The sequence below is a fragment of the Neopsephotus bourkii genome, unplaced genomic scaffold (genome assembly GCF_033783945.1).
Source record: "Neopsephotus bourkii isolate Nb327-2 ecotype Australia unplaced genomic scaffold, CSIRO-AGI_Nbou_v1 NB_838, whole genome shotgun sequence".
NCBI lineage: Eukaryota > Metazoa > Chordata > Aves > Psittaciformes > Psittacidae > Neopsephotus > Neopsephotus bourkii.
In genome coordinates this window covers 2,442,527-2,718,932 of record NW_026901334.1, presented here as the reverse complement: position 1 = coordinate 2,718,932, position 276,406 = coordinate 2,442,527, and the positions used below count along the sequence as shown (strand labels likewise).

General features: G+C 51.6%; 13 protein-coding genes across 28 annotated transcripts; 6 read left to right on the top strand and 7 right to left on the bottom strand.

Moving 5' to 3' along the window:
- Positions 1 to 951: 951 nt before the first annotated feature.
- LOC133213633 (nuclear receptor ROR-beta-like) lies at positions 952 to 13,237 on the top strand. Its single transcript, XM_061356018.1, has 10 exons — positions 952 to 1,148; positions 7,704 to 7,789; positions 7,888 to 8,029; positions 8,559 to 8,972; positions 9,334 to 9,455; positions 10,091 to 10,223; positions 11,495 to 11,602; positions 11,898 to 12,008; positions 12,164 to 12,276; positions 12,778 to 13,237. Exons 1-10 carry the CDS (start codon positions 1,142 to 1,144, stop codon positions 12,937 to 12,939), a joined length of 1,398 nt encoding a protein of 465 aa, XP_061212002.1. The 5' UTR covers positions 952 to 1,141; the 3' UTR covers positions 12,940 to 13,237.
- Positions 13,238 to 19,204: 5,967 nt separating this feature from the next.
- Positions 19,205 to 37,203, top strand: SCAMP4 (secretory carrier membrane protein 4). 2 transcript variants are annotated; one of them, XM_061356028.1, is made up of 8 exons: positions 19,205 to 19,314; positions 22,818 to 22,884; positions 23,503 to 23,558; positions 25,753 to 25,881; positions 29,096 to 29,252; positions 32,255 to 32,356; positions 33,309 to 33,426; positions 34,095 to 37,203. In XM_061356028.1, exons 3-8 carry the CDS (start codon positions 23,552 to 23,554, stop codon positions 34,269 to 34,271), a joined length of 690 nt encoding a protein of 229 aa, XP_061212012.1. In that variant the 5' UTR covers positions 19,205 to 19,314; positions 22,818 to 22,884; positions 23,503 to 23,551; the 3' UTR covers positions 34,272 to 37,203. The 2 variants fall into 2 exon arrangements, with proteins under 2 accessions (XP_061212012.1, XP_061212013.1); XM_061356029.1 differs by lacking the exons at positions 19,205 to 19,314; positions 22,818 to 22,884; positions 23,503 to 23,558 and adding an exon at positions 24,147 to 24,340.
- A 1,265-nt stretch (positions 37,204 to 38,468) lies between these two features.
- Positions 38,469 to 70,588, top strand: CSNK1G2 (casein kinase 1 gamma 2). 5 transcript variants are annotated; one of them, XM_061356022.1, is made up of 13 exons: positions 38,469 to 38,589; positions 59,058 to 59,554; positions 63,702 to 63,742; positions 64,246 to 64,315; positions 64,635 to 64,783; positions 65,231 to 65,465; positions 65,645 to 65,730; positions 66,163 to 66,247; positions 66,339 to 66,487; positions 66,903 to 66,986; positions 68,502 to 68,606; positions 69,940 to 70,046; positions 70,447 to 70,588. In XM_061356022.1, the coding sequence occupies exons 2-13, from the start codon at positions 59,368 to 59,370 to the stop codon at positions 70,499 to 70,501; spliced, it is 1,353 nt and encodes a 450-aa protein (XP_061212006.1). In that variant the 5' UTR covers positions 38,469 to 38,589; positions 59,058 to 59,367; the 3' UTR covers positions 70,502 to 70,588. The 5 variants fall into 5 exon arrangements, with proteins under 5 accessions (XP_061212006.1, XP_061212005.1, XP_061212004.1 ...); XM_061356021.1 differs by having other exon boundaries at positions 38,587 to 38,697; XM_061356020.1 differs by lacking the exon at positions 38,469 to 38,589 and adding an exon at positions 38,650 to 38,805.
- LOC133213495 (uncharacterized) lies at positions 38,655 to 39,230 on the bottom strand. Its single transcript, XM_061355723.1, has one exon. The coding sequence runs from the start codon at positions 39,228 to 39,230 to the stop codon at positions 38,655 to 38,657; it is 576 nt and encodes a 191-aa protein (XP_061211707.1).
- Positions 70,589 to 75,000: 4,412 nt separating the features above from the next.
- Positions 75,001 to 93,227, bottom strand: BTBD2 (BTB domain containing 2). Of its 2 annotated transcripts, none has more exons than XM_061356015.1 (9): positions 92,634 to 93,227; positions 87,433 to 87,552; positions 84,034 to 84,190; positions 81,974 to 82,079; positions 81,042 to 81,239; positions 78,749 to 78,941; positions 77,054 to 77,141; positions 75,904 to 76,050; positions 75,001 to 75,294 (listed from the first exon to the last, which is right to left on the bottom strand). In XM_061356015.1, the coding sequence occupies exons 1-9, from the start codon at positions 93,212 to 93,214 to the stop codon at positions 75,133 to 75,135; spliced, it is 1,752 nt and encodes a 583-aa protein (XP_061211999.1). In that variant the 5' UTR covers positions 93,215 to 93,227; the 3' UTR covers positions 75,001 to 75,132. The 2 variants fall into 2 exon arrangements, 1 of the variants encoding a protein (XP_061211999.1); XR_009725851.1 differs by having other exon boundaries at positions 75,156 to 75,294; positions 78,793 to 78,941.
- A 7,203-nt stretch (positions 93,228 to 100,430) lies between these two features.
- On the bottom strand, positions 100,431 to 107,963 carry MKNK2 (MAPK interacting serine/threonine kinase 2). The gene is made up of 13 exons (XM_061356017.1): positions 107,867 to 107,963; positions 106,069 to 106,150; positions 105,852 to 105,953; positions 105,647 to 105,744; positions 104,749 to 104,828; positions 104,332 to 104,405; positions 104,134 to 104,238; positions 103,795 to 103,850; positions 103,535 to 103,630; positions 101,679 to 101,873; positions 101,421 to 101,585; positions 101,280 to 101,323; positions 100,431 to 101,042 (listed from the first exon to the last, which is right to left on the bottom strand). The coding sequence occupies exons 1-13, from the start codon at positions 107,912 to 107,914 to the stop codon at positions 100,775 to 100,777; spliced, it is 1,413 nt and encodes a 470-aa protein (XP_061212001.1). The 5' UTR covers positions 107,915 to 107,963; the 3' UTR covers positions 100,431 to 100,774.
- A 6,346-nt stretch (positions 107,964 to 114,309) lies between these two features.
- On the bottom strand, positions 114,310 to 129,895 carry MOB3A (MOB kinase activator 3A). 5 transcript variants are annotated; one of them, XM_061356036.1, is made up of 5 exons: positions 129,739 to 129,867; positions 121,817 to 121,956; positions 118,512 to 119,067; positions 116,265 to 116,467; positions 114,310 to 115,321 (listed from the first exon to the last, which is right to left on the bottom strand). In XM_061356036.1, exons 3-5 carry the CDS (start codon positions 118,927 to 118,929, stop codon positions 115,292 to 115,294), a joined length of 651 nt encoding a protein of 216 aa, XP_061212020.1. In that variant the 5' UTR covers positions 118,930 to 119,067; positions 121,817 to 121,956; positions 129,739 to 129,867; the 3' UTR covers positions 114,310 to 115,291. The 5 variants fall into 5 exon arrangements, with proteins under 5 accessions (XP_061212020.1, XP_061212015.1, XP_061212019.1 ...); XM_061356031.1 differs by lacking the exon at positions 121,817 to 121,956 and having other exon boundaries at positions 129,739 to 129,895; XM_061356035.1 differs by lacking the exons at positions 121,817 to 121,956; positions 129,739 to 129,867 and adding an exon at positions 124,386 to 124,629.
- Positions 129,896 to 130,484: 589 nt separating this feature from the next.
- Positions 130,485 to 169,272, bottom strand: AP3D1 (adaptor related protein complex 3 subunit delta 1). Its single transcript, XM_061356040.1, has 32 exons — positions 169,119 to 169,272; positions 157,015 to 157,110; positions 156,285 to 156,365; positions 155,472 to 155,552; positions 153,598 to 153,705; positions 153,133 to 153,262; positions 152,535 to 152,674; positions 152,188 to 152,261; positions 151,023 to 151,072; positions 149,351 to 149,400; positions 148,881 to 148,929; positions 147,948 to 148,093; positions 147,431 to 147,579; positions 147,102 to 147,332; positions 146,233 to 146,464; positions 145,597 to 145,742; positions 145,318 to 145,459; positions 144,333 to 144,404; positions 143,387 to 143,462; positions 142,560 to 142,759; positions 141,676 to 141,749; positions 139,382 to 139,580; positions 138,606 to 138,668; positions 137,902 to 138,000; positions 137,270 to 137,419; positions 137,093 to 137,140; positions 136,547 to 136,736; positions 135,408 to 135,496; positions 134,298 to 134,383; positions 133,744 to 133,865; positions 132,911 to 132,990; positions 130,485 to 132,529 (listed from the first exon to the last, which is right to left on the bottom strand). Exons 1-32 carry the CDS (start codon positions 169,212 to 169,214, stop codon positions 132,434 to 132,436), a joined length of 3,645 nt encoding a protein of 1,214 aa, XP_061212024.1. The 5' UTR covers positions 169,215 to 169,272; the 3' UTR covers positions 130,485 to 132,433.
- A 10,104-nt stretch (positions 169,273 to 179,376) lies between these two features.
- DOT1L (DOT1 like histone lysine methyltransferase) lies at positions 179,377 to 247,779 on the top strand. Of its 6 annotated transcripts, none has more exons than XM_061355999.1 (29): positions 179,377 to 179,739; positions 196,195 to 196,238; positions 197,937 to 198,011; positions 200,057 to 200,120; positions 201,946 to 202,174; positions 205,042 to 205,136; positions 207,916 to 207,978; positions 215,842 to 215,897; positions 219,010 to 219,089; positions 220,692 to 220,760; positions 223,438 to 223,544; positions 224,488 to 224,529; positions 225,975 to 226,058; positions 226,757 to 226,991; positions 227,429 to 227,542; positions 228,978 to 229,069; positions 231,738 to 231,839; positions 232,427 to 232,564; positions 233,188 to 233,313; positions 234,008 to 234,489; positions 234,743 to 234,866; positions 235,625 to 235,771; positions 236,992 to 237,118; positions 238,439 to 239,052; positions 239,837 to 239,958; positions 240,726 to 240,790; positions 241,553 to 242,524; positions 243,647 to 244,262; positions 246,483 to 247,779. In XM_061355999.1, exons 1-28 carry the CDS (start codon positions 179,659 to 179,661, stop codon positions 244,225 to 244,227), a joined length of 5,130 nt encoding a protein of 1,709 aa, XP_061211983.1. In that variant the 5' UTR covers positions 179,377 to 179,658; the 3' UTR covers positions 244,228 to 244,262; positions 246,483 to 247,779. The 6 variants fall into 6 exon arrangements, with proteins under 6 accessions (XP_061211983.1, XP_061211980.1, XP_061211984.1 ...); XM_061355996.1 differs by having other exon boundaries at positions 179,378 to 179,739; positions 239,753 to 239,958; XM_061356000.1 differs by having other exon boundaries at positions 179,379 to 179,739; positions 238,823 to 239,052; positions 239,753 to 239,958.
- A 7,919-nt stretch (positions 247,780 to 255,698) lies between these two features.
- On the bottom strand, positions 255,699 to 260,860 carry PLEKHJ1 (pleckstrin homology domain containing J1). The gene is made up of 6 exons (XM_061356039.1): positions 260,740 to 260,860; positions 260,260 to 260,327; positions 258,273 to 258,339; positions 256,744 to 256,834; positions 256,486 to 256,549; positions 255,699 to 255,915 (listed from the first exon to the last, which is right to left on the bottom strand). Exons 1-6 carry the CDS (start codon positions 260,831 to 260,833, stop codon positions 255,850 to 255,852), a joined length of 450 nt encoding a protein of 149 aa, XP_061212023.1. The 5' UTR covers positions 260,834 to 260,860; the 3' UTR covers positions 255,699 to 255,849.
- On the top strand, positions 260,852 to 267,495 carry SF3A2 (splicing factor 3a subunit 2). The gene is made up of 9 exons (XM_061356026.1): positions 260,852 to 260,962; positions 262,305 to 262,469; positions 262,961 to 263,032; positions 263,349 to 263,395; positions 264,056 to 264,165; positions 265,270 to 265,319; positions 265,632 to 265,772; positions 266,273 to 266,341; positions 267,016 to 267,495. Exons 2-9 carry the CDS (start codon positions 262,344 to 262,346, stop codon positions 267,346 to 267,348), a joined length of 948 nt encoding a protein of 315 aa, XP_061212010.1. The 5' UTR covers positions 260,852 to 260,962; positions 262,305 to 262,343; the 3' UTR covers positions 267,349 to 267,495.
- Positions 267,496 to 269,539: 2,044 nt separating this feature from the next.
- Positions 269,540 to 274,108, top strand: AMH (anti-Mullerian hormone). Its single transcript, XM_061356009.1, has 5 exons — positions 269,540 to 270,149; positions 270,940 to 271,112; positions 271,873 to 271,996; positions 272,127 to 272,319; positions 272,425 to 274,108. The coding sequence occupies exons 1-5, from the start codon at positions 269,555 to 269,557 to the stop codon at positions 273,338 to 273,340; spliced, it is 2,001 nt and encodes a 666-aa protein (XP_061211993.1). The 5' UTR covers positions 269,540 to 269,554; the 3' UTR covers positions 273,341 to 274,108.
- A 266-nt stretch (positions 274,109 to 274,374) lies between these two features.
- On the bottom strand, positions 274,375 to 275,957 carry LOC133213622 (uncharacterized). Its single transcript, XM_061355972.1, has 2 exons — positions 275,751 to 275,957; positions 274,375 to 275,596 (listed from the first exon to the last, which is right to left on the bottom strand). The coding sequence occupies exons 1-2, from the start codon at positions 275,940 to 275,942 to the stop codon at positions 275,006 to 275,008; spliced, it is 783 nt and encodes a 260-aa protein (XP_061211956.1). The 5' UTR covers positions 275,943 to 275,957; the 3' UTR covers positions 274,375 to 275,005.
- Between the last annotated feature and the right edge of the window lie 449 nt (positions 275,958 to 276,406).

Below are 276,406 nucleotides of genomic sequence, written 5' to 3'. Positions count from 1 at the left end.
GGACTGGAACTAGATGTTTTAAGGTCCCTTCCAAAGCAAACCATTGTACGATCCCTGGGTGCTCAGCAGCATCACTCAAAGGCATCCCTCGCACTCTGAGCCCATGGCACAGACCAGCCACCTCCCCACCTATGGTGTGGCACCATGGGTCTCTGGTGACCTGGTGCAAGAGTTTCCCCACAAACCCCAGCCTTGGTGCTTTGTCCATGCTGAGACCTTGGCATTGAACCACAACATCTCCTTTCATGGTCCAGAGCCATCATTTCTTTACATTTATCACCGCAGTGTGTTGGAGCACCTCGAGGATACAACCCCAGGCCCGAAAGCCTTTTGTGTGCATCCCATCCCAAAGGACGGGGTTGCAATAGCTCTTGGAGAACTCCAAAGCTTCCCATTGCTTCCACTGCACACTGTGTGCATGCAAACCTGGCCAGACACCCCTTGGTCCTCAGTATCCCTGATGGTGGGTCATGGTGGGGCTGCTCCAGGGGTCTCCACGCTTCCCACATCCCCCAGTGCCCGGTGTCTGCGCCTTCTTGCCCACCCCCCAGGCCCTATCCGGCCGGGTTGGGGGGTCCCAGAGCCGAGCAGGGCACCCGGTGGGGAGCAGCGGAGCCGCGCAAGGGCGAAGTGATTCAGCGGGACACGCAGCGGGCCCCGTGCCTGGGCGAGCCGGGGCAGGACCGGCACCGGCAGCGCCCTCCCAGGGGCGGGCAGCGCCGAGCACCCCCCCAGGTGCCAGAGCCGTGTCCCCCCCTCCAAACCCGGGGCGAGCGGACCCCGCGCAGTGCCCGTGGGCAGCGCCGAGCACCGGCCCGGGGGGAGAGGTGGGGACGGGGGGGGGGACGAAGAGAAGAGGAGGAGGAGGAGGAGGAGGAGGAAGGGCAGGAGGTGGGGCTGGAAGTGAAACCGATTTGGGGGGGGCGGAGCGGGCTCGTCATGTGAACGGCCGCATGCTCGGGCAGAAGTGGGTCAGCGGCGCGGCGGAGGGGCAGGTGCCAGAGCCGCCCGGTGCCTCCCGGTGCTCTCCCGGTGCCCCCCCCCACCCTCCCACCGGTGCCGCCGCTCCCCGCCCCGCCGCAGGGACCCCCGGTGCCGCCCCATGCGCCCCCCGGCGCGGTCCTGAGCGCCGCTGGCCACGATGCGAGGTGAGTGCGGGGAGAGCGGGGGGCGGCTGCGGGGAGGCAGCGGCAAAAGTTGTCCCCGGTGGGGTACGGGGGGGACCCGCACCAGCCCCGCCGAGGACAGGGGGGGACCCGCATGAGCCCCGCCGGGCTCTATCCCGCTCCCCCCTTCATTAGGAATGAAATTGTTTGTTTTGCTTCGCTTTCCGACGCCGGCTTAAACCCGCTCTTAAGCTTTTCCTCGCACTAAACCCCTTAATCTCCTCTCCAATATGTTGCTCCCACCAGGGCTGGATTTATGGTTGTTTTTCCCCCTTTTTTTTCCCCCTTCCCGATGCTTTGGGGGTGGTTTGGGGCCGGGCCGATGCCGTCGGAGGGAGAGGGAAAAGCCAACCGCTATTTTGGGTGCCCCTTGTCCAGGGAAAGGGGTGAGTCGCGCCCGTGCCTGCCTGGATTCAGCCGTTCTGATAAAGACGGTTCCTACTTTTCATCCCTCCGCTTTGCAAAGCAGGCGGTTGGGAGGAGGATGAAGGGAGGGAGGGAGGGAGAGAGGAAGGCTCCGGCGGGATGATCCACGGGGCCCGGTGATGGTGACGCAGTGGTGGCCGGACCCAGTGCATCCCGTGCCTGTTCCCGGTGGAGCTGCTGGCAGCATGGCTGGGACCTCGCACCCCAGGGTGGGATTTCCATCCCTGTTTTCCATCATCAGCCACCATGCCCGAGCCCTTCACCCCACCAGGATCCACTTCTGCACCTCCTTAGGTGTATTTGGGGGTGCGTGTGCGTAAATGGCACATTTTGGGGGTTGAATGTACTAGGACGTACGTCTTGAAGCTCCTCATATGGGGTTTCCTCCCTCCTGGTGCGGCTGTGGGTGCTGCGACTCTGCCACCCGCCGGACTCTCATGTCATGGTGGGGCCAGGGTGAGGTGAGCCCCCAAATCCCCTTCCCACCCCATGACATCCCGGGTTTTCACCTCTATTAGTATGGAGGGCAGCATTAACACCTGCCTGATGGGTAACACTGGCTCCTGTGTAGCACTTACACAGCCAGCACTGGGTTTAATTAGCAGCTGGGTGAACTTTTCCTTGCTTTATATAAATGTCTTTCCTCACCCCAGATTCCTGCGTGTTGCCCCAGATTAAGCCCCCCACCTCCGTTGATTTCACACCGTTTCCCCCCATCAGGTGTTTTTCCCACAGCCCTGCCTGGCGCAGGGTCCCCATCTCTCGCCCAAGTCCCACGTTTGGCGACGATGCCCAAATGGATTCAATCTCCGTTTTCTCCCCCCCACAAAGGGCCACGGCTCTGCCCCTTTCCCCGGGGACCACAGCAGCTCCTTGCTCTTGTCCTTCCCCGCACGGCGGCTGCGCCAGGGCCGGGCGAGAGGCTTTGCCTTGTATAATCCTATAGGGTTTCCAGCCCTCCCGCTCGCTTGTTTTGCAAGCGGCGTGGCTCGGAGCGTGCGGTGGCTCGGCTGCCTTCCCGACTTGTCCTAGTGACCTAGATCTGTCATTGGAAAAATCAGAGAGGGTGGAGGAGGAGCTTCCCTGCCCGTTTCGGTAGCGTGCACAGGCTGGCGCGGGCGAGGATGCCCGGCACGACGACGGCTGCACCCGTCCTGGGTACCACGGGATGGGGATGCCCATGCCCTTCACCTCCCAAAAAGAAGGTTGGTGGAGAAAGGTGGCCGCCGGCAGCGTGGGGTCCTGTGGGATCCAGGTAGCATTTGGGATCCTTGACCCCGATAACCCTGGGGAGCAGCAGCACATGGAGGGGGAGAGCAAAGCGATGGGGAGATGTTGGTCCCTTCCTCATGGGTTTACCCTGCAGCTTGGCCAGGGCTATGCTGGCAGCATCCCTGCCTGTCCCTCCTCCCTGTCACGTTTAACTTTGAACTTGGCAATGGCTATTTAAAGAGCTGCTGATGTCTCAATCACACTCGGTTTATTGGATGTGGTGAGCAGAGCCCCTCTCAGTGCCTTTATTTAGCCCCATGGAGATAATTCCCCCTGATTCAGCTGTGGAGCCAGAGGTTTCTCCCACCACAGCCCAGTTTCTGCACACCCCGCACTGATTGCAGGTCCTCATCCCCACCACCGCACCTTTGCCTCCTGTGCCAATGTGCAGAGGGCTGCATCCTGCACCAGTGGCCTTGGTGCCGTGCTGTGCAGTGGGTGAGGCAATGAACCAGTGCAGCCAGAGCAGGAGCAAGGTGGCAGTGCGGACCCTCATCGCCTGCTGCTGCTTGAGGCGAGCCGCTTGCTGTGATTCCCAAGCAGGGGACATGCACTGCACCACAGGGCAGGAAACAAGCGGCTCCTTGGGGGTGGCTGTGAAGCCATCGGCTGCGTGGCCATGGGGTCACCGGGGCAGGGAGTGAGCGGCTGAGCCCGAAGGAAATCGGTGCTGATCCATGCAGGAACCGGTTCCCACGTCCAGCATCACCCAGCGCCGGGCTGGAGTTGGGGCATTCACGTTTTCCTTATTGCCTGCACAGCCCCGGTGCTGCCGGTGCCTCTGGAGCCGGAGCTTTGGCTGCAATCAGCCCCAGCGCGGTGCATGGATGGGGATGGGATTTGCTAGCATTGATTGCGGAATGCTGGGGTGCTGGGGGACCCCAGGGTGCTGCAGTGCTGGAGCCTGTTTAAAAGCAAGCTCAGCAGCAGATGTAAAGGGATGATCATTCCCTTTATTCACTTACTCATTCCTTCTGCACCTCCTTCACCCCAAGGCCAACCATTCCCAAAACACAGCGGTGCCTAACTGCCGTGGGGAAGCACAGAGGCTCCTGGAGGTGGGTGCAGTGGGGAGCAGCAACCGGGGCAGAGGTTGCTGCAGGGGATGAGGGAGCAGAGCTGGGTTTTGGGGCAAGGATGGAGATGTGGGATGGCATCGTGGGTCCCTGCCCCTGTGCAGCCTAGACCCATCCTCCTCCCCCTGCTCTGGGTGCACCGGTGGGGATGCTGAGCCAGAGGGGACAGGATGGTGGTGATGGAGAATCAGAGCATCCCGGTGCCCTGGCTGGGGCTGTGGGGTGAGGGAGGGCTGCGGGGCTGCTGTTAATTACCGGAGGTGCCCGTCCTGCAGCATCGATCGCGGCAGCAGGATGGGGCACACTTACTTTCCCAGCAGGTTCACTGGGTAATGAGCCAGGGCACTGGGGAAGCTGCCGGCCCTGCTCTGGCCACGGCAGCCAAGGGGGGATTTGAGGCAGGGATGGCCACAGAGCCCCCCCAAAACACCCAGAGTGAGGCTCCCCAGCAAAGGGCACCGGGGGCCCAGACACGGGTTTGTGATCCTGACCCCAGCCCCATGGGTTGGAGGGGATGTGGGCTCTTGTGCAGAGGCTTTGCAGGGACCTGCTGGTGCCCCCCACCATTTTTTCCATCCCACAGGAGTCCTCCCCCCCTCAGCCAAGGGATGCCCAGTCCCCATTGAGTTGGCTGGAATCGGGGCCAGCTCCTCGCAGCAGTGGGGTTGCAGCACATCCCAGGGCTCGGTAGGGTGCTGAGGGCTTTGGGGTGACCCCCTCAGCAGTGAGATCCTAACAGCTGAGGGGAAGGATAGGGAGGAGGAGGAAGATGGGGCCGCCCATGGCTGCTGCAGCACAAAGGGAGGGTCCAGACCGCCGTGGTCAGATCGGGCAGGGCCTGTCATGTTCTGGTGTGCAAGAAGATGCGGAGGTGATGGAGAGGAGGGTGTCTGTCATGGGAGGCAAGGGGGTGGCAGGGGACCTGGGGGACCATGCATGGACCTGCATCCTCCACAGAGACCCACAGCTCGGGGCAGCAAACGGGTGTCCCCAGGCTGAGGCATCACCCCAAAAATGCCCCAAAGGTCCCATCCGCAGGGCGGGAGGTCAGGATGCAGCCCCGGCTCCATCCCGGTGCGGCCAGGGGAAGGGTTAACGGCTGCGGTGTTACACAAGCGCATGGGGCCACGGGCAGAAAGTGTGTCAGTGGGACAGGATGGCTCCAGCCACAGGGCCACTGGACCAGGGGCCGGTTGTCACCATCAGAGCCGAGCCGGTGGCTGGACGGTGCCACGGTGCCACTTACATAAGGGCCAGGAGTTGGGCAAGAGGTGTTTACAGTGGGAGGACAGCAAATACCGCGGCCGGGACAATTTAATTGCCGGCTGAAGATGAGAGTTTATTCCTTTTAACCCTTTTGTTTTATCCCCTGCTCCCCTGTTTTAGGCCAGCTGCAATGGGGAAACTGAGGCACAGTGGGGGGAGCTGCGCCGGGTGTGTGGGGTTTGCTGCGATGTGAGATCATGGTGAGATTTAGGGGGTGCGGAGGCCACCCCACCAGCACCCACATCCCTCCCTGTGCTGTTGGGTTTGCCTAAGGGTGGTGTTTGGTCACCCCAGGGGCCATGTGGCCACGGCATGAGGGGCCACTGAGGGAGCTGGCACCGTGATTCACCCAGTGCTTACAAACAGAGCGTCAATGAAACCTTGTTCTGGGCTGTAATTGCCACCGCGCCGGGGTTACGGCCGCAGCCCCACGGCAGTTATTTGGGGCGAACGTCTTAGGAGCGGGTCAGGTGCTGCTGGCAGCACAGTGTGTAATTAGCAGGGTGTTAATTAGAGCCCCAAAGGCTGCGGGCACCCAGCGAGCAGTAGGGGCTTCTCCTTCACAACACCTAGGGGTGATGCTCAGCTCTGGAGGAGCCAGAACAGCATCACCCTCTGTACCCTGAGCTCTGCCGCACTGGCTACAGGGGGCTCTTAGGGGCATCCCCTCTGCCTGCACCAGGGGTATGGGGACAGCATTGGCATCGCTGTGAGCTGGTTTTGGGGTCTGTGCTCATTGGGTGCCGTGGGTGCCAGGGCCACGCTCGCTCCTGCGGGTGCGTGGTGCCGGTAATTGCGGGGTCCGGCAGTATCGGCCGCGGGCGTGAGGGTGCGGTGTCACCGCGGTGCCTCACCCGCGCCTGCAATTACATTGCATAAGGAACCGACGCCGCTTCCTGCTGGGGGCGGCAGCGGCACCAGCATCACCCAGTGCCCCCCGATGTGCCACCGCCTCCAGCCCAGCCCCGGGTGTGGGGATGCGCGGTGGTCGCAGCCCTCTGCAGCAGCAGGGGTGAAGGTGGTAGCAGCGGCCAGGGAGCTGGGGGGGGCTCTGAGCCATCAATGCTGGGGGTGGCCACACATCACCCTCCTGGTGCTCCCAAAGGGCTGACCCTGGGCTGCAATGCCGGCGCAGTTGGGGGTGCTGGGGCTGGTGTGGCTGTGGTGATGCCCTGGCCATCCCTGCCCACCCTGGGGGGGGGTCCCCTCTGCTGCCCCAGGGCCAACACTACAGCAGAGGAGGGAGAGGGTGGGATGTGACCCCCTTCGGTTGGGGAGGGACAGAACACAGTCCTGGGAGAAGCCGAGCTTGGCAGCCTGAGGAGGAAGGGGTGAACCCCAAAATCACCCAGTGCATTTGGGGCAGGAGCTGAGCAGTGATGGAGGAGGGATCCATCCCTCTGCTCACACCCAGACTTAGGATGAGTCCTTCCTCCCTATGGCTGGGGGACCGACGGCAGCCACTGCCCAGCGAGGCTTGGGTGACCCAGCCCAGCCTCCTTGAGCAGTCAGGGCTTCTCCTTCGCAGCTCCTCGGGGTGATGCTTGGCTCCAGAGCCCAGGAGGGACCCCAGGACACAGCCGGTGCTGGCCCTGCACTGGGGCTGTCACCCCCAGCAGCAACCTCCCACCATGACCAGAACCGGTCACTCCCAGGGGAGAAGAGAGGCAGAAGGGAATTACCCGAGCCGAGGATTTGCACAGGCCCAGGAGATTTGAAATAACCATAATCTGGCTGCGGGGGTTATTTTGGCGTGGCTGCCCCGCACCCTCGAAAGCGATGCCAGGATGAGCCCGGCTGGCGCTGGAGCACGGATTAGAGGGTGCAGAGATGCTGAGAGGCACGTACGAGTCCCGGGGGTGCCCCCCCCCCCCTCCCCCCGTGTGTGTGGGGCGGGCAGAGGCAGCCCAGATCTGGGGCAGCTGGAAAATGAGGAGGACGAAGCCTATTAGCAGCTCAGTGCCAGCGAAGCAGAAGCGGGAGGGAAGAGGATTTGCGGGGGGGAAGGGGACCGGGACCTTGAGCTGGTGATGGCTGCATCAGTCCTGGGTTTAGGAGGAGCTGGCAGGGGGGCAACGGGGCCTCTGGACCCTCTGCTTGGGCCAGACCTCTTTGAGGATTGCCATGGGATGGAGATGGTGCCTGTGCCACGGATGTCCCTGTCCTGGGTGCCCCACAGTGTGCTCACACTGAAGAATAAGGGGAATGATTCCAAAACGGGGTCCCAGGCAGAATGGTCCCCAAAAACCTTTGTAGATCAAAGGGCTTTTCTACCCACCTCTTGCTGGAGAGGATGGTGGAGCAGGTGGGGGCACCCCATACCCTGTGGAGGGTCTTTGGTGCTCAAGCATCCTTGCAGGAAGGGCTGAGCTGCAGCAGTCCCAGCTCTCGTGCCTCAGTTTCCCCTCCATCCCAGCGGGAGGGCATCTCCCCCCCTCAGTTCAGTGGTGCCCCTCATTAACACCGTGGTTTCCCCTCCTTTTCCCCTCCGCCTCAGCCCAAATCGAGGTGATCCCGTGCAAGATCTGCGGAGACAAATCCTCAGGGATCCACTATGGCGTTATCACCTGCGAGGGCTGCAAGGTGAGCCCCGGGCTGCCGGAGGTGGGAGCCGGCGGGTGCGCAGCAATGGGGTTGGTTTCTCGCCGGGCGCTTTCCCAACGCATCCCTGTCCTGTGCAGGGATTTTTCCGGAGGAGCCAGCAGAACAACGCCAGCTACTCCTGCTCCCGGCAGCGGAACTGCCTGATCGACCGCACCAACCGCAACCGCTGCCAGCACTGCCGCCTGCAGAAATGCCTGGCGCTTGGCATGTCCCGCGATGGTGAGTCCGGCCCCCAGCGCCTTCTCCATTCTCCTTGTAGTGAGGTGGAGCTGGGCTCTGCTCCCAAGGAACAAGGGATGGGACAAGAGGAACCGGCCTCAAGCTGCACCAGGGCAGGTTTAGATGGAGCTGAGGAACAATTCCTGCCCCAGAGGGTGCTCAGGCATTGGAACAGGCTGCCCAGGGCAGGGCTGCAGGCACCGGCCCTGCAAGGGTTCACACAGCGTGGAGACGAGGTGACAGGGGTTAGCTGGCACAGGGTGCCCAGAGAAGCTGTGGCTGCCCCATCCCTGGCAGTGCTCAAGGCCAGGTTGGACACAGGGGCTTGGAGCAAGCTGCTCCAGTGGAAGGGGTCCCTGCCCTGGCAGGGGTTGGAGCTGGAGGAGCTTTAAGGTCCCTTCAACCCAACCCATTCTATGGAACCACGCACTCCTCTGGGAGCCAGGACCCATCCCAGGGCAGGGGGGTGGTCCTGGCTGATGCTCTATGGGGTGGAAGCCGCCCTGACGCTGCTCTCTGCCCCCGGCAGCGGTGAAGTTCGGCCGCATGTCGAAGAAGCAGCGGGACAGCCTCTACGCCGAGGTGCAGAAGCACCAGCAGAGCCAGGAGCAGAGCGGGGGCACCAAGGATGAGCCGGAGCCTCTGAGCCGCGTCTACACCACCAGCGTCAGCAGCGGGCTCTCGGACCTGGACGACATCTCCACGCTGTCGGATGGGCTCCTCTTCGACTTCCCCCTCACCCCCGATGGCAGCAGCACCTACTACAACCTCGACCTGCTCGCCTCGGCGCAGCCCTCACCTGACCAGTCCAGCCTGGATGTGGCCGATGCCACGCTCATCAAGCAGGAGTCCATCTACGAGCTGATGCTGGAGCCAGCCCTGTTCGCGCACGGCGCGCTGGAGGGTGCTCAGCTGGCGGCTGATATCTCCGTCCTTGAGATCGGTGAGTGTTGGTGTGTGATGCCGGGCACGCTTGGGGTGTGCAGCCCTGGGCATGGTGCTGGGTGCAGCCCTGGGTACCTTGCAGTACGAATCCAGCCTTGGGTGCCCACATTGTGCTGGGCACGCTCATACAAGCGACCAACCCAGCCTCGGCTCTCAGAGCAGCCCCGAGCACATCCCTCCTCCAGGCTGAGCACTGAACGTGCTTTGGGAACAGCCCCATCTGTCCTCATACCCCCGGGACACCACGCATGAGCCCCTCCAGCCCCAGCAGCTCCCATAAGGAGACCCAGAGGGGTCGGTGTTGGGGTGTGAGGCTGGGGGGTCCGCGGGGCTCACCCCGCACTGCCCTCACCCTGCAGACCGGGTGGCCCAGAACGTGGTGAAGTCCCACCTGGAGACGTGCCAGTACACAACAGAGGAGCTCAAGCGCCTGGCGTGGAGCCTCTACTCCCCCGAGGAGGTCCGTGCTCTGCAGAGCAAGGTGAGCACTGCTCTGCGGCCCCCACGGCTCCCCAGTGCTGCAGCAGCCCCCAGCAAGGGCCATTGCTGTCTCCCCGGTGCTGGGCAGAGGCAGGGGTGAGGGTGGGGAGGATGAGGAGGGTCAAGCACTGCTCGAGGAGATGCTGAAGCTCGGTACTGGGAGGTGGATGCGGTGGCAGTCACATGCTGGGTGTCCTCATGCCAGCACCCACCATGGATGGCCTGGGTCCCTTCTGTGCCCCATGCAGTGGGATGGGGGAGCAGTGGATGGGGTGATGGGGGGCAGTGGATGGGGTGATGATGGGACAGTGGATGGGGTGATGGGGGGCAGTGGATGGGGTGATGGGGGGCAGTGGATGGGGTGATGGGGGGCAGTGGATGGGGTGATGGGGGGGCAGTGGATGGGGTGATGGGGGGGCAGTGGATGGGGTGATGGGGGGCAGTGGATGGGGTGATGGGGGGAGAGTGGATGGGGTAATGGGGGGGAAGTGGATGGGGTGATGGGGGGAGAGTGGATGGGGTGATGGGGGGAGAGTGGATGGGGTGATGGGGGGCAGTGGATGGGGTGATGGGGGGGCAGTGGATGGGGTGATGTGGGGGCAGCAAGCCCTAAGGGTTGTGCCCGCTGTCCGGCAGAGCTGCGAGGCCATGTGGCAGCAGTGCTCGCTGCAGATCTCCAACGCCATCCAGTACGTGGTGGAGTTCGCCAAGCGCATCGACGGCTTCATGGAGCTCTGCCAGAACGACCAAATCATCCTCCTGAAAGCCGGTAAGAGCAGCGCCCCGGCCATGCCCCTCTCGTGTCCCTGCCAGGCCCCTCATGACCCCAGCACCTCTCCCAAGCAGCAGCCACGGTGCCAAAGGCACATCACAGAATCATCATAGAATGATTTGTGTTGGAAGGGACCTTAAAGCTCCTCCAGCTCCAACCCCTGCCACGGGCAGGGACCCCTTCCACTGGAGCAGCTTGCTCCAAGCCCCTGTGTCCAACCTGGCCTTGAGCACTGCCAGGGATGGGGCAGCCACAGCTTCTCTGGGCACCCTGTGCCAGCGCCTCAGCACCCTCACAGGGAAGAGCTTCTGCCTTAGAGCTCAGCTCAGTCTCCCTTCGGGCAGGTTCAAGCCATTCCCCTTGGCCTGTCCCTACAGGCCCTTGTCCCAAGCCCCTCTCCAGCTTTCCTGCAGCCCCTTCAGGCACTGGAAGGATATGTATATCCCATCCTTCCTCTTGCCTAGTGCTTTCCTTTCAGGATCTCTCCTCTGCCCTGGTTGCCTCCTGGCTTAAAATCAGTGCCTGGGGAGCAGGTACTGGGCTAGAAGGAGTTGAAGGTCGTGTTTAAAGGTGATGGGATGGAGAGGAATGTGAGGAGTGGCCACTCCAGGCAGAGCCTTTTCTCCATGGGCACCCTCAAGTAAATGTCCCTCAGAACCTGGGCTGGAAATGAGCACAGTTGGTTTCCCACCAGGAAAAGTTGTGCCGGGAGGGAGAAGAGGAAAGGATTGGCCTCTTCTCCTGGCAAGAGACTGGGAAGAGGAGGACAACAGCAGCGCACACCCGTGTCCCCCCAGTCTGCCTGGCAAGGGAGCTCAGTGTGCTGGTTCCTAAATGTTGAGGGCTTGGGAGCTAAGAGCAGAGGGGGCATGTGCCAGCATCCTGGCAGGATGCTGTACCCCAACACACTGGAGCTTAACTCGTTCTTTCCTTTCTCCCTTCCATTTTCTTTTCATGTCTTTTGTTTTGACCCTCTCGGTGCTCCACCACGACCTCGATGGATCCCTGTGGCCGGCTGCCAATGATGGATCGTATTTCCCTTTGGTGAAATATTGTGGTCACAATTGGAAACCTAAACATTAAAAAAACCAACCCAAAAAAACATCCCTCCCCAACCGGGATTTATTGGAAATCATCATTCTGCTCTTGGGGATGAACAATCCGGACTTCAAACCTGCCCTGCGGGCTTTCTTCTGCCTTATATTTGGTCCTGGGATGATGGAACCCCCCTGCCCTGCCCTTGTCTGCGCTCTCTCTGCCTGTGTCAGGTTGCCTCGAGGTGCTCCTGATCCGCATGATCCGCGCATTCAACCCCTTGAACAACACCGTGCTCTTCGAGGGGAAGTTTGGCGGCATGCACATGTTCAAGTCACTCGGTAAGAGCCTCTCAGGGCTCTCCTCCCCTTTTCCTGTCCTTCTGACACCCAGACAGGGCTGGGTGAAAAGCAGCATCCCCATGGCTGGGTGGGGGGGCACAAACCCTGCTGCGTTTGCCCCCACTCCCATTGGGATGGGGTTGGTGTGCGCCGCGGTTGGGATGCGCTTTCTGCCCTGGTCTGAAGCCACGCGGTGCTGGGGACCCCCCTTCACCCATCTCATCTTCCGAAAGCTTTCCGAGCCTCGGGTGCTGCCGGGGGTGACGTCCCCCTCTTCCCTGCTGTCCCCCATCAGGCTGTGACGACCTCATCGGTGCTGTCTTTGAGCTGGGGAGGACCCTGTGCCGCCTGCAGCTATCGGATGAGGAGCTCGCCCTCTTCACCGCCGCCGTCCTGCTCTCTCCAGGTACGGGGGACACTGCAGCTGGGGAGGGGGGTGCCTCCTGCCAAAGCTGGGGAGGGAGCACCCATACATCTCAGTGCTGCTTCCTTGGTGGGTGACTCAAGGCAAGGAGGCTGGGGGAGACCCCCGTGGTGTTTCTGAGCTGCCATCTCCTGCAGATCGGCCCTGGCTGACCGAGTCCAAGAAGGTGCAGAAGCTCCAGGACAAGATCTACGTGGCCCTGCAGCACGAGATCCAGAAGAAACACTCCGCTGAGGACAAGCTCTCAAAGGTAGCAGTGATGCACGCATGGAGCCAGGTTGGGGCAAGGGGAGATGTCTCAACTGATGGAGGTGGCTGTGCTGCGGCTCATGAGCCACGTGTGGGTGGTTTTGGGCAGCGAGCACTGGGACCTGTGGAAGGAGGAGAATTTCCCTTTCCACAGGCCATGCATCTCTGGTGCAATGCAGGCAGAGGCATCCTCAGCACAGGCAGCCCCGTGCCACTGAACCTGGCAGTGTGTAGGGCAGTGGGTGTTTGGAGCAAAAGGAGCCAGTTCAGGAACACTTTGGGCAGGATGGAGCTGGGATGGAGAGCGGGACATTGAGGGCTCCTTGGGTCTGGTTGTCCTGCAGAAAGACGTGGGTTTGGGGGCAAAGCCACATTGCTGCCAGGCTGCCCAATGGTGGAAGTTGTCCACGGTGCCAGTGGTCCCCAAACCCACCTGCTTGTCCCCAAGGGAAAGCATCTTAGCCAGGACCCCCATGGTCACCAGCTCCTCCTTTCCCTGCAGATGGTTTCCAAGCTGCCCTTGATGAAGACCATTTGCAACCTGCACTTGGACAAGCTGGAGTTTTTCCGTCTCCTGCACCCGGAGACTGCCATGAACTTCCCACCCCTCTATAAGGAGGTCTTCAACTCGGAGCTTCAGTACAGCGACCCACGGGAGAGCTAAAGCTGGGAGCCACCGGCCCTCTTCGAGTTCCCCCAAATTTGGAAGCAAACTGAACTTCAGAGGTTTGGGGAAGTTTATTGAAGTCAAATAATCAAACTCAAGCGAACCCCGGGGGCTGGGGTAGAGCCCAGCCCCGTTTCCTCGCTGTGGATTGCAATAGCTCTTGAATGTAAAGCACCTTGAAGGAAAAAGCAAACGGACTTTGCCATACCAGTGAAATGAATGTGAAATCCCTGCTCGGGAGAGGAGATGCTCCTGGCAGTGGTAAGGGACCGGCTCCTCCGGGCAGCACAGGAGGAGGGAGTGGCAGGGCCCTGCCCGCTGTCCTGGCTGCTTTCTCCACCCCTGGGTTTTATTTTTTACTTTTAATTATTGTTTTTATTTTATTTTTTTATTACCCAAATGCAAGGCGTGGGATAAAGAAGGGGCAACGCAGGCCTGGCTGGCCGGGAGTGAGCCAGGTTGGTGGCGGCAGCTTTGGGCTCCCACCTGGAGCCATGGAGAGGGTGAAGGCAGAGCCTTTGCTTTATTCCTTCTCCCACGGGTGCAGCGAGCCCATAGGACATGGGGTGACCTCAGGAGCTTGGGTGAGAAGGATCAGGGTGGGATTTAGCACAGGATTTTCCCATGGAGGAGGCTGGTTCAAGGGAAACGAGCTCTGCAGGTCTCCATGCCCTCCGTTGCAGCAGTCCCCCAGATGCCCATCCAGCCGGTGCTTGGAGCTGATCCGGAACATCCACCCTCCTCCTGCCACCTTTCTGCATCCCAAGTGCTTTCCGAGGATGGGTTTTGCCCTTGGGACTGTGGCCAAACCCCAGCTCCTGGCTGCTGCACCCGGGAGGCAGCTGCAGGCAGTGGTGCAGGCACAGGGGCTCGGTGCCTGACTGCGCATTGGAGCAGGCAGGGGCTCTTTTGGTGCTGGCTCTTGTGTGTAGTTCTCTTATTGAGACCCACAGCTCAGCACCCAGAGGAGGTTTTGTGGCCTTTCCTCTGCCCAGCCCACAGCCAGGTCCCCAGTTCCCAAGCTGGGACCATTGGAAGCATGGCCATGGCTGCTGTTGCAGGTTGAGTTGGACTCAGGCTTTCACTCCGAGGAGCTCTGTTATGTTGGGGTTTGTTCTCTATTTAGCAGGACCTGGGAGCTTTTTAGGGGGAGAAACTGCCCATTGGGGTCAAGGGGAAGTGAAAGGTCCTTATTGCTTATTGGTGTGGTCAGGGCCTGCTGCTCTGAGCTTGGGAGGCTCAGAAGGTGAAGAAGGGATGGATTCATGAGGTGATGCTGCAATAGCCCACAGCCAGCAGGGACACTTGATGGACTCCATGGCCAGGCTCTGCACATGGTTTTTCTGTCCCTGTTCCTGTTCGTCCTACAGCAAATGCCAAAAGCTATAGGGAAAAAAAAACCTGCTCTGAGGCAGCCCCGGTTTCTGCTGACAAAGGGCTAAAATCCCAAGCCCCATCCCTGCTTCATGTTGATTCCTCATGCGTCCAACCCTGTCCTCTGGCAGCTCGGATCATCTCCAAGTGTGAGCTGAAGACCTTCAATTCCATAACTGCATCCCTTAAACTAAGCGAGCAGCTTTCTTAGCCATGTAGGGGATATTCATGTTTTCAGTTTAAAGACCTATGGAAAACCATGGACCAACCTTAACCAGGAAAGGCTCACCAGGAAACCAATGGGATTTTTCGTTTGGTATAAGGCAGAGAACATGTAGGGACCCTGGCAGCTGCCACCCACCACATACAGCCCTGTGCTTTCTGGTTTTGCTAGCCACCATCTGAACTGCTTCTCAGAGCATATTGGAGCTGGTCAGCCTTGTTTCTCCTCCCAAAGGCATTGGAGCCCAGGTCCATGGTGAAGGCTGCTGATGCTGCGTGCCAATGTGTTGTTCTCCAGTGCAGTGTTTGCCGGGGTGGGGATGTACCGCGCTTGTTTCCTGACCCTCTTGGATCCTAAAGGCTTGGACAGGAGTGAGAAGTCACCACTGCCTTGTTCATCTAGAGGGTTGTGCCTTTTCCTGAAGCATCCTTTCTGACAGCACCGTTCGCTTCCTGGCTCCTCTCTGCAGGGAAAAGCACTCAAGAAAACCAATGTGCTTTGAGGAAGGGGCTTTGGCCCCCTGTTTCTGCAGGACAGCAGCACTCCCTTGGAGAAAACAGCCTTGGGTGGTTTGAAACGCTTGCGGGGTGGGGGGAAGCACACACCTTTATTTATGTCCTCAGCATTCGTCAGCCAACATGCACCAATGGTCAATGTCGCTGTTCTCATTTCATCTGGCAAAGAAACCAAGAAAGCACCTTAAATCGGGAAAAGACAGAGCCCTTGCCACAGCATCCATCCCATGGGAGAGAGCATGGATTCGGAGCAATAAGGGATTCCTGGGGGGAATCTCGGGGAGACTCGAAGTGTGTAACTCAACCTGCCAAACTGTGGGAACCTGCACTTTGAAGCTCTCTTTACAGGAACGGACTTGTCTCCTGCCTGGGATGGGTGGCACGCGTTGGAAGGGGTGACGGGGACCCCCAGGGCACCCCTGGGGCTGCAGCCCCTGCTTTCAGACACGGGGGCTGTGTCAAGGTCCCTCATGCTCGCCCTGTGCCACCGAGAGCAGTGGCTCAGCAGAGGCAGGCATTGAGCTTGTAGGGAAAGAGCGAATGGAAAACCCTGGGTAGAAATGCCTGGAAAAGGGAGATTTCCGCTCTCCCTGCACCAGAGCTGCGTGGTGCTGGGGGGAGATGATGGAGGGGAGCCCCCAGACCCCCAGCTTCAGGTGCTTGGTGTCTCGGGGTCGTTGCCATCCCACTGACCTGTGGTGGTTCCTGTGAGCGGGGCAGCCTCAGTTGAGGGATTGCTCTTTCCCAGATGCAGATTCATTTTGTGTTTGTTCGCTCCGGCAGTTTAGCTGAGTGTGCATTTCCACCTCCAGAACCCTCACACTGTGTATAAAAATGGATAAAATATATATATATATATAATATATTCTTGTGAATGTTGGTGCAAAAGAGAAAACTATCTAAAATTTCGGTCGGTTTTATGTTCTTTTTTTATCTCTATGAATGAAAGGAAGGAATGGAAACCACTTTTCTTTCCATTCAGCACCCTCCACACACACCTACCTGTAGATACCAACAGGTTTTCTGGGACTGTTTTTAGACGTAGGCAGATGCTTCTGTTCTCATGGAATGTTCTGTCGTGTAAGATTGTAATTTCTATTTTTTTAAAGAAAAGCAAAGAACTAAATAAAATGTCCTCTTTTGGACCAGTCAGCTTGGAAGGGAGGGCAGGGGAGGGAGAAACGTTTATTTAAGGACAAAGGTGTTGTCTGGATTTTGGATGACATTCAATAAAAAGTAATATAATGTATGGACCAAAAAAACCAACCCCAACCCTTTTGTTTTGAGGTGTATTCTATAGGTTTCTCGATGTGTAGTGCACAGATTTCACAGGAATTGAAATAAAGTCTGTTTTAGCAGGTAACAAAATGAATAATGTTGGGAACAGTGACTGGGATTCCAAACTCTAGCAAAGAGTGAGAGTGCTTGGAGCAAGCTGCTCCAGTGGAAGGGGTCCCTGCCCGTGGCAGGGGTTGGAGCTGGAGGAGCTTTGAGGTCCCTTCCAACCCAAACCAGGCTGGGATTCTCTGGTTCTTGGGTCACTTAAAGGCAGGCACACGCTGATGTGAGCAGGGAAGAGGTTGGGTTTGTCTGCCATGAGTGTGCACTGGGTTCAGAGCCCTTGCAGGTGCTTCCCAACCACTGTGCATCATCCTCCAGCCAGAGTATTCCAAGGGAGACCCAAAATCCGGGAGAGGCTTCATCTTGGAAACCTGTTCAACCAGCACCAAGCACTTGGCTCTGCCGGGGACCCATTTCGGGTACATGGATTCAAACAGTGCCCAGGCCTAGGGAAGGAAGGAAGGAAGATGCACACCCCGGATAAAAGGATGCTAGGACTGGAATGCGAGGATTCCTCTCCATCAGGATGCACACAGTTCAAAGGTACCTCTCGGAATTAAGCGTGCAAAGCTCATCCTGATTCCCCTCTGCTTCCCCTCAAAACCTCACCTGGGTGCACACTCCCTGTGCAAATCCAGAGAAGCATCAGGATCTGTTGGGAACTGTTTGGAGCTGCGGAGCAGAGCAACGCGAAGGCATCCCTGTACCTGCAGGTAACTTGCAGGGTCAGGAAATCCTCAGCCTCAGCTCACCAGCTCCACAACGCTGCTGTTCTGCCATCCCCAGGATCAGCACACATCCTCCTCATGGGTCCCACGGGCAGAGTTTCTGTACCGCAGGATAAAACCTGGCTGCTACCAAGAGATGGGAACAGCAATGAACACCTTTCTCCATGGTAAGCTATTTTTAATGAAATCAATAAACCTCGGGAAATCTGCTTTAAAAATCCTTGCAAAAAACTACTCCTTAAACCATGTTTGTGAAAAATGAACTTTCAGTTCCAGTGTTAACAGCAGCGGATGGACAGAATCTGCAGGACACTGGAACATCAAACACCGAGATGGGAGCACCCGAGTGTGTCTGTCCCACATGGGGCACAGCGAGGACGGGAGCTGCCTGTACTGGGGGGATCCGGGTAGCCGCTATCCCCGTCCTTGGGTTTTGCCATCCCACTGTCCATCACCTCCCCCCCACTGCCTCATCCCTACTGTTGGCCGCACGTCTCCAGTAGCGCTGGATTTACTGGGGCGGACTGACCTCTACTGGTTTATAGCGGGAATATTCCCCGCGTGTCTGTGATAATGGAATGGTTTAGGCTGGAAGGGACCTGAAAGCTCATCCAATGCCACAGGCAGGGACCCCTTCCACTGGAGCAGCTTGCTCCAAGCCCCTGTGTCCAAACTGGCCTTGAGCACTGCCAGGGATGGGGCAGCCACAGCTTCTCTGGGCACCCTGTGCCAGCGCCTCAGCACCCTCACAGAGAAGAGCTTCTGCCTAAGAGCTCAGCTCAGTCTCCCCTCAGACAGGTTCAAGCCATTCCCCTTGGCCTGTCCCTACAGGCCCTTGTCCCAAGCCCCTCTCCAGCTTTCCTGCAGCCCCTTTAGGCTCTGGAGCTGCTCTAAGGTCTCCCTGGATGATGTTTCTCAATGGATGGAGACAGGAGGCCTCCCAAAACATCTGCCCAGCTGGCCCATACTGCAGCCAGTGCCACTGCCTGTGTCTGTTTTGGGGAGCAACCCCCATCAAAGCTGGGGCTGAACACAAGCAGTGAGCCCCAAGACCTGCATTTTAGGGACACGTTGTGAACTTGGGGTGCTCAAACATAATGTAATGATCCTCGGAACTGTTGTAACTAACCCTGGAGCCAAGCCGCAGTGAGAGCTGGCTGATGGCTGCTGTAACGCTGTTGGAGATGGAGCCCGCACGTGGCTCAGGAGCAGCTCGGTGCTGGTGCATCCCCTGAGGATGCTGCACCCTGTCCCAAACCCACTGTGTACCCGGACCACCAGCACGGTGGCAGCAACCCCCCAGCTCTGTGCTTGGTGTGAAGGGGTACAGAGGGGATGGGGTGATGAGGACCTGAGACCAGCAGGGCCAGGGCAGGGATTGTGCCCCTGCATTGGGCACTGGTGAGGCTGTACCTCGAATCCTGTGTTCAGTTCTGGGCCCCTCACTGCAAGAGAGACATTGAGGGGCTGGAGCAGGGACAGAGAAGGGAATGGAGCTGGTGCAGGGCCTGGAGCCCAAGTGTGATGGGGAAAGGCTGAGGGACCTGGGGGGTTCAGATGGAGAAGAGAAGGCTCAGGGGGGACCTGATGGCTCCCTACAAGTGCCTGAGAGGAGGATGGAGCCAGGAGGGGCTGGGCTCTGCTCCCAAGGAACAAGGGATGGGACAAGAGGAACCGGCCTCAAGCTGCACCAGGGCAGGTTTAGATGGAGCTGAGGAACAATTCCTGCCCCAGAGGGTGCTCAGGCATTGGAACAGGCTGCCCAGGGCAGGGCTGCAGGCACCGGCCCTGCAAGGGTTCACACAGCGTGGAGACGAGGCCTCAGTGCCATGGGTTAGGGGTGGCCTTGGCACTGCTGGGAACGGTTGATGCTCTTGCAGGTCCATTCCGCCCCGGGTCACTCTGTGACTCCATGCCCAGCCCCGCACAGAACTGGCCCCGCCGCCCGCACCTCCCGCCCGTGACAAACCCCGTCCCTCCCGGCCGCCGTAGCAGCCTCCGCCACGCCCCGTCCCGGCTGTTCCCTCACGTGATGTGTGGTGGGGGGCGTGCTGCGGGGCACGCTGGGAAGTGTAGTCCACGCCGCGGTGCGCGCCGGGCCGGCGGCCATTGCCGGGACTCTATTTCCCAGCGCGCCCCGCGGCGAGCCCGCCGGACCTGGGTCTTGGCGCTGCGGCTTGAGGGGAGCGCGGTGAGCGTCGGGTCGGGGCTGAGCTTCGGGGGGCAATGGGGGCAGCTGGGGTCGGGGGGCACCGGGCGGGCCGCGGTGCCTTGGCCTGGCGTGGGAGGGGGCGGGCGGTGACAGAGTTACCTCAGCTCTGGCACGGGGCCTGCCGGGGGGGGTGTTCCGGCAGAGCGGGGCAAAGGGGGCAGCGCTGAGGGGCGATGGGGGAGAGGGGCTGCATGGGGAGGCATCGGGGACAGGCCTCGGGGGGATGGCGCTTGTGGGGGGGGAATCGGGGTCAGCCCTGGCGAGGACCGGGATTGGGGTCAGCCCCGGTGGGAGCAGCGATCGGGGCCAGCGTGTGCGGGCCGTGCTGCAGGCGGCCCCGCGGAGGGCGCTGGGGTCCCCGTGCCTCCCCCCCCCGAGCATGGTGGCGGGGGTATGGAGGCTGCTGCCGACCCCCTGGGAGCACCCCGGTGAGCTCCGTCCTCTCCGGAGGGTGCTCGGGAGCCTGCCCGGGCCCTGTGAGGAATCCACCGGGACACCAGGGTCGGCGCTTGGGGGTCTCAGGACCCCCACGGGGGCAAGGCTGGGTAAACGCAGGCCGGTCACAGGGCTCCGGCTGGGCGAGTTCATGTGAGTGATGGGAGTCCTGGTGCTGCTGTCTGCAGCCCAGGTGTTCAGTGTGAGTCCATTCCAAGTGGTGGAATGGCTTGTGTCCTGAACACGTCTGTTTTGTGCTTTCTGTCTTTTATATATATATATAATAGTTTGGGTTGGAAGGAACCTTAAAGATCATCGAGTTCCAACCCCTGCCACAGGCAGGGACACCTTCCACTAAACCAGGTTGCTCAGATCCCCATCCAATGCAGCCCTGAATGCTTCTTGAGCCTTCTGCAGTTCTGACCCTGAGCCACCAAGCTTTGCTTCCGAAGCACTTGTACCAAAGTCAGTATTTGTCTGCTGTGGGTTCTGTAGTACCTTATTAAAGCTTCTGCTTATCTGCTGCAGGATGGGGGAAAGGGAGGCAGCAAAACACCCTGTGCAGGCAGGATGCTCTGGTAACATGGAGCTGCGTGTCAGGCTGACGCAGGAGGACACTGACCCTGCTAACTTCATTGTCTCCTGTGTGTTTTCTCAGCAGCAGTACTGCCATAGCTCTGCAAAGTGTAGGCTCAAAGCTGAGCCAAGCGTTTTGGTGGCTTGTAGAGTGTGGCCTCTGCTGCCTTGGGCTCTCTGGGCTGTCCTGATAGGAGCTGGGCATCCAAATGAGACTCAAGCCCAGCCTTTTCTCTTAAAACCAGGGCAGAGTCACCACTTTGTTTTTAAATGCACCTGGAGAGGAATACGAGCAAGGCATTGGCTTGTGTTGGGAACACTGGAGGCTGTGCTGGTTCTGTGCTGAGTCTGGCGGTTTCAAATCCACATCTCCCAGATCCCTGCAGGTGCTTTTGCTTTCAGGGCATTTGCTTTTCCGAAAGCCTGGCTCTGGTGGTTGCTCTCTCTAGCTCGAAGCACTTCAGGAGATGTGTGTTTTGCCCAGGTCTTCTTATAAAGCTTGTGCTCTAATCATTAAATCATTGTTTCTACGAGGGAGTGTTGGCAGGCTCCTCTGCTGTTGCTGTTATGTACAGATCCTGCCCTTGATTTGCTTCTGGATTAAACCCTTGGGGACAGATCTGCACAGAAGCTCTTGACCTCACCGCATTCATTGTACCAGAATGAAAATGTAAAAGCAGTACAGAAAATAGCCTAAAGCAAGACTTGAGAAGCTGGTGGATTTGGTGCATGGAAAGCATAGGCTGTCAGGATGAGTTTGGCTGCAGGTGGCATGAGAGGAGCTGGTGTCTTGTAAATCTGGTCTTAGGTCACCAGGCAGGTTTATGGCAAATCAGGAATGAGCTCAGCTCTCTCACCTCCCTGGCAGAACTCTCCCTTTGGTCTGTCCTTTATGTATTTCTCCTACCACTTTCTTCTCTTTTAGGAGACTGCTTGCTATAATATTGACAGGCTAAACAAATAGCAACATCCATGCATTCATACCGTGTGCCTCAACAGACTGCCACGGGCATTCCCTCAGACTCTTCCCTCATCTCAGCTGGTGAAACGTGTTTCACACAAAAATCACACTCCCAAGTCATCGTGTCATTGTCTGCCTGGAAAAACTGCTGCTTGCACACGGGTCTGGGTTTAAAAGGGAAGCGCTGTCCCTTAGGATGGCACAGGGCAGTTTTGTCTTTGAGCCACTGGGGAAGAAAAGCTCCCACTGTCTCCAGTGGGCTCCTGTGAGTCATGTGCCTTGGCCTGTAAACTTTAGAGCTATTCATTGACTGTGCATGAGCACAGTGGGAAAAGGAAGCTCACTTCACACACCGGTTTCCTTGGGGTATGTGTGGATTTTCCCTCATTCCTCACAGTGGGGTAGATGGAGAAATCTCTGGGGTGCGGGATGTTGGGTTTTCTCTATTCCTAGTTATATAGAAAATGATCCAGTAAATAGAGAGCGTGTTTGTCTGTATCTTGCACAAATTCATGTGTGATGGGTGATAGCTGTTTCTGTACCTGTATTTGCTGGGAATCTGTTTCCTTATGCCAGGACCTTACAGCTGGAGCTTGACTTGAAGTTGTTTAGGCTACACAGGGAAATTTCCTGGCTGTGTTGTATGAAAGCCAGAGGCTGCAGCGTTCCCCAGGGAATGCCCTAGCTGTGAGCAGCTCATGAGTGCCATAGCAATCCTGTCCACACTCTATTGCTTGCTTTAAACTGGTACAGGCAAACTAAAGTGTTATCCTCTCTGTAGACATAGTTAAGCTTATATGTAACTGCATCTCTTCGTACAGGAAGAATAAGCTGCCTGTACAGGTGGCCCTTCTCATCAGAGTGCCATTGTTTCCACCAAGGACTGTGCTCCAGCAGCTCACTTAAAAAGGAAAGTTAATTCAACCCCAACAGTATCATTGTGCCAGTGTAAACTCTGCAACCTCCCAACCATGCATGGGGCACAGAGGTGCAGGAAAGGGGAATGAGCTGCTGTAAATCCCAAGGGCTTTGGATACAGTGAAGCTATTATGACCTCAGTGCTGGCAGCAGCATGGGGTGTTTGTTGTGTTTTTGTAGGGGCAGTTTTCAGTCTAGACTTCATTCTGGATAACTCCTGCCAGTCCTGTAGTGCTGGATTAGGGGACTGGTTTGTAGAATCTGGGATTTGCAGGTAGGGGCACGTGATGTCTTTATCCTTAGGAAGAAGGGGTAGAATCAAAGCTCAGCTCAGACCTTTGCAGCTTTCATCTGTGTGATCAGCTCTGCCAAAATCAGCAACACGGCTGATGCTGGGTAAACTTTGCATGATTCGATTCTTCCAGAATGATGGTCATGTTCAGTGGTGGTGACAGGAAGAATGAATCTGCATTTAAAAAGAAGGGTTTGTGCAGAATTATTAAAGTAATGAGGTTGATGGGGTTTGTGTCCCAGCTGATTCTTTTTTTAACAGTCAACTTCCTGGTTAACAGTGATTATCTGTTTGTTTCAGCAGTGGGAAGGTCCACAGAGAGCCAGGAGCCAACACATCTCAACACCTAAATGAGGCATTAAGTCTGGTGAACTCGTGCAGATTTCTCTTCCAGTGTATGGGCTTTGCTGCGTCCCATCCAGACCTGTCTGTCTCAGCTTGTTGTCTGGCTGCAGCCAGAAGGTACATGTGTTCTGGCAGTGGCTCTCTGTTCATCCTCAACCTTTGCCAGGTACTGCTAAGAGCACAGTTGTTGGCTGCTGAGTAAAACAAGCCTTAGAAGTGGTTGACAGTAGGGTTGCATTGAATGAGATGCTCCTGGTTCTGGGAGGGTCTTTGGGTTAGTGACATATAACCATGGAATGGTTTGGATTGGAGGGGACCTTAAAGCTCCTCCAGTTCCAACCCCTGCCATGGGCAGGGACCCCTTCCACTGGAGCAGCTTGCTCCAAGCCCCTGTGTCCAACCTGGCCTTGAGCACTGCCAGGGATGGGGCAGCCACAGCTTCTCTGGGCACCCTGTGCCAGCGCCTCAGCACCCTCACAGTGAAGGGATTTTGCCTAAGAGCTCAGCTCAGTCTCCCCTCGGGCAGGTTAAAGCCATTCCCCCTGTCTCGTCACTGCATGCCTCTGTGAAAAGTCCCTCTCCAGATTTCTTGTTGGCCCCCTTTAGGTATTGTGCTGACCTGATTTTCTTTCTCCCGTAGATCTGTTGCTCTCTGTCTGAAACTTCACTAGGGCGCACTCCTAATAGAAATGGCAGGTAAGAGATCTCAAAATACAGCTATGGAGGGAGAAAAAAAACATTTAAAAAAGATGATTTTTGGAAAATCTGTTTGTTCTTTGGCCAGTTAGAGTCACAGAGTCCCAGACTGGTTTGGGCTGGAAGGGACCTTAAGGCTCATCCAGCTCCAACCCCTGCCACGGGCAGGGACCCCTTCCACTGGAGCAGCTTGCTCCAAGCCCCTGTGTCCAACCTGGCCTTGAGCACTGCCAGGGATGGGGCAGCCACAGCTTCTCTGGGCACCCTGTGCCAGCGCCTCAGCACCCTCACAGGGAAGAGCTTCTGCCTAAGAGCTCAGCTCAGTCTCCCCTCGGGCAGGTTCAAGCCATTCCCCTTGGCCTGTCCCTACAGGCCCTTGTCCCAAGCCCCTCTCCAGGTTTCCTGCAACCCCTTTAGGCTCTGGGAGCTGCTCTTAAGTTCTCCCTGGAGCCTTCTCCAGGCAGAACAAGCCCAGCTCTCAGTTCGAATTGGTCATACTGACCTCCCCAGAGAGCTTTAAAAGCTGTGCCCCTTCCTTTCCTTTCATCCAGCATGGGTATGTCCTTTTCTACGCTGCTGAGACAGACAATCCAGGAGAAAGCCCATTAGGTGTTTATAGCAAACAGAAAATTAGTGCTCAGGAGACCAAAACTTCCTATGGACTTTGAAAGCAGCCACGGGACATCAGCTCTGCCTGTGATGGGGTCAGCAGTATCTGTTAACCTGTAACTAATGCCAACTTTAGGAGGAATCTCAATGTGAAGTGCATTGAGTGGAGATGGGTGAGGAGCCACAGGAGACTTTGTGTTTATTTTGATAAGGAAAAGTCTACTGAGAAGCCAAACTGGGCTGGTGACTTCAGCCAGGATTCCATATTTAGTTCTGATGTACTCACAGTGGGCGTTCTCCTCCTCATGTTTTCTGTGTGAAAATATGCCTGTCCTTTGCATGAAGAAAAGCCTTTTCTTTCCTAAAGCAGCTTTAGATTCTTCCCTGCCAAGCTTCAAATGAGGCTCAGGAGCTGCTCCTGCTAAATATCTCTTCACACAGAGATAATGGCAAGAGAAGGGGAACTCTTGTGCTGACAGTTCTTGTTCAGACATTTCCTCTTGTCTTCTGTGCCATTTGGAGGTTTTCCCAGGACATTCTTCATCTCCTCATCTGGTTGTTTTTCATTCTGTTTACTGGGGCTGAAGTAGTCTAGAGACAATTAGTCCCAATGCCCGGCAATCAGACTTTAATCAGCACTGGAAGGCAAGAGCAAACATTCCCTAACATGTAGAAACACACTTCCAGGCACATATACGCCCCAGATCTGAGCATCTGGCTGGAAGCTGATGGCAGCTTAAATACAGAGGCCAAAGGCATTTAATGACTTGATTATAAACCCCAATTTCTTTCCAAGGCAAGGCTTTCTTCACCATCTCACTTCTGTCAGCATTTGCTGATTTATTGTATCTGCATGCAAAGCTTTTTTTAGCGTTTGCCCATTTATTTCATTTTTCCTGGGGCTTAACCTGACAGAAAAGCTTGACTTTTAAAGAGTCTTGTCACAACAGAATCATCCCTGACACCTGACTTGTCTTCCGTGAATGGGATGATGTCCGAGTGCTAAATTCCAGTTCAAGATGCTTCCCAAAGGCACCCTTCCTACTGTTGTAGGGACATGGCTATTGCAGGTCCTAAGGCCTGATCCATGCACCGGTAAACCTACCTACTCAGAGCTTGTGTCTCAAGGTCAGTCTGCTTGTCTGGGCAATTGCCAGCCTTTCCTCTTGCTTTGGTTTTCTGAGGCTGGAACTCAACATCTCTGTGCAGTTTGTTTCCCCAGATGTTGCTGGCATCTCCCCCTTCCTGGGGCTTACTTGAAGGTTTTTGTCTTGCAGCACATTTGGCACAACTTTACAGGGATGTGTAAAGGTATCCAGTCCATGTGTTACTTATTAGCTCATTTGTGTTCCTCACTCCAAGCCTTGCATGTGCTGAGGAAGAGCCAAAGCTTTGGTCCCCAGGTTGAGGATGAACATGCTGCAGCGAGTAGCGTGAATGGCCAGAGCTGGCCATGGTTCCCCTTGATTTTTATGAGTCCCCTCAACCTGAGGTTTCATGGATGTGTCCTGGGAAGGTGCAGAGGCTGTTGCTCAACCCTCAGAATGTTTCTGCATTCAGCTAACCTCTGTGTTCTGTGTTGCAGAAAAGGTGAATAACTTCCCACCACTCCCCAAGTTCATCCCACTGAAACCATGTTTCTACCAGAACTTCGCTGATGAAATTCCCATCGATTATCAGTCTCTGGTGAAGAGAATCTACCACGTATGGATCTGTAAGTTGAATAAGAAACCTCTGCTGGGTGGGAAAACATATGTACGTAATAAAAACCCCATAGATCTCAGTGGCTTACGTGCTTTAAAGTTTTGACTGCAATTAGTTGATGAGAAACAATGATTCCTCTTAGAATACTGTAATACAACCTTAGGCCCAAATTTGAAGCTGCTGTGCCTTGAATCTTTGCCACAGAGAAGCTGTTGGAGAGAGAGTATGGGTGCTAGAAAAGTCTATTAGTAAATTTGAGGAACAAAAAGCAGACCACATCTAATACCTTTGTTAATGTTAAGTGATGTTTTACTCCCCCAAAATAGCCCCCTTAAAGTAATTCCCAATTCACCTAAAGTGAGATGAGTAGGAGAATTTTAGGCAAGAAAATGTGGCCCATATGCTTGCTACAGGGAAGGGTAAAATTCCCCCTTGTCTGTGCCATCCACAGGTTTCCCTTCCCAACTGAAGCAGTGTCTCTAGCCATACACTGTCTCTTCTTTAGCTATCCAAGGCCACAAAGCATTCCCTGGCTTGCTGGAGAAGGGTGCTGATCCTCTTGGTCACAGCTGGTGCTTTGCTGATACTCAGTCTGAACAGACCTCCTGGCTCTGAGCTTTTGTCAGGCTTAGCTGTTCAAAAGCCAGTAATGAAAATTGACCATTCTTGTCCAAGGAATGAAATGGGATGAAAAATGGTGGGGCAGATCTTGAAAAGCCCAGGGAAGGCTTTGGAAGATTAAAAATCCTTTTGCCTTGCTTATCTTTTTTTCCCCAAAACGCTTGTCATCCTTTTTTTACCCTTCTCGCTGAAGGAAAGCTTGTTTTCTGCCAGCTAGGCTTTTGGTGGCATGGCTTTTATTCCAGATGCATAGGATGTGTGTACAAGAGAGATTTGGGTGCATAAATAATGGAATAATCTGTCCCTCCATTGTTCTGTCGTTATTTAGAGAGGCTGAAATGAGCTCTGTAATTTTCTTGCCTGAAGAAGCTGCTTGTCCCTTCAGCCTAACTGCTGAAACGTTGCATGCTGCAAAGCTGCCTTTGTCTGTGGCTCTCCCTAGACAAAGCATCCCTCATGCCAGTTAATGGCAGGCTGGAAAGGTGCCATTTGGGACATGAGCCCATGGCTGGGGGAACCTGGCATTTTCACCAGGAGTGGGAAATTCCCATCTGCAGCAGGCTTCCCTTTGGGGTCTCCCTGACTTTTTGGGATAGGATGGAGAGCGACACATAGGAAGGAAGGCAGTGAAGAAGAAAATGCTGCTGTTGAAAACAGAAACATAAAAGCCATTGCTAGAAGGTTGAATGCTCATGAGTTGGACGTGAACATCTTATGAAGGTGGGTTGTGAGTTGAGGAAACCTGTACCAGAGCTCCCACTGCTGGAGAACAAACTCCTACCTGGGGGAATCACCAGTTCCTTCAAACCTCCTGGGTGCTCTTGGCTTGGTGGCTTTGGTTTTTTCATTAAGTAGTTTTTGGAGAATAAATGACTTCTGAAAATAAAAAACGTGGAGAATTACAGCAGATTACTGTGTAAATGAAATTTAAATCATTAAAATTCTTTCTCCCCCCCCAATATTTAGGTACATCTAAACCACTGCCTGTAAAGCCTTGTTGTTAGCTACTCAGGAGAAATTTTCTTTGTAGTAAAACAGTGTTTGACTTTAAGTCTCCTGGAATGTGTATGTCAGAGGCAGCGGCTGGGATCAATGTTTTCACCCTAGAGTCTCCCAACTGCTATCAATATTAATTTACAACCACAAAATGATGTAGGTGTTCAGCAGTCCAGTGGCTGCTGGAGGCAGATGGGTCTCTGCCAAGAGGAGGAAATAGAAGTCAGAAGGAGGGGCCAGGCTGGACCATGACGTGCAGGCATGATGCAGGGCACCACGTGCAGTGAAGCAAGGAATGGGCAGAGCATGTGCACTTCCCATGGGTGAGAGGAATACAAGGATTTAATTTTGACTGAATAAATGAGGCCGGGGCCTAAAGTGTTCCTGTGAGCTCATCACCAAGTGGGACCCAAGGGTCTTGGACCCTCTGCCTTCTCATTGTTTGTGTGCTAATTGATAGACTTTCTTAGAATCCCAGACTGGTTTGAATTGGAAGGGACCTTAAAGCTCACCCAGCTCCAACCCCTGCCACAGGCAGGGACCCCTTCCACTGGAGCAGCTTGCTCCAAGCCCCTGTGTCCAACCTGGCCTTGAGCACTGCCAGGGATGGGGCAGCCACAGCTTCTCTGGGCACCCTGTGCCAGCACCTCAGCACCCTCACAGGTTACCACAAAGTTTTTAAGAGTTGTCATCTGTTTTCCAGAGCAGGAGCTGGTAACTGTGCCAAGCCCCTTCGACACTGGCAGAGCTTGGGGGATGCAAAGACACTTAAGGGAGTCCCTGGGGCACTGAGAGCAGCACATGGAGAAAAGCAGAGAGCCTCTGGCATGGAGGTCACCTGTAGAAGCTCAGAAGTGTGCAGCCCCTATCTGCAGGGATGATCAGCTTCAGGGAAAGGGGGGAGCATTATCACTTTGTTCATGCCTACTTAGCCCAGTGCTGGTTTGCTCTGGGGGGCGTTGTCAACTATTCCTTTTTATCCAAGTGGCAGGAACAGGGATGTGAAAAGGCCTTTAAGCCACCCCTATGGTCCCATGTTCTCAGCTTAATTGGAGTTTGCTTTCTCCCTTGCTCAAAGCAGCACTTTCAAGCCCTGAAGTTAACTTCCAGGGCTCCTCAGGGGCTCAGGGAAGCAGAGACTGAGCCCACAAGGCAGTGTGCTGGCTCTGTAAGAGCTCTTGAGGCAGCCTCAGCAAGCACAGAGACCAAAGTCACACTGAGGCTGGGTGCAGGGCAGTGTTTTACACCCCTCTCCTCTCGTAAAGGGGTTTTGCTCCAAGTGGGAATTGAACCTTGCTCTTAAGTCATCGTAATACCTACCTGAGTCTTGTATTGCTCACACTCCTTGCTACCCATCCTTTGGCAGGTCCCAAAAGAGTTTCCTCATCCTTCTGCAGCAGCACCCCCTCAGGAAATGGATGTGTCTCTGCTGCCAGCTCCTGGGGTCATGCAGGATCATAAGACTCCCTTGGGGCAGCTGCATTACTGGGCTTGAGTTTCCCACTGCAGCATGAACCCTTCCTATTGTAATTCCAGGTTTTTGTTTCCTTTTTGCATGAAGATGTGGAACCGTGCAACTCATACTCTTCCCTCTGTCCCTGTTACAGTTTACTGCATCACACTAGTAGTGAATATCATTGCATGCCTGGCATGGTGGATCGGAGGAGGCTACGGGGTCAATTTTGGCCTGGCCATCCTCTGGCTTCTCCTCTTCAGTCCCTGTGGCTACGTCTGCTGGTTCCGACCTGCCTACAAAGCCTTTCGGTGAGTAGAGGTGGTTTAGTTTCGGTTTCCTCTGGGGGAGAGCTCCTGTGGATGTCTCTGTCTGGGATAAAGTTAAGGACTTGATATCTGAATGTCTTGGTTCCTTTCAAACTGAAGAAGAACGCGGCTACTTCTCAATCCCAGACGTAGGACTGAAGGTCACCTGCCTTGGGTTGGAGGTGGGCAGCAGTGAGTGGTTTGCCACTTCCATGAGGGTGAAATTCAGATTTTAAACACCTCAAGCTTAGCAGCAGCCTCATATCAGGATAGCATTAAGATAGATGTTAATTTGTTAAAGCTTCACTGAGGTTTATTTTGATGGCAAACTATTAAGTTATTAGTTTTTGAGCACTCTGGTGGGGTTTGTCTCTAGGTATTTGAGAGCTTGGCTGCTTTGCTTTCTAGATAAAAGCAGTTCCCTGGAGCAAGCCCTGCTGAAACTCCACAACTATTTAAAGCCATGCTACATTTTCACTTTAATTACTAACATTTGCATTTGCTCATCTCGCTGTGGATCACAAGGCATCATTCACATGGCAATACACGATGCTTGTCAGAGTCATGAAGTTCCCAAGCAGTTTTCGGCCTGGCACAGAGGAGGGAGGGAACTGCCCTGTGTCACACTGCAGGTCACCAGCAGACCCCAGACCCCAGTGAGGGATTTGGGCTCTGAAGGTGAAGCTCTTTCTGGTTCCCCATTACCAGAATACTCTGGATTTTGATTATTCACCAAATACCATGAGGAGTTGCTTTAAATTACAGCCAAACCAGTTGACAGGAATGGAGTTGGCAGGTGGGGCCCTATTGATTCAGTGCATGCTGAATTAGTTCTTTAAATGTTCTTCTGAATTTATGTTGATTATGACTTGGGCATTTGTGCTGGTGGGACTTAACCCACCAGTGACTGCCTCATGGAGCCCAGGGGAGGATTCCTTCTGGTGGAGATGGAAGGCCACTGGGTTGGATTATTCTGAAGGCTTTAAGACATGAAAATACCAGCTCTGAACTCTTGCCCTCTGGAGCTGGGGTTTTGTCCCCATCCTTAGTTCAGAAGCCTGAGTGCCTCCAAGTGCTGCAAAGAGCAGTTTCCATTCTGAAGTCTGGGAGAAATCACTCTTCCCCATTGACCTCCTCTGGGCTTCCCAAGGACTGTTTCTAATGATTTCTTTAATGTTGTTTGCATGCATTTAAGCAGCTGAATTCTGAAAGGTCCCCAAGGTTATTCTGTGTAAAGACTTCTACAGTTAAAAGAAGAATAAGGCCTAGGGACAGCCTGGCAAGCCCAGAGATCTTTGACATCAGTTGCAGAAGAGGCTTGCAAACCACTGCAGTGGGGCAGGAGGTTACTGGGGGACCACAGCTAGTGGTGGATGAGGACAGTGAGGGTAGAGCCACTCGCTGCCTCTGGTTCTGGGCACAGGCCACCCTGGGCCTCGTGCTGGGAGGATGCTTCTGGAAAGGCTTTGTCACACATCTGCACCCAGAATGAAATCAGCTGCGGAGCTGTGGTGCTAGGGCAAAGCTGCTGCAAATCTGCACCAGAAAGCTGCAGCCGAAATCACCTTTTCGGAGTATTCTCACTAATTCCCACAGATCCTTTCAAATGAAGGCTCCTCCAGCCTTTTCAGGTTGCAGTTGCAAGAGTGTTTGAAGGCTCGGCCTTGAGCCTAATCCTTGTTAATTGGATTATGATAGGCACTCCTGTGAACAGGCCGTGTTTAAAGTATTTCTTTCACATTGCTGTATGCTGAGGTGATATTTGAAGGGTGGGATCATGAGGATACTCTGGGATGGCAGATTTCTTTCCCAGCATCTCTGACTGACACACGTGTCTCCGAGTGGCTGGAGGCTTTTCCACTTGTCTCAGACTAGCCAGGGTCCCCTGCTTGGCCTCTCCAGAGCCTGGGATCCTGCCTCCCTCATCTCTTTAGGCAGCAGGGGCTATGATTAGAATACTAATAAACATTAAAATGATAATAAAATCATAAAGATTTCAATACTTTCAGGGCTTAAGCAGGAGCTGGGAATGCCTGGAGCTCTTTTGTAAACTCCCCCTTGCACTAAGCTGCCTCATAAGCAACTGAAGTGTTTTTTGTAAATCTCTTCTGTAAATCATGGGCCCTTTGAGTTCCTGAGAGAAAGGGAATTGTTTGTGCCATTAAAAATGATAGTTTGGAAGTCTTGGATGTGCCTGACATAGCTGGGGTAATGGGATGAAGATGTTCTGCTGCAGTTCTGTGGCAGAGCACAAACTTGGGCAGGAGAGGACAGTGCCCAGTGCACCCATGAGAGAGAGACCCTCAAAGTAACTGGTCAGCTGCCTTGTGTCCATGATCATCTGCCTGTTATACCTGCATAAATTAAAGGACCTCACATATTTGGGATCCTCTCAGCCTGTGCATCCTGAAGATGTGGAGCTTGCAAAGTGTCAAAGCTTGCTTCTGCATTTCCCCAGCCAGGGTACCACTTGCTTCTCCTGTGGCTGTTTTTCCTCCTATGATGTCCCAGTGCTGGATGTTAATCATGGCTGTACAAATGTGATGACGAGCAGCCACTGAGCCATTCCCAGCTGGAATTCTCATGCTCGGTTATCACTTTGAGTCTATGGGGACGCTGCCTGCTAGTGTTCAGCCCCTTTGTTCCTGCTTGCTAGTGGTTGAGCTGCTCAGGTGTCAGGCCGTGCTGACTTGAGATGGGTGGTCAGAGAAATGATTCAGACACTGTCCTGCTGGAGACTGTCTCTCCTCATGTGTCATCATATATGCAATTACTCTGGGAGAGCTATTGCAGGAGCCAGGCTTATTGGAAGAGATGAGGCACTGATGATTCATGGGTCTGTGTGCTTTCTGTGCCAGGGAGAGAGGAGTAAGCCTTCAAAGTACACAGCTGCAAAGGGACCTCTTCTGAGGTACCACGTTTGTGTGTGATGGGGTCAAACACCCGGTGTGAAGCCACATGAGGTGCCTGTCTCCCCCTCACTCACTTCCTCTCTTCCTCCACAGGTCAGACAGCTCCTTTAATTTCATGGCCTTTTTCTTCATCTTTGGTGCACAGTTCATCCTCACGCTCCTGCAGGCGATCGGATTCTCCGGCTGGGGAGCCTGGTAAGCAGCATCCTTCAGGCCTGGAGCTCAGCACTCCGCTCCTGGGCCTGAGAGTTTCAGGCTGTGGGCTGCTTCCATGAACTTTTGAGAAACTGGTGGGAGTCTGTACAAGGTGAAGTGGAAGCAGCTTTCTGGTCTCCTCTGTGGCATAGTTATACCTGCTCTTGGAGTACACAGTTGTGTTTTCATTGTTGTATTGACAGAACTCAGATATCTGTTACCTGCTTGTCCTTTGTAGCATCTTCCTGCAATGCCCATTCCTTTTTAACCAGCCAGTGGCAAGATTCATCTGATCCTCTCTTAGCCTTGCCCTCAATGTGCTCACAGCACATGGTGAGCAGTGTGTGATGACTCACTGTTGGCCTATAGAGGAAGTATTGTCAGAGTTGTCTTAAAATAAATGGGACTTTAGTGGCTGTCCCTGGGTATGTTATAATTATTTGGCATTTTAACTTCCTGTCTGTAGACACTTGAGAGCAATTGCTGCTGAAACTACAAGAGAAAGTCCAAGCACTCCATATAGCATTTTGTTTTCTCCAGTGTTCTCCAGTTGCCCTACCTGGTTATTGCCATCAGAGGAGTAGAGATGCAGTGTAAATCACAGGGCCCTCACGTTCCCTGACCCCAGTTCTGGTCTCTCGACACATGACCTCTGCACAACCAAGAGCACCTTAGGAATAAACCTGCTCTTTGCAAAGCCTGTGCAGGTGGCTGTCCCCAGGGCTGAGGCTGGGTTAGGGAAGGATGCTGCCAAGTGAGATTTGAGGGCTTGGAGAAGTACCTGCCTGAGCTCAGTTTAATCCTGTCCATTTTCTTCATGGTTCTTTTGATTTTCAAGAGCTTTGAAGCTACCTTGTAATTTCTGGGTATGAGTAACCACGTTTTCTGGTGATAAGGGCACTTTAAAGTGCGAGCTATCATGATATTGTTCCTTTGTTTGCACTTCTTCCAGTGGATGGTTGGCAGCCATTACTTTCTTCAGCACCAACGTTGCAGCTGCTGTGTTTATGCTCTTTCCTGCCATCATGTTCACGATGTCAGCGGTTGCGATGCTCGTCAGCATTATAAGGGTAGGTGCTTTATGTGTGTCTCTGATTTGGCCTGTCTGCACTTTGTATCACAATGATGTGAACAGGCAGCTTAGCAGCCACCGTAAGGCATCGCTGCTTTGAAGGTTTTATACAGCAGTCAGTTGGTGTCTTGTCTAGAGGAGAAGTCCAGATAACACTAGGCAGCTGGGGCTGGATGTTGTCACCATGTCACAGCACTTGAAGCAAGCTTCATTGCTTATTAGGATAGTCATTGATGGTAAAGGTGAAGCATCTTGAGATGGCCTGCAGTGAGCAATGACTGGCAGGATTGGAAGCGGTCCTTGGTTCTCTCAGCAGGATGTGGAGGTAGGTCTGGAACACTTCAGTAGGCTGATGGCAGAGGAGGAGGGAAGGTGGAAGCCCTGCTGAAGCAGCAGTGTCAGTTCTAGTGGCCTTGCTTGGGATCCCTGACCTGAATCCCACACTTGCAGCTGTACTGGGTTCAAGTCTTGGGTTGATACCATCAATTTGCACCTCTGTTCACTGTATTATTACAGTCTTAGTGCTATTGTGCCATGGAAATACAGCTCTTTACAGAGAGAGAAGCAAATCCATGCTGCAGTACCAAAGTAGCTACAGCTCTTCTGAGGAGAGGTGTTGGTGCATGTTGCTGACCTCCTTCTTGATCTCTCTCTTTCATCCATTAGGTACATAAAATCTACCGAGGGGCTGGTGGAAGCTTTCAGAAAGCTCAGGATGAGTGGAACAGCGGCACGTGGAGGAACCCCCCCAGCAGGGAGGCCCAGTACAACAATTTTTCAGGGAACAGCCTGCCAGAGTATCCCACAGTACCCAACTACCCCCCGGGAAACCAATGGCCTTAAGCAGCACGAGCTGCAAACTGCCTGGATTCTCTTCTTTTTGGTCTTTTTTATTATTGTTATTGGAAAAGATCGTTTGCATTCCTCCCCAAGCACCCCAGTCACCTTGGGGACTCTTTTGGTTTTTGCCTCCTCATCTCTGCAGCAGATAGATGCTGTCAGCCCCTGCCACCTCCAGAGCACTGCAGGGCCCTATCAGAAAGTCTTTTGTTTGTGTTGAATTACCAGTGTTTGCCTCGTTGCAGACTGAGGATCCAACCATTCCCTGCCCTTGCTTGAGGGAATCCTCTCATGACCCTATATGAAGAGGCTTCACTTCCCCACGATGGCACACTCTATGACAACTGCTCCTTCTGCCTTCCCTGCTCAGTCTTCATCAGCTCCCACTACCTGAGTCGTCCTTAACAAATGCAATCAGAGCATTAGTAGCAACTGGTGTTTACTCTCCTGGATGAATAATCTGGAATTTTTCACTCTAAGGGAAATGCAACACCTAAATTATTTGGTACTAGTGATACTGAAGGTATTGCAATATCTACAACCTCATTTGCTTGCACCCTCTGGTGAAGAATCCTGTAGATAACGGTGCTTGCTGTGGGTGAGTGTTGTTCTGATGGGAAGTCCACCAGAGTCCTCATTTGCCTGGCTAGGACTATTGTTATGCTTAGGAGTCTTATTTTCCCTGCTGCCAAAAGGATCGGTGGGCTTCAAAGGTGCAGGTTCATCTCATTTGGTTAATGACTGCTTGCTAAAAGCCTGATTCAAAGCCCACTGAACACTACTGAGAAGCTGGCTGATGCTGGGCTTTGGAGCTGGCTGCCTGGGGGATGGCCACTCCATCACAGGTAGGCAGCACAAGATCTCTACACCATCCAGCTTCCACTTACATGGCATCCAGGTTTTGTGCTGACCCAAGGAATGCCCTGCTAGACACATCTTGCCCTGTTGGGACACCAGCTTTCTGAGCTCCCCACCAGATGCAAGATAGTTGTTGATTTCAGAGCTGAGCCCCCACTGTGGTTTGGGAATAATTCTATTACAATGAATAGTTTGAATTCTGCTTTCTACAGATGTAGTTGAAATCCAAACACACAGTGGGGTCTGGTAGGCAAAGGAAAGCTTGTTAGGCCTTGTAACTGGTGTTACTGGGCAGACCTGGTCTGTGTCTGTGTAGCCAGCAGCACTTTCCTTCCATGTATGAGTGGGGAGAAATTGATTCTTGCCTTTCTCCAAGAAGCAGCTTGAGAGAGGATAGAGTTGTTGGCAGGGATTGTTTTCCCTGAGAGGCAGCATCCATCTCATCGTTCATCTCTGTTCTGTGCATGCACATCAGGACTCCTGGAGTCTGAGCCATCCAATTCCCCTGTGTCCTCCAGGCAGCAGATCCTGCTGCAGACAGGTCCTGCAGTTTTTTCTTCCCTTTCAACAGCTTGCTGTGAATTTATTATTTTATGTTTTCAAACATCAAAACTGGAAGGTCGATTCCCAAGATTTTTTTTATAGGAGGTGAGAGTTCAAAGTCTTTGGCTCTGAAAGTTCTGGCCAATAGTCCTGTAAAGGACACAGTGGTCCATTGCAGAGGCTTGGGAGGTGTTGGGCACCCTGTGGGTCAGACCCAGAGGCTGCCAACAGGCTGCCAGAGGTGTTGTAGTCACACTGAGTAACTGGAAAACAACCTTGGCTCCTGGAAAGGGCCAGGGAGGTTGTTCTGGCTCAGTGGAACTGATTTGCAAGTGATCTTTTGAAAACTGTCTCTCCATGTGCCTTATCTAAAGAATTAATCATTCACAAAGCAGCACTCTTCCTTCCCCACTGCCCCTGCACAACTCCCCATTTGCTCTATTAACTTTTCCTGTGTCACACTGTAAATACTGAGTGCAGAACAGCTCGGAGGCTGCGTGACACCTTTGGTACTAGGGCCAAAGTGACCGTGACTCAGAGGGCAGAGCACCATCATCGTCCTGCTGCAGCCCCTGCCTCATGCTTGGGTGTTCCATGAGCTGGGAACACAGCGTGAGGGCTTTTGCCTTGTGAATGTGCAATGTGCTTGAACTTACCACAACACAACCTGATCCCATTGTTAAGCTTTTAGGTGCCTTTGTCTTGTGTCAAGTGTGATTTTAAGTGTTCTTTGTTGCTTTGCCATCAATGGTAGGAGACCTGCCTGGCAACTAACTCCCTGGAAATACGATTGCACTACAGGAGTGAGGAGGGTTTAATGGGGCTCATTAAACCAAGACTGGCCATGTCTGGAAGCTGGAACACAGTGCTCCAGAGTGCCATGCTCTCTCCAGCCCTGCCCCTTGCCATCCTCAGCCTCTTGCCAAAGTTCTTCAGAAGCAATTGGTGTCTGTGCTTTTTTAGTGTGCAAGGTTGGAGGTTTCAGAGGAACCAAGCGGAGCAGCAGTGCTGGGGACTCCACATCTTGCTTCTCCTTGGGTTTTCTTCCCCCTTGGTGTTGCTTTGAAGTACCCATCCCCATTCATATTGAAAATGCTTGATGCCAGAGAAGAGCCCACTAAAATGGTTGGAGCAGAACACCGAACTTGTGCCCCATTCATATACACTGCCAAGATCTCCACAGAGCTTGGATGAACCTCTCTGGCTGGGATCTGCCACCTTTCATCCCCCCTCCATCCTCTTCAGTGCCAGGAACTGTAATTCCAGAAAGCTGACAACGCTCTGCCTGAACTACCCACTGCATATTTGGGGTGGGCTGGGTTTTTTTCTCTTTGGGATTCTGTACATTTTTAAGTGTTTACATTAGATTTCTAACACCATTAACCTGGACCTGGCTCCTGGTCGTGCTCAGCAGCACGTGGTGTGTCTGTGTGCGATGTTTCCTGTCACTTGTGGAGCTCTGAGGTTTGTTTGTGTTTTTTTTCTGATCACAAGACAATAAATGCTCATCCTGTGCTTGATGAGAAGAACTGGCTGCACCAGAGAAGTGTGTCTGTTCCTAGGTAACCACAGTGATTTGGCAGAGGGAAATGGTGAAATCTCTGTTTTCCTCCAGTATCTCCCACCTGATGTTGTTTTTTCTTTCCTTTAAAAGAACAGCATGTTTATGGCTGAAGCTCATCCTCTGTGCTGGGACAGGTGTGACAGCAGCACAATGTGCTTTGTACTCTTACAGGTGCCCAATAAGCATTTACCAAAGGTGCTGCTATTATGTCCTATATAGAGACCAAAGAGCAGAGGTGTGGGTGGTGCTGAGAAGGTCCCATCTCCCAAGCACCAGCATTGAGCTCGCTCTTCTGGTCTTGCCCTTGGCCTTGTTGAACTCCATGAGGTTCCAGCCTGTCTAGGTTCCCATCCCTTCCATCCAGTGTGTCACCCACAACACCCAGTTCAGTGTTTTCCTTGAGCTTGCTGGATGTGCTCAATCCCACTGTGTTGCTGATGGAGATACTGAACAGTGCAGGGCTGCATGTCATGCCAGGGTTGTACCCACACAGGGGCTCTGCTCTAGTGATGTGCTTGGCCATGTATCAGGGCCTGACCCCTATACCTGGGTCAGTACATCCCACACTGTCCCCTCACTACAAGAGACACTGAGGTACTGGAGAGGGGCCAGAGAAGGGCACTGGAGCTGGTGCAGGGCCTGGAGCCCAAGTGTGATGGGGAAGGGCTGAGGGACCTGGGGGGTTCAGTGTGGAGAAGAGAAGGCTCAGGGGGGACCTGATCGCTGCCTACAAGTGCCTGAGAGGAGGATGGAGCCAGGAGGGGCTGGGCTCTGCTCCCAAGGAACAAGGGATGGGACAAGAGGAACCGGCCTCAAGCTGCACCAGGGCAGGTTTAGATGGAGCTGAGGAACAATTCCTGCCCCAGAGGGTGCTCAGGCATTGGAACAGGCTGCCCAGGGCAGGGCTGCAGGCACCGTCCCTGCAGGTGTTCCCAGACCGTGGAGAGGAGGCCTCAGTGCCATGGGTTAGGGGTGGCCTTGGCACTGCTGGGAATGGCTGGACTGGATGAGCTTGAAGGTCTTTTCCAATCCGGTTATCCTATGATCCCACACCGATCACCCCACACCGGGGCTGCAGCTCACCCTACAGCGGTGCCATGGCCCGTACCGGGGCCTGTCCCCACGGCCAGGCCGGATCCCTCCAACCTCTGGGCACCACGGAGTTAAACGGTGACTCCACCAGCAGCCGCCAAGTGCGGTCTGCCGTAAAGTGCCCCCGCGCTGCCGCAAAGCCTTCCTCCCGTCGCTCGCCTCAAGCCTCCTATTCTTCAACTCACTTTACGCCAACGCCGTTGCGCCACCACCCTCCTGTCGGCTGCGCTTGCGCCTGGCTCCGCCGGGCCTCTCCGCTTTGGAGTTGGTATTCAGGAAGGGCGTTTACGCCGGCGGCTTGGCGGGGGGCGTATGGGTGCTTGCGGAGCCTACGCCGACGGCGTAGCGTTGTGGCTGGCTGGCGGCGGAGTGGTGAGGGGAGGCGAGAGGCGGCGTGAGGCGAGCCGGGCCGGGGGCGCCGCCATGGGCAGGCGGCCGCGGGGCAGCGGCAGCGGGGCCCGCCGCTGAGGGCCCGCCGAGGTAACGGCTGCCGCGGGGCGCCGGGGCCGTGCCCTGTTGCTGCGGTTGGCCCCGGCCGGGACCGGGCAGTGCCGGGGAGTGGGGGGGCCGGGCCGGGCCGGGCGGTGCCGCAGGCGGGGGCTGGCGGGGGCCGGGCCCGGGGCGCTGGCTGGGGGGCTGTGGGCGCCGGGCAGGGCCCGGAGAGCTGGAGGGGCCACGGGGCGAGGTAGGTGCTGTGGGGAGGCCCAGGCTTGGCCTGGGGGGGCCGCGGGGGTGGTGGGGCTAGGGGGGAGCAGGCTGGGCCTGGGGGAGTCAGGCTGGGCCCGGGGGATCTGAAGGGGCTGTGGGGCTCGGGTTGGGCCGGGCCGAAGGGCCCAGCGCCGCCTGGCTCCTTTTCCTCCCGGCCGTGCCTGTTTCATGGCCCTGGGGAAGGGGTCCGGGTCCATCCGGGATCGCGGTTCCCCTCTGCCAAGGCCCCTTTGGGGCCGGGTCGGTGTCAGGAGATGAGGCTGGGCCTTCCCCGGTTGTGTCCGCCGGGCCCGCGCCCTGCCCCGGCCTGCCCGGTGGAGCCGGAGCCTCGCAGGATGTTGGCTCCTTTGTATGTGGCTTTCCTCTTTCCAGAGGGCTTGGGAAGTGTTTATCTGGGGAAAGGGACTGTGCTGAATCTGGGATTTAAAAAAGCTTCTTTTTTTTTAGCAAAGTGAGCGAGGATGAATGTGAGAAACAGGAAAAATACCCTCCCCCTTCTGCCCCCACCAGACAGGAGCTGACTTTATCCCTTCCTAAGGCAGCCAAGAAGAAGGGTTTGCAGATGAGAAGCAGCTCTTCTGTGGAGCCAGGCCCCCAGAGGCCTATGCCTCCTGTTTGGTGACTGGCAGAGGGAACTGAGTGAGGCTTTTGGGGGGGTAAAGAATGCGAACTTGTGGGGATATTTGGGAAGGTGTCATTTCTTTTGAGGAATGGCTCTGGGCAGCACGGGGACCTGCTGTGTATTTCTGGAGTTAAAACCCAAACTTCGTTAAACCTCTTTCAAGTTGCCATGAAATGAACGTGTTCTGAGCAAACTACAGGTTACAGAGAGCCAGGTGATACCCTATGCGAAACAGCAGCAGTTTGGTGAGTGGTTTGCACTGGTGTGTTTGGAAGTTGCCTGTGAACTAATCCCTTTGTTTTCCTTCGGTCCAACAAGTGGTTGGCATCTGGAGGTGCATTCTGAGGAGTGTGTATGTCCCTTTCCCAGCTGGACTGTCCCATTGCCCTGCCACACGCAGTGAGCCCCTATCTCCAGGACAGAGCTTTCAAAATCAAGCCTTATATAACAGACTGGAGACAACGTTTGGTGTTTGCCAGTGTGTCTGAAAAAGAATTGCTGTAAATTAGGGCAGGAGGCCTCCGTGGGGATCCTGTGGAGAGTCCTTCTCTGTGGTGGGATGGGCTCGAATGCTGGGAGGAACTTGCCAAAGCTGCCTTGGGTTTGGTTGAATTCGGTGCAATAGGGAGGAACATTGTTTGGTGATGGTTTTGTTGCTGCTTGGCACCTTTGGGGCCTTTGGGTGGGTTGTAGTCTTGTGTGGATGAGGATGGTTTAACCCCAACCTGCTGCCTGGCTGGTAGCAGCTTCTCTGGGCTCTGTGGTGGTCTCTGCGCTTGGGGAGCCCCCAGTTCTCCCTGGGGGTTTGTCTCCTTAGCTTGGAGGGACAGCTGCCCTCCCATGTCTGCTCAGGGTTTGATCTCCTTCTCATTAGCTTACAAATCTGTGAGGCCTTATCAATCAGTTGTGTTGGTTCTTTGCCAAACCAGCTGCTGTTCTGGTTTACAGTTGCATCAAAACAACTGGGGTGCAGTTGGTGGTTTGCAGGGGAGACTTTCTTTTGTGCAGCAGTTTCTCTGGTCCTGCTGAATGGAGCTCTGTGCAGTGGGTTTGGGGTTGCTTTCGTTGTTGCAGCACTCTTGAGCAGAGCGAGCAGAGAGGAGGAAGTTGGCACTTGCAGTGCAGCAGGTTTCTGGGTGCTTCCCTGCGAGTGCTTGTCTCCGCTGGTGTTGGTACGTGGGGAGGCTTCGCATCACCTCATGCTTTGTATTCCCCTGCCAAGCTCCTGTGCAGCCCCAGTGTGGTCAAAACTGTTCATACGGGAGTGACTCAGCGGATCAATGGGAATGACATGAGGGCTGTGCTCACTGACAATCAGTGTTTTTCCTCCCACCCCCTCCAGCCCCCCTGGGCTGGAAGAGACCATGTCTGAGAGCAACTGCCAGTAAACATCTTTACTGGACTCAGGCCTGATGGTGCTCTGTAGCTTTCTCCCCCTGCCCCCCGTGGTTTTCCTGGCCAGGAGGAGCCCTGATGAGCTGTGCTGGAACAGCAAGCCTTTGCTTTGGCTGCTCCATCCAGGTATGTGCCTAGCATCCAGTCTGGGGGCTTTACAGCCTGCTAGAAGGACCAGCGCTTGCAGGAAGCTGTTTATCTGTGCTTTTCAGGTAGAAGAGCTGCAGCACTAGAGGCATTAAAGGCTTCCTGGAGGTGGTGAGGAAGCCTCTGGTGAGCAGCAAGCTTTGCTCCTTCTTGGGTGTGTAGAGGAGAGGTGCAGAGCTCAGGGCTGTGTAAGAGATGCTCTCCTTTGGCTCAGCAGGGCTGGTGAACACGAGGTTTGGTACCAGGCTGCAGTGGCCTGGTTTGGCTTCCGCTACACCTGTGACTTCCAGCTGCATCAGGACTCAAACCCTCTTCCCTCACAGTGCTGCTGAGTGAGGGGAGACTTGGGTACCAGTGCAGGAGCTTCCTTCATGTGCTTGTAACGGCTTTTTCCTCGGAGCCTGTGGGAGCAGCTCTGCCCACAGCCCTGTAATTGGGTTTTGACTGGCAGACTTGGCTTGTCTTGGGCGCAGTGAGAAGCTGTGAAATTGACCCTCCTTCCCGAGCCCAGACCAGACGTGGCGTGGTTTGGAGACTGCTTTGGTCCTGCTCTACCCTGTCAGCTGGAAAGGGAGGAGCAGGAGCCAGTGTCAGCAGCTCAAGGATTCTGCTGGAGAAGAAGTTACCTTCCTGTTAGAAAAGCTGTGTGCTTATAAATAGTTTTGGGGTTTCATTTCACTGGATGTTTATGCTTCCTATGGGCAGTCTGTCTGCAGCTGATCTGTCGCTGTAGAGAAAGAAGTAGGACTTGGCTGTGAGGAAGGTGTAAAGGTGACTTTTGCTGGGCCAGCTGAGTCTTGGGGCTCTCTGCCTGGCTCCCACATTCCCACTAAGCTGCCCTTCCATCTCCTGGGGAATTCTGAATGCCTGCGCAGGCTGCAGCCCTTCCTGTTGGCCAGCCCCTACCTTGCATGTTCTGGTGATGCATTATTCTTAATAACTGCCTTTAAAAAAAGCTTCCTGCAGAGCATGCATCGAGCTGAAATGTTCCCAGCTGTCTGTTGCCTTGTCTTCACTACCCCATCAGCTACCAGGGTGAGACGTGGGGCTGCCTTTTCAAGGCTTGTCTCGGATCAGAGCTGTGATCCCCTCAGTCCTGCTGGGACAGAGGGGGAATTGGGGTGCAGAGCACAGGGTGTGAGTGCAGTACGTGTCTCCTGCCTCCTGCAGGGAAGCCTGCAGCACATGGGTGCGCTCCAGGTGATCCCACTCTGTGTCATTTAGGAAATGGTTCTTCAGGTAAGCTGAAGCTTGTAGGTCAGACTTTGGAGGTGTTTCAAAATGCTACGTGGAGCAAGATGTCCATGATTTCTTTTGTGGCCTACACTAAGGAGAGTTTGCTCTTGGAGCAGAGGAATCCAGTTAGTTCTTTCAAGACTTTAAATTGGCTTCTTTGGTTCCACAAAGACGGACAAATGTTCTCCATGTGTGCAGGAAGCTTTCCGAGGTGCCCATGCAGTCTGTATTCTGCTGGAAGATCGGTGACAGTTGCATTTTCCAGGCAGTCCCCTGGTGACACCTGCCTTCTCTGCTGCAGTCAGACCATGTCACTTAACATGTTGCAGCATAAACATCCTCACTTGTAGGAAAGGAAGGTCATGGCTGGCTCAGCTGTGAGAAACCCACGGGCTCCCATGAGCTCGTCTGCTGAGGGGACTTGCGTGATGATGGTGACGTGAGGGAAGTGGAGTCCTGGCCCGTGAGGTCCGGAGGGGCTGAGCCTCAGCCTTGGGAAGGGTTCAAGACCTCAGCTTCCTCTCCAATGTCAGTCAGGCAGCAGAATCCAGCCGGGCCGGTGGGGACAGAGCCAGGAAGGGCTGGCATCCCTTTGGTGGCTGTGGGGTGGAGGTGGCAGTAAGTTGAACACCAGAGAGAGCAGTGCTTGGGGTGAGCCAGGACATTGTTGCAGGCAGGCCTTGGAAATGAAGTGCTGGTTGGGCTCTTTGGGATGTTTGAGACACCAAGAGGCTGGAGGAAAGGAGCATTACTTTCTGTGATTGTTCACTTTTACATGCCCACATGTGCTGTGGCCCTTTGTTATTTAACCTTATGTAATGGTTTTTAATGAGGGAGGCCTGGCTTTTGCTTTCCAGACAGTGAATGAGACAGTTGACAGGTGATGGCCAGGCTTTGTCAGCCCGAGAGAGATGTTCTGTACTTAATAAACACGCATTAAGGTTGGTTTGAACTTGGATTTTGTGAAGCTTCCCTTTGGAAGAGCTTGGCAGCACTGCTGTGGGGGTTGCAGGTCCCCTGGAAGCATGGCCATGGCTCTGGGGACTCGATCCCCTTCCCAGTCCAGAGGCTGGAAAGTCTTGCTGTTAGTTGGGCTCTGAAAGGTCAGTGCTAATCCAATTCAGAGCCAGAAGGGAGGTGTAATGGTTTTATCGTGCTCAGAAGCTCTGTTCTTCCAGACCTGTTGCCCCATATTTTCAGGTGGAAAATCTCACTGCTTTTTGCCTTGAGATGGTTCTGAGGTGTAAACAACAAAGCCAGAAACCCTTTTTCTTTTCCTTTCTTTAGCATGGACTGTTGGCAGAGTTTATACTCTTTGCCTGGCTTTCCTGGGTTGACGCAGGGAGAGGATGGTGCTTTCCAGCACCTTCTGTCCTGTACATGTGGGCGAGGGGCAGGCTGAGGCTCTGCTGGAATCCCCCCACCTCCAACTATGCTGAGTCCCCGTATCCTGAAGGCGATGCAGGTTTGAGTTGAAGCCTCATTTTTTTGTCCCCGAGTACAGAGAATATGAAGGATGTGACCTGGGACAAGCGCTGGAAGCAGAGGTATGGTGTTGTATGTTGGAAGGGACTGCTGGCAGCTGAGGAGCAGAAGTCAGCTCTGGTGGGTGTGGGGTCAGTGTGCTGTGGGACCAGGCAGCAGAGGTGTTGGTGCTACAGGTAGAGACTAGTCTCTACCTTGAGCCTTGGGAATTCCTGCACAAACTTGCTGGAGCTCGTCGCTCAGTGGGCTTCAGTGACTGGGGAAGGAATAGGAAGTGCGTGGAGAGATGGAGTTTTAACATTTCTTCCAGGGTGACCTGCAGCTGATTTTAAACCCAGGCTGTTTTCATAGGGGTGTCTGCCTGATCAAGAGAAGATTGTCAGAGGCCTCAGCAGAATTACAGCTTGAAGTGCTGTGGTAGGACACTCACTGCAGGGAAGGGTGCAGACAGAGGCAGAGCAGACTGTCACACTCTCCATCTCACCCAATAGCAGGGGATGTTGCCAGGGAGCAGCTCTCCACTGTTTAGGTCCCTGCTCTGTCTCCCAGGCTGCTGCTTGGAGTGGGGAGAGCTGAGCAAAATGCTGCTCAGGCTCACCAGATCTTCAGGCACCAATTTCAGGAGGGTGAAATGAAGCTTGTTTAACACATACCATACCGAACTTAACTGGGTCTAGAATAAACCCTGTGAATGGGGGTTACCGTGCAGTATGCTGTTCTCTTCCTGCTGTCTGTGCTGCAGGAACCTTTCTGTGCCTAAAGCTCTCTGGGTAAACCTGTTGTGGCATTTTGCCATGGAGAAACATTGGACAGCCCTGTTGTGTTGGATCACACTCTGGTTTCAGGTGGTTTCAGGCCTGCCTTCAGCAGGAGCTGTGTGAGCAGGGAGGGAATTGCAGCAGTCCTGCCTGCCACAGGGCTCGGCGTCACAGGGCTGCTTTGGGGTGAGGCCAGGCCCAGCTCTGCTGCAGAGTCACAACGGGAGCTCTGCTCCGCACTGAAAATGCCCACAGTGTCCCAGAGCCCAGTGCTGCCGTGCTTCAGGTGTATTGACCTCACTGCATGTTGTATTTTCTCCTCGCCCTTTCCTCTCTCTGACATCTCTCTGACTCCTGGGGCTCTTACCATGCTGAGATGTTTTCTTGCAAGAGCTGAGCTGTCTGCAGAGGAGGAACGGCCCAGAGCATCGTCTGCACTGGAAACATCGCTTTGCCAGGCATAGGAAGGTGGGCATCTTGGGAGAAAGGTGGTGGAGCAGCCAGAGCGGGAAGGACAGCATTTGCAAATGCCATCGCTGCAGTCTGGATGGCACCCATGCTTCCCAGCAGGTCTTCTCTAATGTCTCTCTGAGTATATATAAGTGGAGACCTGGAAACGAGACTTAAAATAATCCTGTGCAGAGCGCAGAGGATGCGCTGCAGTGGGCTTGGCTCGGTGACAGCAGACAGGCACCCGGAGTGTGGTTAGGCACAAGCAGGGAACAGTTCCCGCTGCTGGTTGTGGTCCTGGCAGGGGACTTGCAGAGCCTGAAATCTGACTTCTCCTGCGAGAAAACTATGACACTCAGTGCTTTGCTCCTGTTTTCGTGCAGAGCCAGAAATCAAAGTCCAGAGCGGTGCTTCTCCAGCCACAGTCATTTAAAAGCATTTGCTGTTGTTTTAGGGCCAATATTTAACTTGTGCCTGTGATGAGGAATGCCTGTTAGACTCTAAATATTTGATTTAAGGAAGAAGTTTGAGGGGAGAAGGCCCACTGCTGGGGGCAGGGCAGCAGTTGCAATGTGTGTGTTTGCAGGTCCCTGTGGAACAGGCTGCGTTGCTGTTCTGGCAGGTCCGGCAGCGGCTGAGGCTGCGCCGCAGCACGGGAGCAGCGAGAGGAAATGTTTGTGTGCTGGGCTGGAGCAGGGTGTGTCTGCTCACTGCTCACTGCCGGCCCTGCGCCCGCTGCAGCCAGGCTTTAAAGGCACAGGCTTGGAGGTGCTTCCCAGCCGGGGCTGCCGTGCACAGCTGGGCTGGAGTGGGCAGGAACTCTGATAAAAGCAGCTTATCAGATAAGTAATGCTCTGCTGCTTCTGCTTTCTTTGGTGGCAAGAGGTCCTGAACTGTGATCCACTCTGCACTGGATCCTGCTAATGGCAGGATTTCCTGTTCTTTGAACCCAGCAGCAGTGGTGTCCTTGGCAGTGTTGTGGAGTGGTTGGACTTGATGCTCTTAAAGGTCTTTTCCAACCTCATCAATTCTTATGTTCTGTGACCTGCTCAGTGAGGTGCTTGTGGCTCCTCCTGTTCTCTCTCACCTTTCTGGGTGATGCTTCTCCCAGTGCTCACACACACACACCACTGCTCAGCCCGTGTGAGCCTGTGGGGATGTTTGCTGCTCTTGGCCAGTGCTGTGGGGCTGTGCACTGGGATGCTGGCGGTGCATGTCACAGCTCAGGTTGTGCTGGCATCTCTGTGGGCTGTATGGGCTGGTTGTGGTGCATGAGGACATGGTGATGGTGAGGAGCCTGCTCCTCTGTTCCCAGCTCCATAGGTGCCTTAGGCAGAGCAGACAGCCCCTCTGCAGGCAGGGCAGGTTGGCAGGTTGGTAATTCTGGGCCTGGATGTGAAATCTGGGCTTCCTTAGCTGCATGGTAACCCTCTGCCCTGACTTCCTGTGCTCTTGATTGGATGCTTTTGGCCATGTTTAACTCTTTCGTGCTTAGATCTAGAAAGAACATGTTTTTTCTTGAAGCCACGTCAGAGGCTGTTTGCTAGCCAGCCCAAGGGGAAGGCTTCACCTGGGTTCCTGTGTGCAGAGTTCAGCCCAGCTCTGAAAGGCAGAGGACTTTATCCTTCCAGTGTACCAGAGGGCCTGTAGGCAGCCCTCAATCACAGCCTGGAGCCACATGAGGGAGAGCCAAGTCCATCTGTGGCTTTTAGTCAGAGGTTTGGTGCTGGGGAAGCAAAGGCTTTTGTCAGAGCCCCATCCAGCTCCAAAGGGGACCAGGCACTGTATAGGAAGGTGGCAAACAGACTTCCCTCCTTTTGCATGCTCTGCAGGCACCTTGTACCATCTGTAATGGAGGTGATAACTCAGTGGTGACAACTGAGCTGTGTCCATCCAACCCACAGGCTCTGGTGGTGTCTGCGCCACATTCCAGAGCCCCTCTGGGGTTGTGTTCCCACTTTGAAGTGCCACAGAGGGGCTGCTGTGAGTGGGCACCCAACAGCACTGCGCAGCTGCAGGAAGTCTTGGCTTGTTTCCATAATGAGTGTTGATGGGTTTAAGCCCACAGACTGGCTGCATAACGAATGAGAGAGCACAGGGAGCTGTGTCCTGTCTGCAGGAGCTGGAAGAGGTGACAGGAGCTGAACTCAGGAGTGATTAACTCAAAGAAAGGCAAGTTTGGGGTTTTGGATGGCAGTGTGCACTGGAGTAGGATTGGACGTGTGTTGGCTGGGATTTCTGGGACAAATCAGAGAAGTGAGAGCCCAGAAATGAGGGAGAAGGGACACTTTGTTCATGCAAATCATGTTCCGGATATTAATAGCAGGAAGATGAAATGGGTCCTCCTGGGGGGTGTATCCTGCCTGTTCCTCCACGTGGGTGAGCCCTCTGACTTTATAAATGAAGCCCTTTGTGTAGGGCCTAGAGGAGGTGGTCTTGAGCAGGTAAGGTGAAGGGGGAACCAGTGAGGTCACACTAGATCTGCTTGTTTGAGAGCAGTCTTTTGGGTGAGCCCTTAAGAAGTTTCCTTTCCCAGTCCACAGCACCTCTGTAGTCACCTTTTAGCTGTAGCTGCTCCCGTGGTGCCCCTGTTTCAGTCCTGGCCGTCTGATCCTGTGCAAAATACACACAGGTGGGCAAAGAGGGCAGATGAGAAACAACCTTTGGAATGTGGAGCTTGTGGCAAACCACACTGCGTCCTTAATCCACAAAGCTGTCACAGTGCTTAATAAAAGGTTGTGTGCCTGATCCTCTATGTGTGGGATGGAGGAGGGAAAAACCCTGGACAGTTTGTGGCATGACCAGGAATGGGCTGTAGGTCTCTGGCCCCTGTGTTTTTAAGTTCATTTCTCCCTGCAAGCCAGGGGTATTTGTCTAGGTCTTAGGAATTTGCCCCAGTTAGTCTCCAGTGAGTCAGGAATTGCCCTTCTTCGCCTCCCTTCTCTTCTCTGAGCTCACAGGCACTTTGCTTTCCTGTCTCTAAAACAAGCAGGTCACTTCTGTGCCTTCAGGAGGTTGCAAGGAAAAACGTGGAATGGATTGAGCTGCTTGGCCTTGTAATAGAGGGGGTGGGAAGAGGATTGCCTCATGGATTGCTCGTTGCTTCTCTGAAGATGCTGCTGACTCTTGCATGTAAGCCAATGGATCCTGTCGTGCCACAGAGCATCCCTCTGCCCCAGTTACTCTGCAGCAAAGAGTAATTGCCTAGTGCTACTCTTTCCCCTCCCAGCCTGGGCTGTGGGTCCTGCTGCTGGTGCTGGAAGGTGGTGGCTGTCCCCATTTGGGTGAAGAGCTGGGAGCAGCTACCTGAGGCAGCGACCAGCTCCTGGGTGATTTTTGCATCGGGGAAGTGATTTTGGAGCTTGGCACAAGGAGTTTGGCAGCTCCCTGGGGAGAGGCTTCCCTGTGACCCCCTGCAGGAGCTCACCCTTCCCTCCTCCTCAAGGTTTGGCAGTCAATTGAGAGGAAACCTATGGGCTTCGAGCAGCCTGGGGAAGAAAGCAGAGGGGGAAATGGTGTTTGCTTGAATGTGGGACAGCTCAGTTTGGCAGAGCTGCAGCTCTGCAGCCCAGAAATGGAAACAGCCCTTGTCACCAGTGGGAATGACACCCCCCACACGCACCCTGCGATAGGGCTTTCCAGGGTGCTCCAGCGGAGTGGCATTATTCCCCCTTCCATGTGACCTTGGAGGAACTGGAATTAGCTGTAGTTTGGTGGTTAGAGAGAGAACTGGATGTAGGCACCCCGTCTTTTACCACTTTGCCTTGCAAAAGGCCACCCCGGACCTGCAGGTGCAGCTGCTGCTCAGCCTGCTTCTGTCGAGAGGATATGGGTTAGGGGAAAAAAGTAAAAATCCTACTGTTCACAGTGCTTGTGCCAACCCAGCTACTGCTGACAGAAAAGCCTTTGGTAGCCATGCACATGACAGGAGGCCAAGCAGATCCCTGCAGAGTGACAGTCCCCAGATGGGAGCAGGGAACCTGCTGGCACCCCTCTTGTCCTTGCAGGACACAGGCCTTTGGCAGCTGGGCTGGATGTACACATCCCATCTGCTGAGCCGGGGTCCTTGTGGGTTTGCTTACCCCTTTAAGGGAAGGAGACATCCCCAGCCCCTGGAGCCATCTGGCTCGTGTAGGTTGTCCCATGTGGTGTGACAGATGTGGTCAGGATGACACCCGGTGTCATCTGTAGTTCCCTGGTGGCCTGGACTGTGGTGAACAGAGGGGGTTTTCCTGGGAAGCTGTGGTTCAAAGAAGGTTTGCTGTGGACTTGCAGTGTGGCTCCAGTTTCGGCAGCAGGGATGTCCTGCCTGCGGGGTTGGTGGTTCCAGAAGAGTGAACACCACTGATGTGGGAGCAGCTTTGTGCCCTGGCCCATTAATTGGTGAGTGCAGGGAGTGCTTTAGCTTGTTCCATGCCTGCTTTGGGGCTGCAGGGAGGGAGAATGGAAGTGCTGAGAGCTAATGCTCTGCTAAACATTGATCTTCTGCTCCCTAGAACTTGGGAGCAAGTGGGGACACTCTGGATTGTTCAGTGATGCTGAGGCAGCTCTGGCCACTTCCAAGCCATTTGTGTCGTGGGGGAGACCCATGGTGTGAGTGACAGAGGGCAGTGTCTGTCCCAGGCTCCTGCTCCTGAGGTTATTTAGGAGCCTGGCCAAAGGCTGTGGGGAGGAACAAGTGCTGAGTGTGTCACTGGTGTCCTGCTCCCTGGCTCACCATGCTGCTGTTCAGTGGAGCTCCTCTGTGAGGAGGAAATCATCTCCAGGTGGATGGAAGGATTCGAAACACTCACCCAGCTTGCGCTTGGGGGAGGAAAGGAAGGGAAGGGAGACATGCATCCAGGAATTTTCCTTTGTTTATAAGGAAAGGAGTTGAGAAATGTCCCTTATCCTTTGGAGGGCAGATATTGAGCCCCTCATTCTGTAATACAGCTGATCCCTCGCAATGCCAGAAGGAAGAACACTTGGAATTCAAGGCTTTGGGATCTCTGAAGGCATCTTTGAAAGGGTTGCATTCTTCCTCTGCTCTCAAATGGCTCCCTGTGAGACAGTGCTTGGATGGCTGTGTCTTCCTGTGTCCTCTGCTGCCCTTCTGCTGCTGCCCATCCTGTGGGACACGGTGGTGGTGTGTGCTTTGTCCGCAGAGCTGTGAGGAGCCATCCCACCGTGGAAGGGGAAGATCTCACCCCACCATCCAGTGGGACCCTCTGTCTCATGCACACCAGAGCACCTCTGCCTGGGCTTTCTTCAGAGCCTTGTCCTGCTGTGGTGAGGCATGGACCTTCATGCTGCTGCTCATGATGGTAGGACCAGGGGGAATGGCTTGAACCTGCCCGAGGGGAGACTGAGCTGAGCTCTTAGGCAGAAGCTCTTCCCTGTGAGGGTGCTGAGGCGCTGGCACAGGGTGCCCAGAGAAGCTGTGGCTGCCCCATCCCTGGCAGTGCTCAAGGCCAGGTTGGACACAGGGGCTTGGAGCAAGCTGCTCCAGTGGAAGGGGTCCCTGCCTATGGCAGGGGTTGGAACTGGATGAAGTGTCGTGCTTCATGCTGTGGGCACAAGTGGGGTAAATGCCAGTCTTGGGTCTTGACTGTAGAAACGAAACAGTTGCAGGCTCCCTCCCAGGATGGGTGCGCTTGTGACAATGGAATTGGTGCAGGAACTGGGCAGGATGGGACTGGTTGGAAAAGAATCAGGTTCTGCTCTTTACGTCAAGCATGATAAACGTGTGGAGAGGAGAGCAGGAGAAGGGGGAAGGCACAGCCCTGGTGAACAGGTTTGTGCTGGCCGGCTGCTGGGGACTTTTGGGAGGCAGCTAGTTCCTTGCAGCTCTGGATTTGATCTGATCCAGTGTGGAACCAGAGCTTGCTGCATTGTGGATGTGTTGTTTGGTTCAAACAGGAACTCACCAGAGAGCTGCAGAACCCAGCTCCTGCGAGGGAATGATGGCTCAGGCCACTGTTCAAGTGTCTCCATGTATGAGCTGCCTCATTGAGTCCAGCTCTTGTGGTGAAAGGCAATGTCAGCGCCTTGGCTGGGATGTGTCCCAGGAAAACCGCTGGAGCATATGGCTGTGGGAAGGGATGGAAAACTGGGGCTCTGACTACTGTCCTTTAAAGGTCTCCCAGCCAGCAACTTGCCTTTGTAATGCATTTCCTTTCTTCCAGTACCACTAACTTGATGTTAATAAAACTGAAACCACTTCAGCATCCTGTTGGCTTTGTTCTGTTCTGTGCTGAACTGATGCTCTAGATTCTGCAGGAGCGGGAAATCCACTCACGCAGGGGCAGAGGTGAGCCTGTGTCTTTTCAGTTGTTCAGAGCCAGGTTTGCTGCTCTGCTTATACGTGTTACCTGCGGCGTCCCTCTTACAGTAATAGCAAAGCAAGTTGCACTTTCTCAGACAGAAATTGCTCCATCCATGAGCAGGAGCACTATAGTGACCCTTGTACAAGCAGTGAGCAGCAGGCTCGGGCTGGGGTTGGGTTATTTGCTGATCTTGCCATCTTCCAGCAGTGTCCCAGAACCTCTCCTGGCCCAGCAGCCCTGAGGATGGCTGGTGCTGGTCTTGGAGAAGGGATACTGGAGCAGAGAGCAGGTAGAAGATGCTGGGAACGTCTCAGTGGCATGATAGGTAGGAGGTGGATGGGTATCTTGCTGCCTGACTCCCTCTTGCAGCGAGGGGTTTTGCTTTTCCAGCACAGGTTTGCAAACCCCACTGAGGTTTGGTGTTGCTGCTGTTTCCACACGGTGTGGATTCAGCATGGGGACCATGGGAATGGCTCCGGAGGTGGATGCGGCTTGAGAACAGGGAGGTGGCTGCCCTGGGGCTTAGTGTGTTTACACAAGGGGTAAATCAAGGGGTACAGTCAGGCCCCTTTTGTGGGCTCTGTAAAGTCAGCCCTAAAGCTGCTTCTCTTTGAGTCTCTCTGATAAAGCCTCAGTGTGTTTTCTGGTAGATGGTAGGAATTCTGTCACTGGGAGTTTAAATTTGTGGCTGAGCCCAAAAATGTGCATTGACTCTCTTGGGCACTTGATTCTTGGATGGATGTGTTTAACTTGCGCTGTGTTTCATCTTCTCCAGCCCACTTTTCAGATCTGGTCTTAATTTAGCATGTGTGTATTTACTATTATTAATTTTCCTAGAGAAGTATTTTCAGCTTTTTGCTTGGTTCCTGTGCTGCTGCTGAAGTTTCCATCACGATATTTCCGGCTCCTTGGTGAAGTGTGGTTAATATTTTCCATCCAGGTGTAACTGCTTTAAACAGGGATCCAACAACAAGAGTAAGATTTGAATCCTTTGCTCAGTTCTGGCCCCTCACTATAGGAGAGACATTGAGGTGCTGGAGAGGGGCCAGAGAGGGGCACTGGAGCTGGTGCAGGGTCTGGAGCCCAAGTGTGATGGGGAAGGGCTGAGGGACCTGGGGGGTTCAGATGGAGAAGAGAAGGCTCAGGGGGGACCTGATGGCTCCCTGCAAGTACCTGAGAGGAGGATGGAGCCAGGAGGGGCTGGGCTCTGCTCCTAAGGAACAAGGGATGGGACAAGAGGAAACGGCCTCAAGCTGCACCAGGGCAGGGTTAGATGGAGCTGAGGAACAATTCCTGCCCCAGAGGGTGCTCAGGCATTGGAACAGGCTGCCCAGGGCAGGGCTGCAGGCACCGGCCCTGCAAGTATTCACAGACTGTGGAGACAAGGCCCTCAGTGCCATGGGTCAGTGGTGGCCTTGGCAGTGCTGGGCAATGGTTGGACCTGTTGAGCTTAAAGGGCTTTCCCAACCCAGTTCATTCTATGGTTCTGCATTCAGCCCCTCACAGCGGTGGTGAGATGCTCCATGAAGTTTTCTTTGTGGCTGCTTTTATTGAGAAATTCAGGACCTGCCCTGGAAGAGCTGTTGACTCTGCAAGCACGTTTGTGTTCAGAAACATTGAGGATCTGGGTTGTTCTCAATTTGGACTATCCAAAGCACATTGATTTCCATTTGTGCTTATGCAAGCAGCGAGCAGACGCTCACTGCAACGGTCCCGCTCCTGGTGGTTACAGAGGGGCCTGTTTCCTCATTAAGAAATTTTGGTGCAAAATAATTACTGCTGAGCTGCTGCCAGAAGCTGCTTCTTCATAAGGCTTGGAACAGGCATGTCCTGCTGCCTGCTGCCCAGAAGGGAGTTCTTGTGCACACCGAGCTGCAGTGCGAGTGGTTCACACTTGAGGGTGAAGTCTGCCTACTGGTCCAGGGCTGTTGTCCATCATGTGGCTTGTATGGCTCTTCCATGCCCATCTCAGAAGAGAGGGAACTGTTCTAGAATCACAGCAAGGAATTCACACTTTCACGTGAGGTCCTGCAGACTCTTAGCATGTTGCCTTCTGGGCGCTACTAGAAACTGAAAACACTACTGGTGGTTTTCCCCCTTTTTACTCCTTAGTTTCATTATATTCAGAGAACAGGGTTCAGCTTTGCTCCCACTCTTTCTCAGGGCTGGAGTTGGGTTGGGGTCACTGCGTGCACTCCAGGGTCATGAACACAGCTAAAGGATGGTCTGGCTGCCCAGCACCGGCTGCACCGTTGTGGTGCTGGGTTTGAGGAACAGCTGAGACTTTGCTTTTAAAACAGGCTGCTGGGTTTGACTTTGTCATCTGGTATCCTCTGAGGAGCTCAGTGAAATCCCATGTGGGGCAGGACTGGTTTCATGTGGTGAGAACCTGCTGTAGCTGAGCGCTGGTGGGGCCTCCAAGTTGTGAGTCCCCTACAGCAGGGAGCAGTTCTCTGCTGTGGGGTTGAAACTGCTGCTCGTGGGGTTGTGGAGGGGACAATGTGGCACAAACCTTTTTAAAAAGAAGGTATATTGAAACTCCATTAAAAAGCCATATTTGTGTTTGGAAGCTGGGAGGAAAGAAGAGATTTGGAGCCTCATCTGTTGTAGGTTAAGAGCTGACCAAAGTTCTCAGTGTCTAAAAAATCCCCTGGGAAACGGAATAGCCAATAACAAGGGAATGCTTCTAATTTAGAGAAAAGCTTCAGAGATGTGATAGCTGGAAGAGGAAACCAGGAGGACAAATCCAGCACAGCACAGCTGGGGGGGCGAAACCACTAATGCTTTATTATTAGTATTTGAATTACTTTTGTTTTTAATCCTGGTGGTTTGGGGCTTGGACAGAGATGGCTTGAACACAAAATTGCCAGGGTAGGAGAAGTTAGCATTATTTTTACATCTTGGAAAATCCACTGGATTTCCCTTTTGTGTGGACAGGTTTTTCCTTGAAGCTTTCAGCTGCTGAAAGAGAAGTGAGCACCTTCAGCCCAGAGAGAGGACCCCAGCCAGCCCTATAGAGCACAGGACACTGCAGACCACAGGTTTCTCTTCACTGCAACAATCCAGAAGGTTTCTTCCTTTCCTGTTGATCCAGATTAAAGCTGGTGGGAGAAGGTGACTTTATGGCCAGATCTTGGCCTTTGGAGAAGCTGGAACAGCCTTTGTCCATAGGATGCTGTCTTGTTCCTGCAGCTTGTGTTGGCTCCCACTGCTCCCCACTGCCACAGGCATGTGTGTGAATGGTGGCCTGGTCCATGGAGGATGTAGGTGTGGGCCCAACCCTGCGTCTCAGGAGGATCTTTTATACCACTACAGTTCACAGCATTAGGTTGGAATGAGCCTGTTTGGTTGGGGTTGTTTTGCCCCCCAATCTCTTTCTCATTTTATAGCTCCCACACCCCAAATGAGTTGTTTCCCTCCTGAACCTGCTTAACCTGGAAGGCCTCTGGTCAGGGCCATGCATGAGTATCCAGAGTTGTCCTGCTCGGTTGGGTCCTTGGAGGCCTCATGTAGAGGGTGGGCTGGATGGAGATGGGCCCCAGTAGCCCTGTAGTGGTCTCCATGCACTAGGAAGCACGCATGCATCAGGGAGCTTGTTTAGGGATGCTCTGGTCCTCCTGCCCTGTGTCCCTTGCGTGCCACCACTCCCACCTCTGGCTGGACCATGCCCATGACAGGGGTCTCCTGTGGGAAGCCTGGTGAGGCTTTCCATGCCCCTCATTTTGGGAAACCTGTGTCATGACGCAGTGTGTTTGGGATGAGCAGCATTGGCTGCCACACTAGAGACTGGAATCCCTTTCTAACTGCAAACCTTTGGAGCTGTCATCTGGGACCATCTGTACTTGCTTTAAAGATGTTGGATCTTGCTTTGTTTTCAGACTTTTGATCTCTTTGCAAGCTGAGACTTCATCTGCCTCTTCAAGTTTTATAATGTATTGGGGTTTGGTTTCAGCTGTGTAAGGCCACTGGTTGCTTTTTGGTCCGCATTTTGGGTTTGGGAGCCAGCTGATGGGTCGTCTTTTGGGACATCAGAGTATTTGGGATTATTTTTAGCTTTTAATTGGCAGTGATCTGTACTTGGAGCTGTGTAGTGTCAAGGGCTTTTCTTCCTTGTGCTCTCAAGAAGCTTGCTTTTCTCTTTCATCTGCATGCAGCTGTATTTCTTGCTCACAAAGCACAGAGTACATGGGGAAACCAGCTTCCAGTAACCAGCCCAAAGGCTTATGGAGATAAGGGCTCGCTGTGGTCAAGCCTCCATGGCTGGTAGGAGCATCCTGAGGGTGCTGGCTGGTCCAGAACCCTGGGCTCCGTTCCAAGAAGCACCATGGACCTGCTCCTGACCTTCACTCCCTGCTCTGGGCTGCTATTTTTGCCTCCTCTTCCCCTCTTTTGTCTTGCTCTGTTTAATTCTAACCTCTTTTGGTCAGGAACACAGCATGTGTAGCAAGGGCCTAGAACAGTGTGCCCCAGATGGTGCTGTACAAGCATTTTATGCTTGCAGATGTGGCCAGGAGCTTCCTGAGCCTCGGCACTGCAGTCTCCAGGTCTGAGAGACAAGGGCTAGCACCAGAATCACAGCTGCTGCTCCGTTTTACTTAAAACAACAAACCATCCCCAATCCCTTTTTCTCACCCCCTGCCTGTAGGGAGAAGCCTGGAGATGGGACTGGAGCAGCCCTGGCATGCTCAGAACCAGGTGGCAAGTGGACAGAACCCAATGTTGCACCAACCCAACATGAACCCCTTTGGGTTTCAGCGATTGCTTGGCCGTGGGTTTGCCCCTTCACTGTCTGTGGGTCTGTTCTGGGGAGCTGCTGAAGCCACTTGCACTTGGCTGCAGCTTCTTTCCCTTTCAGGCTCTCTGGCTTGGAGCCTTTGCAGTGCAGACACTGCAGGACAGCACTCCTTTGGTTGAAGACCTTGCTTTGAAATGTCTTTTACCAAATTTCAGGCCAATTTTATATTTTTTTTCCTTATTCTTCCCTCTCTCTTCCCCCCAAAGAAAGAAAGAAGTCTTCCTTCTCTCATCTTGCATCAGATTTGATACCAGGCCAACAAATCCAGCCTCGAAGGTGCTTTGCTGAGGCTGCTTGCCTCGATGTGACCTTCTGGCTGAGGATTCCTGTTCAAAAATGCAACTATTGATCATCAGGGGCATCTTCCCCATGGTGCTGCTCCCCTGGGCTGGCAGGACAGGGCAGTGTGAGGCCCTGCTGCCCATGCAGAGGCTGATGTGTTGTGACAAACACAGGTTTTGCAGGGCTCTTTGCTCCAGAGCAGTGGGAGTCCTGGGGTTTTACCAAAGGTTTCTGTTTCTAATTAGGTTGTTCTCAGTTCTAAAGGCCAGAGATCTCTTTATGGCACAGAGTGGAAAACCTGACCAGCACTGGGTGGTGGATCCTGCTTTGGTGCTGAGGTACAGTGAGCTGATGCCTCTCCTGGGTGCTCTTTGGAGGCAGAAATAGATTCCTGCCAGCCCTGAGCTCCCCGTGGCTCATCCCAGGGGGAAGCATCACCCACCCCAGCCTGACTCACAGCCGTGGCTTCCTGCTGTGGGAAAGGGCTGGGGGCTCTCTGGAATTGGGCTTTGGAGCTGGGAGCTTTGAGCAGAGCTGCTCCCAAAGCTGGGGAGGACCGGGCCAGGGGAGGACAGCGCAGCCTCCCAGTGCTCACAGGAAACAGGCTTTATTTTTCCCATTCTGTTAGGTCTGTGTCTCTCCATTGTCTGAAATTCCCTTGCGGAGACTGGCCCATAACTCTTGGAAAACAAAATAACCCCAAGCGTGGGGGCTGGAGCACCCTGGGCTCTGGCTGCCGGCCTCCTGACCCTATGCAAACAGTCTGGGCCTGAAATCCCCCGGGAAGGAACATAAAGGTCTGATTCAAACCCAAAACGGGATGTGGAGAACGTGTCCCGCGCATCCCACTGCCTCCGCTTGCCCCGTATGTGCCTGCAGCCACGGCCCAGGGATGCTGGTTCCCAAAATGCCTGGGAGAGCAGCTCCTTGCTCCTGCATGTCCTTGCCTGAGGCCAAGAGGTGGGGAAAAGCAGGAGAGGGGTGGGAGGGCATGGCCCTGCACCGAACCTGGAGCGGAAACCATTGGGGGAGCAAAGAATGAGCAGGATATCACGTGTGGGCCGTGTGTGCGCAGGGCTGGGGAGAACAAAGCGCGGGGAAGCCCTGCTCCAGAGCTGCTCCCACCCCGCTTCCTGTTGGCATGGAACCCAGGCTGCTGCCTGGCTCTGGGCAGGCTGGAAGGCTCAGCATGCCTCAATTTCCCTCTGTCAGGATGGGCTGGGTGCAGTAGGGTGGTCCCCAGGGGTTGACCTGCTGTGGGTGGCCCTGGAAGACCAGGCTGCTGTGCTCTGGGGATGCTCCAGCGGTGCTGGCCTGGAGGATGAAGCCTGTGGGGGAAGAGGAGGGCTCCCATCCCAAAGGAAGGCCTTGTTCCCCAGTACTTCACTTTACCTGAGTCTTACAGCCAGCTTTAGGGCAACAAGACAGGAGGGATGTGGAGTTGTTGGAGTGAGTCCAGAGGAGGCCATGGAGATGCTGCGAGGGCTGGAGCAGCTCTGCTCTGGAGCCAGGCTGAGAGAGCTGGGCTGGGGCAGCCTGGAGAAGAGAAGGCTCCTGAAGGGAAGACCTTAGAGCAGCTCCAGTGCCTAAAGGGGCTGCAGGAAACCTGGAGAGGGGCTTGGGACAAGGGCCTGTAGGGACAGGCCAAGGGGAATGCCTGAAGCACAGGGCCTCTCCCAACATCTCTGGCACAAAAGGTCCTGGCCCTGCTGCAGCGGAGGCTGATGCTGGGGGCAGTGCTGTGACTCAGCTGGGCACAGCCTCTGCACAGGCAGCATTCAGAATATCCTCTTTTCGCTTCGTAGGAAAGGGCACGCCTGGTGTGGTTTGTGTCGTGGTGCAGAGGATTATGTGTGTCTTTTCTTCATCGGGGCTGTAGTGACAGGACAAGGGGTAATGGGGTACAAGTAAACCAGGTGATGTCCAGGTTATAGATACAAGGCAGAAGCTCTTCCCTGTGAGGGTGCTGAGGCGCTGGCACAGGGTGCCCAGAGAAGCTGTGGCTGCCCCATCCCTGGCAGTGCTCAAGGCCAGGTTGGACACAGGGGCTTGGAGCAAGCTGCTCCAGTGGAAGGGGTCCCTGCCCGTGGCAGGGGTTGGAGCTGGGTGAGCTTTAAGATCTTTTCCAACCCAAACCACTCCATGGTTCTGTTTGTCCTGTACTCTTGGGGTGGGGGGGGTTCAAGTCTGGCCACCAGCAGCTTGGCTGGTACCTCTGAAGGTCCCAGCTGCCATCAGCCCTTCCCCGTGGGGGCACTGTTCTCCCCACATGACTCTCTTCTGACTCTAACCTGGTGATGAAGTGTTTCACCTCCTGCCCTGGCCAGATTGTAATTCAGTTGTGCCTGCATCTTAGATGTGAGGCCCCCTGTGATGCTGCTGCTACCCCAGCTTCTCCCACCCCTTGACTGCAGCATCCCTTCATCACTGTGGGTTACCTGTAACGCAGGGGAGGTGTTGGAGGGGCTCAGGGGGTAGGAGCCTGGAGCCTCCCATTGTCTTCTGCCCCTGTGTTTTCTTGTGCTGATTTTCTCCCTGTCCTCTTACAGCTGGGAGCCCGAGGAGCCGCGCTGGGAGGACCCTCTCCACAGGATGTTCTCTCCACCAAAGACCTCCCTGTAACAGGCGACGATGACAATCCCGGCCGGACCTTGGGAAGCACTAACATTGCAGTAGCCCAGCACCCTTGTGTGGCCGCCTCCCCCGCCTCCTCCACAGCCCGCCCTCCCCCTGCTCCCCGGGATGGTGTATTAACCAGGAAGAACCCTGCTTCTGTCCTCCTCACCCCTCAACTTTCGGCAGCTCTGGGATTTGTATGGCAGCAGCGTAACCGTGGAGAGGCCGGGGTATCACAAACTTATGGATTTTGATAAGAGAGGAGGGAAAGGGGAGCTGGAGGAAGGTAAAAGGATGTCCAAGGCAGGTGGAGGAAGGAGCAGTCATGGAAGCCGGAGTGCTGGAACCAACTCGGGAGTCTTAATGGTGGGTCCCAACTTCCGGGTCGGCAAGAAGATTGGATGCGGCAATTTTGGAGAGCTCCGTCTAGGTGAGAAGGGTCATCTTCTGTCCTCACGGGGCCCTGGCACCCTGCTCAGGCAGCAGGAGGGTGCCTGTGACCACCAGCACCAAGGGTGTTGGGCGGCCATCCAGTGTTGAAGCCTTGCACGTTGCAGGTAGCCCCTGCTTCCTTCACAGATCCCCTCAGCCCCTTTGTGCTGTGTTCAGTCTTTCAAAGCCTGTCAGAACCAAAGGACCCAATCCAGGCATGGTGCCCATCTGCTCCCCATACCTGTTACTTTTGGGTTTGTGAGGGAGAGTGTTGCACCTCAGTCCTGTCTGTTGGAAGTGGCAGTTGCCCATGCAGGCCTGGATGTGTGTATCCCCCCCTACTCCAGTCCAGGAACACTTAGCAAGCAGTGTTTCATGGGATGCTGCTGTGTCCTCAGGAGATGGGCTCTGCTGGGGAGGAGTCAGTGTGTTATCCTGGGTGCACTCTCCAGTTGGCAAAGCTGGGTGTTCAGAGACTCTCCTCACATTTTATGCAGGTGAAAGAAGGGTCTGAATGAAACCCAGACTCCTCCCATGGTTGCTTTCCATGTTGAACTATGTCAGGTTCAAGCAGACTCTTGTTTGGAGGGTGGGTGGGTTGCTCCTGTCCCAGGAGGCTTTCAGCAAGCTGTCAACTCTTGGGTTGGCATCAGGCAGCTGGAAGAGGTGGCAGTGCCCAGCAGTGTGGTTGGGATGTCCCCAGGAATGCACATGGGACATGCCAGTGGAACATTGGCTTTGGCTGCGAGTGCCTTGGAAAGGGGCTGGTGTCCTGGGGAGGGAGATCTGGGGCAGCAGTTGCCTTGTTGCTCTGTGCTATGTTAAGCAGCACCTTTTGAAACCCAGCTCAGTACTAGCCCCACAGGGACATGGTGATCAGGGCAGGGTGTTTGCCTGAGCAGGAGCAGGAGGTGGGGGGCTGCAGGTACTGTATAGAGGGTGGGGAGAGTTTTCCCACCTTGCTGGGCTGCCCCTGTCTGCAGGGAGTTAATGGTAGAGCTCTTCCCAGCTGACAGACTGGCTGGTGCCAGGCTGAACTGTCCCGATCCCAAATTCCCCATGGGATCACCACTTAATTGCAGAGCTTGGGAAAACACTGTTGAAAATCCAGCCTAGAGGTTCCCACATTCAGCAGGGGAGGGTCTGTGCTGGTGCTGGAGAGACCCAGGGATTGCTCTAAGTGGGATCAGTTTCAGTTGACTCTGGAACAGCTGGGGCCGTGGCTGTTCTTTGTCTGATGTGCTCAGTGCTGAGGGTGGGTGGGACCCTGCCTTGGCCTCCCCCTTGCTTTGTGGGGACAGCACCGAGGTGGACATGAGTCTCACGGGGGATCTGAGGAGCATCTGTGGAGCTGGCAGTCAGGGCTGCTCAGAGCAGAGCTGCTGCAGGGCTTTGGGAGCAGTGTGCTCTGTTTGCTCGTGGCTGAAGGGATGAGCTCTGGTCGATTCTTGCTGCGAGTTTGTCCTTGCCATCAGCAAGAGAAGCTTCTGGTCCCTTCACATGGTTTTCCTGCCCTGTCACACTCTTGTAGTGCCTGGTTGTAGCATGGTAAAGGCCTGAGCAAAGGATCTCATCACAGCAGTGAAAGCCACAGCTATGTGGCTTTTCTCCTAAAATCACATCTCTCTTCCTTAGGTGTGCCTCTGAGCTGCATCAGGGCTCAGGAATGCTTTCAGCACCTCACAGAAAGGAGGGATTCCTCCAACTGCAGATGAATGGCAAGGGACCAGAGGGATCCTGCTGTGAAGTGGTGGCATGAGCAGGAATGCTCTCCAGCTGTTGCTGGACACTCAGTTTTCCCTTGGGAATGGGATTCCTTGAGGGATTCATTCCTTGAGGAATTCATTTCTCAAGGCAGGCTGGTTACAAACTGTAGCTCAGTGTTTAAAAGCTCCCACATCTTCTTTGGACATTTGCCTTTCAATAAAATAAAAGGCAGGAGGTGCCTCCTCAGCTCCCAGGGCTCAGGGATGGAGGAAGATGAGGTTGTCTTCCTGAAGCAGGTGGGTGCTGCTCTGTCCTTCAGGTGCCACAGCTCAGCTGCCCTGGATCAAAGCAAGTGTCATCCTAGGGGCAGAGGGGTCCAAAATCAAACAGGGTTTGTGGCCTCTGTGGGAAGCCAGCAGAGGAATGACTTGGGCAGGAGTTCCTGGCTGCCAGAGCCATGCTGGGTTCCTGCCCTTCCATGTTCATCCTGCTCTTGGAATGCTGGGTGATGCACAAGCATAGTGCCAGGCCCTGTCCCCTGGGCAGCACCCACTGCCTGCAGCTCCCTATGGTCCCCCCTGCACAAGGCAGGAGGAAGCTGGTGGCAGCAGGGGTGACTGGAGCAAGGCTGGTGGCTGTGGTGCCTGCAGCCCAGTGCTGCTGTCAGCTCCCTGTGTCCTCAGGAGTGAGGCCAGCACCTTCTGCTCACAGCAGGGCCTCATGGCAGTTCCTCTGTGGTGCTTTGGGGTGGGTTGGGAGAGGAGGAAAACCCAGACACTAACCAGGCAGCCAGGGCGGTGACCAGCATCCTGGCCTGGATCAGCACCAGTGTGGCAGCAGGACCAGGGCAGTGATTGTGCCCCTGCACTGGGCTCTGGTGAGGCTGCATCATGAATCCTGTGCTCAGCTCTGGGCCCCTCACTGCAAGAGAGACATTGAGGGGCTGGAGAGGGGCCAGAGAAGGGGATGGAGCTGGTGCAGGGCCTGGAGCCCAAGTGTGATGGGGAAGGGCTGAGGGACCTGGGGGGTTCAGGTGGAGAAGAGAAGGCTCAGGGGGGACCTGATGGCTCCCTACAAGTGCCTGAGAGGAGGATGGAGCCAGGAGGGGCTGGGCTCTGCTCCCAGGGAACAAGGGATGGGACAGGAGGCAGCAGGCTTGAGCCCCTCTGGCTGCAGAGCCCGTCCCTGGGAGGAGCTGCTCCATTAATATCTCCCATTCATCCCTCTTCCCGTAATCCTGCCACCAGCTCTGGCGCTCAGCAGCTGGCTCTGATGGCAGCCGGCGAGGATTTATTGCTGCTTCAGGTGCAGAGCAGCAGTCAGAGCACATGAAATCTTATGCCAGGAGGAGTTTGCTCCCTGAGCAAATTGCTTGGAGCAGATCCGAGCAGACAGATGCAGCTCCCTCAGCCACGCACGCAGCCGGCAGTGCGGCTGCAGCTCTGCTGCCCTGCAGGGAGCCTGCTGCCTTAACTCCCATCTCCCCGGGGCCCTGAAGGGGCCCTCAGAGCTCTTTCTGCAAAGCTCTTTTAGCCTTTATAGATGTGGGGCAGAAGTTGTCCTGATGGGTGTGATACCTTCCTTATGCCCCCTGCTTGGCTGCCCCAGCCTGGGTGAGCAGGATGATGTGCAGACACCATTAGCTCAACTTTTCTGTCGTTACGGGGGTGAAAAGTCCCGTAGAGGTGCTGAGCTCTCTTGGAAGTCATTCCTAGGTTTTGGGGTGGCCTGGCTGCCCTTGCAGCTCTCCTGGGTGCTTGGAGGCACTTGTCTGACCCTGCCTGCAGCACATCGGTGTCTTCAGCTCCCCCTCATGCATGGGTCTGCTCCTGGCTTTCCTTGCACCCTGGGGTGGGTGGGAGCATCCCAAAGGATGCTCCCAGGGATGTTTGTGCCATCCCTAGGAGTGACCCCAGGCCTGGGGAAGGGATTCCCACCTAATACAGTGTCTTCAGAACCCTGTGAGCTGTAAAGCCTTGAGCTGCCCCCATGCTCCTGGGGGTCTTTTCTTCCTGCCCCTCTCTGTGTGGTTCCAAGGGCAACAGAGCAGCATCCCCAACTCTGGACAGCCCTACCAGAGCAGGGTGGCTCCTCTGCATGCAGGGCTGGGGCTGGGAGAAACACCAAGCCCAGCCTTGCTCCTGCCTTGGCCAGTCACATCCCTGCAGGTCTGGACTGGGAAGCTGCCCCCTCCCAGCAGCACTGCCCATCCCAGAGGAATCCATGTACCCCATCTGGGGGTAATTACCAGGCATGTTGCAACTCCCCACAGTGGGCTCCTGCTCTGTCTGGTTCCTTGAGGCCTGTTCATGTGTTGTGGGAGCTGCTGAACCTGTTCAGGATGTTCTGCAGCCCCTGGGGCCTGGACAGGCTGTGCAGTGGGGTTGGTGCAGAGGCTCACTTGCTTTCAATTGCCTTTTTGGTGTCTCCCCCTGCAGGAAAGAACCTCTACACGAACGAATACGTAGCTATCAAATTGGTGAGTGCCTCTGTGCTTGGGGTGGGATGGTCAGGCCACCCGGGAAGGACTCTTGATGGCACCCAGGCTGTCGGGGCAGGGTGGGTTGGGTCCCTGGTGGGTGGGTGGCTGTGAGGAGCTGTGCTCGCTGCAGGAATTGAGGGCAGGCAAAGTAGTGCACATCACTGCAGGTGGGGTGATCTGGGGCTTTGCTTCTCCAGGCTTTGCTGTGGGCTGTGCCTGCACTCAGCTGGTGCCAGCAGCAAAGAGACCTCTGGGAGAGGCTGCTCCCCACTTATACCTACACCCGTTAATGCCTGCCCTAGCACCCAGATCTCCCCAGAGAGGGGGGGTGGATCTAGCTCCTGTATGGACCAGTTTTCCTCATCATCCCATTTTATACCAGTTCTTCTCAAGTCCAAATGGCCTTAGTCCAGCTGCTGCCAGCACGTGAGGGAGGTGTCTGACACCCTGACATCCTGCTCCCTACAACAGCTTTAACTGTTCTCCTTCTCTCCTCCAAGGAACCCATAAAATCCCGGGCCCCCCAGCTGCACCTGGAGTACCGGTTCTACAAACAGCTCGGCAATGCAGGTACGGTGACACTGCAGGGAAAGAGCCTTCCTTTCAATGTGACTCTGCCCCTTTGCTCCCTGGGCTGAGCACCTCCTGCCCATCTGCTCGGCTGGGGGAGGTTGGTTTTACCCAGAGCCACATCTGATCTTTGATCCCTTTTCATTGAGTTCTTTCCCCCCCACCTCCCCCGCAGCAGGCAGAGGGATGTAGGGATGCAGATGGAGCTGCCTCCTTTGCCCTCTGGCTAAGAGCAGAGCCAGGCTCTATGCAGCTGGGAGGGAGCCACACTCCTCAGCCTTGTTGCAAGCCCTGACAGCCCCTGCTCTGTCTCTTGCAGAAGGAATTCCTCAGGTTTACTACTTTGGCCCCTGTGGGAAGTACAATGCCATGGTGTTGGAGCTGCTAGGACCCAGCCTAGAAGATCTCTTTGATCTGTGTGATCGGACCTTCACGCTCAAGACTGTCCTGATGATCGCAATCCAGCTGGTGAGTGCAGCACCTCCCCTTCACCCACAGCTCCACACTGCTCATCCCAGCATGGTCACAGCCCAGCCTGGGCTGGTTGGGCAGTGTGGGGACCCCACAGGGAAGGAGATGGGAAGGAGTGAACGAGTGCCGGGCAGGCTGCAGGAGACCCTGCTCGCTGGTACATCCCAGACCACCTCATCCATACCTCACTCTTTCCCTGCTGTAGGAGAGCTCTTCCTCACCCCCATGCAGCACAAATGAGCATCTCTCACTGTGTGTCCAAAATGCAGCCAGACTGAGGTTGTCTCCCAGGGCTGGAGGGTCTGTTGTGCCCATCCTTTCAACCCAGGGTGACAGGAGCAGGGCTGCTGGCTGGGGCTGAGGGTATCAGAAAAGGGTGCAGGGAGGTGTGGGGGACACACGGTGCATCTCTGCCATGGTGCTGAGCTCTCCTTCTGCCCCCAGATCACACGGATGGAGTATGTCCACACCAAAAGCCTCATCTACAGAGACGTCAAGCCAGAGAACTTCCTGGTGGGGCGGCCGGGCAGCAAGCGGCAGCACACCATCCACATCATCGATTTTGGCCTGGCCAAAGAGTATATTGACCCCGAGACCAAAAAACACATCCCCTACCGAGAGCACAAGAGCTTGACAGGGACAGCACGCTACATGAGCATCAACACCCACCTTGGGAAAGGTGCGTGTGGCCAGCCCTGCCTCTTGGGCAAAGGAACAAGGAAGGGGACTTGCTGGGGACAAAATGCCTCTCCTGCTCTTCAGCCTGGGGTGCTGGCAGGGGATTGGGGTGCTGCAGGGTCTGGCAGGGACAGTGGCTGCAGTGGGAATGTGCCCATGTTTCTGTTTTTCTCTATGCAGAACAAAGCCGCAGGGATGACCTGGAAGCATTAGGGCACATGTTTATGTACTTCCTGCGTGGGAGCCTGCCTTGGCAAGGCCTCAAGGTAACAACCACCCCCCGCTGTCCCTGGGCTATCCTGTGGGTCTGGCTCAGCCCTGGCATGGGCAGCATTGGGGAGTGGGGGGGAAGCAGTGGCCCTTGGGGTGTCAGAGAGTCAGCATCCTGCCAGATGCAGGAGTTGCTGCTCTGTGCCAGGCCCTCACTGTGCTGCCCTGAGCTCTGTGCCAGGCCATTGCTGTGCCATGTCCCCCTCTCTGCACCATTCTGTGGGCATCCCCACTGCTCTCGCAGTGGCTGTCTTGGAACTGCACTCCCTGGTGTTGGTCCTCCAGACCTGCCCTGGCTGAGGGGGCTCCCTGGGAATCAGCTCTTGCTATTCCCTGGAAAAGGGGGAGCAAGAAACCACCTGTGGTTTGATAGCACCCTCTTTGGGGCCATGCCTGGCCCTTAGCTGACCTGCTCCTTGTCTCTGCAGGCTGACACACTAAAGGAGAGGTATCAGAAGATCGGCGACACCAAAAGAGCCACTCCAGTGGAGGTGCTCTGTGAGAACTTCCCAGGTGAGGGCACTCGGCATGGCCGGGCCCCAGAGCTCGCCCTGGCCTGGCGCCTGGTCCCCCTGCCCCAACTGAGCCCGCTCTGTCCCCGCAGAGGAGATGGCCACGTACCTGCGCTACGTGCGGCGGTTGGATTTCTTCGAGAAGCCTGACTACGATTACCTGCGGAAGCTCTTCACAGACCTGCTGGAGAGGAACGGTTACGTGTTCGACTACGAGTATGACTGGGCAGGGAAACCACTGGTGAGTGGGAGGGAGCGGGAGCAGGGCCCCAGGGTGCCCGGGGAGGTGGGGGGAGATGAGCATGGTCTGAGGCAGCAGCATCACAGCGGTCGTTGCTGCCATGCACCACTTGTGGCCAAGAGATCAGCTCCATCAGCAGCCAGCTCCCCACTGGGGCTGCCATGCCTATGGGTTAGAGCTGTGACACAGAAATAGGTTCCTGGAGCTAAGGGGAGCCCAGCAGGCCAGTTGGCACCTTGCTTTCTGCTGTGGGCACCCTCCATGAGCTCACTGCAGCGTGGAGCTGCTGGGGCTGGGGTCAGGCCCTGACTCTGGGATGCTGTGCACATCGTGGTTGCTCAGCTGAGGGGCACTGGGTGGCGGGTGGGCTCCTGTGCTGTGGCTGATGTTGTCCTTGTCCTTGTCCTGTCCCCAGCCCACCCCCATTGGCACGATGCACAGCGAGGTGCAGGTGCAGCCCCCGAACAGAGACAAAGCACAGCCACACACCAAACACCAGGTGAGCAGCGGCGCTGCCCCGTGGGGCACGGGACTGTGGGGGAGCACAGTGTGGGCTCCTGCCCACCAACCCACAGCACCCATCGGGGCCTGGAGCATCCTTCTCCCCCCTAGGGCTGTCTGCGGGAGGCCTTCCTTCCTGCAGGAATGGGGTTGATGGGGGGACCAGGGCAGTATCCCTGGGGCCAGGCAGCTGAGCAGAAGCGGGATGAAGCAGCCATGGGAGGCTGGAGCACAGTGGAGAAGCACCAGGCCTGGACAAGCTGCAGGGCTTGGCACTGGCTGATGGGGGGCACAGCACAGACTGAGCCACCTTGTGTTGAGGACCATGTCCCCAGTGCCATGTCCCTATGGGAGTAGCTTTGTTGCTTGTCTTCGTGGTGCCACTTTCATCAGTGTGATGAGGACACAGGGCAAGGGAGGGCAATGCCTGGGCCTCGGGGATCTGTGGTGCAGCTTGGCAGCGTTTTGCCCCATGCTGCAGAGCAGGGCTGGCTGTGCCCTGGGAGCACAGGGAGCAGCCCTGGGCAAGGAGAGGGGCAGAGCTGTGCAGGCAGCTCCCTGTCTGCATCAGTGTGGGAAAGGGGCCGGGCTGCCCAGGCCTGCTCTGGTGCCATGGCCTGGCCTACCCTGGAGCAGGAAACATGGCTGTGGGACTGCTGCCATCAGGAGCAGAGCCTCATGCGTGTCCCCAGCAGTCCTGCACTGACCTCATCCTCTTGCCTTGGACCTCCATGGGGAGCAGAGCGCCTGGAGCTGAGGGTTCAGCACCCTGTCCTCGTCACCCTCATGGCTCCTGGGTCAGCCCTGGCTCCCAGTGGCCCGTGGCTGGGCTGTGCTTCCATCGGGAGAGGGGGACATCTTCCAGGCTCCTCTGTGTCAGTCCTGGGAACTTGCTCCCAGTTAAGGTCTGCTCTCAGCCCTGCAGCACCTGAGCACCGCCGTGTTCCGTGTCCCTTCTTGACAGCACTGGGAAAGGCAAAGCACCAGAACTCCCACAGCGCGGGAGCAGTGTCCAAGCTGGGGGTGCAGGGTCCCCCGGCAGCCGTGGGGCTGTGCCAGGCTCCCCATGGCGAGGGTTTGGCACTGGGGTGCCCTCGAGGAGCAGAGCTTCGGCCCTGGGGTGTTGTGGTCGAAGGGGAGCAGCCTGGCTGCATCCCCCCCTGCAGCTCTGCCTGGCGCTGGCCATGCCCTGAGGGCTCTTCACTCTCCCTGGCGTGGAGAGGACCCACACAGAGCCCAGCCCCATTGCTGGGGGGTGCCTGTGAGTGTGTGTGGATGTGGCAGGGGGGCCGCAGCCCCCCATTGTCACCGCAGGGACTGTTCCGGGAGCGCCCTCCCCAAACTCGCGCTGCTCCGGTTGCGTTTTGGCTTTTGCATGTCTTATTTTTCTCGACTCCCTTTGCCACTCCTCTCCTGCCCTTCTCCCCCCGCCTCTCCCTTCTCTTCCCCCATTCTTCCTCTTTTCTTTTCTTTTGTTTCTTTTCGTCCTGTTCCTCCTGCCTGGCGCCAGCAGCCGCCCGAGGGGACGGAGTTGTGGGATCCTCAGGCCGGTGGGCAGCCTGCCCAGGAGCCTTTGGGAGCTCACCTGGCAGCCGGCAGGCTCGGGGGGTCCGTCCAGGTACACGCACCACGCGCCGAGGGCAGGGGCGGGCGCGGGGGGGAGCAGAGCCCAACCTGTGCCTGGTGAGCGGCCACAGGTGCCCAAGGCCTGGCCCCGGGGCTGGAGCTGCTCCCCAGGGCTCCCCAGTGCTGCCGGTGGGATGCGGAGGGCGGTACGAGGTGGATGAAGCAGCAGGGTGGGCATCAGGCTCTGCCGGACATCGCGGCCTCATCCCACCTGGGGACTGCCTGGGTACCGTGATGGGAGCGACGGCTTCGGGCCCGGCTTCTCCTCCCTTGCCCTGGGCACTCCTTGTGCTCATCTCCCCGCCTCGGTCCCGGCTCGCGCCGTCAGCCCCGTGCTCGCCGCCGCCCCTCGGCCCCTCTTGGGCTGGTGGGGTCCAGCCCATGTGGGTCCCTGCTGGGTGCCCCCGGCTGGGCCTGCGCTGCTTCCTCCCTCTCTGCTTCCTCCCTTGCTGCTGCTGCTGCGCCGCTGGGGCTCTGTTGGTGCTCGGTGCCAGGCATGGGCCTGGCTCCCACTGCTGCCAGGGCAGGCCGTGGGTCCAGCTTGTGCTCTGCCCTGCTCCCCCCGAGCCGCTTCCCCCCCATGGTGTCTGCTCCTGCTCTCCCTGCTCTGCACCCTCCCACCCCATCCTCTGCCTGTGCCCGCGCTGTGGGGGGTGTTGGAGATGCAGGGGGGTCTCTGGGCTTCATTGGGGGGGTGGATGTGCTGTTGTAGCTTGATGTGCCCCGGCTGGGCACTGCGGCTGTCAGCTCGGCCATGGGTACGGCTGAGCCTCCTCGCCAGCTCGGTGATGCTCTGGTGCATCCCCAGGTTGCCCCTGGCCTTGCCTGGGGGCAGTGGGCACAGGAGGGGGGATCCAAGCAAGTCCCAGGTGCCTTTGCCAGCCCTGTCCTTGCTTTGGTGACTTGGGGTCATCCTGGCACCATGCATGGCCCTGCTGCCCCAGCAGGAGCTCGGGGCACTGGGCTGAGTCCCACAGGGCCCAGCACTGCTGGGGCTTGGGGCTGGGGAGCAAAACTGTGTCCGGATGCTCAACCATGGCAGCTCCTTGGAGCCAGCCCAGCTTCAGGACTGTGCCTCCGGGCAGGGTGGAGCCGGCTGCCAGCGCACCCCTCTGCTGGTAGGCCCATGGGTGCCTGGAGACACGGAGGGCTCAGCCCCTCTGTGCCATGGAGCTCTTGGGAGCGCACAGCACCGGGGCTCAGCACCCTCCTGCTGCCTGCGTGGGGGGCTCCGTGCTCCCAGCAGGGCCGTGGGGCTGGGGATGAGGCTCAGGACCAGCCTGCGCCCCATGGGCTGCCCCACGCTGACGCTCGTCTCTCCCCAGGTGATGAGCTCCACCAACGGCGAGCTGAACACGGATGACCCCACGGCAGGACATTCGAACGCGCCCATCACAGCCCCCACCGAGGTGGAGGTGACAGACGATACAAAGTAAGGGCACCGTGGGTGCTCGTGGGATGGGGATGGCGATGGGGATGGGGATGGGGATGGGGAGGGTTCGGCTGCTGCCCTGTGCTGCTGTCAGGTCCCCTCCAGAGCAAGCAGCCCATGAGTGTCTGGCAGGGCAGCCACCACCCCCAGCCCCATGGCTCGCAGCTCCCTCAGTGCACAGGGACATGCACAGATTGGTTCTCACACCGGCCCCAGCTCCAGCCTCCGGCATTGCCATTGTGTGCTATGGGCAGCATCTCCCTGTGACCCTCTCGGTGCTCCAGGGTCACCTCCTGCCTCAGCTCTGCACCCACGGGGCTCACTGAGGGTTTTCTCTGCCCTGACCTCCGTGTCCAGGCCCAGACCCTGACGCTGTCCCCGATGTCCCCCCTGTCCCCAGGTGCTGCTGTTTCTTCAAGAGAAGGAAGAGGAAAACCACCAAGCGGCGCAAGTGAGCGGCCGGGGCCGCGGTGGCTCCTCTCCCTCCGGCCGGGGCTGGGTCTTGTCCCACGGAGCCGGTGGTGGCCCCTGGGTTTGGGGGGGTCTGAGCCCGGCCGGGCTCCCCCAGCGCCCCAGGCGGGGAGCGGGGCCTCCCCGCTCTGCCCTGCCCTGCCCTGCCCTGGCCTGGCCTGGCCGGGGGTGGCCCCGGCGCAGCCGCTGCGGTTCCTGCGCCCGGCAAAAAGAAAAGAAAAAAAGAAGAAAAAAAAGAAAAAAAAAAAAAGACAAGAAAAGAAAAGAAAAAAAAACCTTCCCGAATCGCAGCCCCGGCGGCGCCGCGGGGGGGTCCCGCTCGCAAGCGGGGATCAGCTCCGGACTGAGGCGGCACTGCCGGCGGGCGCAGGCGCGGGCCGAGAGCCGCGGGCGCAGCAGGAGCAGAGCTGGGGGTTTCTTTTTTTTCCCTTTTTTTCCCTATTTTTCTGTTGCTTCTCTGTCTCTTTAAGTTAATTTAAAGTGAGTCTCGGTGCCGAGTGCGGAGTCCTCAGTCTTTGACCGTCAGCTGCAGCGTTCCTGCCTCCGGCTCTTGCTGCTGCCCCTGGCCCCGCTGGGTTCCCCGCTGGGGGCCGAGCGCTCGGTACGGTGAGAAGCGCCAGGGCCAGGAACCGCGTTTCCAGCGCACATCACGATGCACTTTGTGAGCAGCACGGGCGAGCGCGGGGCCTGCAGGGCCCGGGCGGTGGCTGCGGGGCTGGGGGCCGCGGGGCCAGGACGTTGGGCACCAGCATCGCTGCTGAGACCAAAGGGACCGGTGAGCAGGGCATGGAGGGGAAGCAGAAGCCGGCTCAGCCCCAGCGCCACAGTGGGGCTCGGTTGTTGGCAGGGGCCACCATGGCTGCGGGGCAGCGTTTCCTCAGCCTCTCTGGTGTCACAGAGCCTTTGGCACGGGTCTGGGCCCTGGGGCTGCCCCAGGGTGCCAGGGAGGAGGCACAGGGTAAGCGTGGCCGATGGTGAAGGGCATTGGGGTGGATGGAGCTGCTGCGTGGCTTCGGCTCTGTCCTGCCTGCACCGGGCCGGGGGAAACTGGAGTCTTTCCAGCTTTCACATGGACACACATGGACACATACATGGACACACACAAGGACACACAGACACACAGGGACACACACAGGGACACCCCACACGCTCCCCTTGTTCCTCATCACCCCCAGGGCACTGCAGCTTCCCCACGTGATGGACCCGTGCGCTGTTTCTGTATTGATCATGGCACATTGCTGGGGAGGGGGGGCACACTTCTCTTTACCAAAACCCTGTTGTTCTGCCCCAAGAGAGGGGCTGAGGCTTGGGGGTGTGGAGCAGGGAATGGGAAGGGATGGGATCATCTGTGGCTGCTTCAAGATGTTTGTCCAAACTGAGCATCTCTGGGGGAGGTCCCAAGGCAGGGGTTGGGGTGTCCCTGTCCTGGCTGCACATGGGGGAGCTGGGGATTGCCCCTGGCTTTGGCTTCTCCCAGGGCGGGGGGGGCCATGGGGCAGGGCTTGGCCTCGCTTCCCAAGGGGGCAAAGAAACAGACACAGAAGTTGTCAAAATCGCCTTAAATTGTGCCCGGAAGCGGATCCCGATGGAGCAGCCGAGGAGGAGCCGCGGGGGCAGCCCCAGGCCTCAGGGCCCTGCAGCGAGGAGCCCCCAGCAGTGCGGGGGTACCGAGGGCGCGGGTTCCATCGTGGGTTCAGTTTCTGCTTTGAGACAAAGTGGCCAGAAAACGGCGTTTTCGGGGTCTCTGACGCTTCCTGGAAGCCATAGGAGTTAGGGGCTTTTTTTTTTTTTTTTTTTAATAAAAAACGTTAAAAAAAATCAAATAAAAAAATAATAAAACCCTACCCGTGCTCTTGTGCTTCATTGCTCAGTGCTCGGAGCGGGGACACCGGCCCAGCATCCCCTCCCCGTGGGACCTGGACCAGCAGAGGGTTCCTCAGCCCCTCCATGGCTGGCTCCAGCTCCCAGCCCTGCTGCAGGGTGAAAACGCATCCCCTCCTTTTGTGTGCTGCGGGGAGAGCGGGGCTCCAGCATCTCCCTGCCCAACCCAGCTCTCCCCGTGGCTCCCAGTGGATGTTCCCATTTCAAAGCCAGGAAGCTGGTGCGCCCAATGTGGGCAGTTCCAGCTTCCTCAAGCACAGCACCAATGCATCCCAGAGGGACCAGGCCAAGGTCCCAACAAAGCCTCCAGCCCAGATTGCTGGATGCTCCCCATAGGAGAGCACTCACCTAGTGAAAGGACCCTGTGCCCTTTGTGGGGGTGAAGGACATGGTTGCCCCTTCCACCTTTCCACTGATGCCCCCTCTGCTCCCTTCCATCCATACCAACAACCGCTCCTGTAAAGACAACCCAAATGTCTTTATTGATTTCCTATTTACAAATCACAAAGCTGGCCAAAAGCAGAGTGTGAACACGGAACGAGAGCGTCGATACATTCATCAATACAGCAGGGGAGCGGGGCAGGCCCGGCTCCGCTCGGAAGGTGACGTGGTACAACAGCATGTCTCATACTTCTGGGCACAGGCAGGTCCAACACGGAATTACATTCACCTATCTACAGAAGCCAGGATTGCATTGAGCTGCGTAAAAGCCGTAAGAACAGAAGCTGCTCGGGTGTCGTTGGCTGCCTCCTCCCCTCCTCAAGCCACCAGACCTACCTCATGGGCGACGGCCGGAGGATGGATTTGGGAAGAGAACCTGCAGCTGGTCCAGGGAAGAGCAAGGCTGCCACATTCCAACGGTTCCCACTATTGCCACGGAGGTACAAAAGGCCCCGACGCAGCTCTCGGGTGCCAGCAGTGAAGTTCCCATCACCCTTGGGAAAAGGAGCAGGGTTGAGCATCCCAGCAGACACCTCCCTCTCGACAAGGAGCGTGCACCTCACAAAGTTTGCATTGCACAGAGTCGGGTTCAATCACGAAGCCATGGACCCATCCAGTTTTCTTCTCTTGTTTAGTACTGGCCATATCAGAACCATCCTAACCCCTCGAGCAGGCCCACAACAGACACATCTCACAACGCCTTCCTAGAGAACATAACACACTATGGACATCTCTATGAGCTACTGGTGAGGAGGAGCAGGGTGTTCCTGGCGGTGCTGCTGCTGGAGATACCCGGCAGCCACAGGGAGCAGGAGGAGGTGACCCGGCCCCAGAGAGCACCCAGGCACCGAGCTGGCCCCACCAGCAAAGGACCACGAGGTTTCAGCTCGGAGCAGCTCAGTGCAGGGGTAACTGCTGCCCGCTGAGCTCCAGTGTGTGCCTGGAACCAAGGGTGGGTTTATGAAGAGGAACCTCAGCTCTAAGGCAGCACCAGCCCCGCACCGAGTCCCACATGGACTTGGGACGCCTCCGGCCGTGCTGCAAAGCAACACTTCAATGATGGCTTCCTCTGCAGCAGAGGGCACAGCCTCGTGGTCCTCACCAGTGGGCACCGACCCCGAGGCTGGGCAGGACAAGGACAAGGCCCCCACCTCCCTCCCAGCAGGACAGCGCGTCCCTGCTCAGCCCCAGGCGTAGCTGCTGGGGGGGAAAGCAATGAGAAAGCATCTTCAAGATGCCCAAGCTCTGGGGCCCAAAGGCAGGGAACACCCGGAGCTGCCCCCTCCTCCTGTGCCTGTCCAGGCCGTTGGGCTGCGCAAGCACACACAGGCAAAGAGAGAATCCTTACTGTTCCCCTCACTGCTCCATAAATCCCTGCCCATCTGCTGTGTTATCAGCCAAGGGGCAGGGGCACATCGGGCCTCTCTGCCTACTGCGCAGCCGACGTGGCCCAGGGCAGGTTTAGAGAGAAACTGCATTGAAACGTGCATGAGAGCAGCAGCAATCACAGGCACAGGGGCAGGGCAGGCAGCTCCCCTGCTCCAGCCAACAAACCCGGCCCTACCTGCACAGGACTCAGCACAGTAACAACGACTGTGGGCACCTGGGGTGTCCGAGGCTCGGCCCTTGTTCAGAACGGGCTGTGGAGCTTGGAGGAAGCGCCCCCAGGACCCAGCCTGCACCCAGGGCAGGGCCAAGCCCCGTCCCTGCTCCGCCAGGAGCTGCACTCACCGTCCCCAAGGGCAAGGATTGTCACAGAGCAGGGAGAGGAGCACGAGGAGGCCGCGGTCTCTCCAGTTTTGAGGTCCCCTCAAGACCCTGTAGTGCTGAAACAGCGAAGCCTCAGGGCAAAAGCCGCTTCCCGAAAGGTCCTGCGTGCGGCGGCCGGCGGGACGAGGATGGGGCCACCCAGCCCTCGAGTGTGTCCTTAGGCAGGATTATCTCCTCACAGCAAGTCTCACCACAACCAGAGCCACTCGTTTCCATGCTTCTGACCGGTGGGAAAGCATCTACATTCATTACAGTCCATAAAACGCATGTTGTTAGATAGGATTAACCAGGAAAGTGAAGAATGACTAGCCACGGACACCTACAAATGGTACTGGGGTACCAGTTAGTCTGGTACGTGATAGCAGCAGAATCACTAGCACAAGGCAAAACATGAGCTTTGAAATGGTTTTACTGAGACCTTTGGCTAGTGTGGCTCCAATTGGTGTGGGCAAACTCAGCCAGGAATTTAGTTTGGAAGGTCACGGGGAGAGAACAGGAGTCCGGCGCCAGCTCCGCAGCTGCACTATGTGTAGAAGATGATCTCTGGGATTTGTCCATCCTCCACGGAGGTGCCGTTGTTGTTCCCAGCCGCGTAGCAGAACGTGAAGCAGGTCTTGGCTCCCGTTGTTGGCGATTCGTGGATCACTTTGCGCAGTCCTTTGGTTCCATAGTGGGAATCTGGACCCTGTGATGGTGGCAGAAGACAACAGATGAGGACAGGGCCTGAAGCACCCAGGTGGGGAGGTCCCAGCACCTCCCTCTTCTGCCTGGCTCCTGCACCCCAGGAATTTGGGGCAAAGCTCTCATCTCGATCAGAATGGGACACTGCATTGCACTGGATCTCAACAGTTAAATATCAACTTAACGCCCCTGCAGGCAGGCCCTGCACCACTGACGGCTTGTCTGTAACACAGAAACAACCCCAGCAGCACTGACACAGCCTGTTCACTGTGGGACAAGTTCAAAACCACCTCTGGGTGCTGCTGGGGACATGCTCACGACACCACAACATACCCCAAGGGGCTACAGAGCAGCCCTTTGAGAACCACAGAATGGGGTGGGTTGGAAGGGACCTTAAAACTCATGCAGCCTGCTAAGGGCAGGGACCCCTTCCACTGGAGCAGCTTGCTCCAAGCCCCTGTGTCCAACCGGGCCTTGAACACTGCCAGGGACGGGGCAGCCACAGCTCTACATCAGGGCCTTGAAAATCATAGAGCAAGAGCCCTGTTGAACAACAGAGCCTGCTCTCACCTACTCCCATCTTGTCTCTTGAACCCCACACCCAGTGTGGTACCTTTAGAGTAGCACATGCTGTATAGTTGACGTTGGGTAGGATCTCAACAGGCTCCTTGAACATGACCCGGAAGGTGTTGGATGATCCATCACAGCTGAACCCCGTGTCGTTCTGCCCCAGCACCGTGTTGCTGTCGGTGTGGATGATCTGCAAGACACGTGTTAACCTTTAATGTGCAGTGAGCTGAATGCTGCCCTGCACCAGTGCAGGTGTGCTGCCTGAACAGGACCCAATCTGAGGGGCTCAACGGTTTGACCAGCCCCACTGCAACTGCACTGATCCATTACTTAAGTGTGTCTTCAGTGACCACACAGAACACCACAAGACAATCCCTCCTTACCCCGAAGCCTCCCAGAGGACTACAGGCTGACATTCTGGGCTTAGATCTTCACTTGCTTTGCTCCTCCAAAAGCTCCAGGGGCACCAGAATGAGACCCTGACTATCAGATAACAATTAACAAGCACCGTGTGTCAGCACATCAGCCTTCCTGGGCTGGAGAACCTCCCTGGAGATGGTTCTTTTCCAGTGATCCAGACTGGGGTTATGGATGCACATCCAGATCAAGGCACACAAGATAAGCTGCCCCAGTCTTTGAACAAGACCATGATGGACTTTGGACAACTGAGTCTCTCTCAGTCCTACTCATCATCCCAAACAGGATGCTGACGACATAAGGCTGCATATCAGCACTGCACAGGCCCAGCACAGACACAGCAATTGCTTTCTTCTCTTCCCTTGCTGAATTGTAGCTGCTCCACTCAATCTGTACAACTCAGACCAAAAGACAGTCCAAGGACTATTGCAGCACCCAGCTCTGCTGCAGCACCAGGCTTGGCCTGGCCTGCTCAGTGTGGGCAAGCACCCACTGCTGCTGCTGAGCTTGTGTCACAGCTCTCAGAGAGGTCTTTTCAAAGGACAGCGAGTGGACTTGGGGAGATGCTGCAGTGACGCATGCAAGGGAAGGCTGGAACATGGAGAGCAATAATCCCTCTTATCCCCAGTGCCCCATCTGGCCCTCGCTACATCTGCCAGCCACCCAATCCAGGAAACAAAGACAAGCCCTCCTAGCTCAAGATGCTGCATATGCACTACAACGTGTAAATGAGTCCCTCCAGCAGCAAGTATTTTTAAGGTAGAAGAGAGAATTACCTGTATATTTACTTGGTAATCCGTTGGCCCATGTATGGATCCGTATAATCCAAACCCAACTACAAATATCCTTTTGTTTACAGAGAACCTGCAGGAACAGACCAGGGAAGTCAGACCAACTGCTGCTCCTGCACTGGTTTTATACGAGGATGATGCACAAATATCAGACATGCTACAGTTTAAAGTGCAACTCTTCCTAGTAACTGCAATCCTTTCCAGAAACCACAACCTCTGACTACCCTAATGGGCCGGCAGGGATTTTGTTTGCTCATGTAAAACACAAAGGAGCACAATCCCATCACTAACCCCACAGTCCAGGCTCAGAAAGCATGTCAAGGTTGTGGTTCAACATCAGCATCCAAAACCCCCAGGCAGACAGAGGCAGGGAGCTCTGCAGTGTGGAGCCCTCACAGTAACAGCAGGCTTTCCAGCAAGGTAACAGCAAAGACCATAGGAAGTGTCATTAGATACCTCACTGCTGAGCACTGAAAGAGAATTGCTGATGTGCTTGTGAGTATTTGCTGCATACAGCTGCACTCAAGATTAGAGTAGAAAGTAAGATTCAACAGCTCCTGAATGCAGGAATCCCTCCTGCCTAAGGCAGCAAAGGGAAGGATATTCACCCCAATGCCCTACTACAGCTCCATCTCCTCAGGTAGCAGAAAGCCTCAGCGCCTGCCAAAAGGCCAACACAATCTCTTCACCCATCAACCAACCCTTTGAGTCCTGCATGTTTCAAGACCAAACTGCAGCAGGCTGGAAGCCACTGCTCTGCAACCAGTGTGAGCTATTCGGTGTTGACACAGCACACAAGCCTTGCTGGAGACTGACCCTGGTGCTAACAGCAGCTGAAATCAGAGTCGAGCACAAGCTCCAAAAGGTCTCTGAGCATTAGATCTGAGAGCAGGAAGTCTTTGGAGGTAGCAGCTCTTCCAATTACTATCTCCCATAAAGGGATGAATGGATCAGAAGATCCAACCAACAGCTGTATCGATGTGCAAGAGAACCACTGATGAAAAGGCTTATAAATCTTAAAGACTGTATTAAAGCAAGTTCCCCTTCTACCTAAGACAAAGATGAATCAGGAAACAGCCCAGGCTGATTACCCCCTCTCTTGCTCAAACCACCTGGCCACACAAGGCCTGCAAACACCCATTTTCCACACCACACCTCCACGTCTCTGTCATCATGACTGGGCTTTGCTGTTTCTCTATGAGCTTAGGTCTAAACAAACTAGATATTAGCAGAAAAGCAGGCACAGCAAGCATTTTACCCTAATCCCTCCCTCAAATAGGCAAGATTAAGGGGCTTCAACGAGCCACATTTACACTTACAGCCTGATGGAGCACCGGCTAGTTGACATACTCAGGCACAGAAGGAAGCCACAAGCTGTGTGGTGACTCCAACCACTGTGTGCCCATGCAGCTGCAGGAAGCCACTTGAAAAGGAGAGAAATCACCCCCAAGAGTCCTGTGCTGCCACATTTTATGGAAACCTTGGCCAATAGGGAAGCAAAGTGGCAGCCTGCAGCTGCACATGCAGGTTAATGCATCAGGCGATGCTTCTGCCCAGCAACACTTTCCCTTCAGGGTTTATATGGTGGAAGTCAAGGTCGCGCACGTAACTGTGCGGGTTTTAGGGCTAAAGCTCAGTAAACACGAATCTATCAGCAGCAGAACGAGCAGAGAAGCTGACCTTATCCTGTCACTAGTCCCACTGTACCCCCAGCGGCTCTCCACCTGCTGGAAACGGCTGATGCTGCACTCCTTCCCCCGCAGGCAGCAGCGCGGCCGGTCGATGAACTCCACCCGGGGCTTTGGGTTCACTGTGAAGTGGAGGAACAGGCTCACCACCTCCCGGTCCGTGAGGATCCCCGACTGGGCAGGCCCTGCAAAGGAGCATGGAAGCAGTGACAGAGTCAGAAACCAGAAGGGAGCCTTTGGGGATTTACATGGAGAGGCAAACGTGACTTGCAGTTAAGAGGGGGTCATGCCAGCATCACCCACAGCATCTCACTGGTGTGTCAGGAAGCTCAACCCCACACAGGGAAGTGCTGCTGAGTTTTATGGGCTGCAGAGTCTGCACGGGGCACGTTCATGACACAGGTTCAACGCACAGCTCCGCAGAGCTGAAATGCAACAGCACTGATGTAAAAACCTAAAGCAGGCAGCTAATCCTTCCCCCGCTCCCTCAGGAGATGGTAATGTTGGTGAGACAGGGATTTTCATACATCTACACTGGTATTTTATAACATTACTGATAAGACATCATGAAAGCCCATGAGGGGAAGTGGGAGGGAACGTCACCATCAAGTGTTTTTCAGTCAAGATAAAGGTGGTTCAGCTCACACCCCACTCTGACTCCCTCCTTCCCTTGGGCATTTAAACCCTGCTTTGTGTTGTTTTAGGTTTTCTAACATCCTTATTGTAGAATCTAGGGGAAAATGCTAGTGACTTCAGCACAAACTGAAAAGCATTCTCGTCTTTATTCCAAGAACCAGATGGTTTTTTTCCAAAGTGATGCTAAATTCAAGCTTTGGAAACTACTTCAAAGACTTTCAAAAGTGGAACCAGCTAAAAATCAGCCTTCAGCAGAGGAGTCAGACGCTGCTCTGCACCTCTATTTGCAAGAGGCTTTTAACAGAAGCTGCTGCATACTGGAGAAACAATAGCATTAACTGCTCTTTAATGTGGGAAGCCAATGCCTGGCTACTGGTTGGTCCAAAACTTTCAGCACATGTGATGCAGACATAACGTGGCCCAAGGCTGCAATAGGTAGAGATGAAAGGATTTAAGGAAGTCGACTGTTAACAGATAAATGAGCTTATGGATCCTTTGCTCAGCAAAAATGAGCCCTCATTGATCGTGTCTAAACTCATCCTGCGGTGCTGGGGTTCAGTCCTCAAATGGTTCAGATTACTTGCTCTGAGGGAAGGGAGCGACACATTTGCCAGTTAAAACATCTCCATGCAAACTCCATGTTCAGTTCCAGGCTACACAATGAACTGGTGAAACAACTGCCTGCAAAAATCCTTCTTTCTTTCAGAGTCACTCAGTAAAAGGAGAGAGCTGAAGCAATTCCAAGGTAGTCCTTGTTTAAGGAAGAGCTGATGGGCACAGCCTCGCAGGTTTGGGGTTTCTTTTGCGCATCTTTTTGGGTTAAAGTGGAGAAAAGCTCCTCAAAGCAAGAGGACTAACCAAAGATCCAAGCTGAACTGGCAGCATGGGGAGGGGTATTGACATTCCCAGCTCAAAGGCTTCAACCCAAATATGCCAAAATTAACAGGTTCCTCCCCTAAGATACAGGAGACTGAGCTGAGCTCTTAGGCAGAAGCTCTTCCCTGTGAGGGTGCTGAGGCGCTGGCACAGGGTGCCCAGAGAAGCTGTGGCTGCCCCATCCCTGGCAGTGCTCAAGGCCAGGTTGGACACAGGGGCTTGGAGCAAGCTGCTAACAGACTAAAGAACACCTTCAGCTCAAAGAACATTTTGGGAGTTCCTTCTGTTATGGGACTCTTCTCTGAACAGCAGCAGCAAGATGAGGCCAGCCACCCTTGGACTACAGGGGGCAGCAGACAGAGGATGGGGAGAAGCAGCCTCATTTCTCTGGGAGCATGCTACAACCAACACCAATTATTTGCAACTCTTTGTTTAGTTTAAATGCTTGGAATGGTTACAAGGGAAAGCACCTGAACACATTCAGATCTTTGCTCTGGCATGAATGAGAAAGTAAGCATCTAAACATACACTGAGTACAAAGCCAGCTATGGTCCGACTTGCTCCTCGCTGATGGAACACCAGGGTCTTTAAAACAAGGGTGAATGAGCATGGATGAAAACAGCATTTACACAGGTGATTTTGTGGATCAGTGGGAATGGGGATAACCTCAAATTATTTCAGGACACACAGAGAAAATCCACTGTCATATAGCTGACTCTGTAGCCCACAGAAAGCAAAGAGCAGGGTTGCCAGAAACACCTTTGTTCAGTTACCTGCTGCAAACTCCTCAATAGTCATCAGTGGGAAGCGGATAAGAGAAAGTGCTTTGCCCAGAACTTTCCGCTTGTTCTCTGGAATCACCTGAAGCTGCTGCCGTTGACACTCGGCCTCCGACCAGCGAACCACTGCGTTAAACAAACGCACCTCCCGGATCCCCAGGGTATCCCTCTCCAGCACAGCAACCAGGGTGTCTGCAAGGCAGGACAGACAGTGACAACTTCAGGCACTATCCCAAATCACCCCATTCTACCTAGCCACAATTACCCTATGTAGAAGAGAAGCAACTGAAAAACCAGCATCTCCCAGAAGTGCTGCCTTCATCCTCTGCATATTCCATAAGCAAGTAACTCGCTGGAGCAGCAGTGCTCATTTAACTGGCATATTAATGGAAGTGCAGTAGAATGAACTGCAACTTACTTGACATCAAATCTGGATGAAGCAAGCAGCATGAAAGCCAGGTTACCCGTGCCTTACCTCCAAAGTCCATCTCATTAAAGAAGGTTAAAGGCTACATTTTAATGTTTATTAAGTGTGCCCAGCAAGTCTGGAAACTGCATCTGATCATTAAAATAGCCAGCTCTTGCTTCCAAAAACTCAACACCTTTTTAGCTCCAAAACCTGACTCAGGGAGCAATGCCAGCTCCACAAAAGAAGGTGAGTTACACCCACCCAACACCTGCCAACATCAACAGAGGAAATGGGCTTTGTATCATGCCCAGAAACTCAAGCTGCACCAAAGCAAGCAGATCCCAGGATATTTCTGCAAGCCAGCATGCAAACGCCTTGTCTTGAGCCACTTAGTGCCAGAGACTGTTCGTTCAACAGATTGCTCCAGAACAGCAAAGCCACAAAAGAGAAGAGCCAAATATTAGCCTGTAATAACTTGAGAGGAAAGCATGTGAAGGGAGGAGGGAGAAAAGCTTACCCAGATCAATGTCTGTAAACCCCTCCGCATTGATGGCATCTGACGTGTTCTTGTCTATGTTCTCCAGGCAAAGGCTGGCCAGCTGAGGCTCATCAAAGAGTCTTGCCTAGTAATGAAGAAGCAGTCATCATCACAAAAGGTATTTTAAAGTTTAGAGGAAGTAAGGACCCCCCCTTCTCTCCCAAGAGCCTGTCTTCATTAGCAATACCATGCCTGACTGCGTCAGGAATTCACTGGCCTGCAGCTGTCTTTCACAAGCAGTTAAACATGACACTGCAAACACTGGATAAAGCTGCGTTTGGCATCAGTTCTGGTTTAGCTGTGCAGGGCTTCAGGCACGTCTTTCTTCTAACATCACAGCAGTTAAGGCAGCTAAAGTGCTTTCTAGCACCACACTGACCATGGCAGCTGAGCAGGGGTAGCTCTTACTACATCACTTTTTATATTTAGAAGACTCCAGGCATGCTCCCTCTAGGAATATGCAGAGACAGCTTATTCTGTAAGAACAGGGTCACACTGGTCTCATGTACTAACAGGCACATAGTTTGTATCCAAGGGAGATGTGCAGAACCCCATGGGGTACACAGCCTGCTCTGTGCATTTGCATGTTTTGCACAGAAACAGCTACTCTCATCTGGTTACCTTAAAGAAGTCCCCCCAAAATAGGTTACTATTCCAAACAAAGCCTGCACACAGCTTGAACACTTGCTCAGAATCTCTCTACCCGACTCAAGTGCAGTCACATAACAATTTCACTACCACTTCATATCCTCCTGGACCGCCAAGACATGGTGCAGTGACACGGAGCTACTTTAAGGACTTGATCCCAGCCTAATCACAGCAAACAAGCGAAGAGCTCAGCAGCGACTGCTTCAGGCCACCACTGCTTCAACTTCTGTGAGACACTGCCACTGATGGAGTAACTACAGTCAGAGCCTGAAAGATGCTTGTACTGTTGACGAGGAGGACAAAAGCCAGCAGACACGTATGCTGGGCTAGGCAAGACACCCCTTCAGAGCCAGACCACCGAGTGCCCTGGTTCCCAAGTCAGGGCAGCTGTAAAAACTCCTCTGCAAGGTTTAACATCAGAAATGAGGGCAGCTTTCCTGAGCTGCCAGATCCTCCAGAGCTAGTCCCTATTTCCTAAAGGAACGAAACTCACACACACAATGCCTATTTGCTTCTCATTCCTACACCACCCAGAACAGGGTGTCCCTGGCAATGCTAAAGCACCGCACCACACCGGTGACAGCACTGTGGTATGTCATCAGCTGCCAGCAGAGAGGGTGGCAGGGATCAGAAAGAAAAGAGGGGTTTGGAAATGGGCAGGGTAGTGGTGCTAATGTAATCAACCTGCATGCAAGGTCTGATCTTCTCCAAAATAAGAAGTAATAAACGCTGGCAAGTACTTTGCTCCTTAAAGAAGCCAAACAGAAGATAGAGGAGTCCTGCACTCACAGACTGGACCATCACAGACAAGGATGTGCAACTGGCCTCATAAAAAGTCAAAAAACCACAGCTGCACTGAAACGCCAGGTCTGCATGCCTTCAGCAAGGCAGAAAGGTGAGCTGGAACAGGCTGAGGAAGAACCTGCTCCTCTCCTAAGAAAATAACCCGAAGCACTCATGAAGTTCATTTTCTTTCGCCCCCATTTCAAGGAAACTACTGCAAAAAAGCCCTTTAAGACTGTCTGACCAGCTAGATGCAGCAAGCTTTGCACAGAGAAAGCTTATCACACCAGTCCTGAATGTGAACACATGAAAATCCTCTCATTCCACCTTTCTTCTTAGCAGATGCAAGTTTTCCACCCTATTCATTTCTTCCCCAGCTCACGCTCTGGAAGGAATTGCCTGCCACACCGAAACAGAAAGCAGATCTGAAACAGCAGCAGCATTTGCTGTATTTTATTGTTCTTTGTAAGAACCTGCTCTTCAGCACTGAAACCCCATAAGGAACAATTCAGAATGACACAGAACTGCTCCATTTTGAATCCTCATCTCCGTAACACTTACAAAAGCTCTGGTCTCTTATTGGGATGGACCCTGCTCAAGGGACTCACCTGTGTTAACAGCATGAACGCGTTGTCTGCCCGGAGGTTTTTTTTAAGGAACTCCACACAATGAGCTTCAAGGGCTGGAACTGCATATTTTTTAGCTGTGTAAAGCGTTGTCATAACAGTCTCTGGTCCAATCTGAACTTCGTCTGAATAAAGAAACCTGAAAACATCCAAACAAACATTGCTCTGGTGAAGCCAAGAAGGTAACAGGGTAAAAACGCCTGTTTGTGCTTCTGCCCATCATCCTGACCCCATTTCCTGCACTTGAGAGATGGAAGTGTTCTCACAGCCTTTCCAATGACTCTGATTTACCAAGGAGAAGCTTTCTGTTTTAAATAAACACCCTTTCCAGTGTAATCTCCAATGAATGAATAGCTGGGGTATCTGCTGAAGCATCTTGAACTGCCCAGTATCCGACAGCCAGCAAGCTGCTTAGGCTGCCACTCAGGCTAGGCCAGAACAGCCTCTGGCCAAGCATCCCCCTTAAAATTAATGGGTTTGGTTGTTCATTTAGACTAAACAGGACAAAAATTCAATCCTGCCTGCTTGAGGACACAAGCTGGTTTACATACTAATTCAACAATGACCAAAAGCACTCAAACATTCACTGCCAATGAGGTGTTTTCTCCATGCCCCACTTTCTCATCTCCTCACTTTAGCGTGAACTGTTCCATTTCATTACCCAGATGTTCATGTACAGCATCCCATCTAAGCTCAGCATAAAGCAAGAGTTAATTGCAATGCAAACACAAGGACTGCCATGCTGCAAGCAAAGCATCGGCCTTCTCCGTTAGGCCAAAACAAGGAAGTACATTTATACTGCATGGAAAAACAAAGGTGTTCATAGGAAGCCTGAGCAAGCCTCCTCATACCCAAGCATGCTGATGAGACAACAGGACCTGACAGGCTGAGTTCAGTAAAAGCAGTTACACATTTGATGTCAGTCCCAATCCCATGCAGGGGTTTTGTTCACTGTTTTTCCTCTAACCAGTCAAGCATCTGCCCATCTGAAAGGCAGGAAGCAGAGTGTGTTAGCTATGCTTGGCATTCCTATTCCTTTGGAAATTCCTGCCATTTCTCCTCCTAGATTCCTCTGAAGGGGGCACAGCAACACGTGCAGCCACTGTTCCTGGAGGCTTCAGGCAGCAGAAGGGCTCTTCCATGAGGATGCCAGGCAGTGTTCCTGTCTGGAGGGACTTGCTGCAGAGCAACAGTGGAGCTCCTGGTCATCTAGCTACAGAGAGCCAGGATGCAATTCAGGGAAGCATAAACAGGGGGATGCAGAGGCAGGGAAGTGCTCTCATTGCTGCTGAAAGCAGTTTTTGTGCTGCTCTAGAGCATCTGTTAATAACAGCATCAAGCCACAGGCTCGTGAATGTATTCTGCACACATCCCTTTCACCAGTCCTATTTTCACCAAGTAATCCTGTTTATTACAACATTAAAAGGACACAGTTGCTGTAAAACAACCACTTCTATTTACTGCAGTGACTGTGTCAGTGTTGATTTTTACAACAGTGCAAACAGCGTGTCCTGAGGGATAACAGGAGAGGCTCAAACTGTGGGAAAATGTAGTATCAATTGAAAAGATTTAGATTATAACCCCAGGGAATCAAAAATATTCTGTAGTTATGAAAATAAGAACAACAAGAAAAGTATCTCCTGCACAAATTCAGCAGACCAACACAATGACAATCTAGTGCCCAGAAAGGACCTTTTGCTGACCATTCAGGATGGGCACTCTGTCCCTTGATAAGCTCCTAATCCTACAGCACTAGGCCATGGCTTGGACCAAGTCCAGTGACATATGTAAGGATCAGCAGCCATTTCAGATCAGTGAGACCGTTTTTACTCCAGGAAAAGTTCATACCATGTACTTGGTATTCTTCCTACTGGAACGCAGCACCCAAACTTCCTTTGGCACATTTAAGCTTTGAGCACTTTAAAAGTGACAGCTTGATTCCAGATTTAAGCATCCAGTATATCACTGGACCATGTGCACAGCTACTGCAGCATGACTACCTGCATGACTGCAAGCTTTAGAGGCACTGAGATAATCGACACACACTTTGTCCTGTACAAAATAGAAACATTTCTGCTGAAATCCACCCAAATTCACCATTTTCATCTTCTCAGGTGCTTCACTACGTAAAACAGATCTCTTCCAAGATCACACTGCTTACCTAAGTGCTGAAAACTCAGCACTGGCAGGGAAACACCATGACTCTGCCTCAAATTCACTCAATATTTTAGCCTAAGTTTTGAAGCTAGATGCTAACTCTGCTCTCCAGAGATCTACCTGGCTGGTGGAGTGTCAGATACCAATTACAGGGATTCCCCAAGTGCTGGTGGCTGGTTGAAAATGAGCCAAAGGGGAGGGGGCTCCCTATTATTTCTGGCTTTTCATTCTAGAGAAGATCAATTTTTACGTCTTCTAAGCTAGCACAGTCATGACCAAAGCACTTTCTGAAGGTAAAGCAAAAAGCGTGCCAAAGCTATATATAGTCAGTGCTCCCAAGAGGAAGCGAGTGGGGAACATGTCAAGAGCACACAGGATTGGAAACCCCTGGAAGTAGGTTACAGAAATCCTATAGAGAGGGGACAATGACTTTTCAGCACACATTCAGGATCGCTGTGGGATGTTATAGAGCACCAGCAGAGCTTAAAGGAATCGCTGAATAGGATGCTATGGCCCCTTCCTCCTCCTGCCCCCAGCACGAGGACTTACAACACAGGCTGTAAATGTAAATTCAAAACCAGCTCTTCAAAAGAGGAATAAAACACACAAAAGGGGAGATACCACACAGAGTGGCTGACACTGATTCCATCCCCTTACTTACCTTTTATAACTTGCTCATTTGCCCATAACCTAAATGAGCTCCAAGTATTGGTAACTTAAGTTTTAAGATGAATACTTTTCCCCACTTCTCTCAAATAGCATTTGGATCATATCAAACCAATTCATGAAGGAGAGTTCTGAACAGGTGAGTACCAGCTTAACTACAAGGGCCAGCATGTGCACTTGCTAACCAGAACACCTCCCTATTGCTGCATCTGCGTGGTGCCACTATATATAACTATATATTCACACAGTTATACACTTATAGTTTAGTCTTTCCATACTGCAGATCAGGGGCAGGAGGACATATTCATTTAACTATGGCTAAGCCAAACCATGGAGCAAGTCAGATACTTATCTGCAGTAGGTACTCAGTCTAGAGTAACCAGGAAAAGAGGGATTTAACAGCAGCATTTAAACACCATAGAACAGATCAACAAAGGGGGATTTTATCTGGAACCTTAATGCTCACCGTTCTACAAAAGAGACCACTGCTTTCATTAAAAATGCCTTTTTCTACAGTAAATCTGTTCGTTCCAGTTATACTGGATGTTAGAAGCTTACTTCAGCAGAGCGAGGAAAGCAGCAGGCTCCACGTCAGGCAGCTCAATCTCTGTAGAAGTTGTGGCCATTCCACCATTAAACATCGCATCGAAGACTGCGCTGCCCACAGCCAGCACAAACCTATCATCAAAAAACAGACAAGCAAGAAAGCTTGATGTTAAATCATATCCACTTCCCCCCAAAAAATCCCAGGCTGGCTACTGTTCCCTAAGGCCACCCTCAGGGAAAGCAAATCGTTCCTAGCGTCAAAGCAAAGATGTTTTGCAACAGAAGGGAGTGTCAGGGTTTCTGTTTATTTGCTGCAAGAAGCTGCAACTTCATCCTGAGCCCTGTCCCTGCATGCAGCACAGGAATGGCTCCCCAAAGACAGGAGTTTGTGCGTCATGGAACACAATACATGTGGCTGCTTTGCAGAGCCCCTGTAGGAGCCTGTGGACCATTCATGAGGCTGGGAAGCTAAGAAACACAATGAAGTTAAGGAATCCAAGTTCTTCCAGTGAACAGAGCCCAAGTCTTGGTGCAGTTCCCCACAGTTATGGAGTGAAAACACTGATGGGAAATTTGTCACTACACAGTACCCATCCCTCTCCTTTCTCCCCAGCCAAGGAAGACATCCTTGGTGACAGCAGAGCAAGCTCCCAAACCATGCCAATGGCACTGGGAGCTGTGGACACCAGCACCTCCTGCAGCACCCAGAAGCTGCCTTCCCCAGGCACTGCTTCCATGCAAACCCTGCTTCGGGCTGAGCCTGGAAGGCAGAGGAAACCTCACACGAACCAAACTAACACCGTTAGGTGCACACCAACCCTGCTGTGTGTTTGGATGGTAACTTCCAAGAGGCATTATCAGCCCTACAGGAATAGGAAGCAAGAATTCCCACAAACCAGGTCTGAGACCGAAAATAATACCCCAGTGCTCCCATGTAAACAAGATTATTTCCCTTGCTGATAAACACCACCTCCTGTTTTAGGAGCAGCACAGGCACAGACCAGGCTGCTGAGAGGCCCGGGTGTATTTAAGCTGCTGTACCTGCCTTATGGCTCAGAAAAGCCATTTGGAGACCTTGCATTGTTTGAAAATGCAGAGGCAAGTTCTTCCTGAGAAAGCCACCTTGCTTCTGGGGTCTGCAATCAAGCAGCTCCTTGAAGTTCAGGCCACAAAGGTCACAGCTCAGCAGAGATGAGGCTACCAAAGCAATCCCTGCAACCACTTCCCCAACCAAGTATTAAAAGGAAGAAGCTGGAAAATTCAGGGGCCCTCACCACAGCAGTTTGACTTCAATGGAGAAGCACCAAGAACTGCAGGGGAAAAAACCCGTCCAGGACAGAGGCACAAGACAGAAACCTCCAACTGGACCCCAAGGAAAGGCCATCACTGCAGGGGAATTTCAGTTTGGTTTGGCTGCAGCAGGAAATGACACAGGTGCCTTTTTTTTCTTCCCTTTTCAATAAAATTCTTCATTTTCTCCCTTTTCACTCCCCTCCCATCCAGAGGAGGCCTTCCATGGACACAATGGAGCAAAGCACCATGGATGTGCCAGGCCTGTCTGCTGTGACAGACTGGCTGACAAGTTGGGTTGCACTGTTTGTGATGGGTTAAGGAATGAGGGACAAACCACGGCAGTTACAGAAAACACACACATGCATATTTCTGTCAGAGTTCTGCAGAAAAATGCCCAAAACAAATAAAAAACCTTCTTCACAATACCAGAATTGCCAGTTGAAACAAAAATCCTTGTTCCTACAGGAGCAGTTACGGTGGCGAGACAATCACAGGCATTGTCTGCTACTCAAAATTAACATACATTAATTGCACTCTGAATTTTCCCTTCTCACAGCCAGCACAGTGCACAGCCTCCATGAGCAGCTTTCAGCAGCTCTTTGAAAAGAGCATTCATTTAAAAGGACCTCTCCAGTTTTTGCTTCCATTTCACTCGAGGACAAGGCAGTCTGACTTTGTTTCAACTGTTGAGCCCTAAAGGGATCTCAGTAGGTGCCAGAGAGATGCACAGGACTCCAATTTTGAAGTTCCCTTAAAACATCAAGGGAATGATGCGAGAAAATCCCTTTCTCTTCATGGCATCTTCTTAAATCTTTCAAAAATCAACATTTTCAGCAAGAAGAGTCACAGGAACTTCCATGAGGTTAATAATTTGATTTGTCTTCATGAGGATCCAAAGTTGACCCCACAGGCTTTTGAAGGTCAGCAACAAAATGCCTTTTATTCCACTGCTTACAGCTTCCTACTCACCAGTTTTCACTGCTTCCTTGTTCACCTTGGCACCTCCATCTGTCACCCAGTTTATCTGTATACCAAACAGTCCTGCTCCCTTTCTAGGCACTAGGATATATTAATAATAAATCACTCCAGAACCGTAACTATCCGCTGCTGCATGTCACCTTCCTTCTCCATCTGCTCCATCGTGGAGAAACCTTAAAATATCTGTTCCAGAAGAGCTGGCAAACAGAGCAACCCATGATGTGCTGGAGCTTGGTGAAACCATAGGTGATGAGAAACTAATGAATGATGATCGTTTGCTGGCTGCATCCTTCCAGCACAAGGACTTAGAGAGACACCAGGTGAAACGAGCAGGAGGCAGGTTCAAAACCCCCACAGGCAGCCGCAGGAGCTGTGCAGTGGGACATCTCAGCACTCAACAGTGGAGGGGCTGCCAAGCAGTACACATCCAAGAAAAGAGAGGATGAGATCAGAAGAGACCCCTGGAAATAAGCAGCCAAAAACCTATTCAGACCATGCCCAAGCTGCAGATCTCCCAGGCTGGAGGATACACAGGGAAGCATCACCACACGCTTCCCCTGTTCCCTTCTGGGCCTTGTTTCACACCCATCACACCCATGCAGCTCCTGGTAGATGAGGTTTAGATGTTTCTAATCTCTCGTGTTCTCAATGAAGCAAATCTGGAAAACAGACAAAACCAAACCCAAACTTCTCTCATGTTCAGCCTAATCCACACACTGACCTTGGCCACGTTTGCACTGAGCCTGCTCAGTCCAGCCTTGACCTTAAAGAGAAACCTTAAGGCTGTTCCACCTCTATGGCTGACGCAGCAGCAAGAAACAAACTCAAGGCCCAGAGACAGAGTTTCCTTCAGGGTAGGCAAGGAACTTCCACAGGCTCTGGAGCCTCCTGAAGGTGGAAAGCATCAGATCTCAGGGCTTCAGATGCTTCACAGGATAGATGAACCTTCAGCTGAACCCAGCACAACTACTCACCCCATTTATCCACAAACAGGGCTTTTCACACACAGAATGAGTGCTCTTAGTCGCTATGTGAGTTATCCAGTGCTGCTTCTAGCACAAGGACTAGAGACACCAGGTGAGCTGCTGAACTTGGCACTCTCTTAGAAACCCACCTGAACCTACAGCTCTGTCCCACTCGGAAACCTGGTTTGGGGTGAAGGGACCTTAAAGCTCATCCAGTTCCAATGCCCTGCCATGGACAAGGACACCTTCCACCACACCAGGTTGCTCCAAGCCCCATCCAATCCACTCCAGTGCAAAATACCTTGCGCTGTCAGGTTGCTGCGGGAGAGCTGAGCACAGAAGGGGTCTGGGTGGGTTTATTTTAAGCTCTGAAATAGCCACTGTACTTCATGACTCATTGGGGTATCCCAACTGTAATATCAATTAGGCAAGTTTTACTAAAGTCTATATAATCTGTAAATGGGATGACACAACATCTATCTTTACCACTCGGAGCACAGATGGATTTCAAAGCAATTAAGCAGCATTTCACTTTGGGCCTTTTTGTCTTTTTCCCCTCAAAAAAAAGCTTCATTTATTTTCTATTTATTTCTGGGCTGAACATTGCCCCTCCGCACCTCCACCAAGCTTAGCTCTCAGCACCGGAGCAAGCTTACCCTAACACTAAATAAGCCTCAAGTTATAAAATAGCAGAACTGACGCCCTAAGCACTCAGAGCAGCCTAAAACAAGAGTTTTAACCGGAAAGCAAGAGAAAAAGGGAAATCTGAAGGGGAAGCCTCCAGGAACGCAGGCACTTAGGAGACAAGCAATAGTCTGAAGCAGTTTGGAGCAAGGCTCCCTTTGCCAAGCACACCAACAAGCCTGCCCCCAGTTACAGCAGGTCCTGGCTTTGAGCACAAGGCTCTGGCATTTGCTGCTGGCACAGCCGAGCAGCCCGGGAGGCACTTCCCGGAGCTGTGGGGTGTGAATGGCATGCACCAATTCACCAAAGCTGCCCCGAGAAGCAGCCAAGCATCCCCAGGCACACGGGTTTTGCATTATCCGGGTGGAAGCAATCCCAGCCTCTGAAGCAGTGCGCAGCTCAGGGCTGCAAACTCTTAAATGGCAGCTCGGCCTTCAGCATCAAGCTCGACTGGTTCCCTCACGCCCAGATGTCATTCTCAATACAGCTCTTCCAGAATCCTGGTGTCTGGTTTACAGCGGAGGATTAACGCCCCAAGACACAGAGAAAAAAAGACGCAATAAAGGTTATTTTTAAAAGCAAACGCTGTGGCAGAAATTCGGTTTCTCAAATGATTGCTTTCCTTTCCACCCCCAGCACTCCCAATGCTCCCTATTCCTGTCAGCACAAATCACGCCGTCTTGGAGACTATTCCTCCTCTCCTCCACGACTCACCCAACCGAGGGCTGCTTCCAAGCGAGTTCCAGGCATCTGGGGTTTTCCCTCGCACCTACCCTCCATGGGAAACGCTCCCAGCCCAAAGCCAGCCCCATCACCTGGGCCGGTAACCGTGCGGATGCACAGCACCATGACCCGAGGGCTGGCAGAGATGTGAGGTGACAGCGGCTGACCACGGGGAGGGGACCACGGGGAGGGGACCAGGCCGCGGGGCGCAGACACCTCCCGGCATGTGCGGGAGCAAACCGGGGCGGCCCCAGCTCCGGACCCGCAGCAGCCCGGCTCCCTCCATCCCGCCGCGGGGTGCGAGGGCCGCTGGGCCTCGCTGAGGCCGCATCCCCCGGCGCCGGGCGGATAAAACGCGGCTGCAGTTCCCCGATTCCCTTCCCCGATGGAGCCCATCAGCCCGAGCCCCGCACCCAGCCCGCGGCCTGCCCCCGGCCCAGCACCCCCGACCACCTCGCAGGGCCCCAGTAGCGCCTACGCGTCACCGCACGGCCTGCCCAGGCCGCCACGGACCCTGGACCCCGCCGCGGCCCGCACCGGTCCCTCCCGCGGGTCCCCTCCGCGGCCCACCTGTGCGCGGGGATGCGCTGCGAGCCGCGGCCCTTCCCCACCAGGAAGTGCACGTCGCTGAGCACCTCGTTGTTGAAGAGGAAGGCGAAGCGCTCCTGCACCGTCGGCTTCGTCGCCTGCCAGTTATAGACGGGCTCCCGCTGCAGCGCCCCGCCGGGCCCGCCCGCCCCCCCGCCGGCCCCCGCCGCCCCCGCCGCCGCCGGGCCCCCCGCGCCTCCGCCGCCGGCCGCCGGGTTGGAAGCGCCGCACTGGTTGTAGGTGAGGCCGGGAGGCGACGCGGGGGCGCCGTTGGTGCAGGCGGCGGCGGCGGCACCGTTGCCCGGCGGCGGCGGCGGCGGCTGCGGGCAGGACGAGGAAAGGCCCCCGGGGCCCCCGCCGCTGCCACCGGCCGCCATCTTGTGCGGCGGAGGCGCAGGAGCGGGCGGCGCGGGGCGGCGCTGCAGCAGCACCAGCACCAGCAGCGGCGGGCGGGACACGGCGGCGGCGGGCGGGAGCGGGAGCGGGAGAGGGGCGGCGATGGCGATGGCGGCGGCGGGGCGGCTGCGGGCGCTGATGCACAGAGCAGGGCAGCAGCGGGGCATGGGGCACGGCGCGGCGCCGCCGCCGGCCGGGCAAGGCGGGGGGGGGGGGGAAGCGGCGGAGCGGAGCGGGGCGGGGAGAGGGCGTGGGGCGGTGGCGGGAGCAGGCGGGGCCGCGCCGGGGTGCGGGGCGTGAGGGGAGAGCGAGGGGGGATCCCTGTGGGAGCGAGGAGGGCGGGAGAGCCCTGAGGAGGGAGGAGAAGGGGGTGATCCCGTAGGGAACAGAGCGGGAGCAGGAGGAGGAGGATGATGGGCGATCCCTGAGGGGCGAGGAAGGAGCCGTCCCCTGGGGAGGACAAGGGGAGCAATCCCCGAGGAGCTGCTCTGGGGATGAGCGAGCCTCCGAGAGCGGGGTCTTTCCCTGGAGGATGAAGGTGGGGAGGCGCAGAGAGCAGTTTATGGGGGGCAGTTCATGGAGGGGAGGCTGGGATTTATGGGGAGGAAGGGGGGCAGTGGTGAGGGAAGTTTGGGCCATGGGGGGATATGGAGGTTGCTCCCTTCCTGCTCTCACGAAGCAGCCTGGCCTCTGCAGCAGCCTCCCGAGCCTCCGCCATCCCCAGGACACCCTGCCGGGGCTGTGGGCGCTGCTGAGCCCGGGCCTGGAGCGCTGCGGGCATCACGCACCCCTGGGTGCTCACCGACGGCCACCAGGAGGGGCCGGAGCAGGGATTTGTGCTCCTCGGGGTAATTCCATCTCCCCGGTCCCTGTTTCCCGTTCCCCCGATCTCTGTTCAGCTCCTTTGCAGAATGGCCTCGGTTCGAAGGTGCTCGGCGGGGAGCTGCCCTCTCTGCCCCTTGTTTGCCATGCGTGATGGTTTGGAACACAAAGACAGGCTCTCGATACCGATTCAAAGCTTCCCGACGCTTGTAGGGCTCAGGGATCGCAGCCGCTGTGGCCACCGTGGCACATTGCAGCGGTGGTGCTACGCCACTAATGTCGATGGAGAGCTTCCAGCCTGGTTTTGTATCATGTTATCAGATAGCTGTACCTGCTGCCCTGTGTGCTGGCTGCTGTCTGCTCAGGCCTTAAAGCCATCTTCACGCTTCCCATGGGGAGGTTGGGAAGCTCCTTGTAGCCACAGCCCTGGGGTTCAGAGCTGGCTGTGCTCCCGCTGCCCTCTGGAACCTGCTCTGTGCCTGCAGGAATGAGGAGAAGCCTTTGGAGGAGCAGCTTTTCCCATGAAATCTTTCTTAGTCCCAACCGAACATTAAATACAGATGGATTCTCTGTTAAAAACTACATCCTTTTGTCTTTCACGCCGTTCGCTTGGCACATCACACACTCACACCCCCTTGCTTGCCAAGCTCCTTCCGTGCAGTTCAGCATCACAAAAGTGGTACCTGAATGCCTGCCCTGTCCCTGCTCAGTCCTGTTCGGGTGCTCCATTCGGGCCATAAACATTAGAGGGAGCTAAAGGCTACTGCATGCACCCAAGTGGGTGGCTGGACGCTGGGTTGGACAGGGGTGGCCTGGAGCCTCATCCCAGGGCAGGGGGACACGGGTCCTTCAGGTCCAGGAGTGCTGCCCCTGGGTCTGTTGTGAACAGATGGGTGGTTTAGGGTCACTCAGTGCCCATCAAAGGCATTAGCAAGAGCAGTTCTAATACGATTGATGAAGGTATGAGTGAAGAATTCGATGGCGAGGTTCACTCTATTCTTACGTGAGGAACATCAAGGTTAAATTGAGCTAAAGATGACTGGTACAGAGACTGCAGGCACAAAGTAAGGGAGACCCTCCTGTTGAGTACTGAGGTTCAGTTTTAATCTTAGTCTTAATCTCTGATTCTATGCTGTATAGAGGATCCTGTTAAAACAATTCCCTGGAGTCAAAGGACATCATCAGCTTTCTCAGCATTCCTCAACAGGCAGAGGGGTGAGTGTCACTGAGCAGAACTAACAGCCCAGGTAAACAACGAGCTCAAAAGGTCCTATCTTGGGACCACTATTTATAGGGTCATAAGGTGTGTGGCTTTAGTCAGCAGTGAATTTCCACCCTGACCTCAGTTCTGTGTGGGTTCTAACAGTTGTGTTCCAGGTTGCCAGGGAATGACTGATCAGCCAAAAGAGCTGGTACAATCAGGAGTACCCAACCATTTGGATCTCTATTTGCCACTCCCTACCTTTGCCAGGGAGTGCCCAGCACCCAGCTCCTTGCACTGTGCAAAGCCTGAGGTTAATGGGAATTCACAGAATCCCAGCCTGGTTTGGGTTGGAAGGGACCTTAAAGCTCCTCCAGCTCCAACCCCTGCCACGGGCAGGGACCCCTTCCACTGGAGCAGCTTGCTCCAAGCCCCTGTGTCCAACCTGGCCTTGAGCACTGCCAGGGATGGGGCAGCCACAGCTTCTCTGGGCACCCTGTGCCAGCGCCTCAGCACCCTCACAGGGAAGAGCTTCTGCCTAAGAGCTCAGCTCAGTCTCCCCTCGGGCAGGTTCAAGCCATTCCCCCTAAGAACAGAAGAATCCTGAGCACAGAACAAGCCACCGCGTCACCCGAAGCCCCACTGACCGGCTACATCAACCAGGCCACCCCGGTGCCTCTGCAGTGGCCCCTTTACTGTCATGGTGCCACCGGGCCAGCATGGGTGGCATCGCTGCTGCTCTTGCTGTGGGGCTTTTCTTCAATGCAAATCAACACAGACTTATTTATAGCACCTTCTCCCAGCAGGAGAGCCTATTTTGGGCTGATGCTCCAGCACCAGAGCAGCGCAGGTTATTTTAACCCTGTGCTAGGTTATTTTCAGAGCTGCTCTTCTCTGCACGTGCTCTGAGATGGTTTCCAACTACCAGGTGCTTTCTCGGTGTGGTGTGAGAAGGGGTGGGGGGAAGAGGGACCGTATGAAGCAATCTGATAGAGATTCAAAACCAAACCATCCTCTGCAGCAAAGCTGCCTTTGACTCACTGCATCCACACAGCATCTTGGATGGGAACCTGGAGAGGTAGAGCCGAACAAACATCATGAAGCTCAACAAGGGCAGTACAAGGCCCTGCCCCTGGGTCAGGGCAATCCCAAGCATAAACACAGGCTGGGGGAGACTGGATGGAGCAGCTCTGAGAACCCCCCCTGCAGCCCTGCTCCAGCTCTGGGGCAGCAGCACAAGGGGGACCTGGAGCTGGTGGAGCGAAGCCAGAGGAGGCCATGGAGATGCTGCGAGGGCTGGAGCAGCTCTGCTCTGGAGCCAGGCTGAGAGAGCTGGGCTGGGGCAGCCTGGAGAAGAGAAGGCTCCTGAAGGGGAGACCTTAGAGCAGCTCCAGTGCCTAAAGGGGCTGCAGGAAACCTGGAGAGGGGCTTGGGACAAGGGCCTGTAGGGACAGGGCAAGGGGAATGGCTTGAACCTGCCCGAGGGGAGACTGAGCTGAGCTCTTAGGCAGAAGCTCTTCCCTGTGAGGGTGCTGAGGCGCTGGCACAGGGTGCCCAGAGAAGCTGTGGCTGCCCCATCCCTGGCAGTGCTCAAGGCCAGGTTGGACACAGGGGCTTGGAGCTGCTCCAGTAGCAGGGGTTGGAACTGGATGAGCTTTAAGGTCTGGAGCAGCCCCGAGACTCCTAGAGCCGCCCTGTCCAGGTCCAGATGCTGCAGGCAGCAGCTGCACCATTTATCTGGGGGATTTCTTGGCCACTTTGGGGCTGCACTCACCCATGTGCAGAGCCAGGGGCGGCCCCATCCTCACAAGTGGGGGTGCCACGGAGCAGGGGCTGCCAGGGCCGCACCAGGCAGGGTGTCCCCTGCAGCCACAGCGATGGCACCCCCATGGCACAGGACTGGAAAACACTCACCAGCCCAGAAAATACCTTAGAAATCAAAGTAGATGACAAGAAACCTCAACAGCATCTTCTGAGCCCACCGGAGAAAGCACAGGGGGGCTCAGGGAACCCTTCTCCTCATCACCACTCCTTCCCACTCCCCCTGTCCCATTCCCATCCCACCACCCCCTTTCCTCTTGCTTGTTTCCCCCTCCCCACCCTGCCCCATGGCTGTAGGCTGGGAATGGGCCCCAGCGGGCTCGGAAGGGTGGCAGGGCAGCAGCAGTGCTGCACTGGGACCCCGCAGTGCCCCTGTGGGGCTACAGCAGCTTGCACCACCCCACTGGGAAAAGTGAGTCAGGGCCTGAGCCACTGCCAGCCCCATTCCTGGCATCCCAAGCAGCTCCAGCCCTGCACTGGGATGGAGCTGGTGGAGACGCAGGACAGCACTGGGGAGAGCCCTTGGGATGGATGTTGCGACCCCCAGCAACCACAGCCTCACCCTATAGATGTCAATGCATTTTTATTAAATTCTTACAAAACAGAATACAAAATTCTGGAATCAACAACTGTTATAAAGGAAAACTTCAATTCAGCTGTATCAGGTCACCTGGTACATACAGTAAAGTGCTTGGTTTTATGGTTTTGTCTTTTTTTTTTTTCCTTGTTTTCTTGGTTTTTTATTTTTTTGTGGGTTTTTTGCGGGTTTCTTTGCCCCTGTTTCAGTTTCAGGTCGCAGCCAGCCCCCGAGCAGAGGCCGCTCTTGTACAAACCAGCAGTGCGCTCACAAGACTCTTGTCAACCCAGCTTTGGCAGTCTTTTTCCATTGTAAAGTAGAGAAAGTTTCTCCTGTTCTCATAAAAACAAAGTTAGCTTCACAGTAAACGTTTCTAACCAGTTCTAAGTGGAGTTAGTTGGCTGAAGGAAGGGCGGGGGGGAAGGAGAGGAAGCCAAAACGCTTAATATTTCCAGCCTAAAAAAGAAATAATAATAATAATAATAATCTTTTTGAAGTTGGTTTCCAAGACAGATGCTCTATGGGGGAAGGGAAAGGGGGGGAAGACTTTGAAAGAGGAAGAGGAGGAACAAGGGTGGTGGTGAGAGGGATTTAGCTGGTGCTGGACCACGGGTCAGGGAGCATCTGTCTGGAAGCATCCCCCCTTGAGAGGTGCTGGTGGCAGGGAGGGGATGTCCGGCCCTGGCACAAGCATCTCGCCAACGGTGCGGGGCACCCATGGGTGCACAGAGGTGTTTCAGAGCCCATCCCCTGGCTCTAGAGGCATTTCAGGTGCTCCATACACACACAGAGCAGAGCTCACATCCTGGCCTCCATGGACACCAGGCTCCATCACCAACCTGACCCCTGAGCCAAAACACGGCACCAAACCCGGGGCTGAGCAACCGGTGAGGAGCTCGATGCTCCCGGGATGTCCATCCCCTCAATGCCATCACACCAGCAGAACACCCATGGGGACAAGCTCCCACACGCACGGGTCACCCAGGCCGCTCACCAGCCTTCGGAACAGTGGGTGCATACATAGATCTAAAAGGATCCTCACATGGGAAGAGGGGGAAGCTCAGTTTGCCAACAAAGGCATGGGGAGGGGGGGGTGGCAGGAACAAACAACACAGATCTTATAGCCACCCCCCTGCCATCCCCTTCCCATGGGGAGGTTTAAAAGCAAGAAGAACCCAGGCTGCGGCGTGCAGCACCACCGACAGCTTCCACACCCCCAGCTCGAGGCATCGCACACTGTACAGCGTTCAAGTATTTCTTAATATAAGACAACGAGGAATTATCTACAACTGATAAAACAAAATAAGCTCTAAAAAAAAAAAAGTCATGTACAATCAAGATGGATTTTGTTTTGTCTTGCTTTAAAGGAGGCCTCTCCAGGGCATCCCGGTGCCGGAGGGGGTGTCCCCTCACCACCACCCCGCACAGTGTGGACCAGGGCGGGGAGAGAGGAGATAGCAAGTGGGAGGCAGTTTTTGGGGGGGATGGAGAGGGGAAAACCCACCCTCCCTGACCCACAGATGCCACTCAGTGGAAGGGCAAGAAGAGAAGTCCCTGGCCCAAACTTCATCAAGACCCCGATCATCATCTCCCACGGTAACTCACACACACCTCCCTGAAACAAAACCAACATATATTGCATAGTATTGCTGTCAGCAGTTTTAAAATCAAAAGGAGAACTTTCCCCCTCGGGAGACAGTGACTGTCCTCAGCTGAAGACCCCAAAGCAAGCTCCCAAAGCCTCCACCTGTGCACACAAGGGACTGAGGCTGCTTTTGCAAGGTATAAAGCTCAAAGCAGTGGATGGGAAGGGAAAGGAGGTTCCCGATGAAGGGGACATGGGGATGGTGGCACGAGCTGTGCTGGGGAGCGGGTCTGGTGCAGGGGGTGCCTGGAAGAGCTGGACCTGATCCAGCCCCACGCAGCAGCAACCAGCCAAGGGCCTTGCCCTAATGCAGCATCCCAAGTGCTGCGTTCCCTCCTTGCCCAAAGCTCTGAGCAAAGGGCAGCGCCATGCATGCAGACGTGTGGACACACATGAACACGGACATGTGGACACACATGAACACGGACACGTGGACACATGCACATGCATCAACATGCTCAGCTCTCCCTGGCCACCCATCACACCCTGCACTGCCCTGCTACTGCTGCCGACCCCAAACCCTCCAGCCCCACATCCCAAGCTCTCCCTGGCTGCACCCTACTCTGTAGCCCATGGGTGCTGCCGCCAGCTCAGCCGCTCACCCCACAAGCACAGCACCTTGGGGTGCTCAGCACCCCCAGCCCATCCTGCAACAGCAGCCTCAGGGCCAGCCCGAAGCCCTTTAAAGGGTGTCCTTTGCTTTCTGTGGAGCATCTGCTATGCCCAGAGGGGCTGCTCCAGCCACCCTGCAGACCTCATTCCCTCTGCACCTCCCTAAGAGCACATCCACTGGCAAGCAGCCCTTCCAGAACCAGGGATACAACACCCACCCCAGCACAAGAGCATGGCCCAATGCTTGCGCATCCCCCTGGCTCTGACCTTACCCCCAGGAGCCACCATCCAGAGCACGGGAGCAAAGGAAGACAATTCCCTGTGCCCTGTAGAGAAGCACAGCTTAGCAGTTTAAAACCAACAAGAACTGAAGGGGAGAAGGAAGGACAAAGGGGGGAATAGCTTATTCTGGAAGCAGGCTGCTGAGCAGAGAGGGTGGCTCGGGGGGATGCGGAGCTGCTCCCTCGCTGGCACCATCTCCCCCCGGCCCAAGCAGTTCCCTGCACAGCACCCATCACATCCCCCCGGAGCACGGCGTGGGGGGCTCCCAGCACCCAGGGTGGGGGTCCTGGGGGATCTGCCCCGACACAGGGGGAAGCCCTGCAGCTCCGAGGGGAGGGAGGAGGCTCCTGCCCAACCGCTGCTGTTGCAAAGGCGAGCGAGGGTCTTTTGTTCACAGTAGGAAAGGAGCCGAGATGGTCGGGTACAAAGAGTCCTTTGGTGTCGGGATGGGGACGGGGGGGGGATGTCAGCGGAGAAGCCAAGAGTCAGGAAACAAAAGGTCCGTGTGTCTGTCGGGTGTCCTTGAGCGGGCCCTGGGTGCAGCAGCCTCCTGCTCCATTCAATACCTTAGCACAAGAAGAACATCTTGAAGAACCCCTCCCGCCCCGACCTACAAGATCAGCACAGCCTTGGAAACCAGCCACAGGGACGAGTCCTGATCTTGCCACCAGCCAGAAACAGTGGGGCTCGGGGGGGGGGAAAGGGGGGGAAGAACAAAGGAGGAGGAGGGGGACAACAGCGGGTACAGCAGGTCTGCGGGCCACAGCTCAGGCTTGGTCGGCCACCAGGACCAGTGGGGCCACGAGGTGCTGCCCGGTGGCCACTGCCTTGGCCAGGCTGCTCTTCTGCCGCCGCTTGGCCAGCTTGGACTCGGAGGGGGGGGAGAGCTGCATGGCCCGTGAGGTAGCTTTGATGATGATGGGTCGTGCTTCCTCCTCCGCCTCATCCTCCTCATCCTCATCGCGCCGCGTCAGCTGGCGATTGACGGCCATGGCCTCGGCAGCAAAGGAGGTGAGCTCTTTGGCACTGCTGTTCCTGCGGGGAGGCAGGGGCTCAGGGGGGGAATGGGGGGCAAACACTGGGGTGTCCCTCTCTGCACTCAGGCCGGTCAGGCACCAACATGGCTTAAACCCGAATCACACACTGCAACCGCTGCCCAGAGCTATGACAGAGCCCCCCCCCCCCAAAAAAGCAGCAACTGGGGAAAGGGGGCAGGATTTGGGGGGCTGGGATGTGCCCCCCCATCCCAGGGCCACCCTGCAGGATGCTCACCTCTGCAGGATGATGGGGGTCGGCAGGGTGTTATCCGGGGCGCACTGCAAGGAAACACAGCCGGTCAGAGCCGGGCACCCCATAGGAGGGTGAACCCCACCCCAGCTTTGGGGAGCAGAGATGGGGGGCAGCAGCACTCACCCCCTGCACCCAGGGGTGCTCCAGGACCTGGGCTGCGCTGAGCCGCTTCTTGGCATCTCTCACCAACAGCTTGGAAATGAGATCTTTGGCTCCGAAGGAGATGTGCGCCCAGTCCTTGTCGGGGAACTCGTACTTCCCCTCCTGGATGCTTTCGAAGAGCATGTTCTGGGGGAGAGGGGAGAGGGAGAAGGGGCTGAACTGGGAGCGCTGGAGCCGAAGGGGAGCTGAGTGCAGGCGCTGCCGCGGTGCTCCGTGTACCTGGCACGTGTGGCACGCCTCGCCCCGGTCCCAGCCGCAGTCGGAGCCGCAGTGACCCACGAAGGGGGGGTACCCGCTCAGCATGATGTACAGGATGACCCCCAGGCTCCACAGGTCGCAGCGCTTGTCGTAGATGGACGCCTCCTCGTTGAAGGCTTCCACCACTTCTGGGGCCATGTACTCGGCAGAGCCACACTGGGGGAGAGGTGGGAGTGAGCCCCAGCACGGGGGTCCCAAAGGATGGGGAACTGGAGGGGGAATCCCGCCGGAGCTATGGGGCTGCACCCCCTGAAATGAGGGTGCAAACCCAGGGTGCAGGGCAAGGCACCACTGGTGGGTTCCCCACCACAGACCTGCCCCCACTGGGGGTCACCCAACAGTGAGGCTGCCACCCCAAAAAAGCCTCAATCACAGAATCAGCTGTTTTGGAAAAGCCCTTTAAGAGCATCCAGTCCAACTGCTCCCAGCAGTGCCAAGGCCGCCCCTAACCCATGGCACTGAGGGGGTGTGAACCCTTGCAGGGCCGGTGCCTGCAGCCCTGCCCTGGGCAGCCTGTTCCAATGCCTGAGCACCCTCTGGGGCAGGAATTGTTCCTCAGCTCCATCTAAACCTGCCCTGGTGCAGCTTGAGGCCGGTTCCTCTTGTCCCATCCCTTGTTCCCTGGGAGCAGAGCCCACCCCCTCCTCCTGGGCACCCCCTCAGGCAGCACCAGGGAAGCCGGACCCACAGCTCCCAGCACCACCCAACCGGCTCAGCGGGGCAGCGTCCGTCCCATCCGGTCCCATCCTGTTCCATTCCCATGGCCTGGGAGCGGCTGGGAAGCAGCAGGGATGAGCCTGCTCTGCCTGTTCCCAAGCCCGGGGAGCAGGCAGGGATCCGGGGCGGGAGGAGTTAACCCTGACGCAAGCCCTGTTCCCATATCGCTCCAGGGACTCTGGGGCTTTCCAGCGCGCCTGACCCGCACGCAGCCCACACGGGGCCTCGTGACCAGGGGAGCAGCAAGCTGCAGCCAGCAGATAATCAGGGGCTGTCACAGAGCGAGAGAGGCCCCAGCAGCTGATGCCACCACGAGAGACAAAACACAAACACAGCCCAACAGCACCCAGCGCCAGGCTTAACCCTGCAGGGACCAGGGTGCTGCGCCCCAGCCCTTGTTGAGAACGGGGGAACCGGGGGCACCTCCGGGATGCAGAGCCTGCCCCAAAAGGAGGGTAAAGGAGAAGGAATAAAGGGGGGGGGCAGTGTGTTTTGGCCCCCACCTCTGCCGTTGTGCACCCCAAAAACACCGGGGTGCAGGGCAGCACCCTGCAGGGGGGCATCCCTGCTGCTGGAGATAAGGAGAGCGGGGATTTCTGCAGTGGTGCTGGTGGGGAGCATGGGATGGATGGGCACAGGCTCAGTGCCCCCGCACAGATCTGTGCAGCACAGGGGTCACCCCACAAGCTTTGGGGTGCCCACAATGCATTGCAAGCAGGCAGCACCCCCCGGTGTGTGTGTGGGGAGCCCCCTGTCCCCCACTACCCGGCAGTCCCAGCGGCAGCCCCGGCCCCTCTCCTGACCCACTTCTCCCTGCAGCAGCCTCGGCGCAGCCACGGGGCCCTGGCTGTTGCTAAGGGCTCGCAGCAGCCCGGGCTCTGCGCCAGCCCCCCCGGTCCCCCCCCCGCATTATGCAACCGCAGCTCGGCACCGCGGGGGGGGCGGGACACGGAGCCTCAGCCCCCAGAGCAATGGGATGGGATGGGGGGGGCTGCATGAGCAGCATGGGGGTACCTGGGGGGGTGCCCTAGGACCTATGGGGTATCTGTTGGGGGGGGCCCCCGGGACCACTGACAATGCCCTCCCTGCGCTGTGCTTACCGGGGTGAGCAGCTCCGGGGTGGAGATGGGGGAGCAGTCGCCGTTGAGTTTGATGCCACTTCCCAGGTCAAAGTCACAGATCTTCACTGGGGAGACCTTGGGGGGGGGAAGGAGAAGTGGTGACCCCTGGGGTCCACAGCCTCGTGTCACCCCCTGTTAACGCCTGGATGTGCCATGCTTTACACCCCCCCCATGCGATGCCCCATGGGGACACACCGCATCTCCCCCCCCCAGGGACCCACTCCCCGCTCCCCACTCACATGGTCCAGGCTCTCACACAGGATATTTTCCGGTTTTAGATCCCTGTGTGCAATTCCTGCAGGGAATAAAGAGAGGATGAGGGCAAAAATCCAGCCCCCCCCCCCACTGAAAGGCCTGGGGGTGGCACTGGGAGCCCTCCCTCCCCACCCCAAATCACTGCCTGCACCGTGGCAAAGGGCAGGGATCGCTGCTGGCCCCGAGTCCCAGCTGAACCGGAGGAACAGGCTCGGCACCAAGCTCCTCGTGATGCGGCTGGGCCTGACCCTGCGCGCCCAGGGCCAGCGGTAGCCCCTGGGCAGGAGGATGCGGGGATGGATGCAGGGGGGGGCCCAGCTCACCCTTGTTGTGCAGAAAGTGCAGGGCGCTGGCGATGTCCCGCACCACCACGCTGGCCTCCAGCTCGTTGAAGTGGCGCCTCCGGTGGATGTGGGTCAGGATGGAGCCTGCGGGCAGGTGAGAACAGAGCAGGGCTCGGGGGGGGGTCCTGCTGCTAACCCCAACCCCAACCCTAACGCCAACCCCAGCCCCACGCTCACCTCCTCTCATCTTCTCGAACACCAGGTAAAACCTCTCCTCTTCCTCAAAGAACTCGATCAGCTCCAGGACGTTCCTGCAGGGATCAATGACATCAGCCCAGCAGCCCCCCTGAACCCACTGCATCCCCATAGAGCGGGTCCTGGGTGAGGACGTGGAACAAAACCAGGTTTCCAGTGATTGAAACCACACTGGTTGGGGCCCCGGCTCCGTTCCAGGGGGGAGAGGGACTCTGGGAGCCCAGCTCTGCTCCCTAATTGCTCGCAGACCCTCCTGGCTCGCTCGCCCTGCTCAGCGAGACTGTGGCCGTGCTCAGCTCAGCTCCAGTTTGGCTGCCTCAGCCCCCGTTGTCATGGCAAAACCACTTCATGTCCCCCCGAGATGCTCCCAAGGCCAAGGGTGCCTCGGTCCCACGGTACCTGTGTCCCTGGCACTGATACAGCATCTCCACCTCCCTGAAGACCCTGCTGCGGATGTGTCCCAGGCGCTTCTCTATGATCTGAAAGGCAAACAGGGGGATGCTCAGGGAGCGGCACCGATGCTGAGCCCGGTAACCCCGTCACGGCAGCCATGGAGCCGGCGCTGGGGCCGGCTGAGGCAGGCAGGGGCTGCCCGAAGGGGTTAAGGCAGCAGAACAGGCTGTTCCCTGCTCCTGCCAAGCCGCTCCCTCCCGGGCCACAGCCAAGCCGAGGTCCATGTGACGCTGCCCGGCGCTGAGCCATGGTGCTGGAGCAGGGCCCTGCGCCCCAGCGGGTGCTGGATGCGCCATGGGGTGGGCAGGGGGTGCCCACACACGGCCTCAGAGAGGAAAAGCCGGGTGCTGCCGTGCAGCCCTCCCTGCTGCCTCAGTTTCCCCACGGGGGCACCCAAAGGCTCCCCAGGGCCATGGGCAAAGCCACAATCCCCTTGGATTCGGCTGCCTTTTGACACAGAGCCCATCCCAGCTCCTCGCACCGGGGCTGGGAGCCTGTGGGGTGCAGGGCCCTGGGCCCAGCATCCCCTGACCCCAAACGCAGCCGGGGCACTCCTGCAGCAGCCACAAGCCCGCAGGGGCAGAGGGGCGGCCTCCCCGCCAGCACCATCCACCCCTGCTTGCCCCGAGTCTCCCCATGTGCCACGGGCATTGACTTCACCTCCTGCCTCACAGATAGGAGCGTGGCCAAGGGGGTGACCGAGGTGCCACCAGCCCGGCCCCATCCCCACCGCTCCAGCCCATGTCCTGCGCCAGCACCGGGTGCTTGCAGGTGGGTGGGAAGGGAAACTGAGGCAGGGGGTGGGAGGGAGCCGGGTGTGCGGCCCCCAGCAGCAGAGCTTTACCTTCACCGCGTACTCCTTGTTGGTGATGAGGTTCACACAGGACTGGACTCTGGCGTGGGCCCCTTCTCCCAGCACCTCCTCCTGCAGCTGGTAAACATCTGGCAGGGGAGAGGCTGCCTGAGCTCCCGGCCCCACAGCAGCACCGGGCACCTCCACTGCCCCCCAAGCGGGGGCACCAGGAGGGCTCCAGCCCTTCCCCGCTCACCTTCGAACCTGCCCGAGAAGCTGTCGGTTGCTCTGCAGCGCTTCTTCTTCTTGTTCCTTTTCTTGGCGTCAGGGATATCGATGGGCTGACTCGAAGGCATGTCTGGGCCGGAGCAAAGCCACCGCTGTGAGTCAGCCCCGGCCACCCCGCGGCACCCCAAAACCCTCCAGGGAGCTTCAAGAGCCAAGGAGATGCCGGGAGGGCACCCGGAGCTCACCGGGACGGGGCGGGCACTCGAAGTTGAAGACAGGCTCCAGGTGGTTGGATTGGTCGAACTCCAGGTCAAAGGGGTTTTGTCCCTGGGTTTAAGGGGGGAAGAACAGGAGTGAGATGGCAGAGCCGCTGGATCCATCACCACCAGTGCTGAGCCCATGGAGCCTGGGGGGCGCCCCATCGGTGTGGGGTGCTGTGCGCCACCAGGGCATGGTGCTGCTGGAGGCACACAGCACAGCCGGAGGAGGAGGAGGAAAGGTCTGACCACATCTCCTGATGGGGACAGTGCTGGGTCCTGCCCGCACACGGGGGTGAGGAGAGGGATCGGGGCCGCCCGCACCAACCCAGCCCCAATTCTCCACCCAGACCTAACTACAGCGAGGAGGGGGGGGAAAAGCCACCGGGGCAGGATGGGCTCAGAGCCGCCGTGCTCTGTCCTCCCTGCTCCCTGCAAGGTCACGGTGGGCTGGAGCCCGCTCACCCCGCTCCAGTGAGTGCAGTGCCCATCAGGCTGTGACACAGCCGGGACCAGCAGGATCCGTCCCGACCCCAAACCCTCCCCGCTCCCAGGGTCCGCGATGGGCTTGGGACCGGGGGCTCTGGTCCCAGCACCCCCCAGAGCACAGGGGGACCCCGCACGGGGCAGAGCAGCACCGGGGGGTGCTCCCATCCTCCCCAGGTTACGCAATGTGTTTGGGTGGAGGAGGCAGCTCCCGGCCGCGTTCCCAAACCCGCCCCGGTGCCCCGGTGCCCAGGCCGGCCGCCAGCCCCAGCCAAGCCCGGCCACAAGTGCCTGTTTACAGCGGGGCGGCTCTCGGGGGGCCCCACCGCACCCCCCCCCCCATCGAGCATCACCTTGGGGGCAGAACGCTCCTGCCCGGCCCTTTGCCAACTCCCCCCCCCCCCTCAAGAACCCCCTGGATTCACAGCGCACAGCATCGCCCTTCGGGTACCCCCCCCCCAGGGCCCTGCAGCACGGGCAGGATGAGGCCCTCCGGGAGCACCGGGGGGGGGGCTCGGGGGAGCTGGGAGGGAAAAAAGGGGGGGCCCAGGGCCCTGCAGCTCCTGCAGCAGCGACACAAAAGGTTTGGGGGATGGGAGGTGCGGGGCGGCCGCTGAGCACCGGCCCCATCCCCACAGAGGTGCCCCCAACCCCGTCCCCATCCCCAAAGGGCGGGGGGGGGCAGCGCGGACAGAGCCAAGCCCCGGCCTGGGGCCCTGAGCGCAGTTTGAGGCCGCAGCTCCGAGGAGCCGGGCTCGGGGGGCGCTCCCAGCATCCCTCGGAGCCAAACCCGAACAAAGATCCCAAGAGCCGGGACGGGAGCGAGCGCTCGGGGAGCGGGGCCAGCCCCGCACAGACCCCCCCGAGGGGGGCACAGGGGTCGGGGTGACCCCGGCTCCCCCCCCCCCTGCCGGCTGCAGCCGCAGCCCAGGCCCGGGCTGCCAGGCCCTGGCCCTCACACAACAGGTCCCGGCACCCCCCCGGCCCGCACCCCGCTTCCAGAATGGGGTGAACGGGGGCAGCTCCCGGCAGCGCAGCCCCCACGTACCCCACGGCGGGGCCCTATGGGGCCTGCAGCACCCAGCACCCGCGCGGGGCACACAGGGGTCGGGGTGGCTGCGATGCAGCCCTGACCCCCGGGGCAGGGGGGGGTCCCGCTGCTTCCCCCGGTCGGGGGGGTCTCGCTAACGCCCCCCCCCCCCCGCCATGCAGTGGCTGCAGCGCTGCAGGCGCAGGATGCGGCCCCCGCAGCCCGGCCACGGAGCCCCCCCGGTGTGTGTGGGGGGGGGGAGCCCCTTACCTTGAAGGAGCGGTGGAAACCCGGGATCTCCGATTTCTTCTGCACCATCTTGCTGCGGGGGGGGGGAGCGGGGGGCGGCGTTGCGGGGAGAAAAGGGGGGAGGGGGGTGGGAAAAAACCGGGCAGGGGGGGGAGGGAGGCGGAGGGAGCCCGGGGGGGGGGGAGGCCGAGACCTGCGGGAGGGGAGCGCGGTCAAGCGGCTGCGGCCCCGCACCGAGCCCCCGGTCCCCGCCGGTCCCGGTACCGCGGCCCGGCCCAGCCCGCACCGCCGCCCGCTCCGCTCCGCTCCGCGCCGCCGCCAGGAGGGGACGCGCGGCTCCCGCCCCCCGACGCCTTTATAGAGGCGGCCGCGGCCCGCCCCGGCCCGCCCCGGGAAGGGGACATCCCCCGGGCCTCCATCGGGGACACGAACACCCCCCCCGGGCCCCTCAGCGGGAACGTGAGCACCCAGCGGGGACTCGAGCACCCCCGACCCCTCCCGTACTGAGCCGCGCACCCCCGCGCTGCACTGGGGCTCCCCCTGTCCAGGGACCAGCCTGTTCCTGCCCCCCTGTGCTGCGGTCAGAGACAGGGGCACCCCCCGGACACCCCCCCTGCACCGCACACAGGGATAGGGGCACCCCCCTGCACTGCACACAGGGATAGGGGCACCCCCACTGCACTGCACACAGGGGCTACCCCCCTCGCACCGCACACAAGGATAGGGGCACCCCCCTGCACCGCACACAGGGACAGGGGCACCCCCCCTGCACTGCACACAGGGATAGGGGCACCCCCCTGCACTGCACACAGGGATAGGGCATCTCCTCCGCACCGCACACAAGGATAGGGGCACCCCCCTGCACCGCACACAGGGACAGGGGCACCCCCCCTGCACTGCACACAGGGATAGGGGCACCCCCCCTGCACTGCACACAGGGATAGGTCATCTCCCCCGCACTGCACACAGGGACAGGGGCACCCATCACGCCCCTGCACTGCACACAGGGGCACCCATCACCCCCATGCACTGCACACAGGGACAGGGGCACCCATCACCCCCCCTGCACCAGGGGGCAATAACATCCCCCAGGCACCCCAACCACCCCCCCCAGCACAGGGACGTGGGCACCCCTGGACACCCCCCCACTGTCCCCAGGGACCCCCCTTGGGGACCCCCCTGCACGCAGGGACAAGGACACTGCGGCTCCGTGTTCACTTTCTGTGCCCCTGAGGCTCAGGGCGGGGGGGGGCAGCCTTGACCCCCCCATCCCAAACATGGCACGAGTGGGGCCGTGCTCAGCCCCACGTCCAGGCCCGCCCCAATGATGGGGGGGGGGGCAGCAGGACGCAGGGTCACGTCCCTCAGCCCCTGTGGGATGCACCCAGCGCTGGTGGCAATGGTGGGGGGGGGCACCATGGACAGGGCCCCCCCATTGCGGGCTCACCCCGAGTCCCCCCCACCTCGCGTGACGCCAGCGGGGCCGAGCACAGGCGCGCTCCTGGCGCTGAGCAGGGCCAATGGCGGCGGCACCGCGGTCCATGACTTCACCGCCCGCGCCGCGCATTGGCTGCGGCCCCGGCGCCGTCGCAGGCGCTGACTGCGCCTCACGTCACAGCCCCCCCCCCCCCCCCAGCTGCCCCCCAACTGCTCCTGCCCCCCGCTTTGGGGATGTGCCAGGGCAGGACTCACAGCCCCACAGAGCCATTGCTGGGGGGGGGGGGCACACACACACCCCCACACCGCAGGGGGGTCCCAAACCCGCTTCCCACGCACCCAATCCCATCCGAATCCAACCAAATTCCTGCTCTTCCAGGCCCTGGCGCTCGCTCAGGAGCATCCGGGCAGCCTGGAGCTCTCTTCACCAGCGCTGCTGCTGAGGCCTCCCCAGTGAGCAGAGATGGGGGGCCGGGGGGTGGCAGGGGTTTGGCTGCCATGGGCAGGGGATGGAGAAGGGACAGGGACGGTGCCGCGGGGCGCGCTGGCCCCTGGGGGTGACTGCGGAGCATCCGGATGCCTCCCAAATTGCGCACGCTGCCATGTAGGTCAGCACGGTAATGACAGGGCGGCAGCGCTGGCACCCGCAGCCCCCGGGGGAGACCCAGGGGTGCAGCACGGACAGCGAGGGGTGGCCAAGAGCTTGCCCAGCCTGCGGGTCCTCGGCATCACACGGGTGCTGGAGCACTCACTGCGTGTGCAATGCGTGTACTCACTGCCTGTGTGCTGTGTGCTCACTGCGTGTGCTGTGTGCTCACTGCGTGTGCGCTGTGTGCTCACTGCGTGTGTGATGTGTGCTCACTGCGTGTGTGCTGTGTGCTCACTGCGTGTGTGCTGTGTGCTCACTGCGTGTGTGCTGTGTGCTCACTGCGTGTGTGCTGTGTGCTCACTGCGTGTGTGCTGTGTGCTCACTGCGTGTGTGCTGTGTGCGCACTGTGTGTGTGCTGTGTGCTCACTGCGTGTGCGCTGTGTGCTCACTGCGTGTGTGCTGTGTGCTCACTGTGTGTGTGCTGTGTGCTCACTGCGTGTGTGCTGTGTGCTCACTGCGTGTGTGCTGTGTGCTCACTGCGTGTGTGCTGTGTGCTCACTGCGTGTGTGCTGTGTGCTCACTGTGTGTGTGCTGTGTACTCACTGCCTGTGTGCTGTGTGCTCACTGCGTGTGCTGTGTGCTCACTGCGTGTGCGCGCGCGTGTGTGTGTGTATGTGTGTGTGTGTGTGCTCACTGCGTGTGCAATGCGTGTGCTCACTGCATGTGTGCTGTGTGCTCACTGCGTGTGCTGTGTGCTCACTGCGTGTGTGCTGTGTGCTCACTGCGTGTGTGCTGTGTGCTCACTGCGTGTGTGCTGTGTGCTCACTGTGTGTGTGCTGTGTGCGCACTGTGTGTGCAGTGTGTGTGCTCACTGCATGTGTGCTGTGGGCTCACTGCGTGTGTGCTGTGTGCTCACTGCGTGTGCAATGCGTGTGCTCACTGTGTGTGCTGTGTGCTCACTGCGTGTGTGCTGTGTGCTCACTGCGTGTGCTGTGTGCTCACTGCGTGTGTGCTGTGTGCTCACTGTGTGTGCTGTGTGCTCACTGCGTGTGTGCTGTGTGCTCACTGCGTGTGTGCTGTGTGCTCACTGTGTGTGCAATGCATGTGCTCACTGTGTGTGTGCTGTGTGTTCACTGCATGTGTGCTGTGTGCTCACTGCGTGTGTGCTTTGTGCGCACTGTGTGTGCAACGCGTGTGCTCTGTGTCATGGCACCTGCATGTCTGGGGCATGCCTGCTGCATGTGGCCATGCATGACCTTTGTGTGTTTGGTGAACGCCAGGCGCACGCTCCCTGTGTGCTGCTGCATGCTCTGCATGCTCAATGCACGCTCACTGCATGCTCACTGCATGCTCATTGCAGCCAGGCATGGTGAGAGCACTGGGTCTCAGGCTGGGGGAGCAGGGAGCGAGCATCCGTGTACTCGCCATGCATTCACAAGAGCACAAACACACACACGTGTGCGAGGGCAAAGCAGGAGGCAGGAGGTGCCCAACATGCGTGTGCAGGCAGCACATGTGTGCACACACATGCAGGTGCAGCCACTCCAGGTGTGTTGCTGCAGGGTCATGCGGTTGCTCTAGGGGTGGCTCGCACACGCATGCACATGCACACATGCACATGTGCACACACACACATGATCGTGCTGGTGCTGTCCCATGTGTGGGGCTCTCCCCCTCCTGCACAGTTTGGTGCATGCAGGGTCCAGCAAGAATCCCCCTTGGAGCCCACCCGTGGCTGCTTTCATAAAACCATGGAATCATGGAAAGGTTTGGGTTGGAAGGGACCTGAAAGCTCACCCAGAGCCACCGGCAGGGACCCCTTCCACTGGAGCAGCTTGCTCCAAGCCCCTGTGTCCAACCTGGCCTTGAGCACTGCCAGGGATGGGGCAGCCACAGCTTCTCTGGGCACCCTGTGCCAGCGCCTCAGCACCCTCACAGGGAAGAGCTTCTGCCTAAGAGCTCAGCTCAGTCTCCCCCAGGCCTCCCTGTGGAGGGGCAATGGGAGGGCCCCGATGTCCGATCACATCCCGAGGGCTGCGGGCAGGAAACCCTCTGTGGAACCCGCACAGGGGGCTCCTGTCCCCGCAGCATCACCAGTGCCTGCGCCAGGGGTGCCCCAGGACGGGGTCTCCGAGAGCCGGTGGAGCCCCTCACAGCGGCACCGGCTGCGGGCAAACAGGAAAGGGAGCGGGGCCGTGCCGGAAGGCCGCTATTGTTGGAGGGGGAGCGGGAGCCGGGATGGAGGCCACGGGGCCAAAGGCACCGCGGGACATGGGGCGGCCCTCGCAGGCAGGAGCAGTGGGACCGGGGCTGCCCATGGGGTGTGCAGGGCTTCCCCCTGGCTGGAAGGGAGGAAACCGCCACAAATCCTTTCCCGTGTGCTCTGTCCCGGGCTCCCCTGCGCCTGAGCCCCGGCTCCATCGCCCATGGCAGCACCTCCCCAAGCCCTGGGATTTCCTGCCAGGCAGAGCCCGGAGCCTTGGCTTGGTTCTGCTGCCGGGGGCACACGGACACGCGGGACACCCTCACACACGTCCAAGGCTCATGTGGGCACCCGCCCGCGCTGGCTCCTGTGCCCGGGGTTCCCCAACCTCCCTCCTTGCCCCGGGGGGGTTTGGGCAGCCCCATGGCACTGGGGCAGCTCTGACCCTGCAGCGGGCAGGGTCTTGGGGCTGCAGCACCCCAGGAGCCCCAGTGCTGCCCCCCCCCCCTGCAGGGCATCCCCAGGGATGTGGCTCCAATCCCTCACTCCCCGTCTGCTGCAGGGAAGGGCCCGAGGCAAAACCCGTGTGGGTTTCCCAGCTCCGGCTTTGCAGCCACATCTCGGGGCTTACCCCACCAAGGACCCTCAGGGCAGAGCTTGTGCTGGGGGCAGTGGTGGGACATGGCCACAGACCGAGGAGGGGTGGGCACAGGCGCTGATGGGGTGCTTGGAGCAAGCTGCTCCAGTGGAAGGGGTCCTTGCCCATGGCAGGGGTTGGAGCTGGAGGAGTTTTAAGGTCCCTTCACCCCAACCCATTCCCTGATTCTCTGGTTCTATAAGAGCACCTTCAGGGGGAAGCGCCGCTGGGGCTGGAGGTGCTGCTGCCGAGCAGGGCGCAGCGGTGAGGACCTTGCCCGGGCGGCTTTGCAGAACCCTCCCTCCTTTCTCCGCTTGTGCCTCCTGCTCCCTGCGCTCGCCGCCCTGCGCGGGGCCTTTGTGTTGACTCTCCCCGAGCTGCAGGCACCGGCCGAGCCGGTTCCGCTGCGCCCGGACCCGTCGGTCCCTGCATCCCCCGGGTGCTCCCTGGGCGCAGACCGAGGGGTCACCGAGTGCTTCAGAGCCCCATAGGGAGCACATTTGCCCATGTCCCGCACCGCAGGGCCGGGCTGAGCGCGGTGCCCAGGGCTCCGCAGCCTCCCCTCTGCGGGGCTGACCCCGTCCCAACGGCACAGATGGGATCAGCCCCTGCGCTGCGGCTGGAGCGGGGTCACGGCTGCTCCCGAGCACGGAGCCGCTCTCCCTGCCTGGGTGTGGGGGAGCTTTAGGACCTCAGCTCCGTTTGGGTTTGCCTTTACTTTCAGGATGCAAACCCTGCACTGAGGGGTCACAGAGGAGCCAGTCACAGAATCCCGGAGCCCCAGCCCGGGTTGGCTGGTACAGGCAGGAGCAGCGGCTGTGGAGCCCCTGAACTCCTCTTCTGGGCAGGAACATCACCTGCAGACCCTGAATGCAGAGCTTTGACCACGAGAGCTCTGCCCAGGGCTCTTTGGAACATGCTGGGGAGCTCAAATTCACCCCCAGGCTCACAGACAGCCAGGTGTTAGAGCCGGGAGAACAGAACAGAACAGAACAGAACAGAACAGAACAGAACAGCTCAGCCGCTGGGTCCAGGGCCACTGCAGAGACAAGTCAGGACAAGCCTGGCCCAGTGGCTGAGCTCCAGCACCCGCCTGCTCTGCCCCACAGCCCTGGGAACACGCGTGGGGCTCGGAGCAGCCCAGACCTGGGGAAGTGACAGCAGGAGGAATGAAACCTCCGGGCAGCAGAGCCAGGAGCTTTGGGAACTGCAGGAACCGGCTCCCCAGTGCTTCCTGAGGAGTCCAAACACATCGGGTTTGTTTTGCTGAGAGAAAGGCTCTGACGAGCGAGTAATCACAAGACATCCAGCAATGGGATCCGTAAATACAACATAATTTATTGGTTCCATTTCAGAGAACTATAGTGGTATTTGTACGAGTGTCCCAGTGATAGTCACGTATGTACAGAGATTCCAGGACACAGGAAACCTTTGTAAGGAAGAAGCGGTTAGTGGTGCAGTTTGGTCACTGGTCATAGAAACCTTTTCTCTTCCTGTAAACCCTGGCCCCCACGCCCCCAAAACCCTTCCTACCTCGGGGGCACTGCCAAGCTCCCCTCACGCAGCAGAGCAGCTTGTGCAAGCAGCAGGCAAGGCTGCACACCAGACCTGTTGCTTAGGGGATGTGTGCAGCCCAGGGGGGACGGGCTGCTCGGGAAGAGGGACAAGGCTCTGTACCCTAACGGGAAGCAGAGGATGGCCCCCGTGCAGGCAGTGAGGCCGGGGTGCAAGCAGCTCAGTTCCTCTCGGCAGGCTCAGCGTACCGCAGGGAGATGCTAAGTGCAGGTGTTTGAGAAGACCTCCCCATGCCTGTCCCAGCGCCTTCCCTCTGCTCAGCCCCACGAGGCACAGGTCTGCTCGGCCTGAGGCTGCCAGCCTGCATCCCTGTGCTGCGCTCGGCACGGGGAGCAGCTCAGCTCAGAGCTGCTGCAACAGCAGACTGACAACAGCAGAGCTGCAGCACTCCCCTAGCAGCAGCATCACTGGTCTTGCCATGGAAGAAACCCAAATCCAACTGAGGGAAAGCAAGGAGGGGACAGGATGCCAAGCAGAGAGTGAGCACAAAAGCAGCTCTGTCCAAAAACTGGACTCACAGCCAGTGGAAGAGGTGCTGGAAGCAAACAGCACCCCGGGGGATCCACGTCCACCCCACATACACCATTCATGGATGGGAACTGGGTGTCTGGAGGGAAGTACCGCTTCCATGGCAGCACCAGCTACAGGACACGGCTCTATCTGATGAAGCATGTGGCTTGGCTCATGTGGTGCTGCTGCATGAGGGCATGAGGAGGAGGCAGCTCAGGGTGGCTCTTCCCTCCTCCAAGGCTGAGCATTCCCATCAAGTGGCCCCAAATATTTTCTTTTCTTTTTTAATAGAAATTACTATAAAAAACTAGTTTATCTAGAGCATCTTTAAAAAAATATTCCTGCAGTATCACAGTTTGACATTGAAACTCATTAAAAATATATAGATTTGTTAACAAAATGTCTCTGTTCTCCCCTTGAATCGCACCTCCCATGCAGGAGCGGGACTGGGAGTCCTCGGGAGAGAGGCCGAGGTGGGAGCAGGAAGGTCTGAGCTCAGTGGCACATCCGGGAGGTCATTTCCTTCTGTCAAAGGGGCAGAAAAGACAAGGGCCCATGAAGGCAGATCCAGGCTGACAGGGAGGGGGTGGAGGACAAAGCCTCACCTCTGTTTAGTCAGCCACGCGGTGACACTTCCCCAGAGCTCCGGTTGGGCCAGGTCTGGTTCCCCCCACCACTCCCATTCCCCGGCACCACAGGACACCCTTCCACTGCCCAGTGGCTCCGCAGGTTTGCTCTGTTGCTAACAGCTTTGGGAACACCATCACCACCCCCTGGGTCTACCAGGTCATGTTCTCCATCCTCCAGACTCCTTGTGAAGGTGCCCTTGCTTTTGGCTCAGCATGGGAAGCGAGCACAGGGAAGGAAGCACATCCCCATCCTGGATGGCCAACAGTGTCAGGCTCACACACACAAGGCAAGCCAGCTGCTAGAAACGCAAGGAGGTTGCTGGAGAACAAGTCAACTTCTCCCATCCCATACCCAAACTACCCTGCTGAGCTGTGTCTGCGCATCCTCACTCCCAGTTTCCTGACAGCCAAGCTGCAAGGCCAACTGATGTCCTGAATCTGGGCAACCAGTTCTGAGAAGGTAGAATCATACAATAATAGTCTGGGTTTGAAGGGACCTTCAAAGCTCATCTAGACCAACCCTGCAAGGAGCAGGGACATCTTCCCCTAGATGAGGTTGCCCAGAACCACATCCAGCCTGGCCTTGGATGTCTCCAGGGACGGGGCATCCATCACCTCTCTGTGCAACCTGTGCCAGTGTTTCATCACCCTCATTGTAAAGAATTTCTTCCTCACATCCAGCCTGAATCTCCCTCTTTTAGTTTCAAACCATCACTCCTCATATAGGATCATAGAACAGCATGGGTTGGAAGGGATCTCTGTGACTCCTCCACCCCCAGTCAAGCCCTTCTGCACTGCCACAGACCCCGACAGACCAGTGTGTCCCCTGAGACACTCACCAGTGGCTCCAGCTCCTTGGTGTCTATCAGATTGAACTCTTTCACAAAGTAGTAAAAGTGCTTGTAGCAGGTGTTCACGTGGGCTTCCGACCCCATCTGGGTGATCCTGTCGAAATGGTGGATGTAGACATGGACAAAGACCCGGAAGAGCCTGGAGAGAATTTTCTTCACCACTGGGAGGAAGTTCTTGGGGAAGGGAGTACCTGGGAGGGAGGACATCACCAGGAGAAACCTTCAGTCAAGATAAAACGGGTTCCTTGGGGATAAAATGTATTGATACAATGGAGAGATTGAGACAAAAAGCACTGGAACAGGCTGCCCCAACCCTGGCAGTGTTCAAAGCCAGGTTGGAGCAAGATGCTCTAGTGGAGGGTGCCCCTGCCCATGGCAAAGGGTTGGAGCTGGGTGATCTTAAGGTCCTTTCCAACCCAAACCAGGCTGGGATGCTATGAATTTCCAGTTCCCCTCTCCTTCTGCCTTGGATCAGGTTTCTCAAAGCACAGATTTCTAAAGCAACTGAGAGCTGTAAGAAACTGGCCTTGGAGCTTCTCAGATTCCCAGCAGCTACTTCAGTCCAAGAGAGTTTTCTCCTACTCCTGTTTCTCATGTTTATCTAAAGAACACAAAATACAAGATAGGACCAAACAAGTCCCCAGAAGAAAGAGTCAGGGCCGTTAACTCCCCACAGTTCTCTCTTATTTTGATGGGTCTTTAGCTCTTTGGTTAAAAGTTAAGGATGTTAAGGTCTCTTTGAAGGGATCAGTCCTTTGGGATTTCTTTAGCCAGGGCCCTGCAGTGGAGCCCACCAGCCATCTCAGGGCAACACATCACAGTTTAAAGTTCACACAGGTTGTTTCTGGAGGAACAAGGGTTAGTTTAAACCCTTTCAGTGCTCTGCAAAGGCTGCAGCACGTCAGCTGGTGCCGAGGGTGAGGAGTCTGCTAAAAACTGAGCTGACAACAACAATTACAGTTAAAAACTGCTCCAAACCACAGCCCTCCTGCTGTCGGAAACTTGTCTTGCCTCCCTGAGCAGAACAAACACCCTGCTTGTAGTCCCCAGAGAGACTCGCAGGAGAGTCCCAGCTAAAGGCAACGCAGCCGTTGTGAGGGCAACAGGAGGAGCAGGGGGAGGATTTCAGTGTCTCAGTTGTCTGCAGGAGTTTGTGGCCTTGCTCTCCCCTCTGCCTGCTCAACACCAGGTTTGAGCAGCATTTTGGCATGTACGGAATAGCCCTGTGGACACTTGTGTGGCAGACGTGTCCCACACAGAGACGAACTGCATCCCACCAGAGCTTCCATGGGATAAATACTGGGGCAGGAGGGTGGGAGCTCTACTGCATCTTGTCTTTTGCATCCCAGAAGATGGGAGCTCTGAATGGGACGAATCATATTTACTTAATGCTTTAGATACTGAATTCTCCCATCTTACTTAACACAAAATAAACAAAACCCAACCCTCTTTGTCCCAAAGCCAGCACCCGAAGCTGCGTTTGGATATGCAGATTTAGGCGTCTTAGGCCAAATTCCCCTTTCCATCACCCTGGCAATAGATGAAACACTGCCCCTCCCTCCATGCACGTGTCAGCATCCCCCCAGCTGCAACCAGCAGCCGAGCACACGCCAGGAAGCACTGAGCTTGAAAGGGCAGAGGCAGGGACCGCCAGCCTGTGATGACAAAGAGCCTGATTATGGGAACGTGGCCACCATCACCCGGCCGACGCAGAGCACGCGCGTGGAACCCAACCTGGCAATCAGCTCTGAGAGAGCAGGCCTTCAGGAGACCACAGCCAGCGTCAGCTGCTCAAGAGTCATGGCAGAGACTGGTCTAAGAGCAGCCTCTTGTTTTCACTGCTTAGGCACAGCTTGGCTTTACTTGAGGTATCCATGGCTCCAAATGGGATCTGATACAGCTCTGGGTGTTTTAGCACTCCAGAATTGCTCTGAAGAGCTCACTACACTGCCAGGCTCTGAGCAGCAAGAGAGGGAATAGCTCTGCTAGAAGGCCTGTTCAACAGCATCTCCTGGAACAGATTTCCTAGCCAGGTTGGATGGGGCTTGGAGCAACCTGGTCTAGTGGAAGGTATCCCTGCCTATGGCAGGGGATTGGAGCTGGAGGAGCTTGAAGGTCCCTTCCAAACCGAATCATTCTGTGATTCTATGATTCTAGAAATGGGACCTGAGGGCTCAAAGGAGAAGGCTCTGCACCAACCTCCCTCCTCCCAGCCACAACTAGAACTGAACTCACCGACATTAGTGGGAAAGATGTCCTCGTTGTTGATCTGTACCTCAATCCAGTCCATCAGGAGGTTCATGTACTGGGGAGCAGAGAGGGCTGTGGGTTTCCGGTACTTGTGCTCGTCCTGCCACCGGTACTCGTACTTGGGTCCCCCTGACATGACAGGGCAGGACTGCTCTGTGCAATAGTCACTGATGGTGCCGTAGATCAGGTTGATGCGGTTGAAGAAGTCCACCACGTGCACGGCCACCCAGTCGTTCTGCTCCTCACCTGGTGGCAGCTGGACAGCAACTTTCAAGTCCAGGCCAGCATTGAGGGAGGCTTGAGCCTTCTTGTGCAGCTCAAACCGCTGAGTCCCCGGCTCAAACTTGCGCTTGGGCCGGAAGGTTTTGTCTTTATTGAACACTTGCTTTAAGGCATGGGACATTTTTCTTCTCTTCTTCTTTCTTTTCCAGGTCCGTAGCGCTGACAGGAGGAGATGCAGTGCTGCTGGGCCACTTCCCGGGGCAGGGCTGGGGTGACTCTGATCTTCACAGAAACCTTCCTCTGCTCATCTGGTCCTGATCTGCAACGCAGCACAGAAGGGCAGCGATTAGGAGCAGCTCTCTCAACAGGAAACCTTGTGTAAATCCCATAGGCAGAGATCTGGGATACCATCTGGGCCCTCGCCCCACATCTGAGAAGGGGGGGAAGCCAATGCCAGGTTTCTTTCCTCCCCCTTCTCTGCAGAGCGTGGCTTGCAGCAGAGCTGCAGCTCGGCCATCAGAGGTGCCAAGAGTCACCCCTGCAAGGTCTCCCTACACACTCGGTGTGGGGATGAGGAAACCAGCCCCATAGGGAAGAGCTGTGGCTGCAATTCACCCCATTGAGACCCAAACCCTACAGAAGCAATGAGAAACTCCACCACCTACTCAGCTCCAATACACCATAGAGTTAACAAGGGTAAAACAAGCTGGGTTTTCCTCCATCAGATTTTTCACCTCTGCTCCCCCAGTTTGGGAACAAACCCCCCTAAAAGGTAAGGTTATGGCAACCCAAATGAGTTCAAATCTGTTGACAGACACACTCCAGCAAAGCCGCTGCTTGAGCAGATGTGCGCGCTGTTGTGGTGCTAAAGACAGGACATTAAAGGGCGGAGGGGAACAAGAAAGAGAAGAAGAGGAAGAAGAAGTCGCAGCTCAGACACCCAGGAAGAGAATATCCTGAAACAAAATGGCTCTAAGAGCAGCCAGGGCCTCTTCTCCAGGTGCAGGCAGACCATAACCACACTTCTCATTTCAGCTGAGCTCACGTCAAGGTGAAGCCTGGTTGAAAGCTGGTTGAGAGCTCGCCCTCCTCTTTCAGTCTGTGGAAAAGAATTAGCTCCGAGAGGGTGAGACACAAGTTGAGATCTAAAAGGATGCTGACGAGAAACACAGCTCTGTTTATCTGTAGCTAATTATACCTCCTTTGTTCCCACATCCATCCCCTTGTATAATTTGTGTCAAGCTGGTCTTTGATGGAAGCTATGCGTACCAAGAATATTATTTTACATGTGCTGGGCAGAGGAATAAGTAAAGTAACAGAAATTAAATAAAGCTGATGCCTTATGGAATCTGGCAAGTAAGAATTTCCACGATTTTAGAAGGAAGCAAGCAAACGAATCCCTTTCAGCAAGCAGAAATCTCTGATTTCTATGAAGCCACAGTTTGCTTGAATATGTAAATAGTTTCCTCAAAGGCTGCCAAGAGAATTCCAAATTCAAGGTCAACGCTACGGCTGCCACACTTCAGCCCATCTCTAACAGATGCTGTGCAGTGCTAATCAGCATCTCCTCTCCGGAGAAAGATTAAAAAGATTTAAACCAAGGCCTCTTGTTTTCTCAGAGCAAGGTGGGAAACCCAAACCACTCCAGTTTGTCCCACTAGGACCAGACTCAACATTCCCAAGTGCTGCTTTTCCCGTGGGAACGGGCTCAGGCACCTCTTCTGTGGAGGAGCAGAGAGAGCCAACCTCCTCTTGCAACATGGGCCACAACGTGCGTTGGGAGAAACTGAAACGGCATTTTAATGGGGCCCAGTGAGAGCCACCCTGGGCAGGAAGGGAAATTCACAGCACACGTGGCTCTGCTGTGTCCAGAACTGCTGCGGCCCCCTCAGCTGCTGTGGGAGAGGCAAAGAAAGAAGAAAAACCACAGACCCAGAGAATCAAGTTGGAAAAGCCCTTTAAGAGCATCCAATCCAACTGCTCCCAGCAGTGCCAAGGCCACCCCTAACCCATGGCACTGAGGGTGTGTGAACCCTTGCAGGGCCGGTGCCTGCAGCCCTGCCCTGGGCAGCCTGTTCCAATGCCTGAGCACCCTCTGGGGCAGGAATTGTTCCTCAGCTCCATCTAACCCTGCCCTGGTGCAGCTTGAGGCCGGTTCCTCTTGTCCCATCCCTTGTTCCTTGGGAGCAGAGCCCAGCCCCTCCTGGCTCCATCCTCCTCTCAGGCACTTGTAGGGAGCCATCAGGTCCCCCCTGAGCCTTCTCTTCCCCATCAGAACCCCCCAGGTCCCTCAGCCCTTCCCCATCACACTTGGGCTCCAGGCCCTGCACCAGCTCCATTCCCTTCTCTGGCCCCACTCCAGCCCCTCAATGTCTCTCATGTCTCTCTTGCAGTGAGGGGCCCAGAACTGAACACAGGATTCGAGGTGCGGCCTCACCAGTGCCCAATGCAGGGGCACAATCCCTGCCCTGGCCCTGCTGGCTACACTATTTCTGATCCAGGCCAGGATGCTGGGGCTTGCTGGCTGCCTGGGCACAAGCTGCTCATGTTCAGCTCCATCAATCAGCACCCCCAGCTCACTTCCCATGAGCAGTTTCCAGCCGCTCTTCCCCAAGCCTGGAGCCTTGCAGGGGGTTGATGTGGCCCAAATGCAGGACCCAGCGCTTTGCCTTCTTGAACCTCATCCCACTGGCCACAGCCCATGCATCCAGCCTGTCCACATCCCCCTGCAGAGCCTTTCTATCCTCCAGCAGATCAACACTCCCAGCCAACTTGGTGTGGCCTGCAAATTTACTGAGGCTGCCCTTGATCCCCTCATCCAGATCATCAATAAAGATATCAAACAATAATAGCTCTAACACCGAGCCCTGAGGGACACCACTAGTAGCTGGCAAAAAAGGACATTCCCCCGTAACGTGTCTTTAGGAGGTGTTTGGTCACACCACAGACATGGTTAGAGGAAGCAGTGAAGTGCACAGAGCGACATCTGAGCACAGACAAGAGCTCTGGTTACCCGGAGCTGTGTCACAGCCTCACCACATCCTGCAGCACCCGGGGACTGCACCCACCCGGCCACGGTGCCACGTCCGGAGCAAAGGGTGGATGAGCCTCGAGTCACCGGCAATGTGGGGAGCAGGTGCTGAGTCTGCAGCTGGTTCCAGCAGGAAATCAGTCCCAGAGAACACTCACACGCGATGGTTTCCTTATGCTGGAGGTGGAGAAATGTCCTTTCAAGCAAAGAGGCCATCAAGGAGCAGGAGCATCGCCCTACACAGAGCTCCCACAGCATCCTTGGCATGGTAAGACTGATCCTGCCTATTTCCTGTCAGATCTGTCTGATCACAGTGAGCACACTCACATTGGTGCTGGCCAGTGACTGCACATCACAACCAGTGACCATAGTCCAGAAGAAACTGCCATTTGAGCAGGGTGGAGGGACTCTGAGTAGGGTTTATTTGGTACCGAGGCTGTATTCATCCTACAAACAACTTCCTCTTTCTACAGAGACATCACCCATGAGAAGTGGGGAGCTTGACACAGCAGCAATTGTCTCAGACGATTCAGCATCTGTCTGAAGGCATTAGCAAAATGAGTAGCTGAGACTTCAAGCAGATGTAACCTATTTAATTATGGTTTTTGGCTGCAACTGAGCTAAAAGAAACATTGAGCTCTAGGAAAAAAGAAAGGGAAAAAAAAAAAGAGAGAAGACACAGAGACAAAAAGCATCCCTGACATTGCTTGAAGATGATATCACACGTACAACACCTACTTCCACAGGCAGGACTCACAGCTCGAGCAGCACTGGGATGCTGCCTTTGCACAGAAGAGAAAGGAAAGGTTAGGAACAATTAGGAAATGGGACATGCAAGGTATCTGCAGGCTTCAAAGATGGGATAAAACAGAAGAATCCCCTCCCAGACTGACCTGCAGCACATTCTGGTTACTCCTCCCCTCCAGCCAGCCAAGATTACAGCACATGTCACTGTCACCGGTGCTCAGGAGCACCCTGGCCACCCCTCCGAGCTCACAGCCACCACGGGCAGCCCCACACTGTGGCTGTCCAGAACACAAACAAGCCTCCAGCTTCCCACCATTCCCAAGTACACCAAGGAATGGCTTGGAATGATGCTGGTTAAGGAGAAAACCTGCCAGGCCAGGCTGGGTCCCCTCTTCCCTCCCCCAAAAGCTCGCTTTCTCCCCTAACTCTGGGCAGTCCCAGCTCCAGGCCCAACGCTGGTTGCTGCTGATGGCAAGCCAGGGCAGGGCTGTGGGAATCACCCTGCTGCTCCTCTTCCCTAGCTGGGAATGGCAGATCCAAGCTAGGCTCACGTTAAACCAAGCTCTGGGTAGAGGAAGCCTGAGCAGTCAGTTCCCTGTCTCTTGGTTATAAAACATGAAAGACAGTCACCTCTTCTAAACCACTTGGAACTGCCTCTCCCCTTGCAACACGCTGCAGCCATCCCGAGGCTTTCCAGGAGCGAGCAGCGTTCCCACCGGATCCTAACCCCCCCGCAGCAGCAGCACGGCTCGAAACCCTCTTCCAGGAGTCCCATGACTGCTCCGTCAGAGCCTGCCTGAACAACCCCCAGCGCTCCCCTCACCAGTAACACTGTGCAGGGGTTGAACATCAGCCAGGCACCAAAACCAGCATGTCAGCAAGCTCCTACCTGCGCTTCAAGCCCCGGCAGATGCCTCTTGCAGTTGCTCAGCCCGTCTCTGCAATGTGTGCTCATAGGCACGGAGGCAAAGAGCTTCCTTTTTCAACAGAGGGAAAAAACCCCAAGCCCCGTTTCCCCGGTGGCTGCAATCCGATGGCTCCTGCAGGCTGGGGAGGGGTCAGGCACAAGCCACTTCCCTCCCAGTGACCCCAGTGCCCGGCTCACATCCTGCCACGGTGCTGCTCAGAAAGCCCTCGAGCAAACCCCAGTGAGCTCTCCAGAGAAATGGTGCCTCTGGTTTCCTTTTAGGGAAGCCACGCTGCTGCCTGTGAGGTGATACCAACACGGGGCTGCTGCTGGGCACTCGCACCCAGCCCAGCCTGAACCTCCTGCTTCTAACTGCAGCCCTTGGTGATGAGCCCATGCAGCCACCCCGTCCCCGCTGAAGGGAGAAGGGAGCAACGAGCCTCCAGCTCCCTCCCAGTGCGGTTTTCAGTGCCCTTACTCACTGCTGACACCATTGCTTCCAACACAGGACACAAACCCACCCGTGCGGGTTTGATAAAGCGGCCACAATCTATCAGCTGCATCAGGGGCTTCAAGAAAAAACAAATGTACAGAGCACAGCCAAAAAGTGGCTTCGAAACAGAAAAAACCCAGCAAAGATGGACATACACGCACACTTTTTCCCGTAATTCCCCACCCTCCTTTCACAAATACCTTCCCACAGATGTTCTGTGCTGTTTCTGATGAGCTGGTCCTGGTTTTCTATGATCAAAGGAGAGATTTACCACGGACAGCAAGGATCAGAGCAATTACGGCGAGCAGGGCTGGAGCGGCACAAACGGCAGGCAGGTTCTGTGCCTTTGGAGCCAGTCTGGCAACACCCAAGGCAGCTCACCTCCACGGGATGAGGCCTTTGGCTGCTCTTTGGGGCTGTTTCATGATAGGAGGCACAAAGGTCTGTGCCCGTGCTTACCTCAGCCGGGGCAGGGCACGGAGCGGAGGCTGAGCGCGCACGCCCCGGCCATTCATGATCCCGGAGAGACGCTTCCACGTCACCGGCTTCCTGTCTGGCACCGAGTCCGGCCCAGGGAGCTGCCAGTGCTTTCCCAAGCGCTGCTCATTCCCCTCCACAAGCTCTGGCGTTCGTGTTCCTGCCTCTTCTCCTGCAAGACCGCTCCCCGCTGCTGCGCAAGGAGAGCCAGAAGCTGCCTGGGGTCACCCCCAGCATCGCCTTTTTGTCTTCCTGCTCCATGGCTGCTCTGAAGTTAGAGAGGGAGGAGGGAGCAGATCCGTCCCTACTGCACCCACAGCCCCAGGCTGGGCCTGCTCTTTCTGCTGCTCTGCAGGACAATAGCCATGTTTTTCTTTTGGAAGCTGCTTTAGCAGCAGCCTCTGCAACAAACTTCACAGAGCCCCTCAGAAACACGCATTTCAAACGCTGAATTCCCAAGGTTTAGGCAAACAAAGAGCCCTTTATATTGCACCACAACTGTCAGTTCTAAGAAAGTCCTGTCGGTCACCAGCAGCCCCCTACACCCTGCAGTTTAAATGAGTTGCACAAGTTGGAAATTCCCAAGTAAGAAACTGTACAGATACCGTATCACCTCCTTAGGAGCAGGACAGTCACTTTACCTGCCTTTAAGGCATGCAAACCAGAGTCCATATGCATAAGAAAAGGCAGTAGCACAATAAAAGACCAAAAAATAGTTATACTGGGCTTTAACTGGTATCCTGATTTTCCCCTGAAAGGCAGTCAGAGCAGTTTTAGAGTCAGGTAGTTTATACAATAAAGGGAAAAGCCCTGTTAAGTGAAGCTATTCTGGGTTAGGAGAAGACCCCAGTGCAGCAGCTCTGGCAGACCCCATCAGGCAGCTGATGGGTACCCACAGGCAAGATGCAGCAAGAGGCACCTCTCCACCACACAAGCAGGAGGAGGAGCAGGCAGTTCAGGGCTCCTCTCTGAGCTCAGGTTCTAGATCCAGACCACGGAAGATGACAGGAGGGACATCATGGGGGTACCGAGGGGAGTGAGCACTCATGGGGCTGGGTGACCCCTTCTGGCAGGGGATGGGGGGCTGAATCTTCAAACATTACACACAAGAGCGTATTTCCAGTGTGGGTTGTCCCCCCCAGGCCTTTCAGACATCCCCTCACAGCCACAGAAGGTGGAAGTGCCACAGGAGAAAGTACCTTTTGGAAGAACTCATCACCCCTCCTGCTTTCTCTTCCCCAAAGGGGATGCTCAGAGAGCAGAAGCTGCAGTTTAAAAGCCTCCATTAAAAGGCCTTATAGTCTAAAAGGCCTAGAAATGCCCGCAGAGTGGCAGGGACAGCTCAAGGCCTTACAGCCAGTGTCTTGCCTCTGAGATGGGTCTGCACCCATTGCTGGGCCAGAGCTGCAGCTCTGCTGACAGACGGGGCTCACCGGGGTGGCTGCATGAGGAGGCAGAGCTGCCTCCAGTGACAAGCGGGGCCAGGCTCCAGGTTAAACTGCACACAGAAGCATGCCCAGGATGAAGCTCTGCAGTGGTGGCACACTGAGAGCAGCTCTGCCTTTCTGAGGGCTCAGGGGCTGGGTTTTGAAGCCTGCTCCTTCAGGAACACCCTTCTCTGTCCTCCAGCCTGGGATTTGTGATATTTGTGAGGCCGAGCTGTAAGTGGTGTGGTTCACAGGATCCCAGACTGCTTTGGGTTAGAAAGGACCTTAAGATACCCAATTCCAACCCCATACCATGGGCAGGGACACCTCACACCAGACCATGTCATTTCTTCCCACTTTTGAAGGCTCCATGTTATTATCCTCACTGGGCAGGGATGTTTTTGAACCAACACCAGCTTCATCTGCTCTAACTTTGGGATCTGCCCCCGCCCAAGTTAAAGGTACCACGGGTTTTGAGAATGAACTCTGCCTGCAGCAGAGGCACTATTTCCAGAGCACAGCTACAGGTCATGGGAGGTGCTGGGTCTATGAGCTCCTTCAGCCAGCGACTGAGCCGGAGCCCGAGCTGGCCAGCCCTTCCTTCAGCAGGGCTAATCCCACACCAGTACCTCTTCTCCCCATGTTGGTGCTGTGCTTTCAGAAGAAAAGCAGTATTGTTTCTTGCTGAAAGCAGATGCCCGTGAGGCTTGCTCTTCCCCTTCACCAGGAGATATGTCAGTAACCTGACACATTACATGTCTCCAGGCAAGGAATAAGCCCACTGATGTGGAGCTAAACAGCACCTCGAGACTAAGCACATCATAAGACCTCCTGCCACAGAGCAAGAGAAGAAAGAAGCTGCTAAACCCCCCAAAGGCCCAGACAGCAGCTCCGAGAGAAGCCTGCAGTTAAGATGAAATAAACATTACATTGCCTTTCAGTGCAGCCAGGGGCTCGACTCGGCTCCTGCTTCAAAGTGGGACATTGTGGATGGCTCTACCTCATTTTCTGCTCTACGGGCATGGGCCATGGATCACCCAAAGGCAGACGGTTCCCAGGACGTACGGCACCCAGCAGCATCACTTGTGCCTCTTCCCAAGTTCATGGAATGCTTCAGGTTGGAAGGGACCTTAAAGCTCCTCCAGCTCCAACCCCTGCCATGGGCAGGGACCCCTTCCACTGGAGCAGCTTGCTCCAAGCCCCTGTGTCCAACCTGGCCTTGAGCACTGCCAGGGATGGGGCAGCCACAGCTTCTCTGGGCACCCTGTGCCAGTGCCTCAGCACCCTCACAGGGAAGAGCTTCTGCCTAAGAGCTCAGCTCAGTCTCCCCTCTTCTGGTTTAATGTGACTCAACCCCAACAGAGCCAAGCACCTGGAGCCTTTGCCCAGGCTCTTCTGGAGCAGTCCCAGCTGCTGCAGTGTGATGGATTTTCTTGCACAGGCTTTGCACACCTGCACAAGTGGTTTGCTTTCAGGCCTTGGCTGCCTCTGTTCCTCCTCTCTGCTTCAAGTACTCAGAGCAACAATTCAGCCAGTTCTTAGCACAAGCCCAGCTCCAGAGGGAACCAAGCAGCACTAACACAGGAATCAGCGGTAACTGCCTCCCATCTGGAAAAGGGAGGCTAAAGACATGGCCTCAGGTACACTCTTTATTGAAAGCATTAGGTGGATATTACTTATTTCTGAAGATAAGCTGCTAAAGCTCCAGCAAAGCCAGCTATAGATCCCCTTACAGCAGCACTTATGGCTCACAAAACACTTCCCTGTCTTGTAAGAAATTAAAACTCAGGAGATGAAGGCAGCTCTCTCCCCAGACTCGACTGCTGTGCACAGGTCTGGTTTGGGTCTGTAATCTTCCTCAGACCCCACACGCTCTGGGTGCTGAGAAGGGAAACACTTCTCCTCTGTGTGTCCTTATGGACACTGTCCATAGAGATCCCTGGCCCAGCAGCACGAGGTACAGGACACAGCACACATCAGCACAGCCCCACTCAACACAGCTACACTGCTCTGTTTCGGTTCAGGGGGTACTTCACACCCCGACAACCAAAGAACCACAACAGAGCCAAGTGCAGGGAAAGGAGCATGTGGCAACCAGCTCCCACACTAGAGCAGAGCTGAAGCCACGAGGCCTCTGCTTGAGATGCTGGGTTCGCTTCAAGCTCCCCAAGACTCAGCAGAGGAGAGCCCGTGCCCACTGGTGACAATGGCACAACCCCAAGTAACTGGTCCAAAAGAGCATCCCAGATCCGGAAAGGTGAGCCAGGCCCAGGGAGCTCCCTGCTCCAGCGACAGCTCCTCAGTGTAAACCAAGAGCTATGACAGCACCAAGCTCCATGAGCTCCCAGCACGCCTCTCCTCCCTTTCTGGGCAGTCTATGAGGCTCCTGCCCAAGCTCACAAGTACGTGATTGAGGCAGAAAGTGAATCTGCAATGGGGAATACACAGTCCAAGAAGTGACAGTAGATAAACACAGAGCTGGATGGGAGCCTAGAGCCTGGGAAGGAAGCAGAGTGCAAGGATGAAGCCCTTGGGGACTGTGATAAACAGGTGGCTGGGGAAATTCCGCATCTCCCAGCAGAAATCCCCCCTGCCCTGCAACTTGGGGAGGGCTTCCAGACCGGAAAAGGATGGAAGCTGAGAAGTGTGCCCGCTCCCCATCTCCAAGCACCATGAGAAGAGGATCTTGCCTTTCACTAACACCAGAGCCAGCAACAGAGATGCTGTTTCCAAACATCTGCACCATGTGCTGGACAACTTCGCATCCCTCTCTCTGGAGGACTTCCTGCCCTTTCCTTTCATAGAATCATGGAAAAGCCCTTTAAGCTCATCCAGTCCAGCCATTCCCAGCAGTGCCGAGGCCACCCCTAACCCATGGCACTGAGGGTGTGTGAACCCTTGCAGGGCCGGTGCCTGCAGCCCTGCCCTGGGCAGCCTGTTCCAATGCCTGAGCACCCTCTGGGGCAGGAATTGTTCCTCAGCTCCATCTAAACCTGCCCTGGTGCAGCTTGAGGCCGGTTCCTCTTGTCCCATCCCTTGTTCCTTGGGAGCAGAGCCCAGCCCCTCCTGGCTCCATCCTCCTCTCAGGCACTTGTAGGGAGCCATCAGGTCCCCCCTGAGCCTTCTCTTCCCCATCAGAACCCCCCAGGTCCCTCAGCCCTTCCCCATCACACTTGGGCTCCAGGCCCTGCACCAGCTCCAGCCCCTCAATGTCTCCCCTGTAGTGAGGAGCCCAGAACCAAACACAGGATTCAAGGAGCGCGCTCACCAGTGCCCGTCCTTCCCACACACAGGAACACTTTTCCCTGCAGGAGCTGAAGCTATCGCACCGATCCGCACCGATCCGCACCGCTGGGCTCTCAAGAGGCAGAAGCAGGGCAGGGTTTGCCTTGAACCATCACAAGTTCCCCTTCACGAGCCGAGCCGCCGCTCACCACGAGGAGGAGAAAGGCGGAGAATTCCCCATTCCCCCCAGGCACTGAAGAGATGAAGTCTGAAGTTCAGGACTTTGCCTTTACCCCCAACAGAAGCATTTATTAGCGCGGCCAGAGAAGGGCAGGGGAAAGCAACTCGAGTCCCACCTGGAGACGTTCCTGCTCCAGGACACGTAACGCAGCACAACCTCCCCCGGGGGCTCAGCACGGGCCGCCGGAGCCGCCGCCTTCGCCAAGGAAGTGCGGAGAACCAGACCGCAAAGCCCGGCGGGGTTCGGCGGCCCCGGATCAACACGTTCCCCTCCCGGCCCGGCCTGAGGAGGCCGCAACGCCCCGGGAGCACGGACAGCGCCGCCCACCGCGCCTTGCATGGGACCCCCGAGCCGGGCTGGGGACCTGCCCCGCCGCCCCCGCTGCCGGCCCTGGCCCTGCTGCCCCCCCCCAGGCTCCTGCTCCCCCCCCGTTCCCCGGTACCTGCCCGCTCGCAGCTCAGCGGTGCCGGCGCGGAAGCGTCTCCCCTCGTGCGGCCGCAGCACCCGCCCCCCGCCCGCGCGCACCACTCGGCGGTCCTGCGCGAGGCCCCTCTCCGCGCGGCTGCCGGCGGCCGGCACTACTTCCTCTTAAAGGGGCCGCGCCAGCGGCTCCTCCCGCGGGGGTAGCGGAAGCGGGGCCGCGGCGGGGTTGAGCTGCGTGTTGGTGTTTGACCGCATTCCCGTTTATTCCACTGTATTTTCTTTTATAATGCTCGTTTATTGCCATTTATTCTATTATTTTCCTTTATTAACTTTTTATCTATTTATTTTTGTTACTCTTTTTTATTCTACTCTATTTTCTTATAAGAAAAAAAAATAGAAGAAATATAATACATTTCCTTTTATCCTACTTCATTATCACTGGAGCTGCTCTAAGGTCTCCCCTTCAGCAGTCTTCTCTTCTCCAGGCTGCCCCAGCCCAGCTCCAGAGCAGGGCTGCTCCAGCCCTTGCCCCATCTCCATGGCCTCCTCTGGACTTCAACAGCTCCACATCCACACGGACACCCTAAACATAAGAATATGTTTGGGACACAGAGTGGGTCCTTCCCTCTTCCTGAGCTACCCGAGTGAGATTCCTCTGTCCTCCCCCACAGACAGGAGCATTCTGAGCTGGGATAAATTCACGTCATGGCTTTGGGTCCATACAAACTGTGAGGGTTTTGTAAGAAACCACCAGTTAGCCAAAAATTGAACTTTGTTTTGAAAGTTTATTGGATCATCTCGACACAAAATCATTACAGCAGCTTGTGGTATGTTGGTTTCGTTTTCTTTTTGTTGTTTTTAAGGGAATGTTGAGAGCAAATCAATTTGTGAATGTAACACATCATACAGTTTCAAAAGTAGAATCACTGCACAGGATTCTGTAAGAGAAGACTCTACATGCTAAAGTGACAGTTTTCATCCATGAATTAAAAAAAAAAACCCCAAACACTAATTGAGGAACATCATCCTTGAAGACAATTGTAATATGTTCAGTTTCTAATACACCAACGGGCTCACTAGGGGAGGCTGACCCACTCTAAACCACCTTGCCAGCAGGGAAAACAAGCTCCTGCAGCACGGTCAGAACATGAAGCTGGTCCTAGAAATAAAACCAGAGCCTTTGAACACCCTCATGGGGGAAGAGGGTGAAGAGCACAAGTACAGGACATTCACCCAGAGATGATCAACACTTCATCCTATGGCCTGCATGGGGTTTAGTTCACGGTGGTGGTGCTGGAGAGGCACAGACCAACACAACCCTCGCTGGGGACCCTCCTGGTGACAGCAACCCACAGCTCTCTGCCCCGGGGCTCAAAGCAAAACCGTTCAAGTGTGTTCTCAGTTTGCTGGGTGTGGAGCAGCAAAAGTAAAACAAGTGGAAGTGGGGAGGATAAAATACAAAGCAAGGTATTTTGGAGAAGGACATCACTTCAGCATCGCTGTAAAGGACACAGCAACATCCCCTTCTGGTCAGTGATTCCACAAGATTCCAAGAGTGCAGAATAGGCTTCACTTTATGGACCCTCCGTTTCTTCCCTCTGAAGGAACCTGCTACAGAGCAGGCCCGCAGCTCCTCACCACCACCTCCTCCTGCCCCCAGCAGGGATCCAGGTACACTTGTGCTGCTCACTCCACAGGCACTGCAAGGGCAGGGCTGTGGAATGCTGCAGGGATGAGAGGGGGAGCAGGGCTGTACCTCCAAACTGGTCAGAGCACAAAGGATTACACACATGGGCACGTTTCTCCAACCTGGCAGTGGTCAGCCTCAGCTGGTGAGTGAAATGATACAAAAGCAGGAACAGACCCCCTTGGATTTCCAGTTTCTTGCTACGCCCTAGGAATGTGAAATTGAAGTGGACTCATGAAACACATCATCAGAGACTGCTCAAAGGGCAGAGGCATGAGAGACTCCATTTGCAGGGGTGGGCAATGGGAGCAGAGGACCAAACAGTGACACTTCCAGCCTGTCCATGCAGTCACTCTCTACTCTTTCAGCTGTCACTAAAAGAAGGTTAAGGCTCAAGGCAACTACTATAAACAGAAAGTCAAACATCCCAGTTCTCACAGGGCTCATCTGGATTAGCTCAAGGAGATGGAGGATGTTTATATGCTGATCACAACAGATCTTGAGATAATAATAATAATAATAATAAATCATATATATATAAAAAAACAAAAGAGGCCTTCAGGTCCAGCACCAGCCTCTGCTAGAAATATACATCAACTACAGCAGCCCTGAAGACACATTCCATGGCTAAGTATCAAGTCAACCTCCCCTGGCAATAAGCACAAGCAACACTGTGCTACTGTTGATGAAATTCTGCTTAGTCCACTGTCCCACGTAGATAGCAACGTTTATGGGATGGATCATCATGAGCTGCTGAATAAATAGCTCCCTTCCCTCCCTCCTCCAGTCATGTCACCAGGGTCTCTTTGGGCTAGAAAGGGTTAACACCACAGTTTGTAAAAAGTTTTGAAATAAAAAGGTAACATACAGCCTTAAAATGTCTAAACTGCAAACAATGGTGGAGTTAACTGAAAAGCACGTGCCCCAGGATAGTACATGCGTACGAGGGAGAAACTTAACACTTGGGTCTGCTCGTCTTTACACGTTAGGTGTGTTTCTTGCAGTCGGAGTATTTTGTAAGGAGTATTCAGCACTTGGACAATGTCTCTTTCATTTCATCCAACAAGTTGCTAAGCAGGGTGGAATCATTACACTTCCCATCTATGGATACTGAGTTCTCTCCCTTGGAAAGAAAAAAGAAAAGAGAAATCAGTCAGTTCCTCTTCTAAGAGGGGACAATTTTATTTGCAGCCAAGCTCAGGGATTAGGATCAACCAGTGAAGCCTGCACAGGATCAGAGCAGGCTCAGCTGAGAGGACACCCTGGGGACAGCTCGAGGAAGCCACCAACACTGCTACTACCCACTGGGTATGTGCTGAGCAACAGAGAGCCCACTGGGAGCTACGAGTGTGGTAGCAGCTCAGTGCAAACTGCTCCATGGGCCAGATGAATTCATCTGCCCATGGTGTCCCCAGGGGATTCAGAGACGAGGATTTCCCCCTTTCTAAGCCAAGGAAGGCTGCAGCTTCTCTTCAGTCTTGCCTCAGTGTTACAATGCTCTCACCTTTTTTACCAGTAGGCAGACGTGATGGCCTTGGATAGAACGACTGTACATGGATGCACACGAATCAACGCGTTCCACAACTATAAAGAGAAAAGGAATTTTCATTTAGTGGGATAAATTTCAAGACAGGGTTTGCTTCCCATGAAAAAGAACTATTGCTTTCCCTGGCCTCAAGGAACAGGAGTTTCTACTGAGGGAGGGGAGGAAGTCAGGGTTAAGATGATGTATGTGCCTGGCTCCTCCTGGCTCCTCTCTGGGGTATTTCACAATCACGAGGTTAAGTCATTTGTGTTTTAAGTAAGCTGCAACCGTTTTGTGGCAAAAATGCTGATCAGAATGTAGACCTCTTCCCCAAAAACACTTTCAGTGAGGCAAACATCTAAAGAGTTCAAGCACAGCATGATGAAACAGCCATTTGTTTTGCTTCATCCAGTACTTAAGTTTTAATTATTAAGTCCAAAATGGAATAGCTTGAGCTCTCCTTTACTGAAACAAAGCACTGGGGAGGAGGCAGGCTGAAGCACTGGAGATCAAACACAGCCTTCAGAGAACAGTTACAGCCCTGACTATAAGCAAGCTGCTCCCGTGGTACCTGGCACGTGCCTTGCTGAGCTGGAGGAAAGCCACAGGGACAGAAGGAGTGCTCACGATGAAGAACACTGTCAGGTTTTGATCTATTACAGACCTGGAAAAAACTCCTCTCCCAAATTTACTTAATCTGGCCATCACCTCCTCCTGTCACTGTTGAGGCCACAGAGCGCTGCACGGGCCAAGCAAAGCAGGAACCTTAGAATATGGGATTTTGCAGAAGGTTTGCATCAAGGAAGACCCACCTGAAAAATGGTGATGAAAACAGATCTTTGCCAGTAGATGTTGGAAAGAAATGCTAATTCCATCTACTTTAATAGAGCTCATGTGCAGATCTCCAGACTCTAGGAGCTTGGCAAAAGCATCACTGCAAAACAGGAAGGAAAGGAAACACTTCAACTAGAAATTCAAGTGAAATCTGCCACATTAACCCCATGCAGACCTTGAGACATCGCAGGATGCAGAAGTCTAAGTACTACCAAGCTCCACGAAAATGGGTTTAAAGCAAATGTGGGAACCATACTCCAGATTGGAGTGACCTCAACTACAGCTACTTCCACAGGACCTCTGCCAGCCTACAGGGCACATAGCTCCTTCTTCAGAATGAGTAAGTTCATGAAGTTGCTGGATGTATTCTGACAGTCAAACTTTACACAAGATAACCAAACTGTAACCAAAGCAATCACAAGCAGCGAAGTCAAAAGCATGCTGTGTATCTTACAGAGATGCCCTGCAGCCAAAGCTCAGCTTCACATGGGTGGCAAAAGCACCAGTGTTGTGCTCCCTAAGTGGCACTTACCTATAGCAAGGCGTCGTGATCAAGTATGAAGCGCAACTGAAGTGCAATTTGAAATCTAGTTTTTCATGGGTTGAACCTTCATCATTCTGCAACAGGTCAAAGGAAAGGAGATGAATGGGAGCCCTGAGGCAGCACAAGGAGGCACCACCCCCACCTACCAAACAGGCACCGAGGAAGACTTTAGGGCTCAGTTCCCTTTGATGTACCCTGGCTGGGCCTGAAGGATCAGTCTGAGAACAAGCATCATGCTCCAAGATCGGGCCATTCAGAGGAAAGATGTGGGTAGCTGGGTCAATACATACCCTACAGCAGGGGGGAGTGGGCTGCATTTCTGATAGCACTCTGCTGAAATATATTGAGCAGACTGAGTTTAAACTAACACTTAGAGATGTGGCTTTAGAGTTCATTGTTTCCCAAGCAAATAAGAAGTTAATCTCCCCCAGGTTCTCAGGTACTGAAACCAGGACTCAAGATACTGTTTTAAAGAAACCCTTAAAATAAAGAACATGGTTGACCCAGAAGTAGCCACAACTGTCTCCATTCACTTCCTTCAAGCTGTTCATGCAGCTCCTTCATTAATAAATTGTACTGAAATAAGACCAGCAACCCACAGAGTCTTGTACAAGTTGACACTCATTAAACACTGCCTTCAGCTAACCTCACTCTTGGGCTGGGTTTCCATCCTTATTAACTATATCTAAATCTTACTACTTTTCCAGCCTTGTACCGGGAAGCAGTGTCCAACTGATCTTTGGACAACAGATCAGAAGAAACAGCCTGGGTTGTACCTCTCCCTAGCTGCCTGACCTCCTCTCCCCAGCAGATGCACCACTGCGGTGATGTTCTAGCTGACAATGTGGCATATGTTTCAGGCTGCGTTGCTCACACACTGCCAGGAATGACAATTTAGGGCATGCTTACGCAGTATTCAGGACACTCTTTGCACGAGATGTCATGTAAAAATACTTCTCACATCACAGAATGGGCTGGTGCAGCAGGGATGAAATGATGCCTACAAAAAAAGCTCTAAAGCAGTGCTTTCCACCCAAGTCAAGCTCCCTTATGCAGTTCCAAAGGAAGCAGAAGCACAGAGTTTAAAGCTGCACTTACTTTGACTATAAAGGACAGTGTTCCTTTTAACTTCTGAGCCATAACAATACTCTGAAGTGTAAACACAAACTGGGCTTCATTAGAGATTCCTAGCATGAAGAGAGGAGAGGGAGAAGTCAGGTCAGAAAATGGTTTCCATCTCTAAGTAATGGTTACAATACACCCATCAGTAGCAGCTAAGCTTTATGCACTGACTTTTTGAGCCAAAGTTTAAAGTTTTCCATGGAGCTGGAAGAGTTAGATGCACAAATCCTGTTGTGTTTCAGCACTTAGCTCTTGGGTGCTGGAAAGCAGCAGTGATAGCTGGTGTTTGGTGGAGATTACTGAGTGAATGTCTGGGCAAAGTATGTCACAGTGGCAACAGATTTCAACTGTCTGTGTAACTGGAAAGATATACAGCTTTCTAAGTATTTGTCAGAACCAAACTGAATTCCAACATTTCACTGTTTTTCTGTTAGTATACACAGTCTGTATCAAGAACTGCCTTCTACAGAATAAAAAAGGAATACCCAATTGCTTTTTGTGGGGGATCAAAATATTCCCTGAAGCCACTAAATCCCAGATGACCTCTGTGAGCTGGGTCAGAATCCAGAGGAAGTGAAGGTCAAAGCAGTTCAGTGATTTAACTGCACTACGTATGAAGCCATTATCCTTTATCTGTGTCTAGTATTTCCTAGGGGCTCAGCTCCCCATCCAAATAAACACAAAATTATCACAAACTTTCACTGCATATGGCCTCTGCCATTAAAACAATAGCTTGAGAATAAATCCAGAGCAGATTCTAACAGCTCATGAACCTATGAACTTTGTTTCCTTTTAAATCTCATAGCAAACTCCTTCTGAATGTCAGATTCCTGGCGATGCTGGCATGTTCAAAAGGTGTGCCAGCCTGCAGACACCTGAAAAATAACTCAAGACATTTTGAGTCCCAGCCCTACATTAGGCTTTGAGCTTGCCATACAGAACCACCTGCATTTACAGCCATACTGTAAGGAGGCTTATCCTGTCCAGTGAGCTGTGGGAAAGCAACACTCAGGCAGAGTCTTTCTGGAAAACAGCAAGTAGCAGGAATAATTCTTTCCACAGGAGGGCAGTGCAGGACTAGATATACTCCAAGAACCCTGTGCAAAGCTGCGTACCAGGGGGTAGCTGGAAGGGCACAGGGATCCCATCGTGTACAGATGAGCCTTCTGGTCGGAGCATTTTAGTGTTCAGAGAGTCCAGGACATTTAGTTCCATGCTCTTAAGGAAGCTAGTGCTTTTGTTCTCAAAGATAACAGAGACAGTAACTTGACTATCATTCTGGAGGTTTCCTTGAATATCGTAAGTCTGCAAATGAAAGAAAAAAAGTCACAGGAAAGATTCAGCAACTTCAAACAGCAGAGCACAGCACCAAAGAAAACAAGCCTCATAAAGGTCATCTGGTACAGCTAGATGGAAAGCACACTGGTGATCAACTCCACAGTGTTGCTAAGTAGTGAGAACATAACAACCTAAAAACTTAAGTGGGATCCCACTTAAGGAAAAGAAACGGAGCTTTGTTGTACTTCTACCCCCTGGGATTTTAACAGTTCTTCAGATAAATGTTGTCTACATAAAGCCCTATACTATCCCCAGGGTATCCTCTCTTTTCTTAGAGAGCACAAAAAGAGAAGACATCTGGAAATAAACACCAAAATACTCACCATTTTGATGTATGGATTTTCAGCAAGAAGGCGGTAACTGGACATAGGCTGAAAGACAAGAAAGAACAGTTGCAATGTAACTATTTGTATTGAAAAGAGCTGACATTCTTCCTCCCAAAGCAGTTTAGCTCCTGCCTTTTCCCCAAGGCAAGGGCTGCCAGTGGCACAGGAACTCACTGGTAGTGGTTCATCATCTAGTGTTCCATTCTGCACCGACTCGGTTGTCTCCTCCTCGCTGTGGTGACTCTTCTTTTTGGATTTCTTTTTATCCTTTGATTTCTCTTCTTTCTCTTTCTTGTGCTTTTTCTTCTTATGCTTGGAGGATTTCTATCAAGAAAAACAAGAAACTACCCTTGAAGAAACCCTGTAATTCTAGCCATTACATCATGACCCCTCCTACCAACCTTTCAACTCCAGACTCTCTGCAGCCTTCTACTACTGCAGAAACCCAAAACAAAGCTCCCATTCCTTAAACCCCAACCATCATTATGTGTTGGGTCCCAGTTATTTTGCTCCCTTCTCAGATAACCATACTTTAACCCAAAGCAGCCTGAGATCAGCAGGCAGCCAAATCTCTTCAACCGCTTGGAAGCTCAGCTTTAAAACTGTGACCTGACCCTCAGCTCAAGGAACAGACAAACCTCTTCCTATGAAGCATTTCAAGCTCCTCAAGGATGTAACATTCCACTGCTGCCCATCTGCAGGTGGTCATTATAACAAACACAATGCTGTTGGTAATTCCTGTGTGCTTCTTTTAAAGGAACACTAGGAGAACATGGCTAAGGGTGTCAGCAACTTAAACCACTTACCTTTCCTTCATCATCTTCTTCTTCATCTTGCTCTTCCCTTTCTTCCTTTTTTATCTCTTGAGGTTCAGCCACGAGGGCAGCACCCACTTCAGGCTCACTCTGAGTAGATTAGCAGAAGGATTATGACACTAACGGAACAACTGAATCCTACACCAAAAGAAAACCTAACAGTGACCCTCCCCCAAATTGTTACTTCAAAAATTACATTAGACTAACATGGTATCAAGCCTTCATTTCATGCCTTTGAAAACCAGCTAATATGATCACCTGAGGACAAGATTAAATAGAGTTCCTCCAAGGAATCCATCCCCTTATATTCCCTGTCTCTTCCTCTAAAACCTCCCATCAAAATTCATTAAGCTTTTGCTTTCAGACTGTGTCTCCCTTGTCTATTAATATTGTGTCTAGCTCACACTAGGAAAACCAGTGTAACCTAACATTAAACCTCGCCAATAATATTAAAATCCACCAAGCCTGTAGCTGCATCTGTATTTTTATCCACTGATCTGCACAGCAGAATTAGCCTGAAACCTCTCATTACAGTATCTGTAAACTGGGGAGAGAAAATGTCATTGCTTTGCAGCAGTAAGTTGAGGAGATGAAGCCCAGCCTTCCCTTGTTTCCCAGAGCATGACAGAGCACTCATAGCCCAGCTAAGATGCAGGCACAAGGAAAGGCCTCCTGTGATGTGGCAACACGTCTACCTGTGGCTGGGTAGTGGAAGCAGGCGGTGGAGCAGTGGAGAGCCAGAAATCCAAGTCTTCCCCCTGAATTCCAAGAGAAAACAAAACCATTATGGTTGCTTTGGTACTGTTCCTAACAAAAATAAAGTAAGCAATTAAATTAGAACCTAAAGTTTTCTTGGTAAGGCATCACTCCAGAATGCCTACATACAGATCTGCAATACATTCGGGAGCAAATAGTTCAAGAAGCTTAACTTCAGCTTTTTGAGGATACTTCCAAACCTGGACATAGCTGACAGTAACTGCAAATCACATACAAATCACAGTATCTGCAGGCATTCAAAGCACATTGGCTGCACCTTAGAGAAGTGCATCTCTGCAGAGCAGTTAACAAGAAGGACACTTCAAGTCTTCACAGTAACTGACAACCATAAAGTTTTATAACTGAAAGATTCTGGAGTATATGTGGGATAGGATGTAGAACAAAAGGGAGCTCCTGATATTTTGCTAAAGAGTTCCCCATTTTAAGGGCAGACCAACTATCAGAAAACTCCGCTTCCAAATTAAATCTGGCAGATCTGCTGTGTAGGCTGCAGCAAGCAGAATTCTGCTACTCAGAAGGCTAAATAAATGTTATTTTTATCAACAGAAATCTTTAAATACCTTTACAGTTGTAAAAAATAAGGAAAGGTTGAAAAACAGCTGGAACCTGACTGTTCCTAAGCAACAAAGAGAACGCAGCAGTAAACACGGCCCATAACAGCACTTTTGGGACAATGAAAGCCTTGGCAAATTACCTTCTTTTCCTCTTCCTCCTGTACTACCTTTTTCTCTTTCTTCTTTCCTTTATCTCTCTCCTTTTCTTTGTGTTTCTTTTCCTTCTTTTTGGGTTTCTTGCTCTTCTTCTCTACTAGGAGAGCTTCTGAGTCTGGTGACTTCAGGGTCTCAACGTTCCTGTGTCTCTGCACTGGGAGCTTCTCACTGTCTGCTAAGGGTCTTAAAAATAAAGAGCCCATTATCCTCCTGCAAGCAGTCTCCCTTAGCTCAGATTATCTGCCCAGTGTCCAAGACAAGGCATGCTTTGTTTTTAAAGAGTTAGCCCCCAGAATCTTAAATGGGCACATCCGTACCTGAGGTTTATTTATGTAACTGCAGACACTGCCCTTATGGATCAGAAATTCTTAGGTTTCTATGAATGTGAAGGTGAAGGCAACAGAAACAAGCTCTTGCTGACACCTGATCACTCCTAAAAGTTCTAACTACAGACTTGCAGGCTGAGTAACACCTATATACACAGTGTTATGCTGCATTTCTGTGGGACCACTCCTAAGAGAGTGAAGACATGAAACATCAGTAGGAAGCATTTGCAACAGTGAGGAAATTCAAGCAGTGGAATGACAGTATGGCTCAAACAGGGCATGTTGTTTGTTGCTACTGTTTTAAGTAAGAAACTGTTCAATTTTGGAAGCTAATGCTATGAATCTCTACCATTACATTTTAAAAGTTGTGTTTAATTTCAGATACTTGCTTCCATGAGCACTAGTTCAGATTTACACTGTGTCCCAAACCCACTACTTGGGGGGGAAAAAACCACCACAGGAATTTCTCCATTCTTGTCAAACACTGTCCAGAAACCAATGAGAAGTTCACTCACTGCCTCCTCTTCTATTTCTACAGCTTTTATTTCACATTAATTTTCATGTTTGAGCAGCAAAACCAGTTCAGGAATACCTGTAATGGCCTCATCTGCCTTAATCTTTTGCTTATATTTTAAGAACCACCAGACTAAATGCATTTGGTACTTTGAAACAGACATTGTAAGGACAAGATGGGCCCTGTGTGAACACTAAACAGATCTCTTCTTTAAGCTACCTCCCATACACCTTACAGGAAGAGGGACTGCTGCTGAAAGTCAACGATCTCACACAAATTTGAGGGTGATTTCAACAGTTTCACCTCCCTTCAAGTATTTCTGCTGTCCACTGAAATCAGCCAACCTGACAAAGAAGGGCAACCGCTGATAGTGATGTGTTCTTACCTGGAAGGCTTCCCTGAAACCAGACTGCATGTGAGCGTGACACAGACATAGCAGTGCAAGCACAGAAAGAAAGAGAGAGGACAGAGACATGAGAAAACATGGCAGGAGAGCACACTGACTCCTACAAAATGGAAGGAGAATGGATGGAAACAATACACAAGTCCAAAGATGCCTCCTGGAGCCGTGTTCAGAAACTGCTCTGCTCACTGTTGAGGTGTAGAATTTGGTTTGAGAACTGCAGGGAATGGCACAGACTTTAAAGCTAACAGAGAGAGGTACTACACGTGCACACGTGTGCCTGCACAGGCCTCAGAACTTCTCAGGAGGTATCCATGGACCATACATCAGCAATTATTTTTATTGTGGTGATTTTGTACAACAGCAACTAAAACCCCTCTACGTGCAATACTTAACAGCCCACTGCTAATCATCACGTGGCATGCAAGGACCCAGAGTCTGCTGCACTGCAGCCTGGGGTGCTCATATGTGAACAGCTCCAGCAGCTGAATGGGGACCAGACTCTGGTCAAAGTCACAATGGGCAGTTCATTCAATCAATCATATTAGAACAACATTTTTCAACAGTGGAACCACCCATTGTCCACAGGGCAACGGGGATGCTATGAACTGGCTGTTACTGGCCAAATGATCACAGCGCAGAGCACACAGGATCTGAGATGAACACAGATGAAAGCAGGTCACATGATGCCAGTGCAGGTTAGATCAGAGATAACACTACCCCCAAAGCTCACACTAACTCTCTCAGTTGATTCCAGCCACACTGCCTGGGCTTTCCAAGTCCATTCAGGTACACAAAATGATTCTCCTGCCCTTCCCAAGCCCCCTGCTACTGCAGCAGATTAGCTATTAGCAGCTATGCTGCAGTGGGAACCCACACCTGGGTGATCATCTGAGGTTACATCCAAGACACAGCAACACTAGTCTCACCTAGAGGACTGCAGATACATAGTGCCCTTGCCTGTTCAGCCCCAGACCTGCCTTCATGCATTTTGGTTAGCAGTTAAGTAAATTCACATACAAAACTGTCACTTACTTATCCAGATCTATATCAAGTGCCTTATATGGATCATTGGGATCTTTGTCATCTTCATCACTGGGCAAAGCATTCTGCAGGAGAGATAAAGAGACTATCCACTGAAGCAGCAAACCACAGGCAACTTCAGAACTAAAGCTTTGCATTACAGAATCATGGTTTGGGTTGGAAAGGACCTTAAAGCTTATCCAGCCTGTCCAGGGGTAAGGAAACCTTCCATTAGAGCAGGTTGCTCCAAGCCCCATCTAACCTGGCCTTGAACACTGCCAGGGATGGGGCATCACCCAAACCAGTTTAAGATTAACCCTGGAACAGGCCAGCCTGCAGTCAGACACAGTAAGTTATAGGAACAAATGCACTGTAATGCAGCATCTGGTTACAAGATTAATTTAGAACAGAAAAATCTATTCTTCATGAACTGCAGGATTTGAATTGCTGCTGTTGGATTTTGATTAAAGGAAATTTTAGGAACAAATACAGATGACATCATTAGCATGCACAATTAATTACAATCAGCTGCAAACCTGCTGACTAGACAGCAAGTTAATGTCAAAGTGAAGCAGCAGAGCATAACAAATGAAGTCACTATTTGGACAGAGTTACTTTTACAGCAGAGATGCATATTGTTTGTTTTGTTGGGTTTGGGGTTTTTGGGTTGGTTTTTAAATAGCTTCAGTGGCAATTTTTGTCTTTTGGTGCACAATCACTTCTCCTGCTGCAAAGGACAGCTGAGGATCATCTCAATCAGTCACTTCCTAAACAGCTTACAAGAAATCAGAGCTCTTGAACTGCAACAATACAGACTGGCTGGCAGTTCTGGGGGGAAAAGTCTCTCACGAGCACACAGATAAACCCCAGAGCTCTGCCCACCAACCACAACTGACCTCTGGCATCTCCTCTGTGATGATATCGACGTGGTGAGCTGGAGCAATGTCCTCCTCACTCTCTGTGTGCAGGGAGTTATGGCGATGATGTTTACCCCTCTTCTCCTTTTTCTGCTTTTTCTTTTTCTTGTCTTTCTCCAGTTTCTGTTTATGTCTTCGCTCTTCTTCCAGTTTCACATACTGGTCAGACATAGGCATTCCTGCAGAGGAAGCCAAACTGCTTTCAGGCTACAGTCCACATGGACACTGATCACTGAAACAGTATGTCAGGAGTGAACCTCACTTCTAGCTGCTCAGAATTAGAAGGATCATGCTTCCCTCTCATCTCACAGCCCCTCTACCACGGGCTGTATTTCCATCTCTCCAGAAACAGGATAGAGCTCTATCCTGCTCCCTGACTCTCATTCACATTAAACTGGATTAAATTGCATCTAAACAACAATATTTAAAATAGAATTGGTACCATCTCTGTACTAATACTGACAAGTTTCCACACCTTACTATGTAAACCTTAAACAGCTGCACTTAGAACTCATCACTTGTGACGTACTGCACTTTATCAACAGCTTTCAGTGCTATACCAAGCTCCTCATTAGATACACAACTATCTTTTAACACTTGAAACATAAATACTGTCTTGAGAGGAACTGCACTTGGACTGCAATGTACTATTTTCAACAGGTGAGTTCAGAGAATGCATTTAAGAGTTTAATGAAAGTTTGCTTGCTCCTTGCCCTTAAGCACTTAAGGAAGAATTCCTAAGAAAGAATTATCACTTCTGCTTAACTGAATTTCAGTAATTAATTTTAAAGGTCAGCTGCACTTACCTGGAACTTTTAAGGGGACAGAAAGGTCAATCTGGACCACGGGAATATGTTCCACACCTGGAGTGTCTTGGTATCGCTGGGAAAAGGAAAACCTATTACATTCTGGACACTGGCAGATACAAACCTATATAAACAGATGCATTTCAAAACAGCAAGCAGTTTAATCCTTAAAGTGAACATTTTAAAGGATAGGAATGGAATAGCTCCATCCTAAATCCTGTGTGGCAGCAGAGTGTGTTTTAGAGCCAGTTGATAGCTATCACAGAAGACTTTGCTTTTAGCTCCAGCTTTTTAACCTGCTGCTGCCCTGAAGCGACAACTCTGAAGAGTTTTTGTTTTGTGTTTTATTACTAATAACTTTCAAAAGGTAAATTTTGACATTTGAATTGAGGAAAATGGGACAGTCCATAGCATATACAGGGAATAAAGCAGGTTCTTTCCTTGAAAAAGAGGTTAAGAAGAGACCACAATGACCTTTTGATCTATAAAACACACTGCATGTTCATGCACTGCCCAGCAATCTGAACCCAGTGTTGGGACAAGTTACCTGCAGAGGAGTTTGTGACACAAAGGCACAGAGAAGTGATTCTCTACAGCTTTTAGAGAGCCCTTGCTGATATCTGCACTCCGTGCTTTCCATGACAAGTTAATTCAGACTGTTCCAAACTGCTGTGTAATGGGAGCTGGGACAATTAAAACTTCCTTATTCCTAAGCTGAAGGTCTCCCAGAGATCCCCAGAATGCTCTTGTGACATTAGGTCATTTGTGACTTTCTTAACACAAACTAACTTACAGAAATAGTCGGTAGCCACTGCAGTCAGAACGCTATTAAAAGTGATCAGAACTGTAGTGGCAATAATCAGAACGTCCCAGAGGGAAGCTGTAGCTCCAACATTTACTGAGCCTTCACACAATTCTACCAGGCCAGCAAGATAGACTCACTCACCTTCTGTGGGGAAGGAGAGCTTTTAATGTAAAATGGGTTGTTTGCCTGTTCTTGTTTCCGGGCTTCTCGACGCTAAACAAAAGAGGATTTGTAGTTAGAATGTCTGTTAGTAAGCAAGGAGAGATAAAAGGCATCAAAGTGCAAAATGCAATCTCCGTGAATTTTTGGAACAATACATACATACTGGCTTGTGTATGATAAACCAGTTTTGAGTTACAAGACATACTTGGATACAAGTACAGGTAGTTCTACTACTGTAACCAACAGTCCTTAGAACACCCTTTTTCTCTGCTTTTTAATTGTAGGCTAGATAATAGTAGCAAGGTAGAGATAGTAACTACCAAAGACCAGATTCTGATGGCAATTCAGACCTTTCCATTTTCATTTTTGCAAAGAGAGGAAGAAGTGAAGCTCTTTATCAATAAAGAGTTTTCTTTATGAAAAGAAAAAGGCCAGAAGCAGGAAAGCTGGTATCACCACTGAACTGTCCCATTACAGGAGTACACAGAAGCTGCTGAAGTCCACACACAAAGATGCTGCTGTTTCTGCTGCTGCTACAGAGCACACAGAACAACAGAAGTACACCAATGGAGGTGTGTCAAATATCACATGGCAGCAAAGCCCAGCACAAGTGTCCATCCTCAAGGCCCTGTGCTTCAAATGAACTGCACTAGACACCACAGTTCACAGGTCACATTTTTTTACAAGAGCTCAGAACTCCTCACAAGAGCCAAGCTTTTTTAGTATCTTGTTTCCACCTGAACAAGCTAGGCAAGCTGGACTGCCAAGAGAACTCTGTATCAGATATATTGCACAATGCCTAAAAAAGTACCTGTATTCAAATACATGTATTTTGTTCACATCAGATTCCCTGAGCTGTAGAAAGCAGAATGGTTCTGTGTACACAGAGAATCCACAACAGCTCCAGCTGCTTACAACATTGCTACTGAATTATGTAGGGAAAAGCACTTTAACATTCACTCACTCTGGCCAGTTCCTCTTCATCTATTTCTGGCTGTCTATGCCTGGAATGTCTTTGTTCTTCATCATGAAAAATGGTTTTGGGCTTTTCCTCTTCAGACTCGCTGTCTGATGGAGGTTCATTGATCCAGGCATCAAGGTCCAACCTGGTGAAGAATTGCAATAAACAAACCATTTGACTCAGTACCCCTGAGTATTTCAGTGCTTCTCATTATATATTTAGCTTTATTATTTGAGAGTTTAAAGGTTTAAATAAGGCTTTGGGAGAGAGAAGGAACCCTACCCCTCTGGAACTGGTACTTTCTTCTGTGCTTTAGGAGCCACAGGGTTCAGCTCACCAGCAAACAGCGCTATTACTTCCTCAGCTACTGGTACTTCTTTCGCTTGTAGCTTCTGAATGTATTTTATTAGTTGCAAGATGCAAGAAGCCTAAAAACAAAAGCAGAAGTAATTTGAGAATTAATACCAAACTGAACAAAGAAAAAAGAAATCAAACTGCAACACAAGTCAGTAGAAGAGAAACTGCTCTACTCCATTAAGGGAATTAAGAGAAGCAGCATAAACTGCAGGTTTAGGGCAAATGCAAACTAATCCCTGTTACCCCCTCATCTGGCTGTGCCCTTCCTGCACCCTTAGGTGCTTGCATCATTTTAAATTTAAATTGCTTTGAGTGAAAGGCTTGCAGTTTTCAGGTGGTATAGAACTGGAACAGAACCTGGGCTCTGACCTGAAATGTCACCACCATTCCTACTGCAGCTCTAGAGCTTCGCTTCACACAGTTACACAGGCACAGAATTCGTGTGCCACGCCATCAATAACAGCTTATATAGAACATGTATGGCCACAGAACACTACACATCTGCTTCAGAGGAATGAGAGACATGGTATGATCAATTCCAAAGCACTTTTGGTCTCTTACCCTCTCCTGGACTTCAAGGTCTGCACTCTGTACAAACTGAGGCAACCTGTCAATCATCAGCTGCGTGATTTCCTGAGCTGCTTCCTTCTCCCCAGCTTGCTCTTTCTGCTGCAGGATGGATGCATAAAGCTTCACCATGTTCTGCACATAAACTGCCTGGATGTGGCCTGGGAGAGTTGTCACTTTAGGCCTCAACATTGCTTCTAGAGTTTGGTTTGCTTCCTCGAGGTGCCTATAAGGACAGAGGGGACAGATGAAAGACAGCAACTGAGAAATTTCAACCTTTCAGTCTTCATGGAGATTTTTTTTGGTTCTGAAAACTGAGTATGTTCCCACATCCAAGAGACAAAACCCATCTATTTAAACTAAAAGACAATGCTGATACAAGAACAAGGAAAATTCTGCTACTGTGGGCACAGAGAAGTTTTGAGCAAAAAAATGACTTCTAAATCTCAGGAAGATTAGGATCCGCAAAAACCTTTCAGTAAGGGCAAAACAGGGAGGGGAGTAAAAACTGTTTCAGTCAAACACAATGACTGGACATCTTCCTTATGATATAAGTTGGATTAGACCTTAATTGTTAAGGAGATCCTTCAAAGTCTTAAGCTCTTGCAGCTTACACCTACAACTGTGCCTTCCTGAATAACTGGGCAGAACTACAGAGACAAGAAAAAAGACCAGATATTCACAGTGAAGTATTCATCTTGCCTAAAAAACAGCTGAATGGTCTGTGGGCTAAAGGAGCAGGAAATAAGCAATCATTTTGTTGGCTTTAGGGTGCGTATTCTGAACTATCTCAAAAACACGTTTCAGTGCTCAGAATCTCTGTCTGAAAGAAGCCACTCAAAGTGTTTTGTGTTCGCACTTACTCAGAGAACTCCCCACATATCCAAGCAGCAGCATAAAGCACCTCACAGATCCCATTTCTCTGGGTGTTGCTGGCTATGAGATGAGCATTGTCCAGAAGCATGGCCATTTGAGAAACTGCAAATTTCCGAATAGCTTTAACTCTGATGGCTACATCTAACATCTGAGCTGCTATAAGGTGCCCATGCCGTGTGCCTTCCAGTCGGGTCAGCTCCACCAAGATGCTGATGTACCTACAAAAAGTAATAAAAGGGATTCCATTTTATCAGCAGACAAGCAAGAGTTATCATGCTCCAAATGATCTCAAAAAATGACACATAAAGCCACTGACCATTCAAAATTTGTGATATATTGATAATTGGACTGACTACAAATATCTATGATTTTGGTCAGCAGCTCATCCCGGTACGTCGTCCCTTCTGCTTTATCCACATGGATCATCAATTTCTTCACTATCTCCATCAAGTTCTTCTTTGATACCTGTTGAAGAGTTATTGAAGGGTTGAACCACAACAGCCATTTCGCATACTGTCAAGTCCTTTTAATTCCATTAAAGCACCTCCTTGCTCTTTGATGGGCCTGTGTCATGTGTTAACAAGGAATCAGAACCACCCCTCTAGGACCCAGCTTCGGTCACAACCCAAAAAAGGAACCAGAAGAGCCAGTACAAGCATGCAAGACCATGCTGTGCCAGATGTTTTACCTATCACAGGGGCAAGAATCAGGGATCTGTTATCACAAGACTACTGAGGGGAAGGGAAGAGAGAGTTGCATGGGGTTTTTTTCAGCATCAGCCTCATAAAGGGTCACAGGGCTGGAGAGTAAAGGAAATACAAGCAGCAACATACCATGCCATACAGGAGATCTAAAGCTCTGAGTCGGATAGACTCATCTTTGTCATCCAAACACTGGAGAATGAGATCCTTGTGAGACTGAACTGACTTAGGATGCGTTTTCAGGATTTTGGACATAGCTAACAGTCCCAGGTATTTCACTGTGAAAGACAAAATAAAACTTCTTTCCAAATATAGAAACACTGCTTTGTGTTGAGCATGAGATCTTGATACCACGTGCTTCTACTGAAATACATTTGAATAAAAATCTATGGTGAGAAAAAGCATTTTTGAGAAACAGTGCATCAAAGAATATAGTCTTTAATTTCATAATCCCATATAGAGGTACATAATTATACATATAATCCTAATCATGGTCATCTTGCATCTCAAGTTTTATCGGTGATTTGAAAATATGTAATATATAGAAACTATAGGGCTTGAGAATAGACATCCTAGAATGAACACGCACTGAAGACTGGTGTATTAAGTAGGAGCCCTATTCTCAATGGGAAAAATTCAGCTGGCAGGTAAAAGGTTAGTACAAAAAAGGGTTTCACAGTGCTCTTTGGAGTCACTAAAATAAGTAAGTGCTCACTTTTGTGTTGTACTAGTATGCTTACACTGTCAAACACCCCTCACTACTTTCCAAGCAGCAAGTTCATTCAAAGGGAAAACCCCAAGCAGGGAAAGAGAACTGATTTAGATTCACAAGACCACAAAGAGCAGCAATAATACAATTGGGTTTTTAGAAAGCTCAATCTAAAGAAGTGTTCACTATCAATAATCATCTCCACATTCAAAATGCCAGCAATCATTCATGACATACTGGCCAGGAGGACACTGAACAAGCTGTCTGGAGGAACAGCTCGTGCCTCTAAGACCGCCGCAGTTTCTCCCCAGTGGTTGGTTGCTAAAAGCTTCCATGAAGACATGCAACATACTTACAGTTCTGGTCAGAATCTTCTATCAATATCCTTAACTTCTGAACACAAAGCTGGGAAAAAAAAAAACATGTCATACTTACTCCAAGCCTGAAAAGCCTTAATTAAAAGACATTAATGTGCACTCAATACTGCAGGAAGCATTCTGACCAAGACCAAGGCCTTTAGGTAAGAGGGTCTTGTTGCATTAACAGATTTCAAAACAAAAGGAACCCCTGCATGATTGTGTTGACAGCAGCAGCTGAATAAGAGTTAGGAAAACTCTAAATGAGAAGAATCTTCATTTTAGAGCAAAGGAAATTAGACAATTTGTATAGGAAATGCTTCAGTCTGTAGGACTCCACCTGAGCAAGAGTGCTTCAGGGAGCTACTGCTTCAACTTCTGGCAGAGGAACATAATCCAGTTTCCTCATGGCACTTGGTGTTACACAGTAGAGCAGAACAAACAGCCCCCACCAAACCCCAGTGCTGTACCTGGATGCTAGCACTGTGATTAGGCATCCCAGAGGAGAGGGAGATCAAAACTGAAACACATAAGCACACATTTCAGTTAGTATTCCTGTGTTGTGAATGAATGCAGCACTAACGGTCAACAGTCAGCTCAGCTCACAAGGAAAGATGCCAATTGATTTTGTTGTTTCCCTGTTTGTTTGGATTTTTAGAGGGGAGAAAGTTGGGACACAAACTATAGCTTCATATTCTTTAAGAGTCATAACAGCAGTGCAGAGAATAGAAGTGTGAAGGAATGAACTGCTGCAACAGGCAGGTCAAAGCTGCTTTTCATTATGCTTTGCTCTCATTAAGGTTTGTTTTACTGCTATCACCTACCAGTCAAGACTGTAAATGTGTCATCAGCTACTGTATAGCTGAATTTTTACCCAGGCACTTCCATAATGTAATGAGATGCAGCAATGGATCCTGGAGTTTAATGTAGTTAGATTTAATCAAGCCAGCGAGAGACTGAAGGCACAAATCAGGTCCCCTTGTTGATTCCATTGGATGTCTGTAAAGCTCTGGCTGCACGCAGCCCTGCAGCAGAGGTGCTGTTGCACTGGTAACTGCTGCTGTCATACAGCACAGCCAAGCCAACACCAACGCTGAGCAAGTCACACAGGCTGGCCCTGGTGACTAATAAGTACAGTGGCATTTTGCTCTCCATAATGAGGGCTCCATTTCAAAGAAGGTGGGTTGGATGCTCTGGTTTTGGGTCATGAAGAGAGCTGGTAGGTGGCAAGGTGCTGCTCTAATGCAGGCACATAGCTTCCCATCTCACCTTCTGAATCTGAGCTTTACATTACAGCATCTGAGGTGTACTGGGGGTGTGAATTCCCCTTTAATCCACAGAATCACCCTGCTGTGTCTCAGGGAAGCACACACTGATCCACAACAGAATGAACCTCCACGGTATTTCCCCCCGCCCCATCATGTCATCTCACATTTCCCTCAAGGAATGAAATGACTGCAGAGTTGAGTAACAGATCACCCTTTCCTCTTTGAACTGACCCAGTACAGCAAGTTCCTGCATCATGATCCAAACTACACACCAGAGACAGGCTAATGGCCCAACTGTGGATGTCAATAACCCTCCAGTTCCACACTAAGACATGAAAAGCGCCAAGTCTGAGCAGCAATGCTGTGTTATCCCTTTCTAACTTTGCTTCTCTCTCACTCCCCATTATGGAATTTGCATCCCTTACCCAGAAACGGAAGCTGTTAATCAATGATTCCAATTACCTCCTTTAAGGAATTACATCAGGTTTTTAAGCTGTGAAATTGGAGCATTAAAAATATAAATCTGCTCCTTCATCACATAAGAAAACGTGGTCCAAATTTCCATGAAGCATCAGTCTTTTAATTATACTGCTGGTTTACTTCCTAGTTTTAGCAACATTTAGGAGCTTGCATATAAATAATCACCCATTGTTCATCCTTTCAGCCTTTAGTAAATACAATGTAGCTGTATTAACTTGGCCTTGACTGATAACAAAGGATTTCAGTGACAGTTATGCAGTAACACACATCAGCATCTGCCAGGTGACTTATTTCATTATCAACTACATTAAGTTAAAAAAAGGTTTACAGATGATATTAATGGATGACAAAGTTCATCATGGTTTGTTTCCAAGTTACAAATTTCAGTTCTCACCTGCTATTACTGTGTTCACACATTCATATAAGAGAGACATGGCTGAAGTGCTGAAACAGAAATCAGGTATTTTAAATAAGGAATAAAATGGGCACATTTTGAAGAGTTGACAGCAGTAGCTTGGGAGCTAGTTAACACCTTTAGTTACACAAGAAGTTGGCAGTATTCTGGTCTATGTACCTTCAAGCTAGATGAAATGATAACTGTTGGGTGAAGGAACGAGCATTCATTTTAAACTGAATGTTTAAAAAGCAGTCTTGGGAGAAGCAGCAAGTACCAGCACTATAACACAAGGAACAGGGAAGGAAATGGTTACTCCAGACATCAGCACCAGTTACTGAGCACTGAAGCAATCTTGTCCAAGGATCAAATTAAATCCTCTGTCCAAGGTCAAAACTTCCTGATAAGGCAGCAGATGGAGAACCTCAAGTCTCCCTCTCCAGAGGGAACAAGTCACACATAAGCAGCAGCCTCCTTTGGTGTGCACATACACACTTGCTCCTGCAGTAAGCGAGCAACCCATTTTCAACAGATGATTTGCCCCAAAACTTAAATTCAAGACAACTTTTGCCAGCTGAACTCACACATAGTGCAATTCTGAGGATTTCAGAGCTACTCAGAAATCCTGATCTACACAAGAGGGAAACACAGGGAACCTCACAAGTGAAGGAGCAGACTGCAGAAGCGAGGGCTGCAGAGGCAATGAGCAAACAGCTCTGGAGGCAGACGTCAGCAGCGATACCATGAAGGTCACTCAGCACACTGGATAACTGACTCCAGCACGTTCAAACAAAGACCATCAGTTTTGTTCCCTGTGCACTTCATGGTGGTCAGGGGTAGTCTGCCTTGTGTTGAAGTGATACGAGATCCCAAATGATTGAATGGAGACCAAACTGAACAGGGTTAAGTCCTCACAAACAACAAAATGAATGACTACTGTGGGAACTGGGGAGAGAAAGCAGAGGCAGGATTGAAGACATACAGTTCATCTTCCTGCTGTTTCTGGTGAATTTGTATCTACTTGTCACTGCTGAAAAACCCCTCTTTAGATCTGGATGCAAGGCTGATGGATGGTCTGCTCTGAATCGCCTTAAAGGTAAACTAGGAGGATGGACAGAAACTGTTTGGTTTGAGCTGCTCAAGCAGTGACATCTCTCATACATACCTATGGATGAGGTTGGTCAGAGGCTCTATCAGTTTCTTCCCCAGCCTAGGTTCTAATGGAGTAAGAGCACCAAACTATTAAAAAAAGTGCAGACAAGAAAGTGATTTAATAGCTGTTTTTAAGCAGTATAAAAAGCATAATTTCAAGTGCAGCTCATTATATTTAAACCAAGCTATACTGAAATGCTTTTCTCTCTTGGGTTATGTTAACAAACTTTAGAAGATATTCCTGGTTTCTTTGTATTCAGATTTCACGGTAACTCTACCTCCAAGCAAGAAATCCATTTTTGCACCCGAGGTGTTTGAGTGAGAGCCCCAATCCTGCAAACACCCCTCCAGAATACTTGCCAGTTTTATGATTTTAATGAGAACCCAATTATTAGTAGAGGACGTCATCAGCTTGAAGAAGAGGGGAGCAAGGGACAGGTAGTTCTTGGGATTGCGTCGAGCCAGCTCACAAATAACATTTACTGCAGCAGACTGAACACCTGGGAACGAGGTGGGAAAAGCAGAAATTTCATCAACACCTTCATTGTAATTGAAGCTTCTAGTGCAGAGCACCCAGAATGAGAGCAGCTAAAGATCCAAGAGGAATGGATCAGCCTCATTACCTCTCCCTGACAAAACCCCAAACCCTGAGGTATTTTCAACAGCCAAAGTAAGTAAGTAGCACACTATTAAATAGCTTTGTTCCAGAAAAAGTTAATCCACTAATACAGCTTCAATAGCTTCAAGTTTGAATAATAATTCTGAAGGCCTTTTAAAGAATGGGTATATAATATGGCAACATCTGTCAAAACTCTATGTGCTCATCTACCCTTAAGCAGGCCAACCAGGACCCAAAAGATGATTACAGCATTTCCCATGTATTCTCCTTTCCCTAAGTTGCAAAAGCAGATATACGTACATGCTTTGGAGCAGAAGTAATTCCCTAAAACACACTCACCAGGATCTGGATCTTCAAGTTTCTCTTTAAGGCGAGGAAATGCGGGACGGAGGGACTCTGGGTATTTCAGAAACACTTTGTACATGATTAACACTGCCTTCTTCCTGATGTAAGGCTTTGTATGAGACATCTGTTCAGGAAACAATTGCAGTCAGGCTCTTAGCAAATCTGTGTTTCCAGTTCTGCTCAAGGTCCTTATGTCCACTCTACTCTCTTAAAGAGACTCAACTACTTTCTGAGCTCAGCTTTGAGGGGAGAGCAAACAGTGTCAGTTATCACTAGAAATAACAGCAACATTTGAGGTAATCCTCTTGAGCTAACTAAGATTTGTAAAGGCTCCCCTTTACAAGACAAAGCATCAATTTTTACATGGAATAATTCTAAATTTAACAGCTATTTACCAGATTTGAACTATTTCACAATCTTTAATAACAGGAAAAAGCGATTTCAACCTTGTCAACTCACCAATGTCATGATGTCGTTTGCCAAGTCCCTGGCAAGATCTGGAGTAACAAAACAGGACAAGCCAGTCAGTGCAACTCCAGTATCATACTGGTTAGGGCTACTCAGATCCTAGAAAAGGAAAAACAGGCTCAAAAATTTAAGATCACACAGGATGCTGAGCAACAACTTTCTCAGTCCAATGTTGTTCACCCAAAACACATGAAGCAGAGCTCTGCTTCACAGGAGGATTTATGTCAACTCTTAACAGGAATGGCCTCCAACACCTGTAATATGCAGCCAGCCTGGGCTTAATAATGGGCATAATTAATCCTAATTAAATAACAGCTGGATACTGCAGCATTAGAGCAAGAGACACCTTCCTCTGGTGGTATTTCAGGATGCAAAATAAGGTTTTAAAACTCTTGACATAATCATGAACATCTTTAAAGTCCTAAAAACCTGGTATTAAATACTAACCCTGCCAGGTCAAAGCCCAACTGCCATCAGCTTGTTGAACGCTTAACAATGAGTGAATAGCTTCATCTATTAGAGAAATGATGATTACTTCCCTTCCAAGATGCTGGCAGCACCATCCATAAAGGCACAACACAAGCTGGGTGGGAGGTAGGTTTCACTGGTCAAGTCTCCTTGGGCTTATTTGTATCCTGCATACTCTTACACCGTGTTTCAGGTATTTCTAAGCTTCAGACTCTTAACAATATTAATGTTCATATATGACTGTGTTCAACTATCCGCCCAGGTTCGTGTGTACATGGAGGCTGCTTTAGGAAAGTTAAGCAGGGTCAGGCCTTCAGGATTCTCTGCCATTTGCACCCTATTATAAAATCTTTTGCAGGTGGTAGGAAATCAGATCCTACTGTAAGAATAATGAAATCTGCTTCGTCAGGAGCAACAAAACTGCAGTTCATTCCAGCTTTAACAGATTTTGAGAACTGATAAACCCTTAAAATACAAAGTTGTAGACCAATGAAACTTGAAAAAGCATAAAGATGCTTTTATGTAAAAAACACAAGGCACAAAAGGAAGGAGTAGCCCAGTAAGTGACTGAAATTCACTATAACAGTCTCCATAATGAAGAAAATGGTTGGACATCATTAAAGATATGCACTTTTCAGAGCAGAATGGCATAAAAGATAAAGGCAAAAGGACCAGTTATTTAGGAAAGATACAGGATGACACCCTACTGATCTTTTTTAAGCAAGTGTAAGATATTCTAACTACTTAGATGGTAAAAATACAGGCACACCTTGTACTGGATCAGTCAAGTCTTAAAGTGGTGATACTTTAGAAAATTAAGCTTAAGAGCTTTGAAAATAGATCTGTAATCTGAAGCCCAGGAAAAAAGAACGCTGCAACCCAATAACTCAGGAAGAATCCAAGTCACAAAGCTCTATGAGAATGAATATAACACACTTTGGTACATGAATACAGAATACAACTTTACATACACTCTTCACTTCTACACACAATTACACCAAAGGTGTCAAAAGCCTATTACCAGAAGAAAACAGACCCTCACAGACGGAAAACTGTGGAGCAAGATGACTGTTCATTTTACCTCAGGAATTTTTCTGATCCACTACATTCTTTTAAGAGCTGCCTAAGAGCCTCATAATAGCACCAAAAGTTCTCATTGTTATTGTGTTGAACAAACAGAGAGCTAATGTGAGACAGCACAAGGAAGTCTATGGACAGCTTTGAAGTGTCTCATTAATCCTTCAGTTTATGGAATGAGAGCAGACTGCAACCCAAGTGAACAGAATTCTACTCAAACACCTTTATATTCCTAGAAGAGAAATTACTTCATACAGATCTGAAAATACAACCAGGGAGACAATGCAAGACAAAAATAAGGACTGAAGTAAAAAGCTCACCTTTCGGATCTGATTCGTAGTCAACATGATGACATCAGTCCCTTCATGAAAGCACTGAGAGGCCGCGAGGTAACCGATGCGCTGCAAAAGGCAAAGAGGAAAAGCAACATCTGTAAAGTCAGTTTGGACAATGTTTAGATGAACAACAACTGGCAGCTTCAAAACCAGTAATAAAAAGATGAACAATTAGCAGGAGGTTTGCATGACAAGGCTCTCTAGAAAAGGGGGTTTATATCAGGAAAGAATAAGCTCAGACAGGCAACATATTCAGGGATAGTACATCTATCTTAAGGATAAGAAAACTAGCTTTACCTTCTCTACATTGTTACAAGATAGAGATTCAATGACCCCAGAGATGTAGAAATAAGCTAGGATTGTCAATAGAAGGAATGGAGAACATCACATTTATTTTGTCTGTGTTCACTCATGACTTTCAGGTACTAAAGCCCAATTGGAAACTATTCCTTAGACAATAACATTCCACCCTGTTTGGTGAAAAAGGTCTGCAACACAAAGCATGAACAAAACTCTTCAAGAAACATTATAAAGCTCTTCCAAAATAGAATACGCCTGCTATAAGGAATTTTAGGGGGCCCTTCACATAAAAATAGCCCATTTCTTCATGAAAGATATATAGGTATTGCCAAACACCTGGTAGAAAAAGCCTAGCCAAGCAGGCGAAGTATTACCCATGTACTAGAAACAAAGAGAGTTGCTTTCCTTCTGCATTGAAAAAAACAAACCAAAAGATGACATCCCAACACATTCAGACACAGCTTGGCTGGTACAGGTGTAGCTACACAGAGAACTCACTTTGAATGTAAACTTTGATGCACTCATGACTTCAATGATGTTAAAAGCAGCCCAACTGATGTCGTAGCCCAGCATCTGTAACTGTGAGCACAGAAACAAAGATAACAGCCTTCTGAAATAAGAGACTTGAAAAAATAGGTCAAGATACCTCACAAAAGTGAAGATTAACATGAGTACAAAAATAACACTACAAGATTTCTCAAGCTCATGCAGAATGTTACAGTCTACGCCACTCATAGAAAGGGAAACAAGCCTTGATGTACCAGAAACAAGATTTAAGCAGTTTGCATTAATTCCAGGTAACACACAGTGATATGAACATCAGGGGAAAAGGGCTCTTTCCAGGGTTGTTTTCTTTTAACTAAAACCCAGAACAGAAGCACAAAAGTAATTCTCCTGGACAAAGGATGGCATAAAGAGGAACAACCAGTTCCAAGAGCTCAGGCAACTATTTGGTAAGAAACAATCCAGCTGAAAACAACTTGTGAAAATTGGGTTAGTTTTAAATCAGAGCAGCTTCTTGAGCTAACTCAACAAAATACAATTGCACCAATCCTAGTGCCAGGACAATGAACAGGATGGGAATGTGCAGCCTTTGCTGTCAGGCACATGTGGGAGCATCTTCACCTGCACCACTCAGGAAGAGCAGGCATCCAGACCAGAGACTGGGTCCCAGTCAGCAATACAAAACCAAAGATGAGATTGCAGCATACCCCAGACAGACACTTACGTAGGTAAGTTTGCAGACTGCATTTGCTTTCACTGCAATGTTATCCTGCTTGAGCTCCTGCTTGATCTCATCGATGCACTGGGAGATGTATTTTGCCTGAGGAAAAACAAACAAAAATCTGTGTTCATCTACCAGTTTTGGAGACTTGCAGCATGTTAGTGGGGAGAAGCAGCAGAATTCATCACGTGCAAGTGCCAAATCTCACACACACTATTGACTGATGAAACTCATTACCAAGAAACATCACAATTCTATTACAAAAACAAAAGCACACTGAGATATTTCTTCAATGGTTTCCTTTCTTCATCAGAATTACACTGTTGAGTCCACAAGTCGATTTCCACAGATTTGCTCCATCACATACTATGGGGTCTGAACAAAACCCTGTGTCCCACCATCCCTGGAACACACACTGGTCACTCACCCAAATGAGAAGAGAGAGATCACTGCAAGTCTAGAATAAAAACTATGCCAAACACTAGTAATAGCCCACAAATTTAAGGTGACTGGTGAAAATACACTCTACAAGTTACACTTTTTTTTGGGCACACTGTATGTGGATGGCACTACAGACACTCCACAACAGGCAGGTTCATAGATGCTGAACAAATGATGTGTACAACATGCAACTGATCCACAAATACATTGTACCTCGCCTTGAATATTTTATGGCCACAGAGGAGCACACTGGAACAGTGTCACCAAATCCTTCCCCACTGTATCTCGTTGCCACATACTGGTCAGCAAGGTCAGCACTGGTTCGCAGTGCCGAACATTAACACACAGGTTCTTTATGTCTTTTATAACCAGAAAGCATTATTATAATTTCCCACAGTATGTGTCCCCAAACTATTTAAACATTAGCTTAAGTTTCCTGGTGACCCCTTGGAAGTTGAATGTAAAACACTGTGTGACCAGGAGGGGAAAAAAAACCCAAAACATAAACCCCCCAGAAAACAGAAAAGTTCAGTAACACCCAGTCCAGCAGAGCTGAACACAGGCTCTGAGTCAGCAGCCACACTCAATGGCCCCAGCAGCCTGCAGGCAAACCTTTCCCTACCAGTGAGCCTGACACAGAATCCCAGACTGGTCTGGTTTGGAAAGGATCTTAAAGCTCATCCAGTTCCAACCCCGTGCACAGGCAGGGACACCTTCCACTAGAGCAAGTTGCTCCAAGCCCCGTCCAACCTGGCCTTAAACACTGCCAAGCATGAAGCATTAACACTTCTTTGGGCAACCTGTCCCAGGCATTCTGAAGAGCAGAAAGAAGTCCTTCCAAACCAGCAGTTCTTCAAAGCCTAAAAGGCTGCAAGGAATGAAAGACTATTCTATATATAGAAAGCTTTAAAGGATCAGCAGGTATTAACTTTTTGTTAATCTCTCTAGAGTAGCATTGCCATGAATGAGCAATATGAAGAAAACTGATCTATTTAATCTAACACTGAAATCTGAAACCCAACCACCCCAACCAGATTCACTGCCACATTCACCATCTACATAAATACGAAGGAAACAAATAGGTATGTGTCACTCTTTGGTGAAGCTCTTCCCCGTGGCACCACTGACCTCTGCAAAGCCCTGGACGTGGGCTGCACTGAAGCGTTTTCAGCCCATGCTGCAGCCTGCAAGCTGCTCACCAGAGCCAGACTGGACACTGAACAGCAGAACAACCACTTCACGTGATGAACAAGACATGGCAGTCACTCAGCAAGTCACTCAGTATTTGGAGAGAAACCAAGCCAAAACCATTTACATACTGAAACAGAACAAAATGTGGGTATCTTGTAGTTTCCCAGCATTGATTTACTAATAGTTGTTGCATAAATCCTTCAAATATAGCTATTGCTTAGTGTGGTAATTAAAAATAAGTATTTCCCAGTATATAACTGGCTCAGTTCTTCCTTATATGCTTTTGAGATCCCAAGAAGAAAGGAATGCAAAAGGAAAATACTTCACAGTTCAGTTATGCTCACAGTATTTGTTACAGAATCAACTATGCTGGAAAAGACCATCAGTGTATTTCTTAACTACCAATTCCTCACTAATTCTGTGACAGTGTTATCTGAAGTCCTGCCAGGAGCCTACTCCATTGCTCCTTCGTTTTGGCCCGTCAGCTGAGGAGCACTTTTAAGTCACAATATTCACAGACCTTTGGACATCCCCCAGGCAGACTGCTCTGAGCAAGCAAGGCCATCCTTGAGGCAGCCTTTCACTGCCAGGGCAGGCAGAAGCAGCACAGCCATTAGAGGGATAACACCCTCCTCAGAAGGATGGCAGTGCAGGCAAAGCTGTGAGACTGCAGTCAGAAGCTGAAGGGCAATATGATAACATGGGAATTGCTGAGAGGAGCTCTTTCATTCCTGATAGGCTGCCAAGCGGGAAAGGAGCCTTTCCCAACACAGTGGAAAAGGCTCCTTTATGAAAGGCTACAGCAAGCACTCGGGTGCTTGTTTTCTCTCACATACTCCGCAGAAGAAGGAAGATAACAGGAACACACTCGGAGCAATGCAGCTAAACCCATGCAGATGCGAGCAGCGATTACCAAGCCAACTGGGAATACAGCACAAAGTCAGAACTGTCATTCCTTAATGGTTCCACCAAGCAGATACAGTAAGCATGTTATGTCCATTAACAAAACACACAAGCTAATTCTTAAAACAAGTCCAAATTCCTCAAGAATTCCAAGACCTCACCTAGAAACTATGTGCAATCGAGTGAGTGTGAGTAGCTGAAATAAGAATGAAGGTATCACAAATCAAAGCCACAATCCCTTTGAAACAGAGGAAGGGAAAAGTAGGTCACAACGTATGGAATGGGCTGCTGTTGATTTGAGATTCAAACCTGTCACTTACTACAACTGCAAAGAACTTTCCACCCAGATAAGACAGCAAAGTGTCAGTGAACATTAGTCCCTATTTCTCTTGCACTTTCAGGGATAAATATAGTGTATTAAGGATGATCAACAGTGAATACCACAAGCAGCAAGATATGATCTGATATAAACGTGTAACTACCCCGTTCTAAACTAGAAAAAGTTTGGAATAAGTAGAACATAAAAATAAATAACTGAAATAAGCACAAAATATGACGTTTGTTTTAAGCAATGCAGGATTTATGTTTTTTTGTTGGACTGAGCCAAGCTCCATGAAATCACATTGAGCACAAGCACATGATGATCTCACATGGGTCAGATGCCACTGTTCCAAGTGAACAGTGTTCCAACAACTGCCCTTCCCTTTCTTTTCCTTTCTTTTTTTTTTTTTTTCCAAAGAATCTCAAGAAATGCTCCCTATGGAAATTCTTTACTGTGAGGGTGCTGAGGCACTGGAATGGGTTGCCCAGGGAGGTTGTGAATGCTCCATCCCCGGCAGTGTTCAAGGCCAAGTTGGATGAGGCCTTGGGTGATATGGTTTAGTGCAAGGTGTCCCTGCCCATGGCAGGGGGGTTGGAACTTGATGATCTTAAGGTCCTTTCCAACCCTAACTATTCTATGATTCTACAACATGACCATAACGGTTAACTCAATAGGCAGTTACACCACGGACACCTTGTGGGGGTTTGTGCTTCCAGCAGAAGATCCTGTTACAAGCGTGGCACAGATCAGCTGCCACCTCCTAACTTAGGAAGGAGGATGGAAAGAAATCCGTCTCTCTTGCCAGGCTTCTATCAACCCCCACCCCAAAAGCAGTACTTCACATCAATAAATGTCACTGACCTAGTCCAATAGAATTTATACATGTAGAATTGACTACAGTACCTGGAACACCAGCATCATGCCATGACAGCACATTGTAAGTCAACTGAAGTAACAAGTAAGAACATAAATGCACTGTTTGCTCGTAACAATTAAGAGCAAAAACATGCTGCTTTCCATTCACTCCCTTGGATGCAGTGTTAGAGGAAAGCATAGTAGCTGGTAACTTCTGTCATACATATCTAAAAATATTATTTAAATACCATAGAAAGGGCTATTTAAGGTAACAGGATCCTTTGTTAAGGGTACCCCATGACTGGATAGAAAGATAATTAACTGCACAGCACACACTCCCACACTGTAGTGATCTCCCAACCATCTTAACTAAAACCATAAAGCAAGTGAAGCAGGTAAGCATGTAACAGAGTATAAGCAGTGACTGAGAAACTCTACAGCATTTATTTCAGCAGGTTTAGAGCAGCCAAAATGAAAGGGTAGTCAGACACAATAAAGAACCCAGAAAGCATGTTACAACTTGAAAGGCATTATGAAAAAGCCAAGCTTATCTTTCACTCAGCTGTTGAGAAACAGCATTGCTATAGATGTTTTAACATGTCTCTGCTTGCCTGGGTACCAAACTCAGCTTTCTAGGGATTTATTCACTCATTTTGTAGGTAGGCTTAAGATCCCAGACTAATGCATTCTTCTCATCAGTGATAAACCCTGGAGGCATGAAGGGGAGCCATTGCCACTTCATTTACAGCTATATATATCTAAATATATATATAAATAATACAGTGTTCACCTGTATTATTTATCAGAACCATGATTCATTACCCATTGCCCCATCCCTTAGAACCAAAGTGACATAAGGAGAATCCTCTCACCAAATGACACTGCTGGAGGAATGTGGAAAATCAATTTACACTTTCTTTTCTGACTGTTTCCTGAAGTTACAGATACCACCAGGAACTCAGTGTGGTGCAGCCTATAAGCCTATGAGAACCTTTGAACCTCATTTTAACAATTCAGAGAGATGCGATGCAAGGAGTGTGCACCTTCCAGCTTCAGATCAGATCCTAAACAGCCCCAAACAAATCACCACAGCACCGTAAGGCACTGTAGGAGACTCCACAGGACCCCAAACAGTTGAAATATTCACACAAAGCACCTATGCTGCAAGCCACAGCATAGCTACACAGCAAAAAAGTGGGTATTAGACAGGAAACACCAAAGGGTCCAGCAGTAAGCAAGTATCATCAGCAAGGGTCTACAGATGGCCTTTAGTATCTCCAGTCTGATGAGTCCCTGTATATATAAATACTTCAGTCTGATCACAGTATTGGTTAATTTAATTGCATGGCAATTAAACAATCCTCCGGGGCCTATGCTATCTAAATGATCTCTGAGCAGACAACTTTTAAGACCAGAAAGAAGGGTCAAAACCCTGCAAACACAAGATGTACTCGAATTCATTTTACTATTACTATGCAAAAAGCTCTGGAAGTACTTTTACAGTAGATACAGGGTCATTTAGTTTAGACCTTAGGCAGAAGCTCTTCCCTGTGAGGGTGCTGAGGTGCTGGCACAGGGTGCCCAGAACAGCTGTGGCTGCCCCATCCCTGGCAGTGTTCAAGGCGAGGTTGGACACAGGGGCTTGGAGCAACCTGCTCCAGTATAAGGGGTCCCTGCCTGTGGCAGGGGTTGGAACTGGAGGAGCTTTATGGTCCCTTCCAATCCAAACCAGTCTGGGATTCCATGATTTTTCAATTTCTCAATTCCAGGCATATTTCTGTGCAGAGTCCCAGGCTTTGATCAAGGCAGACTCTGTTACAAGCATGCGGTTTCGCTGTTATGTGTAAGGAAATCGTCATGTCCTTCTAAGGAACTCAAGAAGCTGTTGTTTCCAAGACTCAGCTGACTGGAACTATAGTTCAGAGGGAAACATCCCAAAGAAGATGCTTGACAACCTATGAATACCATATCAAAACATAACACTGAAAACATTTCAATGATGCACCACTCACTTACAAAGCTATGAACTCTTCTCAGTTATGGAAAGGTAGGAAGGACAATGAAGAGATGTTTCATGGTCATCACTGACTTCTTAAATTCAGTACCAAATCTTGGTGTAATTAGGATAAATCTGTTCACCTTCTCCCTGCTGTATGATCATACTTCTCACTCTAAACAAACTTGCATTTCTCAAAGCTGAAGCTTGCTCACACTGTGATAACTGGAGGTGATAGGAGTTTATGAATCCTGAATTTGCCAAGAGGAATTGAGCCCACTGAAAGAAATCTTCAGCATACCCACACTGATGCCTACTTCCCTTTACACACCTTCACCACACACATCTCAGTGAAAGCTGACAGGTTTGAACATCCACCTCATAAAAGAAACTCATAAAAAAGGAACAGGTAATACAAAACCTAGCACTCAACTACGAGGCCTCCAGACTCCGTTTGATCAGCCCACAGCCAATGACTGGGGAGGTAACTGCTATGAACCAAACATGTTTTCATGCCCAGTTACATGTCAGGATTCAACAGGACTCAGAAGTATTTCAGGTTTCTTGAACGTATGCTTCTTATTTAAAAGCACTCAACCACCTTTATGAGCTCCCAACACTACCACTAACCATGTTATTTTCTGCATCTTTCAGTCAAACATCCTTATACTTCCTGCCACCTGGATTTAAGCAGACTCCCCTTTAGGTAATGAAGCATTTCATTTTTCAGCATGAATGATCAGGCTTTTTAATAACCTAAGGAACACAAATGCTGCTTTGTAACTTGTCTCATGACTCGGCCTTTCTGATGTATGTCCTTCAGTGCTTCCCTCGCTGCTCTTCACATTGCACCAGAAATGGGACATGCTACCAAAGAACACTTTTAAGTGAGGAACCTAAAGGTACTCTTTGTACACCAGACATATTCACTAACCTACATCACAGAGGAAGAGGTTTTTTCAGTCACTTTTGTGGACACTGACAACATTAGAGGGAATCACACAAACCCCTATTTTACGTGCTTTGCACTGGGACAAAGACCAGCATCAAAAAGCATCAAACAACTCTCTGAAGATGACCACAGTACAGAAATGTCATTAGTATCTTTGTTCTACTTTGATTTTTCTGCCTGTTCTTCCACCAGCCTCACAAAAGGTGCAGTGAATGGGCACTCCATTTCTTAGGAGGAGGTACCAGAAAGCTCTTCCTCTCCCCCAGACCTGCCTTACCCATGTGAGAAAGCAATCTGTCTGGAGCCCTTCAAACCCTCAGAAGATGCAGCTACAAACCAATCCAGACTGGGAACAAAGCATTAGCCCCACTTGTGACACAGCCAATTAAGTAATGTTTAACACAGGAGAAAGCAAGAAGCTAATGAAAGGCAACACTAATGCAAAGCTGCAGCTGCAATCTGCTTGTAATCATACAAGAAAATGCCCACGTCTTGGCTCATGCTCATGGCTCCAGGCCCTTCATTTGCTGTGACACAGCAGGTAAAGCAGGGACACTGTCCCTGCTACCTTGGAGGCCAGTACTATTCTGCTTTTCTACCCATTGGTGTGAGGTCCTTATCCAGCCCTCCTTTGTGTATTGTTTCTATATCCGACTTTGCCTTTTGCAGAGATTCACACGCTCAAAGAATTAACAATAGCAACTCTAGAGCCACTTGAAAGTGGGTGGAATAATGAGCTCCCTTCAAAGATATTAACACACATATGACAAGCAGTAACTGATCAAGCAGCAGTGGCTGAAAGAACTGCCTCTCATCAATGAGCCGCACGCTGCTTATCAGTTGGGCTGGATTTTCACTTTTGGGCACCAACAAGCTTTTTAGCATTCCTCAAAATTTCCTTATTATGCTCCATACCATATCCTTTTCCATTAGATACCAATACTGCAACAGTGGCTCGAGGCCAAACCCTCCATAGACCATGGCATTAGATGGTCTTTAGCCTCATTTCATGACAGGCTGTACCCAAAAGACTTTTGTGACCTTAAAAGATTCCTCAAAACTCCTTAGGTCATCATTTCATCTGAAAACAGCTCAGAGAAGTAGCTGGAATGTGTGTCATGGAGCACAGCAGCACTTTCTTTAGGGGAAAAGTGTTTTCAGCAATACGAGTGCACTTTTCCTTAGGTAACAGTTGCTAAGAAGTGAGGACACGCTGCCAATTTGGTAAGACCAGTCTCTGGGCAGTGAAAGACATATTTCACAGCATGGACATGCAACATGCCTCTTATTTAGCATGATACTAGTAACTGAAAGTAATCCTTATTTTTTCCAAACAAGAAACACCAATTGCTCCTTTCGTTATTCTGTCTTGCCTCTGCACAAAGCAACTTCTTAAACGCAAAGCAGGCATGAGATACTTACCACCAAACACTTCACAACAAGAAGATGTGGACTTTTTAATGCCCTTTTTCCTGAGAGTATTGATTACCAAAATCACGAAGGGCTAATCCTGTGGCACACACCAGCACATTCTCTGACAGAAGAGGGAGGCAGTTTTCTCAAGTTATGAGAAGAGCACAGCCATTTCACACAGGATGCTATTTAACCCCTTCTTGCTCCTTAAGTGTTCTCCAGTAACTCAAAGACACTTGAAACACAGAGGATCTGAACAGGACAAAGCACCACTCATTTAACATCTCTGTTTCTGTATTTTATCACATCAGTTTTCTCACCACAGCATCTGACAGTAGATCCTTGTTGGGAACAACAAACTTCTTAACTGCAAATGAAAGAGCCAAGCAACACCAAAGGATTATCCCTTCTTTACTTCACATTCAGGAGAACATCTCTAAATAGAAATCATTTCTCAGTTTGGAATATCTTGGAAAAAAGTCCATTATACACCTAACAGCCTATGGTACAAGCCATTCCCCTCCTGAGCTCCCTGTGTAACAGATCCATAAAAAGTAGCTCCAAAGTGGGGAAAAGTTATCCCACAGAGTACAAACCCACCTCATAAGAAGTAAAAGCCTTACCAGTTTCATTAGCAAAAGGATTCATGTTCCAAATGAGACAGAACGAGATATTAAAAGTGAAGGTCAGGGGAGAACCTAATAGGCTTAAGTCTTCCTTGCAGGTTTGGCTTTCCCTTAAACTTTGAATTGACACTGGAAAGCACCACAGGGATTAAAGCATCTGTACAGAGTGTTGGAAAGTAAACATGACACGTCAAACCAGGAAAAGATCTAATGCTGGTGTGCTACCTCATTCCTTCCACACTAGTATTGACTTCGCAGGAGGATGAGGCAGCTCCAATTTTCCCTAGAAGACTGGAAAATGGACAGAGTACATCTGCACAGAAAAGTGATCATGTTAACCAACTCTTGTCCTTACCTCCCACACTACAGAAGGTCATAATTTCAGTTTCAGCTTTTTAAACTCAAAATAAATGGGTCAGCTTTGGATACAGTGCAGAAACTAAAAGCCAAGTGGTCTCCAACAGGTAATTAAACACTCTGGAAGAAGAATGGGAACTAGAGTGCCAGGCAGCCTCCTATAGCCCCTCATTTCTCAGTGAGCTGAGGAGGACACTCAGAGCTCCATTTACTTCACAACCAGCCTTGGGGTGTGCATGTAAGAGTCCCAACAATTCAGGGTGAACATATACCCAGCAAGGGAGAACGCAACAGGTCTGTCAAAAAGCTGTATTGAGAAACCCAATGGTTGACAACCATCTGGCACATCCTGCACTGCACAGACATCCTTGATGTGTCGGTGAAATAGCAGCTACACTGGTTTGTGATGCTACCTGAGCAGGAATTGGGAAAAGAATAAATCTTACTATCTTCTATCTACCAGGAAAGACTGCCCAGAAAGAGGAGGGGAAAAAGTGATGGCAGAACATCCACATGATTGAATTCTAAACAAGAACCAATATATACAACAAATTACATTCTGGACGACTAAATCAGAAGTCAAAGCAATGAGCATGCCTTCATTTCTTTCCATGTCATTTTAACATCCTTTCCAGAGACACCTCTTTCATACAGTACCTCTCTTGAGCTGAGACCAACAGCCAGCATCCTCACCACCAAAGCATGCTGCTGATTGCTTTAAACAAATTTGCTCTTCTGAATAGGCCAGAATGTCTGTCTGAAGCTTAAACACTCATCCTGAGACCCACAAATGTTGAACAACTATAGTATTAGAACAACATGTAATAAATACAATGAACAACGGACGCACTGCAGGAAAAGAAGGAAGAAGTTTTGCAGCTACTTCCTCTAGAACACCAGTAATCAGTAAATGTCCATGACCCCTGACTGGCAAGCACTGAATCAACACCCAGGATCTTAACAGCAGAAGGTTTGGAGCCCTCTTCAGCTAGCTGAGCTAGAAAAAGGCACCGTCCTGCATTGTCTGCAACCACTCTATGTGATTTAGCAAACTCTTCGAAAGACTCTTAAACATTTCATCACTGCAACATCTACTGATGAGCCAAACACATCCTGAAGTTCAGGTTTTAATTTCTGCTGTACACACAAGGATATAGAAAGGATCTATCCCAACAGTTATGTGCTTTAAAATCTCACAGCTTCCATTTCAAACTAAAGAGCTACCATCGTTTAAAATACTGTCATGCTACAGTCCAACTGTTGTAATTTACATCAGCCTCTTACAGCAAGAGGTAACACATTTGCTTTGCCCTCACTGATTCCTAGGGAGCTTGCCTACCAGTATAACGACTTCCTTTAAATACACAGAGCTCTACTAAATAGCCTGAGGAGTATTTTTTCCTATCTCCAAAGGAGATCAAAGCCAGCACATTGTAACTATTTCTTGTCGGAAACTGAGAACAAACTTGGCATGGCTTATGCTGCACAGGAACTGGCTCATCCTGACTGGGTAACAGCACTTGTGCTCTTTCTGAAGTCCTGGAAAAGGAGCTACGTGGAACAAAATTACATTAGGAATGAGAACAGTACATTCAACCCTCCTCCAAGAGAAGCAGCACCATGAAGGCCTGGACCAGCCTGTACCTTCATCAGGGGGATGCTCAGAGGGCTGACAGCTGACAAAACATTTTCAGTCCTATGCACAAAAGGATAAAGTGTATTTACTAAAAGCAGCAGGACAGACAAACTGGGCCTAAGCATGCCATGGGGAAGGGCTCTGTAGAAACACCGTCACCTGGTCCGGCTTTGAGTATAACACATTAAGTGTTCGCATGAACATGCCATTTCCACTTCCCCATGTAGTCTCCCACATTTATCTTCCTCTGCCACCAAATCAACACCCATAAACTTAATGTAAGTTGAAGATAATGCAATAAAAATGTGAGCTTCCTTAATACAGGACAATGTGTTATTTATTAAAGAGGCCTAAAAGCCATCTGAACCTCCATGGGGTTTTGGAAGCTGTGCTTTGTGCTTCAGCCCAGCAGCATCAATGATGGAGATTACAGTTTTCTAAATTAAGTGTTTAATTTAGTTACACGTTTACAACTATTTCAGATACTTTTAACAGCTGCCACCATTTGGATATTGTACTTACATGAAGAGACACCATCGTCTACAAATGTTTTTAGGGTTTGAGCTTGTCACCAACTCCACAGCAACTCCAGCAAAGCGTGACTGTTAAACCATTCATAAGCAATCTTCTAAGGCCACAAAGCTGAATGTAAATGATGCCGTTATGATTAATGACTGTTACTTCCCAATTAACAAGTGACACTTCAGTGTGGAAAGTCTGACATAACATGTTCTTGATCCCTAATTATTCCACCTATACTAATTTCCTCCTCACATGCCTCTAATACATGAGGCAATAAATAACAGGCCAACACATCCAGTTGCTTTCTGCCTACATGAGCTTTCCAATAAGAACACATTTTAGACACAAGGTATACAAGATGAATAATCAGAACACTGAATTATGACTGAATTCAGCCTTCCTGAATGAAGAACACAGCTGACTACAGTACCTTACTGTAGTGATACAGGAATTCCTTTGAGTTATAGAGATATATCTCAGAGATCCTAACACTACTATAACACACTAAATAGGAAAGCGAGCACCAAGCACGACCCTCCCTCACCCTCCTTTTCAACTCCCTCCTTCCCTAACGCTTTCTTTCCTACCACAGACTCTCTCTTTGGGCCCACACCCCAGTGTCCTCTTCCTCCTTTTGATTCCTGCTTCCACTTTCCCCACACCATCATTCCCTTTCCGGGATGGCCGAGACAGCGGCTGCTGCTGGGCCTGGCACAGCCTCCTCCGCGGGGAGTACGGCTCCCACCGCGTCTAAGCCCCCGAACGGGCAGAAGCCCACAGCAGGCGCGCAGGGATGAGGCGGGCCAGCCCGGGCGAGCGGCCCAGGCCGGAGCCAAGGGGACCCGCCGAGCGAAGCCGGCAGCCCCTCGGCGGCGGGAGCCGGAGCCGCTCACCTCGTCCTCCTTGTGATTGCGGATCCCTCGCACCAGGTCCTGCAGGTTCTTGTCAAACATGCGGTCGATGCTGCCCTTCACCATCTTCAGCGCCATGGCGGCGGCGGGGCCGGGCCGCGGGGCCTGCGCTTGCAGCTGAGGGGCCGGGCCCAGCCGGGAATGGAAGCGGGAGCCGCCGCGGCTCCTACTCCAGCGAGAGCCGGGTGAGACCAGAGGCCCGGGCCGCTCACATGCCGGGAGGGACGCGGGGGGCACGGACGGTGCTCACCCCCGGCGCCGCGCTCCGCTCGACCGCACAGCGCCTGACAAAATGGCGGCCGGTCAGCTGAGGGCTCGGCCACGCCTCCGGCCGCCGGGCCACGCCCCCGCCATATCCAGCCCCCTGTCACGCCCGTTGCGTCTAGGCCCCACCCACCCACCTCCGCCAATGACAGCACACCGCTGCCCTAACCCCGCCTTCCCGCCTGGCCCCGCCCTCTCCGGTGCGCTCGCGGGTCCCACGTGGCGGGGGTGGGAGCGGCGCGTCAGTCCCGTTGGCCCCGGGGGTGCCGGAGGCTGCGCGGGCGGTACCGGCTGGCACCGGCTGGCTCGGCCGTGTTCCCTTGTGCAGCCACCCTGCGGGGAGCGAGCACCGAGCGCCGGGGCTGTGCAGTCACTGACACCGGGTCGAGAGAGAGGATTCTCAGCTGCGCTCCCGGGAGACACCTGCGGTCCTAATCCAGCTCCGGGGCAGCAGCACAAGCGGGAGCTGGAGCTGCTGGAGCGAGGCCAGAGGAGGCCATGGAGGTGCTGTGAGGGCTGGAGCAGCTCTGCTCTGGAGCCAGGCTGAGAGAGCTGGGCTGGGGCAGCCTGGAGAAGAGAAGGCTCCTGAAGGGGAGACCTTAGAGCAGCTCCAGTGCCTAAAGGGGCTGCAGGAAAGCTGGAGAGGGGCTTGGGACAAGGGCCTGTAGGGACAGGGCAAGGGGAATGGCTTGAACCTGCCCGAGGGGAGACTGAGCTGAGCTCTTAGGCAGAAGCTCTTCCCTGTGAGGGTGCTGAGGCGCTGGCACAGGGTGCCCAGAGAAGCTGTGGCTGCCCCATCCCTGGCAGTGCTCAAGGCCAGGTTGGACAAATTGGAGCACAAGAGGTTCCACTTAAACCTGAGAAGAAACTTCTTCTCAGTGAGGGTGATGGAACACTGGAACAGGCTGCCCAGGGAGGTTGTGGAATCTCCTTCTTTGGAGACATTCAAAACCCGCCTGGACACGTTCCTGTGTAACCTTATCTAGGTGTTCCTGCTCCGGCAGGGGGATTGGACTAGATGATCTTTTGAGGTCCCTTCCAATCTCTAACATACTGTGATACTGTGATACTGTGTGATACTGGACACAGGGGCTTGGAGCAAGCTGCTCCAGTGGAAGCGTTCCCTGCCCGTGGCAGGGGTTGGAGCTGAATGAGCTTTAAGGTCCCTTCCAGCCCAAACCAGTCTGGGATTCTATGACGTTATCTGTACCATGAGGACTCCTATGAACATAACTGTAACCTTTTGACTTTTTCCCTTAAGAAGGGAAACCCAATGTGCCGAGGCTGATGTGTGCGGCTATTCCTGAATACAACAAAAACAAACCCATGGGCTCCGTTCTTCTGCCAGGGTCCAACAAAAACAAGCTGCAAGTCAGAGTCTGAAGAAGAGAACAAAGGGGGAAAACCACTTGCAAGCAAACAGAAATCCTTTCCCTTCCACCCGCTGTGCAGCAGCTCAAAGAGCCCAAAGAGATCTTGGCAATGTCACGTCTCCTTTTTGTTTGCGAGTTCCTTTCTGTTTGTTCCTCTGCTTTCCCAGATGCTGGAATCCAGCTCTGCAGATGAAGGTGGGGTGGGAAAGCAGCTCCGTGACATTTTCTTGTCTCCCTTCTGTTCCAAGGAACCACCCATCTGCAGTGGGACATCACCCCCTGCGCAGGCACCGCTCAGGGACCATGAGAGCGTTGGGCACATGGGGAGAGGATGAACTGCAGCCACAGAAACCTTGTGAAAAGCCCAGGTTTAACCTGGACCATTTCAGCAGGTCCATTAGAGCCCAGGCCCACACACAGTGATGCCATCCCCCTGTCACACCATCACCCTGTCACACCATCACAGGACATCACACCATGTGTGGCAGCCCAGGCTGGGAGATGCAGCACCACAATGAACTTCACCGCCACCACCAGTAATAAGCCCCATGCTGGGGAAGGAGCAACTGGGTAGAGGGGTGCAGCAGCACCCAGCACATGGGGAGAGTCTCCTATAGATGAATTTGGACCCAGACTTGATCCCTCCCCACCGAGTGTCCAAGGATTTCTCCTTCTGGCTTGGGTCAGCCTTAGAAATCGGGGCCAGTAATAACCCTTTCACTCTTCAGTGTTTGAAACTCCCTTATGACCACCGTTAATAAAGAGCATGGCGCTAACCCTCATCGTTGCCATAGGTAATATCTAAAGCCCTTCGAATCCCCCAGCCCTGCCTCTTCTGGCTGTTGCACTCACATCCATCTGTTTGAACAACTGACGCCACCTCCTGTTCGTGCTGATGGCAGTTTGCAGGCAGTTTTCCCGAGGAGGAACTTTCCCACTCCCCGCTGCATCCCTAAGGGATGCTGTGCCTTGGGATTGCTCATGGTGCGCTGCTGAGCCTCGCTGTTTGCCGGTGGGAGAGCACAAGCCTGGTCATCGTATCCCTGATGGAGCTGAGCTCCACCTGCAGGGTTTGATCCCTGTTTTCCACAGGCAGCACCTCTGTTCTTGCAGAGCTCTCCTGTCCCAGTACTCGGAGCGTGCCCTGGGTTCCGCTGCCCACACTCCATCCCTATGAGGTTCAATGAGCTTGGGCTCTCGTTACATTAATGGCTGTTTTGGGGTAAACTGAACTGGGGGAAAGAAACGTGGAACTGGTGATTTTCAGCCCCCAAAAGGGCAAAAAGAGGATTTTCTGCTGAACTCAGGCTGGGCTCAGCAGCTGCTGCATCATGGGGTGACCTCAGGACCGTGATGCTGGACCGGTCCCAGGACCATGTAGCTCCACAGCCCCAAACCCAACCGAGAGGGGCAGGCACAGGCAGGGTTCACTGGGAGCCCAGCCAAGGCCAGGGGCTGCCCTATGGGACATCCCTTGCTGCTGGTCCAGGCACAAGCAGGGTGATGGGTGCCCCTGTTGGGGTGCTCGTGGTAGTGTGCTGTGCTAGCGTGACCATGCTGGGGTACCCCTATAGGGGTTGGGGTGCCCGTGATGAGATGCTCTGAACAGGATGCCTGTGACAGCGTGTCTGTGTTCAGGGGATTTTGCTGGGGTGCCCCATGTTGGGGTGTCCATACTGAGGTGCCCCATGTTGGGGTGTCCATATTGAGGTGCCCCATGTTAGGGTGTCCATATTGAGGTGCCCCATGTTGGGGTGTCCATACTGAGGTGCCCCATGTTGGGGTGTCCATATCGAGGTGCCCCATGTTGGAGTGTTCCATATCGAGGTGCCCCATGTTGGGGTGTCCATATCGAGGTGCCCCATGTTGGAGTGTTCCATATCGACGTGCCCCATGTTGGGGTGTCCATATCGAGGTGCCCCATGTTGGAGTGTTCCATATTGAGGTGCCCCATGTTGGGGTGTCCATATTGAGGTGCCCCATGTTGGGGTGTCCTCGGTAGGGTGCCCATGATGGAGTGACTGTGCCAGGTGCCTCTACATGAGGGTGTCCTGTCCCCAGGTGACCGTTCTGGGATGCCCTGCGGGGGTGCTCGTGCTGCTCCGTCGCTTCCTTCCCACTGCCCATCCCTGCCCGTCCCTGCCCATCTCTGCCCATCCCTGCCCGTCCCTGCCCGTCCCTGCCCGTCCCTGCCCGTCCCTGCCCGTCCCTGCCCGCGAGATGGCGCCGGTGGCCCGGGAGAGCCGGGGGGGATGCGGCGGGACCTGCCGGGGGTGGGGGGGGACACGCACCCGTGTGCGGTGCCGCGTGTCAGGGACAGGGAGTGACCCGCGTTAGGGTGATGGGTGCCCCATGTTTGGGTGGGGATGATGGGTGCCCATGTTTGGGGATGGGTGCCCGTGTTAGGGGTTTGGTGCCCATGCCTGGGGATGGGTGCCCATGTTTGGTAATGGGTGCCTATGTTTGGGTGGGGATGATGGGTGCCCATGTTTGGGGATGGGTGCCCGTGTTAGGGGTTTGGTGCCCATGCCTGGGGATGGGTGCCCATGTTTGGTGGTGGGTGCCTATGTTTGGGGATGGGTGCCCATGTTTGGGTGGGGATGATGGGTGCCCATGTTTGGTAATGGGTGCCTATGTTTGGGGACGGGTGCTCCATGTTTGGGTGGAGATGATGGGTGCCCCATGTTTGGGTGGGGATGATGGGTGCCCATGTTTGGTGACGGGTGCCCCATGTTTGGGTGGGGATGATGGGTGCCCATGTTTGGTGATGGGTGCCTATGTTTGGGGATGGGTGCCCCATGTTTGGGTGGGGATGATGGGTGCCCCATGTTTGGTAATGGGTGCCCACGTTTGATTACGGGTGCCCATGTTTGGTAATGGGTGCCCCATGCCTGGGGATGGGTGCTGTGCGTTGGTGCCGCTGAGCTGTGATGCAGGGGCAGGCGGTGTCACCGGGGGCCAAGCACGGAGCAGGCACGGGGCCAGCCGGGGCTGCGGGGACAAGGGGACCATTCAGGCGCTGCGGCTGCTTTCTCCTGCTCCTGCCCCGCGGAGCACGTGCAGCTGGCGGGGTCCCCTTGTCCCCAGCCCTCCAGTGCCTTTGTCCCCTCCTGAAGTTAACAGCATCACCCCTGTGCCGAGGCAGCCACAGCACCCACGGGCACAGCAGCGGCTGCCCCATGGGCCAGCAGTGGGGACACCAGGGGCAAGCGCTGGAGCCATCGCATGGGGGGAACAGCTCTGCAGGGCACTGCGCACCGGCCGCGCTGGAGGTGGGATCAGTGTGGGCTTGGTCCAGTGTTAACTGCGGGGGGGGTTTGGGGCTGGCTCAGTGGGGCTGAGCAGGCAGCAGGGTCACAGTCCCACTGACTCATCCCATCTGGTTCCCTGGGGAACGTGGCTGTCCGGTGACAGAGCTCCCATCCCCGGGTGAGGGTGGCTCCAGCAGCCATGTCTGGAAGGGGGAGAAAGCCCCCAAACCGGGCTCAAACGGTTTCCAGGACCAGACTGGGGTCATTCACAACCACAAAGGGCTTCATCCTGCACCTTTTGCCATCATCCCTGGTGTTGATGTCAATGCTGCTGCTGCATCCCGAGAGGAAACTGTTGCAGCATCTTGTTGTTGTGGCAACTGCAGCCGGAGCCTCCCTGGGGAGATTTGGCCCAGGGAGGTGCTGGGACAGATGGAGCGGACAGATGCTGCTCCATCATGTGGAAGGGAGCTCCTGGGTGCGATGCAGGAGTGACCCTGGGAAATGAAAACAGGGCTCAGAAAACTGCACGTGAGCCATGGGGCAAGGAGGGGAAGGGGAGCTCTGCAGGGCCAGGCTCGTGTTTGTGGTGTCCTTGTTTCATCGGGAGGCTGAGGGACTGAGACCCGCGATTCCAGCTGGGCTTAAAACTGCTCCAGTGCAACGGGAGCCATTTACAGAGCCTGGGTTTTATTGGTCCTACCACGAAACAGTGAACAGAGCTTGGCCACGCTCCAGGCTCCAGGGGGAGGGAAGGAAAAACCACGTCCCACCAAGGGCACCAGCAGCCCCGTCCCAAGAGAGCCCAAAGGAGAAACAAAGGGCAAGATGTGGGCACCACAATGAGAGGAGACTTCCGCAGGGCTGGGGCATCCCAGCAGGGAGCTGACCCCATCCCCTGGGGCTATGGACCACCAACATCCTCCCCTGCTGCTCCAGGGGCTCCAGCTGGAGTGTTTAATGTGAAGGGAACAGACTTGCATTAACCCATTGTGTGATCTGATGTGTTCTTGTCAACTCCATCAGGTTAGTACTCGGGATGGGAGGGCGCTGGAAAGGTTTCTGGAGCAGCCGATGTGCACCTTGGCACTGGCCCCCATCCCACCAAGCACTCGCACCGTTGATCACTCACGAGCGTATTGATGCAGCACTGCAGGGATCTGATCCCACAGCTCCAAATGGAATCACAACAACGTGGGAATGAGCTCAGGAGGTGCCTCTGCACCTGACTTGTGCAGGGCAAGCTCAGAGCATCGCTTGTGTAAGATGCCCTGGGTGCATCACTGCCTTCCCTGTGCCCCCATACCCACAGAAGCCAGGATCCCTGTTCCACTTGCTGCCTGCCCTGGGGTCCCTGGGCTCTGTGGGAGCAGCAGGGAGAGCTCCAAATTCCCCCAGTTGAATGCCCCCAAAAATGAGAACTTCAGAGCTGGGGACAGCGGCCCCCACCTCTCAGGGGGCTGTTCCCATCTCCTGGGGACCACTTGAGCTCACTGCACCAGCAGGAGACGAGGCCTTGCCCTGCTCACTTCCCTCTCTTCTCCCAGCTGGAAAACTCAGAGGAATGGGTGAATAAAGGCTCTCGTGGCGAGGGCAGGACTTCCAAACCAACCTGCCCAACAAAGGACATCAGTGCTGGCAGCAGTGCGCACGCTGCAGCCGCATGGCCAGGCACGGCCTGGATCCATCCGGGAAACTCTCACGGCTTCAATTGCTCTTTATTAGCAGCCCAGGAGCCTGCTTGGGCCACACAAGGACTTGGACGACAAACTGATTAAAGAGCAACCTAACGAACTCAAAGAGAATTCTTTAAACGGAGCCTGCTGTGCCTCGGAGAACTCCTGCCATGTCTATTTATTTAAATGGAATGGAATTTTGGTGGTAAGCTAATTAAAGATGAATTGATTATTTAAGAGGCCGTCAGGGCAGTTTAAGCACTGCTGGCTTGATGATTTTAGTGTTTTCTTTAGAAAAGCATTCCTAGTTACGGAGCTTTCTGCATGTATGGACGTTTAAGGAGGGGAAAGGATGCAAAGAGGAGAGCGGCTGAGTTCGGACCTGGATTTGGAGGTGTTTCTGCATGGGGGAGCCCCATGTGTGGGGACAGGAGCAGGGACACATCGCAGGGCTCCTGTGAACGGCTCCGTGCCTCAGCTGGAGGCAGTGACCTGTCAGGCAACAGAGATGCTCAATAGCACCAAAGTCACCTGGAAACCTCCTGCTCTGGCACACAGTGGCTCCAGGATGCAGCTCGCACCCCAAGCATCGGTGTCTGTGCATCACCAAGGTGGAGGGAGCAGGATCCCGAAGCACTGTGCACATGCCTGGTTCTGGAGCCGCAGCCCAGCGCAGGGGAGCGGATGCGATCGCACCGAGGTATGGGCTGAAGCCTGGCTCTGGAGCAGGCGGCCCCCAAGCTCCCTGGTGTTTGCAGCCGGTGATGCCATGGGGACAGGAGCTCCCTGTGTGGGTTCCACAGAGGGTTTGCTGCCCGCAGCCCCCGGGATGTGATCAGACATCGGGGCCCTTCCATTGCCCCTTCCACAGGGAGGCCTGGGGGAGACTGAGCTGAGCTCTTAGGCAGAAGCTCTTCCCTGTGAGGGTGCTGAGGCGCTGGCACAGGGTGCCCAGAGAAGCTGTGGCTGCCCCATCCCTGGCAGTGCTCAAGGCCAGGTTGGACACAGGGGCTTGGAGCAAGCTGCTCCAGTGGAAGGGGTCCCTGCTCGTGGCAGGGGTTGGAGCTGGAGGAGCTTTAAGGTCCCTTCCAACCCAACCCATTCCATGATTCTGTGATGTGATGACCACAACTCCTCGGGTCTCGCTCCCACCTCTGTCATGGCCCTGCCTTTGGGACAGGTATTTCTCAGGGGGGATCACACATGGGCACCCCACAGGAGTCCCTGGTGCTCTGTGGGCACGTGCCGAGCCATCGCTGCGTGTTGGAGTGCACTCACTGTCCCTTTGCCAGGGTGCAGCATGGGGCAAGGTGACCCCTGTGTCCCCAGTGGATGGGACTCCCACATTGCCCACTGCAGTTTGCAAGCCATAGCTCCTTTTGGGAAGCCCCCTTAGGGCTGGGTCCCCAGCATGCATGGGGCCATGGGGCCAGTGCTTCAGGGCTCCTTGAGCAGCAGGAGGGTGGCAGTGCCTGCACCCCAGGTGTCCCTGAACCCCAAATCCCTAGTTAAGGGGAATTAGCACTAAAAAAGCTCCAAGGGAACAAGCTCTGGCCTGATTTTAACACTGGGCTCCCAGCTGGGCACCTAAAGACATGTAAAACAGAATTGCTTGCCCCATGGCCAGTGCTTGGCACCTATAGAGATGCAAACACTGTCATTCAGGACAGTGCAGAGATGCAGGATGGTGTCACAGCTCCTGGTCAGAGCATCCACCCCACCACCATGAGGTGCTGCACGTAGGGCTCCTACCAGGTTACACCATGCGTTAGGGTGTAGCTGCCACCCAACGACTCCCTGCCCACAGTGGCTCCTCTTGCACAAGGGCAGGACGTGCACTGGTGCTTGCAGCTGATGGATGGTGCATGGGGGCACACACAGGGATGCTCCTCAGTGCAAGGCCATGGATCCACAATGCCCCATCCCAGGAAAGCTCCTCCTTGGAGTCGTGCAGAGCTGGGCATGCTCGTGTGTAATGGGAACCCATGGGAATGCCATGTCACCCATGTGCAACACAAGTGCCTTCCCTATGACCTGGTGGCACAGTGCAGAGCCCACGCTGTCACCTGCATGCACACCTCGCACCAGCAGTCGTGGCACGGGGGCTCCTTCCATTGTGCTGGTGAACTGCGCGCACGCTGCGCTGGCACACACAGGCTCTGGCCTTGCGCAGGCACACGAGCGCTGTGCACCAGCCTGGAGCCATCACATGGGGCCTTGCACACACACACGGGGCCCGTGCGCTGTCACATGGGGCCTTGCATGTGTACACGGGGCCATGTGCTGTCACGGGGCCGTGCATGCGCACACACACGGCCATGCGCTGTCACATGGGGCCTTGCACGCACACACGGGGGCCGTGCGCTGTCACATGGGGCCTTACACACACACACGGGGGTGCATGCGTACACACGGCCATGCGCTGTCACATGGGGCCTTGCATGCGCACACGGGCCGTGCGCTGTCACATGGGCCTACACACACACGGGGCGTGCATGCGCACACACGGCCATGCGCTGTCACATGGGGCCTTGCACGCGCACACGGGGGCCGTGCGCTGTCACATGGGACCTTACACACACACACACGGGGTCGTGCATGCGCATACACACGGCCATGCGCTGTCACATGGGGCCTTGCACGCGCACACGGGGGCCGTGCGCTGTCACATGGGACCTTACACACACACACACGGGGTCGTGCATGCGCATACACACGGCCATGCGCTGTCACATGGGGCCTTGCATGCGCACACGGGGCCCGTGCGCTGTCACATGCACACATGGGGCCTTACACACAAACACACGGGGCCGTGCATGCACACACACGGGGAACATGCGCTGTCACATGGGGCCTTGCACACACACGCACACACGGGGAACATGCGCTGTCACATGGGGCCTTGCACACGCACACGGGGCCGTGCACACACACATGCGGGTCCCGTGCACTGTCACATGGGGCCTTACACACACACGGGGGCCATGAGCTGTCACATGGGGCCTTGCACACACGCACACACACACAGGGCCATGCGCTGTCACACGGGGCCTTGCACGCTCACACGGGTCCCATGCACGTTCACACGGGGCCTTGCACGCTCACACACACACACGCGGGTCCTATGTGCTGTCACACGGGGCCTTGCACACACACATGGGGCCATGCGCTGTCACATGGGACCTCGCATGCTCACATGGGGCCTTGCACACACACACACACACACACACGAGGGTCCCGTGCACTGTCACATGGGGCCTTGCACGCACACGCACACACGGGGCCATGTGCTGTCACACGAGGCCTTGCATGCTCACACGGGTCCCGTGCACTGTCACACGGGGCCGTGCACACACACACGCACACACGGGGCCATGCGCTGTCACACGGGGCCTTGCACGGACACACGCACACACACACACACACACGCACACACGGGGCCATGCGCTGTCACACGGGGCCGTGCACACGCACACACACGGGGCCGTGCGCGGCCGCACGCGCGCCGTTCACCACCGTGTTCGCGTCACGCGCGGTCCCGCATTCCCCCCCTCCTCCCGCCGTACCCCGCACACGGCGCGCGCGGGGAGGGCAGCTGAGGACAGGGGGAGGGAGCGCGAGGCCGCGCCCCCCGCACCCCCCCCGTCCCCTCCCCGCGTCTGTCGCGTCCGTCGGGCCCGGCCCGGCCCCGGCGCCTTCATTGTGCTTCGCCTCACGCCGGCCCAAGATGGCGGCGGCGCCGGGGAGCCCCGCGAGCCGCCAACGACAATAGAGGGAGGCGAGGGCAGCGCGCGCCCCCGCCCGCACCGGCACCGGCCCTGCCTCCCCCCCTCCCCTCCCCACCGCCGCTCCCCGCACACGCCCCCGGCCGGGCCCGGCCGCCACACCCCACCCCGGCCGGCCCCTCTAGCATGGTGCGGGGCCGTCGCCGCCTCCTTCTTCTCCTCCGGCTGCCGACATGGGCGAGAGGCTGGAGCTCCGGCTGAAGTCGCCCGTGGGAGCCGAGCCCGCCGTCTATCCCTGGCCGTTGCCCGTCTACGTGAGTATGGCCCCGCCAGCGGCACCTGCCCCGCGCCCCTGTCAGCGCCGCCCGCTCCCCGGGCCCGGACACCCGCGGGGGGCCCGGTCCCGGCCCGTTCTCCTTGCCCGGCGGCTCCCCGAGCGCTCCCTGTCACTGGCCGAGCCATGCGTTAATCCTTCCTGCGAGCGGGAGGGAGGGAGGGAAGGAGGAAAGGAGGGAGGGAGCCGCGTTATTTATCCGGTAGCGCTTCCCAGGCGGGAGCAGCCGCGGGCCGGAGGGTGAGGGGCTGCGGGGCTGCCGGCCCGCGGAGCTGCCGCTCGCCTGCAAGTCAAATCCCCAATTTCTTTTTATAATTGGTTGACTAAACTTAAGGGCGGGGAGGAGGAGGACTGCTTAATGAAAAGTTTTCGTGGTTCCCTGAGCTCGGCTCCTGTAACCGGGTAATAACCAAGAGCTGCCGGAAAGCGCAGGGCTCTGTGGCTGGCGAACAGCGTTACCGGTGCCTCGGGGTGCTCGGGGGATCCCCAGACCCAGTCCCCGCGTGGCAGCGGGCAGAGGAGGAGCGTTAATTGTGGGTAGGGGAGCAGGCTCTGCCTTTGGTGCGTGTTAGAGGGGTCGGTGCTGCTGCTTAACGCCTCCCTCCAGCGAGTGCCCTTGCAGCTCCTCTTGTATTCACGCTGAGCAGAATTCCAGTCAGCCGTAATCCTGACGCTTCCAAATAGAATGTCACTTGTCCCTCTTTAGCTACGGAGCCGGGGGAGGTTTTTCCTAACTTGCTTGACTTTTCCCTGCCTCTCCCGAGCCCTGGGTGGGAGATGTGACCTTGATCTCGATGTCCGTGTGCAGATTAGTGACCATCGCACGGAGGGGAAAGGCTTGCGAGGCTGGGGTTTGTGGAGGGTTCGTGCCAATCCTTGACCAGTTTTTCACCCCGGCTGCGTGTAGCCCCTCTGAGAACAGTTTGTAAAGGGGGAAAACCGCTCCTGTGTCTGTATTGCACTTGGCCTGCGTGCTGCTGATTGTTGTGTTCCAGGCTTTGCTCTCTCGTACGTGTGCTGCTTCACGGGGAGAATGTGCTGGGACGCACAGGCTGGGGCAGCCGATACTGCTGATCTTGGAACACGCTTGGCAGCCGGAACGCGCTTGTATGCGGCTGATTACGAATCTATGGCTTGTGGCAGGGGAGATGGCTGCGTGTTTGTGTCTGCTGCCTGCCTCTTGGTGCTGTTGCTGTATCCGTGGTTGCCAAAACATCCTCCATGGACGCTGGTGTGCTATTTTCATCGGCTGCTCCCGATGGAGCCTCCGACGGCACTGGTTAACGCAGCCTTTCCTGTTTGGGCAGCTCTGTCATTCGTGTGTGTGAGAGTTCCCGGGCGCGCGCTCCGCTTAAATTGACAGAAACTGAAAGTACAACGACGGCCGGCTCAGTTGTACTTCATGGGGCCAAATGTTACCGTGGTGTCTCCGAGCACGCTGTGTGGGGTGTAGGTGAGAGATCACACAGGTTGGGATTGATCTGCAAGGAATGGGTTTATTTATATGCGTAAGACTTCCTACAGGCTTAAAAAAAAATAACCTGAACCAAGCCAACCTCTGCCCGTCCTTCAGATGTACATTTTAATGCTGTTTGGAGCATGGGGAATGAGGATTGAGTTAATTCTGGGGAAACTTGAGCAGCCGGTTCTGAAGATGGCAGACTGCATAGGTTGCCTTTCCTGAGGAATGCAGCGGGCAGGGGTGCTGATCCACACGGGCTGTGTGTGTGAAGAAGTGCCCCCCCCAACCCGAACATCCTGCCGTGAAACCGACCTCCCCGTGCTGTGAATTTTCCCACGGGAGGGGATGGTTCATCTGGAGCGGATCAGTTTTGGGGAAAAGATCATGCTGCACACTGTAGAAGCGTGCGCTTGCGTGCACAGGCATGCATACACACACACACACATACACACGTGTGCTGCTTGCAGCCTTTGGAGCAGCACATGAACTCTGGAGTGTTAGGAACAGATCCTCCTCTTGGTGCACGGCAGCATTTGGCCTCCTGACATTGTGCTCCGTTAACTGAAGAGTTTCTTTCCCTCCTTGGCTCAGCCCTGAGCTGGCAGCAGGCTCTATGTACCGTTGTGGTTTTAGAGCTCAGCTCTGTTTGACGTAAGCAGAACATTTCTTAGTTTCACCACCCCGTCTGCTTCTGGCTTCCTAAGAAGCAAGGTAGGATATCAGGTGGGGGAGAGGGAAATCCACTTCAAGTAGTCCTAGTTAGCATTCATTTATTTATTCTTGCTGCTTCCTGTTGTTTGCTATGAGATCTGTTTTCCAGAGAGAGCTGGAGAGCCAGGGGAGGGGAAGCTCACAGTCCTGGCTAATTATTTTTGGTGTGGGTGCCAGGAATGGCTGGGAGTTATCTTTCCCAACATCAGAGGCTGAGTGGGGTTGTAGGCTGCTGACTGATGAGCACCTCCGTGTGATGTAACCCTGCATTGAGCAACTTGGCTATTTTTATGCTCTTACTACATCTTAAATTAGCAGCGTTTGTATTGCTGCATAAAAGGCTGTGGGTCTAATGTCTTGTATTAATGGGTGCCTGGATTAATAACATTATTTATTGCAGGACACTGCTTATTTCAGGTATAATAGGAAAAGTGGGGTCTCTTCAGACTGCTGAGTTCGCATAATAGCTGTGCTGACAAACTGCTGCTTGTTGGGATGCTAAAAGAGCCTGGGAGGCTGATGTGAAACATGTATTTCCCTATGAGTCTAATTAGGGCCGTGGGAGGAGAGAGCATTGGTGTTGCAGATCCAGCCTCCCACTGGCTTACATACAAAACTGAAAGTATGACTCTTTCCCCCGCCTTCTCCCTGTCTCAAAGGAAAGGCCACGGTTTCCTAATGAATACATGGTGAGCAGTTCTGTCCGTAGCACACTGTGATGAGTAAGTTGAATAGTGCATGGTGAGTAATCTCTCCTCATGACTCACAAAATATTTTCTGATGTTGACCTCTGTTTTTATGAGTGCCCTGCTTAATCAGAGCCGAAGTGAGTTTATTCCTTTGTGTGCCGTTTAACTCCTTGGCTCCCACATACCTGCCCCGTCTTCTGCTTGTGTTGGCTTGTCAGAGACCACTGGTACTGCATTAAAAAACTGAATATTGATACTGGGTGAGCTACAGGCCTGGATAAAGGAAGTATATTATGTCCTCACATGGGTGAGCAAGCAGAGTTAATGGGTCTAGGTGGTCTTAAATAGGCTAATGCCAATAGGGGATGGCATTTGTCAAGTATTCATAGGCACAACTTGGTGCTTACTCCTTAGATTTGATGGAATTAGTTTTGAGACTGCAGCTGTTTAGGTTTATTTCCAGAGAATTGTCCTTAAATTGGTTCATCTCTTGTCTTTGACTTTTTACTATAGTTAAACCCGAGCATTTATTAGGTTTAAACATGGAGATTTTTCACACCATAAATTCTGCCTCATCTGTGAGGAGTCTGAGGGTGTACTTTGAACTCCTGACAACAGTTCCTGCTGAAGGAGTCCCAGCCTCCTGTGTGTGGGGAAGCCACACACCTCTAGTGGAAGGTGTCAGGGATGGAAGTGGATGAGCTTGAAGGTCCCTTCCAACCCAAACCGGGCTGGGATTCTATGAAAAAGGTGTGTGTGGGGTGGTGGTTGTTTGGTGCTTTTGGTTGGGGTTTTTTGGTTCTTATGTATTTCAGTCTGGATGAGTCCCAGTCTGGTGTGCCACTGTTCTGCTGCTAGACCCCTGGCACCAGTGGGGGCCTGCATGCACACAGACCTGAGCAAGAGGAGGCTTCAGACCTGCTGAGGTTGATGATTGTCACCCCCATTGGTGTTTGCTAAACTGCGCCCTGTTGTGATGGAGGAGTTTGTGAATGTGGAAAAGCCTGTTTTCTGGTAGCACGTGCACCGGTCAGAGGACACCGTGACCACCTCTCCTATGGGCTAGCACTGAAGGGGTGTGCAGAGTGATCAAAGGAAGGGTCAGCCCTGACTGACAGGGGACAAAGGGGAGGCACAGGCAGGTGATGAGAGGAGGGTGGCACTGGTGCTGGCTTTGGGTGGTGTATGCTGTTGTGGCACTGTGGCCTTCACCCCATGGGTGGCTGGGCATGACTCGCTGCCTGTCATGTTAAATAGTGTGCAAGTCCTTTCAAGTTTCAGAATTAAACATCTGCCTGTCTTGCCTTGCTCTCTTTGCCTGGTAGGCATTCCCGTTGTTTGCCTGCTGAATAGCATTCCCCCCAAAGATAACTGCAGACCTCCCTGTGCTGGGGGTTTGTTTGTGTGTTTTCCCCCTTCCTGTTTGACTTGTAAGGACCCCGTGTCTGCACTGTGATAGTGCCTGGGAGCTCCTCTCGTGCCCAGGCTGGTGATGGCCAAGCCCCACTGCATCCCAGTAGGGTTATGTGCCAGTTTTGTTTCCATCTTCCAGCCTGGACATCTCAGCATCTTCACTGACCCAGGAGGGGATGGTCCTGGCGGTGCTTTGTGCAGGTACCTCTGCTGTGAGCTGCCGAAGCTTAAGCCTCCAAATTAGCAACTGTGACAATAAGTCTGGCTTGAATAATTCATTGATATGTCTGTGTTCCTCCTCTTTGCTGCTGACTTTCCACTCGGCTGTAATGGCAAAAAAAATCCTCACTGGCTCATTGAGTGTTGTCAGAGCATTGCTTTCAGCTGTGGGAGAGGTGTGCGTGTGGGTGCCTGCTGCTGATGAGCCACTAGCTGGCTAGTACTGGACTTTGTACAGGTGGAAGGGTGCAGTGTGGGTGCTATGGGGTTTTTCCTATCTCCATGGTTGGTGAAAGAGCTGATAGCATTCTGTCACCAAAGGAATGTGCTGTGCACGAAGAGCTCAAGGACAGGCAGTGATAATGAAAATCACAGCCCAGTGGGGAGTGTCACCTCTGAAATTAAAGATCACTGGTAGGGATGAATTAACAAACCTTGGTTAAGGATATAATGCTCTGTGTGTGTGTGTGTCACTCAGCTTTACTGGGGAGAGGTTTTCTGCCAGTGAGCATTGACTTCTCAGATGGTAAAGTAGGTGTGGGAGCCGCTGCTGGAGTTCAGTGCCATAGCATGGCATGGTAAGATCAACTTAGGGAGGTCCTAGATTGGTCCCTTCAGTGTTGTACCAACCTGCTGGAGGCACAGGCTGCCCCAGCCACTTGCTTTCCCTGTTTTCCCTGCCCAAATGCAGCCCTTCCTTACTCCATACACCGTTACCGTCCGGTGGGATGAGCCGATGGAAAACCGTTCCACGTTTTGCACGTGCGGGCGGCTTGTGCTGGAGGGAGAAGGTGGGGTGCCTGCAGCTCCTCTGTTGAGAAGCCGTGTGTGGGGTGGCTCTGGGAACTGCATCGCTGGAAATATCTGGGCTGGAAAGAAATGTTCCAGTGTTTTCAGAGCGGCCCCCCCTCCACCCTGCTCTGTAATCTGACTCATGCTGCCTTCCCAGGGCAGCAGCGCCGGTACAAAGAAGGGGGTGGCGAGCGGAGGAAACTGTTTGAGCTGACTTTGCCAGGCAAAAACCTCCTCACACCCTGAGTAATTGCCCAGAAATTCTTGAGCGGTAGCAGAGGTTAGGGGATTTTCTCTGGTTTCATAGATGCTGTCAATGCAGCCTGTTGGGAAATGTCTGTGGGGATGACTAATTACTTATAGAAACTTGTCTAGTGAAGAAAAAGGTTTGAGAACTTGAGGGGACTTCCGATTTCTCAACACCCAGTTCTAAAAACCCACGGAGTAGGAAGAGTGAATAATGTAAAACTGGGAAATAATTGACTCGGTCATTTCAGAAGTACTTGGGTTTTGCTGCTGCCCAGCAAATAAGCAGAAGCAAATGACAGAGCTGGCACAGTTGCATTGCTTTTTCTATCCTTTTCTGTTCTGCATGCCAAAGGGAACCCAGCAGTGTGCTGCTGGGAGGTGAGGTGGCCTGGCAAGGTGAGGAAGACTGTGACCATACAGCATTTAATTGTGCAGTAGGTGGTACTACAGAGGATCAGTTTTCTTCTGGGCTTTACCCTTTTAAGTATAACTTGCCATGGGTGACAATCAGTACTGGTGCAGTTTTTAGGCTGGCTTTTGTTCAAAGCTCTGGCCCGTTGGATACAATATAAAGCAGGAGTGCAGTCAACTCACACGTTTTTCTGTGTGAAGAGAAAAAGTTATTCTCCTGTATTGCATCTTAGCATCACAGTGGGCTTTATTTCTTCATATAACTCAATTACCTGAAAGGTAGCTTTTGAAGGGCAGAGGAGCTGGTGAAGATTGCTTTTTTGTTCTTTCCTATCAGCAGATGAGTGAGGATTAATGTTCCTGTCCTGGCCAAAGTTCCAGCTCAGGCAATTCAAATTTATCTACCTAAAATTCACCCATCAGTTACAGGCAGACACAGCATTGAAAGCTTTTAGTGTGCCAAGGGAAATCCGTGCCATCACATGCAACTCCAACTCTTGTCCTTCATGGCAGCCTTAATATATATGGAGATGGTTATCCTTTCAAGTCTCAGATATGTGACTGAATTGTGTTTCTCCTGGGAATTTAGGCAAAATATCTTACCCCTTGGTATGTGAGATTTATGGGAAATTTAATCACCCTTCTCCCCAGACATCCATATGTCTACTTCTGTACTCTTCCTTCTTTCTTCTTCCCCTTTCATACTGCCTTGCTTTTTTATTTCCTGCTTCGAGTTAACCTTTGGCTGCCTGATTAAAGGTTTCTACTGTAGTGATCAAGACAGGGAGCAGAGGTGGGATGCTTTTCTGTTCCTTACAGTGTATTTATCACGTTGATAATCTTGAAGTTTCTCAACATATTTAAGGTCTTTTCACTTCACTTATTTCCTCCTTCCTAACACAAGGATCTACAAAAGCAAAAGTTGTTCATATAAGGAGTTGTGAGCATAATATATTTACTTTTGTAGTAAGTATTAAAGAGGAGACAAAACAAACTCTGAAGAGGAACAAGAAATAAAACGATATATGATGATCTTGGCCGCATGCTGCTATAGATATCAAATTGAGTAGGTTGCTATTTTTAGGGCATAGGAAGAGGGTTGAGTATATTTTACAGCAGGAAACGATGGCTTCATAGATAGGAGCAGATCTATGAATAACAGAAAAGTTCCTGTTCTGAGTATTTGGTTTTGTTTCATTTCATGAATGAATGAGAGTTTCCTAAAAGTCCACACTGTCAGAACATTCAGTGATAGATGGAAAATGTAAGGAATTACTGAAGACAGCTAAATGAAGCATTGGAAACTTGAAAAAGCCAAAGCACTACAGAAGGTTCTAAATAAATTGTAGTAAAAATCAATGGGTTTTAGCACAGTTTCTGTGATTAAGAAACTTTCTGATGTTTTCTGTGGAGTGTGAAGGGCAGTTTGCTGAGGCTTTGGCATGAATTTGTCATTTCCTTCTTAAAGCTCTGTAGTATTATTAGTGTTGAAAGCATATATTTCTGAAATTCTTAAAAGCTTGAGCTTTTAAGCCTGTTTTTTCACTCCTCAGCTGGATCTCCATGGGGTTGCAGGTGATTCCCTCATGCTGGTGTATCTGTTGGGCATTAGGAGATGAGATGCTGGGCAGGGTGGCCCCTGACCCTCTGGAGCTGGGGCCCGGAGTCTGCGTTGATCCCACCTTGGCTTCCCTCCTTGCTTATTACAACCAGTCCTCATTTGCAACATACGAGGAGTACACTGTAATATTGCATGGTAGTTTAGAGACCTTTTAAATGGAAGCTTTTAGGAATGGTTGGACTTGGAAGGTCATGTGTGCTGCTCAGAGTCTGAACTGGATGTAGCTTGCATCAGCTCTGCAATGCAAGTTAAAGCTTAGGGGGGGGGAAGGTTGTAGTCATTCATATTCTTCTTTTGTACATAACAAAACATCTTGAAGGGCTCACTGAGCTTCAGAAAGAGTACAAGGACTTCTGTTATGTAGAGTATTTGCATGTTAAGCAGGAGCTGCATTTCTGGGCTGTCCAAGACTGAGTTATCTTTACAGATGTAAAGAGGATGCATAAGATGATGTTACCTTGGATGCTTCCCTTTGACTGGCCAGTTGTCCTTGCAGGAGGTGAGGATCAGCCATTCACAGAGCAAACACTGAGTGAAGAGTTTCCTCCCAGCACCCAACAAGGAGTGGGAAGACTCCAGGATTCAGCGAGATGGGAGCTGTTTTCAACAGCAGCACTTCTGGGACAGGGTATTCGTTCCTACCAGCAGTAACCCTTTGCTTAGGTTTCACACAAAGGTTTGTTTCTGACATGTGTGTGGCTGTTTTCTGCTGCCCCAACTCTCCAGTTATTGCTGCACCAGAGGGTTATTTCTTTATTAACACATGTGGTGGTTCATGTTAGGTGAAAGTCTCAAACTGGTACTTTCACAAGCAGCAATAGCTCCTGCCATCTCTGTCCACTTGCTGTTGAGTCTAAGCTGCCCTCAGCCTATAGCAGTGCGTTTGTACACTGGTGTGGGGTGAACTGAAAGCTAGCTAAGCCAAAACTCCCAAAAGGCTTAAGTTTAGCTTAAGCCTTCCCTGACGTCGCTCTCTGTGTGCATAGGCACTGCTAGCCCAGCGCAGGAGGTGGCTTTTAGGGCAGCAAGCAGCTGTGTTGGCTTGAACTGTCTGTGAGATGCTTGGTGAGTGAAGTGAAAGCCCAGCAGCCTGCCCTGGCCCAGAGCAAGCACACTCTGGAGTCCTTCATTTGGCACCTTCTGTAACTTAGGCTGTCTTTTTGTGTGAAGAACTACTTCTTATGTCTGGGCTATGTCTGGTTTACACAGACTGAAGCCAGTGGGTCATCCCGCTCTAACTGGTCCATGTGGATGTTGCCTTAGACACTCCTGCAGAGTGACTGCATGTTAATATGTTTACACAGCCCCTCCTACGTGCTAGCATGGGAACTGTTCCCTCTTCCATTTGTGCAGTGTCCGTAGCAACAGTTGGGATTGCTGTGTGGAGAGGCAAAACGGTTTTATTGTGGTTTAGGTACCCCAGTGAAAGTGTGAGTTTCTGTTGCAACCACATCCACAACTGTCTTGTCTACAAATGCTGTAGAAGAATTACTGTTTGGATCTTCTTTTCTAATTCCTATTTCCTTGTTAACACTTCTAGTATAGTTTGGTTCTCTGGCCAGGCCTGGTTTTCCTTTGAAAATCCATACGTAGCCAATAAGGAGGCCATAGTTCCCTCTGTGTTTTCCATCTAGGTTTGTGTGACAGTAAACTTAGGAAATACTGAAACTGCATCCGACTTGTCAGCTCTTTTGGCTGTGTGGGAGATGGGTTTTGAAATGCGCTTTGGTGGCTCTTGCTTCCCTTGCCACTTCTCTTGAGGTTGGGAGGAAAAGAATGGACACAAGCTGTTCTCCACAGGAGATCTCTTTTTAGACATGCTAATATATGTGTATGCTTGTGAGTGGCCTTGTACTTTAAAGGAACAACAGTAATTGAATGCTTCAAAGAAGACTTTTGGTCCTCATCTCTCTTGGTAAGATAGCTTGTGCTTTGGTTATTTCTGTGGAAGCTGAGTCACACAAGCTTGACTTGGGATAAAATCTGGTGATGCTAAATGAAGCCTAGCTATACAGTATGAAATATTGCACAGAGCACTTTGCCTTTTCCTTGCTCAAAGTGTAACTAGCATTTGAGCACAAGGCAAAGGCCCTAAAATGTGAAGTGATTTAAGGCAGGACTGCAGGGTTTGAGATCTCTCCCTTTGTTCAGCTGGCCTGCAGGCAGCTCTTTGCTGCTATAGCAGCTGGAAGTGCTTTGGTTTTGGCTTTCCATAAGCTCTTGTCAACCCCTGCTTGTAGGTGTATTGAATATGGACACGCTTTGGGTGTAGAAGCCGATAGTGGGGAATCTTCCTAGACAAGGTGTAAATGAAGTGAAACCCTGGGGCAGGAGGGATGCAGACTTCTGACAGGCTGAAGGGCAGCAGTTGTGAGAAGGCATCCATGTGCCATGCAGGATGCTGCATGCTTCCGTGATTCCTGTGGGGAAGCTGCAGCAGCTCATGTTGCCTTTCTGGGTGTCTAGAGAAATGCTTATCATCCTCCACAGATGGAGGAAACCGAGGGGACATTAAAGAGGCACTTGTCCCACTTGCCTTCTGTAAGATTGATTGGCTTTTCCTAATCCATCTTTTTGATCTCTGCTAACCATCTTGTCTCCAGCTGTAACATCCTCTCCTTTGGATTTATGGACAACTGCCTGGGGAGAGAGCTGCCATGAGAGGCAACCAAGCTGTTCTTTAAAACCAGGGGCTAGTGAGCCTGACCTCTTTTGTTTTGTGAGTTAAATAGATTGGCAAATCAAAATGCCTTCTGTTAATACTTGAGTGGATCCGTGCTTATACTTGGGAGCCAGTGCTACATGGTTGAAGTGTTGGAGGTAGAACAGTATCCAAGGGCATTCGTTAAAAGGTACATGAGTGTTGCCATTGGTTTATTTGTAACTAGCTTGTTGGAGGGTTTGTTTTCTCGGGGTTGCTTGGATTCAGCTGGTGGCCAGTGGGAGATCTCTTCATCCTGCTTTGCAAACCCTTGCCTGCAGTTCGTCTGCACATTCCTGCTTTGGTCACCTGGCCTGATTTAGGGGGAGGAAGTGTGGTCAAACACCCAACTGACCTGCAAAGGGAAGAATTGCTTTTGCTGTGGGACAGTTCAGTTGTGGGCAGTCAGAGCTGCACACAAAAATGTTCCTTTCTATGAAGAGTGGGTAAAGGGGTCATCAGTTCTGTGTATGGTGCTGTGAGAGCTGCTCATTGAAGGGGCATGAGCTGCGTTTCTGTTTTACAAGACTACGCTCAGATTTTCAAACCCTGTGTTTTCCTCTCAGGTTCGGGCTTTTTGCTGCCTTTATTCTGTAGATGGGTTGGATCTCACAAGCATTCCACTTTGCTTGTAGGGAAATGAAGTTTAGAAATACAGTGATCACCCCCCAAACTCCAAATGACTTATCCCCAAGGATAAGCATGGTTTCCTCAGAAAGACCTAAATATAAAAAGATGTAAATTTGGAAGGGGCACTAGGGTGTTGTTCCTTGCTTCAGGCAATGACGGCTGCCTAATTTAACTGAACAAGTTCTTTGTGTCTGTTTAAATCTGTTGCTTTAGGTTAGATTTGAATTGCTGCATTGTGGGATAACTAGTCCTGTACAAATACACCCGAGAGTTTAGGATACAGTACTAGAATACAGAATGATATCAGAATAATGATAATGATTGCATGAAAATATGTATTTGGAAAGAGCTTTTGGAAAGGTCTGGTTTGGCCTTTAAAACCATGGGTAGGATTTTGATAGCTGCAAGATACAAAATGCCTCTTGTACAGCGAGCATGGGCTGACTTGAACGTTGAAGCATGCAGAGAAGTTAATTATCCAGTCTTTGCTTCTCCTCCTCATCCCCCTGTAATCAGAGAGCTGCGCCTCAACTGCAGGAAAAGGTCCTCACTGAGAACAGTCGGGATGGGAAAGTTCTTGAGAAGAAAAAGACCAAACTCCTAAAAATTGGCCTAATTTCCATGTCCTAAAGGGCCAAACTGCTAATGCAGCTCGTTGATCTCTGCAGGAGGACTCGCTCTGCTTGGCACAGGGCATACCAGGAGTCATGCAGGCTGGTAGGGCTTCTGGGCACTAGTGTACTGCAAGTAATAGCAGTGGGTGTGTTTCTGGCTTCAACCTCCTAACTCCTGCGATTAGAGTTGTAGTAACATGTGAATGGAGAAACCTGGTGTAAGAACCGGAACTGTGAAGCTGTTCAGTTGTTCTGGCTGACTTTTCTCCACTGTTTTCCATAGAAAATTGGATTCCCTTGTAAGTGACTTTTGGAAAAAATGTCTGCTTTCTTTCCATCATTCTCCCAAGGAGATGTCTTGGCAAAAACTGTTGAACTTTCTGTGGGAGCTCACGTTTCAATTTTAAATTGAACTTTTAGGTTGAAAATAAGAACTCCTTATAAAGTTCAGCTTGAGAGAACTAACTGCAAGAACTGGCTTTTTATGTGTGTTTAGCTTTTTTTCATATAAATAAACTTGCTCGGAATAGCTTTAGGTATTCTCAATAATTACTGTGGACTGCAACTTTTTACTTTAAATACTTAGTGCATAGACCACATTAAAGAGATAAGGTCTTGTCTCATGAAATAGATTCCATTTATGTAGCTCAAAAGGTTCTGAGGGCCTCTCAGACTACATAAATACAAGAACATTGCAGAAGTACAGCCAGGCCAGTGAGCAGCACGTAGTATGCTTCACATCAGTGTGTAAGGGAGGAGGGTGGGAGAACAGCTTGGAGCAGAGCTGGAGGATGAATGGAACTCCATGACACAGAGTACCGTGGCATCATCTCGTGACTGCAGACAGACTAGATAGGCTCTTTGAGACTCATCCAAAAGGCTTCTGCACAGTTTTTCATGATTGATAGCCAGGCTGTTTGTAGGAGGCTCTTTACCAGGGTATTCTACTGACAAAGCACTATGAGTACGAATGCAGATACAGTGTAAAGCTGTGCTCTCATGGGTCCCTGTTTGCTGAAGTATAACACAACGGGCTTGTATAACCTGCCTGTGTTGGAGGTGTAGCCGGCATGCTGCTGTTGGTTATGGGTCCCTGCAGCCTGACAAAGGGAAAAACCCCAACATTCAAGGCTCTTAAACCCCCCAAACATGTCTGAATTTGAGAAGCTTGAGGCCATCTTTATTAGGTCTTAGGCAGAAGCTCTTCCCTGTGAGGGTGCTGAGGCGCTGGCACAGGGTGCCCAGAGAAGCTGTGGCTGCCCCATCCCTGGCAGTGCTCAAGGCCAGGTTGGACACGGGCTTGGAGCAAGCTGCTCCAGTGGAAGGGGTCCCTGCCCATGGCAGGGGTTGGAGCTGGAGGAACTTCCAGGTCCCTTCCAACCCAAGCCTATGATCTCTGAGTGTGCTCTGTTGGCTGAGCCGGGTGTAGGTTTGTCAGGGTGCTGTGATTGCAGCAGAGCCATCAGGAATTGCCGCCAGTCCCTCCCAGCCTGCTGGTTTCAGTGTTCACCCATGGGGCTGTAAAAGGCTTCAGGTTAAAGCTGCTGCACTGAGCTCAGTTGCGTGTCTGGCCAGACCCAGTGCATCTGCTTGAAAGGATGCTGGACAAAGGCTGATGCTGGTGGGAGCAGAGTCTGTGGTTTCAGTGAGGTTTCTATTGAACTTGTGTTTTGAGTTGCTGAAGACTATATCAGCGTCATAAACAACTGCATGAATACAGATGTGATGACTGGTGCTGTTTAATGCCTTTTCTTATTAAATCTTCCAACCATAATGTTGAAATGGCACTAAAAGGTTCTCTAAAGAAGAGGAAACTGTTCTGCCTTTCCTTTAGATCTCTTCCCCCTTTTTCCCCCTCCATTTTCCATGGCTGTGTCTGCTTTGAAGAAATGTTAGATCGTTTCTGACTTGCATGAGATTTTGGGAGCCTGTCTACTAGGACAAAGTATGTTAGTTATAGAGTACTGTAAACTTTGTAAGTGTTTCAACATGAGAAGTTTAGCAGCAGTAAATGTGGAACTGTTTTCAACTTCATTATGCCTGGATAATGGCACAACCTAAACTTGGAAAGGCCCTTTCTGGCTCGAATTTCCACATGAGGTTGTGTTAATAAATCCACTTGCTTAAACGGGATGATCTGTAAATGTGCATTGGGATTTATTCTTATTTTTTTACCTTCCTTTTTCACTTTTGACCCAAGACAAAGCAATCTGCTGATTAAGCAGCTTTGGCTGTTTATGGGGCGTTTTCATGAAGTCCTATAGGACAAGGGGTTTCTCTGTGTGTTGTGCAAGCACTGAAGCTACTCAATACCATCAGTGAAGAATATAACTTCTTCAGAGAAAGCAGTTATGCCAGAATAAGCGTGAATTCACTTTTCCGGTCTAATGTGCTTATGTTGATAAAGCAGATTCTTACTGTACAGGAACACAGTTTACTGGGAGAGCTGGATCAGCCCAAGGGGTTTCTACTGTGATAACTGTGTGTGTAGCGAACACAAAGATTTATAGGGGATGTTTATGGAAGAGCCACTGTCCTGGAGTAGGAGAAGTCCTCTCCTGTCTGCTTGTTCTCCTAGATGCGTGCTCACGGTGAGGAGCAGAGTTCAGCCCAGTTGTTCTAGGCCAAGATTCCCTGTTAGAATGACTTACCTGGCGTTCTGAGCTTCAGCTGGGGGAGTTTATTGGTGCTCTTGGTTTCTGTTGGCTTTGGGCTCTCCCAGTCCACATCCTGAGTGAGCACCAGAGACTGGAGCAAGCGCAGCCCCAGGTGTGTTCTGCGTGGCTTGTGACGGATGGCATTGGGATGTTGGTATGAAACAGCACCAAGGTTAACACCCAGCTCCCTGCATTCAATCCCCAGTGTCCTCACTACTTTTATGTTGGCTGTTCCTCCTTTTGGATATAGTAACTGGAGTGTTCTGGTTTTCTGCTCTAGTGGCAGGGGGTTGGAAGTGAATGAGCTTTAAGGTCCCTTCCAACCCAAACCGGTTTGGGATTCTATGATTTTTTCATGAGTCTCTCTTGTTATGGGGGTTTTGCATTCTGAAAAGAAAAGCTGTTCCTAATCAAATAGGTTCCTTCCCACCTTTAATATGGCAGACTTCAGAAATGTTCACCTTCCTATCCCTCTCAGTCATGAGATTTTTAATCAGGTGTCTAAAGAGCTGTGTTGCTCAGAATGAGAACTTCTAGAAGACTGGCTGATCCCAAGTATATAAACTGATTATACAAGGAGAAATCTGTTCCTCACACAAGTGTGGAAGCTGTGATACTGATGGAAAAGGCTTCAATTTGACTTTTATCATGTCCTTGTATGTCTTGAAGAGAGATACTCCCAGCTGTTTTCTGTCACCAGTTCTGGAGTCCTCAGTACAGGAAAGACATGGACCTGCTGGAAGCGGTCCAAAGAGGGCTGTAAAAATGATGGGATGGATGGAGCACCTCTCCTGCGAGGAAAGGCTGAGGGAGCTGGGCTTGTTCAGCCTGGAGAAGAGAAGACTCCAGCGACACCTTATTGCAGCCTTTCAGTTCTTAAAAGGAGGCTATAAGAAGGATGGGGAGAGACTTTCTGTCAGGGCCTGTTGTGATAGGGTGAGGAGTGATGGTTTTAAACTGAAAGAGGGAGATTCAGGCTGGACATGAGGAAGAAATTCTTTACAGTGAGGGTGGTAAAACACTGGCACAGATTGCCCAGAGAGGTGATGGATGCACCATCCCTAGAGACATCCAACGCCAGGCTGGATGTGGTTCTGGGCAAACTGATCTAGGGGAAGATGTCCCTGCTCATTGCAGTGGGATTGGACTGAATGAGCTTTGAAGATTCCTTCCAATCCAAACTATTGTGTGATTCTATCTGTCCATTAGTGTTTCTCTTTTCCATTCCCTTCTTCCCCCTTCTTTCTGTTGCCTGGCTCACCCTTTGCTATGGAATTCTCCCCAGTAACTCTATAGAAATGACATTTCTGCAGCAGAAGACAAGGGGAGTGATTTGAGAATGCCTGAGCCTTTACACTTCTAGCTCTGGAAGGTGCTTAGATACTGGACTTCTAATAGAAAGTCAAAGCCACTACAAGAAACAAAGTCCCTAGATACAGCCTCAGCTTTGTGCAGACGGAGTCTGGTGACTGAGGCTTCACAAGCTGGATACAGCAATACATACAAGAACCCTTGTAGCTTCCAGTTTTTCTGTGGCATGGTGCAGATCTTACATGCAGCTCCCAGGGCTTCATTAGCACGAGTTGGGAATGGCTTGTGCCAGACTTAACTGGGCTTCTGTTGCTCCTGAGTAAACTCCCAAGTGAAAGTCAGCAGAGCTGTGCCTCACAGTCTAGTGGATACTTGTAATGCACAAGTCTGAATATGACCTGTGCATGTGTGGTTTGGGTTTTAGGTCGGGAAAAGGGCAGCGTTATTCTGCATACTTGGGCCTCCTTTGTGTGTGCTGTGAGGGTGTTTCTCCCTACGCTGATCTCCACTCCTACTGTTTATTTGATGCTTTATTTTAGAAAGCCATTCACTGTGCTAGAGTCTTAGTGTCCATATGGAGATGGGAGCATGTACCAGATGCTAGGGCCACGAAATCAGCTGTTCTTTGTGGAACTTGCAGTCAAGTGCCTACTGCCTACCAAGGGTATCAGCTACACAATTCCTGATTTTGGGAAGTGACAAAGAAATCAGTAGAGTGACAGTTCCTTCACGTAAATCTTCTACTAGTCCATAGAAACTTGAGAAATGTATGTCATTAGGCCTTATATTTTTGTGAGAGGGATCGTTTGATGGGTTTAATGGCCTGGGTGGCAATCAAAGCCTCCTTTGCTAGTATGCTCACTACCTGTATTCTTAAAAGGATTATGATTCCCGTAATGTTGAGATAACCAGCACAAAGATATGTCTTTGAAAACATCTTTTCTTTTTATTTCAGGACAAACACCATGATGCTGCTCACGAAATTATTGAGACAATTCGGTAAGTGTTCAAGGCAGACATGGCTAGAACCCTTCCCTCTGTCTTGCTGCATCCCAGAGACTGGGTGTCTTGAGACAAGGTATAAAGGAGGGCAGCAGTTATAATTGTAAATTAGCAGCTCTAAATGATTTTCTGAGCTGAACTGATACTGTTGCAATGCGAATCTCCTTGCCAAGTGGACTTCGTTTTCATTTGCTGTATTCTATGCTCTTTTGAGCAAGATTATAGTGATAAGTGATACAGTGATATTCAGCTTTGGTGCTTGTGGCAGTCTGTACTTGACCTTGAGAAAAGCAAGGTTAAGAGAACATCATTGGCATGATGTGTTAAGTTCTGGTCTTGCATATCCTCTTCCCAACCGTTTCCTCTCCCCTTGCTGCTGTGATGTTGCAGCACTGAGGAATTTGCATCATTTGGGAATGATGTCCTCTTCATCCTGCTGATAGAGATCACCAATGCGGGGAAAGAGGGGGGATAAAGGTGAAAGACTAGTATGAAGAGTAGGAAGTCTGAGCATTTCCCAGCACAGGCAGTTGGGCCAAAGGAATGTTTCACAACCACGGTTTAAGCCTGACTGCAGTGCACACAATGTGTTAGAGGGCTTTCCTGCTGCCTTTGTGAAGTAACTGGTATGTGGTTACGAAAGTGGTGGGTAAAAGAATGCAAAGAGGTATTTGCATTTATCTCTTCAAGCCAGTGGTAGGTGATGGGCTGTTGAGTAAATGCCTGTAATTCGAGAGAAAAAAACTTGAGGAGATTAGAGCCCTAACATGTTTTTTAGGGAAATCCTAGAGTACCAGGTTTGAGAGGACCTTAAGGATCATCTGGTCCAATCTTTCTTGGCCAGAAGTGACCAGAATGGGCTCTAGTCATTATTATTTCTTCACTGATTTAATAGTGCAGCATGTGTCAAAGTGAGTGAAGAAGAAACTGCTGTCCATGTTGGAATTCATGAAGTGATTTGCTCTGAGGTTTCTTTGATGCTTTTGGAGGAACATGTGTGCAAAGCTTATGTGGCTTTTAAGTTATCATTGACAAAAGTTATACCTTCTACCTTCCAAGGGTGAAGATCTCTTCTGTGAGATGCCATTGTCAGATGCATTGCAAGTGGATGTGCACTGTCCATTCTAATGACAACTCCATACAGGATTTTACTTAACTCATTGTGTCAAAGGGATTTTTTTAATCAAAATCCTAAAATCTGTTTTGGGTTAGGTTATTTAAGGTATAAAAGTGGTTTAGAGCACTACATGGAGGAGAATATCCTCACAGTGGCTATTGGCATTCTTTTGATGTGCTGCAGGAAGCACCTTCTCCAAATTCAGCTTCGTCAAAGCTTGTTCCAGCAGCAGCATTCTTCTGCATTATGTTTTATGTTAGATTAGCATCAGCCACGAGTTTCAGTATTTTGACATGCATTTACTACATTTATCACCTTGTTTTGGAGTTGTGCTATTTCAAGAGCTTTATACTGGTGCCAGTGTCTATGGGCACCTTGCTGTTTATTCAACACACATGCAAACTCCTGCAGCTTTCCGATCAGCAGGTTGGGATGTCTGCCTTACTCCTGACAATAGTGTGGTCTTTCAGCTCTGCTGCAGTATTCTGTCTTCATGTATAGCAATGCCAGTCTGGAATTGAGGCAGATTGCTTTGTTATACTTCATTGGAGATGCTGTCATTTCTTTTCTCATTTCAGGTGGGTCTGTGAAGAAATCCCAGATCTCAAGCTTGCTATGGAAAACTATGTTTTAATTGACTATGATACAAAAAGGTGAGAGGAATATTTTTTTCCCACCAGGAGGACAGGTCAACACGGTTTATAATGAATCAGTTTGTAACTGGTTATTCTTAGACACTATGAACTGCAGTTTTCTTTTAGAACTGGCTTCAGACTCCGCAGAGTTATTTTGGTAGGAAATGTGTAACAGCAATATTGGCAAAGGCTGTTGGATTAAGGACATAATTGGAAACTCCACACAGTAGAGAGTTGAGCTCTGGTGTACGTTGGAATTACTCACTCCGAAACAATGATCGGTATCTGCGCTGTTGGACTGTGTCCAGTGTTCGGAATGTGAATGGCACTGAGGTTTCTACTTTTGTAGTAACTCAGAATTCCTGTGTAGAAAATGGCACTGTCAGTCAGCTTGTGCCTGTGGGAGGATAACCTTCCCCATCCCTCCTCTAGACTCAGTGCAAGTGGGATGCTCTTTGGGTGAGGGGCTAAATTAAAAGGCCAACTATTCATACTGGTCTTGTGGAGAGTAAGAAGTAATTTTAAGGTGCTTGTAGTTACACTTAGTACCTATTCCAGAAACAGCTGAAAATGAATGTAGAGTATGTGGCATTAGCCTTGAGGCTGAGAGGGGCAGTCTGACCTGAGGCGTATCTGTGTCTGAGATTCTTTGTGTTGACTTGGCTGTACTGAGCCTGGAGAAAGAGAGGACCCTCAAGCTGCAGCTTACAAAAACCTCCTTCATTTTATTCATGGGAAAGACTGAATTTCTTCATGTCCACAGCATGACTGAACTTACCGAATGAGGTTTACAGATGAAACTGAATCACTGTCATTAATCACTGGCTCTTGCTCTGAGCACCAGACTTGAATCATGATCTGAGGTATTGCTTCCTCCTCTCGTAGTTATGTTTTAATTGTTTCATTGTAAGACTCGTTAGTCTCTCTCTTCCTTTTGAGAGATCAAAAGGAGAAATCGGGGTCAAGCATCCCTTGTCATCATACCCATTGATTGGGATTTGTGGATTACTCACAGTGACTGCAATGCTGTAACTTCTGTAGTTCTGGCATCCTCACTGGGCATGTTTAATTAGACAGCGCCAGTGTGGTTGGCAACAGCAGAAGAGAAACCCATCTGTTCCCAGAAGTCACACCCTGCTCACCTTTCTGCAGCTTTTCGAGGAAGTCATAAACCTGTAACTGTGGCAAATGGCTTTAGTCTTTACACTTCCTTTGAAAAAAGTCATCAGAAAAATTACTTGTAGCAGATAGACTGCCACATGGATGTGAAGGAAACGCATGTGCTGTGCAGACAAAAACCCATTTCAGCCTCTTGCTTTGTCTTAACATGGAAATAAGCAGGGGCAGTTGAAAGCTTGAAGTGGAAGTCAGCAGTTCTTGTAGAGGAGTGTAGCAGTAACGAGGATCACAAGACACTGAAGAGCCACGTCCTTGAGATGGCCCCTGGTGTCCCCCACCCCTTTCTGGATTTGGGGATGGCCGTGATTCCTGTAACTCCTTGTATTGTTTTTTTGCTGCTGCTTTGTGGTCTGATTACTTAACAGATGATGTTCCCAATAATATCTCTTCTTCCCTGGCCTGAGATGAATTTATTTAATCCTCTCAGCTTCTGTCATTAAGGCATCTGCCTGAACTGACTGTAATCCCAAGCAGCCTGTGAAGCAATCAGCATGCTTTCCTGATGGGTGACATTTTAGACTGTGCCCTGGCTCTGTCTGCAGCTTCAGTTCCAGAGTTAATTTCTAGGACTGGTTATCCTGGAGAGATGATGAAACAAAGGAGAAGAATTTACAGATGTTCTGTGCAGCTGAGAGTATGGAAAAGAAATAATGGTGTGTGAGCATATAAAACTTCCTGATTAACCATACTTTGAGTTTGGTCTTTTTTCCATTAATTAAGGAATTCTGTTCTCCTGGACTATGGGGGAATTTTTATAAAGGAAACTGTATGCAAAGTCCTAAAGCTGTATGTGTAATTTTACGTTCTGTAAGAGACAAACCCTAAATAACCACCTACTTAGAGCTCTGGTTTTAACTGACCCTGTGTTCTTTCTCCCCCTGTAGCTTTGAGAGCATGCAGAGGCTTTGTGACAAGTACAACCGAGCCATCGATAGCATTCACCAGTTGGTATGTATTTACCTTTGTTACGCACCATCACGTTTATCCAGCTGGTTGGAATTCACAAGCAGTGAATACCATACCCAGAAGGCAGTGACTTAAGGCTGGATTGTGTGTGGTAGTTGGTTGCAACACCATTATTCAGCACTTCCATTCTTTTAGGGACTCAGGAAGTCTGGTATTAAACCTCATTTTCTTGATCACACCTGGGCATTTGAGCACTTAGTACTGGAGGGGCATACTTATAGGAAGAAAAGAAAAAAATAACAATATTCCCCTCCAAAGTGCAGATTTTAACCTATTGCTTCTGCGTGCTTGCTTCCAGCACCATGTTTTTGGCACTTTGAAGTAGCCAGAACCTTCAGGGGGAACAGAAGACTCCTCTGCATTTAATGTCTAGATGTTTCAAAGGAATTTATCATATAGATTTTCTTTTATACGAGGAAATCTGTGTTGTATAGGTACTTAAATTACCCATATGAACTCTCTTGTGTACTGTGGATGTGGTCAATGGCTTAGGAATTTCCTTGCTTGCCACTCAGTTCAGCTACTCTGTTCTGTGGGATCACTGTCCAAACTAGAATGTACTCTTTTCAGACCAATTTAATAAGCTTTTAGGTTTTCTTACCCCTATAAAAGGTTGAGATGGAGGAAGCAAAACACAAGCGGTGACTTAATGTTACTATTCTGTTTGAGTTTTGAAAATATAGGTGGCTTTATTGCTCTCCTGTGCTTGTGGGACTTACTTGAAATGTGCACTATTACAGGAACAAGGGTATTTTTGCCAGGCTTTCCTTTGTTTTTGGGCCTACAACTGTCTAAAACTTGTGCTTGTTTGGGTTCAGTGCCTTCATGTATATGTTGGGTCGTAGCTAAAAATTGGAACCTAATCAGCATCTGCAGTTACTGACTGAGATCACAAACCCTGATGGGTTTCATTTTGGCTTTGCCATTTGAACCCCAAGCAGAGGAGTGTTTAGGTGGGATCCTGGAGTTGTCCCTTTTTTGTTTGTTTTTCCTTATCAAAGGGATTGTTTTAAAAACACCTTTTATGGATAGGACAGGGTTTTTTCTGGGAAAGAAAGGAAGCTTGATTTCCATCTCTTTCCTGCCACTCCCTGTTTGAGTACATAGATCCCTCCCATCCTACAGTTCCTGAAAGAAACAGGAACTGTTCTTACTTGGACAGTGCAGTCAACATCAGTTCAGTGGTGGTCAGTACATAAAGAGATGAGTGAACAGACTTTTACAGCTACTCCAACTATATTTGCTATTAAGCTTTACACTACACAGCCTATTGTTTTTTATATCTCTTTAATTTCCACTTTCCCACCTATTTCCAGCAGGTATATTTAAAATCACCTACTAGTTGAGGTGAGACAAAATACAGAACAGTCTTTGTTGTGTGATTTCTTTAGTGGTGTTCATTGGTTTTGTCTTTGCAGAGCAGACCAGCTTGTGAGGGGGGGAATAAGGGAATGGTAGGATCATAAATGGTTTGGATGGAACCTTCAAAGCCCATCTAGTCCAACCTCCCTGCAGTGAGCAGGGACACCTAGATCAGATTGCCCAGAATCACATCTAGCCTGGCCTTGAATGTCTCTGGGCAGCCTGTGGCAGTGTTTTACCACCATCATTGTAAAGAATTTCTTCGCACATCCAGCCTGAATGTCTCTCTTTCAGTTTAAAACCATCACCCCTCATCCTCTCACAACAGGCCCTGCTAGAACGTCTTTCCTCTGCCTCTATTCTGCATTATGCCAATGCAGCCTCGTGGTGATGTTTCCTTGTACTCGCATTGTGTCCATATCTTCTTCCTGCTCTTTCCCTTTAGTGGAAGGGAACCACCCAACCGATGAAACTGAACACTCGTCCCTCCAACGGGCTCCTCCGGCACATCCTGCAGCAGGTCTATAACCACTCGGTGACTGATCCTGAGAAGCTGAACAACTATGAGCCCTTTTCCCCAGAGGTTTACGGAGAAACTTCCTTTGACTTAGTGGCACAAATGATAGATGAAATTAAAATGACAGAGGACGATTTGTTTGTTGACTTGGGCAGTGGTAAGTGACCAATAATTGAAGTGGTTTTTCTCTTTTTCTTGCTGTTTTTTCCTTTTCTTAAAAAAAAAAAAAAAAAGAGATGAAATTCATGTTTGGAAAGTGAACCAGGACTAAGGATTGTGTTACAGGATAAGCACCTTTTCTGGATAATCCCCAGTGATGCTCCTGCTTTTTATGGCAGGATTAAGTAGACCAAAGAGACATCCCAGACATTCTTCCCTGTGGTGATAGGGAAATGTCGGCCTACCAATGCAATAAACCCTTGTTACAGAAAACTCCTGGGTTTTGGTGCTGTTGGCAGATACGCTTATACAATATTAAAAATGATGCTTGAAAGATAACAATAGCAGTTCCATTTCTAAGGATTCATCTCTTTTCAGTGGACTCACTTCATGCCTTTCACATCTGAAAATGGGATTTCTTGACCCTTCCCATGCCAGTGTGAAACTCTTGGTGTAGGAGCTGAAAATTAGGCAGGTTTTTTCCCCTCTGACACACTTTTCAGTGTGTGAAAAGCCTTTATAGTTGGCTTTAACAGCTGCTTTGTGAGACCCCACAAGATCTAGCTTACAATCACCAACTACATCTTGTGAGGAGGTTAGTGTTTTGAAAGGAAATAGATATTTCTAGTTGGTAGAGAAACCAGATATGACTCAAACACATGTGGAAGAGATGTACCGAGTATGATGATGATGTTGTTTGTTGCTAAAACCTGGTTCAGAGCAGGAAAGGAGTAACAAGAATTTCCCCTTTCACTGGATGGGTTGTAAAGTTTTAAATGAAGTATGTGTTGGTTTTGTTGCTGGTATGATACAGGCCTTTGGGGAGAAATGTTTTAAAATACATTCAGATGTTTAAAACCAAACGTATTTTCAATTTCAGTGCAGCAGGACTGCCATTCCCCGCTAAAACTGAATACATCTCCAGTCAGAGATGTTCAGTGGTTTTTCTCATTGTATTTTCTGACCCTCTACTTCACCCCTCAATGGGACTTAGGTCTGAAATTTCCTGTTTCAGTGACTTATGTCCAGATGAGACATTTAGAAAAGCATCGGACCTGGTGAATTGTTTTCCATCTGGTAGAAGATGTAGATGCTCACAATTGTTTGTTCAGGAAGGTTAAAGAAGATCGTATCTAAAGTCCTGTAGTGCTGTTGATTAACAAGCTCAAATGTTAGATGCTTTTAGCTGCTATCATCAGAAATAAAATCAAGGATTTATTGCAAACCTCCCCACTGTCATCTTGGAGGTTGAGCAACAGTACAAAAATTCACACTCTAAGAAGCCTGTATGAAAGGAATGGTTTAAATTCAGAAGCCTTGGAGTGTTTGGATTAAATTAAAACCCAGAGAAATAGCTGTTGAGTTTGTACTGAAGGGGTAAACTTCCTGTAAATTGTGACCCATGCAGCACTGAGTGCAGTGTAAATGAAAACACTGTCACAGCGTATTATTTCTCTCAGTAAATTCAGTGCCATTCCAATAACTCCATGTGTACAGCAGTGGCTGAACCGCAGGGCTAAACCCCGCCAGGATGCTGTGGCTGTGCTTGTTAGTGTTGTGGGCGATGCCAGGAGGAACTGATGGAGGTATGGATCATCATTAGGCAAACTGAAATAACAACAGAGCCAAGCTCTTGTAAAAAGAGAAGCCAAAGACAAGATTAATAGCTTCTTGACCAAAACCAGGGCACTTCTGAGGCTGTATCATGTGATGTCCAAAGATGCAGTGTGTTCTTGATCGTCTTTGTCCTCCTTGCTCTTTACATAAGAAACAGTGAAACAGTTTTGCCTCAGACCTTTTGATTGCTCATGTTCTCCCCCCTGCAGAAATGTGCACATCTATATTTGCATGTGAATCAAACCTGCATGCATATGCAAAATGGGAATTGGCAAAAAAAAAACCCAAAAGCCACCAGAAACCCCCAACAGCAAACCTCCCTGTCAGCACTGCAGTTCTCATTGTGCCAGACAGCATTATAGTGATAATGGTTTACATGCAGGAGTTCCACCCCTTCAATTACCAGTGCTGCTTCCTGCCGGGATGGAAACCAGCAATATGTTTCCATGCAACTAGGCCAACCTCTTCAGCTCACTCTCCTTTCCCATGTGGTCATCTGCAGAATGATGGAGTGCACTGATGAGACAAGAACAGGGGTTGTGTTAGTCAGAGACGAAAAGGGATGCATCAGCCTACTGTTGATGGATACTGGGTGGTTTAAGAAAGAAAATCTGAAGTGGCTGCTTTAACAGATGTGGAGTGACATTGCTTTAGTGTCTGCTCTGTGTTTATCCAACTGCTTGTTCCATTACTTAGTTAAATGGTTACAGTGTAAAACCTGAAGATTTGGTAAAATGCATATCAAATTTGTGGGCAAAACCTGTGTGAATATGTAAAACTGAGCCTATAATAGTTACTAAACGTAGTCATTCACAATTATCAACGCAGACATTGCTGTGAATGCTGTGGCCTGATGCTGTTTTCAGAAGTACTCAATATATTGAAAAATGTAAACCTCAGAGCTCCGATGCTAGAAATTCCTTTCTGTAAGAGCAGTGTAATTTCTCTGTTTGCTTTCTAGTTAGAATTTAAAGCCTTTTTACTGAAAACCAGCTTCTTAGTATTTCACATCTTGGAGGGAAATGGGACTGGCTTTTATAATGGATGGTGCCTTGAATGTGCTTTTCACTTGGGAGTTCAGTTCACATGGAAACTGTCAGACACAAGTGGGACTTGAAACTGCACCCTCAAGTCCAGTCCCACACATATCCTGTTTTTTTTCCTGTTGCCTTTCCCAGTAAAAGCTCTTCCTCCCCTTGCAGTGGTTTTCTACTGAAACTTGTTCTCTGATGTGGTTTTTTCCTGCAGGTGTGGGTCAGGTGGTGCTTCAAGTGGCTGCAGCCACCAACTGCAAACATCACTATGGTGTGGAGAAAGCTGATATTCCAGCCAAATATGCTGAGGTGAGGTTGGTTTTGAAGTGGGCTGCTATGTATATGTCTTATTTGAAGGCTCACTCAGTGGTTCTGGATTACCATTAGGTGCTGTGCAGGAGGAAAAAGAGTTTCATTCCTAGTTTATTTTGCTTCTTGGATCCAGGAGCTGTTCAAAAGGAAGTGCAGCGTAAGCTTCATGTAAACCTGCACTCATTTTGTGTCTGAAGTGACTCTAATACAGGGCTTCCAGAGACCATGGCATTAAGCAAATCTAGGAATGAATTCACCCAACAAGTAGGTCTTGAAGGTTTTAAGTTTCCACTTTTGATAGTGATGCCCCTTTTTGGTGTCCTAAGGCTGAAGTTCAGCTTAGTTATTAAACTGTTGCAGGCAGTTGATGAGAGCTGGTTGCAGGATATTTGGTTAATAACTGCTCAGTATGTCCCAAAATGAAGTCTTACTGTAAGAAAACCATAATGTTTAGTCACACAGGCAGTTTTCTTCACACTTCTTCTAATTTTGTGCCAATGGGGGGACACAAAGATAATCAGTTCCAAGGCAAACCTGGAAGACAGATGAGCTACAGGCAAACAATAAAGGTTAGTCATGCCTTACCATAAGAAGTTTACTTTCTTCAGTAGACTGAGCAGTGCCATATGCCTCTGTATTGTTAAAACAAGCTGACTCAGTCTGTACAGGCTAGAAAATTATACCTTCTGAAGGGAGGGGAAAAGAAGTAAATCCTTGATCCTCTCTTTCAGTAGTGTAGGCAAAAATACAGGAGCACAGTGGCAAAGAGGATCAGACAAGGATCTAAAACTCCGTTTTGTTTGCCCTGCAATGACCCAGTGGAAATTTCCAACTGGAGCACTTGCGTGAGTGTTCTGGTTTCATTAGGGAGACACTTGCAAGGCCTGGACTCCTGTCTGTGTTTAATAGCAAATGTAAAGATTAGTGTTAAAGAGGGAAAGTTAACTCCTCACTTGCACAAATACCCCTTTATGTCATTGTGCAAAAAGGGCTTTAAGTGAAAATGGGTAGCAAACAAGAAAACTGCCCGCAAACTGAGTGTTAAGAGTATTAACTCCTGGAGTACCTTCAGCCTCAGATGTACAGCAGGATTTCATAAGATTATGGGATGAATAAAATGCTCTGCGTTCTTCAGGTTATGGACACTGTCCTGTCAGATTTACCAGCGACACAGCTGCTGCAGTGTCTGTGCTCAGCTCCTCTGCCTTGTGCTGAGTGTCACGCACCAGTTTTCCTCCCCACCTCTCACAACCATTTGTGGAGGGGATTGGATTAAGTTTCTAGTTGAGATTGGCTGTGGCCGCACATCTCTGGTTACAATGCTAATGAATGCAGATGACTTTGAAAAGCTTCAGCTACAGAGAAAGTGTGTGATGGATTTGTTTTAGTGAAGTTGTCTTAAATGACCCAGTAAAATTTAAGCTCATAGGAAATATGAGAAAATATGAAAGATTTCTCTTGATTTATCCTGCTAAGCTTTGGAGTGCTTTTGAAACATAAAGAATCCTAAAACGTAGCTGTCAGCACTGGTTTACTTACCTGCTGATGGAGGTCTCCACCATCTCCAAGACTAAAGCCAGAATTCCTGCTGTGCTCCTCTCCCTTAACTCCTTTCCCTGCTGCCTCCAGATCTGGGCCCTCCCATATGTGGAGTCAAATCCCAAAGATCCAGAGGTTTTTCAGTCTTCCAAGACACTTGAGTTTTATTTTCAAATGTGTTGTATAGGTGTAGCTGGACCCTCACTGCCACCCTAAAGCAAAGACTGCATATTGCACTGTACAGAGAATGGGACAAGATTTTGTAAATGTGAAGGTGCACATTTGTAAGGCATCAAGCTGTCTTGAGGTCTGGGTTTTTAGGATCCTTTCTCCTGTATTTGGGCAATGGAAGACTGGTGCCAGCTACTTGGCTGGGTAGTAGCAGCCTTCCATCCTAGCAACCCTATTCTGTTTAGATGTAGTTTCACAGACGGGTTTGGGTTGGAAGGGCCTTAAAGCCATGGGCAGGGACCCCTTCCACTGGAGCAGCTTGCTCCAAGCCCCTGTGTCCAACCTGGCCTTGAGCACTGCCAGGGATGGGGCAGCCACAGCTTCTCTGGGCACCCTGTGCCAGCGCCTCAGCACCCTCACAGGGAAGAGCTTCTGCCTAAGAGCTCAGCTCAGTCTCCCCTCGGGCAGGTTCAAGCCATTCCCCTTGTCCCGTCCCTACAGGCCCTTGTCCCAAGCCCCTCTCCAGGTTTCCTGCAGCCCCTTTAGGTACTGGAAGCTGCTTTTAGTTTGAAGCATTCTTCCTGGTTGCTCCAGCAATGCTTTGTGTGCCACTTTCTGCTTTCTCATTCACCCCAGCAGACCTGTCTTTACCCTGTTTGTTCCTTTGCTTCCTGGGCTTAGGCTGGGCTGCATTCAGTGCCTCCTACTCGCTGTGGATTATGTACCACAACATGGGAGCTACTTAAGGTTGTGCCACTCTTAGTGCTGAGCAGTGTCAACTCAGTTTGCCTTGTTTTTAACATGTAACTTTGATGAAAAGAGGGGAGAGAAGATGCCAGCTTTGACTTGGCCCTGATGAAGCAAAGGTTTTAAGGAAAATAAACTACAGTAGTTGTCTGTCAGCTTATCTTTTCAGTGTTAATGGTAAAAAAAAAACCCCAAACCAACGAGACTAAAAGTCTTGAGGGTTTATGAGCACTGTCAGAGTCGCATCTCCTTTGACTGTGATGTGAATGGTAACACAAGATGTCCTAATAGGTGGTTTTGTTTTTCCTTCCTCTTCTAGACGATGGACAGAGAGTTCAGAAAGTGGATGAAATGGTATGGGAAGAAACACGCAGAATACACAGTGAGTGAAATTCAGCTGAAAAACCTTGTGATCCATGCTGATGTCCAGAATTCCCAAAGCCCTCTTCAGCCTTTCACCAGCCAGTATGAGTCAGATGTGCTTCCTGGCTTTTATCTTGACCCCCAGGCTGGTGTTCTGCAAGACACCCTCCAGGCCCTTCTCTTTGTCTCACCTGACATGTGGTATGGTGTTATTGGGAACACATTCAGGTCTTCTCAGAAGCTCCTGGAAGATTTATTCCTCTAAAACGTTATCGTTTTAACTGGGGCTGCCACGTGTCTTTGGTTTGTATTAAATATCCTTTCGCTTCCCCTCCCTGCTCTCCCCATGGTGTGGGGGTGCTGCTGGGCAGACTGTTGGAAGTGGCAGCTCCTCCTTGAGTTTCTGAAATCTCCTGCTAGAAACAAAAGGGGAAGATGTGGTCACCTGGTGCTGGAGGGGATGGGAGAGCGGTGGTTTCAGCCTCAGGGAGCATGGGGTTAAGTTCTGGATGACTCCCAGCATGCTGAGATGAAAGCAGAGAGCTCCAGGACCAATTCAGGATAGATGGTTTGCACTGGGGGGTAGGGGGTGGGTTGTAGGCTCAGGAAGGATGGTGGGTGGTTGGTTCTGACCTGGAAAGGATTGCAATTGGGTGCTCTGAAGGTGGAGTTAGAGCAGGCAGGAGCAAATAGGTCATCACAGGGCATCTCTCTACTTGGGGCTGAGGACACATGCTGAAATAGCTTTCCCCTTCTTCCGAATGTTACTTAAATCATTGTGGATGTGTTTTCTACGCTGTAATGACAGTGTGAAGCATGTGCAGAGCTTTGTGTCATTTCTTCCCCTTTTCCTTTTCTCCCCCTTCTTAACTGTCGCTAAGAAAACCTGCTCCCTAGTGTGGAGTGTATGTAGGCATAGTACAATAGGAGCCCACTTCCTGGTGGTCAAGAAGAGGCTGGATGGATCAGAGTTGTTCCCTAATTACCTGGAGAAGTTGGGTCACTTTCCTGCTTGGAGTTGCAGCTAGCAAAGGGTATTGCAGTTCAAGTGTGAGCACTTGGGGAACTGGTGCTTCACTTTCCTCTTATACAGAACCATTACTGCTCTTTTACTGGGGTGGTTTGAACCGCATGGCGTTCCAGCAGTGTGGGATCAAATGGCCAGCCTTTATTTCCCAGTTTTCTGTGTCTTCTGGGATCCCTGGTGCTCTTTACAGGGCTTATCTTGTGAGGAAGGTTGCTACGACTCTCCCTTCAGGAAGCAGGCTGGAGAAGGGGATGGTGCCACCTGCCTCTTTGCCCTTTCTTCCTGGAATGCCTTTACTGGAGAGCGTGATTCTCTTCAGAGGGATGCTGGGCCTGCTGTGGGACTAGTTTGTAGCAGGATTGATATTGGGCTGCTAACTCTTTCCTGCTGTGGAAACACTGTGAACGCTTTACTTTTCATGAAGTGGCCATATGGCATTTTTCCATTGTGTCACCCAGCTGGCATTACATGAAAGGAATTATTCCTGAAGATACTCAGCTTATGAGCTGTGTAATTTAAAGAGTAGGATAGGAACTTGGACTAAAATATTGAAAGCATATTGATTGCCGTAGGCAGCGAGCATTTCCATATTGCGCATTCCAAGTGACAGAGTCTGGTACTGCAGTGAAACAAAGCTATTTATTTTTTGCTAGGTTCTTTGGCTTTTATAATTCTGTTTTCTGAAAAGGGTTTAAGGTAAAATCTCTCTTTTCTGCCTTTCTGGGAAGAGTTGAACCCTTGGAGCACTGCATGTCTTAAGGAAAGTTGTTTCTGGTACCATGTTGTAGTGATGCTTGAAATAGGTTTGGTTTCTTACATGTAGATGCACAGGGCAGATTTTACTTAGTTTTTATTGCTTCATCAAACACCCAAGGCTTTTGCCAAGCAGTTTATTTTCTTCAGTAACTCTTTAGACAACATTTGCTATATGTGACTCTGGTTAAACAGAGAGCAAACATAATGCAGCTAGGAGACACTGGAAGGCATGAAACTGAGAACTTGGTGTCTTTATCTTTCTGGAAACAGCTTTGTTCCTTCATTATGCTTAGTGGAGTCCCAAAATTCCCAATGTTGTAGACCAAATAAGCACAAATTGGAACAGTCTGTCTCCAAAAGAGCTGAACTTGTGAATTCTACTCTAATGTTTCAGGCAGTCATAGAATCATAGCATGGTTTGGGTTGGAAAGGACCTTAAGATCATCCAGTTCCAACCCCTTGCCATGGGCAGGGATACCTTCCACTAGAGCACCTTGCTCCAAGCCCCTGTGTCCAACCTGGCCTTGAACACTGCCAGGGATGGGGCATTTATCACTTCTTTGGGCAACCTGAATGAAGTGTTGGAGGAGGGAAGCTTGGCCTAAGTCCTGAGGCAGGAAGTCCTAGAACCCACCTGCAGCTTGGACTGAATAACGTGGACGATGGTTTTGACTTCCACATGTAACAGCTGCCTTGCTGCAAAGGTTGTTGGTACATAAGGCAGCAATAAATCCTGCTTTGGTCATTGTTTCTTTTAACAGCAGAGATGTCTACAGCTTTCCAATACAGACAGATTTTTGACTTCTCACAGAATGGGGACCAGCTGCTTGTCCAAAGTCTTGTCTTTCTGGTGAGGCAGCAGTTGGTTGCCCTTACCAGCTTTGCCACCATCAGAATCACTTCCTTGCCTTCCCCACCAGAATATGCTGGAAGTTCTGAGCTTGGACATGTGAATTCTGATGAGCAAGGCCCAGTGACAACATTTAAAATAAACCCTCCAGGTGTATTTCCACTCTCCTTTGTCCACAGTCATAGAAATGAAGTCTCTTTTGGGCCATGGCTCCATACAGAATATGCACTGTCACATGCTGATATCTTCAGTAAACCAGATCATCACTGAGAGTCAGTTTTAGGTGATAACTGTGTGGAAAACTTCTCCACTAACTTCTAGCAGTGTCCTGAGGCATGTTGGATACCTGAGGCTTCTGCAGAGCTCCAGCTGCTGGCAATGGGTCATCATGGCAGCTTTGGAGTGAGAAGATCCATTTGGGGCATGACAGGAGTGGGAGGCAGGTTGCTCATTGTACGTTGGCCTCTAAGTCTCCTGACCTCCGGCTACTGAAGATAACTGTATCTCATAATCCTGTTAAATGAACTGGGTTTCATTTTAAATGATGAGCTGTTGAGTCTCATGATTCTAATTGGGAAAAACCCCAAACTAAACCAAGAGAGTAATGCTCTGTGATGAGCATCTTCCTCAGGTTTTACATTCAATGCTAATGTTTCGACGTGGAAATATTTACATCCCTGTGCTATGGTCGTGTGATTGTTGATGTCTAATTCCTGATGGGCTAGGGATAATCATATTCTTTGCTAGTCTTCTGCATTCAGATGGAAGTATTTCAGGGCTTTTTCCATCATCATCAACTGCTTTGGCTTTTTGGACTGGCGTGTCCCACTTCCAGCACACATCGCTTTATTTCAGCTCCTTTGACCGTCTTGTTTCTTTTCCCATGGAACTGAGAAGTTTCCAAGATTAGCTTTACCCCCTTCTTTTCAAGAAAACTGTTGTCTGAAGGAAGCAGGAGACTTCTCAGAGGTTATTAGGCCTAGCTAATTAGAGAGGATTTCTTGGGGAATTTCTGCACATGTGTAGTCATCCAATTATAAAGTGGTATCACAAGAGGCAGATGGGTTTTCATGGTTTCTAGCTGTACATATCCTCACGTGGCCTCAAAATCAGAGCCATCTCCAGGTACCTAGGGCACAGCGCTGATTGCCATGGAGCAGAAAGTGCTGAAGTGTTCTTTCAGGGGTACCTCTGATGCAAGCTGTGTGTCCTCAGTGCCTATGGCCTGTAATGGGATTCTTCTAGTTGTAGGTTAGAGTAGGTCTCTGCAAGGGAAGTTGGTGGTAGCTGCAGTCACACGTTGGACTGCTGGTGGTAAGGGTTTGCTTTGATGATGCTTGCTCAGGTTATAATAGAAGACTTTCCCCTCTTCCATAAAAGTTTGTCTGAGCAGTAGGTGGAGGTCATCTGCACAGGTCTTCAAAAGAAGTGCAGGAAACCCCAGGCCAGCATTGCTAAAGGCTGGGATTCCTGCTGGCTGGACACCTCTGATACATGTGCTGCCTGCTCAGAGGGAACCCCAGTAGCTCCTAGGAGCTGCGGATACTCCATGGGTCAGCCCATGGATTAGACGTGGGTTTTGTTGTGCATCAGTCAACAGAAGCCTGGCATCTGTAAGCCTGCAGCCTTGTCTCTGGCTGAGTTTGGGGTGCTCTGTCTGGCTTGTCGTCCTGGAAACCTCCATTCTGAGCAAAAGCAGTGATTTGGGTACAAGCTGTCTCTTGTTGCCTGATGCCAGCTGCTGCTTTGTAGGGATTACTGGCATTACCTGTACTTAAAATCTACCACTGCTCAGCAGTGCGCTGCAGCTAAGGGAAGGGCAGGAGAGCTGTTTGTCCCAGATAGTTTTGAATGCCCTATTTCAGCGGGAAAGTCCATGTTTTGGTATTTGAAAAGCCCTCCAAATGTCCCCTGTGGCTTTGAAATGATGCCACATTTTGGAGGTTTGGATTCATGCCTCCAGTTATTTTTGAAAAGAACAGGAACCTAAAAATAACCCTGTGTACTTTTCCAGGCAGAAATGAGTGGGTTTTGTGAGCCAAGTGTTTGCATGGAGGCTGCTGGAATGAGACATTTCTGCGTGTGAATTTATGGCTTTGTGTAGCTGGTCAAACAGAGCCGTTACCAGAGAGATCCCAGGGCAGTGCTGGGCTGGGAGTGGAGCTCTCCTCCATGCCACCAAGGCTTGACCTTCAGGAACTGTTGCTCTGGTACGTGCTGAATGCACACGCACTGGAGTGTACCTCTCGTTGCTTCCCCCAGGCTCTGGCCTGCCAGTTTTCTTGGAGCTACAGGAAGAGCCACAGATGCTGCTGAGCCTATTCCTGCAGTCTCTGTAGAGCACATTTATCTGTTAGAAAAACCTGAAGAGAAACCTGTTTTGGTTTCTAACTTTAGAACTAACGCAGGCTGGCAGCTCTGTGAAGCGGATTGCACTGAGCTAATTATCCTTTTAGATAAAGCACGACTCCTGCATTGTCTAATCAGATGAAAATATCTGCATTACAGATGGTCCCTTCCATTCATTATTCACTAAGGAGATTAAGTTTCCCAGCAAGAGGAGCAACTGCATGGGGGTTGGGACACTGGTGGGAAGAGATTGAGTGTGTCCCTGTGGCCGTCACCTCTGTTTTGTACTGGCGTGCCACCTCCTCCATCCATGACCATAAGGGACCATGTCCTCCTACTGGTTTAGCTGTTGCAGCCCTTGGCCTTGGAGGTTCCTGACCAGTTTTTGTTTTGCTCTCATAATTACTGTAAAGCACAGAGTTGGCTGGGATCTGGGGGGAATTCTGGTGGATTCCCATTGTCAGTTGATGGGGAAGGTCCTGTTTTCCTCCTTTTACTCCATCATTTATTAATCACTGCTCCCAAAGTACAGTAAGTGAACAAAGTGGTCATCAGGAGTAGTCAATCAGGTAGCTCTTGTGCTCTGGTTTGATTGTAGCAGAGCACTGATCCAGGAATTGCTGTCTTCCTTCCAGAGGGGAGAAAATAATCAATTTTCTCCCAACCATAGTTGACCATCTGGTTATTTCTGTGTGCCAGTATTTTTCCTGGTGAGATTTTTCCCTCAACTACTGGCTAAGTATGAGCTAGGGTAGCGTTCCAATACAAAAATAGATGGGTTGAAACAGGGCTGTGCTTCATTTAAATTGTAAAATGCTATATCTTGCAAAAGGAGACAGAGGAAAAAGTGTTCAGTTTCCATGTGTTATATTGGGTTAAAACACAGAGATTTTGGTTATAACCGTGCTCTTAACCACATTGGCAGGACAAACATATAGCGTGACTGGATCCAAATAAAGCATAACAGCCATTTAGGTTAGATTTCAAGACCTTTATATGAAGCTTATTATTTCCAAGCAGTTTCAGGTTCCGCTGGTTCTTTGTTCTCTTGCTGAACTGTGGCTTTATAATCACACTTCCTTATTATTGTTCCATTTCTTTTCTTTCTCCTGTTGGTGTTTGAAAACCTCGTGTAGATGTTAGAGACCAGGGGTGGGGAGGACTGCAACAGAGCAGCTGACTTGGCAAAAATGGTTGTAAAATAAATATAGTTGCCTTACATGTGGGTTTTCTTCTACAGTTCCTTGGTTGCTCAACCATGAAACTATTTACTACAAGAGAGATAAGACTTTGAGACAAAGTTATCTCATAAATAATCTAGAGATGGTCTCCATTCACAAACAGGGCATCTAGAGCTCCAGAAAAAATGTTTTTCTATATAACTGAGAAGATCTCAGTGTTCTTTAGAACCGTTCTGATGTTGCATTGAGTTTCCCCTTTAGAGTCTGGAAATATCTAGCAGGACATTATTAGGTTGGATATCTGTGAGTTCAGTCTCCAACGTATGCTTTGGTTTTACTGTTGCAGGGATATCAAAGCATGCATCCCCTACCAGCAGGTGGGAGAACGCAGGTAGTAATTCTGGTTTAAAATCTTATGTCAGCCTACCTGCTTGGTGGAACCGATAATTCTGAGTAACTTTAGTTGTTCTGACCTGCTGTTTTCAGCGTGTTTAGTTTCTAACCCTTAAGGATCTTTGCACAGTTCTTGATCTCTTGTCTGAGAACCCTCAATACTTTCCTTAATCATAAAATCATGGAATGGTTTGGGCTGGTAGGGACCTTAAAACTCATCCAGCTCCAACCCCTTGCTACAGTCAGGGACACCTTCCATTAGAGCATCAGACTACTGTGCTGGGAAGAGGAGGCTACAGTGGAAGGAAGCAGGCTCTAGTGCTTCTCTGGGACAGGCACCCAACTCAGCTAGCAGGGTTTAGATGTTATTGGAGCATGTCTGCATTGCAGTTCTGTTTGAGTTGTCACTAAACAAGACTAAGTGCTGGCATGTGAAATGCTCCCTTCTTTCCATACTAAGGAATATATGCAGAAAAAGGATTCCAGAGCAGTCACTTTGTGTTGTTGTTTTGATGTTCCGGAGGTTCTGATAAAAGCCATCATCTTACCTGCCCTTTCAAAGTGTGTCATCATCATTAATTATACAGTTTCATGTCGTTTTTTCTCTTCTCCTCTTATCTTCCTCCCCCGACATTTCTCCTGCCTTACTTGTGGCACAGCAAAACAGCCCATAGATTCGTCTGTCATTTCAAAAGCATGACTTAATGGTGGAAAGGCTATGGAGTTGCAGGTATTAACCTGGCACTTGATGGGGTTTCATCAGAAAGGTACTGAACTCATAACCAGAATCATTTTCAAATAAGGCCTTTATGTCACTTGATTTCCAGCATCAAAGTGGTAGAAGCATGTGAGATTTAGATTTAGTAGCACAGGAAGATCAGAGGTTGCCTGTCTGCAACAAGAGCCTGAATTACGAGGCAGGGTTTGCAGCAGGCACCATGGCTCTGTGCTCTGGCTCCCACTCTGGGGGGTCTGACCGAACCACAGGGCTCAGCAGGGACTGGAGGGGGCTCTGGTTTCTGCTGCGGGTGCTGCAGGGTATTGCTGGCTTCTCTATGGAGCATGGCCTTGTAGGGCATTGGTGATACAGGAGACCCTTCCCTGTTCATCCCATGGCAGGAGAGCAGATGAGGGTGGGAGCAGAAGGGGAGGCCACCTCCAGGACCTGGGGAGCTCTGTGCTTCATCTCCTTGCTATCTCCTAAAGCCTTCATTTGGCCTTACTTCAGTAGCACCCCTGGGTTAGGACAACATGTTTGCTCCAGAGCAGAAAGGAAGGATGTTAACTCGTGTGTGTGTGTGTGTTTTTGTGTTGTCTTTCTTGCAGCTGGAAAGAGGTGACTTCCTCTCAGAAGAATGGAGGGAGAGAATTGCAAACACAAGGTACAGTGCAGCAGTTGAATGCTGCTTTATGAACTGAATATCTGGGAGTTTGTATAATGGAAATTGGGAGGCTGGCCAGCTTTTTATATAGAATTTCCATAGCAAATACCAGAAGTGTATCTGCCAAGTTTTATACTGGCCTCTTTAGATCCTGTTTTCTGACTAGAAGAATGGGTTTAAATGTCTGTCCCATGATATTACATACAAGGGTGTATCCAAGATAAATTCTGGTTCTACAGAGAAGTATCAGCCTCTTGTTTGTTTTGCATATCCTTGTTGTTCAAGTCAGTGATTCTGGCAGAACACTGGTTATTTTGGCTATTGGTGCATATTGTGAGGCTCATTTGCCATTAAAAAAAGGCAAAAGACCCAAGTGAGTGTGTTCTGACTTAAATTGGGAATTCATTTGAGCTGATTTTATTGAAGATTTGTTTCTGTGCAGATCTGTACAGAGGATTTGACTCCTTTTTGATGGAAGCAACAAGGGAGTAAATTGGCTAAAGCAATAACATACTCTGCCTTTTTAAAGGCTTTGCATTTCCAGCCTTATGGACAGAACAAAAAAGGTCTTTGTATGACCTTCTGGGGCACCCTGTTGTGTGGGGCAATGAAGACTTGTCCAAGAGGGCTCTCTGAAAGGCCTCAGCATCGTGGCAATCCATGGATTGCTTCCAACACCCTGTTTTAAGAGTACCCCATCACACAGGCGTCTGCCCGGCTGATGATTTCTGCATTGCTCTCTACCTCAGTTAAACTTCTAGAGGTGCCTTTTAATTTGTGGACAGGCTTGGCCCAGCTTTGCATAGTGGGGTTTTGCTTTGTTGCTTGTGATTCCAAATCCACACTCCTCTGCTGTCTGCACAGCTTTCCTTGGAACAAATGGAATTTGGTTTATTTATTTTTAGCTGAAGTACATCTAACTGCATGCAGAAATGCTGGTAGATGTTTATTTTGTATGGTGTGCAGCTAATGGTGTGCCTGCTGATCCACATTCCCTTTGCTCTGTGATGTAGAAGTTCAAAAAGGAGTAGATTATTGCTCACAACTGGTAGGTGTTGGTGTTTGTTCCGAGTGTGCCAACTGCTCAGCATCTGCTCCATCTAGAGAGATGCAGATTGTCTGATGAGTTCACATTGGAGCCACGCAATCATAGACCCACAGACTGGTTTGAGTTGGAAGGGACTGATCCAGTCCCAGCCCCCTGCCACAGGCAGGGACCCCTTCCACTGGAGCAGCTTGCTCCAAGCCCCTGTGTCCAACCTGGCCTTGAGCACTGCCAGGGATGGGGCAGCCACAGCTTCTCTGGGCACCCTGTGCCAGCGCCTCAGCACCCTCACAGGGAAGAGCTTCTGCCTAAGAGCTCAGCTCAGTCTCAGTAAGCCAAGAGCCACCCTTTCCATGAGCATGCACCAGTGGCCAGGCTCAAAGGACAGGCTGGGATTGTACCAGGACAGGGCTGTACGTGCTTGAGCGCTGCCATGGAAGCTGTGCAGCACGCAGGATTCCTGCAGGAACTGGCCCTGTGGCTTAGCAATACGTGCAGAAACGAGGGCTGAAGGCGAGGTGGACGGGGGTCCCCTGTGCTTCTGCCCTGTGCATACAAGTGTTGTGCCAAAGTTAATACTAAAGAAATGGATCTGGCAAGCTTTATCTTTTTCCCTTCCTTCCCTGGATGTTTTCTAGTCCCGTTAATATGCTTGGCTCTTTTGCAAGGCCTCATTTTTTGGCACAGGGTGGGAAGGAGGAGGAAGAAACCCCTGCTAGCCTTACTTGCCAGGCAGGGTTTCCCAAATTTCCAAGAGCAAGGCAGAGCAAGAATAACATTTTCTTTTTTCCCCTTAATGTAGAGACAGTTTTTCATCCATGGTTTTTAATAGCCTTGGCTGCCACTCTTAAACTCACTGTCCTTATTGAGCATGTTTCATGTGTGGAGGCACTAGGAGGGGAGTTTTCAGACAGACCTCTTGCAAAGAAGTTAGTTCTTCATGTTGGAACAATATGCCAGAATGGCTTTGGCACTTTGCATATGCAGGATGCTCCACAGCTTCCAAGAGATGTTGGGGGCTCTTGTTGCAAGCTGGGAGCGATAGGACAAGGGTTGATGGGTTCAAACTTAAACAGGGGAAGTTCAGATTAGATGTAAGGAAGAAGCTCTTCCCTATGAGGGTGATGAGGCTCTGGCACAGGGTGCCCAGAGAAGTGGTGAGTGCTCCATCCCTGGTAGTATTCAAGGTCAGGTTGGACAGAGCCTTGGGTGACGTGGGCTAGGGTGAGGCATCCTTGCCCATGGCAGGGGGTTGGAACTGGGTGATCTTATGGTCCTTTCCAACCCAAACCATTCTAGGATTCTATGGTAGGAAATGGGCACCAGGGACAATTGGACTGGACCCAGGCTCTTAAAAATTAAAGGATATTTCTTTTTTAATCTGTGGTGTGCTCTGTTTCTTCACCAGCCATTTTATCATTTGTGTGATTCTGCCTATGGGCACGTTTCTTTGTTGCTGTATGACTGGGGTTTTTCAGGAACAAATCCCCTTCACTCAATTTCCTAACCCCCAAAGGTGCAACTCCTCCGTTGTGGGTTAGGGTGAAGTGCTGGGTTTAGGATAGGGAGATGCGCTGAGAGGCGTCTTTTTTGCATTGAGGGGTAAATTTACAGCTAGAAGAGAAAATACATTTTGATATTGTGCTATAATAGTTTAAATGCACGCGAGGAGGCACTGGGATGAAACGCGTCTGTTGTGTTGGAGCATTGCTTTTCATGTGTGAATTAACTACTGTAAGGGTGTGGTGTTTGCTCTCACCATGACAGAGGGGTGAAAACATTTTGCATGTTGGTTTTATGCTGAAACTTCTGGTGCAAAACTCAGCTGTATGCTGAGAGGAGCACAGAGCAGGATGCAGTTAACATCTTTTACAAGTGAATGCTGAAGGTAAGGTACTATATGCAAGAAGAAAGCATTTTATTAGCTGGAGTGGCTGTATGTAGGGCAGGCAGGACTTTCCAGTTCCAGAAGAGGCTGTAAAGCTGTAAGTGACTGTGGGGGCAGCTAAAGGGTATAGTTGTGCCATTTGCCTGTCCCTCTTCATTAACTGTACCATTATCTTGCAGTGTTATTTTTGTGAATAATTTTGCCTTTGGTCCTGAGGTGGATCACCAACTGAAGGAGCGATTTGCAAACATGAAGGAAGGTAACAAAGAACTTCAAACCTTTTTCCGTTGCTTTCCTGCTTGCTATGGGAGCTGGTGGTGGCAAGGCCTTAGTTAAAGAAGCCAGGTTGGTGGGTATTGTTCTGTGCCTTGCAGCAAGCATCTGCACCCCATGGGTATTCCTTGGGCTGTTTACTTCCCATTTTAATGTCTGCTCTGACCTCTCTGACTGCTTGGAGGTAGCTCTGTGTGTGAAGGCTCTGCAGAGCTCTGTGGGGTGGGAGGAACTGCTGGTCCCCTCTTACCTGTTACAGGAGCTGACAAAACATGCAGTGGCCAAGACTGCAAAGCCCTTGTCCTGTCACTACAGCCCCTGATGCAGAGCTCCTCTCCAGCATCCTTGTAGCCCACTTCAGACACTGGAAGCTGCTCTGAGGTCTCCACACAGTTTCTCCTCTACAGGCTGAACAGCCCCAATGTTCTCAGCCTGGCTCCATAGGGGAGATGCCCCAGCCCCTGAGCATCCTCATGGCCTCCTTTGCCCTTGCTCCAACAGCTCCATGTCCTTGGGCTGAGGATACCAGCACTGCACACAGTGCTGCAAGTGGGGTCTCATGAGAGCAGAGGGGCAGGATCACCTCCTTTGACCTGCTGCTCACATTCCTTTTGATGCAGCCCAGGGTAGAGGTGGCTTTCTTTATCTAATACAGTATAATATTTCTGTAGCTGCATACTGAATGCAGTTCTTGGGTTATCCTATTTAAAGTTGTCACACTGAGTACTGGGTATTCACTAATCAGTATTAAAATGGGAGCACCATCCCTGGATGTCTTGTGTGTCTCATTGCAGACACTAGTGACCCGGGATGCCCAGTAACCCCACTGTGACCCTTAGACTGCCTGAGATGTCTTTTTATCCTTCCTCTTAACCACTTGGATAAGTAACAATTTTAACTTGGTTATGGCAGAAATAACAAAAATGACTATTTCTGAGAAGAAAACTGTGTGGCATGAACAAAGAAGCTGTGGCTTCCCCTGGTAGCTCTGTTGCAAATTGTAAAACCCCCTAACTTGTCTTCTTTAGTTTTAATGGGTGATCTTTGTTTTGTTTTAGCTGCTGTTTAGTGGTGGCTGGAGAGAAGTGGCAAGGTGGGGCAGGCTTTTTTTACCCAGTGAAGAAACCTCAGTTCTCTTCCCAGAAGGTGCTGGGGTTCTGTGCTCTGGGCTGAATGACCCCAGATAGCTGTGAAATGGAGAGGAGCAGCCTTTTAAATAAGAGGGATTTGGGGACTTGTGTAGAAAAGATCCCAAATAAGAATGAGATCGTGGTGTTCCTGATGGACATTTCCATCGATTGCCACTGAGAGTTAATGGGCTCTTTTTTTGGAGGTGTTTGAAGATGTGTCATTTTGTAGTGCTCCTTGAGGATCCCCTCCCAGCTACCCAGCAGGACGAAGAGATTGACTTCTTGCATGCTATCAGAATGAGCATTAAGGAGTTTTCTTTTGCTGATGATATATAAGTGGTAGTTTGATTAGGACTGCTCTTTCGGGCTCTGTGCTGGGCTAGATTTAGTAAGTAGTTATTTCTAGAAGAATCAGTAGCTGACTTTGCTCTCTTCTTGGTTTTTCTTCTCTTTTCCAGGTGGAAGAATTGTGTCCTCAAAACCTTTTGCACCTCTGAATTTTAGAATTAACAGTCGAAACTTGAGTGGTATGATTGCCCCTTTTGTTGTTACATTGCAGTTATGGTGTATTCATTATCTGAACACGTCTGTAGTGGGGTTGGGTTGTGTTTTAAAGAGTTGTGTAAGTAGAAAAATGCTGTTGTATTATATTAGCACACATACCAAAGTGACATGTATTTAAAATCAACCCCCCACCCAACATCAGAACCAACCACCACTCTTCTGTGGGGTTCCTCCTTTAGATGTAATGACAATGTTTCCCTGGCTGGGCATCTTTTACAGTTGAAGAGGTTGAAATTAAGTGTTGAAATCGGGATTTTCAGGAGTGTGATTAATGTCTTTAACTACAGAGAGCTGCAGTGATGAACTTGCATGTGAGTTCCTTATACAGTAGCTGTCTGAATTTGGACAGGTAAATCCCACCAGTCATGAGTTGTGAGGCTTAGAAGCTGAAATGTTTGTTGAATGCGTTGTCTTCTGTGCTGTAAATCCATCAGACCTAGCCCATAAATGCCCAGCTGCTGTGTCTGGTTTGTTGCCAACAAGAGTTTTCCTTCCCTTCTCAATCAGGTAGACTTGATACGTGCCAACGTTGTCCCTTTGCAAGCATGGGAGCTGCAGTTCAATGAGGTTTGGGGATTACCAACACCCTTTGATGGTGGTTTTTCTTGTGACCTTCTTTCAGCTTTTATTGTTCAATTTTGTCAAGGAAAAGAAGGATCCAAGCTGGGTTTTACACATTTACTGTGTCCGGTGCAAAACATTCCCTAAATTCAAACCCAGCCTTACTCCCCTCCCTATGCAAACATGGCAGGTAACACACTGAGGTGCAAATCTCAAGCTGTGTTTTCTGTGCTTGGCCTGACACTCATGACAAACTGCTTTTCAAGAGCAGTAATTTGAAGCCTGTCATTAAGGCATTTCACTGAAGTAGCCCCATTGTGAGTTATTTTTATGAAGCTTGAGTAACTGTGAATGTCCTGTGCAGCAGACATGCAAACCTGCCCATTTCCTTCCTGTTTGATACTCTTCTCTGTGGCATTTGATTGTTTGGAGCCTCATTAACCGTTGGGTCCTGGCTTGGCAATCCTTTGTAGACATGGGTTTGAAAATAAAACGAGTTTAAAAGGTGGAATGGTAATCCTGGAAACCCTCAAACCTCCAGGGAGCAGAGATCAGCCTGTCAGTTTGCTAACAAGACAAAGAGCGCTTAAGTAAAGCTTCCTACCTCTTGCACAGCACACTAGAACTAGATGAAATACAAGAAGGCACTTCTGAGGTTTCATTTAGGAGACCTGCCTATGTAAATAAGGGGATTTGGCCTCCCAAGCCCTTTTTTCCCTGGCTCATGACCATTTTGCTATCTCTTTCTGCTAGGTGGCGAGGCAAAGGGGGCACTGAATAAAAGCCCTGATTATGATGATCAGTTGAGCCAGTTCTTTATCCTGTTTGAGCTTTCACCCCCCTGTGGAATGTTTCCTAGGATGCTGATGTTTTATCTATCAATGTGTATTACATGTTATTTAATGCTTAACGGGAATGTTGATGTTAAAATTATATAGAGATAGCTAATGAAGATCTGAATGAAAGAGATTGCTTAGCATAAGAGTAGGTAATAGCTTCCACTAACAGGAAACTCTTCCAGGGATTCAGGTAAGAGGTCCTGAAAAGAAATTACCTTTGTATGCTACAAATAATGAGAGGATATTATTGGTATGAATTTTAGGTCTTAATCCCATTCTGTGACCATGCTGTATTTGGGATGTGCCAATATCAAATGAACATGCATGGAATGTGCTAGGCCTGAGACTTGTTCTGGTCTTAGTGGCCTCTTCTAAGTGACACTTTCAGGGAACGTCATCCACTTGGAGCTGTGGATCCACCATCTTCACATGCAGAGAGGTGATTTTAGTCTCCTGTGCCAGCTTTATGCTGCTGCCCTACAAGGGTTTTAAGAATACTTTTATTCAGTGGGGTTTCTTTTGTGCCCAGGTAGGATTTGAGTCTCATGATTTTCCTGTCTATAATTTATAAAATATAGTGGAAAAGAGAAAACTTTAGGAAGCAGGCAACCTTTTTTCTCCATGCCATTTTTGTCCTTAGTTAGTTCCATCTGGAAAAAGAAATAGAAATGTGGAAAGAGCCGGGACAAACCAAAGCAAGTATTAAAATCTGGTTAAAATAGTGGTGGAAGTTGCTGAATCCTAAACCTTGTGGTTTGACTCTTCTGAGTAATTGCTATTTAATTAGAAGTGTGCCTTAACTTCTTCTACAGCCGTGCCACTCACTCAGTGCTCGGTGGTTCTGGAAATGCTTAGGCACATCCCATACCTATTAATTCTAGGGAACAAAACAAATATAGGCAAGCAAACAAATAGAAACCATGTTTGTCCCCAGTCCCAATATAGTACAGTTGCAATTTACACGGGTTGGATCTAATGATGTTCTGTTGCCAGTTCTATCTGATTAAATCCTGTCTGTTAGCACAGATGTCTGGTCGCTGGGTTCCTCGTAAAAGTTGTCTCTGAAACACAAGGAAGTTCTGTCTATTAAATGCTTGCACTAGAACAGAGTTTTACTCTAGAATGGCTGGTGGTCTCTGAAGAAACATGCCTTACTGGTGCATGGCTTAGCTTCAGCTGGGTACAACTGTGTGGCAAATGGAGCGAGCTTTGCTTCCCTAACTTGATTTTCTTCCTGCAGATATTGGCACTATAATGAGAGTTGTGGAGCTATCACCACTGAAAGGGTCTGTGTCATGGACCGGGAAACCAGTTTCTTACTACCTGCATACTATTGACCGAACCATAGTGAGTATAAATACAGGCTAGTGACTCTGGCTGCTTTACCTGCTCTGGAGTCAACATGCCAACTTCAGTTCCTTGTTTCCAGGAATTGTATTCATATTTCCTTGCATATTTACACCTGTAGCACACATCATTGGTAGCCTTTGGCTGCTTCAGTGCAGCATCTTGTGCAAACAGTATAATGATGGACAGTACTGTGGCAGTCTGTTAATTCATTGAAGGTCCATGGATTTACAGGTATAATACCTTCTCGTGCTCCAGAATGCACAACTATGCAGAATCATGGTCTTGTGCTATAGCTTCCACCCTGAGTAAAGACTATCTGGGTCTTTAATTCCTCCTTTTGCTTTGTGGTGTACAGAGCATTTCGTTTGACCATATTCAAGCAGTAAATCCTCATTCTAGTTAAGCTGTCAGTTGCTGTAGAACCAGCCAAAGCTCCATTAACAATACTGATGCATTCACTGGGGTCTGGGGTTTGTTTTTCAGTTAAAGAAAACAGAAACAACTCTATAGAAATGTCAGCTTTTGTGGGGAAATAGTTTATTCCCACAGTGTTTTGCAGTGTTGATAGTAAGCTTTTTTTCTACGTTTGCTGTAGTTTAATAATGTTAAAGAATAATTGTTAAAAGAATAACCTAAAGAGCAGATGAATATTTTAGTGGAGCCTAAGAGCGACATAGCTCCATTGACAATCACTTTCTGCTGAGTGCAGATACATGATACAAAGCTTTAAAACAAGAACAGGCAGCGGTGAAGATGAGGCTTGGATTATGTCCCACCAACGTGTCTGTGTCATTTAAAAGAATGAATGTCAATGGCTTCTTGCTGTAGCTTATCTGAAGAAAACCAGTTAGAATTTCTGCAGTTCTGCATTTGTTTTATGCTGATATGTTGTATTCATCTCTCGTGACTTTGAAAATGACTCTTATCTTTCTGTTTCCAGCTTGAAAACTATTTTTCTAGTCTCAAAAATCCAAAACTCAGGGTAAGTTTCAGTCATTTTTCTTCGGTAGAAAACTCAAAATAAGCCACTATGGGGAATTTGGTCACTTGTTAAAGATGTACAGAATTGATAGCAAATCAGATTTTCTTGATAAGCAAGCAGCATGGGCATGGAGCTAATTGAAGTGGAGCATCACATGCCATCAAGCACTAATTGAATCGTGTTCAAGAGCTTTCTAATAGAGAATTAATGGGGCAGCCACAGGTTTTCTTACCTTGCAGTGGAGGTCTATAAAGGGCAGTTTGTGCATTAAAGAACTGAAGTTAAAGAAAGAAATGATAGTTTCAATCTGTCCCAGTGTTCAGCTGCATGAAAATGAAGCTGAAGAGTGCTCCGAGATGTTACTTTTGGGGCACACTGAGACATGGAATATGTGGTCAGTTGCTGCAGTCTCTGCTGTTAAGTGTGGAATTAAAATGGCAGAGGATTTTTGAGGCTGGGCTGGGCTGTATTAATCTGAACTAAGCGATGGGGCCAGTATTCCCAGTTAGAGAATTAAGTGAAGCCACTTCATTTAAAACTTGAGGTGAACGTTTGTCTTCCAACTGACTTGCTCAGGAATTGTTGAAAACAGGTTAATGGGAGCTTTGGGATGGGGTTTGTTCAGGGTGCTGAATTCAGATTTGGAGGGAAAAAAGACTTCTGGGGTGGCATCCCTGTACTTTGGAACTTCCCTGCTTTTAATGGTGAAGAAATGGTGCCATTTCTACCTCTTCAGCAGAAGAGGTGATGGAATTGCCACGCAAATGAAACCTCCCCTGCAAGGTAGGAAAAGGCTTTAAATGAGTCTTTGAAATATCCTGCACCTACTGAAAACCGAAAATTAAGCTGAAAAGTTGCTGCTTTGGTTTTTTTTAGTTTCCTCTACAGACGTGGCTAAAGTTGAATTAGATGATGTTTAATGGCTTTGCCATTTCAAGTCATGCGAGGCTTTTAAAGTGATGTAGCAACACATGGGATGTTGGGGATGTAGGGAAAGCTATTGAAATGTTTAATAATTTAAAACCCCAAACCAACCAAACACCATCACCACCCCCTCTAGAGCAGACCCAAACCCTGTAAACACCAGTGTGTGATCTGGGGGATGGGATTGGGAGGAGAAGAATAAAGGAGGAGGTTTGGGCTTAATCTCTTCTGCCCTGTAGCTGCATGTTTGAAACCCATTATGGAGGGTAATGCAGTACAAAGGGGTGACTTGCTCTTATCTTCCCTTTCCCACTGAGTGTTGCCTGAGGCAGGGGAAATTTTTTCCCTTGCTGGTAAGAAAAGTTTGGGGTGTTTTTAATCGGGCATGGTGTGCCAAGAGCACTTACACCTGGCTTTTGGGGGAGGCTAAGCTGGGAAACACAGTGGTGTGTGTTAAAAAGCGAGAAACACAGGAGCAAATGGTTATTCTTTTAATACTTTATTTGAAAACGTCTTTCCAGGAGGAACAAGAGGCAGCTAGACGTCGACAGCAAAGAGAAAACAAGAGCAACACAACTACTCCAACGAAGGTTCAAGAAAATAAGGTGGACATCCTTCATTTTCATAGAGGAGAATGTGTTTTCTCTTTAGCTGTGCATGAATTCATAACCGGTGTCAGGAAAAACCTGATTCTGTGGGAAGCGTGTTATCTGAATGGGTAAACTGGTATAGCTGTTGCTGTGGACACAAATATGATGGAGTGACTTAATAAAAGCTGTACTTGGGTATTGTGCCACTAATTCTGGAGAAAAGGTATTGCAAGATGAATAGAACAGTTGGTGTCCACCCGCTTACCATCAGCACCAGCTTGCAGAGCTCTCCCTGAGTCATACCCATTGAATGGAGTTCAAAGTGTGCTGAGTCTCTCCTGCAAAGACTCATTTCCTTTCTCATTCAGTTGCATAATACTGTTAGAAATGCAGTGACTGTTCATGCACAAAAATATATTGAGATTTTAATGAAATTCACTTGAAGAATATAATCAATAATCAGCTTTTCTTAGACAGCAGTTACAGATTTCCTTTTCTGTTATGCGTAAGTCCAGAAGAGAATGAATGCAACTCCTTGGGTGTTAGGGACAGCTCTTATCCCATCCAAGTCTACTTCACTGGCCAGTTATTTAACTACAGTGCATCAGTTTCCTCTCATAAAATGATTAAAGTTATTAATGCTTGCTTAAAAGGAGTGCTGCACATGTAGGTAGAAATGCCTAAAGAGCTTTTGGCTTCCACATGGCTTTTAGGATTCTGGTGCTGAAGAAGAAAAGGCTGCAGCAAATTCTGTTAAAAAGCCATCTCCCTCTAAAGCCCGGAAGAAAAAGCTGAGTAAAAAAGGAAGGAAAATGGCAGGCAGGAAACGGGGACGTCCCAAGAAAATGAACACTGCAAACACAGAGCGCAAGACCAAGAAGAGCCAAACTGCACTAGAACTTCTGCACGCTCAAACTGTTTCACAGACATCTTCATCCTCTCCTCAGGGTGAGTTCAAAGTTGGCAGTGGAAGAAGCCTCCCCCTGCCACATGAGCCTAGAGAGGCATCTGAGGCTCTGAATGTATGCTTGAAGGTTATTCTTCCTTTATTGCTAGGTGTAGTTTGATTTTGTGTCATAACTTCTCTCTTGCCACCAAAGCAAAGCTCCCTGTGGGATGATGGTATGCTTCTGTGAGAAGATGGTGATTGAATCTGTCTGTAGGTACTTGGCCAAAAGCTGTTGCTGAACTGTGGCCGATAGCTTGTCTCTGCTGCTGATGTTCTAAGGATAGATTGTAGATGTCCTTCTAAGCAATCTGCTGCAGTGTGGTGATCTAGCTAAGTTACTGGATCTCCTGTTGTAAATGATGGGCTCTCCAGTGCTAAAGTGCCAGAAACACTTGGCTTTCGTAATCTGAAAGGTTATCTTTGTTTCTCTCTCCAGATGCATACAAGTCACCTCATAGTCCATATTACCAACTACCTCCTAAAGTGCAACGGCATTCATCTAACCAGCTACTGGTGACACCTACCCCACCTGCACTACAGAAGCTGCTAGGTAAGACTGCAGTGTTGCCACTTGTTTGGCATGGGAGCCTCTACTGTGAGGTTTGTGAACTTGCATGTGTGATTTCTAAACATGAACATCAAAGGGCTACTAATAGACAGCCACTGTGGAAAGCTGTATATTGAACAGGAGAGAGGGTTAGCTTCTTCCCCTTGTTGGCATCACCACAAGGCCTCTTCTCGTGCTTGCTGCTGAAGCTGATGTCTTGGTCTGCATTTGCTTTTTGGCATCGTTTCAGCTCATATTTGGCACAAAAGGAAATAAGCTTGGGTTTAGCAGGAATTAAAAATAACTTTAAATGGAAGTGTCTAGTCAGAAGTAACTATTTTAAATGAAACCATTCTCTTATTCTTAAATCTTGGGGAACATCATGCCATTTTCTGTGCATAACTTAGAGCACAGTATATGAGATAGTGCCTGAGTTTGAGGTCACAAAGGTGGTGTGATTGGAAAATACATTCCATGTGCAGGAGTTGATTTAAGGAAAAACTTGAAGAGTGTTTTTTAGGTGGTGTATGTTCCCCCCCAGTTCTGGGTGTTAAGCATTAGCCAGTCTGGGATCACTTGGGAAACTGTTGTAGTCTTCCTGTCTATGTAGAGACCAAGGACATCAGTGATGTGCTGAACTTCTCCTCTCTTGCTGTGCTGTCTTACAGTTATGACCGAGTTCTTACTAGAGAAAAAAAGTGATTTGGGGGAACATTTTATGTTGGGGTGTGTGTGGAAGCAGGGAGATGGAAACCTGTCTGGAGTAAACCTTGCTGCAAAGGTCTCTCTACTCATTACTTGTTTTGGCTGCCTGTGATGGCATCAGCTTGGACTTAACCATGTGGTTGGCTTTATGATGACAGGAGCTGTAGTGGTGAGGGCTGGGGAGAAGGGAGGTTCCTTGTGTAATAGGAGACTGGAATAGGAGGACAGTGATAAGCAAATGCTCCTTGGAGAGTAGAGCGAATGTGGGTGTAGAGCTTGTCTTCTGTGTGTATGGAAGTAGGACTAGAGCAAGCCCTGTCCTTGTGAAGCTGGGAGAATGAGCCCTCTGAGCTGGGGGCTGGTTTTGGCTTTTACAGCTCATTTCTTTTAATGCACTGTAAGTAGAAATAATGAAAGATGCTCATATTCTCTTTCATCATGCGATTACCATTAGCAACCATCGTCTTCCTCTGGTTTCTGAATGTATTGTCATGACTTCTGTTGGGATACCTATTAGAAGGAGCTAATGGATCCCAGAGTTCAGCTGGCATCAGAGGATGGGTTTTCAGCATGCTCTAAATTGATCTTTAATGGCTTGGTCTTACTTACAGTCCAGATAAAAAGCAAGAGAGGGCAAAGGGGGGAGAGGTGTCAAGGGAGCAAACAGGGGTGTAAATAGTAGTGTTACGCTTACTCTCACTTACAACATGTAACCTCCTTATTTGTTTTGCAGACTCTTTTAAGATCCAATACATGCAGTTCATGGCATATATGAAAACTCCTCAGTATAAAGCAAGTCTGCAACAGTTACTGGAGCAGGAAAAGGTCAGTCTCATTTTTAACATTTCTAAACAAAATTGCCAGACTACCAGATGCCTTGGATGGGCGTGGAAAATGCTGGGGATTGGAATTGTGTGCAAGTATCACCAGTTACAAAGACTCTACCAGAGTAATGCTTAGGCTGAACCTGGGGAGTTTATTGTTAACTCACTCTTTGTGTGCTTAAATTTCCCATCCACAAAGTGGGAAAGATGCACCTCCCCTCTTCCCTCTGGTGCCCCTCCATCTAATAAGACTTAGTTCAGTGTTTTTAACTCTGATTTTGACATGAAGCATGTGTTCCTATGCAGGAAGCTGGTATCTTGAACCCTGTCCTTTTCTCCCACTTGGGATTGGCAGCTGCTTTTCTTCTCTATATGTCTCAGGGGAGCAAGAGGTGGTGGTCACCCCCCAGCAGTATGTGCTGCCTGAACTCATCCTTACCCTCCACTTTGAGGGGCTTTCCTGCATCCTGCACCCTGCTAGTCAGACTGCTCTTAGATAATTAAATTGGTCTTAATCTAGCCAAAGATTGCTGCAACTTTGATGAGGACTGTCTTGGAAAATACATGGGTACCGATTCCTTGGAGCTGAATTTTCTGCTTTTTGACATCTATTGTTTTCCCACTGTAGGAAAGCCTAAACGAGTTAACTGCAGCATCAGGATGGCTCATTAAACTTGTAATAAATTGAATTATGGGATTAAAAAAGCCCCAAACTGTCATCACTGACTTAAGAGATTTAGTGAAGCATCCCTAGTATTGAGAATCTTAATGTGTTAAGATTGCACTGGTGGGCAAGGTGTAAATTTACCAAGTCGTGGGCTGAAGTACATGGAAAGGCAAAGAAACTCGTGCAGCTGTGGTGTGTTTGTCTCTGCTATGGAGCCATCTCCCCAGCAGAGGGAGAAGATTTCCAGCTAAACCCCTTTGCTTCTTGTGTTGCTTTACCTCAGTTCTGGATAATTTAATTGCTTTATAAATTAGCCCTGATGAGAGAGACTCTGCTGCTCCTTCTGTGAAGGAGCCTTCCCCCATAGAACTCAACAATAACCTTTCACTCCTGTCCGATTCCAGCTTCTGGTAGTCCCCATGGAAGCTTTCCTTTGCTCTGTGACCTTTGTGAAGGTGTCAGCATAAAGCCATAGCCTTGTTTGATGGAGTTTTCCATAAGGGGAGCTCTTTCTTCCCCAAATGACAGAGGCTAATTTGTGCCACCCTCATCGTTACTGACGGTTGATGCTGATGCAGACTTTTTCTATGGTGGTTTCCATTTGTTTTCACTCTGTAACAGCACTTTGAATTTTCAACCTTTTCCTTAAGCAGTGTAGTTTTCTGGTTCTTTGTTACTGGTTGGGAAAGTCAGCATGAAGTTAACTGATCTCCTTGCCTAGAAACATAGAAACAGCATGAGAAATGATAGTGTGCAAGTACTGTGCCATATAAACGGAAAGTGTAAATTGAGTGTGGAAAAGTTAATCATTTCACTTTGAGAGTTGTTGCATACTTGAAAACATTAAAATTGAGGAATTAAGCATGAGAATTATGGCAAGTTAAACTTCACAAAGACAGGAGCAGAACTTTGCTGGATGCGATGCTCTTGTGTAGCCTGTTTAATGACTCTCTATTACATGAAGGTTTTTCAAGTACAAGAAAAATGTTTCTGTAATATGGTTTTAAAATACACAAGATGAATGCTTCGTTCCTGGCAGTGTTCAAGGCCAGGTTGGACACAGGGGCTTGGAGCAAGCTGCTCCAGTGGAAGGGGTCCCTGCCCGTGGCAGGGGTTGGAGCTGGAGGAGCTTTAAGGCCGCTTCCAACCCGAAGCAGTCAGTGGTTTGAAGATGCTGTGAGATGCTAGTTCACCAGATTACCCTTAGGTGGAGCTGTCAGCTCCTGCTGTGAAGGCTGAATGAAATAACTGCTGTTGAAAGCCTAAAGGCTTTTTTCAGCATCACTTATGGCAGGCTGTTTACCATTGCAGTGATTCAGCTGCTTTCCCAAGTCCTTGGTGTGAGAGGCAACACGAGCTGTATGCCAGGCCCTGTGTTTCCTCACACAGGTGGAGCTTACCAGCACTGATGCTCCCCTGCTTGAAAGATCCAGGTGCTTTTTGCCCTGGTCCTCCACGTTTTCTGGAGCGATGGCTCAGTTTCTGCACAATTCCCATTTGGCCTCAGCAGCTAAAGTTGGAGAAAAGCGTCAGTCTCCAAAGCTTGCTGCTTTTGCTGCACTGACCTTTCATGTGGGAATGGGATAAATGAGGCTCTTCAGCAAAGTCCTGTCCTAGCCCTTTGCTGCTCACACAGTGCATGACCATGAAATGAGTAAGGAAGTAGTCAAGGAATGTTATAGGCAGGAAATGTTCTGTGAGTGGAAGGGCCACGTGGCCCATTGTAGTAATTCTGGCATTGGAGATACAAGTGGTTTGGCTTATTGATGTCTTTCTTCCTATCTTCCCCCCCAGTGTTTTAATTTACTGTGTGTCTTCCATGAGCATTGTGTAGGATAGGCTCACAGACACCTGAGGCAGAGCTAGATTAGTTCATACAATTCTCCTCTGAGCTGAGCTTCACTTCCAGCTTGCCACAGAAACTGGGTGTAATGGTTTTATTAAGAGGGACCATGCTGCAGCTGGTGTTAAAAGTGTATTTTCTCACTCTTCTCTCTTGCAGGAAAAGAATGCTCAGTTGCTGGGGACAGCACAGCAGTTATTCACCCACTGCCAGGCACAGAAAGAGGAAATCAAACGTCTTTTTCAGCAGAAACTTGATGAGGTAGCCCTGATCTGGTGGGAGTGGATGGTTGTTACTCATCTGCATACAAACGTGTTTGGTAAAAATAAGGCCAGAGTAGTTCCAGGTCTTCAGCCCCTGTTTGCAGCAGATCATGCTAAAGAATGTGGAATCTGTACCAGTCTTTGGTTGTGTTTTGTCTTCATTGTTGAAATCGTTGTGTCCAGGGGCAGGGGGTGACGGACCAGGAGCACTGTGGTAGTTTAGTGAAGGATGTATTCCCTGCTGGTGGAAGGAACAAACTGTGTGTTGCCAGTGCAAGTTCAGAAGAACAGAAGAGAATGTGATGGCTCTCCACAAAAGCAGTGTTCTTTTGGCTGGCAAGAAGCTAAAGGCCAGTTTTCAATTTGAGTTACTGGAGCAGCAGCTCCAAGCGAGTTACTTTTGTCCTTCCTTGTTATCTCCTAGCAATGACAGAGTGCCTTGGAGAATGCTGGGGGAGTTCCTGTAAGCCACATAAGTTCTGCAGATCTCCTCAGTGTCACTTCTGAATGTCACAGTCATCTGGAATTAGGATGTCAAGACCTTATTGAGTGATCTCTTTCTCTTTCTCACTCTTCATTTTGTAGCTGGGAGTTAAAGCTCTAACATACAATGACCTGATTCAGGCTCAGAAGGAGATCTCTGCTCACAATCAGCAACTGAAAGAACAGACGAAACAGCTGGAGAAGGATAACAGTGAACTCAGGAACCAGAGCTTACAGTTGGTGTGTACAGTGCTTGTGTCTGAGTAGCAGGGTGGGTGATGGTGCCATTTATTTAAGGAGGACAGTTCAGGAGCCCAGTGCTGTCTCTGTCTTCAGGGGATCTTTACAATTGATAAATCATCCAGTTGCCATAGCATAGCATAGTAAGAGGGAGGAATGATGGGGGAAAGAATGTAGGTGGTCCTTCTTTGATTTCCCTCTGACCAAATGCTGAGATGACAGTTGACTCTGGCCTCAGCTGTGTCCTGTAAACAGCTTTGCCCTTGTGTGTGTTCTTGCAACTGAATCTGGATCTCTCTGGCCAAGAGGTTTGTCCCGTGCTTGTTTTAACTCTTTATTGTTCATCTTGGCAACTCAAACTGTTAAGGTAGGTGTGGGGGAAATGTGGATGTGGAAGTGATTAGGGAGGGTGGGCAATAACACTGCTTTTAGAAAGAACCAGGTTGCATCTTGCCATGTTATGTGGGGACCACAGGTGGTGCCTGGCTTAAGCTGAGAGGAGTTTTCAGTGGGTTAAGAAGCTTCTTGCTTACATCCAGTTGGAAGGTGCCTGGCTTTCAGCTTGCACCTTGAGTGGTGTGGGGAGAGCTGTCTTTTGATCTGTTTATCCTGTGTCATTGCAGCTTAAGGCACGGTGTGAAGAGCTGAAGCTGGATTGGTCAACATTGTCACTGGAGAACTTGCTGAAAGAGAAGCAGGCGTTGAAGAATCAGATTTCTGAGAAGCAGAAGCACTGTTTGGAATTGCAGGTAGAGAGCAAGAAACAAATCTAGAGCCACCAATGTGGGGTAGCTCTTGAGCAATGGGCCAGTTAAGGGTATGTGACTAAATACGATGTTAAAGGAGAAGGTAAGTGGTTTCCTCCCACCCCAGATTAATCTTTCTATTAGAGTATTTTAGTCAACTTGAAAAAGAGGTGGATAACGTTTAAGGGAAGTAGATGCTATGACCTCATTCCTTGGTAATGCTGTGGAAGAAAGAATCATGGTTTATCATGAAGTACAATTTTAAAGCATGTCTTGCTTGTTTGCATGTGTGCTCTGATGTCTTGGTTCAGGAATCACTCCACAGAGTGTCACTTCCCATAGTGAAAAGAAATTACTCTCCTGTCTAAGAACTTTTGCTGTGAGGTACTTTGACATGGAGTGACTGTTTGCTTCAATAACTGGCAATATTGAGTTACTTCATACTGTCTATATAGTTGGAGATATTTTATGTTTGTTTTTAAGATCTGAAAGGTGTTTTCTGAGAAGCTCTGAGCCCTTACCTGTGCCTTTTGGTCACAAGCTCAGAGCAGCATCTTGAAGCTTGTTTCTCCAATTTGGGTCTGTTGTTTCCAGAAATGGGGCTGTTTTTCCTGAGAAACATATGGAGACAAAGCTCCATTATGTGCTAGAATTGCTAAGTGTGGTCTTTAATCATTGTCTTCCTCTTCATTTAAAGATCAGCATTGTGGAACTTGAGAAGAGTCAAAGACAGCAAGAGCTTATGCAGCTGAAATCATACACACCATCTGACGAATCCCTGTCAGTACAGCTACACAATAAAACCCATTTGAGCCGTGATCCTGAGGCTGATCATGGCAGGTTCCAACTGGAGCTGGAATGCTCCAAGTTTCCTATGCCCCACATCAATGGCATGAGCCCTGAACTGTCCATGAACGGCCATGCTACTCCCTATGAAATTCACAACGCCTTTAGCAGGCCCTCTTCCAAGCAGAACACCCCTCAGTACACAACCTCTCACCTGGACCAAGAAATAGTTCCGTGTACCCCAAACCACAGCAGCAGACAGAAGGCAGACAAGATGACAAGCTTGTCCTTACCTGACTATACCAGGTTTTCCCCAGCTAAAATCGCACTAAGGAGACACTTGAATCAAGACCATGGAGTCAATGGAAAAGCAACAGCTAATGAGATACAGAGGTGAGAGTGATCACTTCGTAGGTTGGGAAAGGAGGGGTAATTGCTTGTTTTAATTACAGTGGATTATTGGGATTGTGGAAAAATATGTTTAAAAGTGAAGATTAATGAGGTATTTAAAGTTTTGTTTCCAGAAACGCAGCTGATAGGGGAAATAAGGTGGTACTGACAGTGCCTGGAGTTTGGTACAGGAATTCCTTACAGAAGAGAAGTCATTCACTTCTGTAGTCTTAATGATCCTATGTCTGTGTTCCAGAGCTGACCATGTCAAAGAGAATGGCCTTACATACCCAAGCCCTGGTATTTCAAATGGCATAAAGCTGAGTCCACAGGAAACTCGGCCCTCTTCCCCAGCGGCCTTACCAGTTGCAGGCGAGAAGGTAAGTGAGCTGCTTGTGCTCCGGTTCAGAGATGTTACACCTGGTAGAACAAGGAGGAAGTTGGCCAAATTAGGGAATGCAGGCGCCCTCCTTTCTGTGCTCTGCTTGGCATGGGAAATAACACAATACAGTAGGTGTGATACAGCAGAAAATTGCTGGCTGGAGGAAGAGAATACTGTGCTCATGAAAGACATGCTTACTTCTGAGCTACTGGTTTGTAGACCTACTGCACCAGTAATGCAGTAGGACTTCTTTCTGATCTGGTGTGTCTCTGCTTGAGCTTGAAAAGTAGTTTCTTTCATAGTTACAAAACTAGAAATGACAGAAATTCGTCCATGGAATTGCTCCAGCCATGGATCATACTGGTGCTTATTTCAGAGCAAGCAGGTCCTCTCTAATAGGAGGAACCATGGAGATATTTTTGGCTACTACATTTTCTGTGTACAGAGGGCCTCAAGATATGAATTCTGCTTTTCACAGAGCTCTAACAACAACACTAGGAAATGAGCTTGCCTGAGGCATCTTTTTCCTTATGTTTGGGGCCAGCAGTAGCTTGAATTTACATACTTCTGTGCTGTTGGATATTGGTAACAAAGCTGCTCCATGCATGCCCTGTGTTTGCTATATAGTCACTGCTATGCATCCTGTAATTCTTTAAAAGGGGGAGGGGATATAAATGAGCAGGTTTCAGGTAGTTTGGAAAGTCTTTTAGTAACAGCATGTGGTTAAGAATGTTCCTTTTTCTTTTGCATTTATAGGTTTTGAGAGAGAGAACCTCTGTGAGTAATGGAGAAACTATCACCAGCTTACCTATCAGTATTCCTCTCAGCACAGTGCAGCCCAATAAACTCCCTGTTAGTATCCCTCTGGCCAGCGTAGTCCTACCTAGCCGTGTTGAGAAGGTGGTGAGTAAGGGATTGTCAACACTTTCCATCCCTAACTAAAATCACAGTGGGGAGTAAGGGGGTGCTGTGCACCAGAATCCCTAGCGGGCTGTTAATCTTGACTGTGATGCTCTGGGGGAGGCTGCTGTTGGGATGCATCCTCTTGGCTCTTGGTCATTCTGTAGGTTTTTCCTCTCATGTGACTGGGGTGGTGGTGTTTGCCAGGAAGGAAAGTGCAGTACTTGCCACAAGTGATCCTGGTCTTAAATGTCCAGCTGGGTGGAAGAGGCACAGAATCTGAGAGTCTGTGGCAGTGAAAGCAGAGAATCACACATGTCAGTTTGTTCTTAACCCCTGCCTTCTTGCATGGCCCTGGGAGACAAATTCTTCTGCCTCAGTTTGGTCATCTTAAAGCTGTCTATAACAGGATGAACTCGAATAGCGCCTTGAGGCTGCAATACCTGATGTGTGAGTGACAGCTCTGGAGCAGCAGAGCAGACAGAGAACTTCTGGGGCATCTCTTTTCGAAATCCTGCTAAGTCTGTACCACTCAGTGGCAGAGGAGTTTAAAAAAGCCTGGTCCAGTTTCTTCCAGATGTTTGTCACTGAAGTGGTACAGCAGAGAACCGAGAAGCATTTGCTCCATGATCTTTTTCCAGCTGAAGACTTGTAGTTGTAGCAGAACTAGAGTCTGCCCAGCTGTGAGCAGAATTTGTGTGTCCTCAGAGACAGTGTTAGCTCTGGGTGGTGTCTTTCACTTCAACACATAGTTTATTCAGGCAGCCATATCCCAGTTCTTTTGCCTGCTTTAGGCAAACACTGCTTGTGTACCAGAGAACACAGCCTGATGCATTCCACATTCACTTTGGGGTTGTTTTGGGGAACTTCATGTGCACTGGCTTGGAGATGTGGTACAACCGTTTGTTTCCTTTGTGGCTGCCTGTGAAGCAGTGAACTCTGATTGCAGTGCTGTCCTGAGTCTAAACTTCCTGGGATGATGAGCCTGCGCTCCCTCTATCTGCATGGTATCTGCTGCATGCTAGATACTGTTGCAGTATAATAATCCCAGTATTTATTTTTGTCCTGTAATATGCTGACTGATGCTTTTGTCAAAATAAGCAAAATCTGGGACATTTAGGAAGTAGAAGCACTTGGTCGATCTACTACTGCATGTGAATTTGGTTTAAACTGTTGACTTTTGAGTATACTTCTTGTACTAAAACGCCTGTTTCTCTCCCCAGAGAAGCACACCTAGCCCAGTTCACCAGAGTAGAGACTCATCGACACTTGAAAAGCAGATTGGTGCTAGTTCTCATAATGGCGTAAGCAATGCTGCTGGAAACAAGCCACTGGCTTTGGCTACCTCAGGTAACAGCCTTACCTACACGCAGGTGCCCTGTCTGTGGGGACAGCACCCCCGAGCATCTCTTGTCAGGTCACTCCATGCTAGAGAAATGTGGGTTTTGTAACCAGACTTAGATGCATTCTGGCATGAAGGATTGGTCTGACGTGCCTTTAACTGAACTGCAGCTTCTTGCAGCGTACATTAATAATTGCTTTTTGCTAATTCTTCTATGTGGGTTAAGAGATTCCTACCTTTAGGATGTGGCAGAGCAGTGAAGTGTTAATGTAGCTCTGCTGTGAGCTGATGATCGGGCTTTAGAAGTTTCATTTTACAGAGTGAGGTTTTAATATCAAAATTAATTTTGTGATGCAGGTCACACTGGTGCCTCGTGAGCAGCTGGAAAGGCACAAGGATCTGGGTAGGAAGAGAGGTTGAATGGGAGAGGATAGAGGTACCTTGAGTGCAGACACTGCTTCTGAACTTGCTCATCTGATGAAATTGTGGCCTTTAGTTATTCAGGATATGGCAATGTTGTGGACCAGGGAAAGTAGGCTCTAGCATCCAGAAGTTATTGTACAGCTGATCCCTCATCAGAAAGTGCATGTGTTCCTGATGTTTACCACCTCAAGGGGCTTGTGTTGTTTCTAGCATCTGTTTTGCAAAGGAGGGCTTGGCTGCAGTTTTCTATAGAACCAATGAAGTATTTAAAAACCCATTTGTTATAAACCAACACTGTGTTTCCTTCTCCCCCTTCCATTTAGACAGCCCAGAGACAGGCCTTAGTAGAGCACTGAACCCATTTATGATACACCACACAAATACTTCATTCCCTTTCCAACCTTCCTCTTGTGGCATTCTGCTGCTGCAGTGTCTCAGAAGATCCCCTGTCACTTCCTAAGCCACAGCCTTTTGTTTAACTTAGGGAAGGAAGTGAGCTGTATGGATGACCAAGTCCCTTCTTTTTGGGGAAGGGAACAGACTGAATTTGGCCAACTATTTCCTTGACAATAGGAAGGAGTTGAGAGTAGAGAAGCCCTGATTTCAAGAGGTGTAATAGTTCAGCTTACACTTGAATTCCCTTTTAAAAAAGAGGTAGAGCGTAGGCTAACTTTACATATCACATGAATTTTCCAAAAGAGTAGAGCAAATCATTAATCCCTAACTGAAGCCACCAGCCCACAGAGCCACGTTCTCAACTGCGCTGTGTAAAAAGCAGCCTTGAGTTTCCTGTGTCTGCTGATCTCCTGGAGGTAGAGCTGAAACCACTCCCAGTCATCCCAGAAATCTAGCACTGTGAACTGTCGCTCAGCAGAAGCAATGATGTATACTTTCCCTTCCAACAGGTTTTTCTTACTCTTCTGGCTCCGTGGCAGTCAATGGAAATCTTACAAACAGCCCAGCCCATCTTAACCATAGTGTTGATCAGGCAGCTCTGGACGACTCTGGGAGTCTGTTTAACTCAGTAGGGTCTCGGAGTTCCACTCCACAACATCCTTTGCTAATGATGCAGTCAAGGAACTCTGGGCAAAACTCCCCTGCTCACCAGCACTCAACAAGCCCCAGGTTAAATGGCACATCCCAGAGCCTGGTAGGGGTATTGCAATATGCAGATGCTCAGAAGATGTTTGCCGAAGGAACAAAGGGGGATCTTCAGTCTGATGCAGCGTTTTCAGATCCTGAGAACGAGGCCAAGAGAAGAATCATCTTTACAATCTCTCCTAATACAGGACATGTAAAACAATCCCCTTCCAACAAGCACAGTCCTCTGCCCACGAGCGCTCGGCTGGACTGTGGCCAAGCACACGCGCAGGATGGGAAGAAGCGAGGCCGGCGGAAGAGATCCTCCACTGGGAATCTCAGCGGGAACTCCGGGGTCTCCCCTAAACGCAAATCCTTACCTACTGTGTCTGGACTCTTTACGCAACCGTCGGGGTCACCGCTCAATATCAACTCCATGGTAAGGGCAGAAAGGAAGAGCTCTAGCAAGAGAGAAGGGCTTGGGAAGGCTCTTGGAATTGGAAGTTCAGCTGTTCTTTGGTGTACTCCCAGGCTGTTATAGTAGCAAGACCTGGTGTGAAGAGCCTGTGTGAAAATGGCCCTTCTGAGAGGCCAGGGAATTGCTGAAAGGTTGGGGAGCTATTTCTATACAGGGAGAACATCTTCAAGGAGTTCTTTGCTGACAGAGCAGTGAAAGTTAAAAGCAGTAATCTTCCCTTAGGACACAGACCTTGTTTCTGCAGTGAAGTTGGTTTTTTAGGCTCTAGGTTAAATATTTTGAAAATAGTTTAAACTAAGAGTGACTAAATAGCTTACGAGTGCCAGAAGCATATGGCATTCTTGCATAATTAAGCCAGCTATACGAGTTGTGTTCATCTGGTCCTGCAGTGGTAGCTTGAGAAGAAATGTGGTTACCCCGTGTTTTCATTTCTGTGTTAAAACACAAAAAGCCAAGAATGGAAATTAGCTGGTTTTCTGCTATATTTAAGCTTCCATCCCAGGTTTAGTGCAGGATGGTGAACAGCAGCAGTGCTAAACAAGCAGCTGTTGCTGCATCCTAAAGCTGAGCAAGTTAAGCCTGGTTTTAATACCCCTAGTAAGATGCTTTGCTTTTAAAGGGATGCTCTCATCTGTAACTGCTTTCTTTCCTTCTTGCCCAGGTCAATAACATTAACCAGCCTTTAGAAATAACAGCCATTTCCTCTCCTGAAAACTCCCTGAAGAACTCTCCTGTTCCTTACCAGGACAATGACCAGCCCCCGGTACTGAAAAAGGAAAAGCCCCTGCTTCAGACCAATGGCGTTCATTACTCCCCTCTAACATCAGATGAAGAGCAGGGATCTGAAGATGAGCACAACAGCAGCAGGTGAATACCCAGGGAAGGGTTTCAGGACGAGATTTCTCTGGGAGCTGATTATGGTGCTCCAGATGGAGAGGTGTGCTAAGCCACCTTTGTTCCCCTTGCTTGGAGGCTGATTCCATTATGCCAAGCCTCTTATGTGGCTGAAAGTGTGAATAGGGAAGGTATTCAGGAAGTAGTGCTTGAATATGGGAGCTGTTGCTGTGTTTGCAAGGCTGTCAGCTTGGCCTCGGAAAGAATTAGAGTAGAAATGCATTTTTACTACACTGCTTTGTGGCAGTACTGAGGCTGTGTGTGTCATCTTTAACTATGGGTCTGTCTCCTGCTTACTCACAGTTTCAGCTTGATTCCAAACTCTTTACTTCCTGCCCCAAACTGCTGGTTGATACATTGCTCTGCAAATTGATTGTTCATCACCCTTTGCCTGCCTGTGGGGTGCAATTTTTTCCTTGTTTAAGGTACTGGGAAAGTAACCACTGTTGTAGAAACAAGAGCAACAGCCTGCTTTTGTTGTGAAAGAAAAGCAGCAGTGAAGTGCTCCGAACGTGGACTAATCTTGGCAAAGAGCAATAATTCTGTAATAGCTTCTACTTAAAGTTTATGGTGGATTTTTTTAATGCTTTTAAGCTCATTTACTAGCATATAGCTATCTAGATGACTTTTTGTACTCTAATCAACTGTTAAGTCATGAACATGAGGAGGACACATTATGAGAGTGGATGTGCAACAAAAGGTTCTGCAGTGAGTGCTGTATCTTTTTCTTTTCCCACTAGAATTGAGAGGAAGATTGCAACAATCTCATTGGAAAGCAAATCTCCACAGAAGACTGTTGAAAATGGTAGGTGTGAGAGTGTTAGTTGTTGTAATGGATGGGCTTGGGCATGGGTGTCTGCCTCTGACTGAAGTTGTCAGTAGGAGGAGTTTCTGTGCTCTGTGCTGCAGAGCAGAGTGCAGTTCTGCCTGGGCAGATTCACAGAGCTGGGGTTAGTTCTTTCTGTAATCACAAGTGCCCAAAGCTCTGACCAGGGTTTTTCACTGACTGAGGGTTGGGGGAGGGATCTGTAATACAAAGATGAAGGAAGAAGTAGCTCAGCATCCCATGTGGCATCACGTTCAGTGAGGAGGCATGGGTACAGATCTGGGACTCGATTTCCCTTGGCTGGGGAAAATCAAAGATTTTAATGGCTTGCACCTGCCACAGGGGAGACTGAGCTGAGCTCTTAGGCAGAAGCTCTTCCCTGTGAGGGTGCTGAGGCGCTGGCACAGGGTGCCCAGAGAAGCTGTGGCTGCCCCATCCCTGGCAGTGTTCAAGGCCAGGTTGGACACAGGGGCTTGGAGCAAGCTGCTCCAGTGGAAGGGGTCCCTGCCCGTGGCAGGGGTTGGAGCTGGAGGAGCTTTAAGGTCTGTGATTCTCAAACTTCTTCAGAGCATTAAAGTAAATTTTAAGAACGTAAGGGGACTTCACAAATATTTCTCCTTTGGATCCCAAACAGAATTACAGACTGATAGAACGTGTGTTTGAAAAATTAAACCCCTCTTCTTAATGAGCAGATTCAGTGCATGATGGTTTTTGACACTTACAACTCTTCTCCCAAACTAGGTGGCAGCTTAGGTGGGAGGAAACAAGCACAAAGCAACGAGAACATGAATAGCAGTAAATGGAAATCTACTTTTTCACCAATATCCGACATCAACCTGACCAAAACTACAGATAGTCCCTTGCAATCGGTTTCATCTCTGAGCCAGAATTCGCTGTTTGCCTTCAGGCCCTCCACGGAGGATAGCTTTGCCATGGATGCCAAGATCCCGGCACACCCCAGGAAAAGCATTGCCATGCCCTCCTCCGGGGCCGATGGGCTCAGCCCCAGTACAAACTCCACTAATGGCTTTCCATACAATGGTGGACTGTCAAGTGACATGGGTTTACACAGCTTTATCGATGGTGCTTCTCTTCCACATAAAGCTTCAGATGTGACAACTTCCAACTGCACCCTGGGTTTCCAGTCACAGCGAAGCAAAGATGTGGGGGTATCGGAAACGAATCCTTTCTTGAACAAGAGGCAACTCGAAGGCCTCAGCGGCACGAAAGGAGAAGACTTAAATCGGGCAGGGGTCAAAGGCAAAGACATCAGCGAGATCAGCATCCGCACTGGGGGTTCTGCAGACAAAAACTCTTTGCAGCATAACGGAAAGGTTGGCAAAGGACGGGACCGAGATGTGGAGTTTAAAAATGGCCACAACCTTTTCATTTCTGCTGCTGTTTCCTCTGGTGGCCTTCTGAATGGTAAAAGCCTTTCTACTGCTGTTTCTTCAGCAGGCAACCCAGCATCTTCTGTTCAGACACACCATCCTTTCCTAAACACTTTGACCACTGGATCACAGTTCCCCCTCGGCCCCATGGCCTTGCAAGCAAACCTCAACTCGGTGACAAACTCCTCAGTATTGCAGTCCTTATTTAATTCAATGCCAGCTGCTGCCAGTCTGGTCCACGTGTCATCAGCTGCAACCAGACTGACTAATTCTCACACTATGGGGAACTTCTCTCCTGGGGTTACAGGTGGAACAGTTGGAGGTAGGCAGAACTCTTTCTCTGGTATAAGACAGGGCCTAAAGGAAAGTCTGACACTGCCTCTCCAGGGGTGAAACCCTTTCATTTCTGCAGGATGTGAAGCAGATCTGTCCCACATAACCAGTCTCCTCTATCTCTCGGAAATGCTAGGATGAGTTCAGTTCCCCACAGTGAAATCTCATGAGCTTTGTCTACTAGATGGGCTTGTTGTATCACCTTTAATGAAACAATACACCCAGACTTTGTGATTTCATAATGTATGCTTGTTCAGATGTTGCTGTGTTGGAACCAGCTTGGGTCCGCCTGCAGGTAAAAGCTGTAACTTGTCCTGGTACCAAGTTGGGGATCTCTAACTTGACAACTTGAGTAAAGGTTGAGATTAGGCCTTGAATGGAATTAGCATGATCCAGGAAGAGCAAAACATCAGTGCCTCTTCAGAGGAGATGGTGTTGGGAATTGCATAGCATTCTGGCTCTTGAATGGACATGAAGAGCATTTCTTTGCCAGGAAGGGCAATGCCATATGCACCTTGCACTTCTGGGATTCTGCACAGGCTTGGCTTCTGTGGCCCAAACCAGAGACAAGCTGGCAGGACTAGAAGATAGTCTGAACCTGCCGTTACTAAGTGTCCAAGGCAGTTTTTCTTACCTGTCCATAATCATTCAGGCACCATGTCGGGAAATCCTAACTCTCACATCTCTCAGCACGTAGATTTGCTGGAAATGCAATCTCCCCTCTGCTTTCCTGTAAGTGGGAAAGCAGGAGGGTGGGGAGGGAAGAGCAGCAATTTGAGTCTCCAGATAAACAACTCTAAAGACCACGTAATCTCATCAAAAGTCTACCTGTGTGGTATAGAACTGACAGTTCTTGGGTCTGACCATTTTTCCTCGTGGCATTTAGAGGTTGGCAGTAGGAAAGGTAAGTGAAATCTTTTGTACCTCCTGGCCTGCACCATTATCTCTCATTGCTTGCTACCTTCTCATGCTGCATATTTTTGTATGGGGCCGTAACTATTTTGATTTTGCTTTTTTTCTATTTATTTTTCTTTTTGGTTTTGTTTCTCTTGTCAGTTGAGACTGTACAAAGCCCATCTGTTGAAGCTGAGTTTTTCTCTCCTGTTTGCAGGTATTTTTAACCATGCGGTGCCTTCTGCCTCCTCTCCTCATCAGTTTGGAGCCAGTTTCAGCAGCAGTGCTGTCTCTAGCAGCACAGTGCTAAGCTTAAACCCTCTGCAGGCTGTTGCCAGCACCTCATCCTCATCCTTCCCACCCCCTTCCTCTAATTTAGTAACATCTAGTGAGACTAGATCTGCTCAGCACCTCAACAGAGCGCCAGTGCAATCTGTTTTCCATCCCCCTCCTAACGTTTCATTGCCCCCACCTCCTCCATTGCTCGCTTCTAACTCCGAGCCTGCGCTTCTGCAGAACCTGCCATCCATCCCACCTGGTGAAGCCTTTCTGCCACCCTCTTCTGCTGCTTCTGTCCAACCTGCTAACGCTTCTTTGTCTATTAAGCTAGCTTCTCTCCAGCACAAAACCTCCCGCCCCTCCTTTACAGTCCATCACCCGCCTCTGCCCCGCTTGGCACTGGCACAGTCCGCGCCCATGATCACGCAGTCCAACGCTGCTGGCACGGCCGCTCTCTGGGTCACACTTGGCATGCAGCCTCCTTATGCTTCGCACCTTTCTGGGGTTAAGCCACGATAAAGAGCTTGCTTAGCTAACAGTTCTTATTTTGTAAGGTAAGGCTAGATCAAACAAAAGAGGAGTTTTGTACAAGATGCTGAATGATGCTTCTTGCTTTTCAGAGAGAGGTTGGGGATGGGCTCTGGGAAAGAAAAACCTCTCAAATGTGGGAAGCAAATGATCTGATGGCAGAGGATGGAGAGCCTCAATGCTCTCTGTTCTGGGAGTCAGGATTTCTCGACAAGGAGTGCTCACAATAGTATCTCTGCTCTGTCTTGTCTGACATGAGGATTATGTTCAGGTTGAGATCACTTCATGAAAATGTTTATTTTGAAGATCAGGAACCAAGAGAAATGTCTATTTTTAAGTATGGTTTTATACAGTTGCTGGAAGTGGTTGTTGCCTGTTCCCCCCTCCCTTCTTCTTGCCTTTCGACACAGACTGTTGCATCTGCCCAAGTCCACATCCGCATAGCGTTAGGCTGCCTGGTGGTGCTGCTTTGTGACTCTCTGTGGCAATGTGGTGGTCTTGGTTTTACTGCCACTCATTAATAACTGCTCTAAATGATCCCAGAGTTAAAAATCTCTGGTTTGCGAGCTGCAGCTTTGTCTCGCAGAGCAAATGCACTGGTCTTGCATTGCACTTAATGTGCCCCCTGCATCAGTGGCAAACACAACCTCACGTAGCAAAGGGTTGTGATTTATCTGTGTGCTACCGCTTCATTGGACTTGCCTGCAAGGGCTGAGAGTCACCAGCTCACCAGATGCTCTATTTATTCTCACTTGGCAATCACTGGCTTACTGAGTACACTGTGAATGAGAACACAGGGGATGTTCAGGGTTAACTGTGCTCCGTGCTTCATAAAGGCTGGGGCTGCAGAAGAGACGAGGGGTTCTGGAGACTGTGTGCATTTTCACTGAAGCAGGTATTTAAATGTCTTTAGAGCAACTCCAGAATAAAGTGCACCACTACAGAGTTGGGTACTGTTAATGGAAATACTCTGTGGCATCCTGATGTAACAGCTTGTGCTTGCAAAGTGAAATCGGTCTGTTAGGCCCCAGAGCTTGCTCCGTGCTTTTCTTGTAGGTCTTTATATGTTGTTGCTGTTCTCTGATACCAAAGCTACGTACAATTTATGGTTGAATACTCTGCCACTTATAAAGCATATGACTCAATTACAATATATACCTGAGAGATTCTTTTGGCTGTGCCTTGTCTATAGTGTCTTCATCATCAAATTGCTCCACAGACACAAACAAATCCTCATTAGGCTTTTGTGAGGCATGTAAGTATTAATTCCCCCTTCCGTACAAGGAAGTGAGGCCGAGTTTTGAGTAATGTGGTCCCTGCATGCCAGCAGAGAGCAACAGTGTGATGTGGAAGGGGCTTGAGAGACCCTGAATAGAAACGAGATGGGGGAGAAGGGGCAAGGAGGGGTTTGTATCTGTGAGACTCGGGTGAGAACAGCCTGAAAGCCTTGTGCTGAAGCAGTTGTCTGACCTGGAACTGAAGCTATACTGGGCTAGACTGCCATCCATGTGGTGGGCCCTGTCACAGAATGGTTCTGAGCAAAATAAGCAAGGCACAGAAGTGATGCATGGAGCAAAGTAGCTGGATGACAAAGCTGGCTCATGGAGCAAAGCAACAGAAATCTTGCTACCAGGAGATGGTGTGTGACAGATGGACCGTAGCTGTGGTCCTGCTCTGTGTGACTCTTGAACATAGGTCAAATACTTGAGCAGTTCATTGACTTTGGTGTGATGACTGTGCTCAAAGTCCTTGGTGAACCAAGGCTGAGCTCTGGGCTCGGGGGCTAAACTGCTTTGCTTCTCTCCCAGGGGAATACAAAATGCAAAGGAGATAAGTGTGTGCTAGGAAGAGGTGAAGTGTAGGGGGGGGGTACTTATTTTCCCCACCTCGAGGTCCTTCATGGGAGGACTGAGTTCAGTGGGCTTACACTGTTCAAGGCCAGGTTGGACACAGGGGCTTGGAGCAAGCTGCTCCAGTGGAAGGGGTCCCTGCCCATGGCAGGGGGTTGGAACTGGGTGAGCCTTAAGGTCCCTTCCAACCCAAACCATTCTGTGAAAGTCTGCTCTGGGGCCTTGTGTTGCTCCTGGAGGCATCCTTTCTGCCTAACTGCGGTTGGGACAAGAGTTGCTCCTCCTTTGCTGGCTGGCAAGGCCTTGGAGCACTGTAGAAATGATTGACACATCTAACACATGGTAGAGTTTTGTCTTTTATTTAGATGAGTCTCTTCCTCTCCTCCTGTTGTGCAGGTAACTAGGATTTCTACCTCAACCCAATGTGACCTATGCAAGGACAACGTGGACCAACTTCACTCGGCTTCCACTGAAAGGTGCTCACCTGGCCTGTGCAGGGGTTTCTACTCTCTTACTACTGGACAAAATAAAACCATAAAAAGACCTAAACGACAGAGAAAAGATTTACTGTGAATCTGAGTTAAAAAAAAAAAAAACCAACAGAAAAAAAAGACAAAAAAAAAAAAGGCAAAAGAAATGCTTAAAGCTCCAGTTTGTATTGTTGATAGTTTAGATAAAGGTATTTATCTTTTTTTTAAAGTGAAAACAATTTTGACTTATTTTATTCCACCTAGAAGCATAAACACAACTTATTATTAAATTTTCTGATTAATAAAGGACTGGCACACCAGCAGAGATGTAAAGAGCCTCCTCTCGGTGCTATTTCATCCGTCAGAACTGTGCCTCTAGTTTGAATCCTTGGTGCTGAATTTGGAGGGTTGAGCAATGCCAAACCCAGTTCTCAGAAGGGTCTGCAGTTTATTTATTCACCTTGCTCTGTTCATATGCCAAAAGCCATCTGGTTTGCAGCAGTGGGAGCTACAGAGAAAGGCAGGCTTCTAACTAAAGCTGTGTTTTAATTGGAACTCTGTTAACTGGGGAGGGTTTAACTGTGTTCATTACCAACAAGAACTCGGGCTCCCCTCTGGGGTGGCAGCTAAGAGTCCCTGGGGTGGCCCAGGTGAGCTCCACCAGCACAGGCACCTTTGAAAGGAGAAATCCCAAGTCCTGCCCCATTCAAACTACTTCACTGGGCCATTTGCCGTTGCTGGTGGCACTCAAGTCACTGTGAATTTTGGTAGCTAGTCTGGTACCTTGTTTTGGGATGTCATTGGCATATGAACAGGGTGTGTGATCACTGGTATTGGTCAGGCCCTTGCTACAGCGTTGGGAAGACGGAGCATAGGGCTTCTGTCCTGGTGCAAGTAGCAGATTTTCTCAGCTTGCTGGTTTTTGTTCCAAGTACAATGTATTTTGTTAATAGGGTTTTGATACTTGAGTCAGAGATGGATCAGCCGTGTACATTGATGGACAAAGTGCATTTTGCTTTTGTATTTCCTTGCTTTTAAGTAGGTCTAAATGGTAGTTCACAAAACCACCCCGATCCTCGCCTGTGTGCTGCCACACGATCCGACTGGTGCAGTTCCTGTATTGTGACTTGGTGTTCTGTGTACAGAAAGGGCTGCTCCGAGCAGCAGCTGTATTTTATAGAGATGTGATGAGAAAAATATAAATTTCATATACTTTTATTTCATTTATTTTTAGATTGTACAATGCACAGTAAACTTGTAAAAACTTATTTATTCGAGTGCACAAAGGGAGGAGGAGGATGATCCATTCAGTAGAGATCACACTGGGCTGTGGTTCAGACTGGGCCAGGTACCACTAAAGGAAAGTACAGGCAAGGAAGGGGAATTGCAACAGCAAAATGATGTTTAGGCTTCGGGGAACATCTTCTTGCCAGGCCTGTGCTCGGAGGGGCAGCCCTGGCTGCTCTGCATGGGAGTGCTCACTGTCCTGGAATCCCATCCGGGTCAGTAGTGCTCCCTGTTGAGTCTCCCACCTCCAGGAGTTGGGCATTCCCCTCTCCTTGGGCTCTGCCAAGGCCAGAGCATCCCATGGTCACTAAGAGCGCGTTCATAGCTGCTTAACTCCTGCCTCAGGGTTTGAAGTCAGCACGAGACCTCTGCTCCCTTGTGTGCTTGCTCCTGCTGCCTGGCTCCATGAGGAACGGCTGCAAGCGCCATGCGGGTGTGTTCCAGAGCGGTCCTTGAACTCTGCAGGCTCCTGCAGATATCAGTGAGGCCCTTTCCTCTGTCCCTCACCCCTGGCAATCTTAGTAGAGGTCTAGGACAAAGTGCAGTTACTCTGTTGATTCCCAAGTGTGTCTTCCATAGGCAGCCTTTGTGCGTGGAAACTTGTCCTGAGCGCGCCGCCTTACTCGCTGGAAAGGGAAGGGATCGATAGCCCTGGAAATTAGGGACATTTGGGAATCGTTTTCTGCTTTGTGTGTGGGAGAGGACTTGAGAGCGCCGCGCCCTGCTGAGCTCCTAACAGCGAGGGGGAAACCTGGAGAAGGGCAAAGATGCTCAGAGGGTGAGAGCTGAGAAGCATCCGGTAGCTTCAGTGGAAGCCGTACACAGTTTATGTCCTGGAATCCAGGAAGACAAATGTAACCCAGATGTTTTGCAGCTGGGAGTCCGGCAGCTCCAGCTTCTTCCAGCTCCTTGGGTGACTGGGAGTTGCAGAGCTGCCTTAGCATCCTTCCCAGCAGGCGGCAGAGTGCTCAGTCTCTGAAGGCTTTAACGTGGTAGGCTGTGCCTGAGCAATTGCTGGAGGGGCAGCGGCCTTAATTTTGTCTCCCCCCTATCATTTATATCCCTGCTGAGGAAGATGGGGACACCCAAGCTTTTAATTGCTGCTTTTCAGATCCTCTTCTGAAAAGGCACCGAGATTCCGTGTTCCTTGGACCTTTCATGCTCCCCTTCAGCTTTGCCCTGAGCTTCACAGCAGTTCAGCAGTTGGTGTATGGTGAGCAGGATGGAACTGTCAGGCATGGCTATACCTGGTGTTGAGTAATTGCATTGTGTGGCAGCTACGGTCTAGATCCTTGTAGTAATCCCCACTGGGATGTGCTTCCAGGAAGGTGCCCGATGAGGTAACGCTTGTGGGGAGCAGTGCTGAGATGGGAACCAGGCTGAGTGCAGGTTCTGGGACTGGTGTCTGGGTTGTGTTATCCGAGAGATGCTGCCAAGGGATTTGTGGTGTTGTCTTCGTCTCTCCCTGATCTTGCTTTGCCATAACCTTGGCCAAGTTCAACCTGTTCCCCCTCGAGCATTTCTCTTGCTGTGGGGCTGCTGAAGGAGCAGCTTGGAGCTGCTCAGATCTGATCCAGAAGGCCACAGGAATAAGACCCTCGTGACCCTCCTGTGTAGGAATGCTGTGCCAGAGGTCTGGAACCTGTTCCCAGTGGCTGGAGACACTTGTGAGAAGTCGAAGCCGAGCAGCCAGTTCCCAAGGGAATCCCTTCTGCGAGCCCACACCCTGCCGGGTCCATGCGTTCCGTGGCTCTCACACAAGTCCCCCTCTCCTCCGCGCCGCTGCTGCCAGGGATGCTCAGATGCAGCTTGGAGCAGGCGCCTTGCCAAGAGGAAAGAAGGAGCTTCCCGAGCCGTGCGCTGAGCCAAGCCTGCGCCCGCTGCTGCCTGCCAGGAGCCAGCCCTGCTCTTGTCCTGGGTTTGCTGCCTCTGCCCTGGGCTCAGCCCACCGGGATGCGCCAGGCTGGGAGGCTCCAAAGGCACCGGATCTCAATGTGCTCTTTGCTGTGTGTTCATCATTCAGCAGCGATCCCTCCGTTAGCCGGGGATGAGGGGCACCAGCAGGCCCATTGCTCTGCTTTTCGTGTAGAGGAGGGAGAAGGTGGGAAGATGTTGCTGGAGGACATAAGGGAAGGGGGAGTTGCCAGCATCAGGGGATGGAGCACATCCTCCTTGATGAACGTGGCACTGTCTCCAGCTGGTTTCTTCCAATGGCAGGGACTTGTGCTTCCATCTCATTTCCTTCCTTCCTAATGGCAACGACCGCTTTATCTTCTGGTGCCCGGTTTGTGCTCACTTCCCCTGTGTCAGGACTGGCTGGTGGGGTGTGCGTATGGGGATGCAGGTTAGCTTGTAGGGGCTGAACCTGCGCTTGCACCTATGGTCACTGACGCACCCAGGAGAGGAGGTTGCATCACTTGAACGTAACGGGAGCCACCGGTCACTGGTTTTGTGAGTCAAGAGCTTTCAGGTCCCCAGGGCTTGGCACTCCTCAGCCTGAAGCTCACCCAGCCCAGTTAATGTCAGTGTTGAGTCGCTTTCTTCTTTATACTTGAGCAGGTGACTTGTCTGTTTGAAACCTGCCCAGCAGAGGTTTCAGCTTGGTGAGCTCTTCCTTTGCATCTCAGTCTCATTTCAGAATGCTTCAGCATCCCTTGGCCACGGGGCCCGGTGTGTGTAGAGGTTCAGGAGGTTCCTTCTGAGAGGTCTGGTGCCACTTCTTCAACCTCCTTCTTCAGGGGCTGGCTGAGGTGGCCTTAAAGGTCCCTTCCAACCCAAACTCCTCCCTGGTTCTCTGTATCCGCACTGGGTGCGGGGGCCAGGGTCAGGCAGCTCGGGGTCACCTCCAGGGACCAGCGTGGTTTGGTTCTGCTCTGCAGGGATGTTGTATTTGAAAGCAGCCTCTGCTCCCCGGACCTGTTCTGGTTTCCACTGGAAGAGCCCCAGCAGAGGAGCGGCTGCAGGGCAGGGGGAGCATCCGCGGGTGTGGAGCTGGTGTCTGCCATGGGCTGGGTGATGGTGTTGGTGGGGTGCGGTGGCCGTGCTGCAGCTCATCTCCTCCGAGGCTCCCCGTGCTCTCGGTCACCCTATGGGGACACTGGCACAAGGCCCTGTGGGACCTGAGCTGCTCAGGAGCTGCTGGAAGAGGAGGCTCAGTTCTTGGGCTGCCGATGGTGACTCCCCTCCAGGCTCAGCCCCCACCATGGTCCTTCCTTGGCCGGTCTGGAGCTCGTGCTCATCACCTCCAGGCACGGTACCAAAGGTGCTTCCCCAGCCCGGGGTCACTGTCCCTTCCCATGGCAGAAGATGCTCCTTAGGACTGATGGGATGGGATGTGATGGGAGAAGGCTTTGGTGGATCAAGTCCTAGGTACAACCCCTTCCTGTGCTGAATTCAGTCTTTTAATAGAGGGTTTGGAAACCTGAACATTATGGGTGTGCTTATTTCTTGGAGGGAGTTATCCCAACCCACCCAGCTCTTGCCAGATTCCGCTTCCCTTGGTTTGCCTGAGCCAAAAGCACAAAGAGGGTTAAGTGGTGGGAGCTCCAAGCAGACGATTCCTTTGGGGAAGGTGTGGACGCTGTTGCAGTGAACTGCAAACCAACAGAAACGTGCTTGAAAGCCACGGTTCAGGGAGAAGAAATGATTCAGTGTTCCAGTGTTCTTGTGAGCTCCCCTTGCAGCACAAGGAGACATCACAGGGAGGGCTTGGGAAGCTCAGCTCTGCGCTCCCTGCGGGAGTTCTCCACTTCCCATGGCTGTTCCGGAGGTTTTTGTTTGCTCCATAGCTTGCATGGCAGGTTGGCACTGAACGATGGAGTGCGCCTTTTGAAGGGGGTCTTGTGCCATGTTTTATTTATCCTTATGCATTATAACCATACAAGTGTCCATTTAGACTGAGTATTGCAAGAAAAGATGGGAACTTCAGGGTTTAAACCTAGGCCACAAATAAAGGGAAACTTCTGCAGCGTGTTTGCTGTTTGTGCCCCGGTCTCTGACGCTTTTCATGGTCAAAACCAAACCCGCACTCCAAAATACTGAGGTTTGGGATGTGAACCCTGATGTTCCCACCGTTGGCACCCCTTGGCTGGCTCCAGGCGCAGCCGCTGGCGTTGCCGGGGCAGCCCCATCGCTTCGGGAGGTTTTGGTGGTGGAGCTGCGGAGGCGGAAGGGGCTGAGCCATCCTTGTGTAACCCCTCGGTCTCACGTGAAACCCCAGCTCTTTAGGTCTCTGTTGTACTTCAAGGCGGCAGGAGGGAGAGCCTGCCCCCGCCGAGTGGGCCCTGGGTAGGGGAAGCAGGAGATGAGGAGGTTGCTGTTGCTCAGGAATTGATTCGTTAACTTTTAACTACTAATGAAATCCATTTTGCAGTGGATTTTTACCCCCCCCCCCCCCCCAGTTTTTCTTAGGGCAGTGATAATGGGATGTTTCCTAGTGAATAGGAATTAGTTTATATAATTTTAGTCTATTAAATTGAATTATTTAAAATTCAGACTTCCCCTAATTTATCTTTTTATTTTTGTTGTTGTTGTCGTTGGAGTTTTGTTTTATTTGATACCGCTCACTTGGCCTCTCATTCCTTTCATTCTTCCATAGAACTAGAATGAATTCTTCTGCTCTGTATATATGTATGTATAATATATATATTTCCACCCTGCCTTTCTAATTCTCCCCAATGTAAGAGTTAGGGGTTTTATTCTTTCCTCCCCTCCCTCCACTTAATTTCTTGTGTCTTTACCTTGATTTGTAATTGAAACAATGCTTTGAAGTTTGGTCTTTATATTAAAGTGTCTGTATTTTAATACACCGTCTTGTTGTGGCGTCTCACTGCTTCAGCAGCCAGCAAGGAAATGGGGGCTCTGGATGTGGCTTTATCTGGGGGCAGCAGCCATGCCCCCCCACATCCTGACTCGGTGCCTTCAGCTCTGGGGAGGCCAGGGGCAGCCGAGCTCATGGGGTTTAACGTGCTGGTGCGCCTCTGGGGACCCTTTTAGCCAGTGAAGGGAAGGGATGTGTTCAAACGCTGTTGAAGAGGAATGGCTGGAGGAGCCTTAAAGCGAGCTGCAGGCCCCATTGCAGCTCCTGGCCTGAGATGGGTTTTAGGTGCTGTGCACAGGCAGCAGCAGGACCCAGCCCTGTCTGTCTGAGCCTGTTTGGTTGTTACAGGGGCTACAGTGAGCGCTCGGCTCCGGTACAAACCCCTCCAACCTGGAGCATCTGCAGCTGCATCCTGAGCAGGGTCCCTGCCTCCAGCCACCACCGTGCTCCTCCTCATGGGGCTGAGAGCATCGTCTCCATAGAACCAACCGGGTTGGAAAAGCCCTTTAAGCCCATCCAGTGCCCAGCAGTGCCAAGGCCACCCCTAACCCATGGCACTGAGGTCTCCATGCTGCGTGAACCCTTGCAGGGATGGTGACTGCAGCCTGTTCCAGTGCCCCTAAGCACCGAGCTCGCTCCATCCACCCCTCCCCAGGGAAGGTTCTGGGTTCTCAGACACCCAGCAAGATTAAAACAAGTGTTTATTGGAAATGTCGCTGTACAACAGATAACTGGCTTCAGGACACCGTCGGGAGCCTGTACACAGCACTGAAATACAAAAGCACAGTGACCAGAGGAGGAAACATGACCGATTGTCCGTAACATCACAAGCAGCCGATGTGGATCTCGAGGTGTCTTGGCAGTACCATCCTCCTGAAAGCTCACCCAGTGTCCTACAACAGTCTGGAAGTGGATCCCAGTTACTTACCGGGCTGGCCACGGGCCCATGTAAGGCTTCACAGCATTTGTCTTACATTCAGGTCAGAAATGTCATTAACCTCTTAAATGGGGGTGGGATTCTCTCCTGCTCCCCCGACTGTTCCCATAACAGAAAATGCCCAATTTTAGGTACAGTGAAGGTGGCAGCTCTGCCAGGAGCTGAAAGGCACAAGGTTGGGAAGGGGCTGTTCCAGAGGGCAGCAGGATGAGAGCTGCTGCTGCGCCAGCCGCTTGCTGGCTGGCAATGATTGAATGTGGCAGAATTCCCAGGCTTTATGTATGGACTGACTTTGTGCATTGATGGATTCACAGATGCTGAACCCCACGGCACTCAGTTTGGGTTTCTGCCCCTAAAGCGGTGCTGCAGCAACATTCCTGGCTGGCAAAGCAACCCTGAGGCTGGAGCTGCATCCACCCATCCATCCTCGCAAGCGACCAGACCAGGTTCTGTCAGTGAGGCTGCTGTGCACCCACCAGCATGGCAGGAACATGCCCCTGCACTGAGGTAAAGCAGAGGAGGCTTGTGAGGATTAAACTGCACTTTAAAAGTCAGCTGAGGACACTAATTCCCTAAAGCACAAGCTTTGTGTTCCTGCCTTTAATCCCTCGCTGCTGCTTCCACCAGAGCTGCCATCTGTCTTCAGAACCGCCCTGGGTTCTGCTTCCACCTCATCATGCCCTCAGCTCATTGTGCAGGCCAGCTGCCCCTCGGCTTGTTCTGGCAATTTCTGGAGCGAGCACCTGGAATGATTGAAAGGAAAGGGAGTATCTGGGGAGGGAAAGGAAAAACCTTGGCTTTGAGACTGAATCTGAAGCATCAGTGACATCTGCCACTCTCCCGGTACCCAGCAGCATGAGCTCAGGGCAGGCCAGGTCACCGAGGCTCGCAGTACAGACTCGTTTCAGCACCAACTCCCAGCCAGAGGAAGAGACTCGGAGCTTCCCTTCCAGCCCAGCTCACAGCCCAGGCTGCCCCTCGCTTACCCTGTGCTGTTGGCTGCGGCAGCGCTCCTCCTACCCAGGTGAACCCCCAAAGTTCACCTTGTGCTGCATCTGCCCGAGTCCCTTCTGTCATCAAGGGCCTGACAATGGTACCTGGGACCTTCCTGGAGGTTTTCCTGATCTGGTTCCAGGGTAGCTGCTGCCAGCTGCACCCTCTGCTGCTGTGGGCATCAGGAATCTGGGTGTCCTGCAGCCCCGGGGTGCGGGTCCTTCCACCCCTCATCCCTGGGCAGTTTCCCTTTGTGCAGCCACAGCGCTGTTCCCTGGCAGCTCGTCATGACCGTGGCACAGTGTCCTGGCCTTCCAGTGTCCCAGTGTTTCTCTTTGGATGCTCACAAAGGGGAGGAACACTGCAGGAACTCAGGGGATGAAGGGTTACTGCCCAGCTCTCACATGCTCTCCAAGATTAACTTCTGCAGGGCCTGAAGCCACAACCTCCAGCCAAAGTGCAGCAGTTCCATCCTTCCAAACCTCCACCTGGCTTCCTTCCTGCCCCCTCCATGGGTCTCACTCTGCTCTCTCCTCCCTGTGCTTTCAGCTTGGCTTTCAAATGCATTTGTGGAGTGCTCTAAGTGGGCTGCAGCGTGGGCTCCTCCAGCCTCTAGGAACTGAAACAACCTGCCCAGAGGAGGGAGAAAGAAGAAAACCACTCCAGAGGCCGGTGCTAGTGACTGCCTTGACACAGGGGATGTCACCCCCTGTCACCTGCAGCTGAGCTCTCCTGTTGTTAGTGGAAGGCTTCCAGCTCCTCCACAACATCAGGCTTGGTGAGCATGGAATGGCTTTGCAATGAGCAGGAGTGCATGGGACAGGGTTAACCCTGCAAGCACAGAAATGCCATCAGGTGGAGCATCCTCTGCCAGCAGGGGCTGAACAACCCCTGGAGACTGCAGGAAGATCCTGAGCCAGAAAAGCTGAGCAGCTCCCTGCAGGAGAAGGAGGGGAGGAAGAGGAGGGCTGGAGGTGGCTCAGGGCCTGCCCCAGCAGCAGAGAACAGTGGGTGCTGCAGCTCTGTTCAGTCCCTGCCTCCTCTGCTCTCCTGCCAGCGGTGCAGCAGTGAAGCCTGGCTGCCTCCGGAGCTGGGGCAAGTGGGAATGTGCAAAGAATTCTGTGTTAAAAAAATCATACAAAATGATGTGGCTAATAAATTAAAAAGTCCCTTGGTCACTGCTGCAGGGCAACTGCTGCTGCTGTCCCCGGGGAGTGCAGCCTGGGGCCAGGCACCAGGTCAGCTCCAGAGAGGGGACTACTGCCTGCGTGCTCCCAGCTGGAAGCGGGCTTCCTCCGAGATCCCATACTGCTCCAGGGGGTCCTGCAGCAAGAGCAGAGGGGAGGCACCAGTGAGACACAGACAAGGGGGAGGCCAGGACTGGATGTTCCCCAGCGCAGCCCTGGCTGCTGTTTCTGGTGCCGAAAGCCAGGCAGCCCCCAGGGAGGACACAGGGAACAACCACGCATGGTTCAAGGCCACGCTGGTGCAGGAGCACACAGGTGAGCTGCAGCCGCCTCCATCACCTCGAGCAGGGATGCTCGAGGAGCCTGGCAGGGGTGTGAGAGGGTCTGGACCCACTCATGCTGGGACTCCCACCAGTTCTTTGGAGGAGTTCACAGGCAGCTCTGCCCAGCTACAAACCCTGGGCCACTCCACCACGGGAAGAGGGACAGAGCTGGGCACAGCGCAGGCTGCTCAGGGGAGGAAGACTCAGGTCTGGCTGTTGGGAGCACGGCTTCAGGCTCTGGCTTACTACAGGATCTCTTTCATACCCATGGCAGCAAAGAGCCCTGTGCAGGACAGCTGCCAGCAGCACCAGACACTGCTGGCCCTGCTCCAGTCCAAACCCACCATCACCACTGACAAGCCAACTTCCAGGGACCCACTCACCTTCCCTGTCATTTTCTGGATCTCATTCCGGTAGAAGATCAAGCTCCTCCTCATGAACTCATAGCTGTAAGACAGGAACAGACCCTGGGCAGGCTGAGCAGGGCAGGACGTGAAGTTTCAGCTGCTATTTAGAGCCAGAGGGAAGCTGGCTTGGGAGGAGACAACCACTCTTCCTCCCTGCCTTCACCACAAGCCCATCCCAGAAAACAAACAGCCCAGAGCAGCCAAGGCAGCCCTGGCCCTGGTGGCTCAGCCTACCTGGCTCGCTTGAGGGCCTCAATCCACTCCTGACACTGCTCCTCACTGTCACACTCGAAGCAGTATTTCCTCTCGGGCTCCTCAATGAAACCTGCCAGGGACAAGGAAAAGGCTTCAGGGAGGTCCTGGCAGTGCTGCCTGTGCTCCACTGGGCTCTCACAGCAAGAGCCAGGCCGCAGTTCACGTCTCTGTTCAACCAAGATGATCTGTGACGAGCTGGTAGCACAACCTCTGGCCCCTCTCCCTTACCCTGCGTGGCTCCTGGCTGGCCCTGAGCCTCTGCCACCATCTGTCAGCAGCCAAAGACTGCTGCAAAGAGGAAAGAGCAACTTCTCTCACCGAGAGCAGCAGCTTGGAACTGAACCAGAGCAGCATGGCCATGGCTGACTGCAGCTCCCTGAGCCTCCTTGCAAACAGTCTGCACAGACTGAGTAATCCAAGTGGAAAATGGCCCCAAGGAAGCAATTGTGATCTATGCAGAGAGCAGCCATCTGAGACATTAAATGTACTCAGAGAAGGCACTGACCTGTCTTTGCTTGAGGCTTTTGGGAATTTGGTACTAAGCACAGCAGAAAGCGAGTCCCTGTGCAAGTCCTGCTCTTCACCAAGACAGAATCAGGACATCTAATTAATGACACTGTCCTCAGAGCTCTGCTCTTTAGTACACAGTCCACAGAGATCCAGGCTGCTGCTGAGAAATAACTGGGTCAGACTGCACCAGACCCCTCAGGGCTGCTGTGCAGGGACAAACCCAACCCCAACTGCACTCGGTTCCTTTTCCAGGACCCCTCATTCACCAGTTCCCAACAAACCTAAGGAAATTTGGAGCTGGTGCTTAGGGAGATCAGCGTGTTCAGGCTACTTGAGGGTGCTCTGCAGACAGCAAGAACACCAGCTCTCCCAGTGGGAAGGGGAGACAAGGCTCTGCAGAGAGAAGCAGCTGTGCCTGACAACCAGGCCAAAAGATATGGGGATGGCCTTGGAGAAACATCCTGTTATTTCTGCCACATACCTCTCACACAATGATTAGTTGTTGGATGAAAGACTGCTCACAAAGGACGACACACCACGGGCCAGCTGGAGCCATGGCTATCGACACAAGGACGAACAGCGTGACGGGAGGACTGGTGCTAGATTAGCTCTGCAGATGGTTTAGCTGAGGCTGACTTTTGTTTTGATGAATGCAGCAGCACAGAAGCAGCGATCTGTCAGCACCAAACCCTCCACAAGCCATGGTCTGGTTTTGTCCCTGCTTCTCTCCCCACAAGCAGCTGTGCAAGTCACGCAGACTGGTTCAGCCAGCAACAAAACACTAATGGGGGATGGCAATGCCAGAGTAGTAACTGGCAGCTGAGGAGGAGGAGAAGGGCTGAGGGGCATTGAGGAGGAGGAAAAGGCTGAGGAGCACTGGCCCTACTGTCACCACAGAAAGAGAGGGGAAAGAACGAACTAAGCAGCAAAACCTTTCCTTTCACATAGCACTATTTGCCATAAGGGAAACACAAAGGAGATGCAGAGATGGAACTCACTGATTGAGAAGACGTTCTCCTCCTCTTTGGTGATCCTGCAGTGCTCCAGCAGCAGAGCTCCAATGGGCTGGAAAAGACCCGGAGAGAGGGATTAAGCCACGCTGCCCACCAGCACAACAGTGGGCTGAACCCAATCTGCCAAGTGCCATTTAAGTGAGTTTCACCACCTGATGCTACCTTTAAAGTAACTCACTCCAATTACATGGATGTTCCATGTTTTTTAATGAACCTTTTGGTGTCTGCAGTCATGCTTCACTGTGCCAGTCCTACCTGGAACACTCTGTGTACGTGAATGAGGTATTAAACATCTCTGCTTGCTCACATTCAACCCTGGCATTAGCACTGTTTCTGTGATGTGAGGACCCTGAAGATTTACTTCCTTGCTCAGTAAATGAAACAAAGATGAAATACTTAACATGACACAGAACAACTCACACTGTGCTTGGTACGGGCAGTCCTGGAGCCTTGCAGGGGCTTAAGAACAGCGTGTGATGAACCAGAACAGCTCAGAACAGACAAAGGGTAGGTGCTATTTGCTCGCTAGCGCACAGAGCGAGGACATGGGAACCAAAGGGGGATAAAAGCCACAAAGGCAACCCACAAAAAGCAAATTCTTTTGTCCAAGCTAAACAAACTGTGAGAGGCAAACAGGGCAGCAGGGAAGATACTGAAAAACCTGGTTGAGTCTCCATTTCTGGCACATCGGTTTTACATTAGCACCCTCCACCTATGTGCTGAGCTCCTTTGATCCATTCAAGAACACCCTCTCCCCTCATCAGAGCACACACACGTGCTTTGAGACCAAACCACCACCAGGAAAGGGAGCAGAGCAGCGCTGGTGGCAGCGGAGGAGATGGGCTCTGTCCTCAGAGCAGTGCAGGAGCCAGACCTGAGCCTGCCCAGGGCCATGAGCCAGAGGTGCTCGCATCTCCATCTCCCTGGTGGCAGCCACTGCAGCACCAGTGAAGCAGTGGCTGTGCTTGGGCAGAGAGGAGGAACGGGCAGTGCTGGGAAGAGGAGCTCAGCCCTTATCAGGGTGAAAGAGTCCTGACAGACTAAGTCTAAAACCACCAAAGGAAGCTTTCCAGCTCCGGCCTGGAGCACCAGCATGCACACAGCACTTGTCTTCACACGCATCATTATAGCACTTTTATATTCGCTTTCCAACAAAAGACTCTTTAGCAACAGTTATGAAGGGATTCGCTAAAAATCACCAGATCTCAGCAGTGGCAAAGCTGCAAACAGAACCCAAAGGTCACATCCCTCAGTTCTATCTTTTATCTAGACCCAAGCAGGGCTTCTGCATGCCCAGAAGACCAATGGTGCCAGGGTACGGCCACCAGAGCATCCTGGTAACAGTGAGCATTGTGTGCAGGCAGAATTCCTGACATGGAACGTTAATACCTTTCCCAGGAGAGCGAAATCTCAGCCTCCCCTCACAGTCTGGCGCGACAGGGCACAGTCCTACAGACAAACATCACAAACCCCACCTCTGGCAGCCCTGGGGCCACAGTTATGTGTAACAGCTTCACTCCAAGCTCCCAGGAGAAGCAGCTGGGAGTGCTGAGATGGCAGCGCTGCTCCTCACCACTCTCAGGTCTCACTGAGTTGATGGAAGAGGAAACGTGGCTGCTGTGTCCTGGCTCTGGCAGCCTCTTATTGCACCAATGTACCAAACCCATGCAATCAATTCAGAGAAGTGACAGGGAGGAGCTTTTATAGGGTAGATTAAGAGCACTTATAGAGCAGCAGCTCTTCCCTGTGAGGGTGCTGAGGCGCTGGCACAGGGTGCCCAGAGAAGCTGTGGCTGCCCCATCCCTGGCAGTGCTCAAGGCCAGGTTGGACACAGGGGCTTGGAGCAAGCTGCTCCAGTGGAAGGGGTCCCTGCCCGTGGCAGGGGTTGGGACTGAATGAGCTTTAAGCTCCCTTCAACCCAACCCAGGCTGGGATTGTGTGGAGACAAATGAGGACGCAGCTGATTCCCTACCTCCGCTTCGTCCGTCCGGAAGTAGAAGAGAAAGTTGACAACCAGCTTCACGAGGCGTTTCTTTAACACTGCAAAGGAAACCGGTGCTGAGGTGGGCACAGGGGGCGAGCGCTCAGCGCGATGGGGCAGAGGGAACCCCTTTCCATCCCTGCCATGGCGCCGACCCCACCAAACCCATGGGGAAGCCCTGCTCCAGAGGCTCCTGGGCCGGCAGAGCGCACAGCATCCCCTCAGTGACAGGCACAGGATGCAGCCCGCCGGCCTGGGGCTGTCAGCACCGGTGTTACTCAGAGACAAAGCCCACAGGTCTCCAAGGAGAGGACAACGCAAGGAAAGGGAGGATTCCCAACGCTCCAGCGCTGCTTTGCAAGGGAATTCGCTGCGATACTCAAGGGACGAGCCTCTTCCTCCCACCCCTGCCCCGCCGCCATGTCCCCAAGGCCCCCAAGGCGTGCTCCATGTCCTACCCCCCCCTCTCACCGCTCCCCTTCTTGGGCACCCGCATCAAGATCTCGGCCGCCTTCTCGGCGGGCTGCCGGGCCAGGGACAGCAGCTCCCGCTCGTTGTACCTCATGGCGAGCCCCGCTCACACCCGCCCCATCGCCCGCCCGGATCCGCTCCCGGCCGCCCCGGAACCGATCGCTACGGGAGCCGGAGCGGGCACCGCGCATGCGCACAGCGGGAGCGGGAGCGGCGGCAGCCGGTACGGGCCTGGGGAGCGGGAGGGCGATCGGGGGGGGGTTTGGGTGTCCAGTGATGGGTGCTGGGGGGCTGAGCCGTTGTTGGGGTGTTGGGGGGGGCTTTGGTGTGATCCTTGCTGAGGGTCTGGGGCTGTTCGGGGCCTTTGAGCCCTTGCGGAGGTGTGTGGGGCTTTGGCCTAGGGCTGGGGAGGTTTGCGGGGGGTGTTTGGGGTCTTGGGCCTTTGCTGAGGGTCTGGGGGTAATGTGGGGGGGACGGGCGGTTTTGACCCTTGGCGAGGGGTTCGGGGGTGTTTGTGGGGGGGTTTGATGCCTTTGAGAGGGACCTTGAGCCCTTGGTGAGGGCTTGAGGGGAGTTGAGAGGGGCTGAGCCTTGCTGGGGGGTGCTCGGGGGGGACTTTGAGGCCTGCTGAGGGGCTGGGGGTCTCTGGTGCTCCTGCAAAGGGCTTACCGGGGTGGCGGAATCGTCCCTGGGGGGAGGAAAGTGGCAGGGGGGTTCTAGGAGCCCCTAGGGGCACTGGGGACAGGGTGCTGAGGCCCTGGCCCTGCTGGGGTGGGGGGGTTGGAGGCCTTGGGGCTGTGTACGGGTGGCTCTGGGGCCGGGGGAGGTGGGGGGACAGCACTGAACCTATGGAGAAGGCTTTGGCAGGTTCTGGGGCCGTTCACTGCCAAGGGGGAGGGTTGGAAGCTCCTGTTTTGGGTTGCTGGTGGGGCTGCAGAGCCTCGTTGGGCCCAGTTGAGCTTGGGGAGGAGAATGTCTGTGTAGAAACAGTGGCTGAGAAGATGCGGCGCTCTCTGGAGGCTTGTTCATAGAGGCCTAGAATGGAAGGGAGCTTCAAGCTCATTCAGCTCCAACCCCTGCCACGGGCAGGGACCCCTTCCACTGGAGCAGCTTGCTCCAAGCCCCTGTGTCCAGCCTGGCCTTGAGCACTGCCAGGGATGGGGCAGCCACAGCTTCTCTGGGCACCCTGTGCCAGCGCCTCAGCACCCTCACAGGGAAGAGCTTCTGCCTAAGCTCAGCTCAGTCTCCGCTACATCAGATTAAAGCCGTTCCCCCTTGTCCTGTTACTATTAAGCCTTGTCAAAAGCCCCTCTCCAGCTTTCTTGTAGGCCCCCTTTAATATTTAACCAATATTACATTGTTATTCTGGGTCATTTTCCTTCCCCGCTTACTGAGCCAGTGGTGCAAGACCCGCTGTGGTTGACACTGCATCAAGCGGCGAGTGTCCAGGGCACGGTTTGTGGTGCTCATCTCTCATCCTTGCTGATGGGTCTAAATAGTGGGGGGACCTCCAGGTTGGGAAAAGCATTAATTATCACTCACATTGCTTTTCGTCCTCTTTCCAGACTTTCTCCATAAGTAGCTGAAGCACAAAAGTCCCCATCATGGATTTTCAGCATCGTCCTGGGGGCAAAACGGGCAGTGGAGGCGTAGCCTCTGCCTCAGAAAGTAACCGAGACCGCAGGGAAAGGCTCCGGCAGTTGGCTTTGGAAACCATCGACATCAACAAGGTGAGCCTTGGCCTCTGTGTGTGTAGGAAAGAAAAGACACAGGGCTTCTGTCCTGCAGGAATGGCCTGTCCAGCTGTGGGGAAACATTTAGGGCTTTGCCTGAGTGAAATAGCTTGGAAGGTGTGAGATTTAGTGGAGGGTTCTGGATTGGAATGAAGTATTTCTGTTCCTGGTAATGTGGGAGTTGAATGAGGAGCACTTGTGATGGGGCTGATCACAGAGGTGCCAGCACTTTGTGTTCAAGCTGCTGGTACTATATTACGTTCAGCCTTCTCAGGACTGGTTGATATTTTGCTGTTTCCTGCCTGCAGTTGGGTATGCTGTCACCGGTGAACAGCTGTTCTGTTTCATAGTCCTAAAGCAGTATTGTGGTGGTAATTTAAATCTGTGAACCCAGTTCTTCCAATGCAGAAGAAGGTTGTCAATATTTTGGTTATCCTGTTGTTTTGCCATGTATTTTGCTCATAACTTTTGAACAATTATCTTCTTAGGACCCTTATTTTATGAAAAATCACTTGGGCTCTTATGAATGCAAGCTCTGTCTGACACTGCACAACAATGAGGTGAGCTGAGAGGCTGGCTGGCTGCATCTTGGCAGCAGGGATTTTAGAATACAGCTTCAGGTGCAAGAACCTGGGACGTGCCTGATGGCTGAGTGCTGAGGAGATGCGGGGGGGTGGTGGCTTGTGTGTGCTAAGCCTGACTGCTCATGACAGTTCAGCAGTTGGGAGCAATCTAATTTTTGAGTTAAGATTCCTTCTCTGCTGAGGATTAAAATACCCTTGTCAATGCATGATGCTGTCTCTCCTCTGTGACAAGTATCTCTCAGTGTAGGATGTGCCTTCGTTTAACTTTCTTATTCCTTGTTTTTTATTGCAGGGAAGTTACTTAGCCCATACCCAGGGGAAGAAGCATCAGACCAATCTGTAAGTTGTTCTCCACTGTAGCTTTATTCTCCATTACTGAAGCACTTTAAAACTTAAGTGGTGCACATCTACAGATCTTCACCTCCTTTATCCAGTAGCCACTGTGCCTGAATGTTCTTTCGCTGTGTTTGTTTCCTAGGGAACAGCCTGGCATTAGCCAGGGGGGACAGCCTAGATCTGCTCCAAAACAAGACAAGCTCCATTTCGAGCTCAAGTTCAAAGCCAGTTTTGGGATTTCTGAAGGAAGGGGGAGAAAGAGTTTTGAAAGCAGATTGTCTGAGTCTGGTTAGAAGGATCTGGTTTTGTGAATACCAGCTGGGAGAAGTTTGTAAGCTTTATTTGAAGAAATGCAAAGTTTGCTTTGGTATAGATGAGTAGCTTGTGTGGTTTTCTTCTTTTATGTTTCAAGAAGTCTTCCCAAATCCAAGGTCAGCTTTGGGGAGGATAAGATAAATGAGATGACAGCCTTTAGGCAGGGGGGCCATGGATACAAGTGGCCTGTAGTGGTGCATGTGGAGGAGAAATAGCAGGTTTTTGTGGCATGCTTTCTGTGAAGCACTGAACCTTCCATGGGAAGGGATTCAAGCTGCTCCTAGTGTGTCCTTTAGAAACAAGTGGGGCTAACCTTTTCAATTTGGCACGTGTCAAATCACTCTGCAGGGCCCGTCGAGCTGCCAAGGAGGCCAAGGAGGCCCCTGCCCAGCCTGCACCAGAAAAGGTCAAAGTGGAAGTGAAGAAATTTGTGAAAATTGGAAGACCAGGCTATAAAGGTTTGTTGGGGGGGGGGGGGGTCTGTTGTGGGAGGCACCCAACGTCTGCCCGAGCTGATGAAGTGCACTGTTGGGGATGTGATTTATTCATTAGTGTTCTGAGCAGTTCTGGCTATGAATAAGAAATGGGCTTATCTCCTGATGTCTGTTGTTGAAATTGCCATGGAACATCTCTTTACTGCTGACAGTCGAGTGAGAATCATTTTAATAATAGATTGGTATGTCTCAGTCAGCTCTTAGTAGGAATCATGCAGCAGATAATGATGTTTCAGTCTCTCTTCTCATTTTACTGTGCTGTACTATCATTCAGTAATGCTCATAAATCACTGCATGTATAGCTCAAGTGTTTTCTCTGAACTCCTCATTGTTTTGGTTTGGCCTTCAGTGTAAAACTTGGCTTCTTTGCCTCCCAGCTTTGTTCTGCAGTGCACAGTGCTTGCCCTTCAGCAGCTGAATTTCAGTGGAGATCCTTAGTAGAATCACAGAATCATTAAGGTTGGAAGTGACCATTAACCTAACACTGCCAGGGCCACCACTAAACCGTGTCCCTAAGTGCCACATCTACACGTCCTTTAAACACCTCCAGGGGCAGTGACTCCACCTCTTCCCTGGGCAGCCTGCTCCAGTGCTTGACAGCCCTTTCAGTGGAGAAACTGTTCCCAATATCCAGTCTAAACTTTCCCTGGTGCAGCTTGAGGCCATTTCCTTTTGTCCTATCATTTGTTACCTGGGAGAAAGAACCGACCCCATCTCACTACAGCCTCCTTTCAGGTAGTTGTAGAGAGTGAGAAGGACTCCCCTGAGCCTCCCTTTCTCCAGGCTGAACAAACCCAGTTCCCTCAGCCGTTCCTCATCAGACTTGTGCTCCAGACACTACAGCATCGTTGGACCTGCTCCAGCAGCTCAGTGTCTTTTTCTTGTGATGAGGGGCCTGAAACTGAACACAGTAGTGACTTTGGTTAAAAACAATGTGGCATTTTGTTTGATAAACAGAAGAAAAATGTTGTACTATCTCGTTGCTGAAAGCTTTGAGTGTTTCTTAGGGCAGAAATAATGTTGCTCTAACCCTGCTTTGTTCACTGAGCTTTCTTCTTTTCTTTACAGTGACCAAACAGAGAGACCCAGAAACAGGCCAGCAGAGCCTTCTCTTCCAGGTAAGGGCACTGTCAAATTCTTGGTGTCAGGATTATCTGAGTAAAAGTGCTGCTGAACAAGCAGTTCTTGGCAAGCTTCATGAAATTAATAATGATTAAAAAAAGGCCTCATCTGCCTGATGCTCTGCTGCTGATTGTGTGAGGCAAATCCACCTTGTCACGGTCAGGCTGTTTCCTTTGGTGGCATCTGTTTGGAACTGACCTCTCAATATGCTTCACAGTTGAGGGATTTGTTTTGTACAAAGGTGGGGTGGAAAGGGAATATTCTCCTGTCCTGGACATCTCCTTAATGCTGAAACAACACCCCAACAGATTGATTATCCAGAGATTGCAGAAAGTATCATGCCTCGTCACCGGTTCATGTCAGCCTATGAGCAGAGGATTGAGCCCCCTGACAGACGCTGGCAATACCTTTTGATGGCAGCAGAGCCCTATGAAACCATAGCCTTCAAGGTAAGATTTGGGTTTAATGGATTGTTGGGGAAGTTCCTTCTTATCTTTTCCAAGTCATTAATTCCCAGTGACCACTATTGTAGACTTCTGTTCTAGCCTGCAGGGGGTTAACGGAATGGAGAGGGGGGTCAAGAAGATACGACTGGAAATCATTAAACCCTACTGAGAATTGGTGGAGGACTCTGGCATGAAAATTAGGCTGTGTGCTGAGCTCTGGGGAGCTGTTGAATTCTCAGCACGGAAAGGAGCTGCCTGGGCTTTGCTCCTCGGCCTTTGTGCAGATGTGGAGAGAGGGGATTTTGCCAACACACTTGTCCTTGACTGATAGGGATGTAACTTAATTCTTTCCTGGCCCCATCTCTATCTAATAACATCCGAGACTAGCACATCTCACAAAGGCCTGGAATAACTGTGCTTATCTTGCAGGCTCTGGGGCTAAAAAGGGCCATTGAGCTAATCTGGTGGTGCTAATAATAGGTCCTTGTTCTTTTTTGCTGCAGGTGCCAAGCAGAGAAATCGACAAAGCAGAGGGAAAGTTTTGGACTCACTGGAACAGAGAAACCAAACAGGTAACTGGAGCAGTGCAAAAAGGTTGGAGAGGGATATCAGAGCACCTTGGGGGGAAAGGTGATGCAAGAAGAGTGTGCATCAGTTACATTCATGCTGGCTTTGATGCTTAAATCTTCATTCCTTTTAGGCCAGGTTGGATGGGTCTTGGAGCAAGCTGCTCTAGTGGAAGGTGTCCCTGCCAGTGGCAGGGGTTGGAACTGTATGAGCTTTAAGGTTCCTTCCAACCCAAACCATTCTCTGATTCTATGAATGCAGCTGTGCAGTGACTCCTCCTGACAGAGGAGTCTGTGAGAATTGAACCAGGGAGGCAGATCCTTGGTTGCTGCCAGCAGCAGCAGGGGGGTGCATAAACGTGCAACACCGTGCCCACTGTGTGGCTCCTGGCTGCAGGTCTGGTGAGCCTGTGGTGCGGATATACAGCAGAGTGGGGGGATGCTGACCCATCACAGAGAGCTTAGTGCTGAGAACATGTTTCAGAGGAGTTAAGTACTAGACAAGACCAGTACACGTCAGGAATGCTGCCAGGGTAGAATAGCGACTATGGTCTGTGCAGCTACCAAGGCAGTAGAGACCTGAGCTGTGTTCCTGGAGACAGAGGGCAGCTGTCTGTGTGATGCCACAAAGCTGTCCTGAGCATCAATTGTTCCCTTTTCTGCTTTCCTCCCCTCCCCAGTTCTTCCTTCAATTCCACTTCAAGATGGAGAAGCCCCCAGCTCCTCCAAACCTCCCTCCAGGGCCCCCGACTGTGAAGCGGCCTCCTCCACCTCCGCTGATGAACGGCTTGCCCCCGCGGCCACCTCTGCCTGACTCCATGCCACCACCTCCTCCAGGAGGCATGACCCTGCCTCCTATGCCTCCCTCTGGACCGGTGCCACCGCCTCCAGTGCCACCGCAGTTGCCACCAGCCCCCGGTGTACCCCCTCCGGCTCCTCTGCCACCCATGATGAGGCCACCGCTCCCCACAGAGGGGCCGGGCACTATCCCCCCTCCGCCTCCCTCCAACTGAAGCCCCTCCTGGACTCAGTCCTGCTGGACTCCTCCAGCCCCTCTCTTTTTATACGCAGCTCATGACTGATTGAGAGACCTCTTTCGGGTTTGTACACCTGCACATTTGACTAAATCCTGTAGGTTCATTAAAAGCTTTCCAATTTTCCTTTCTGTTTTCCTGTGTTTTGGTTAAAATACTGCCATGTGTTCACTTCCTTTAGCCCTTAGGTCAAACACTCCCCGTCTGGTTTCACGTTGGAAATTCTCCAAAGAAGAGACAAAGGATTGGAAATCTCAAGGCACTTTGCCTCCTAACTGAAAAGCTACATCAGCCTCAGCACAGCTGTGGCTGGATGTGTATCCCAGAAATTCCCAGCCAGTGAATCAGTTGAAGTCCTTTATGGAGCTGCTCGTTCAGTGATGGGGAGACTTGTCACAGGCAGATGGGCAGGATTCCGTTACTGGGTCACCACTGATGGCACTGCCTTTCTGCTCCTGGTGCCAGAGCACTCAGGTGTTGCCAGCTAAAAGCTGGAAGCCTCTCCACCGAGGCAGTCCGTTTGGATTGCTTCTCGGGAGTCCTTGAAAAGCACCAGACAAGATCTCAACTGAAGCCAGATTCCTCCCTTCCGGAAGGCAGCTGCAGCTCCTGGAGTTATCACCCCAAACACGGCTTCCCAGAGTGTCAGTGCTCTGGTTCGTGCTGGTGCTGGGGATCTCTGGGGATGTTTACTCAAAGAACTGCAGTGATATTAAATCTTAGTTTATGATTGTAATTCATTAAATGTCTGTACTGCTATGAAGCACTTGCTGCCACGTGTGGTTTTACTGTACATGTAAGATCTCCCAGTGGCAGACTAGTTTTGACAAGTTCTTGCTCTCTGTTTTTATTTATTCCTGATGTTTCCTTCAAACAACTGTTTGGCTGCCATTTGAAAGTAGGATTTTGGAGGTTTTTCTCTCTCTCTCTTCCAGGATCCATTTCATTGAAGTGGGGGGGCACTGAAGCCGGACCTGAGTGCTCCGTGGGGGGCAGCAGCACTGGGGACTGGGCTGCTTGGCCTGTCTGTGCCTTTGGCCAGTGCCTGGCTCGGGTCACAGGCCTAGAGGAGGCTGAGCTTGCCGAAGCCCTACCACCACGTGCCCCTTTGATGGGAAATCAAAGTTGTCACCTCTTCTGCTGGCCTGACACAGGTCCTGCTGAGTCCCACTCAGTGCGTCCAGCCCTTGCCTGGCTTCACCACCGTGCTGGATGCTCTTTGGCTGGAGCTGAGCTGGCCTGGTGTTTGAATGGGCTTGTGCAGGTCCCCCTTTGCCAGGCCTGGGTCCCCTGTCACAGCTCCTGCAGAGGAGAGGGCTGCCTTCTTCAGCCTTGGGGGGGTGCCTTTGGCCCTCTCCAGTGCAGCTGCGTGGTCTGTTTGTGATGTGCTGAGCTCTGAACTACAAGGCCTTGGGAACCCAGGGACGGCTCTGAACATGTGTTGGGACTGTCTGGCAGGTACGTTTCCCACTGCTCTCAGCTGCCAAAAGAGGTATGCTGGGGGTGAACATGTTTCACTGGGGTGGGTTAGATGAGTGGCGTGGGTAACCTCAACTGTTAAGGTGAGCATTGGCATCTCAGAGAGGGAAAAGTCCTTACAAGAGGTGTGTTGTGAGACTTCCTAACTCCAAAGTGTTCAAAGGCATCAGGGTGCTCCTGCACCCTGTGAAATTCTCCTTAGAGGCTGAAGCAGCCCGGGCAGCCTCTAACCTGCAGCATGTGAGGTACCAGTGAAGAGAGAACACTTCCCATGCATGTACTTAGCTTCTGCCCATTCTCTGTCTCTATCCCCCTTCTCCTGGTTAATTCTGCCCTCCTGGTGTTTCACTGCTGATGGGAATGCTGTGTGCCAGTCCCCAAGAAGATCCAGGTCTAGACATCCATCCTCCTTTAGGAAACATCTGAAGTCAAGGACGTGCATCCCTACAAGTAAGAGAAACAGCTTTCCTCTTTTTCGTGTTTACATTTCCAATATGGATGCAAACCCAAAAATAGAACAGAAAGGTTTCTTTGAAGCATCCCTCCCTCCTCTCCAGCACTTTGAGTTTCTCAAGGGAGCTGCGTTGTGCATTGTCAACTCAAGGCCACCCGCTTTTAAAAGGGAGATGCCGTCCTCCCCTCCTGCCCCAGTGTTCTGGATGCGTGTGAGCGGCTTGGACTGCGCTGGAGTAGCCGAAGCAGGACCATGAAGGCTGCTCTGAGGGTGCTTTGGCTGTGCCTGGTGCTGTTGCTTCCCTCTGCAGCACTTCCAAGAAAGGGGAGCATGGGAGAAAGGCTTTCCCCAGTTGACCAAATGGAGCTGAGCCTGCCAGAGGAGCTGGGACTCGCAGCAGAGGAGAGAAGGAGAGAAAATGCAAGTTCCCAGGAAGGAGCAAGACCCAGCTCACTGGGGAGACCAAGGCTGGCTGCTGCTGCTCGCCCCTTCTCAAAGCCTGACCCAGGACTGAAATGCCTCCAGGAGATGGCTGAGGATGGGGGCACCAGCTCCAGCCTGCACCCGTGGCCGCTCGGGGGGCTGGAGGGGCCCGTGTGCAGGGTGGCAATGGACCAGGACGGGCTGACCCCGGGGCATCTGGACGTGGTGGGGGTTCTCACCCACTACGAAAGCAGCTTCATCAAGCTCCTGAGGCAGCGCACCAGCTGGGACCGAGGCTCTCTGGAGACCTTCGGGCTGTGCCTGGGCGGGGAGGCAAGTGCTGCTCTCCATCCCCTGAAGCACATCCATGCACACCTGCTGGAGCCGGGGCAGGACCGCTTCCTCGTGCTGCATCTGGAGGAAGGTTGGTGGGGGATCCCTGCACTGGGGCTGAGCACGGGGCTCGGGGAGGCTGAGGCTGTTTGCTTGCCCTGAATCAGGGATTTAGGCACCAAGTTGTATGTGCGGGGTTGGGTTCCTTTTACAAGCAGTGAATACAGTGATGTCTAGTGGAAGGTGCCCCTGCTTGTGGTGGGGGGTGTGGTGGAGCTCAATGATCTTTAAGGTCCTTTCTAACCCAACCCATCCTGTGATTCTATGTCTTCCTGGGTCCCTTTTTAAGAAGCTTTAGTAGTGATGATGGCTGTGTCCTAGCCTGTCACCAGTGCCCAGGGGCCATACTCTTGGTGGCTTCTATGCTTTCGGGATCACAGGCATTTCTCATTCAGGTTAGGACCCCATCACAACTCTGATCGAGGAAAGAGAGGAGAGGGTCTGAGAGACAGCGCTGGCTGCTCCTGCTGTGCTGTGTCCCCAGCTGATCTCACGCTGGGTGTTGCTGAGGGGCCTTGGGCTGGCTCGTGTAGCTTCAGCCTTGCACCAAACCCAGGCAGATGGGAAGTGGCTCTTCCCCAGGCAGCGCTGCTGGCTCCCAGTGGCCGCAGTGTCCCCAGGCAACGGGAGGTGTCCCAGGAGGAGATGGAACAGGAAGATCTGCCCGTGAAAATCTGCCAGAGCCGCTCGGGGAGCGAGGCAGCCCCTGCTGACCCCTCCTGAAACCGGGCATGGGGGTTTCACACGACCGCAGAGCCTCAGCACGCTCCGCTGTGTCCCTGCAGCCCATCAGCTCCTCTCACCGCTGCTCTCCCTTGCAGTGCAGTGGGAGGCCCCGGCGCAGCTCTGGTTCAAGCTGCTTTTCCAGCCGGAGGTGGCCCGGTCCCTGGGAGCGCTGCGCTCCGCGGTCCTGCTCTTCTACCTGGGCCCGCGGCAGCGCCCGGGGCACCGCGAGCAGCTCCTGGCCACGGGCACCGGGCTGGCGAGGGAGCAGGTGGGTGCCGGGGCTCCGGCTGCGGAAGGGAAGGGAAGGGAAGGGAAGGGAAGGGAAGGGAAGGGAAGGGAAGGGAAGGGAAGGGAAGGGAAGGGAAGGGAAAGGAAGGGAAGGGGAAGAAAAGGGAAGGAAAGGGAAGGGAGGGAGGGAGAAGGAGGGAGGGAAGGGAGGAGGAAGGAAGGAGGAGGGAAGGGAGGGAGGAAGAGGAAGGAAGGAGAGGAAGGGAAGGGAAGGGAAGGGAAAGGAAGGGGGGACTCGGCTCTGCCGGGCCAGCACCTGCACCATCCCCGTCCGCTCCCTTTGCCGTCCCCTTCAACTTCTTCTCCATCCCCTCCTCCTGCCTCCCTTTGCCACCCCGCTCCACTCCCTTTGCTATTCTCTCCCAGTCCCCTTTCCACCCCCTCCCAGTCTGTTTGCCCCTCCCGGTTAGTTTCCTCAGCTCATTGCCGTACCCACACAGTCCCTATGCCATCCTGCCCCCCTCTTCTCCCACCCCCTTCCAGCCCCTTTTCCATCCCCTCCCAGGCCCTTTTCCACCCCTTCCCGTTCTGCCGCCCCTCCCAGCTCCCGCCGGGGCCGAGCCGTGCCTGCAGATGGAGCTGTTTCCCCGGCGTACCCCTGCTCTCCGCCGGTCCCGTCCTCACTCCCCGGCCCCGCAGCTCCATCGCGGGGGTCCCGAACTACCCGGGGCCACCAGCGGGGGGGGAGAGGGAGGAGTCCCTGGGGTCCCCCCGCGATGTCTCACCCCTGCGCCCCCCAGAGCCTCTGCCTCGGCGGGGACACCCGGTACCTGGCCCTGGGGGCCGCCGTGGCAGCGGTCACCCGCACCAGCGAGCAGCTCCGCTTCAAGGCTTCCCTGGCCCTCAGGCAGCGCGGAGCGGGAGGTAGGGACACGGCACCCCCGTGGTCTGTGCCCTCTGTGTCCCGGGATGTGCCCAAGCCCGTCCAACGATGGGCTGTGGGGACGTATGGGGGACCCCGAGCCATGGTCCTCACCGTTCTTCTCCCCACCAGGTGCCCCCCTGCCCCCTGCTGAGGCCCAGCAGCTCCTTTTCGGCTCCGATGAGAAGTGCTTCACCAGGATGACCCCCGTGCTGCTCCTGCTGGCCAAGTCACGGCAGCGGGAGGAGGAGGAAGCGGCTTTGGCCCCTTCTTCCTACCTCTCTGCAGATGGGGTGCTGGACGTGGCTCCATACCCACAGCTCAGGTCCGTGACCCTCACTGCAGCCATGGGAGAGGAGCAGCCCCAGCCCCTCTACCATGGGGCAGAGCCTGGTGGGACCCTGTGACCCTCTCTGTGTTCTCCTCACAGCCCACCCCAGGCCAGGACCGAGGAGCTGCTGTCCCCCACTGCCCCGAGCCAAGCCAACGCTTCCTCCCCAGTGCCCGGCGGCAGCGGCCAGTTCCTGGGAACCCTGACCCGGTTCATCCACCAGGTCCTGAGCCCCTCCAGCGAGCCGCCGGCCCAGCCCAGCTCCCACCACTGGCTGGACTTCCAAGTGATGGAGACCCTCCCGCACCAGCTGCTCAACCTGTCCGAGGAGGCAGCGCTGGAGCGCCTGGTGCAGTCGGAGGAGCCCTCGGTGCTGCTCTTCCCCCAGGACAGCGGGGCCGTGCTGGAGCAGCACTTGGGGGACTGGCAGCCGGAGGGGACCGTGCTGCAGCTGCTGATGGGCAAGCTGGAAGCGCTGATCCAGGAGCTGCAGGACATCCCGGCTTTCCAAGCGAACATGGGCCTGTTCCAGCATCTCCTGAGCTTCTGCTACTACCCGCCAGGGCCCGGTGAGGGTGCAGGCAGGGAGCAGCCGCCCGGCTCGGGGAAGCTGCATGCGCTGCTGCTGCTCAAGGCGCTGCAGACGGTGCGGGTGCGCTGGCAGGAGCGCCGCAGGGTGCAGCGGCAGAACCGCAGCGCACGGCACCAGGCCCACTGCCGCCTGCAGGAGCTCACCATCGACCTGCGCGACCGCAAGTTCATCGTCATGCCCACCGTCTATGCAGCCAACAACTGCGAGGGGCCCTGCCGGCTGCCCCTCTCCACCCGCGTCCCCAGCTACTACTCGCACACGGTGCTGCTGCTGGGCATGCAGGAGCGGGGCTCGCCCCTCCAGCGCGCTCCCTGCTGCGTGCCCGTGCGTTACTCGGACCAGCTCATCATCAGCCTCTCCGCCGAGGGGCTGGAGGTCCGCAAGTTCCCCAACATGGTGGCAGAGGAGTGTGGCTGCCGATAAGAGGCACCCGCCCGCCCTCAGCCTGCTCCCTGCTCCCCGTTTGCCTCCGCAGCTCGGGAGCTGCTTCTCGCCGAGATGGGAGCTCCTGGTGCATCCTTTCCCCATGGTTTAGCTCTTCAGCGTTGCTCTGGTTGTGGGTTCAGCTGTGGCTGTGCTGGTCCCTGGGGGCTGTGCTGCAGCCTGGCGTGCCCTGTGCCTGCTCCTGATGCCAGGGATGCCACAGCTGCTGTGCTGCAGCGTGGCTCTGATTCCACAGTGGGGTTTGGGCTGGAGACAGGTCATGGGGAGAGGGCAAAGCTTGGCAGAGCCAGGCACGATTATGTTTCTTTATCCCTTGCCTTGTGTTCCTGTAGCAGCCGGACAGGGGCAGTTGTTGCTTGCCCAAAGCCCCCCTCACTCTGCAGCATCCTCTGGCCTCAACACTGAAGCCTCGCTGCCCACAAAGCTCCACCTGTGAAAGCAGAACAAGAGGCAGAACCCCCTCACAGGGACCAGCCTTTACCTGGGATCTGTCCCCATGTGCCCTGGGGCCACGGGGAGGCGCTGGCAGAGACCCGGGGCTCTGAGTCTCCCTGTGCTGACCCCATTCTGGGGTGAGGGAGGGAGCGATCCCGTTACTCCTCCTGCCTGCTCACACCATTAATGGGAGCAGGCACAAGCGGCTGCCAAAGCACCTGCTCCACGTCCCCGCCAGCGTCAGCACCGAGAGCCCGGCTGCTCCCAGATCATCTTCCCAGCTCAGCCTGGGCAGGGCTGCCCAAGGCTCCAAACCCTTGCTCATCCCCTCCAGTGCTGCAGCGGCCCCATCCTGCAGCCCATGCAGGGACCTGAGTGAGCCCCGAGCCCCTGTCCATCGGGGATGCGGTCACAGAAAACACACAAACGCAACCAGCAGCAAGAGCTTTTCTTGGTTGATTTTTTCTTTTTTTTAAACACCACTCCTTATTAAAAATGAAAATAGTTTATTTTAACCTGCACTGATTTAGCACGTATTTAATCCTGCCGTGGGCTGGGGCTGTGAACGTCTCCTGTAGTTGCTACAGCGCTGCGTGGTATTGCACTTGTGTTTCGTTCTAAAAGCGACTCTGTGAAGGCAAGGCCTGAAGGGATCCCCGGTGATGGGCTCGCCAGCCCTGGTTTCTACCAGCAAAGCTTTGTGCCACCCTGCAGCGCCGGCACCGGGGCCCGGTGAGGTGATTGTTCCTCTGGCACCTCTCTGAGGATGGCTTCCTTCACCCAGAATGTAATTTCTCTTTCAATCTGCTTCGAATAAAACCATTCACCAAGAGCTGCACAGTCTGGAGACAAACTCTGTTCACTGGGGTCCCTGTGCCCACGGTGCTGCCTCGATGCCTCGGGACCACGGGGGAAAACGGGCTGCAAGAGGGGTTTTGGGTGGGATGGAGAAGTTGCACCAAGGCCGGGGGGGAGGGAGGCTCCTTCCCGAGGTCCTTTCACGTTGCCTTTGTGCGTGTAATCCAGGGGGGCTCAAAGTCGCCAGGAGGCTGGTGCCAGGCTCCCGGGCTGCTCTGCTGCTGCTGGGTGATCCTGGACCTGCTGCCTGTGCCAGGGTGTCTGGAGAGCAGGCAGGGAGCAGCAGGGTTGCACTGCCGGGGTTGGATCCCACTGGATCCAGCATCACTGAGCCCCTTGGCTGCCCCGGCCTCAGTCGCGCCTCTTGCCCTCCCTGGGCCGGGCTGCGCCGTCCTCCCAGGGCTTCCTGCCCTTCTGCTGCCTCCAGTCCCGCTTCGGGCTCTCGCGGCCATCACTGGCTCTGCCGGGACGTCCCTTTCCCCCCTCCCTCCGGGGCTCGTCCCGCTCCCGCCGGCTCTCCCTCCCCTCCCGGCCCCGCTTCTTCTGGGGCTGCTGCTCCGGTTCCCGGTGGGTCCTGGGGGCTCTGCTGGGTCTGTCCCCCTGCGCCCGGTCCTTGGCTCGTGCCTCCCTCCGGCTGCTCCGCTCGGCCTGGGCAGCACGGGCCTCCCGCGCCTTCTCCTCCTTCTTCTCCAGCTTCTTCTCCCGGCTCTTCTTCACCTCTGCCACAGCTGGTGTCACCTCGGGGACATCCGTGGGCTCTTCTGTGGGCTCCTCATCCTCATGTTCATCCTCATCCTTATGCTCATCCTCCTTATGCTCATCCTCTTCCTTATGCTCATCCTCTTCCTTATGCTCATCCTCTTCCTTATGCTCATCCTCCTCCTCCTCCTCTTCCCCTGGTACTGAGCGGCCAAACCACTTCTTGAAGATCCAGGGCTCTGCCTGGGGTGGAACAGAGGGGACCAGGCACTGGTGAAGCAGCCCAAGGGATAGGGACCCCTCTCCATGGTTCCCCATGGGGTTGAGATGCTCCCTCCCCTCCCTGGGAAGTGTCTAAAGATGCTCACCCCCCCCCACCCCCAACCCAGACCCATACCAGGTTGCTGTCAGCATCTCTATCATCATCACTGTCATCGTCACCATCATCATCCTCCAACATGATGCTCTCCGGCTGGACAGGTTGGGCTGTCACCACTTCCTGGACCTCTTCCTCCTTGGTGGTGATCACCTCTGTGAGGGGAGGGGGACAGACCACCATCAGCAGGGGATGGGGCTGTTTGGGTGCCATGTCCTAGACACGGGGCCACAGGGCCACCCCACCCTGGGACATGGCCCCATCTTGGGCTGGATCCAGGGGACCAGGGCAGCACAGAGCATCCAAACCCACCGTGAAGGGGAGGAGGCGGTGGCGGGTCCTGCCTGCCGCGGCTGACTGCCTCCCTGGAGCATGGAGCTGGAAGAGAGGAGAGCAGAGGAGAGGAGGCAGGAGGTTGCAGCAGGGTCCGACCACCCCGTCCCTCTCCATCCAGGCCCCCGGCTCACCTTGAAGCACCTGGAAGGTGACGCTGATCAGGGCAACGACGGAGGCCACGAGGATGCACTTGTTGAGGGTGAGCCCTTCCCAGAGGAGCGGCTCCTCCGCGGGGTCCAGGCTGGGGGGCTCCACCTTCCTCTGCACGGGGAGGCTCTTGGGGACTGGGGACCGCAAGGAAAAGCAGAGTTACTGGGAGGGCTGGGAAGCAGCAAAGGGCT

Excerpts from the sequence above, each read along its gene's own strand:
- SF3A2 (XM_061356026.1), top strand. The coding sequence starts at position 262,344 with ATGGATTTTCAGCATCGTCCTGGGGGCAAAACGGGCAGTGGAGGCGTA. Across the intron at positions 262,470-262,960 it reads AAACCATCGACATCAACAAG|GACCCTTATTTTATGAAAAA; the intron begins GTGAGCCTTGGC and ends TTATCTTCTTAG. Across the intron at positions 263,396-264,055 it reads AAGAAGCATCAGACCAATCT|GGCCCGTCGAGCTGCCAAGG; the intron begins GTAAGTTGTTCT and ends ATCACTCTGCAG.
- SCAMP4 (XM_061356028.1), top strand. Across the intron at positions 25,882-29,095 it reads AATCTACCACGTATGGATCT|TTTACTGCATCACACTAGTA; the intron begins GTAAGTTGAATA and ends TCCCTGTTACAG. Across the intron at positions 33,427-34,094 it reads TGCTCGTCAGCATTATAAGG|GTACATAAAATCTACCGAGG; the intron begins GTAGGTGCTTTA and ends TTCATCCATTAG.
- DOT1L (XM_061355996.1), top strand. The coding sequence starts at position 179,659 with ATGGGCGAGAGGCTGGAGCTCCGGCTGAAGTCGCCCGTGGGAGCCGAG. Across the intron at positions 220,761-223,437 it reads TAACAGTCGAAACTTGAGTG|ATATTGGCACTATAATGAGA; the intron begins GTATGATTGCCC and ends TTCTTCCTGCAG. Across the intron at positions 226,059-226,756 it reads CGAAGGTTCAAGAAAATAAG|GATTCTGGTGCTGAAGAAGA; the intron begins GTGGACATCCTT and ends CATGGCTTTTAG.
- CSNK1G2 (XM_061356022.1), top strand. The coding sequence starts at position 59,368 with ATGGATTTTGATAAGAGAGGAGGGAAAGGGGAGCTGGAGGAAGGTAAA. Across the intron at positions 63,743-64,245 it reads AATACGTAGCTATCAAATTG|GAACCCATAAAATCCCGGGC; the intron begins GTGAGTGCCTCT and ends CTCTCCTCCAAG. Across the intron at positions 65,466-65,644 it reads CAACACCCACCTTGGGAAAG|AACAAAGCCGCAGGGATGAC; the intron begins GTGCGTGTGGCC and ends TTCTCTATGCAG.
- BTBD2 (XM_061356015.1), bottom strand. The coding sequence starts at position 93,214 with ATGCCCCGCTGCTGCCCTGCTCTGTGCATCAGCGCCCGCAGCCGCCCC. Across the intron at positions 87,553-92,633 it reads CAGCGCATCCCCGCGCACAG|GTTTGTGCTGGCTGTGGGCA; the intron begins GTGGGCCGCGGA and ends TTTTGATGATAG. Across the intron at positions 75,295-75,903 it reads CAGCATGTGCTACTCTAAAG|GGTCCAGATTCCCACTATGG; the intron begins GTACCACACTGG and ends CCACCATCACAG.
- AP3D1 (XM_061356040.1), bottom strand. The coding sequence starts at position 169,214 with ATGGCGCTGAAGATGGTGAAGGGCAGCATCGACCGCATGTTTGACAAG. Across the intron at positions 147,580-147,947 it reads TAGATCTCCTGTATGGCATG|GTATCAAAGAAGAACTTGAT; the intron begins GTATGTTGCTGC and ends ACTCTTCAACAG. Across the intron at positions 132,991-133,743 it reads TTTTCATCACCATTTTTCAG|TTGTGGAACGCGTTGATTCG; the intron begins GTGGGTCTTCCT and ends TTCTCTTTATAG.
- LOC133213633 (XM_061356018.1), top strand. Across the intron at positions 10,224-11,494 it reads AATCATCCTCCTGAAAGCCG|GTTGCCTCGAGGTGCTCCTG; the intron begins GTAAGAGCAGCG and ends TGCCTGTGTCAG. Across the intron at positions 11,603-11,897 it reads GCACATGTTCAAGTCACTCG|GCTGTGACGACCTCATCGGT; the intron begins GTAAGAGCCTCT and ends GTCCCCCATCAG.
- PLEKHJ1 (XM_061356039.1), bottom strand. The coding sequence starts at position 260,833 with ATGAGGTACAACGAGCGGGAGCTGCTGTCCCTGGCCCGGCAGCCCGCC. Across the intron at positions 260,328-260,739 it reads GGTGCCCAAGAAGGGGAGCG|TGTTAAAGAAACGCCTCGTG; the intron begins GTGAGAGGGGGG and ends TTTCCTTTGCAG. Across the intron at positions 258,340-260,259 it reads TCCGGACGGACGAAGCGGAG|CCCATTGGAGCTCTGCTGCT; the intron begins GTAGGGAATCAG and ends GGTCTTTTCCAG.
- LOC133213495 (XM_061355723.1), bottom strand. The coding sequence starts at position 39,230 with ATGGACCCGGACCCCTTCCCCAGGGCCATGAAACAGGCACGGCCGGGA.
- MKNK2 (XM_061356017.1), bottom strand. The coding sequence starts at position 107,914 with ATGGTGCAGAAGAAATCGGAGATCCCGGGTTTCCACCGCTCCTTCAAG. Across the intron at positions 104,406-104,748 it reads TATCAGTGCCAGGGACACAG|GAACGTCCTGGAGCTGATCG; the intron begins GTACCGTGGGAC and ends TGATCCCTGCAG. Across the intron at positions 101,043-101,279 it reads ACCCCCATCATCCTGCAGAG|GAACAGCAGTGCCAAAGAGC; the intron begins GTGAGCATCCTG and ends GCCTCCCCGCAG.
- AMH (XM_061356009.1), top strand. The coding sequence starts at position 269,555 with ATGAAGGCTGCTCTGAGGGTGCTTTGGCTGTGCCTGGTGCTGTTGCTT. Across the intron at positions 270,150-270,939 it reads CGTGCTGCATCTGGAGGAAG|TGCAGTGGGAGGCCCCGGCG; the intron begins GTTGGTGGGGGA and ends TCTCCCTTGCAG. Across the intron at positions 272,320-272,424 it reads GCTCCATACCCACAGCTCAG|CCCACCCCAGGCCAGGACCG; the intron begins GTCCGTGACCCT and ends TTCTCCTCACAG.
- MOB3A (XM_061356031.1), bottom strand. The coding sequence starts at position 118,929 with ATGTCCCATGCCTTAAAGCAAGTGTTCAATAAAGACAAAACCTTCCGG. Across the intron at positions 116,468-118,511 it reads CATCTTTCCCACTAATGTCG|GTACTCCCTTCCCCAAGAAC; the intron begins GTGAGTTCAGTT and ends CCTCCCTCCCAG. Across the intron at positions 115,322-116,264 it reads CCAAGGAGCTGGAGCCACTG|AAGGAAATGACCTCCCGGAT; the intron begins GTGAGTGTCTCA and ends CCCCTTTGACAG.
- LOC133213622 (XM_061355972.1), bottom strand. The coding sequence starts at position 275,942 with ATGGCACCCAAACAGCCCCATCCCCTGCTGATGGTGGTCTGTCCCCCT. Across the intron at positions 275,597-275,750 it reads GAGATGCTGACAGCAACCTG|GCAGAGCCCTGGATCTTCAA; the intron begins GTATGGGTCTGG and ends GTTCCACCCCAG.